The following is a 269,503-nucleotide window of genomic DNA, read 5'->3' on the forward strand; positions in this document are numbered from 1 at the left end:
TGCTGGAAACAAGTTGGGGATCCCTGAGGCCACTTACATGTCGGGGCTGAGTAGATTAAATAGCTCTTCAGTAAGTAGCTCCCAGGGAATCGCACTCGGCGGCGCAGCTTCCCCGCCCGCCCCGCTAGCCTCCGGGGATTGGTGGGAGGATCTGGATGAGGTGACACTGTAGGGACTTGCCGAGGCCTGAATGTGTGTGCTGAGTGTGGTTGCCTCGTGGTTGTGGGGACCCTGCTTGCACGGCCTGGTGTGGCTTAAAGTGGAAGACAGCCCCTCACCGCCTCCCTGAACGGCACGTCTCCTAATGTGGACAACCTGCTTCCCTCTCCAAGAACGGCAGCGCAGCAGGCCCCAGGGGGCACATGAGAGAGCACTGTGCGGGGAGTGTGTGTGGGGGGGTGCTCTGCTCGGCTCGGCCGCTAAGGTGCGTGAGATGGGGCTTGTGGTTCCTCACCTGCGACAAAAATGACTGGACAGGATGCAGACAAGGCCCTGGGCAGCTCCCTCAGCCTGTGACTGTAAAGCAAGGGCGGTCCTGCTCCCTCTGTGCTCAGCAGTGCCGCCCGCAGCTGGGGTGGGGGGGGTGGGGGGGACGGGACGCCACGGTGATGGCGATGAAAGCTCACACATTAGCATTTCCTCTGAGCCAAGCGCTGTTCTAAGCGCTTCACTCATATTAACTCATTAATCTTCAACCCCCCCCACCCCCCCCCCCCCGGCGCCCCCCGCCCAGGAGGCTAATACCATTAACATCACTCCTATTTTACAGGCACAGACAGGTCAAGCCAGTTGCCCAAAGTCGTATAGCTGGTCCGCGGTGGAGACGGCTGTGAGCCCGCCGCCAGGCTGGGGTCTGCGTGTGGTCGCTGGGCTGGGCTGTCCTGAGAGCCGAGTTAACCAAAAACGGCACAGGGATCAGGAAAGTGCAGTTTAACCCAGAGTTTCAACTTCTCCCCTCGCAGCAGACGGTACTCTTTCAGAGCACCTCTGGTGCTGGTGAGATGACTCCCTGGTCCCAGCCAGGCCCCGGCTGCTCTCCTCCTTTCTGGCTGCCCAGCTTGGGCTTCCTCCCCAAAGAGGGAGAACGAATGCAGGGGGAAAGGGCCCAGGGACCCCAAGCCGAAGTCGAAAAACCCCAAATAATGCAAATAGAAATAGAAACTCTGAGGCCGCGTGATTCACTTCACCATCGTGACTCATGTTCTAGCTGCTGAGGTTTCGGTGAACAGTCTGTTCACAGTCTCGTTTAATTATAGCCTCGATTCACTGCTGCCTCGTGAGCCTCGAGCGCCCACCCCTTACTACCCTTGTTGAAGACCCCCAATGGGAGAGGGGGGAGGGCACTGGACATGGTTGACCGCAGGTGCCCTTTGTCCCATCACGCGCGGCGACAGCTTTGAGGGGCCCTCAGCCAGGAGGCAGCCTCCTCAACCAGGCAGATGAAGCTTGTGGCTGCTCTCAAGCCCACGGGGGTGTCTGCCTCCCGGGCTTCCCCTCCGTGCACAGGCTGCAGCTGAGATTCCCGAGCGCCGGCGCGGGGGTGTCTGGAGCGACCGATGCAGGGTGAGAAACCGGCTGTCGTGAGGGCTGGCCCACGTGTGCGCGAGGGCGGAGGGAACCCCGGCGGCCTGCGGCCTGGGGCTGCGCACGGGCGCATGCGCACTTCGCCCACTCTGCCGCTTCTGCGAGAACGCTGGTCCGAAGGGGATGATTTCACAAATCTAAGAATACGCCCACAGTAATGTCCTGGGAATCGGACAGAACCCAGGAGCCACCCCTCCACAAAGCATGAAAGCATTAGTGCGCATTGCAATAGAAAAGGATGCCTTTGCCCCCAGTATCTGACATTAGGCACAATTCCCACCAACTGGCCTGTTTGTTCAGTAACGAATGGTGGCAGAGGCAGCCTGAGAGCGCAGGCTTCAGGGTCGTCAGAGAAAATACGGGGCGCCCAGTTAAATCTGAATTCTGGACAAGGAATAATTTTTTAGTATAAGCATGTCCCAAATATTAGCCAGGACACACTTGTATTAAAAATTTCTTCGTTGTTTACCTGAAATTCCAATTGAACTGGACATCCTGTATTTTTATTTGCTAACTCTGGCAACCCTGCATAGGCTTTGAAGCCACACAACCTGCCTTCAGATGTCCCCTCTGCTACCAAGGGGCTGTGAAACTCTGGACAAATGACTTGAGCACTTGGAGCCTCTGTTTCTAGTCCCGCAGAATGAGGGCAACTGCAGGGCATCCCGGGACTATGGCAGAGCTGAAAGAGCATGCGGGGGCGCCTGCGCAGGGGATGTAGCTAGCTGCAGGGACGCACTTGGTGGCTGCCCCCATCCCCTTCATCACTGTGCACCCATCCCCAGCTTCTGGGACTGCTGGGTACTAACCACTCACACCTGCACCCTTTTCCGGTGAATTGCCCTAGGCTGATGGGAGGCATCTGTCGAGAAGGTCGTAACCACCCCCCCCCCACCCCCACCCCCCCGCTTGCCCCGGGAGCCAGTGGCTGACTGACGGAGGAGGGGCACGCAGCTCCAGCCCCCTTCTCTCAAGGCAGGGCTGCTGTGTCTCAAAATTGACACTCCAGAGCTCCCAGAGGGGTTAGGCTAAAGCCAGTCCCCAGCCCCTCCCCTGCTCCATCACTCAGCTCCTCTCACTTCCTGACGGTCTCTCCCAAGAGCAAGCCCTCCATATATCACTTGAGCAAAAATCCTGGACTTAAGACCCTAGTAGTGCTGTTACGCACATTGAGTGTTCTTGTAAGCCTGCGAGCCTTCAGTGCCAAGCCCAGGGATGGCTGTCCCCTGAGAACGGGCGTGTCAGGGCCATGTGGTCCTTGGGGCTGGGGTACAGTGCTGGGCAGCAGGGAAGGGAAGTTGGGAAGTCGGGGGATGGGCCTCAGGCCTGAAGTCCGCTCAGCAGAGAGAGGGATGGGTGGCCGAGGCCCAGCTGCCTCCTCTCCCGGAGCCAGGCTGAGGCGGCACGATGCCGGGAGGCCGGCCTCAGCAGGGCGGTGGTTGGGGAAATTATCAGGGCCCAGTTAAATTCGGAAAACCGGCATCATAGTGGGGCTCAACTGCATGCCGTGTGGCCTCGTTCCCTGTTCCATCTTGCGCGCTCGCTGCACCACGTTCCTTTAAAAAGAAGCCGTGGGAAGGACGAATCCTTAGATTTCCAGCATTAAGGAACAAGACCCGGCCTTAAACCTCGGCTCTGCTACTTCTCTGCGGGCTCTGGAATCTGGACCCACTTCTGACCCTCTCCAAGCCTCAGTTTTCCTTCCCACAGAAGGGGGAAAATGCTTCCCTCAGAGGGGTGTGGTGAAGAATAAACGAGAGTTCAATAACAGCTCTTTGTTTGCCATAAAAGTCATTCTTTCCACGTGAATTTCAAAAGCTGAGAACATTGTCAGGCACCTAAAGAGAAAACCAGTTGAAAACGAAGTTTTAATTTTGATCTCTGAAATGTGACTCTACTGCTTGCAGAACAGTTGCTTAAATTTTAATAACGAAAGAGAAGAAGTTGTTCTCTGACTTCTGAAGCGTGAGTGAAAATCACAGAGCTTAAATGGCTGCTGAGAGATTTGTGGGAAGCCAGTTTTGGGGTTGGTGACCCTTGAACACAGATGCCACCACTTTCTGATAGAGGATCCTGTGAGTGGCACAAATGGTGGTGAGCACAGAGGCCAGCCCCCTCAGGAGGTGGGAGTGGAGGCTGGGGTCCTCATGACAAATGGCTCTGTGGCTGATCCTCTCTTGGTGCCTCCCAGGGAGTTGGCGCATGTGGTTCTTTGCTTTTCCAGGGTCCATGTGGGAGGAAACAGCCCATGGGTCATCAGTGAGACATCAGCTAGAGGGACAGTGCCTCTGGGCATGCTAAGGGGCACTCCTGTCCTGGAAGAGCGCCCTACCTTGGCAGGCCTCTGGACCTCGATGGCCTCTGGCCCTCTGACCCAGGGCCTGCCCTTTATCTACTGATCTGCGGGTCTCCTGGGGTTTGGAATTGTTGGCCTGGCCATCCCTGCAATTACATTTAGCTTTTTTCATTCCATTGGCTCGCACAGTACGGACTCACCAGCAACTTTGTGCTCCATTAACCCTGTGCTGTGGCTGCTTCACGAAAAAGCACCTTCCCCTTTCCATTCCAAAATGCAGGGCGGGTGCCCTCCATTGGCCAGCTGTCTGCAGACTGGATGAGTCCGGATGAGCAGACCCCTGGCTCCCGATTCCAAACTGTCAGTGACATCTCCAAATGTTGACTGTGGAAGGGTTTATCACTGAGTGACAGGGCAGTGACTTTGGTGGGAAATGCACCAGGATTTGCATTAGGCTTTGGGTGCACAGCTCATCTCCTCACTAGAGATGGGGCCACACAAAGTTGGGACACTGGTTGACCTTGGCACGGGTCCCAGTTCCAGTCAGCAGCTGGGGCCACATCCTCCTTTAGGGGTGGAGATGATGCTTAGTGCCAAGGGACCAGCACAAATCAAAATTACTTCCCCTGAGCCCTTGGACAATCCCATTCCCAGGATGCTGATGATGCAGATGACGACAAGGATGGTTGATGATGATGACATTGGACTTGCCACATATCCGGCATTGGGGCTAAGCTCCTTACACAGGTGGCCTCGTTTAATCTTCATAGTGTTCCCCTGAGCTAGGTACCGCTACGACCTGAATGTCTAAGAGTCATGTCAAATTTAACCTGCCCCAAATCAGACCCCTGCTCCCCTCCCTCAAACCTGCTCCATCTCAGTTGATGGCAACTCCACCCTTCCAGCTGCTTAAGCTAAAATCCTTGCGGCCATCCCCGCCTCTTCTCTCTGTCACTGCAAATCACTGTCCGATCTGTCAGCAAATTATGTCGGCTCTATCTTCGATATGTCTCCAGAATCTGACCCTTCTCACCACGTCCTCTGCCACCAGCCTGGGCCGAGGCACGCCATCTCTCCCCTGGATGAGTGCACTCACTCGCCTCCTACCAGGTCTTCCTGCTTCTATCGCCCACTCCCAGTCTGTCCTAAACCATAGGTTACATTAGGTCACAGCTCTGCTCAGAACTCTGCAGTGGTTTCTAGTTTCAGAGTTGAGTCCAAGTCTTTCCAGTGGCCTAGGAGGCCCTGTGTGATCTGCCCCTGTGGCCTCTCGGGCCTCATGGCCCCTTCCTCTCTCTCCCTCCCTCTGCTCTGTCACAACAGACCATCCATGGGTCAGTCAACTTGCCAGGCACGTGTTCTTGCCTTGCGATGCTCTCCCCCAGCGCCGCTCGGCTCTCTCCCGCAGCCGTTTGAGGTCTTGGCTCAAATCTTTTCTTCTTGATGACACCTAGCCTCAGCCCCCTGTTTAATACTGCAACCTGATTCCTATGCCTTGATCTTCCTTTTACCTCTGGTCCAGAGCAAGCCTGGCTGTCTAACGTACTTTATAACGCACTTATTTATTATGGGTATTGTTTGTGGTAAGTTTCTGCTGGAAGTGAGGCCCCCAGAGAGGAGGAACCGTTCTGTTCACTGATGCATCCCCTGTGTCTAGACTGGTGCTCACTATGTGTCAGATGCAGTGACTGAGGAACTTGGGGCCTGAGTGGTGAAGTAACCTGCCCATGGTCACCCAGCTCATCGCGGGAGGAGCAGGGAATCAAGCCCAGACTCTGGCCCCAGAATCCAAGCTCTGAACCGCTGAGGTCTACTGCCCGCCCAGTGACACCCTGCATCTTTCTGATGATCTCCGCCCCTCTTGTCCAGGCCTCACCAGGCTAGGCCTGTACCCTCTTCTGTTTCCACCCAGGCTGATGTCTGGATTCTCCCTGGGCTCCTGCTCCAGCCTCCACATCCCTTCAGGAAGTGGATTGGGCTGTGTGGTCCCCACCAACTGTCCCCTTGGTGCCTGTGCCTCCCTCAGAGGGGCGGGCGGTAGGCCTCCAAGCAAACTCCTCCTAACCTTTGCCTGGCCTCGCTGGTGGCAGACAGCTATTAGAGTGGCCCTTGACTTTGAGAGACACCTGAATGATATTTCAGCAGCTCTCTGTGGCCTGTTCCCTGGTCCTTTTACCTTCAGGCTAATCCTGCCATCTCAGAAGTCCTGCTCTCTGGCAGTTTTTGCATCAGGGAGGGTCAAGACACAATCCTGAGCTGCTGCTGGTTCCGGTGAGGACCAACAGCTGATCTCAGCAGCCTCTAGGTTCCACCGGACCAGGCCACAGCTCACCTTCCACCTCGCCTCCACACGGCAGAAGAGGTGTCAAGTGCCGGGGTTGAGGCGGGGGAAGCAAGGGGGCGGACCCAGAGCGTGGCTCAGCCAGAGACCCGTGCTCCACCGCGTCAGCTCCGTATGTCTCCTAGGTTGTGGGAAAAAGTGATAATGATGATTGCAAACTCCATACCTTTTCAGCCTCTTTCTTTTCTGCGGTCAACCGTCTGTCATCATTGGTCCGGCATGACCTACTTCTACTTATTTGATTAGCTTTTTTTTTTTTTTTTTAAAAGATTGTATTTTTTTCCTTTTTCTCCCCAAAGCCCCCCGGTACATAGTTGTATATTCTTCATCGTGGGTCCTTCTAGTTGTGGCATGTGGGACGCCGCCTCAGCGTGGTTTGAGGAGCTGTGCCATGTCCGCGCCCAGGATTCGAACCAACGAAACACTGGGCCACCTGCAGCGGAGCGCGCGAACTTAACCACTCAGCCACGGGGCCAGCCCCTGATTAGCTATTTTTAACAATAAGCACATGCAAACCCACTACCCCGAACAAAAGCTGGAACCCTGACAATAACTTATACCTGGTCACACGGTCCCCACTCCATCCCAGCTCGTCTCCACAGTGCACAGAGTGTCCGGTCTCCGTCCTGAAGCCTGCCTGCTTTGTTTTTGCCCTGGCTTTTCAATAGTTTTTTTGCATCCGTATGTGTTCCTAGAAAGTGTATCTCTATATTTTCATTTTATAAAGCGGGTGTCATGCTGTTTGTAATCTTCTCAGACATCCTGCTATACTGCTAAGATTCAGCCACGTGTGGCGTCTCAGTGGCTCATTCATTCTGAATCCCTCAGAAAATCCCACTGGGTGAGTGTGTTCCTGCCCACAGACAGGTGAAGGCCTTTCAGGTTTTGCCTTCGTGGCTAGTGTGCTCCGAGCACTGCCAACACTTCTTGTCCTAGTTTCAACATTGCTGCCATGTTGTTGAATTAGCTAGTCTTCTTTCATCATTTTTTAATGTCTAGTTAAACATGTGGTCATGTCCCCCTTTTCATCCATAAGATTTTTTTGTTTCTTTTTTCTTGAGCAACCTTGACAGAAACTGACCTATTTTGTTACTTTCCCTAAAAAGGTAACCTTTGGCTTTGTCAATCTCTCTTGTATCTTTGTTTCCTACTTTAATAATCTGCGCTTATTTTCATCATTTTGTTGTTCTTTCTCTAATTTCTTAAAATGGAACCCCAGCTTATTAATCTTGAGGCTCTCATCTTTTCTAATATAAGTATTTAAGGTTATAAATTTCCCTCAAACACTGTTTTTTCTGTATCTCACAAGCTTTGATATGTAAAACTTTCATTTTCATTCACTTCTGGATATTTTAAAGATTTCATATGGTTTCCTCTTGAAAAGTGAATGAGTTATTTCACAATTTTTAAAACATTTCCAAGTGTATTGGGATTATTTACCTTTTTAAAGGGCAGAGATTGTGGTTTGCATGATATTTATTTTTTTTAACTAGTTGTTTCTTTCTGGCTTATATAATCAAAATGTTAATGCTCCGTGTGCTTGGAAAACCCAAATGTGTGTGCTCAAATTGCTGCGTACACCTGTCTCTGTGTCCATTAGATCAAGGGTGTTAGCTGCATCATTCGGACTTTCTACATCCTCGTCGGGCCTTCTATGTCCTCCCCTTGTGGTCGGCTTGACTCATCGGTAGTCAAGACGTGTGTTGAAATCTCCACCATGAAGATGAATTCACTGATTTCTCCTTGTAGTTCTATCAATGGTTCTTCTATATATTTTGAAGTTATTTTATTGGGTACATACACGGAAATCTCTTCTTGGTGAATTTAATCTTTCATCATCATGTAGTCATCTTTGTCATCCTTAATAATGCTTTTTGTCCTGAAGTCTATCGTACCTGACATGAGCACAGCGACACCAGCTCTCTTTGGTCAGTATTTGCCTGACGTGTCCTTTTCCAGCCTTTTATTTTCAACCTTTCCTGTTCATGTGCGTATAGATAGCACACCTCTCTCTGTTAATCCAATCTGTCGACATTTGTCTTTTCACTGCCAAGTCTGGACCATTTAATCAGCGTTCTCCCTAGCATGTTTCTAACATCTTCTCCTCTATCATGGCTTGTCTCACTTCGTCTGTTCCTATGCTCTATCCCACCGGGCGGGGAGGTAGGAAGGTTGGGGGAGGTGGTTAGAGCTGATGGCAGCAAGTAGAAGAGTCCAAAGTATTCAGTGAGCAACACCTTTCTGAAAGCTACCAAGGGCCCTAGGCAAGGCACAGAAATGTCAGGAAGCATGAAAGGGGCCAAGACATGATCTACGGGTTAAGCGCTCAGGATAGGCTCTAGGTTGCCCATCCAGCAGCCATCCCCATTCTTCCTCATTAACAGGATCCCAACTTTGTGTCAGAATTTGATAGGTGATGTCTCAGAAGGTGGCTCCATCCCCCAGGCCCACACTAGTTCTAGGTCGAGAACTACAATAGTTCTAAAGCTATCTGGTTAATCCTTACTGTCTTTTCCAGGGATCAGTCTAAAACAGGCATTTGACTCAGTTCTGGCCAATTAGAATTAGGGAAAGTTTGCTAGGGGGCTTCTGGGAAAGACTTCCTTGCCTGGATTGGGTAGGGGGAGGGGGAGAGAGGGAGAGAGAAGCAAGAGAGAGAGAAGTGCAATAAGAAGGCCCTGCCTCCCCCTTCCTGGTCTGGATGTTGTCTTTTAAGCATGTGATGCTTGGAGGTGTGGCAGCCATCTTGCAACCACGCAGGAGAAAACACCATGCTCTGAAGATGATGGAGAAGGAAGATGGGAAGGGCATGGATCCTTCCTGACGTTGTCGAGCCGCTGAACCAACCCTGCAACCTCCCAGCTCCAGACTTGTTAAATGAGATGATAAATGTCTTTATTGTTTGAGCCACTGATAGCTGGGTAATCTATGAAGTACAGCTGAAAGTATCGTGAGAGATGACTGAAGATCTTGTGTACAATCCTGCCTCCCAGAGTTCCAGGAGCAGTGCCAGCCAGCACTAAGGCAGAAAACACAACGGGCGGGCTGAGGGCCTCGTGCTCTCCAGTCTCCTTTCACCTGTTCTCGCCGCATCACACTGTCGAGCTCAGAGGCTGAGAATTCCACAGGTTAGAGCTTTCGCTGAGACCGAAGTGTGACTAATGATATGGAAACACCTCTGAAAGGGCTGGGAATGACCCATGACCTTCAAGGCTTCTTCCCTCTAACGATTCAGTGACTTGCGTCGCAAAGGAAACAGGAGACGGGCTAGAATGAGGACAGAAGGGGAGAGAAAGCACTTGGGGGCTGTTTTTAAGCAGGAATTCATTGAAAGTTTGCTAGGTTCCAGGAGCTTTACCCTCACTATCAAATTTTTTTAATCAAACATTTATTTAGCACTTATTATGGTGCCAGGTGACATCCAAGCACTTGAAGAATATTAGTACGTTTAATCCTTGCAACAGCCACACGAGATGGAGTTGCTATCGTTAAGCCTAATTTATGAAGAGGTGGACCAGGCAGGTCACCAGCTCTGAACCATTCTGGACACGGGGCAGTTCTCGTGGTCTCAGGCAAAGCAACTCTGTGTCCTGCAGCTCTCCAGCCCCAAGCTCTGCGGGGTGGCCCCACCGGCAGGTTGGCCTGGATCCCCTATGCAGCCTGAGGATTTCAGGGGCCCTGGCTCTCAGCTGCTGCCCCGGCCTGCACCCATGCCAGGTGCTCCCTTCTCCAAGGGCAGCAAGACTTCTCCCAAGTAAGTGGGAGGCCCCAGACCTCCCTTGTCACACGAGGCCCTTGGCAACAAGTTCCAAGAGGAAGAAGGAATTCAGAAGTTGAAGATGAAGATGGGGCTTTGAAGCCCTTTGCTCTGCCTCCCAAAAGTGCCATCCCTGCCTCTGTCCGTCCTGCTTCCTCCTTGGTCCACAGCAGAGAGCCGTGCTCAGGGCGGAGCAGAGGGCAGTAACCTCAACCTCTCTAGTGTTGGGATCTAACGCCTGAAGTGGGCTAAGCCAAGCTTTGCTAGGGTGCAGTCCTGAGAGACTTCTCTTTAAAAATTAGATAATGGGAATTAAAAATGTTTTAATGGTCCTGTAAACCTTGCATTAAGATTATTGTCATCCTTATTTGATAAATGAGGAAACGCGGCTCAGAGTGACTGGCCATCCATGGCCACGCAGCTAACAAGTAGCCTGTCTGAATGCAAAACCCAGATTCATAAGTGCCTGGGCTGCCTCCCTTGCGGATGAGGGGTCTGCAGATCTAGATGGGGGCCACCAGGACGGGGGGGTGACTGTAGCCACTGTCTACTGAGCTGCTGTCATGTGCCAGTGGCTTATATACGTTATCATGATGTCATTATATATATAATGATTAATCTCTGGAACTGCCCAGTGAAAATGGTTTATATAATCGCCATCCCATTTCACAGAGGAGGAAACTGAGGCACCAAGAAATGATGTATAATCCAAGTGTGCCCATCTCTAAGCAGCAGCATGATCTGACTTCTTGCCCAGCTGACCCCAGAACACCTGGTGGGGAAAGGGCCAGGGGGCCCAGGAGGTGGTCGAAGAGAGGGGTGCCACTTTGGGGCCTGCGCAGGCTGAGGAGCACTGTCAGACTAGCCCTGAGGCCCAGCGACTGCCTCTGTCGGGTGTGTCTGGTCCTTAAGTTGGGTGAGCGCATGTGCTGCCCCGGCTGCCCATTTGCAAATGCTGGGCTTTTGAATCTCTGTAGCTCAACTGAGAATTCCCGTCCCCTGCATGATTTCTCTCTGTATCTACAGCCAAACCTGTACAAACTAGGAAAATGAGCCTCTCTTCTGAGGTAGATTTGTAAGGAAAATGCAGTGTTCTTTGCCCAGATCTAGATAAACGGAGGATCTCAAAACATTGGCTTTCGTCCTGATCTAACGCAGGAGAAGCTGTGAAATTCACAAGCCTCTTGAGCCTCGGTTTCTCCACCTGTAAGAGCCTGGTGCTAATACTGGGCATCTAACAAGCAAATGTAGGACGATAAAGGCGTGTCCTTTATGGCTCCCAGGGCTCTGTTACTTGACCGGAGGTACAGTTCAGACCTCTGTCGCCGCCCTTGACCTTTCCAACACACCTGAGGTTTGCCCAGATGTCAGTCTCACAGAAGACAAAGTCACTAATTCCAGGGACTCCGCACAGCCAATCCTGTTGGCCTCAACTCTCCACCCATATTTCACTCTCTCCACCCGCCTGCAACGTTCCCCTGACCACAGCTCCCGGCAGGCAGCGCCCCCCTCCTCCCGGGGTGACTCACTGCATTGCTTGCCTGCTTTCCATTGTGCCTTTTTTAAGTTCAAAAAAAAAGAAATGCGTCAAATTGAAAACCCAGCACAGCACATCTATTTAAAGTGCAGAGGAAGCAGCCTTTGAACGACTTGCAGAACATGACGCCTTGTGAACCTAGAAGGCCTCAGCCCCACAGTCTTTCTCGTGCTTTCTAAGGCCCTGACTTGAAAGGCAGGTGGGCGCTCATGGATGGCAGAGAAGAGGTCTGACGTCCACTGGGTTGGGGCGGGGGAGAAACTCCTGCAAGGGCAGGTGAGGACAGGCGAAGCCGAGCCTGAGGGTGAGCCCTGGGGATCGTTCCCAGCCACAGGCTCCTTTGAGGCGCCTCACGTGGCACAGGAATCGCAGCCCCATGGCTGGAAGTGTCTGCCTCTGCCTGTGTACACGCGTGTCCATGTCTGCAAGGAAGCAGTCTAAGAGGCATACGGGTTAGGCCTGAGATGGGGGAGGAGGGCTGAGGAAGGGAGCAAGACTAGTTTGCCTCTGTCATTCAGTCATTCGATAGCTTCCATTTTCCGGCTGCCCTAAACAGCAGCAAAGCAGGGGCTGCTCCGGAAGCTTGTGGGCTTCACAAAAGGGGTGGAGGAAGTTAAATTGCCTCAGCGCATGCTCCCTTCCCCTCTTGCCTTCGGACAGACGCAGTCCCTCCAAGCCCACTCTACAATGGAGCCCTCCTCCCCTCTGTCTTGGCTGCTGCCCCATGGCCCTGTTTCCCCTTCAAGCATCTCTCTCTGTAAGGGTTGGCAATAATGGTCATTCTTCTGTCCCAGACCCCCCAGTGACTGGGACAAAAGCCAAAGTCTACACTCCTCCCCTTGATGGTTACACTCCTGGCCCTCTGGCCTCCTTCCTGTTCTGCAAACACATTAGGTGCACTCCTGCCTTGGGGCCTTTGCACTGGCTGTTCCCTCTGCCTGGCATGCTTTTCCCTTGCATGGCTCAGGCCCTTACTTACTCCAGGTCTCTGATCAAATCCTGCCTTGTCAGAGGTCTTCTCCAATCATCCCATATGATAGTCCCCGCCACCCCCAGGCCTCCCTGCCCTCTTTGTCTGCTTTATTCTTGTCCATGGCCTTGACCTTGCCTAGCTGTCCGCCCCCACCCCAAGCACGGTGCTTTGACATCTATAGGATGTAGTCCGATACTGATGGATTATATTCTCGAGGAACTCTTGCCTTGTGGCCCAGAATGTTTTGCAGGTGAGTAGTTTGCTCATCCTTGACCTGCTTGGGGTGCAGGGCCCATCACACCCAGGGCAGGGTCTGGAGGAGTCAACGTGCTCCCGTGCAAATCCTTCCCGCGCGGCGCAGCCTGGCCCTCCTCTTTTGCCCTTGCATCACGAGGAAACAGGGCTGTCCTGATGGAGCAGTGGTACCTGAGATTGAGTGAGGAGAGGCTCTGCTAAGACCTCTCCACCCCCACCCGGTTCCAGCATCATTTCCTCAGTGAAGCCCCCACTGGCCCCATGCTCAGTGCACCCTCCTCTCCCAGGGCTCTGATCGGAGTCCTCTCTCCCTGTCAACTTGCTTATTGTCCCTTCCCCTACTAGGCACGGAGCCGTCTGCCCTCCAGCCTGCTAAGCACAGCGCCTGCCACAGGAATGTGTGCTGACAGCACAAAAGCTATCTCCAGTCTCCATCAGGAGTCTGGGGACAGAAACACACAGCTCTGTGTGTGTGCGCGTGTGTGTGTGCCATCACCCCAGCATAAGTTAGCTCACTGCTTTGGGGGATGAAAAGCCCAGAGATTTCTGGAGATTCAGGCAGCGAGGACAGCACAAGCTCCGATGCTTCTGCATCCAAGGCCCTGCTGAGCCCGCCTGCTCCATCTCCCATCACGAGATGCCGCCTCACCCGGCGGTGTGCGCAGTGCCCTGTTCCAGCCTCCTTGGAGCTGCCGGGCCGCTTTAGCTCTGGATCTCTTGTGCTTGATGAGGGAGAAAGAAGTGCAGCGGGGAGCTCTTGCCGGCTGCCACAGAGGGAGAGGGAGGGGAGGGGACAGGCAGGGAAAGGCCGACTCACCTCGATGGCTGTGCTCCCTTGAGCCCAGGAGAGTGACTCGGATGCTTGCAAGAACTCAGGGAGCGAGGCCCTGTGACAGCGGGGGAAATTACTCACACTGTCAGGAGAGGCTGACACTTCGGATCAGTTCCGTTCTTTATTTTTAAATCCCCCAGCTGGCTAAAGACTTAGAAGGAAAGATGTGACTATCACTTGCGTCTTGTCCCAGACGGGCTGTCACTCAGAGTCCAGAAAAAGGCTAATGGGGCTGGGCTGGGCTAGTGGTCACGAAAAGATGCGAGGCACGTTGGCAATTCGTGCAGGGCTCCGCTGCGAGGTTTCGTGACAGCTCCTTGGAAGCTGGGCGGCGGGATGCGGTCTGCTTGGCGGCCCGGGCAGCAGCAGCTGTCCAGCCACTATGACTTAGTAACATTTTGACCTGAAGAGAGAAGCTGTATTATCCCAGCTGGAGCCCAGAGGGGCAGGGAGATGACTCGCATGCTCCTCTTCACTCTGTTGTACAACCCTCCCCAGAGGGCGACCCCGCCTCTCAGGTCAGCTCTCAGCGCGGGGTGGGGGTGGGAGACAGGTCCTTCTTTTCCGGACAAAAGAATAAAAGCCGAGAGTCCTAGCTACAGTGGACACTTAGTTTTGGCTACTCAGCATCTGAACCCCCTCCCCAGGTCTGGGGATCGCCCACGTTAGGAAGCCAACGCCACCTCCACTTTAGAAGGAGGAACGCTCAGACAGCGGCTCTTCCAGCTGCTCTCACAACCAACAACCGCCCCAGCCCACGCAACGCACCTGCCCGAGACGGAATGCACAGCTAGTGGCCGCATGAGACCCGCTCTGTGACAGGTGGCAGCCTCTATATTTCGTTTCCAAAAGAGCAGAGGCGATGGTCTTAGTGGCTGGCGGTGGGGGCATCGGTGGTGCCAGCCCCAGGGTGTTGAGCCCATGAGAGTGACGTGGGGCCTTGTCCCTGGCGGGTGAGCTGCCAAGCCTGGTGATCATGTGACTTATCCGATATCCTCCCCAGTCAGAGGTGCTTTCTGTTATTTGAAAATAAGAACTCGGACAGTTGGCCAACAGTGATACTGAGACTACGAGAGATGAGAGCCATGACTTGGGATTTCTCCTTGGCAAGTCTATCCTGAGTTTGTATCTGGAAAGGTCTTTCAAAAAAGGGGACAAGGCAGGCACAACCACTGCCCAGTGCCCAATGCCAATGCAGCTTGGTCCCACATGGACAACGCAAAACCGTGCCCTTTGGAAAGCCTGGCACCTCAGCTGCATCAGCTGCCGGTGAAGGCATCTGGCAGCAACCCCACCGAGACAGCCGAAGCTGCTCAGATTTAGGTTTGAGGCATGGCTGTCCTGGAAGACCAGAGCTGGGAACACTTCACAGGGGGCTGGAGAATCTTCTTCCTTAGAGGTTTTCACAAACAGGAGACACATTTTTTCATCCCCACCAGACTAGTCCATATTTCTGTATGCCAAGCAATGCCTGGCCCAGAGTAGGCCCACGATAAATGCTTTCTGAGCAATTCATCTTTCAGAATAGGTGACATACTGCAATAAAGCAGAGGGATGAACACATGACTTCAGAGTTCATTGGTTTCGATGGTTCCAGTCCTCAGAAGGCATTTTTGCCAAAATTGCACATATGTTCCTTAAAAACACACACATGGTTGTTTGCTGATGGAATTTGTCCCTCTCCCAAACCATCAGGCAAACGCTCGGGACGCATCTGACTCGAAGAGTCCCGCCTGCAGTGTCAGGCCTTCTCACTCCTCAGAGAACTCTCTTGGTAACTCAAGGACATGACTTTTCCTAAATGGCTTTCTGAGGGGGACAAAGGGGTCTAAGATGGTGACAACGCAGCTTTACTTCCCCTCACAGGCAGAGCTATCAGTGGCCAAGTCTGAGAGAGCAGAAGGCATTCTGGGACCATGCAAAGTACAGAGACACACAGAACAGATGGCAGCAACTTCAAAAGCAGAAGAGTCGCCTTGAAAGATAAGGGCATCAAAGGAGGGGTGGGGAGCTTTTGTTCCCTCTGACAGCAAGGAAGCAGAGAAGACAAAAGCTGTTTGCCAGACTTGTGCCCCAGTCAATGGAACTGAACGATGGTTCTGCTGTAACTGACAGCCAGGGAGGCCAGGCCTCCTGTCGTCTTGTCCAGAAATAAATGGCATCAATCAACTGACGAACTGTTTCTCTTGCCTCCTGATCGTCCGGTCTCTTTTCTTTTGCTATTTTTACATGGGGAGCATTTACATCCTCCCTATCCAGGCAGCTAACGCCTGACAATCTCTCCTTCCAGTCCCTTGGCCTCAGCAGAGGTGCGGAAGCTCTAACTGGCCTCCTGACAGACGCCCACCCAGGAGACCCTGTGTGATAGGAAGAGCGTCCTCCTCCCCCCACCAGCCCGGGGTTGCCACTGGGCATACCTGGCTTCGGGGAACAGGAAGCCCCTGGCCCCCCGACTGCCAGAGGCGGGGGAGTTGGGAGGGTTCCTGACTCCCTGGTGCTCACTGCTGTGCCTGGGTGTGGGCCTCCTGCACACTTACAGATGGGCAAATTTACAGAGGCACAGAGAGGCTGAGTAACTCACCCCAGGTCACAGAGCTGCTGGTGTTGGTGAGTCTGTCTGACTCAGAGACAGAGCCTTCCTCCTTGCTGCTGGATTTACCCGGGTCAAAGCCAGGGCGAGCAGCAGGTAGGGTGGCTGGCTGCCTTTCAACTGAGGATGTTAAAAGAAATGTTTGTTTCTGGCTCTGAGACAGAACAGCTACCCCCCAGCCCTAGCAAAGGTCAAAAGTGGCCTCTCTGCTAGAGGAGGGAGTTAGGAAAGAGCAGTGGGGTGGAGAACCAGCCAGCCCAGACCTGAAGCTGTAGGGGCTGCCAGGCGGCGGTCTCCTGCCGTGGAAGCCCAGTCTGCTGAGGCCAGAACGGTGGCAGGACGGGACCTCTACCACCCGCCGAGACACCTGCTGCTCTTCCTGGCGTGGGCCTCAGCTGCTCGTCAAAGGGATTAAGCCTCAGAAGCCTGTTCTCCTTCTTCAAAGCTGACAGCTTGATGCCTGTGGAAATGCGGTACTATTTCAGGATTTCATTTGAAAGAGGCTTCAGGAGTGAATCGAAGGCTCATCTGAATTGCTTATTATGGCTCTTCTCCCAGCCTGCATCTTGGTCGGTGAGCCCAAACATGGCGTCTGTGGCTTTGCACGTCATCCACAGGCAGGTGATGTTCTAAATTAACTCCTGGCTCATTCTGGAGGACTGTAGCTCTTCCCGAGTCTTCTCCCAAGGAGCAGCTGGGACTTGCACAGCGTGTACCTTTCTTACATGAATTACATGAGCCTTGCTTATGTCAAGCGTGTCTTAAAGACACCAAAAATAAAGGCTATGAAAATGCTACTAGGAATCTGGGTGACTGTTGACCCTCCTGGACCCTCAGAGGCAAATGGGAGCAAACAGGCTTCCCAGGGAAGACGGGGCACCAACAGGAAGGCTCCAGGGCACTGCAGGATCCGGGGGGTGAGGCATGGTGCCGCATGGGCCAGAGCTGCAGGCCAGGCTGCCCACGCTGTCTCTGGGATCTGTCCCGCAAATGCCAGTGTTCTGGGCAGGCCCCACCTTGCCGGCCCTGCGCCACGTCCGTGTCTCAACACTGTCCCTGCCCCACTAAAGCACGGCCACCTTTCCACATTGGGCTTCCTCAGTAGTGCGAGGTCCTTGGGCACTGAGTCATGTCTCATTTATCTTTATGTTCCTCTAACTGCACACAGAAAGCATTCAACACGTGCTGACGAATGAAGGGAGGGAGGATCTAGAGATCCAAGGAGAAAGGTTTTACACGCTGACATGGATAGGAAGTGGGGGAAAGAGGAGCGAGGGACTGCGGAAGTCCACCGGAGCAGAAATCCAGTGATTCGGGCCTCTGCACTTATGTAACGACTACTTCAGCGAGGAAAGTTTTGTGGTTTCGAAGAGACAAAACAAAGGCACTGAAGTCCCAGGTGAGCGGTGCCTGTACGCCGCCGAGCCCGTGAGTGCACTGAGACCGTGTTCTAGACCGCCTCTCCCGGGGCGACTACAAAGTATTTGGCTTGGACTGAAGAGAGGCTCTTTAGCAGGCAGCGTCAGAACGTGAGGCCACCCTTCCTTCCGTCTGCTTCCAGAACAACTGTCAGTACTGCATCTTGACTCTGAGGGGTGGCAAGCACCGCAATGTCCCCTTAAAGCGGCTAGAGCATCAGCTTTCTTCACCTTCGCATAAACTTCCAAGCAAAGATCCAATGGCCACGTTCCTGTTTCAGAGGCAGAGTCATCGCCAATCTAACCCATCACTCAACCAGCTAGAGCTCACCATTTGGCCACCAGGTGACAGTCCTTCCAGGTCCACTATTCACAGAAACTGTTTCCCTGTTGTTCACCCTGCCCTGCCGCCCGCCCAAGGTAAGACATCTCCTAGAGGGAAATCCATCCACCAGGACATCGGCAAAAGATTGGCAAGGCCCTGCCCTGTCAGGATTTGTCCTTGCTCCTCGACATCCAAGGCTTCCAACCACACCTACCTACTCCACACACACCTTAGAGTGCTAAGTTCAGGTGCTTCCACGAGGAGGCTCGAGTCCTCAGCCTGGCTCCATCGTAAGAGGGAAGTGCTGTTTCTGCCAGAGCACACCACTAATTGCCATGGCATCTTGGGCTGCGTGGTCATCGTGCAGCTGCCCTGGAGCACAGGGGGAAAGTACCGTCACCTGCCAGGGTGATCAGCCCATGGGAGGTGGGGCACAGGCCTTCCAGAGGGACTTCCTGCCTGCTCTAGCCCCAAAACAACGGTTTGCCCAGCTGTAAGAGTTGGCTACGCCCTGCCTTTTTTTTTTTGGCTAGACTCTGGAAAATGGGATTTTTCATATAGTAGGAGAAACCCTTAATTCATTGGTGGCCAGGATAAAATCCTTGAAGACCATAAGCCAAAGTTAACTGGGAGCAATTTTCTTAATCTTGCTGAGAGAATTATGTCACGTGAAGATAGCCATGCCAATGAAACAAGAGGCCAAGAAAGAAAGCAAAGCACAAGAAAACCAGAATTCCATAGAAAGAGTATTGTTCTATTTGGTAAACAGTTTGGTCCACAGACTGAATCCTGTTAAGATGGTGCCCTTGTCAAGGTCCGCTCATCTAGCTACTGCTGCTGGAAGGATCTTTCCGTCTTTAAGATGTGTCACTAGCTCACCCAACTATTTCAGTAACTCTGCGAGAGCCAATTTAAGCTGGCTTCTCAGTTCGCTCTGCACTCGAGACCGATTTCCAATTCCTCCTCAGACTCTAGGAGCCCAGCTGCTGTGACAAATGTTCCAGCAAAATCGGCCTAGACAGTGATCCCACGGTGCTCCTTGGGGGAATACAGGAGTCATCGGCTCTTTCTGTGGCTTGGACATGCACTGGTCTCAGGTCAGTCACTGCCATCTCCTCCCTGCCAGTAATTCTGATGGGACATGCTTTTGCAACAGCACAGGGGATCTTGGGTAACAGACGGAAGTTCCCAGTGAGGCTAGGGGGCAAGTGACAGACTCAGAGTGCTGAGGCACTATTGCATCTGGCAGCCTGAATTGGGCAGCAGTTCCTGCAAATGAGAAGCCACTGCCTTTGTCAGGTAGGTCATTGTCCCATAAGCCCCACTCGGAGCACTGTCGTAAAAGAAGTGGCAAATGCCCGTGGCTTGGTCTTTCTCCAGGGTGTCCATGGCTCCAATTGACATCTGCAGCATGAAAAGGCAGAGACAAGGAATGAGCAGAGTTCACCCTTGTGGCCCTGGGGTGACTCTGTGTGCTGGAGGCTGGTCGCTAGAGGCCCACTCATGGCCTGGGGAGAAGAGCTCAGAGCCTGAGGGCAGGAGAGCCGACAGCACAGGGGAGGACATCCAGCCTCTGCTGCCAGCACTGCACTGTGTTCCCACATGCCCTAGTTCGCACAGCATTATGGACTCGATAGTGAGAGGACAGCTTCTCCCAGCTCAACTTTGGGTGCAGGGTAAGTGGTTTGTTTACCCAGGGCCGTATGCAGTCATGTGCCATGTAACAAGGTTTTGGTCAACGATGGACTGCATCTACGACGGTAGTCCCATAAGATTAGTACCATGTAGCTTAGGTGTATAGTAGGCAATACCATCTAGGTTTGTGTAAGTACACTCTATGATGTTCGCACAACAACGAGATCGCTGAGTGACGTATTTCTCAGAATGTGTCCCCACTGTTAAGTGACACATGACTGTTCATAGCAAGGGTGGTGTTTGCACTAAGACCTATGCTGAAATGGGTCTGCCCATCTCCAAAGGTCTGTGGATTCATTAAGTAGTCACTGTGCCATTTTCTAACCACATTTTTTTCACAATTTGTGATGACATTTTCTTTGTTTGAGAGTATTCTTTCCTATTGGACACAGAATCTCCAGCCTCAACAGAGACAAATGCCAGCCATCTTGGCTACCCTGCCTCTGTCCCCACCTTGGCTGTGGGGTGACTGGGCGGGCCTGGGCACACCCACCTGGTCCTGCAGGAACAGCTGGTTTGCCATCTGCACGATCTGGTCCACATGGATGATGCCCCCGATGTTGTTCATCTCCGTGTCTGAGAGCAGTGTGAGCACCATGATGGCCTCCACCAGCAGCTGCCGGTACTCGGGCTGGGGCACGCGGTTCAGCACCGACTCAACATGGACAGCGAACTTGATCTCCTCCTGGGTCATCTGCCAAAGGGACCAGCAGGGGGTCAGGAATGAGCCAGGACAGACACAGCCCCGTCACCAATGCTGAACACAGTACCCATCAAGGTTGGGGTCAGCTCAGACACTGCCTCTTTTCTGGCCAACTTCCAGATTCTGCCAGCAGGAATCCTCTGGAGCAGGAGGCCAGGAGCTCTGCTCTGGGAGCTGGCCTCGTCCTAGCCTTATTTACCCACTCCACTGGACTGTGACTTCCAAGGTGCAGGGACCGTTTCTTATTTGTCTTTCTTCTTCATCATTCTTTGCAGCATATGGCATCATGCCTTGGGTGGCATAAAAACTAAAACTCAATTTTTAAAAGAATGGGGAAAAGACACCAGGAACATGGCTGCTTTTGGCAGAGAGGGGGCCAGAGGAGGCTGCACGTGGATCCACGAGTGTGGCATGCGGCTTTGCTCTTCTCATAGGAGTTTAAAGGGCAAACCTAAAGATCTTGATAGTCAGAAATGCTGTTTCTGAGGGGAAGGAGAAAAGGTGATGCTAATGAATGTGGGAAAGAAACTGTAAAATTTGAGGGTTAAGCGGCAAAAAAGATCAGCCCTACAAATGGCCTGTTTCTACGTAAGAAGCTTGAAAGCAGCCCGAGTGGTTAGAGTCGCTGAAATGAAGCCCTCAGTGGAAACCCGCGCAGCCCGGCGTTCGGGCTTTTCCCATCGTACCTCTCGTGTCGTTGAGGATGGGAGCACATAACCATCGATGGACAGACCATGGCACTGGAAGCAGAATAATACACATATCACATTTTAGTCAGATTCCAGAACGTGACTAATAAGTGTGCATACATGCATGCACACACACTCAAGTTGCTCTGCCTTGGAAACCTGTGCGAGGGCTGGAACACGCCAGACTCTCAAGAGTTATTTTTAGAGAGCTTGTTCTCACTGCCCACAGGCTGTGTTTTCAATAGAACAATTCTAGGGAACCAGCAGGCATCTTTCAGATCTCGCAGGAATAATGCCCCAGGGTGCTGCCAGGTCCTCCTCTGTGGAAGCCCGCATTGCACTTGGCAGCCCAGCCCTGGCGGCTGAGGCCCCCTTTGGTGCCATATAAAGGGAGATTTTCATGGCTCCTGCTGGCAAAGCGATACTTCTGTGCCTTTGCAGGCATCTATTTTTGAGGTTTCTATAATAAGCACCAATCACAGAAGACTCAAGCACATGCACAGACACACACATGCACACCCATGTATATAAATACCAAGCGTCGGCTCGATACAAGATGCTGCTTTTTCATAATAAAAGTGTCCTGGTATAGAGCCAGTGGAAATCTGGAGGGGAAGCATGTGATGCCCCAGGAAGTGTGGGGAGATTTTCTAGGAACAGTTTGTTCTGGTCTAATTGGCTGCCTTCTAAATCCCAGTGCCCTGGCCAGCAGTGGCGGCCCCACCCCTGTCCCCGGTGGGCTGAGGACAGAGCGGCCAGAAATGCTCGTGCTCCTGACAAGAGGCGGAGAACGGAGAACCAGAGGCCACGTGGGCTCTGAGGGCTCTGCCCCCATGTGGGGACTCGGAGTCCAGCTGCACAAAGATGGGGGCTGCTCTGACCTCCCCATGCCCAGCTCTGCGAGGAAGACTCCGATCCCTACCCAGCAGAGAGGCTAAAGGCTCCCTAATGGGCCAGGGGCCACTGTCACAAACTGACCCAGCCGAAGGGTGCTGTGTCTTTCGGAAGGGGACTGTAGTATGCACTCATTTGGGATTACTTTTCTCTCCTCTCCTACTGTGAAATGAGCTAACAAAAATAGTTTTAGGAAAAAATCAGTCCTGCCCCTGGTTCTCGGCTTGCATAGAAGTTTGTAACTGAAGCAGACTGTCCCCCCATGCAAGAGGAAAGACAAACTCTGTGGGACCCAGGAAGCCACATGAATGCCCTGGGGCTGATGGAAGAGGGAGACAGAACGTGGGTGAGGGGCAGAGGGGCATGGCTGCCCCCGCTGACCCCTCCTTGGCAACAGGCGTTCGGCGTTCGGGCGGGCTCTCCCACACTCAGGTAAGGCAGTGGAGGCTGTGGCTGTCACCTTGCATCTGTTTTTGATGACCTCTGCTGATGTTTTAAGAACGCAGCCTGTCTAAGGGCCACAGGCGTGGCAGCCAGCTGGCTAAGGGGAGCGGGTCTGGAGGTCCCCCCCAACCCTGGTCTTCCAGGTGGGGAAGCAGAGGCTGCCAGGGTGTGTGGCGATAGTGCCTTCAGGGCGCCTGGGACTCAGGGTCAGACTGGCAGCCCTTAGTACCCCACTCGGTGCCCTGCAGAGAGGAGGTACTCTGTCACGTTGCTGAATGGCTCGGATACAGGCCTGGGGGGGCTGTTCCAGGTCACCTGTCACGGTGTTTTCTCTGGTTCTTGTTTATCTTGTGACTTTTCTATGTTCCTAAAATATGTCAAAGGTGGTCCCACACAGCTTGGGCTGCCACTTTATCTAACTTGCTGTGGTTACAGCCAGTGGTTCTCAACCAGGGGCAATTTGCTGCCCAGGGGACACTTGGCAATGTCTGGAGACATTTTTGGTTGTCACAACTCGCGGAGGGGGTGCTACTGGCATCTAGTGGGTGGAGGCCAGGGATGTTGCTTAACATCCCACAATGCACAGGGCAGCTCCAACAAAGCATTGCCCAGCCACAGACATCAGTGGTGCCCGGATGGAGAAACCCTGCTCTAGGCTGTGAGCTCCCAGAGGGCAGGGCTGTGTGTCTGCTTGTTCTGTAGTCGCAGGCTACCTAATACCTGTAGGTGCCACCACGCCCCCACCAAGGGAGTAAGAAGGGACGGTTCACTTCCCTGGGAGCACGTGTCCTCCAGTACCAAGGCCTGTGTGCTGCAGCACAGTGGCCAAGCTCACCTTCTGAAGGATCTTCCACACCTTCTGGTAGAATCCCACAGGGACCCTGTTGATGGCCCCGTCCAGCCTTCTCCTGCGCAGCCACTGGCCTTGCCGCTCCCCCCAGCCAATGTGATGCCCGCCTGAGTCTGACGATGACGTGCCAGTGGGCGAGGACGGGGTGCTGGACCTCTGTAAGACAGACAGCACACGGCCTTCAGAAGCCTCACGGCCTGTGCTGCAAGGGTGTGCTGGCCGTAGTGAAGGGCGGCTCAGTGAACTAGTCAAAGATACCAGATGACCTTTTGCCCAGAGAGGAATTTGGTTCCTTGATTTGACCTTGGCCGTTTCTTGAAGCTGGATTAACTCTTTAATGCACCGATTTGGTTACTGAACTCCTTCTTTGCACCCCTCCCAGCCCCCAAGAAGGATAGCAGCAAAGGACCCTGACCTGACAGCGGGAGGCCGAGCAGGTAAGGGTGCGGGCTCTGGGGTCGGGCTGCGAATCCCAGCTCAACACTAGCTGCATCAACCCCTAGCACTAGCTCCAGGCCTCAGGCTCATCTGCATCATGGGGACATAGTCGGACCCCCTTCAAGGAGCTGTCTGCCAGCACTCACTCAATGAGGACACACAACACCCTGAGAGTATACCTGGCTTGTGCGAAGTGCTCATGGTGGGCAGTGTCACTACCAAGGCCTCCTGGCATTGCTGCAGGAGGGCTTGGAGAGAGATCCCGGCCCTTGGAGCAGGGGAGCCCCTCGGAGCCGCCACAGCCCCGGGAGACAAATGCCAACGTGCCCCCCTTCCTTCTGCAGTGCCACAGAGAAGTGGCAGTCACCTCCCCATAGCGCAGGTGCCACGTGAATGCAATCCATCACGGAGCAGAGGAGGGTCTGGGGCCAAAGACAGAAAGTCAAGGCTGGGAATCTGCATTTTGTAGCGGGGACCTCCGAGATTATGGTATAGCCATGCGTCCTTTTCAATCTGCTTTCTGCGATGCCTGTTCTCAGCACGAGCCTTTAGCCTAATCTGGGGCAACGGCAGCTGGGAAGACGTGCTCTGCTGAAGCTGAGGGAAAGGGCGGCATCTCCTTCCCACCTTCTCGCCTGAGGCTGGACTTACTCTGGCCTCCGTGAGGGGAGCGCTGGGACAGGGCCAGTAGTTTTGCCTCTGGCCTCAGGGACTGGCGGGCCTGCCCACCGCTGCAGAGGCAGCTCTGCGAGGCTCCCAGTGGGGGCCTGGCGAGCACGCCTGCAAGTGGGGTGCGCTCAGTGTGGGGGCGAGCATCAGGCAGTTGAGGCCACGCCACCTACCCTCCCTACAGCAGAGCTCACGGCCTGCTTCTGTGGACGGAAGGGTCTGCAGGTTGGGAAAGGGAAAACCTTCATCCTTCACGTTATCTTTGTTCTAGACTATCTGGCACTTTCATTTCTCAATGCACAACATAAAAATTAAAGGTTTAAAAATGAAATCCAAATGTTAAGCATGCTAGAAGGGCAGGAGGCAGGAGTTTTCTCCATGCACTCATTTTGACTTCATCAGATCTTATTTTGAAAAGGCTGTTAAGCTGGGTTATTCCATTAGGCTCATTACTGCCATTTAAATACGGCAACAATTAGATACAAATAAAAGTAATTACAGCCGCACTCATCAATGACTCAGCTGGTTTTCTCCTAGTTTCGGGAGGAAGATGCGGGCTCGCCTCTGCAATTAGAAGTTTCCTAGTCGTCCACTCGATCTGGGGCCTCACACCAAGCAGGGGCATCATGAGTACAAAGTGCTAGTCAGCACGTGCAGGCAGTGGTTCACCACCATGGCTCAATAGAAAGGCACAGAACCAATGCCTCGAAGGTTCCAGAAGCTCCTGGACAAACAAAGCTCAGTTCAAGACCTTCTCGGCTTGCTTTCTAGACTCTCCTCATAATGACAGTCAAATGAAAACACTTAAACCTGTTCAAATCTTCGGGAGTTAAGGATGAGGTGGGAGCACGAGAAGGGCAACAAGAGGATTCAGACACCACAAACGAGGAGGTGGCGGTGAGGAGGACAACAGGTGAGACTCGTGGTTTACTGCAGACTTGGAGGAATGCGCACTGCTGGACACAGCCTGGCTCACAGAAAAGAGCTACAAGACAAAGAGAGTCCACTCAGTCATGTGCAGTGACACCAGAGGACGCAAGCAGAGAGGAGGACACAGAATGGCAGCAGAAAGAAGGCGCAGAGGTGGCGGCGTACGGAAGTTCTCACTTACCAACCAGGCAAACAGCCCCAGTGAGACGGGCATGGGCAGAGCTCTGCGGCTCCGGGCAATGGAGAACTGGGAAACGCGCTCTCTCTGAGTAAGACATGTTACCACATTCTAGTCCTATGTGGAGAGTGCCTCATCAAGTTAGGACACAATTTATTTCCCAGTTACAGCTGTGAAATGCTAATCTTTCACGTTAAGAGTTGTGAAAATCTACAAAATACCCATAACCAGCATTTAGCATCTGGTACCTTCTGGCGCTCAGCACCTATCTGTTAAATGAATGAAGAAGATCTGCTGATGACCTTTTGCCAAACAAATATTTCTTCATCTAAAAATCTAGAATGTACCCTTAACTTGCATGGAGATAGTGCCTGAGCGCACACACACGCACCCATGGTGTTCTCGCAAAAGTAAATAGAGGGGGCCAGCCCCATGGCCTAGGTGGGTTTGATGCGCTCCCCTTTGGCGGCCCGGGTTTGCAGGTTGGGATCCCGGGTGTGGACCTGTACCACTCGTCAGCCTTGCTGTGGCAGCATCCCACATATAAAATAGAGGAAGACTGGCACAGACGTTACCTCAAGGCTCATCTTCCCCAGAAAAAACAAAAGTGAATATAAATTTAAAATGCCACGGCATCTATTAAGTTTGGGATACAGAATAATATATGTCCTTGATGTAAGTGGCCAAATACAAAACTTGTACTGAGTCTAAACCCATCAAAGAAGAAAGGTGATCGTTTTGTCCCCATAACATGCAAGGATGGCATTAAATGGAGGCAGGAGGAAGCACCCACATTCACCCTCCGTCAGCCGCCATCAGCATGTGGGTAACCAGAGAGATGGTGCCACCGAGTGGCTGGCAAAGGAAGATGTTTGGAAAGTCTGTTCTTACTTGAAAAGGGCATAAATTAGAAGAAGCGAGCACGTATGTTTTTCCCTGGGATGAAGTATAGAATCTGCACGTCATTATGTGATTCCTGTACGCTCTCTCAGTCATGGAGCCATTAAATCATTAGGAATGTGACTCCAATTTTCTGGAAGGAGGAGGAGTGTCGCAAGGGTAATAAGAGAACGGTATTCTTACATTTCTTTCTTTTCCTTCTAGGGTGAAATTCCCCCAGGCAATCTGGGGACAAGAATAGCAGTTTTCTTTCTACTATTATAAACAATGACCACATTTTACTTTTCCCTATTTGTTTCCCTTTGTCTGAACAGAAACTCCTGCCAAGGCAGAGCCGGGACCATCTCTTTCAAAAAGTATCCTGCAAAACCCAAGAATTTGATAAATGGATTTTTCTTAAAGGCATGGGGCAAGGTCATTTCTCCTGCTTTCAAGTCCAGCACTCTGCCTGTCCCCAGGGCTGCCTGTCCCTGGGGCTGCCTGCCACCACCTGCGGAGTGCCCTCCATCCAAGCCTGTCTGATGGGCAGACCCATTCTCCACGCATTCAGATTCTCCATATTGACAGCCTCGCTTTCTACATTCAAGCGAGAAAGAACATGAAGCACACACAGTAAGGGATGGAACAAGACAGATGTTTCACCTGTTCGTCAGCACTAAATCGCCTAGTCATCTGAAAATAAAAATACAGCAGGCAGTAAACAAAAAGCACTTTCGAATCAAGGATGCCTCCTACTTCTACCACCCTCTAGACAGTCCAGGGAAGTGTTGGTCCAACTACAGAGTGAGGCCCACCAGTGCCTCACGGACTCAATCGAGTGAGCCATCATTTGAAATGGAGAAGAAAATCTGGGTGCGTTTCCCCCTGCAGGTCATGGCCAGAAGGAAACTATTTCCTACTGTAGCTTATGGTCAAGTTCTAGCACAGGACCCGGCACATTAGGACCAAAAAGCTGTTGACTTGCAGTCCTGTGGGGTCAGTTCAGAAGGAATTTATTGTGAATTAAATAAAGGTAAACAAAGAAAAGAGACACCTGTGGCTGGTGGGGACTACAGGTATCACAAGCATTCCATCCTATTTCTAGATTCCTCTTCTTATTTCATTTGAAGGCCACGTTTGATGGAGAGATGATTCAACGAGCTTTTGCATGACCCTACTTTTTAAACGGCTGTGGCCCACTTGAAAGAGTGGCTCTCGCCAACAGAGGCAAACATGGGGAAGGGTGTTTTCCAGAATGTTCACGTAATATGTTACCACGTGTGACCGCACGTGAGTGGCTCTGGGATATCTGGGTACAGAGGTGTGCTCAGATTCCAGGACAGGAGGGATCTCATGTCCTCTAAAAAGAGCAGGCTGCACCCTGCATGCCCCAATTTCTATCACTTTCTGAGCTGAGCCCAGGTAGGAAGCCACTTCTTTCCTGGCTGCCACCGCCAAGAGCTCTTCTTACCTGTTTCATCTCACTCCTCAGCCTGTTAATGCCACTCCTCTCGGTTTTGGTGACTCCAGTATGGCCCACCTCGTGGATTGAGATGGCGGGGCTGGATGCGGAGGAATGGATCGGTCGCACTGGAGAGGAAACACACGTGGGTCTTAGGAAGTACACAGCATCCACCCTGAGATGAATGCATGTGACGTGCTCATTTTCATCTGTGTCGATCTCCCCCCTTGATTAGAAACTCTGTTAGAGGAGGAAGGCCTCATCTGCCCTGGCCAGTGCTGTTTGCTTCCAGCACCTGGAACAGGACCTGCTACACAGCGCAAGCTCAATACTTGTTTGAGGAAATGGATGAAAGAACATCACTTAAGCAGCATGTAGAAAAAAGTGGCCATAAAACCCTTTCATGAATTGGGTATATTTTTTTAAAATAATTTTTTATTTCTCCAAAAGTTTCCTTGTAGAAAACTGAGACCACCCAATTAAGGGGCCTTGGGCTGGAGAGGGAAGTCCTAGGAGAACAAGCTGACCAAGGGCTGGAGGCGGAGAAGATGTGGCTGCCTGAGGGTCAGTGCGCTGCTGCCATCACAGGCAGGGAGGCCTCCATCACCTCACTTCCCACCTGCTGCAGCAGCCTTGGGACCACGCCTGTCTGCGGCCCTGCCCCCCACTAACCAGTTCTCCATGCTGTGGTCACAGTGATCACTCTAAAAGGCAAGTGTGATCATGTCACTGCCCACTTGGAATCACTCCAGGCCTAGCTCTGTCTTCAGGATAAAGCCCAAACAATCTTCCCAGCAGTACACAAAGCCCCACCGACTTGAGCCCCACCTGCCCCTCTTAGCTCTCCACTCTGGGCCAGCCATACACTGCTGGGCATTTGCACGTGCTGCTCCCTCCTGTCCTGTTTCCCTCTGTCAGGCACATCCTCCCTGTCTGCAGGCCCAGCTCAAAGATCACTTCCTCGGGTAGCACCCCTTGCATGCACCACCTTCCCACCCAACCCACCACTGAAGCCATGGGAGTGGAGGGCACTCCCCTGGACTTGAGACAAATAAGGAGTCGGGGACACCAATATTTAAAGGACAGCAGAAAAGGAAGAACCCACCAAGGAACCTCGATCATTACCAGAAAGGGAGGAGGGAGGGACACCAGGAAAGTGGAAAACAGAAGCCAAAGGGGTCTGGGAAGCTAGAGTGGGACTTGTATGGGGTGGGCATTAGCTGGAAATATTTCTTAGACATCTCAGGATTTAATCAAAATTCTAAGACTATTTCAGCTTAATTCATAAAAATTGAACAACTGCCAAGGACAATTAACAAAATGATGTTATGTAAAAAGATGGGACCTCTTCTGGCCTAACTTGCAGTTAGACATATTTTGTCACTCAAAAGTGACATTACTCTGGTCCTAGTTTTGTAAGCATCTATAGCTTTATATCTAATAACAAATTTTTAGTAATTATCTGTGTCAAATCATGTATATTATTTTGATGAACAGAACCCAGTAAATATTTATCTTGTATATTTACATGTCAAGGACTGTGCATTTGAAAGAACTGAAAATGACTTTTGGAAAAGGATCTCGAGCGCTCTTCCTTCAGGAAAGGAGAAAAGCCACCGAAACACATCTGATTGCATGAGGCTGTCTTTGTCTGCCGGTGGGCACACACTCTGGGGAAAAAATATGAAGTACTCGATGTCCTCCTTATTAAAGAAAAAGAATGACAGCCCACACTGCATTTCTTTGACTTGATGAAATAAATTCACAAATGTGTCTGCAAATCATTTCACTTTATTATGAAGAGGAGAAATGATAATTGCTTCAATTATAATTAAGGAGCATTTGAGAACAGAATTCCACCAGGACTCAGGCGATTGTATTTCCTAGCAGTGCAAACAGGGTTCCGGTGGAGATAAGACTGAGCCAACAAGATGGGGCCAAGGCGAACTCACTCAGCAAGCAGGTGCTGTGGGGTTGTAGAGGGTTCTTCTCCCGGCCCCGTGAAGTTAGCTAAGGAGGCACTGGTTGAGAATGGTTCTACCCAAACCAAAGGCGGGGTGCTCAGGTGATGTAAAAAGATAGCCCTTTCATCCTGACAGTCTGGTCACCTCACCACTTCCTAACACCTGTGCGCAAGTGATGGCACCCGGACCTATGGCAGCAGGAGGCGGGCAGCAGGCCAGGATGCAGCGGTGTGCACACCACGCCCATGAGCGACCACAGCTCTCTCAGCAAGCCTACGAGGGGTCACAAAGCCCTGCAAGGGCAACCTCCAACCTAGGACTGTGTTCCTCTCAGTAAATTAGGACCTTACCCTCATACCTTATGTCTCAAATCGCGATTACTGATGTTGACTGGTACACAAATGACGCAGTTCCAGGCGACGCTGGACATGTCAGGTCTCCTCCCCACAGAGATAAAACAAGCATTTACTTACCACTTCTTTCAACTCCAAACTCCTTTCCACTTAGAATATGGTGCAAGAGACTTTTCATATCGAATGGGCTGAGGTTCATCAAACTTTCAGAAGCTTCTTCTCCTAAAAACAAACATCTTGTTAAGTGTCCCAGACACTGGGCTGGCAGTAGGTGAAGGATGAGTTGGGAGGGAGTGACAAAGGATGCTGTGGCAGGCCTCTCTGCTCAGGATCACCTCACCACTTATTCAGGGCTGAAATGTACTGATCCTTGGTGATTCTAAATGCTGCTGTTTAAACTGTATAATTTTTCATGCTGTAATGATCCCAATGTTAGGCATCTGACAGTTGACTTACATATTTAAAGTCGGTAGGTTTTCTCCCAGCGTAGGTGTCATTAAATGGGGGATGACATCTCACCACAAGGAGACACAGTAACGGACTTAGATGTCAGGAGCAGAGTGGAAGATTCTAGTGCCTCATTCTCCCTGACATACGAAATTCCCCACCCTGTGCTGGACGGCTTGGTGGAAGGTACATCTAAATAAGAGAACCTGATAAAGCAGGAGCACACGCAAAGGCTCAGAAGCCTGGATTCCAGCATACTTGGGCAGGGCTCCCCAGAAGGCAGGGCGGGTGGGTGCGGGAGCTGTGGGAGCCGCTGGAGAGTCTGCCCCCGCATACCACACCTGAACAGTTCAGGCTCCGTGCCAGCTCGGTGGCCATCACTTGAATGATCAGTCCAATCCGGAGTCTGAGCATCTCCACGAAGAGGCTGGGCTGCGCCCTGACGTACATCGCCAGGTAAACCACAATCTCCTGACGCAGACACAAGTGGAGACAGCGTTTTAGAGCCCAGGCGGTGGCAGAGGGGCCCCTGCCACCCAGAGAAGGCCGCAGCCCTGTCCCTCCCTGGCCAGCTGACCTGTGTGAGGACGGCGATGCTGATGTCCTGCCCACTGGCTTCGTAGATAAGTTTTGTGAGCTCCTCGGGGGGAAGGGGCCTAGGAAGAAGCAGGACACAAACACCATGAAAGATGCCCAGGAGGGCTGCCTCCTCGCCCTCCGGGGAAGGTCCCCATTTTCCGTGCTGGAAGCTCCCAAGTGATAGTGTCTTTTAAAAGACCCTCTTCCTGACCAGTGGATGGCACTGATGTTTTCCCCACGATCCACCACAAACCTGAGGCCCCCAGGCTGATGACTTACGCAGAGATGATCTTCTCCCGGGGCTCTGGTGGCAGGCCCACTGTGAGCTGCTTCTGGTGTGACAGCAGGTCCGTGCAGGCCTATCCATTTAGGAAAAAGGGCGAGGCGGCAAGGGGGTGAGGGAAGAAACAGATATTAGCAAAGCCAACAGGGAAGCACCACCACCAATAAGATCATAAATTTTCCTTTACAAACTTTATGACCCATGTTGCCACTTACTTGAAAAATTCATACATAGACCCCCACACTGAGCAACCCAGGCAGGGCTGGGTCCCAGTGATCTTTGTGTCCCCAGGATGTGGCCCTAGGCCTGGCCCTTATATGCCACAAGCAGGATGGGCTGTTATGAGTCCTAAGATACTGATGTTAAGGGTTAATGACCACAGTAGAGTCCTAAATTGCCAGTTTCACCATAATCCATAGATAACAAATACTGTCACCTTACCACAACACTGAACTTTAAGAAAGCAGTTCCGGATTTTGCAGGGCCCGCCTAGGGGTTAAAATACTAATGCTGATTGTACTGCAGATGTGCAGACATAAGAGAGTTCTGTTTAAGAGGGGGCCAGGCCAGAGGGTTTCCATTTTATTTCTTGGTAAATCTTTTTCTGTAGCTAAGAAGGAACAAAACTAATCAACTTGAATTTCATTGCCTTCCAAGAGCAGTGGGAGGTCAGGAGAGGAGGGCCTGCTCCATCTATATATTAAATAACTGGTTTCCTTTACAAATAAGAGGTGCTTGCCTCCAGCTTTCGTAATAGGAAGATTGGAAGTGGAAGAGGGCATGGGGTTAAAAAGGACAAATGGACAGCCCGTGCGCAATGCCTCTGACCTCGGCCAGGACCTCCACTTTCTTCCTGAGCAGACCAGAGATATAGCGAATCAAACCCCACTCCTGGTTCAGGCCAGCTTTCCCATAGAGCTCACTAAGGAGGTTGTGAACGGTGACCCCGTGCTGTCCGGAGAGATTTGTGTCCCAGCTGGGGCCCCTGTCGAGAGAGAGAAAACCCGGAATGTTTAAAGGCCAGATTCTCTTGCAGTAGAGCTCACTCGGCAAGCAGGGGAATGAATCACTGTGCATTCTGCCAAGTGTTAGGGGCCCTCCCAGTGCCTCTGTGTCTCACCGAGAGGGTTGCATCTCACCAAAGCACTCCTCCTATCTGAAACAGAAGTCTAACATTGGAAAATGGTGAGATCCTGGCCTCACCCAGCGTTCTCGTCCTGGGAGGCCAGCAAGCGAGCAGGGAAGGGAATGGAAGGGCAGGCAGGGACGGGGACGGAAGACTGTTCATGGTGATCCTGGGTAATCTGGGTGAATAAAATCATGACCTCGCTTGCTGGAAGGCCAAGAAGAGTAGGAGAGAGAGTCAAGGAGAATGGAGAAAGTTCAACCTAGTGAAGATGGTAAACTTACTTTATTACATACAGAATGTATAGAATGTCTGCTTGGTCCTGTAGGTTCGAACAATCTTTTAGCTGCTTAACCAGCTTCTCACAGTCCACATCACCACGGTCATCTCTGGGCCACTGGGAGTCATCTTCGGGGGCCTGGCCACACGGCAGACAAAGAGCAGGGGAGATGGGTTGAGGGTGTGATCTTTTAGAAGATCAGGAAGTGACACACCAACCTGGTCTTGGAACTTTGTGGCTGCACCTATCTCGAAGCTTTCAGTGGATCTTTTGAAGCTTTTTATTTATATGCTTTACTATTTTGGACCAGTGAATCACTGTGTTAGTCAATGTTTGCAAGAGGCTGGACTGAACAGGTTAAAATATGTGTAAGTTTTATCTATGCAAAGCTCAAAAACAAGCAAAACTAACCCCTGGTGTGAGAACTCATGGCAGCAGTTACCTTTGGAGTGGATGGGAAGGGAGCGACTGCAGGGGCACAAAGGGTGGTTGGTCATTTACATGGGTCTATTGGCTCAGTGATAATTCATTGAGCTCTACACTTACACCTTATACACTTTTTCCTATATATGTTAGATTTCAAGAAAATAATTTTTAAAAAGCAAATCAAATACAAAAAGCATGTGAGTTTTAACCTAAAATTGAGGTTAAAATATTCTCCCACAGATGCTGAATCTTTCTATTCATGTGGGATAAAATCAAGAAAGACTTCTGGATAAAAGAACAAATTATGGGAACCAGTGGGGAACACCTTGAGATTTTATTCTCCTGAGGAATCTTTTTCCAGTTTTGTACCCTACTCTGCAAGTAGCCGGCCTTGGCTGGCTGGCACAGAAGGACAGGGCTAGATAGTGAGCTAGCTTCTTTCCTCTAGTGCGACACAGATTCTGACGAGCAGCCAGAAAGTCAGTATTTTCCTAGATGCAAAATATAAAGGTTCACATCAAATTCATTGTGCATACTGACACAAAGCAGATTCCAGACAACTAAGTGAGCAGGTTCACAAGGAAACCCAGAACGTCTAACCCTAAAAGTCCTGGATCTCAAGAAATATGCTTTCTTTTGAGTTCAACCATTCAAAAGAGTTCTTGGGACTACACAAGCATTGAAGAACATTACACTTTTTCAAAAAGCGATTCTAAACACTTTACCTTTTTTAGGAGTGGCTGAGGAGAATCAACAAGATTCAGTGATTTCCGGTGGGCACTTAGAACTTTAGTGGGCAAAGTCATAGGAACAACTGGAAAACAAAAGACTTATGAGACCTCTTCTAAGGAGGAAGAAAGATAAAATACTTATTTTGAGAGGTACTTCTTATTCAATACAAACCAAGTAAAGAAATGATTACTTAGTTCAATTAATTTCAACAAGAATTTATCGTGTAGCCACATCATGTGTTAAATCTGGGAGCAAGAAGTGAGCAGGACTTGGATCTTGCTTTCAGGAGTTGAATTTCTCTTTTCCTTCCTGGAATTCAGGGAAAATTATACAGTATCTTGGGACTGAAAGGAGCCTTAGGAATGACTGAGCCTGACCTCTTTTTCTTTCAGATGCGGAAACTGAGAACCAAAGAAGGTAGACCATTTGTCCAAGATCATTGGCTTTCTCATAATCAAGGTGTCCCAGCTTCCTGTCCAGTATGTGTTTCAATTTGCCACTACCTAGTGTTAGGGCTTCTGTTTTTTTAACCACCTTTGGATGTTATGATTATCAATATTTATTCGTTAAGCCATCAGTGTCTTCCAGGCTACATCATATCATCTTGGGAAAAGAGGAAGTTTTAAAGGTAAAGATGAGGCATATTTAAAAGTTATTTATAGACCTCCAGGTTACCCTAGTGAATCAAACATATATTTTAACTTTACTTCCTCTCAACCCCCCATTAACACTACAGAAAATAATATATATATTTTTTTAAAAAGACAAATCCTCAAAAATAGGGGAAAGCACGAGAGAAGACAATAGTTAACAACGTTTTGGAAGCAAGAAAGCTGATGGATGAAAGATAACTGATTTACCAGATACAAGGCAACCAAACCTCAAGTTTGCAGTGTGAAAAACCAAGAACCAGTCAGATTTACATCAGAGGATCCTCAGAAGTCTCAGGAGCTTGCTGCTCCGCATACCTCTGGAACTAGGGGGTCCAAAGAGGGTGTCCAAAATAAGGAAGACTGGGGAGAAGCTGTGTGAGAAGCTCCCAAGCTCCATCTTGAGCTCCCAAGATGCCTTCCTCAACTCGACACAGCCTGGCACTGCCCTGTTCACCCTGACAGAAGACTGGTGGGTCTTTTTGAAGAGGGAAAAAGGGGGGTATGCCTCTGGAGGGGGTGCTGACCAGCATGTCTGAAGGCCTGGGAACATTTCTTAGGGAGGATAAGTGACTGTATAGCTCCAGGCAACAAGATCCTTACCTGTCAAAAAAGAGATGGCAAAGGAGATTAGAGAGTATCTATGGGAAATCCGCTCAGACTATACCCACAAACCCAACAGGCCCCGCCAACATGCTTGGAGAGTCTCATGCATGAGCAGATAACCACGGAACACCCAGCATTGGAGGAAAGACTCTAAACCAAAAGAACAAGGAAAAATTGACTTGGGGGAAATGGAAGCCATTTAGGGAGAAGAACATGTGAAAACAAACAACCAAAAATAAAAAGCCCTGGTATTAATATTCTTAGAGTAATGAGAAATTATATTGCATGTAGGAAATAAGAACAGATGTAATTCAGAAGACAAGGATTTGAAACATGATAGCAAAAGTGAAAAAAACCTCAACTGAGGGGGCGGAACAAAAAGTTGAAGCAATTGTCCTCAGAACAGAGCCAAAGATAGACAAATGGAAGACAGAAGAGAAAGGATGAGGGCATCTCCAGGAGGTCAACAGTGAAATCACAGAATACCAGAAAGAGAGATCAGAGAAAATGTAGGGGAGGGAATGAGTCAAGAAATTTCTCAGGAAAACTTTACAGGACTGAAAAACATAAGTTTCCAGATTAAAAAGGCCCACTGAGTACCCAACACAGTGGATGAAAATACACCCAGATCAAGGCACATCACTGAAGTTTCAGAACCTGGGAGCAGAGAAGATCCTAAAAACTTTCAAAGGAAAAAACAGTTTATATTTGAAGGATTAGAAATCAGAGTGGGTTTAGGTTTCTCAATAGGAACACTCATAGCAAGAAGACAATGAAGTGATGCTTTCAAAATTCTGAAGAGAAATTTATTTTCAATCTAGAATTCTATACCCAGCCAAACTCTCAAATGGATATAGAATATCTGTAGATATTTTCAGACTTGCAAGATCTCAACAATGTTACTAACCATGCACTGTTTCTCAACTACCAAAATAACAGAGTAAGCTAAAAAAGAGGAAAAGTTGAGATACAGAAAAGAGGAGAGCCAACACAAGAGACAAGGACGTCTCAAAGAACTCTCCAGGATGACAGTGAAGGAAGAGCCAAGGATAAAATCTACATCCCGGATATGGAGGGCAACCAGGCCAAAAGGGGAAGTGAACTTCAGAAACAAGCAAGTCGAGGGCTGTCATCACCACACCCTCTTCCATTGTACCATGTTTTTAACCTATTGAAACTATTCTAGAATGTGCTCTGCCAAAGGAATAAATTGGGAAAGGGGAACACATCAGATTCAGGAAACAGGAAACCCAACTGAAGAGATAAGCAAAGGAGATTCCAAGGATTACAGTAAAGAGAAATCCCAGGATGCCAGGTATGCAACAGGCCTAGAGTGCTATCAGCCAGACAGAAGGAGACTTGTGGGCTCTAAGAAAAGTAGTGGAACGAAGAGATTCATGGATATGATTGACCTTGTGGGAATTTGTATTGCAAGCCCATTAGAAGGTATAGAAAGGAAGGCAAATTAAAAGATAGGGCAACTATTAACTTTAGAAAAAACAAAAAGTATAAACAATAATATAATAATAGTATACTATAATGCTCAGTTGGAAATAATATTTTCATACAAAAAATAATACAAAGAGTGAATACTGGTTTAATCAAACTTTAACACAACTACATTGGTAGTTTAGGGAAAGCAAAATAGAGGAGTGGTGATTTAAGATAGCTAAATCCTCACCCACATAAGGGAAAGGCAACAGATACTGAATCAAGTCAATGCATCAAAAGACAGTGGCATACACACATTATTTTAGAAATATGGAGAGACGTAAATACCAGAAGAAACAGCTAAGAGATGAAAGTGGTTGCTTCTAAGTAGAAACTGGGGGCAGAGGGGAGGGAAGGGGTGAGGCAGGAAACATCTGCATTTTGTTCTCTTTTAGAATTCTTTGACTTTTAAATTATGCTCATGCATTACTTTGATAAAAGATGTTATTTTAACAGGCAGAAAAGAGTTAATAACGTACATGGAATTTCCAAACCCTTTGCTTTTGCCATCACAGAAAGAATATCCCAAGTGGAGTGGATGGCACTGAAAACGTGGCTGTCTTCGGTTCTCTTACAAAGAGGAGGCAGATAGCACTTCAATGATGTGCTTTGCAGGAGGTGGGTGATATACTGGTCAAGTTCGTCCTGGCTTTCTGTGACTGGACAAGCAAGAAAAAGAGCCAATGAAAATAAGCTGCAGAAATATTCCAAATGCATAAGAGTGATTGTGCGTATCACACAGTGCTGAGTAGATGTGGTGGAAGTCAACATTTTGATATAGATATTTGCACCCCAACCCCACCCGCGAAGAATAAAGAGATTTACATAGATAATGTATATATTTATAAAGTTACTGTTTGGAAAACTTCATCCTAGGAAAAGAAAATACAGGTCAAGATAGTGTTTACAGCACATTATCCCAAGATGAACTGATAATGTAAGACAACCTGAGGGCCAGCAGCCAACACCCGATCTTTTTGTTTTAATTTGCCATGAGTGAGCTAAGCATTATGGAACCCCAGCCCCAATCTCAAGTACTATCTAAAAGTAAAAAACAGGTCACTTCAACCCAAAATCTTGTTCAGTTAGAGAAATTTTATATACATAGGATTTCATCACTCATATGCAACCAAACCTAGATCATTCTACCATTCCTTTGAAAATTCAGGCAGTATGTTTCTGTCTTCAGAATATATTTTGTGAAAAGTCCTCATTCCTGAAACTCTTTGTCCCTCTAGGTTTAAAAAAGCCCCACTTTTGCAGTTTAGGTTTTTAAACCTGCATTTTATTCATTTTAATATTCCAAAGCCTCTTTTTGTCATGTTAATTACCAATCATTTTCTGTGCTTCAGTCTTAGGGCAATATTATCACAATGCCAAGGTTTAAATAAATTCAATGAACCGTCTGCAAAGGCACTCCAAGCCATACCTTGATTATAGGCGTCTTCCAAATATCCCCCCAAATCGGAATCACTATCAGGACTGAAGTTCCCTTCACTGGTATCATCAAACAACTTCTCTTCACAGTCCGGATCCAGGAAGGTCAGATACGTGTAGAAAGATGTGGTGAGAAATTCTGAAAGGCTCCCCAATTTTACTCTGCCAAGAAGACACTATGTTAGAGATACAGGTGCATGTGGACAAACTTCCACTATGAGTTGAGAGACTTTTCAACACCCAGGTGGAGCTTCGGCCAGAGTCAATAACATCACTCTGCAGACTTCCCCATATAAGCACTCAGTCAAGAAATGACAATGAAAATTCAGTAGCAAGTAAGAAGTGTCAACACATGGCATATTAAAAGCCAAAATGAATCATGCTGATTTCTTACTCTCAAACCCAACGCAAATATAAATCTATTTTACTGAACCAACCAAAGTTTAACAGAACATATTGAGCAAACTACTTTTAACCAGAACCAACCCTTGGGGATTTTTTGCCCTAAAATGACTGGACCAGAACAAAACCATAAGCAACAATTCTCTGGGAGCACTCAAGCCATCATTTATGAGTGTCTGCCACGCAATATGGTCACACAGGCACAGGTATTATGATGCGAGAGGCAAGTCTCAGAGCCAAAGTTCTCTCTAGAAGGAATGTGATGGGCGGGCCATCCCCAGACTGCAGCAGCTGCCTAGAGTGGCCCTATCACATTGTCAGGCTGAGAAAGATCCACTGATAACTGGGAGCTGGGTTTGGCAGTGTGGGGTCCCGCTACAAAGGCAGCAGCCTCCAGTTCTGCAGGTCCACCCCCAGGTTAGGGGAGCACTAGGATGTCCACCCTACAGAAAGAAAGCCGGCACCTCATGCTTCTTAAAATGTCAGATCCAGAGGCAGAAAACAATAGGATGCCTCGGAGCTACCAGCATCAGATTATGACGTAGTTCAAACAGCTGAGAGAAACGTTTAGGGAGTAAATTGAAGGATGCAATGCAAATGAATTCATAGGTGCTTGAGCTTCAACGGGCAAATGAACTACATGAACAAAACATGGCCTGAGGGAAAGAAAAGTCTCCCTTTAATAAAGCAAAAACTTTTTCCCCCTGGAGCCCTGGGGCCAGTTCTAATGACTACTTTACCCTGAGGTTGGAGAACAGGAGGAGGTGAAGTGGAGCAGGGGAAAAAGACAACGGAAAGTTTCTCTCTGATGAGTTGAAAGGAGTAAGGTCAAAGGCGGAAAGGCAGTAATTAAAAAAGGCTTCTGATAGCAAGCTACCCAGTCAATTCAGTTTTTAAAGACCTTCAGACCAAAAGGAAAAGCCCAGATGAGTCCACTTTAATTATCAAGAACTTAGTAGGAAAGGGAGCTGATGGAGCGGCATTGTTCCTTTCTGTGGTTCTCTGACTCCTCTGCCATCCTCTAGAAGCAGGAGGCCCTCCCGATTCCTGTAAGCCCTCACCTAGCTCAGCAGGGTGGTCAGGGCTCTGTTTCTGGATTCACACAGAGCTTCTGCACCTGTTTGTCGTGTGCCCCCAGCCCTCTGAGCCTACAGCTCCTCGTCTGTAAAATGGGAATACAGCCCACATGACAAAGGGAAGACTAAATGAGACAATCCATACAAAGCAATAAAGAACACACTGCAAGCACTCAAATTAACTGCAGACGGTATCCTTACGACAATGATTAGATTTCAGTTAACGAGTTTATTTTGAAAAACAGTTAATTACGGGTGTATGGTATTTCCTCTCGGTTATGGTGCCATACACCAAGTGGTAACTTATCCAAACTAGAGGTGAAATGTGCAACTGCAGTTACCGCGCTAGCACTGGAAATGGAGATGGCAAAATGCTGGGGACAGTCTTGCTGACACTCCTGAGAGAGGTCAGGAGAAGCTTGGGGTGAGGGCCACTTCAAGTCTACAGCAAAACCCACAGCAAGCTCTGTGAGCAGAGGTGCCAACCCCAGCACTTAGAAATAGTGACTCAACCCTGAGGACATCAGGCTAAGAGAAATAAGCCAGTCACAAAGAGACAAATACTGCAAGAGTCCACTTAGATGAGATACCTAGAGACAGAAAGGAGAACGGTGGTTGCCAGGGGCCGGGGGCAGAGAAAATGGAGAGTTGTTTGATGGGTACAGAGTTTCAGATTTGCAAGATGAAAAGAGTTCTGGAGATAGGCTGCACAACAACGTGAACGTGCTTAGTATCACTGAACTGTACACTTTAAAACGGTTAAGATGGTAAATTTTATCTTTTGTGTATTTTACCACAATTAAAAAAAATGACTGTGGCAGCAGGGTCCCTGGTGGGGGAGGATGTGAGAAGAAGGGCTGACTTCAATGCCCAAACACTTTTAGCAACTGGCATTCCATCAGGGACCAAACGGAAGCCTCCCAGAGCCTGGGAAAGACCACATTTCACTTGGAGCCGGCTGCATGGTGAGGGTCTCCTGGGGCCCTTCTGGAATATTCCAGGGGATTCGGAGAGGTCAGGGCATAGATGCTACAGAGAAAACCTCTACCTTGTGACAGTTATAGGGTATAAAAACAAAAGGGGTTTTCCTGGGAGGTGAGCCCCCATCACTCAAGGTGCTTACTCATAATACCTGGGAGCATCTGCTGTCCGTGCGCCTGCAAACCAGCATGGGTATCATTCCACGGAGAATGAGGGGATAACGGTCAAGGCAGCCCCATTCAGGTGCTCTGCTCTGAGGGCCACCAGGGAATTTGTACAGTTCTGTGAATTATTCTTGAGGTGACAGCACACCCAAGCCAATTCAAGGAGTGTTTATTGAGGACCTGCTAGATCCTGGGCACTGGGGGTTTTCTTCCACGCCTTTTACTAGAAGCAGACACAGCATTCCACACGTGCATCCATGGATGCCACGTCAGAGAGACTTGATGTTTCTCTCCCTATGCCCCAGGCCTCCTGGCACCTGTAAAAGCTTCAGCAACATGCAAGAGAATGCTGCTGTAGAGCTGATTGCAGTTTCACACGGGGACTGGATTAGATAAACTTTAACTTCCTCTTTTACTCTAAAGTGCCATGCTTCTATGTTCAGCAGTTGATATGAAAAATGTGAGAAGGGCGGCAAAAGTAAGAAAGGTCAATGTTACTTTTATTTTTAAAAAATCACAAATTACCTAGCTCCTCCAAAATATCCATCCTCTAGTTTTCTAATTGTAGAAAGAACTGCAGGGTGAATATCTGACCCATCATTTGCTAAGGGAAAAAAAAGACAAATTAGTTTACTTAATCTGGTAATGCTTTTTTGGGGGGCATGCACTGCAATGTTTTCATCAAACAATCCAATTAAAATATGCAGAGCATAGAAGAGTCCCAAGCTAAGAAACCGAACTGCTAAGAACCGGCTCCAGTACTTAGCTCTGTCCACGGGACTCATTTTAAACACTTTGAAAAGGGCCCAAACCAACAGCGGGACATGAATCAGGCAGATCAAGTCCACGGAATTACTGAGCATGGTGTGGGTGATAGGGAAGGTGAGCGTGGGTCTGCCCGTCATCCGCCAGCAAGTGCACAGGTAGGCCAGCTCGATCCTCAGCATCTCCACGATCATCTCGTTGTCCAGGGCCAGGTAGAAGTGATGCTGGTCAGTGAACTGCAAGTCAGAACAGACCAGATAAAAGGCTGTCCCTTCATTTCCCTCAACACAACCCCAGCTGTCATTCACGGCAGCACCAATCCTTGTGTTCTGTTTCCAGAGAAGAGGCTCAATCCTGGCTGCAATCCACCCCATCCTGGGGCTTTCCTCATGATCAGACAAATTGATCTGTCGCCTGCCCAGGAGTCGTGGCTACATTAGTGGGGAAGAGAAAGGTGCACAGCTAGATCTATTTACAGTTCCTCAGATGGGGATTTAAGCACCTGGCCCAACAGCGCTGCCTCTGAAAGGAAATCAATAACTCCCTCATTCCCACTCCTTTCAGAGCTGCTGGCTCGGAGATGCTCTCCAAGTGAGGGCACTGAGAGCAGGTGAGAGGTGGAGACTGTGTTTACCTGATTGATGGCCTGGCCAACATGAACTAAAGGCACTGTTGCCTGACGTCAATGAAAATCAAATTGTTCTCCTGGCCTCTGGACTAGTCCATGCTCAGCTCTGGTCTGAAATTTGTTACGAAGGGAAATAACTCCCAAGATTTAAGCAAGCAGCATGGCTAGGCTGAAAAAGAGCAAGTTGGGGCTACTGACCCATGACCCCACAGCTGACTGTGTGCCCAGGCAGGTGGTGGGGGGGGGGGCCTGTGCCACACATTGACAAAGAGATCCCACAGTTGGTCTTCTGCTGCCCGAATGGGATGAAAAACTTTTGGTTTGGGTTTCACAGGACTAGTTTCCTTTGGAAACAAAAACTCTGAAGAAAAGTTTCATAATCAGTATATTCAGGATCCCACCAAGAGGGTTGGGGCCTGAAAATCAGACTTGCTGTGTGTTAGAGAGAGGGTCTGATGTCAACCTAAGCAAGAGTGAGAGACTACTGTGATTAGGTGCACAAGGGCTGTGAGTCAAGTGACATGTCACCAGCAAATTTGTAAAGCAGTGTGAATTTCACCATGACTAATGACTGGAAGTGACGGCACACTCAATTCGACTGAAGCCACATTTACTGAGCACCTACTATGAGTAAAGAATTGTACTAAGTACCAGGTGTCATATGTCTCTATTTGAACACATGCATGCACATTCTGCCACATTCAAAGTAGCTCACCAGACAGAAAAGAGAGCTTAATGAACGGATGCTTGTGGGTTTACTACTGGCCTGCTCTTCTCACCTGGGGTGTGAAAGTAAAGATTTGGTTCCTAATCACGTATAGTTTAGATGTTCCAAGGACGCCAATGTGCCGATATGGGCGCCCACTCAATTTCATATTCTTATTCCGTCCTATTTGAAAAATAAAGAGAAATTGGAGTTAGAACAAATATAGTAACATCTAATCCAAGTGACTTCAGCTAAGAGTGGGCTTATCTTTATGTTAAACAACCCACTTTGGGGTTTGGTTTTTCTAATACCATCATCCTTCTTTACAATAGGATAAGGATGAATGACAAACAATCCTACCCCCTTCTTTTCAGGCATGTATGTGAATAGCACCCGGTTCAACATCTATATGGACTAGAACTATTAAAAGGACTTTATTAATGTTTACTTTTAATTTATTTAGTATTGAACCATAATACTAAACAAAGTCAGATTTTAGAAAAAATAATGAGAACCCTCTCCCATTTTAATGGGTAAATGAGCATTTTCTGAAACTACACATAAAAGTTAGACACATTATCAACACACAAATGACTGTTCCAATTGTGAATTTTCAAAGGTGGCTCCTTATTTTATTTATTTATTTAACTGCTGAGGAAGATTTGCCCTGAGCTAACACCTGTTGCCAATCTGCCTCTTTTTGTGAGCTGCCACCACAGCATGGCCACTGATAGACAGTGCTGTACGTCCGCGCCTGGGAACTGAAACTGGGCCGCTAAAGTGGAGCATGGTGAACTTAACCACTAGGCCACCGAGGCTGGCCCAGGTGGCTCCTTATTTTACAACAGATCTGGCAAATCGCACAGCCAACCTGTGGCGACATCTACTGAACGTTCGGGCATGAGAAGAACGTGCTTGTTCACCCATCCCCCTTCATGTTGAAGCAGTCGAACCACCTGCTGTAGTGCTTTGCCCAATTCTGTAGAATTTACACATATTACAGTCTCCCCCAGACCCAAAATCTAGAACCAAGATGCCCCCGCACCAAAACACCCTGCTATTTCCCCAAACCCACCGAGCTTGGCGTATATGTGACTAAGAATCCGCCCTGGCTGGACTCGGATTGGACGAACGTCAGCAATAGTCTGGACGTTTACCCCATGATTCCTCAACAACTCCTTAATGTGGTTGTTCTCTGCCAGAACGGTAACTGGGAACGAGAAGAACGCAGAATCTGCATTAGATTGTGGCCTGTGTCTCCTAACATGGATGTGCATCATTATTGACTGATCTCTTCTTTGGCCTGTGATATACACATTAGCATGCTCTCCACACACTGGGTGGCTTTGAAAGCAACAGCACTCATCCTGCCGCTATTCCCGGGTCTCTCTGGCCTCCCCTCCCCTCAACACTACAATGCATATTTATCAAGTGTGCTCAAAGTGCAAGATAGTCCGATAAGGGACTTCTAGAAATGGTCTTCAATAGGTCCCAAGCCAAGTTACCCCATCTCAAATGATGTCTTGCTTCTCTCTGGGTCTGCATTTATTCTAAACCTGCTTTGTGTTCTTTCCACACGGAGTCAGGAGCGGATACAGCTCTGCATGGGGGATGCCAGGAGAAGCCTGTGCCCCTGCTCTCAAAGGACAGAAAAGAAGAGCAATATGCTGGCATGCGCTAGCAGGGATACTCTGACCGATGGGGAGGCGGGGGAGGTTCCCCCCTCCGGAGACAAGGGAAAGTGGGCCTGCTAGTAGGTTGTTGGTGGTAGTGGGGCAGCCTGGCCTACCCGGAAGCATAGCACAGGGCCCTGCTGGTAGGGAAGAGCCACCCCAGAGCTAAGCCCTGCACCCGCAATGGGCCAGCCTGGGCCCCGTCTCCGGTGGGTGAGGCTGAGCACCTGGCTCCGCAGCAGGCAGGGAGCTCAGAGTGCCCAGGGCGCGGGGACTCAAAGGGAGGCTCAGACCCCTGCACCTGCTGTACCTGCTGTACTGCTGGCTTCTAAGAGAGTGGACAGTGCTTTGGCAAAGGAAAGGAGCCCGGGGAGGGGACTGGAGAAGGGGAGTTCTGGCCAGAGAGTGACTGGTGCTGTGTCCAGCTGCAGCAGAGCCTGCTGGGAACTGGAGGGGCTCAGGGCGGTGCTCAAGCCAGAGAAAGAACTCAGTTACTGTTAAGGTAGCGCCCTGAACCCCACCATTGTACCCACAGGCCGGCAGCACCTGAACATACAACACATATAGATGCCATTGAGACCTGAATGTCACCTCTTTAAATTTACGTAGCATATGATGCTTTTTCAAAGTATTTTAAAATCCATGATCTCTTCCGAGCTTCACAACAAGGCCCTGAGGGGGAGCCTTACATGCTCACCTGGGCAGCTGTAGCTGAACTGGGGATGGAAGCTAATCCCAGGCCCTCAGCAAATGGGAGCATCAGCCATGCAGGCCTAGGGGGTGGCTTCCCTTCACATCTGTCTCTTCTGAAGCTTCCAATGCCGTGCAGGGAGCTGCACATATCAGAGTAACACAGCGGTCACTCTCTGGAGAAGCGACTCTTTTAGAGCAGTGGTGCAACCCAGACCTGTGAGCCCCGTGAGCCTCCTGATCTGACACAGCCGTACGTGAAGAAGTTTCCGAAACAGCACTGGCCCTTCCTCCAGGCCAGACCCTCGGATATTTTCTACTCTGTTCTAGTGTATTACATGAAAAAAAAAGTGCTGCTCAGGCCCACTCAATGTCCCAGGCTGCAGGTGGCAAAGCAGCCTTGTGGTTTTCTGGAACACCTGGCAGCACACGCTCTGGACAAGTGCGGAGGCTGTGGAGTCAGGCTGGATCAGCATGGCTGCACTCAGAACTGTTGGCTGTAGGTCCTTGAGTCCATTAACCTTTAAGCCTCGTGTAAGATGGGGATGATAATCATAACCGTCACAACTTCGACCTGACCAGAATGTTGTGATGGTCGGGTGTGTCCTGCGGAGGGCTTGGTGCACCGTACCAACTGGGCGATGACCTGCAGGGCCTCTTGCTGCATCACGGGCAGGCGCAGTGAAATGAGTCTGTGGCCACAAAGAGAACTGCCTTTCCTTTGTTCAATAACTGTTTCCAATGTACTGAGTGGGTGTGTGTCAATCAACATAGAAGCTGTAAGAATGACACGGGCCTTGTGCTTAAGAGACATACAGTGTTAATTTAGAGGAAAGAAGGTTTATACACAACGTGCTATGAGAGTAGCTGGTACAGGAGGTGTTCTGTGAGGCACAGGAGCTCCTTGGGAGTCTTCCCTAGGAGGGAAATTAGGGAGAGGGTGAGCTGGGTGCCTACCAGGCCGGGCCCTGCACTGAGGGCTTTCCCTGTGGCAACCTCAGTCCACCTCAAGACCACACTGTGAGGGGTGCTGGTCATGAGGACCCCAAGGCACAGAGGTGACGTCATGTAGGGAGGTAGAGACAGTGCCACCACCGCCACAGCCCAGGCTGGCCTTCCAGCTCTCTGGAAGAGCTGCTGGCCAGAGAAGAAGGGAGGCAGGCGGAGGCAGGGGAAAACAGGGGCCTGCAGCTCTGGAAAGAAGTCAGACCTCAAAGGGAGGAACGAGTGAACCTCACTTGGGTTCTGAGTTTTCCCCAGAGTCATGTTCTCCTTTCTAGAGACTGGCAGTTAGGAAAAATGAGGCTTAATGAATCACTTGTGCCCCAGTGGCAATCAAGGTTTAGATTTAAGAAAACAAATGCTTTGTAGAAAGTAACTTTGTGGTTGGGAAAGATATTGTTGCATTTGGGAGGTACTGAGTCATAGAAGGGATTTCACAGAACTGATATAGGCCAAAGCATACGTACATATACACTTTTAAACAAACTAAATAGGGAACAATTTGCATTAAAAATAACATTGGTTTTACAAAGTTAAATACGAATAGTAAACACGCTTGCAAACCTTGTACTACGACATCAGGTTTGACAGAAGTGGAAAATCTTCTATTTAAGGGATCAATTTCACCAGTGGCAAGGAATCCCTAGGAAAAGAGGAGCATCAACATTAGGAAATACTGATTAACTAAAATTTCACCTTAAACCTAAGTTTGAAAGTGAAATATTTGGGGGCTCAAAATTTTCAGTATTTTATTCCTTTATATTTTTCTTTTTTTTTCTTTTTTTAAAGATTTTATTTTTTCCTTTTTCTCCCCAAAGCCCCCCGGTGCATAGTTGTATATTCTTCACTGCGGGTCCTTCTAGTTGTGGCATGTGGGACGCTGCCTCAGCATGGTTTGATGAGCAGTGCCGTGTCCATGCCCAGAATTCGAACCAACGAAACACTGGGCTGCCTGCAGCGGAGTGCGCGAACTTAACCACTCGGCCACGGGGCCAGCCCCAATTCCTTTATATTTTTCAAGTCAATTGCTTATTTTCTCTGAAAGACAGTATACCATTTAGATAGCCACTGAAAAATGTATCATGTTTTCGGAACCTGGCTCTCCAGGGCTGGTCAAGTCCGCTACCATCTTGTATGAGTGAAAAGAACAATGGTAACTAACACTTCCTGAGCCCTTACTCTGCGCTGGGTACTGTGCTGAGCCCCTGTACGTGCACTGTCACATTCAGGCCTCCTAACAGGTAGGCACTACCATTATTACCATTTTACAGGCGGGGAAACCGAGGTAACATGCTTACGATAAGTGAAAGAGCAGGGACTTGGCCCAGGGCTGACTGTCTTGAGACACAAAGCTCCCTCCTACCTGCAGAGTGCTTTTTGAATGTGGAGCTCCGCACACTATCTATAAATGATCAGAGCCCTACGAGGGGATCAAGGCGTTCTGGGAGTTCTGAAGAGGAACTGGACCTAATGCTGGGCCAAGATGAAGGCCTTTACATTGAAGAGAAAGAAACATGGGCAGAGTTGTTTCCCATCCCACTGCTACAGAAATCAGAGCTGGAAGGTATCACAGAGATGATCAAGCCCAATCTCTTCACTTTAAGTGAGGCCCAGAGAAGTTAAGAGAGCTGCCTGAGGTCACAGAGTTAGTCAGAGGCAGGGCTGGCTTTCCAAAGGAGATAGACGCGTTTTCCCTACTACTAAAGGCAAAAGATTAAGACACAGTTCCTACCCCCGAGGACACGACCATGAAATTGGGGAGACGATCATGCCCATGGAACAACTGCTCCACCTCAGCACCCCTAGCTCCTAAGGGCCACTTCCACTGTGATAACTTTATTCTTGGTCTTCTTTTACATGCTAGGAACCCCAGTGGTATCTGACCCACTGCTCCCTCCCCCATTTCTAGAGTCTGGCAGAACACACTGGACTGGGCCAGCCCCACACCCCAACTCAGAGGTCCTGGGTTCTTTCCCCCACACCCCTCCGCAGGGGCCCGGGGGGCTCAGCTGGGCAGGAGCCTCTCAGGAAAGATGGACGCATCTGATAAAGTCACCCACACTTAGGACTGAGGAGCGGAATTCATTTTTAGTTGGCACAAAAGCATTTGCATTTTAAAAACTTAAGCTTGGGGTCAAGAAAATGCTTAACAAGAAGAAATGAGTCAGAGGCAGTAGATCTTCTGTGTGGGGGTGTCGTGGGCTGAGGGAATACCTGACACAAAATTCACAACAGAAAAACCAGCCTGCTGCCCCCTCATGAAGAGAGCACTGCAGAGTCCTTCTGCTTCCTGTGCCTAGGACTGCGCCAGGGCGACTGGAAGCAGACCTATGGTTTCCCAAACCCTGTATCTTTCACACACATGCTGATCCTGGCTGAGAAGCTTCTGGCCTCCTGCTGACCATCAGTTCAACCAGGTTCTAGCCACAGACCAGGAACGCTGGGGGGCGGAGGCAGAGGGGGAGGAGATAGACAGTCCTTGGCATGCAGTCGACCCCAAAGTGGTTTACTACAAATATGGACACGTAAGCCCAGCCATCAAGCCTCAGAGACAACCCAGTCCAGTGGACTTTAAAGCCATGAAGATGCCAAAGACATCACAGCCACAGAGAGCCCCTGTGCTCTTCCGGGGTCCCCTGCACCTTATATCAGATGGTTTCCAGTGTGTGTAGACCCCAAGTCCCCTACCTCTGCCAACAGTGAGCTAAGGATGTACAAGGACTGACCCCACAGATGGGGCAGCTTCCCCTGAGGAACTCTGTCCACCGTGTGAGGGTTCTTATACTCTTCATCTACCTGGCAAAGAGAGAAAAACCCAGTCAGAATGTCAGAGGATAAAAAGGCCAAGGTCACCGTACACTGGGGAGCACACTGAGGATGTATAAATTGCCATTCATTTGATCCTCCAGACCAACTGTATGTGAGAGCTGGGATGGGAGGCTGAGGAGGCTAAGAGCCTTGCACAGGGGGCCACCCAGCTACAAGCAGCCGAGGTGGAACTCCAATCTAGGCCTGGTTATAGGCCAGTGCTCTTCCTACAAGCACACTGGTGGTAAAAGACAGAGAGATAGGCATTGGAAGCCTGGCCTGCCTTCTTTGAGCACAGCTCCGGGCAATAAGAAGTTTCACAGCTCCTGCGTACATCTGGGTGTATTATGGGTGCAATGGTCTAAAACATCAGCCCACAGCCATGGCAGTGCATCGCTGGAGGCTAAGTCAGGCGTCCTCTATCATGCTATCCCCAGGGGTCCATAAACTCTGTGTGCCTATGCAAGAAAATCCCAGAAGGTGGCACTGTTTATTTATTGAGGAAAAACAATTGTACTAACAGATCACTAATTTCCCATCAGGGACTCAAAAAGTTGAATCCAGTGGGGGCTTCTGACTCATTAAAATAAGCTACAGTTCTCTTTCTGATGGACAGTGCTGGCTCCATGTTGTAAAAGTCACTCTGCAACTTTCTCTGTTGTCAACTCCATGCTGACCTTTGGGTATTTTCGTCATTGCAACATTGGCGGCAGGTAGTGTTAGTGACCACTTTTTTCCTCCAGAAAATGTAAGCCAATCGAAGGAAATATGACTTATCTTTCTGCAAAGGGGAAAATCACACCACGAGGGGAGTCATTCTCTGCTTGTGGATTAATCAGTGATGTTATTAATATATTTAGTAAAAATTTTTAAATTGGCTGTAGCAGTAAACATTAAGAAAGCCTTAAGCTCATAAACTGAACAGAATTGAGCATCATCAATAATCAAATAGGATAATAGTGTGGAAGGAGATGTTCCAAAATGTCCTAGTGGTTATCCTTGAGTAGGAAGATTAGAGATAAGTTATTTTCTTCTTTCTACAGAATCCTGGAGGTTTTGCAGTGTGCAAGATGACATTTACAATCAGATTGTATGTTAAAGCTATTTGAAAGGTAAGTAACGTGTTTAGAAAGACCACAAAGATCTGGAATGAGAGACAGTCAAGGCAGACAAGGTGTCTGGATCAAAAGACAGCCTGGCTCTGCCCTCCCCGACCCATGGGCTGGCTCCTGCCTCCCTGTGGAGGCATCCGTCTCTCCCTCTCCACGTCAGTCCTTCCGATCTGCTTGCAGTTCCTCTGATGCACCAGGCCTTTCCCGCTGCCACTCCTGTTTCTGCCCTCCATGCCACAGACTAGCTCCTCCAACTTCCACTAGGCCTGCAAACCCACAGAGGCAGAGCTGGTGAAACCATCTTTGGGCCCCAGTACCCAGCCTGGAGCCTGGCCCAGAGCAGCCGCTAGAGACACATTTACGGGGCACACTTGCATTAGTCTCAAGCTATCCAGTGGAGGGCCCCGTGGGTGGTGGTGCCTCGTACAACATGTCTAGCTGAGGAAGTGAGTGAGGCTGAAATCCAGGCTGGATGCCACCTAGGCCCGGGTCTGCAGCTACTCCAAGGATGAGGCCCTTTTTCTAATTTGTACAAAGGCGCCATTTGGGTCTGGGTGGCCGTCTGTAGCCGTCTCTACATCCCAGTGGTCTCTACATGTTACTGAGGTCATGGGTGAAACCTCCCAGCTGTTACCTGGAAGCAGCCAACACAAACTGTGGTCAACATAAAATAGTGCCTCAAATTGGTGCATAGCTGATGTGTAAACACGCTAGATAAAGGAGGATGTTGTAATGACCAGCAGAAACCCAAAGGTCAGTGTGGAGTTTAGAAGAAAGATACAGAGTAACTTCTCACGATGCTTGCCAGCACTATTCATCAGAAAGAAAAGTATAGCTTATAACACCTAGCATTTACTAGAGTCAGAAAAATGTGCCTTTTAGTAGAACACAGATGGATGGTTATTCTCTACTATAAAATTGGTAAAATACCCCTGAAATCACATATTTTCCCTTGCTCTGCTTCCACATTCCACGTTACCTCCCATTACTAATTTTGTTTTGCCAAATGCCTCAGTACCAGAAAAGGGGCAACTTGAACACGTAGTTGCTGGAAAGTAACTAGCCAACCCCCACCAACAACCCCTCCCCCAATAACATATGCATATCACGCATAGTCAAATGAATACATTTGCAGGAAATCTAGGTCTCTGCTACTTAGAGAGAAAACAGCCCTGTAGGCTCCATGGCCTGATCGTACAGTGAGGGACTTTCCATCACCTGGAAATGTATCACCCGTTAGGAGGAAGTGTGGGGTTGTGGGGAGGCCCTGAACCTGGGGCCTAGTCCCAGGCGAAGCCCAGTGCTGTCTGAGCTCTGACAGGTTCCACAGCCTCTCTGAGCTGAGGCAGATAATTTCAAAGGGCCCTGCCAGTCCCCTGACCATGTGCGTGTGGGCCTGATTCAACCACAGAACCCCTAAACCCAGGCTGCTGCATGACAGCTTCTGCTGGGTTACGATCTCCTGAAGCCCTGTCAACTGGGGCAAGATGCTGCTCTCTGAAGTCTGTTCCTCCAGCACATGCAATGATGAAGCTTTGAAGCAACAGGAACATCCAAAGGACAAACAGACTTGAATCGAGAATGTTTTTCTTCTAAACATGAGAAATGTACAGGGAAATCTTCCCACCACGATATATAGGTCCATCATGATCCAACTTAGGAAACTGGATAGAAGAAAACTCTCTTTGGGCATCCTCTCAGAACTGACCGGTTTCTCTCTCCCTGCTATAGAATGGCTTCTAACTGACTGCTCAGGCTCCAGCTCAGGAACTGCTTGACTCAAAGGAGGAGATTCTCAACTATCCCGATACAGCTCTTCCCCTTCCCCAGGGAGAGTGTGTCTGGTTTCTTCTTCCATGGAAATGTGTGAGAACTTGGTGCCCAACAGTGTTTTGTGCTTTTTAGGGCTTGTTCGGCCTTGGGCCCGGCAGGGGGAGAGGTATCCTCTGAAGGTCCTCAACCGATGCCTCTCTTGGGCAGCCCTGGTCAAGAATGGCTCTGAAGCCGTAACTCCTGTGATAGACAGGAACACTACTGAAGGCTTTAGAAACCACTTCTCCTGGAGAAAAAGTGTTAGGTCTGAAAGGGGGATGAAAAATACCAAAAGGCCAAGCGCCAACTCACTTCGCTCCAGCTAAGCAGCGCCTGGTTACCTTGTTAGGTGGGATGGCGTAGAGTTCTGGCACCAGGTGGATCCCGTTCTTGCCTCTGATTAATATTCCCTCCAGGGCCTCCCGGTATTCTTGGACCTGGAAAATAGCCCATCCCCCGTGGCACGAAAGAGGGATCATTAGTGCTGTAACGACAGTGCAGCATAGCAAAACAGCTCTCTTGGCAATAAACAGATTAGAAACAGGACACAGGGCCATGAAAAGCTCAAGGCGTGTAGGAGGAACTGGGAGTCCTGCTGACAGCAAATGTTAGGAGGAGCTAAATGCAATTGGTCTTTCCAGTTGTCTTTAACTCATGATTTAAATATTTCACTCTTAACTTCTCACATATTTAAATTTTGTCTTATTAGCTAGACTACAATCTTCTTGGAGCGGAGGCCAGATCTTAAGTAGTGCATCCCATTTCCATCTATGGGTAGTTTTTCACCTAAAAGGCCCTCATTCAAACATTTATTGCTGAAGAAATATTTGCTGAATGAATTTGACGTGAAGAAAAGGAAGTGTATGTACTATGATCCATGTACCCCGACTCTTAGGATGCACTACTCAATATAATAAAAGCTCTTGATGTAAACATTTCCATTAAATTAAAAAGGCAATGATAAAAACCTACATATCAAAAGGGAAAAGAAGAAAGGGGAAAAAACCCTTAACCAACCAGCCAGCTATTTAATACATTTTATCTTTGGAGAGCCCAGTCAAATGCCTTCCAGATCTCCGTTTCTTTTCTTTTAAAAGTTATGGACAGCAAAGCATGTGCATCATTTTTTAAATGTCATCAGACAGCAAGTGGAAAAGACAGTGTAGGCGTAAGAGTAGCAAATTCTGAGAGACCTAGAAAATACGGTACTAAGCAGAGTCCTTCTTGTCTTAGTTTTTTTTTTTTTTTTTCAACTCAATCCTTTTGAGATCTTTCAGTTCTGGGATATTAAGACAGGAAACATAAGACCCAAGATAATCACTAAAGCACAAGAGTAAGAAGCAACAATGGAGGAACACTAACATTTCAAGCTTACTGCCACTTCTGAAGCCCCTTGGCATTCCCGAGCAGAGGCAGCTTTCAAAAACCAAAATAAATCTTAGATTACTCATCCCACCCCAGAACACGTGATCCAAAAAGGTTAAAAGACCTGACAAAGCATTTGAGTTTGTCAATCATTCATATAAGCTTCATAAGGACAGTTCTGTTCTGCTTGCCCAAGAATGCACGGCAGCAAATGCTAAAGAAACCTGTCTTGAACAGATTTGTTGCATTAACAAATAGTTACTGAGCACTTACTAAGTACACTAGACATGGGGAATATATTGGCGAACTGGATAGAGACCCCCTCTACCAGGGTCCTTGGACAGGTAAGTGGAGATTAAATACAGTTATAGGTGCCACGCTGTTATAAGAGCCATGGGCATAGAAAATGGGTACCAGACCCAGCTTTCAGGGTTAGAGAAGGCTTTCTGAAAGAAGAGACACTTAGAAAGAATCAAGCGAAGGAGGGAGGGGCAGTGGGGGTTAAAAAGCATGTCTTGGCATTTGAGAAGAGGGGAAAGATAGCACGGCCAGTTCAAAAGACTGAAAGGACTTCAGTGTGCTTGGCTCAAAGAACTCAAAAAAGGAAGTAAGGAGTAAGAAATTGAGCTATAGTGGTGAAAACGAGGGCCCGATCTTACGGCCCTAAAAAACACATGAAGAGCTTGTATTTCACCCAAAAGCAATCAGGAAGCCATTCAATGCTTTTAAGCAAGGTAGTAGCATAATCTAATTTGCCTTTTAAGAAGATCACCCTGGCAACGGTGGTGCAGAGAATGGAAACAGCAGGGAGCAAGGCTGGAGGCTGGGAGACCAGCTAGGAGGCTGTTATATTAAATAGACTGTGGCTGTGAGTACCCTTACACTAGAGCTAAAGACAGCGAAACCACAGGCTGATCTGAAAAGAACTATGGCAACACTGCCACCTGTCTGTGGGAAACTGTTTGGTGGTCCCAGATGCTCCCCGCCTCCTAGTACTCATGCCCTAGTAGAGTCCCCTCCCCTTGAATATGGGACAGCTCTTTAAACAAAAGAATGCAACAGAAGTGGCACTCTGCTAATTCCAGGCCAAAGCTTCAAGAAAGCTTGGCAGCTTCTGCTTTTGCATTTGGGGCAAGAGGACCACCATGTAAAAAGCCTAACTGCCCAGAGACTACAATGCTGTGAGAAGCCCAAGCTAGCCATGTGGAGAACTACAGAGCAGGCCAACAGGCCAGCTGAGCTCCCGGCCAACGGCCAGCATCCAGCTGCCAGCCATGTGAGCGAGGCCTTCTCTGAAGTAGATCCTCCAGCCCCATTGAACCGCCTCAGCTGATACCAGGTGAAGCAGAGGCAACCTGCCCTTGCTGAGCCCTGCCCAAACTGCAGACTCACGGGCAGATAAACAAAATAGTTGTTCCTGCAATTTACTAAGTTTTGGGAAAGTTTGTCAAGTGGCAACAGATAAGTGAAACAGTGTCCTAAATTCTTGCATAACCCTATGTTCTAACAATAATCAGCATACCAGTGGGATGAAAATGCTGATGCTCAACACAACACCCAGCATTTTCTCACCTGAACAGCATCACCATTGAAGACCCCATCTATTATGAAATACGTCCAGAACACAGGCCATTCACATTCAATGTTTTCAAAGAGCTTGAGTTCAGCAGGGTCATAATGCAATCGGTTTGGGTCCTGGAATCAAACAGTAAACCTTCTGAAAGGTGATGTCAGATTACATACATAACGCTATTGTACCCCACTAGGTTTCCCTCACTTTTGATTCAATGCAGCTTTGAGGTTGGTACGATAAGGATTCTGCTATGAGGAGATGCTATTCTTGGCCGTTTTCCACAGTAAAATTTCAGAAAATTAAATCAGAAACGTACACAAGACTCCTTGGTAGTTTATTATATTAAGCTTCCTATATGTCTTACAAATAAATAGCAAATTGCCTCTCACAGTGCTCAGCGACTAGCTGTTTTATTGGTATCATTGTATCAGTCACTATGGCAAAGAAACCCAAGGAAGAGGCCAGGGTTGGTTTTTAAAACAACGTGTGAGCCACAGAACTGTTTGTCCCTGTCTACAAGCTGGTTTTAAACCACCAGATTGCTGTCCTCCTGATGATCTTACTAGCTATTGCTTAACTCCAGGCTTGCTGACTCTAAAATTAAGACTTCTCTTTTCAATATTCCAACACATCATTTATAATCAATAGAGGGAGACCACCACAGTGGCAACTTAGATATGAAGCAGTTGTGGAATCATAAGAAACAGTATTTAAATACAACCTCTCTTGGAGTTTTATAACCATCCCGGAGGAAGCGACAGCATCCATAACGCCCCTAAGAAGATAAAGAAAAAAATGCATTTGATGAAACAGAAGAATCTTTTTGCCTTTTTATTTTGACTCAGGTCAGCCTCTCACCCCCTTTCGCATGAATCTTTTAGTGATGAAATGTGGACCCAAGTGCTCTTTGGTATCAGTACAAAAAATTATTTTTAAGTAATAAGCAAAGTAAATTCAGGTTTGATCAGTGCTTGGAAGGGAATGCCAAAACTTTCCATGAGAGTATCAGGGCTGCCAGAGGAAGGACCGAGAGTTCAGTGAATGACCATCCTTTCATTCTGATTTGCTGTACGATGCAAAGATGCAAAGGGACCCTCACTGCTTGGAGAAGCCACTGAGACAGATACTTGGACTGGACTGCTTCTAGCTGAAAGCCTGGAAAGCCAATAGGACATTCCGGACTCCTCACAGTTAGGCTCTGGATGCAAAGGAGCCTGCATCCTGCAAGGAGCAGGGCAGGGAGGTAAAGGGCGCTTCCTGTGGCTTAGGGCCCCGGCTGCTGGTTTTCCTGCTGCCGGCTCCAGGGTTCCTCTCCAGCTTCCTGGGTGTCAAGAAAGAAGGGCCGTGGCAGTGCTCTCTTAATCTGCCTCCCTAATCCCTGGATAACAGTTTTGGGTGTCCCTTCCCCAGTTTCTTAAGGGCATGGGGGCTGCTCTAGCTTTGGCTGTGGAGGCAAGTGACTCCCAGCGGCCAGCCCCATAGCGTTCTGGGAGTCCTGGCCTAGAACCTGCTCCCTTTAAACACTCCATTGCCTGCATTAACTCCCTGCCTACTTGGACAAGCTAGAGGTTCCGTTTTCTCCATTGAACTCTGACTGAGACACTTTCTTTTGGAGATATGATAGAAGACCCTTCGACTCCTTTGTTTCCAAGGGCTAAAAGCATTTTTCACTGACTCTAAGTAGGATCATCAACATGCAGAATTCGGCTTAGGGAACTTACGTTCTTTGATCATTTGACCGATAACTTCAGTTGGCTGGCGTATTTAACATTCTCAGTCTGCTGTAACGTGTCACAGATCCTGCATTTCACCTCAGAGCAGGGATTTGTTTAACCTCAACTTAACTTTGGGATTGCCAAGTTCCCAGAAATTGCGTGTAAAGTTTGAGGATATTGGGACATGTGCATTTTTTTCTGGCAGAGAGTTTATAGCTTTCAAGAGATTCTCAAAGGAGTCTGTCTGTGATCTCTAACAGGTTAAGAAGCTCTGCCTTAGAAGTACAGGGGTGGTACGAACTGGGGTGCAGAGGTGCTCGCCTGAGGTCAAGCTCAGCCACTTAGGAAGAGAACCAAAGCACCTGAGCACACGACACTTCCTTTTCTCACCTGTAGACTCAGCTTTGGATGCCTCGCTCTCTGAGTCCACTTAGAGAAACCAAGCCATTGACCTCATGGAGAACTAAGGCCTGGGTGAGCCGCTCCACGTCATCGTGTAAAAGGGGCGCTTATCACACGGCAGGAGGGCGCCAGCGTGACCAATGCTTACCTGGAGCTTGGAAATAATTTCATTTTTGGTCACATTCACAAGGTTCACATCTTCCACTGCAAAGGCCGGGAAAGAAATAATGGAAAGAAGTCCAGCATCAATCTCTTTAGAAGTCGATGCTCTTGGCAGCATGGAGAACAGAATAGACTGAAAAACAAAGAGGTGGCTTTAACCTGGGAAGCACCAATAGGTACATACAGTATCTAGAGACCATGACCTTATCTTCACAAGGGAACATGTGAGTGAGTCTGCCAACTTTGAGCAGAGTTTTGTCCTACCAACATGGCCCCTGCTGGGCCATCTCACCTACCCAGCCAATGACTCCTGTTTCTTGCAGGAGAGAAGAGGATCGAGGAGAGCACGGTACTGCCTGGAGTCCTTGCTGAGAACTGCTTTTTTTTCTTTCCTTTCTCCCCAAAGTCCCCCAGTACCTAGTTGTATATTTTAGTTGTTGGTCCTTCTAGTTGTGGCACATGGGACGCTGCCTCAGAGTGGTTTGATGAGCGGTGCCATGTCCGCGCCCAGGATCCGAACCGGAGAAACCCTGGGCTGCCAAAGCGGAGCACACGAACTTAACCACTCGGCCACAGGGCCAGCTCCAAGAACTGCTTTTCTCCCTTCCTTCCATGCCTTCTGTTGACTTTGCTGGGCCTTTAGGACATGCAGGGGAGGAACTAAGGGCTACCTGTGTCAGCACGCTAGGGTGTCCTGGCTGTGAAGATAGAGACAGAGAAGGATACACATATGGGGCTAGCACAGAGAAATGTCTAGCTTGTGTGGAATGTGACAAGTTGGACTAGGTGACCCAGAAACCACTTAAAAGAAGCAGTCAAATCCAGAAAGACTGCGTGAACACTCAGGAAAAATGGTAAACAACAGAATTAGTTCAGTCCCAGAAAGAATGGGTTTCTTAGAGGCACTGTAATATGGACTAATTATAAGGTGGTTGGATTAGGCACCGTAAACTGAAGGAAGTTGAGATTATAAGGCAAAGTTTGGGAAGAGACAGGGGCTAACACTGGGATCTAACATGTACAGACAAGGGGCTAGACCCCTGCAAACATAAGCTTATTAAATCTTCCATATGAAGAAGGAATTCAGGCACCAAGTCCAATTCATATACGAGGACTGAGACACAGAGACTCGTGCCTAAGGGCATGTAGCTAGTAGGCAACAGAAGTGGGATTCTAACCCAGGCCCAGCTGGCTACAAAGCTCAGGCAATTTCCACTAGACTACACAACTATTAAGATGCACACTAGCTTGACTCTATTAAACCATACCCCAGAAATAGCAGATTCCCCAGTAAGGACTATTTAACGGGGGAAAATGGAGTGAGCTGGAAGGGGGGATAAAGTGGGGGGAACGCTTTAGCTTCAGAATAAAGCTTCATTTCCTATAGCCAACTAACCCCCCAAGCCCAGTTCTTTAACTAGTCCCTCTTCCCTAGGCTCTCTCTGCCTGGAAACATGCACTCCCACTGGAGGCTCTCTGCCTACAAGTTTTTATGTATCTCACTCCCACAGCCCAAGCATAGCACCTGGCTCACAGTGGGCCCTCACTAAATAAGTCTGCTGATTAACCAGCAATTGGTGACCTACTGTCTGCTTAATGGAGTCCCCTAACGCGCATCAAATCACTCCTTTCTCTGACTTGTATTCATGGAGGTTCTACCACTTTGCCATTTCTCCCATCTCATCTCTCCTCCACTATTCATTCTGCCCATCCCGCCCGCCCCCAAGCGAACTACTGCTTGCTAGTCATTTGATTTGGGGGCATTATGAAATAAACACGAGAGAAAACCACCTACATGCTCAAAAAACATAAAACAGATTCTGCCTCTAGCAATACAAGGTTGCCTTGACTGTCCACTCCATATATTCAACATTGTTGTTGTGTCTATGTTTGCATATACTTTCTGGCTGACAAAGTGCCCTGACAAATTAAGTTGACTTACTCTGATCCTTATGACCACCTTATGCAGCAGGAGGGGAAGGTCCCAGTATGCCCATTTTATGGATGAGGGAACTGAAGCGCAAAGAAGCCGAGACCCCCAAACTAGCAAGGTGAGGAATCTGAACTGCGCCATGAATCTCCTTCCTACTCTCTGCAGCGAGAGAGGCTTCAGCTGTTACCTGGCAGTGTTCGACGTCATCGGGCAAGACGTGGATCACTGACTTGCGTCCTCCATGAGCTCCAAAAAGGTCCAGTTCATCAATTGCCTCAAGAGCTGCCTACAAGCACAGGTATGAATTACTTTTTCTTTCTAGTAAACATACATTCCCATATCTAGTACTTCTTTTTCATTAAGCAGGTTACATGTTTGGGAAAGCATACATGTTTTCCCAAAGGTGATGAAACACATTTTTAAAATCCAGCTACAGTGTCCTACGGTCGTGTTCTATGCTTATTTTCAGTGGATCAGAGCTTTCCTGTATGTTGCTGCTCAATGCAGGAACAAGAAAAAGAAAATAGAAAAACATTTCCCAAAATGAAATTAGTATTCCACCAAAAAATGAAGTATTAATAAGTTCATGATGCTGTGGGTGTGTGTGTGAAGGGGCACTAAATTCATGGACAGCTTTTCTTTCACCTATTTTAGAGGTTAACTTCTAATATTAGTATATCTTGCACTTTAGATAGTTAATTCTTTTAGTATTAAGTATGTTTCTGTCAGTTGACCTTAACGTACTTATTGTTGCTTTAAAAATTCTAGCTCTGGAGTCTTTACTTTGTCCAAAAATACACTTCAGTCTTGAGAAAGAGGGAGGCCTGCGAAATGTCTAGGGGGAGAGATGTAAAGTAGTGGCTGGCAGGCTCCATCTGCCCCACAGGTGTGCTTTGTTTGGCCTGAAGAACTTTTTTTAAATGATTTTGAATTGTAATACCTTTAGAGAAAGTTCCCAGTGTCCCCAATATCTTTCTATCTGGTCAGCTTCACTTCCTTATGTTACTTGCCTGACCTGACCCTGTAGACTTTTGAACTCGTGAGCCCTGCCCTACAAAGTGGTCATCTTCCTCAGCCCTCTTTATGACCCAGATAAGAAGACTGGACATCATACATCCAGCAGCTTCTGAGACAACAGCCAGAGCTTAGACCTGTGGGTGATAACAATGGATGATAAGGAGGGAGTGCACTGATCTTCACGCATATGCAGACTTCAGTGTAGGAAACCTACATTCTTTACCTACAATTTCAGTTGGCCGGGGTACATGTGCCACCTGAATTTCATACTTGCTGTTGACTTTTGAAAAGTATGCTAATCAGATTAAATCCAAATTCCTAGAGAACGAAATTAAAGCAGTAAAAACGCACAGAAAGAAGAACAAACAGGATGAGACTGTCACCTTGGCCATTCCTACAGAGCTTGCATTCAATTCTGGAATGCCTTGATTAGTCTTATCTCCACGTTCCCACATTCCATAATCCTGCAGGATAAAAAGGTAGTAATCAAAGCAGGAGAAAGAGGTATATGAGAAGTGCTATGGAAAAATGATTTCTTTATGTTATCGTAGACATAATGAAACATGAATATCTCTTCTTGAAGGCTCCCAAATTCATTTACATACTCAGACTGTGTTCTTCCTCGATTTCAGTTCATTTGACCTCTGTGCAGAATTTTGGAAGCAAATACTCAAGTGAGACAAAAATGCTCTCAATTTTCATATTCCTAAAAGTTAATTTGTAAGAAACTCTTGATTTGTAGAGACCGAAATATTTTACTTATCTTAAAATCAAATAAAATGCTGCCCCTCCCTTTAGCTAATCTCTTTGAACTTATACTAAATTGTAAGATAAAATAAAGAACTTTAAGAAATGAGTTATAAATGGTTGAAGCCAACCAAACCATTTTAAATAATTTAATACCCATTTCTAGCATTACCTATTGAGGGGAAAAAATGCTCAGCAAGTAACAGGAGCCAAAGTCAAAATGGAGGCACAGAATATCTGAACCTCCCTGCTCTTTTAAAATTGACTTGTATGAACTAGCTGAGAACACTCGGTGCACAGAGAGATTTGATACACACATACCTAGCTTTTGTAATTCACACTCTCATTTAAGAAACCCAAGCACTGGATACTGTTTTGAAATCATGCTACGTGCACTATGGAAAGATAACAACCCAATAAGAACAGGACCCGTGCCAAACTGTCAGTATTTATTACTTGATCTCCAAAGATGAACATTTTCAAAATGTGAAAATTGAGACTTAGACACACCAGAGCGACTTTACACTCTCCCCTGCCGCGCACACCCTCGAGCTGGGTTCCAGGACTCCCTCCTTGAGTACCCCTCGCCTCTGGGCCTTTCTGTGCCAACCCAGCTTCACTCCAACCCCAGAGTCAAGTGACTCACCCTCAAAAACTGCTTTGGTCAGCTCACTCCCACGCGTAAGAGTCTAAAATGACGAAGTGTTTATTCCCTAGTGGATCCCATTCAAATCTCTCTGGATGGCCACACCTCCACTATCTGGCCTGTGCCCCCTGCACGCCCACAAGCTGACCTTATTTTCTACTATTCTCCAGTACTCACTTTTACCCTAAGTCCACTCCTTCACTCTGCACTCCCTTTCCTCAAGCACCCTTCGCACCCGCAGAGCCTCTGTGACTGCTATTCCCGCACCCAAAATGTCCTTTCCCTTCCCCTCTGCTTATTTAAACCCTGCTCATCCTCCGAGGTCCAACTAAAGTCCCACCTTTTCCACAAAGACTCCTCAAGTTTCTTTAGACCATGGTTGGTCAATCTCAGCACTACTGACATTTGGGGCTGGATCATTCTTTGTTGGGGGGCTGTCCTGTGCACTGTAGGATGTTCAGCAGCATCCCTGACCTCCACTCACTGGATGCCAGTAGCACCCTCTGCAGTGTGACAACCAAAAATGTCTCCAGACATTGCCAAATGTCCCTTGGGAGGGGAAGATTGCCCCTGGTTGAGAATTGCCGCTTTAGATCTGGGGTCAGCAAACTACAGCCCTTAGACCAAATCTAGTCTGCCACCTGTTTTTGTAAGTAAGGCCTACTTGGGACACAGCCATGCTCGCATGTTCACATGTCATCTGCAGCTGCTTTCCTGCTGCAGTGGCAGAGTTGAATAGTGGCAACAGAGATTGCAGGGACTGCAAAGCTGAAAATATTTACTCTCTGGCCCTTTACAGAAAAAGTTTGCTGACCCCTGCTTTGGAGTATAGTGGCCTTTTTGTGTTGAAACCAACTCCACCCTTTCCTCATTGCCCTCACAGTCAGCTTTGCAGTTTAGTTCTCTGGAAGTACGTCAGGCTCCACTTTCCATACCAGACAGAAGCCTGGAGGGACCGGGGTTTACGCACATTTGCACACGCACACACCTGGCCTGGGGCATACACCTGGCTCCACTCCTCTACCTGTGGGCCACCAAGGGAGATCCCCATGGCACTGCAGCTCCTACCGAGGTACTGACGCTGCTGCCTGTACGCCAATTCAGGGTGGCCCATGTACGTGCCATAGGACATTTGAGGGTCTTATTGAAAGTAAGCATAACGGAGTCAAGCACAGCATGTGGTATATTCCAAAAACATAAACTCCCGGACTGCGTCCCAGGACCCAAATGTGCACTTTGTATGCAGAGATGACATAATCTTGCAGCTCGAATCTTGCTAAGCTTCTGGTCAGCCCCAAACAGCCTGGCCCTCAAAGAACTATATGATTTTTATTCTTTTGACAACTGGGACATCTGAAAAAACTACCGGGGTTGATACTTACAGCAACTTTATATGCAGCTTCTATGTAAAAAACAAGATTCTGTACAAAGGCCACCTCATCGAGGGTGAAAATAATACGTAAACCTAGTAAAGAAAAACAAAGAAGTTATGGAGTTATGTTGTGAAGCGATAGCTAGCTGCCAATTACAAATTACAAATATCACACTGGGAAATAAATCCTTTTATACCCATTTTCATCTTCCTTACTAGGGCATCAAAAATTAAGTCTGAAGTAAATCATAACAGTGAATGTCTAATGGATGGAAGGGAGGGAGGGAGGAAGGAAGAAAGGAAGGGCTCCACTTTTGTGCCTGTGCCTATAAGCAGAAAGGACTGAAAGAGGTGTAGGGCCTTCTGGTAGGTGTTGGATTTGTACAGAGAAGGTTCTAAGAAAGCAAGGATTGTGGCCCACAGCAACCAGACACTGTCCTATCCTTGAGTGAGCCAAAGGGTGGGTCCTTTTCTCCAATGGCAGATAGGGAAAGTAGAGCCCCCACCTTCAGAAGATGCCCTTCACCCTGCGGAAAGGCCAGCTCCCAGGACCTGCCAGGGGGCTGCATCAATGCGCTGAAGCAGACAGTGACCAAGAGAGCTGGATTTTTGCTGGATCCTTGAATGTTTAGTTGGTTATGGCAAATACACATATTTTAAGTATGAATTCCTGAAGCTGGTATGGGTATGGTAAGATATGCACTCTTACATTGCTGGGGGGAGTTTAACTAGTAAACTGTTCTGGAAACAATTTGGCAATACGTAAGAATAGCCTTTGAAGGATATCTAACAGAAGGAAGCCAACAGAGATGGGGGTCAAAGTTGGTATTGCAACATTAGTAGTAATTGCAAAAAAAAAAAAAAGGAATAAAGGAAAAATTCAATTAACTATGATATATCCATTGATAAAGTTACCAAAATCATATTTGTGAAGAGCTTAAACATAAAAGTGCATGTTTATAAGATCATGGGGGAAATGCTTAAGTTATAATGCTATGTAATAAAAAGACTATATTTATGCATATGACCTTAAATATGTAAAAAAAGACAGAAAAAAAAAATACTTGGAGAAGGCACATCCAAATGAAAATTGGCAGTGGGATTTTTTTCTTTGTATTTTGTTAATATTTTCTAACATATCTACAGTGAGCTGATATTAACTTTCACAACCAGAAAGTATTTTTTATAAATTAGTTTATTCACAAAGCTCTTCTTACTTGCTGATTTCTGCTATTTTTAGAGTTTCACACTTACAGTCTGACATAAATAGGAAGCCTTGAACGCAGGAGCATCAGTTTACTGGACTGGTGATAAGAACTCTGGGAGACAGTAGCTAAGTGACCTAACCCCCAGGGGAGCATCGCAGCAGACTCCCTTGTGGGAGAGGCCATTTGGGTCACAGAGACGGACCAAGCCTGGACCTTTGGAGGCCTGGTGTCCAAGCCACCATGGAAGCCAACAGCTCGGGCTGCAAGAGGAACAACGCTCACCGTCTGGAAATTTTGGGCTCACTCACAGCATGAGTGCTATGGACTGACTGACCACTCTGGGCACACTGCCGAGTTCTAGAAATTATGTTATTTGAATATAATTTGGATAAAGGAGGGTGTGTCTAGAAGAGCATGACCAGGGTAGTGAGAAGAAGAGCTAAAGGGCCAGTCCTGTTAATCGTGGAGAAGAAAACTCTAAGAGAGGCATGACTGTCTGCAGATATTTGAACTGTTGAAGGCAGATTTGATCTAGGTTGCTCCAGTAACTAGGTGACAGTGACAGCAAGGAAGCGTTGGGATCAATCAGAGAGACGCTAATAGAGCTGGCTCAACAGCCTACATTCTACAAGTGCTTAGGATGCTGACTGCTGGCACATCACAGAGTCAATGCACATAATAGCATAAAGAAGCATGCTTTTTATTTACAGAAATAGCTTATTTTGAATACTGATCAATGCCTGCTCCTCCTCGCCCCTTCTGGATCGTCACTCCCTTTACAACGGGCTCAAATGGCCCTGGCTCACCAGAGGCAGTCATCTGGGCCAGGAACAGGAGGAAGAGGGAGGTGGCATCCACCTGGAGGTGGCCCCACTGGTCGTCGCCCACCACGGTGCTGCAGGTGGCGGTGTTGTACTTGGCGTGCAAGCTGTCCTTGGTACTCTGAGTGTGCTTGAACTTCTCCACTTTATCCACCTGAGGGAAAAAGCAAGCTGGCTCCACATAGCTAAGGGGTTCATGGCTGGCAGAGGCCACACCCAGGGTCACTCTCCTGGATCTAGGCCTCTCATCTGCTACCTCTGGGTGCCAGAGGGACAGAAGGCAGTGGGTGTTCACCAGTGAGCACCACACAGAGGTGCTGTGTGAGAGGATTCTTCCTGCCCATCTCGGGATATGTTCCAGCCCAGTGGGATTTTAACAAGTTCTGCAGGGGTGAGGAGTCAAGCCAAAGGGTTTCCTTGTCTGCGTATCCCCAGCACGAGCTGTGATACACAGCAGGCCCTCAATGAGAAAGAAAGGGAAAGAGAGAGAGAGAGAAGTAGGGGAGGAAGAGGACCTGTTTAAATTTCAACTTCTTGTTTCCTTACGTTGAAAGGAAAAGAGTAACTATGTCTGTGAAGACTAACAGGGCGTGTGCTGATTAAGGATGGGGATGGTATCATATTCATCTTTTTTGTGTGTGTGAGGAAGACTGGCCCTGAGCTAACGTCTGTTGCCAATCTTCTCTTTTTGCTTGAGGAAGACTGTCGCTGAGCTAACACTTGTGTCAATCTTCCTCTGTTTTATATGGGATGCCACCACAGCATGGCTTGACAAGCAGTGCTAGGTATCGCCTGGGATCCGAACCTGCCAACCCCAGGCTGCTGAAGTGGAGCGTGCAACCCTAACCACTACACCACTGGGCTGGCCCCATCATATTCATCTTCGAATCTGTGCAGATCCTAGTCCACTGTTCCGTATACAGTACATGCTCAATGCATTGTTTTATTTACCCCTCACTGAAAATACCAGTAAACAGTAATGTCAAGTTTTAAACACTCACACATGTCAACTCAAATGAAAAGAAACTCTTTAATAAACTCAACAGAATAAACAATAGTACATGGCTTTCTAGGAGTGGCTTTTAAAAACAATGTTTTCTTCCCCATTTTAAAAAAAGGGCATGTTCTCCTTTTACACAAGTAACTCTTCAAAACAGATTCTGAGAAACAGTATCCTTTGTATCTGTGATCCTATAGTATAATAAAATTATTGAAGATACTTTTAAAAGGAGAAAGTAAGCAAAACATTTTCAATTTGTCTTCATCTTGAGAAGAAAAGCTAAAAATGCTTTAAGAATGTTAGTTGTCACCATGAAAATGACAAAACGCCCACTCAGATGACCTGCAAACACATTTTTCGTTTTCCGCCTACCTGTCTCATCATGCACTGGAGAAGACCCCGCATCAGTTTCACCACGTTCTGCAGAAATAAAGTAGGATCAGTAACAAGGCTGGCTTCCCTGCTCCATGAAAACAACCTCCTCACCACGTGGCCGGTCAACCAGCACTGCCTGGAGACTTCCCTGAGAGGGCAGATCCCGAGGACACACAAGTATTCTGTTTAGATGATTTCCACCTCTCCGCTCCATCACAAAGAAAGAAAATCCTGATGAAGTGACTAATCCCAAATAAAGGCAGACGCCACCTCCCAGCTCTGAAATCCAGTGACTCCTCACTGATATTTTAGCAAAACAATTTTTATAAGCCTAGTACCCTAGAGCTTTATGTCATAATTCTTAGTAATGTATTTTTGTTATGCTAAGGATGAATTAAGTCCACTATGCCTGCCTCAAAGTATTGATGCTTTGCCAAAATAGCCATTTGTGACACCATTACTAGACTATTGAGTAAAGTTCTTACAAAATACGAGTAGCTGCCAAGGTTTCTTAATAATATGTATTGCAACCAATTATTATCATTATAAATAATAACAATAACACTATGATAATCAGACATTCTGTCTAGGCATTGTGCAAAACACTTTACCTGGATTCTCTCTAATTCTTGCAACAACCTAACGAGGTGGGCGTTATTACCCCACTTTAGAGATGAGGAACCTGATGCTGAGAGAGATGAAGCAACATTGCTCAAGTCTCCCAGCTGGCAGGGGGCAGAGCAGGGACAGAGCTCAGGCCGTCTGACTTCAGAGTCCGAGCTCTTAGTCAATACATTATGTTGCCTCCCACTTCCTTCACAATTCAGGCCCACTGAAAGACTGGTCTTAATAAGTCCTATTAAAACACTACAAAACTACGTCACAAGTGGCCGGAGAATGGGATATTCTGTAGGCCAAAGTAGCTTGGCTGAAAGAAGCTCGCACCTAGGGCCATGGGCATTTCCTCTCTTACAGAATGTACATGGTTTGCAGGGGAGGATGCAGTGAAGGGTCACAAAAGTTAACTGCCAGAGAAAAATCTGGAATGTATCACCCTTCATATCCTTCCGCCGCTAAAATCCTAAGATTCTGGAATATAATCTCACTTTACGTCATAAACTCTTTTGAGGTATAATTAACATTTCCTGGAGTGTATAGCAGGAACATTTGTCAATTGACTTTCCCTCAAATAAAGAAGTTATTTTTCATTATGAAGAAGCATGGTGGTGCCCAACTGGGGGTGACATTTCCATCCCTTGGAGGGGGCATCTGGAAATGTGGAGTTGGAGGTATTTTTATTGTCACCATGATGGGAGTGGGGGCAACTGGCATTTAGTGAGTAAGGACCAAGAACCCTAAGTGTCCTGCAATGCATGGGACAGTCTCACAATGAATAACTGTACCGCCCAAGCCCCAAATGCAATAGCATCCCTGTTGAAGATCACTGGAAGATACCGTGTTATTTTCCATAATCAAGGGAGATGTCTCCCTTAGTCATTAACCACACTCAACAAATAAAAGAAGATGGCCTGTTCATGCCTCGCTATTGTCCATCACAGAGCAGAAAATCTAATGAACTCTAACACGGATGAGAAATCACTTACAGAGGAGAGGTAGAGGGTGTGTGTGTGTGTGTGTGTGTGTGTGTGTGTGTGTGTGTGTGTACAAGCACGGCTTTACTTTGACTTTTGTCTCAAAGGAGGATGGAAGTTTGGAGGACATTGACATCAAATTATTATACTGTTAAATGATGATTCACTTACGTAATACCCATCCAAATTCTTGGAGGAGCAGTCAATGCTTGCTGTATGCCTTACCTCCAAGACTGGGTGATTTCATCACCTCACACTCAGCACGTCTAGGCAAACCCAAACTGCCCTTCTCTTGTTCCCACAGGCAGGCTTCCTCTCGTAGGCTCCCCACTGCTGTCAAGGCTGCCTGCCACTCACGCCCACTTGGGTTGCTATAAACAAGCACCGACTGGACTGTAAGAACTCTCCTTAGACCTGACGATCCACCAGCTGTGAGGGCCACGAGGACTGTGTGAGTCAAAGATAAATCCCAAAGGCTCTCATGCCAAGAGAACTACACTTTTATATATCAATGCTCCCTACCTCAATGCTATTGCTCAAAACACTCTGAAAATACCTCCTGTGCTCAGGGGCAGATGAGTTTCTTACATACTCAGTGATGGCAAATCTTTGGTTTGGTGTGTATGTTGATTTCTGATTTTGGAAAACAATAAAAGGACTTGATTGTGCTGTATGATAACATAGGCACAAAAATTGGACAACATCAATGTGGTTCAAAATTAAAAGGTGATTATAAATTAGTAAGACTGTTTTGGAATGGCTCAAACTAGAAAGGCATTTTTAAGGGACATTCCAAAAATGTTTTAAGCCACGGCAATACTGTTTGGATAAATACTCTTTCAACAGGACTACTTTGAAGAATATACACTTCGGAACGTGTAGTTCTGGTGTGCTGACTCTTTAAAAATAATCATGTTAGTTTATAATGACATCTCATATACATGTATGTATAAAATTGACAGAGCATGTGTGAGAGAAATGTTAGAAACTTGGATGCTTCATTTTCTTATTCAGTGGGATTTTGGGGTTCTTTTATGGAGGGAAAATTCTCAAAGAGAAAGACAAATGAGAGCTTGAGACCATTTAAGTGCCTCCCCAAAATATTCTATAGCAGAAATTGAGGGGACACCTGCACCAGACTGTTCTGCACACTTAGCTAATTCCCTGCAGGCTTTTTAGTTCAAGGAAAAGGTGCTGAGCAGCCAAGACATGGCTGCCAGCCAGCATTACCTGCTCCAACTCGTACGCCTTGGCCTTGTCCTCATCACGGTCGGCATTCTTGCGGTAGGCCATGCCCAGACCCCACACGGCCAGGATGCTGTAGATGTTATCCCGCACCCAGGCATCCTTCTGCTCATGACTGGCAGAGAGCAGCCCTGTGACGGGATTCTATTAGAGAAGAGACACAAAATGACTCAGCAACACCCTTCACCCAGCTCCTGAGCAATGAATGCTCACCCTAAGGAGGCACAATGATGGCCAGGACAAGGAGTAAAGAGATGGGAGTTCCAGTCCTTGCTCAGCCGCCAACAGCGTGATTTGGGGCGAGAAGTGACATCACTTCTCTGGGGTTTCCTCATCTGTATAATGAGGATACTAAACTAGAAAATCTCTAAGGAACGTTCTAACTTTGAAGTTCTTGTTCTTTTGCTTTCAGACCAGATCACACTATTGTTAAGTGACAAACAGAAGAAACAGTAAACAGAAAAAGCCTGCAAGCCTTTTACAAATCTGTGCACTGTGGGCTTTAGGTCTTCTTTGGCTTTCACGTTTCCACACCAATTGGTAAAGCACTGAACCTGGGAGCAAGAGACCTGGATGTGGGGCCCCACTCCATCATTCTAGCTGTGTGTGTCCAGAGAAGGCACCTACCCTGAAAAGGAGGCACTGAGCAAGATGACATCAGGGGTCCTATTTAGCTATGATGTCACTGGTATTTAAAAGGGCGGCTGAGTCTCTAAAAAGCCAGATCTTCACACACAAAAAAGTGTACACAATGTTCATAACAGCATTATTCATAATAGCCCCAAAGTGGAAAAAACACAAATGTCCATCAATCAATGAATGGATAATCAAAATGTGGTCTATACGAACAATGAAATATTATTCAGCGATAAAAAGGAATGAAGTGCTAATATATGCTACAACATGGATGATCCTTGAAAACATGCTAACTAGAAGAAGCCAGTCACAAACGACAATATATTGTATGATTCCATTTGTTTGAAATGTCCAGAATAGGCAAATCTATAGAGGTAGAAATTAGGTTAGTGGTTGTCTAGGGCTGGGGGTAGAAGGTGCGGTGAAAGGAAATGGGGGGTGAGTGACCGTTAACAGTTTTTTTCCTTTCTGGGGTGATAAAAGTGTTGTAAAATTGATTGTGGTGATGATACACAACTCTGTGAATATACTAAAAACCATTAATTATATACTTTAAATAGATGAATTGTATGGTAAGTAAATTATATCTCAATAAAGCTATTATTTTTTTTTAAGCCACTTCTAATAAACTCGGTGCCTAGAAATAAAATGTATAAGGTAGGAAAAGACTCACATAAAGATAAAGCCTATTAATTTTTCCTGAAAATATGCAAAGAAATATGTATGTAATAAACTATATAACAATTAGAGCCTTGACAGCTTAAAAAATATATTACTCAAAAGGGTACCAAATTATTTAGAAGAGGGCTCATGAAAAAACTCTGTTGGGGCCTTTCAAAGCGATACTGCCAAGGTCATTAAGTAAAAACACACTGGCATAGTTTCAAATGGTCCCACCTAAGGAATTAAATATTTGACTTTCTCCTTTAACTAATTTATGCCCTCTTCAAAAACATCTAAAATTCAACTGATACTGCCCTCAGGGGCAACAGCATTCAGTGTATTGACATAGTTTTTTAGCCAACAACTACACATCAATGATTTTAAAGTCGATTAGAACTGAAGTCTAGGAATGGCTAAGTAAAGGTCCAAGCCCTCGTCCACTAGTGGACTATTGGAGTTCTTTTTTAAAGAATCACTTTGCACCAACAATGTATAACACAAGCATCTTTATCTGTTCTGAGGTCAGCTGGCTAACCCCAGAATAGGAAAGCATCAGGAGATCCAGAGAAAGAACTCAGCTCCTTCCCGGTGTACTCATCAACCGTGAGTCCACCGAGACAAACAGCCTTCCGATGACACAGCAGTGACTGCTTACACACAGCACTAAATGTGGTTTGGATTATGAAATGTCACTGCCCTGTTAACTGAAAGTCACCTTTAGTGACTTTTTTTTTTGACTTTTTTTGATTCTTTAGTTTGGGCTTACTGTTGAAATGGATGAGTTTATCCCCACCCAGAGCTAGACTATCTGAACCCCTTGTTCCACTATAGAGAAGCAGTCTGGGTGTTTCGGAGATCCTCACACTCAAAACTGCACACGCAGCCCATGTTAAATTGGGGTGCTACTGCACTCAACAAAAGGAATATTTACTGTATGGACTGAATGTTTGTGTCTCCCCAAAATTCATATGTTGAAATCTAATTCCCAATGTGATGGTATTTGGAGGTGGGGGCCTTTAGGTCATGAGTGCAGAGCCCTAACGAAGGGGATTAGTACCCTTATTAGTGCCCAGGAGGGCTAGCTTGCTCTTTCTGCCATGCGAGGATACAAGTCAGCTGCCTGCAACCCGGAGGAGAACTCTCGCCAGAAACCGATCATGCTGGTGCCCTGATGTTGGACTTCTCAGCTCCCAGAACTTTGAGAAATACAGTTCTGTTTGTTTAAGCCACCCAGTTGATGACATTTTGTTACAGCAGCCCGAGCTAAGACTTGCTTCTCTTTTTAAGTCTATAAAAAAGAACGCATTGCGTTGGAAGAAGATGTGGGAGGTTCCATTTTGATGTGATTTATAGCAGCGGAAATGACCACAGACCGGGAGATATTCCGTGATCCCCGGTTGGCTGTCTCTTCTTAGAAGGACGTTCCTGGGGTTTTGTCTTCGAGTTACTCCCCTAGTTAGAGGTGGACTGTGCTGCATCGCCTGCATTCTCACTCACTGATTTTTTTAAACCACCCAACAGGTCCATCTCTTTAGAGCTCTGGGGTCTTTTGCCTACATTAGCTATCTAAAGGGAGAGGGAACAAAAGGCCTCCATATCTGATGCCATTTTACAAGCTAAACACAAACAGGCAAATTGCAGGCAACAGGAGGAAGGTGTAGATTTGTCCAGGCTAAGCCTTTGGCTACAGATATGAAGATTTTAACCATACGCTGCTTTCCAATCTTTTAAAAATATAATTTAATTGAAGCTATACCCACACATAACTTTCGTGTACTGTATTTAAGAGCACAGGCACTGAAAACAGACTGCTTGTGTTCAAAGCTCTACCACAATCTAGCTGTGACCCTGAGCAAATTACTTCAGTGTCTCCATCTATCAAATGGAGATCAGAACAGTACCTAGACCTCATAGCGTTGTTTGTGAGGATAAATGAGTTAATTCGTATCAAGCATCTTGGATTGTGTCTGGCACAAATCAGTGCTTAATAACTGCTAACTATATTAATATCATTCACATTATTTCTTTTTCATATAGTTATTTCAGGAAATCAGATGAAGATACGTGGTTAGGGGAAGAATTTATAAGTTAGTTCAATGTAACCATCATTATTTTTATTAGGAAAAAACAAAGCCTGGGTGCCCTCTTTTATTTTTATTGTAAATACTGCTAGTGGATGTATTTATCCCATTGGTATGTTTGAGATAAAAACCCTGGCAACTCTGCATGCTCTCACCCCTAGGTCTTTGTCCTTCCCCTTCGTTAGCCCTGAATTTTGCTCACTCATATAAATCTTCTCTTTGTTTTATTTTACTAAACTGTATGTACTTCACCTGAAAAAATAAATTAATATCAGTGATAAATTCTGTAATAAGAGCCACTCGACAACTATTTCCTGAGGTGACAGGTGTGGGGTCACGAAGGAAGAGGACGGGGGGATCCCAGTGGACAGCCACTACAAGCAGAGCTATGAAGAGTCAACAGTAATGTCAACGCAGGATTAGATAGCACAGGCCTGTGCCCCTGCTGCAGGGGAAGTGACAATGACATCCTGAAACTCTAGGAGAAGAGGCTCAAGACAGATGAGCCGAACATAAATTGTGTTTCATTAGGGCAAGGGGCCAACAGCTGGGCAGTTTGTCCTTTAACTTCAGTCATTTGCTGGCCCCTCTTAGCTTCTCCACCACTTCTTCGTTTCTAATTTAGGGAAAGTGCCCTTCTTGGCTTCTGTTTATGAGAAGAAAGAGTAGGGCCCTAAGGCCTAGAATGGATTGGGCCCAGGGCTTGGCCCCTGTGCTGTGGTAACACACTGCACAAAAATCTCAGTAGCTTATAATAACAATGTTTATTTCTGGTCCATACCTCATGTCCATCCCTGGCCAGCTGTGGTTCTGCTCTGCACTACCCTCCCTCTAGGAACCAGGCTACTGAAGCAGCCTGTACCCACAACACTGCCCATCTCCCAGCAGAGAAGAAGAAACACACAGAGAACCATGAGCTGCCTTTTAAGGTTGCTGGTTAAGAAGTGACACATATCACTTCCTCCCCCAACTTGTCAGAGAAAGCAAGACACATGGCCATTCCTGAGTTCAACAGGGTAGGGATGTGGAATCCTCTTCCAGTGATGGGAACAAATAATTGTTAACAACTATCACGTGAACAATTATTATGTGAATAATTGTGAACTGTGCTGTCATGGTGACCTCACCTGCCGGCTGTGGCGGGCTAGGACGCCCCCCGCCCCCCGGACAGCCCACCCATCACTGAATCTGAAGTGATCAGAGATAATGATGGTGATGAACCACTGGCATTTTGCTTTTTGGCTTATAAAAAAGTATTAAAATAAACTGAAATTCTTATTCTTTAGGGTAGGGGAAAGAGGGAAAAGGAATTGAGATATTAATATCAGACAAAGTAGACTTCACAGGAAAGAAAATCACCAGGGATACAGAAGGATGCTACATAATAATGAAAGGGTCAGTTCACCATGAAGACATAACAATCCTAAATGTGTATGTATCTAACCAGAGGTGAAGAGATAGACACATAGTAGCTAGAACAGAAAAGAGTCCAGAAATAGATCCACACAAATATGAGAAATTGATTTTTGACAAAGGTCTAAAGACAAGGGGAGAAACAATTGCCTTTTTAATACATGGTCCTGGAAAAATTGGACATCCACATGCAAGAAAAGGAATCTCAATCTAAATCCCATACCTTATATAGACATTAACTCAAAATGGGCCACAGATCTAAATGTAAAATGTAAACCTATAAAACTTTTATAAGAAAATATAGATGAACAATCTTCACGACCTAGAGTTAAGCACCATCCACAGAAGAAAAATCAATAAACTGGACTTTATCAAAATTAAAAATTTTTGCTCTTTAAAAAACACTGTTAAGAGATAGAAAGACAAGCTACAGACTGGGAGAAACTATTTGCAAGTCACATTTTCAACAAAGGAATTGTACCCAGAATACACAAAGCACTCTCAAAACTCAATGGTAAGAAAATAAACAACCTAATTTAACAATTGGTAAAAAACAAAACAAAACAAAAACACTTGAACGACACTTCACCAAAGAGGATATATGAATGACAAATAAGCACATAAGAAGGTCAATATCACTAGCTATTAAGGGAATACAAATTAAAACCACTATGAGATACCACTATATACCTATTAAAATGGCTAAAATAAAAAATACTGCCAATGCTAAGTGTTACCAGGGATGCGGAACCACCAGAATCCTCATATATTGCTGGTGGAAATACAAAACGGTGCTGCCACTCTAGAAAACAGTTTGGCAGTTTCTAATAAAGTTGAACATACACTTACCCTATGACCCAGCAATCCTGCTTCTGGGTATCTACCCTAGAGAAATGAAGACCTCTACAGGCACCTTTAAAGCAGCTCAATTCATAACTGCCAAAAACTGGAAACAACTCAAATGTCCTTCAACAGGGGAAGGATAAACACACTGTGATATGTCCATATAAAGACCACTACTCACAGCAATGAAAAAGAACAAACTGTTAATATGCACAACTTGAATGAATTTCACAGGCATTAGGCTAAGTGAAAGAAGCCACCCTCAAAGGTTACATACCATATGATTCCACCTACATGACATTCTTGAAAAGACAAAACTATAGTGATGGAGAAAAAAATGTATTCTGTGATTTCCGGCACATTCTTTTTTTTAAAAAACAGCTTTATTGAGATACAATTCACATACTATACATTTTACCCATTTAAAGGGTACAATTCAATGGTTTTTGCTACAGTCACAGACTTATGTAAACATCAGCACAATCATTTTAGAATAATTTCATCACTCCAAAAAGAAACTCCATACACACTAGCAGTCACTTCCCATCTGTCCCCACGCTGAATCCCCCAGCCCTAGGCAACCACTAATCTACTTTCTATCTCTATAGATTTGCCTGTTCTGGACATTTCATATAAATGGAATCAGACAATGAATGGTCTTTTGTGATTGGCTTCTTTCACTTCGCATAACGTTTTCAAGGTCCATCAATGTTATACGTGTATCACTACTTCATCCCTTTTTTATTGCAAATAATATTCCATTGTACGGACATACCACATTTTGTATTTCCACTCATCAGTTGATGGACATTTTGGTTGTTTCCGCTTTTTGGATATTATAAATAATGCTGCTATGAACGTTCACATACAAGTTTTTGTGTGGATGTGTGTTTCCAGTTCTCTTGGGTATATACCTAGGAGTGGAATTGCTGGGTTATATGGCAACTCTGTGTATAACATTTTGAGGAACTGAAAAACTGCTTTTCAAAGCAGCTATACCATTTTACATTTCTACCAGCAATGTGTAAGGGTTCCAATTTCTCCATACCCTTGCCAAAACTTATTATTGTCTTTTTGATTGCGGCTATGAGAATGGGTGTAAAATGGTGTCTTGCTGTGGTTTTGATTTACATTTCCTTGATAGCTTAATGATATTTGGCATCTTTACATCTGCTTATTGGTCATTTGTATATCTTCTTTGGAGAAATGTCTATTCAGATCCTTTTCCAATATTTAAATAGAGCTATTTATCTTTTTAATATTGAGTTGTAAGAATTCAAGTCTCTTAACATATATATGATTTGCAAGTATTTTCTCCCATTCTGTGGCTTGTCTTTTTACTATCTTGATGGTATCATTAGCAGCACAATAGTTTTTAATTTTAATGAGGTCCAATATATCTTTTTCTTTTGTCACTTATGCTTTTGATATTGTACTAAGGAGGTTTTGTTTACCCTAAAGCCAGGAAGATTTATTCCTATGTTTTCTTCTAAGAGTTCTATAATTTTAGCTCTTACATTTAGCTTTATGGTCTATTTGGAGTTAATTTTTATGTATGGTATAAAGAAGGGGTCCAACTTCATTCTTTTGCATGTAGATATCCAAGTATCTCAGCACCATTTGTTGAAAAGAGTATTCTTTCCCCAATTAATTGTCTTGGCACCCTTGTGGAAAATCAACTGACCAAAAATGTAATGGTTTATTTCTAAACTCTCAATTCTGTTCTGTTCTGTTCCATTGATCTGTATGTCTATCCTTATGCCAGTACCACACTGTCTTCATTACTGTTAGCTTTCTGGTGAGTTTTGAAATCAGGAAGTGTGAGTCCTCCAACTTTGTTCTTCTTTTTCAAGTTTGGGCCATTCTAGGTCCCTTGCATTTCCATATCAATTTTAGGATCAGCTTGTCAATTTCTGCAAAAAAGCAGCTGGGATCTTGACAGGATTGCACTGACTCTGTTGATCAGTTTAGGCAGCAAAGCTATCTCAACTGTATGAAGTCTTCTGATCCATGAATATGGGAGATCTTTCTGGAACAATCGTAAGCATTGTTTCCACACTTTAAGTTCCCTAAGGGCAAAGTCTGTCTTTTTTGTTTACCACTCTAACACAAGGTTCCTGCCTAGTTAAGTGCTAAATAAATAAATGAACAAATATTTAATAAAGGCTATATTTTTACTGATTTATAGTCTGAAGTATCTTTTCAAAGATACTAGAAGTGTAGATACTATCTATCTAGCTATATTTGTATTATGCATACCTAATACTAGTAATTTTCCCTTTAGGAATGCTTGTTTTATTATTATGCATGTTCTTCTGTTCAATCTTTCTTCAGGAAATCCTGAAGAAGCAAGTCAGGCATGCACAGCATGAACCTTGGTAATGTTTCAAACAGGAGGTAAAGCCTCATTTTTGCTTTAAAAGCAGAAAAGTGAATAAAACAAGGAGCTGCTTCAAACACAGGAAATGGCTTATTGCTGGACTCAGAGGTGAGATGGGTGAAATAGAGAATAGTAACCTCACAGGATGGAGGTGAAGTTTAAGGAGGCAGAAGGTAGAGCAGTGAATTTCAGTGGGGGGAGAGGTACAGTGGTAGAGGATGACCAGAGAAGTTAGGGTACATGACTCCCTAAGGTGGTATGTGTGTAGTTTAAAAACACATATTCAATATTCTAATTATCTACTTGAAAAATGAAAAAAATAAAAGAGTTTCCACTACACAAGCTCAAGAAACAACACTTACACAATATTCTTGGCTGGTGGCAATACAAAGATGATTCTCAAAGCAAGCAGGGAATGGGGCAGATTTTAACAACTGAAGAGAGCAGAGATGTTGAATGGTGACATCCACTGCTCCTTAGAGGATGTGTACATGGGAGGGGAGAGACAGGTAAGGGCTGCAAAGTGGACGCTGAGCCAATAGTGGAACAGCAGAATGCTTATGGACTTGGACAGTAAGTCAAAACAAACTAGACAGAATTCAGCAAGAATTTCTTTATTGGGCTCATGTGTTTAATAAATGTCCACTGAACTAGTTTTATTAGCCATCACTCCCACACATTTGAATTGACCCAACTCCCTTTACACATACACTCCCACCCCCAGGACCCCAACAAATCTTTCAACAGAACCTCTTCTCTCTTTTCCAAATCACCCTCCCTCCCCAACCCCAGCAGCTCCCCTGTGACCCAGGCACATCTTGCCCCAACACTTAGGTACGAGAAACTTCAACTGTACAACACTGATTGCAAGTTTTAATAGCAACCTACCAACTACATGTGAGAGGATACCAGAAAGCCAATGCTGTGTTAATGGAAGTAGGGTTTTCAGAACAAAGGAAATAAGTCTCAATGAACCTCAGCCTGGCAGAGCACATCTGGTATATTTTGTCACTAACAAGCACCATGTTTTAAAAGGGACATTCACTATCTGGGACATACCCAGAGGGTGATCAGGGCTATGAAGAGGCTAAAAGCCACATCTCATGGGAACAGGGGAGGAATATGGGTGTTTAGAGAAGGCTTAGGGGAAAGCAAGTTAGCACCTTCAAAGAGCTGAAAGACTATCCTCTGAAAGAGGGATTTGATGTTTTTGGCTACCAAACTCAAGTCAGATTTCAACTCAATAAAAGAACTTCCTAACATTTAGAATTTTACAAATACAATGTATAGGGCTATAAGTAATGTGGGCTCAGTCTCTGGCATTATTTGGGCAGAAGGACTCTGAGGGCCATCCCACAGGGAGGTGTAGTATATAATGTAGTGATTAAGGGCAATACTCTGTGTAAGACACACCTAGGTTCAAATCTCCACTCTGTCACTTATTAGCCGTTTGATCTTGGCAAATTATTTAACTTCTCTGGGCCTTGGTTTCCCTTTTTATAAAAAATAGGGTTCAGGGGCCAGCCCGGTGGCACAGTGGTTAAGTGTGCATGCTCCGCTTCGGCGGCCCAGGGTTCACTGGTTTGGATCCTGGGTGCAGACCTATGCACCGCTTGTCAAGCCATGCTGCGGCAGGCATCCCACATAAAATAGAGGAAGATGGGCACAGATGTTAGCTCACGACCATCTTCCTCAGCAAAAAGAAGAGGATTGGCGGCAGACGTTAGCTCAGGGCTAATCTTCCAAAAAAAAGAAAAAAAAAAGTACAGTCCAAAGCAGATTGGAGAGCATGGGTCTCCTTGGGTTCTTTACTTCATCCCCACCCTAATGGAAATGCTGTTGCCTCTGCCTGTCCAGCACCTGTTCCCCCTTTTTCTGGTAGTGGACTACAATTCCCCTGCTCTGACTCAGTGTGATTCTGGTGGGCCTGACCCATCAGTGCCTGCCTCCTGGCCCTGGCCCCAGCTGCAGGGAAGGACATGTGACCCAGGCCTGGCCAATCTGGGCACAGCTCAGGGATGAGCAGACAACCCAAGCTGGACCAACTGAGAGTCATTCTCAGTCAGGACTTTCGCTGGAGTCACTACAGGAAAAGGTTTCTTTCTGCAGAGGCCACCAGTCTAGCAGAATATAACCTGGAGCTGCCCAGGAGCCACCTCTGCCACCACATGGGATGAGCCTGCCAGAGAATAAAGCCCACTCTGAGTCAAACAGGGCCAAGAAATGAAAAGAGAAATACTTGATCATTTGAGCTCCTGAATTCAGCTATGCCTGAATCCAGAACAATCCCTTGGAATTTTCAGTTATCTGAGCAATAAATTCTGTTTTGTGCTTAAAGGCCATTTGAGGTGGATTTCTGTCACTTACAACTGAAAGAATCCTGACAAATACAATGGCAAATGCTTATATGGTCATGGGAACTAAATACTGTAAGAACATTTATCTGATGCTATTAAAGACATCCAAGATTGAGGCAATATTAGGGCAAAATACATACGCTTGACGGAAGCACCAAACCACTTAATTTAACATTTTGCAATTCAATTTCTAGCTGAAGGGCAAAGAGATGAATCCTGTCCTCTACGTACCAAAAATGGCACAGAGAGTATGAATCCCCTCTTCCCCTACCTCGGTCCCACAGGAAAACTGGAAGAGCTCCTCACTGATCTCCCTGCCTCTAGTACTGGTTCCTTCCAAACCATCCTCCACAAAGCGGGGCACAGGAAGACTTCGAATCTCAAGACTTCACTGCCCTGCTCAGAATTCTCCAATCCTACAAACTAGAATACAAGCCCCTTAGATTGCCATGTGAGGCTCATCATGTGCTGGCTCTTCCCCTCACATCCAGTCTAATCACCTGATACTCCCTCCTTAGCCCCCCAGAACACCCAAATTCATATTGCCTGCACATGCTCTGCTCTTGCACTTCTGAGCCTGTGCACATGCTCTTCCCTCCGCCTGTAATGGCCTCCTGGCAAACACCTCTCCTTCACAAGCTCCCTCCTCTGTGAAGCCTCTCCCAGAACTCCCTTTCCTAGGCTCTTAGGGACAGAGGTCAGAGGCCTCCAGCCAACCCCTACCCTGGGTCCTTTTTCCTTTAGATTCAGAATTGCTAAGTGCATGTCACTGCCTTGCTCAGTTTCAAGGGAGGAAAGTACTGTTCAATTATTCAAATCAAATACCCACAAGAGACTAGGATAAATGCTGAAAATACATGATTACTCACCATCACCTCCCACTGCCCCTGTGTTGGTAAAGCAAAAAATAGAAAGTGAAACATTCTCTTATAAAAACTCCCCAAACTGGTTAAATTCATTTGTTGTACTGGAATTTTGTTCTAGCAACTACTGCTCAAAATATTAAAGGTGATGGGAAAGGGCAATGCCTTGGACTTGTGTTTTTGTTTTTTTTTTTTTTGCTGGGGAAGATTAGCCCTGAGCTAACACCTACGCCAATCTCCCTCCACTTTATATGTAGGTCACAGCCACAGCATGGCTGACGAGTGGTGTAAGTCTGCACCGGGGATCTGAACCTACGAACCCAGACTGCCGAAGCAGAGCACACCAACCCTACCCACTGTGCCAGGGAGCCAGCCTGAGATGTTTTTCAAAGTGGGAATTACAATAGCATTTGTTTTAAAATGATTACATCTGTAATTGAGACTACTGATTGTGTGAGCAACAATTTCTTTTTCCATTAGTTTAAAAGATAGGTTTTGTATAATTTGATATGCAAAGATAAATTGTGTGTAATTTGATATGCAATCTTCAGGCATTCAGAGAATAATGTTGAAAACTTAAGCTCTAACATGAAGCAGCCTCATGCTTTACCTAAGAAGATCACAGGTGTGCAATTCTCACTTTCAAATGATGTCTTTTTCTAAACTGCAGCTTATTAGATTTTCCCCCTCTGAGTTTACAAAGACTGCACAAGCTACAAGCTGTCCCAGGCCTGGGCATGTGCACCACCTCTTACAACTGAATGACGGCTTCTAGGAAAATAAACTGGGAGGAGAGCCAAGCATTGCAGGCTCCACTTTATTCCAGCATTATTCCGTCTTTGTTCCAGATCCCACTGTTCCTCTTAAAACTTTCAAAACTCACAGAAACCATTCTGAGCCCTTTAGCTATAATCAAATGTGCAAATGACTTTACTACTCTCTTAGGAGATTTTAATTCTTTGCCTCTCTTGCCAATTCCTGTAGTAAGTGTGGGATTACTGAGATGTTAGTCCTTAGCCTGGTGTTGTGGAAACTTTCAGAACACATTCAAACTCAGTAGGGCCGTCAGTCTTTTTCTGGCTGACACCTGAAGTTTGAGGTATTGGATTCCCTGGGTGCCACTCTAGTAACCTTTCACCTGAGCAGAAGAATTGTGAGTGTCACTATTTGATATTTTCAATTATGAGACTGACTTTTATTCCATTAGGTTTGGGTTCACAGCACAGAAGCATCACACATGTCACTTGGAATCTGGGCTCTCTAGAGGATCTGCTCAGAGCCCACAGATGGGCCGTGGCGGGCAGGGAGACAGAGGTCCAAGAGACTCCTGGAATCTTTGTGTGAGCATTTTCCTCAGGAGAGGATAGGATACTCAGCCTTCATCTAGTTCTCAAACGGGCCTGTAACCCACTTGATTAAGAATTGCTCTCTAAATGTATTTTATGAACATTAATTATGTTCTACCTACCCATTGTGAGGCAAATGTGAGACTTATTTCACTCTGTTAGTAAAATTCACGAGATAAATCTCACATCTGCCTCACGATATTTAAAGAAATAGCCTTTTAAAGTTTCACTATTTTAACATGCAAAGTAAGGAGACTGCAACTTTATTTGGCATTCACAGCAGTCTGGTCTATCTAAAGTATTTACCTCCACTCTGGGCTGTTTCCAACAAAACAGAGTGCTTATCATGGGGCTGCGAGCTCACCAGCAGGATGATCTTGAAAAAGGTCTCCTCAACAATCTTGGCTGGGAGTCTTCACAAGTTATAGGAGACTAGGTGAACTGACCAGGTGATCTTTTGGAACCTGAAACTTGAGACAATTCTAAACCTCTCCCTTGTATGGATTACAGTCTTCTATTTGTAAATGGAGGATTCAAGGACTTTTTTCACTGAATTACTCAAATGTTTTTATCTGGCACTAAAATATTTAAAGGTTGTCCTAAAAAGGACACAGCAAAAACCCTCCTCCTGGCTGCACCTGAAAGGAGTTGAAGTAGGAGGTGGCAGAAGGCAGGGCACTGGATTACACCAGAAAGGGGAAAACGTTATCCATTGAGCACTTTCTTTCTCAAGTCGACACACGGACCAGACAACCATCCATCAGCCCTGAAAAGGGCTCAGGGATCCTAAGGAATCTGAGGACCACACTCTGAGAACTACTATACTACTCCAAAGTTGGAGTGTATTTTTCCTGTCCATGTTTTAAAAATTCCTACAATAAATATATGCATCCATAAGCAAGACAGAACATTATTCTGGGTGTTTTTAAAGTTCTACACACACAGTAGCATACCATACTTATTCTTCTATAACTTCTTCTTTCACTCAACTTTAAATTTCTGAAGGTTATCCAATTTGATACATGTAAGTCTAGGTCATTCCTTTTAACTGTTGTATAGTATTCCATTGTGTGGCTAGATCTCTATTTGTCCATTTCCAAACTGATGAACATTTAGATTGTCTCTCATTTTTCCCTTTTACAAACAATGCTTCAACAAAAGTCCTTGGGTAATGCACAAGAACACATCATTACCATATATATCTAGACCTGGACCTCTTGGGTCATAGGGTATGCATTAGCTTCAGTTTCATCAATATCTCCAAATTGTTTTCTAAGGTGATTATACCAATTAATAGTCTAACTTACATTCTATGGCATAGACTACTAGCTAATCACTAACTGAATTTCCTCTTCCTCCTAGGCATTCAGCTATATTACATTCTTCATCCTCCCTTGCAGTTAGATGTGACCATGTGTTTGAGTTCTAGCCAAAGGAATGTGAGTGGAAGTGAAGTACACAACTTCCATGCCTTGGCCGTAAAACTCTCTCATAAACAATCTTCCATACCCTTTCCTGACCCACCAGCTGGATGTCAACATCAAGGGTAACCTCAGGAGCTTCACATTGAAGATGCCAGAGCCAATGGTAGCCCAAGTCTCTGGATGACACCTCTACTGACCTGGACCCACACTAGGCTGTTTTATGAGTGAAAAATAAACTTCTGTGTTTAGTCAATGAAATTTCAGGCTTTGTTTGTTATAGCAGTTAGTCTGTCTTAATTAACACATTTTCCTATGAGTAGGGTATGAGAATTACCCCTTCTCTACAACCTTCCCAACACTTAGAATTATGCTTTATAATTGTCAATCTGTCAGTCTGAATTTACTGTTTTGATTTGCTTTACTTTCTCAGATTACTAGTGAGGTTGAGCCATCATTTCACATATTAATTAGTTTCCTCTTCTGTGAATTGCTTGTATTGTAGAATACAATCATAGAAATATAATACATAAAATTACTATAAATGATGAAGGGAATCAACTTAATTAAAGGGAAACCGTGAAAGAGGAGAGTTGGACTTAAAATATTTTTTGGTTATTCTGGAACTTCTCTTTGCTATTAAGAGAAGTAATGAAAAGAGAATATTCACAAACCCAGAAGCTAAGCAATGATGTCACCTGCTATCTAACCAAACTGAAACAAGCTCTCAAGTAAGATTGAAACTTGAATCCAATCAACTAAATAAGTGGCTGGTTCCCCAAAGATTCTCTCAGGACTAAGCTTCTGTATTAGTTATTTATTGCTGCATAAAAAATCACCCCAAAACTTACTCTAAAAATTGAGAACTCTAGTTCCAGTAGTTTGGGGTTTTCTATGGCACTTCTATCTGCAAATAATGATCATCTCTATACCTCTCATTTCTTTTTTTTTTTTTTGAGGAAGATTAGCCCTCAGCTAACTACTGCCAGTCCTCCTCTTTTTGCTGAGGAAGACTGGCCCTGAGCTAACATCCATGCACATCTTCCTCTACTTTATATGTGGGACGCCTACCACAGCATGGCTTTTGCCAAGCGGTACCATGTCCGCACCCGGGATCGGGACCGGCAAACTCCAGGCCGCCAAGAAGCGGAACGTGTGACCTTAACTGCTGCGCCACCGGGCCGGCCCCTACCTCTCATTTCTTTTTCATGTCTGTTACGTGGGTCACTATTACAATGCTGAATAGAAGGAGTGATAGTGAGGATCTCAGACGTTCCTGACTTTAAAGATATTTTTTCCAATCTTTCACCAATACTTTAGTTATGATGTTTGTAGGTTATTTTTTTAAGATTATCTTTTATCAGGATAATAAAATTCCCATGATAGCCTAGTTTGCGAAGAGGTGCTTTTAAAAAATTATTTATAGATGCTGAATTTTATCAAATGCTTTTCTACATCTATTGAGATGATCACATGATTTTTCTCCTTTAATTTCTTAATGTGGTAAGTTACATTAAGAGATTTTCTTACAGTAAATGTCCTTGTATTCCTGGGTAAACTCCACTTGATCATGATGTACCTTTTTATACATTGCTGGATTTTATTAGTATTCTACTTTGTATTTCTGCATCAATATTCATAGGTGAATTTCCTCCATAAATATTATTTTTCATGTGTCTTGTTCGACTGTGGTATCTTGGGATACTGGTCATATAAAAGGAGTTGGGAGTTAACCCTCTTTATCTTTTATCTGAAAGTTTATTTAAGATAGGGGTTATCTGTTGATCCCTTGCCCCTTCTCATTCCATTGTGGTCACGGGGCAAAACTCTAGCTCTGGTTAAATCTGACTCTTCGCCTACTCTAGGGGTGCACCTGTGCAGCTAAATGTGGCTGGAGAAAAACACACAGCCATACTGATTGAACTCACTCAAAATTAATGACCCCTAGCACTGTCCAACAATCATACTGGAAATCCCTGGTCCATCATTCCCTTCTTCTCCTAAAGGACTATTTCAAACCTTCTCCTCTTTCTTCAAACCTCCGGTAACTCCTCCCTATCTTCCCTCTCAGCTAATGACCATGCCTCGTGTTTCGATGAGAAAGTAGAAACAACTGAGAGAGACCATGGTGCCCATGTACCCTGCCTTCCCTCTTGTTTTAACACATGAACTCTCTGTGCTCCTCTCTAAGGTCACCCACCACATGTGTGCTACACTCCAGCCCTCTTACTCACTCGAGCACTTTGCTCCAGTAATTCTCACTCTGCTTCTCCTCAGTCTCCCTTGGTGGCTCCTCCTCAGCTTCTGGATCTCTCCATTTTTGGAAAGCTCCTCTTTGAACATCATCTCTTTTCTGTTTATACTTACTCCTGTGATTTCATAAAGCCTCATGGCCTTTTAAACACTACATATATACCAATAACTCCCGGATTTTTATCTCCAGCTCAGACCTCTTCCTTGACTTCTAGACTCATATATTCAACCGCCTACTTACCATTTCTACTTGGACGCCTAATGGGTACCTCAGACTTAAGAAACTCCTTATCTTCCTCCCCAAACTTGCTCCTCTACAATCTTCTCATCTCAGTAAATGGCAATTCCATCCTACCGGTTGTCAAGCCAAAAAGCTTGGCGTCATTCTTGACTTCTTTATTTCTACACATCTTAGAGCCAATCCACCAGTAAGTCCTATTATCTCTATCTTTAAAATTTCCCCCAAATTCCACTACTCCCAGCTGTCTCCACTGCCCCCACCCTTGTCTGAGCCATCATGCTCCAGCTGCAGAAGCTTCCTAACTGGTCACCTTGCTACCCTCCTTTGCTCCTTACAGTCAATATTCCATGCAGCTAGTGAAGTGAGATTTTTCAAACACTATTCAGATGTCATTCATCTGCTCAAAAGCCTCTCATGGCTTCCCTTCCCACTCAGAATAGAAGCCAAATTCCTTCACTTTCAAAGATGAATGAATACATAAACCTCTTTATGTTCCTTGGTCCTAGTCTATAAACCCATCTTGGACTAGGACTTTTTTCGACTCATTCAATTTCTTTAATGGTTATAGGTCTAACTAAGATTTAATTTTTTCTTGGGTTAACATTGGTAACGTTTATCAAGAAAACTGCCCATTTACATTTTCAAATTTAATGCCCAAAATTATTCACAGTATTTTTCCATCTTCCATTTTCTCCTAATATTCTTTATTTGTCCCTCCTCCCCTGTTCCCATCAACCCTGCCAGAAGTTTATCTATTTAATTAGTCTTTTCTAAAAAACAGCTTTCGGTTTTGTCAATCTTTATTATTTGTTTTATATTATATTAATTGTTGCTCCTATCTTATTATTTCTTTTCTTCTATTTTCTTGGGTGCATTCTGTTGACCTTTTCTCAATCTTGAGTTCACTATTTTTTAAATCTTTCCTCTTTTCTAATATATAGATTTCAGGATACAAATTTCTTTTCAAATCCCACTTTAGCTATATCCCATAAATTTGTATATTTGGAATGCTTTTGTTGTTATTCAGTGCTAGACATTTCATAATTTCTATTATAATTTATTTTTAGATCCATGACATATATATGTGTGTGTGTGTGTGTGTCGGTATATACATATAATATATATATATCCATGACCTATTTAGATATATTTAGAAGTGGGCTTAGTAAGATTCCAAACATATTTGGGGGGCTTTAGCAGTCATTTTGTATTGCTAATTTTCTTGCATTTTGGCCAAAAAATGTGGTGCGTATAAAGTTGATTCCTCAGTAATTTTTGAGACTTCCTTCATACCCTAATTTGTAATGAATTTTTGAAAAATATACTTTGCAAGGCTGAAACAAATAAGTATTCTCTATTGGCGGGGTGCAGAGTTCTACATATGTATGCTTGATCAAGTTTCTTTCTTATGGTGCTCAAATTTTCTATGTCCTAATTATTTCTCTGCTTGAACTATTAGTATCTGAGAGAGGGGAGTTGTAAAATTCCCACTATGATTATGGATATGTTAACTTCTCCTACAATTAGGTCAAGTTTTGCTGTATACATTTTGAAGCTATGTTGTTAGTATTCTGTGGATTTAAAACTGCTTTATTTTCTTGGTGAATTATCCTTTTATCATCTAGTAATAACATTCTTTATCCCTAATAACTTTTTAAATTTCAAAAATCTACTGTTTGATATTAGTACAAGTCCACCAGTTTCTTTTTGGTTAGCATTTGCTAGTATATCTTGTCCCACTAAATTACTTTCAACCTTTCAGTATCCTATTTTAGGTTTTATCTCTTATAAACCACATATATCTTTTTAAAAAATTTGTTAATCAAGAAGAAATAAAGAATCTGAATAGACGGATCACAAGTAAAGAGATTGAAACAGTAATCAAAAACATCCCAAAAAATAAAAGTTCAGGACCAGACAGCTTCTCTGGAGAATTCTACCAAACATCCAAAGAAGATTTATTACCTATCCTTCTCAAACTATCCCAAAAAATTGAGGAACACAGGAAAAAATTCCTAACATATTCTACGAGACCAACATCACCCTAATACCAAAGCCAGACAAGGACAACATAAAGAAGGGAAATTACAGGTCAATATCGCTAATGAACATAGATGCAAAAATCCTCAACAAAATATTGGCAAACTGAATACAGTAATACATTTAAAAGATCATACACCATGATCAAGTGGAATTCATACCAGGGACACAGGGATGGTTCAGTATCTGCAAATCAATCAATGTGATACACCACATTAACAAAATGAGGAACAAAAACCACATGACAATCTCAATAGACACAGAGAAAGCATTTGACAAGATCCAACATCCATTCATGACAAAAAACTCTCAATAAAATGGGTATAGAAGGAAAGTACTTCAACGTAATAAAGGCCATATATGACAAACCCACAGCAAACATCATACTCAATGGGAAAAAACTGAAAGCCATCCCTCTGAGAACAGGAACAAGACAAGAGTGCCCACTCTCATCACTCTTATTCAACATAGTACTGGAGGTTTTGGCCAGAGCAATTAGGCAAGAAAAAGAAATAAAAGGAATTCAAATAGGCAATGAAGAATTGAAACTCTCACTGTTTGCAGATGACATGATTTTATATATAGAAAACCCCAAAGAATACATTGGAAAACTATTAGAAATAATCAACAACTACAGCAAAGTTGCAGGGTACAAAGTCAACTGACAAAAATCAGTGGCATTTCTATACTCCAATAACAAACTAACACAATGAATAACTCAAGAATACAATCCCATTTACAATCGCAACAAAAAGAATAAAATATCTAGGAATAAATTTAACCAAGGAGGTGAAAGACTTATACAAGGAAAACTATAAGACATTACTAAAAGAAATTGATAATGAGATAAAGAAATGGAAAGATATCCATGCACATGGATTGCAAGAATAAACATAGTTAAAATGTCCACACTACCTAAAGCAATCTACAGATTCAAAGCAATCCCAATCAGAATCCCAATGACATTCTTTACAGAAGTAGAACAAAGAATCTTAAAATTCATATGGGGCAACAAAAACCCCCCAAATAACCAAAGCAATCCTGAGAAAGAAGAACAAAGGTGGTGGCATCGCAATCCCTGACTTCAAAACATATTACAAAACTATAGCAATCAAAACAGCATGGTACTGGTACAAAAATAGGCACACAGAGCAATGGGACAGAATTGAAAGCCCAGAAATAAAACCACACATCTATGGACAGCTAATCTTCGACAAGAACATACAATGGAGAAAGGAAAGCCTCTTCAATAAATGGTGATGGGAAAACTGGACAGCCACATGCAAAAGAATGAAAGTAGACCATTATCTTTCTTCATACACAACAATAGACTCAAAATGGACCAAAGACTTGAAGGTAAGACCTGAACCCATAAAACTTCTAGAAGAAAATATAGGCAGTACACTCTTTGACATCAGCCTTAAAAGGATCTTTTCGAATACCATGTCTTCTCAGACAAGGGAAACAAAAGAAAAAATAAACGAGTGGGACTTCATCGGACTAAAGAGCTTCTAGAAGGCAAAGGAAACCAGGATCAAAATGAGAAAACCCACCAAGTAGGAGAAAATATTTGCAAATCATATATCCAACAAGAGGTTACTCTTCATAATATATAAAGAACTCACACAATTGAACTACAAAAAGACAAACAACTCAATCAAAAAGTGGGCAGAGGATATGAACAGACATTTTTCCAAAGAAGATATACAGATGGCCAATAGGCAAATGAAAAGATGCTCAACATCACTAATCATCAGGGAAATGCAAATCAAAACTACACTTAGATATCACCTTATGCCCATTAGAATGGCTATTAATCACCAAGACAAAAAATAAAAAATGTTGGAGAGGATGTGGAGAAAAGGGGACCCTCATACGCTGCTGGTGGGAATGCAAACTAGTGCAGCCACTATGGAAAATAGTATGGAGATGTCCCAAAATATTAAAAATAGAAATACCATATGACCCAGCTATCCCACTTCTGGGTATTTATCCAAAGAACATGAAATCAACAATACAAAGAGACTTATGCACCCCAGTGTTCATTGCAGCATTATTCACAACAGCCGAGATGTGGAAGCAACCCAAGTGCCCGTCGACTGATGAATGGATAAAGAAGATGTGGTATATGTGTACAATGGAATACTACTCAGTCATAAAAAAGACAAAATCATCCCATTTGCAACCACATGGATGGACTTTGAGGGTATTACATTAAGCAAAATAAACCAGACAGAGAAAGACAAACACCATATGATTTTGCTCATTTGTGGAATATAAACAAACTTACAGACAAAGAGAACAGGTTAGTGGTTACCAGGGGAAAAGGGCTTGGGCCATAGGCACAAGGGGTGAAGAGGCACATTTATATGGTGTCTGACAAAGAATAATGTACAACTGAAATTTCACAATGTTATAAACTATTATGACCACAATAAAAATATGTTAATAATTTCTATTATCTGGCTAATTTAAGCATTTACATTTCTTGTGATTACTAATATAGTTGGACTTATTTCAGTCTTCTTGTTTTGTCCTTTACACTTACTATGCTTTGGTTTGTTTTGTTTTCCTTCCCTCTCTCCTCAAACACTCTTTTCCTTCCTTCTCTTGGAATGATCAAATTTTCTTTATTCCTTCATTAAGTTATATATTCCATTTATATCACTTAAGTGGTAATGCTTAAATATGAACTCTTGACTTAAAATATCTAATACCTCTATCCTTCCTTCTTAACATGATAAGGGCCTTAGAATGCTTTAACCCCAGTCTCCTCTCATTCTTCTGCCATGTTATTTTCTAGTATTTAATCATATCTTTTTAAAACTTTCCCCCAAATTAGTCTTTCTTATTGTCACTATTTGTTCCATACTCCATGTTTTAGTTACCCTATTCTTCTCATTTTAAACTCCATTGCCACTAAACAGCAATTTTTAGTTACTGTCCTGGTCTCTTAATTGTCTGCTTTTTATACGAAATATTCTTTAGTTACAGTGAACACTCCCTTGATCATTATTTTTCTTTCTGATCCATATGCTCTTATCACCACTTCGTACTTAACATTTTTATTAATGAGCCTTCCAACAGAGCTGATATTGAAGAAACATATGAAGTTAGTATTGGGGCCAAAATAAATTTAGGAGTTTCTTTTGTTTTTTAAGTTAATAAATATTTGAAGAAACTCCCTAGATTGTATATTTATACTCTCTCTATTTACAAAACCAAACCTGCAAAAAGACCCTTTTATAAACATATCTCTTTCCTTTAGTGTCTTAAAGATTCAAATAATATTTAGTAGCAAGTATATTTGGAAAATGACTAATGGAGAAAGTACTTCTCTTTCACAGATGCAGAAAAAAGAATTAGTTGACACGCTAGCTACAATGAACAAACTACTGGATCTAACAGAATGATTGAGTTTGACATATTAAACACTGAATGATTTCTAAGAAGTGAAATCAGTGTAAGTTGATCTTCATTTAAAAAGCAAATGAGAAACTGAGTTCAGAGCTTGTAACAGCTGACACCGAAAAATGCCTCATAAACATCTGCACATATCTACAGGAGATGGGGAGATACAGCACCAACTTTAGAAATCACTAGTCCAGCTCATTTTTTTATTGTGGTAAAATATGCATAACATAAAATTGCTCATTCATTTTTAAAGTGGGTAGGTGACCTGCCTAGGATCACTCAGAAAAGATGACGAGGCCCTAAATGGGTTAGGGCTCTACGACTGTGAAGACGAGCTGCTGGGGCGGGATGGGTGCGAGGCAGAAGGTAGGAAGGAGTGCAACTCTGCACGTGCAGGCTCATGGGAGTTCCCAGCAGAAGGCACTTGGAGGATTTCGGTTAGCCAAAAGAGTTTGATGATGCAGCCAGCACGAGAAAAGAGGGCAAACATAGGGACTTCTCACCAACTACCCCCAAATTAAATACAACTAAAGGCTCAGACAACTTTTCTTTAATCATTAAAATGTTGGAGAGGAAAGTCCAACGCTGCGGATTTGCTTTGATGAGAAAACAGTTCTTTTGCTCCTGAGGGAAGACAAGCCTGGATCAATAGCTGGGTCATTAGGATGGCTGAGAGCCTACAGGAAGTATTTTATCAACAAGGCCTTAAGGGGACCTCTCATGTGCCTGGAGCACTGCTTGATACAAAAGGAACAAACTGGTGAGGTCTCTGTGCTTAAGGATCGCACCGCATCAATGGGGAGACATAATTATGTTCAAAGATCAGAAAGCAATTAGTAGCTGTATCAGGGCATTCAGGAAAGGGAGCGTGATGGCCCAGGGTGGTGAGGCAAGGACGTGTGGCCTGGCAATGTGTGGCCTAAATCAGAGTCATAACACCACCTATAGCATTCACTATTTACTGATTGCCTACTGGGTCCCAGGCAACATACAGGGCAATAACTTTTTCTTCACAATATCTCAGTGGAGACAGGTGTTATTATCCCCATTTTACAGATGAGGGCTTGGACTCAGAGGTTGAGTAAAGATTACATATGTCATTCAAGGCAGAGCTAGGGGTTCAACCCCAGGTGTGACACAAGAAGCAAGCTCCATACAGCCCCTTCCACCACAGTAATGAAGAGAAAGGCCTCTCAACTCGGATTTTAAAACACTTTGTAGATGTAATTATAATATATTCCAAAGAGGAAGGCAAAAAATAACCTCCATTTGCCTGCCTACTCGTTCTTCAGTTCTCATTCTGGAACATCATCTCTTCCAGGGCTCCTCCTCTGCTCCCCAAACTGGGCTAAACTCCCCAAATAAGGACCATAATCCTTTGTGCCCATTTCAAAAGCCAATAAGCCAAAAAGCCAATAAGCTCTGAAAATTTAAAGTGTTTGCAGCAAGCTCGTTCAGTGGCAAAAGATAACGTGAACTGATGTGAAACTACTTGCTGTCCTTTACTTTTCCTACTCAGTGTGAACAGTCACATTCTGACGTGGGAATAATAATGTGTTTGATTAAGGGGTGCTGCCCACTGAAGTTATTATAGAATATATAATATATGTATATTACCTTTCTAAAATTTGGACATTTCTGACTTGCAAACCACATCTGGCCCCAAGGGTTTCAGACAAGGGACTCTGGACCTATACCTTACGCATAAATTTCTCTGCATTACAAGCACTTGTTCTTCTTTGTAAGCCCAGCATCTGACAGAGTGCCTTGCATATAATAGGTACACAATAAATATTTCCCGAACGAGGAAACTAAGCTGAGAAACTGGCTAAGTAGGGAAAATGCTCAGTGGCTTGGGAGTAACCATTGCTCCCAACTTGCATGCCGGGCCTCTAACCATGGAATGCTACTTCCTTCTCCGACACGGAGGTCCTATAAATAGTTGCTGTTGATTGAGGGCAAGCAACATAGATGCTGTCTTCAATAGGAATAAAAATAGTCCAGTGGTCTTACATGATGGGCCATTAGCCCAGTAATACAAAACAGCAGGCATATTCACACCACAGACCACATGGGCAGCCTCACAGGTGCCCTTGAACTTGGAAGTAGAAGACGTGCATTTGGGTCTCCCTACTACATGCAGTAACCCTTTTGGCCTGCAGTTTTCTCAAGTGTAAAATAGCAACTAGGGTAAGCCCTACGACCCTCGCAGGTGGGTCTCCTAACAAGGTAACTCATGGGATGGGCGGCAGCAGTCGCTTAACACTCCAGAGTGGGATGCAAACCTCAGGAGCTTCTTTGCGCTTGTCTACTGCCCTCGCAGTCCAGAGTTCACCATCATCATTCAGTGCGCTCTGTCCAACCTACACACACCTCCTCCCTCACCCGAAAGAAGCAGAGGCAATGCAAAAAGACGCATTTTGTACTAGGGCACCCAGGGAGCTCTTTCTGTCTTCGGTCCCAAACAGTGGTCAAAGAATTCGGCAAAGAGGAGCCGCACAGCCCTTCGGTCTCCTGACTCGTAAAGAGGACGGGGTGGGGGTAACTACCGGCCAGCAAGGACTGGATTTAAAGAGGAAACCCCTGAACTGCAGTCTCAGGACACGAAAGGGGACTGGGTAGAGAATGTGCCACGAGAGATTAGCGCGGGGTGGCCCCTCCTTACTTGATAGCACAGAATGGTCTGCTGCACCAGCCGCGCGTATCCGTCCAAGCGAACCCCGGAATTGCTTCTGCTCCTCATCTCCGCGAGGCTCCCGGGGCCGCGGCGCCCGACCTGCTGCGCGGAGGTGGGACACCAGGGCTGCAGCCGCCAAGACGGCCTGGTTCCCAAATAGTTAGAGCCTCAGTCGGTTTTCGGGATGGAACTCGACAGTAGGAGGTCGGAACTTTTTAAAATGATAGAACCAAAGTTCGATTGGAAAGCAAGCCAACCAGCGTTTTCGCACAGCTAGAAGGCGCGGGGGCGGCCACAGGGGCTAGCGCTACGGCGGCCCCGCCTGGACCAGGCCCGCAGCGCTCCCGACGTTCGCGGGTCCCACACGGCCCCGCGGGAGAAGAGGGGAACCGGGTTCTGGGAGTGGGGCGCCGATGCCCCAGCCGAGACTTTTTTGTCTTCAGGCGGTCCGGCGGAGGCCCCCGGGCGGGCTGCCAAGCCTATCCCACCCGCCGGCCCCGGCCCACGCAGCCCCGCCCCGCCCCCGGCGCGGAACGGAACACTCCGCGGCCCCGCCTGAGGGGGAAGAAAAAAGGGGTGGCCCGCGGAAGCAGCAGAGAGCTTGACTCCGGACGGGAACTAGTTTGCATCCCTGAGCCCTTTACCTCCCCGCCGGCCGTTCACCCCAAGTGGAAGCTGGAGAAACAGGCCCTTCCGCGGCGGCCACCTGGACTCCCTGGACCCGCCCTCGGCCCCGCCCCTGGGCCCGCCTCCGGCTCCGCCCCTGGCGCGGAGCGGAACCCGCGGAGCGGGCCTGAGGAGGAAGGTAAGGGGACCGCTCCTCTAGGGACCCGGAATGCTCCTGACACCGTGCGTCGCTTGCGGCCCCGCCCTGCGATGAGCTCACAGTCAGGTCCCTGGCCCCGCCCCCAGATACGCCCCCGCAGCGGATCCGAGCCCTCCGAGCAGGGGATGAGGCTGCCTCATCCAGCGGCCCGGAGAAGGCCCCGGGGCAGGGTAGCCAAGCTCACCAGAGGCGGGAGAAATAGGGCCTCCCACTGCAGCCGCTTGGGCGCCCCTCCGCGGGCCGCGTCTCCGCTGCCGAGCGGAAGCCGAGTAGCGGGGCACAGCCGGGAAGGGAAAGGGGGCGACCGGGGCAGGGTCCCCCAGCTGCCCCCGGCGCCTGCAGCCTCGCCCCTAATCACCTGGGCGCCGCTCACCAGGCCTGCAGTCCATCTCCTACAGGCCTACAACTTGCAAGTTGGCATTACAGTTGCTCATGGCCGCAAATTACCTACAGTTCACAATCTTCGGCCCAGTATTCATTTTCCACCAAAATCTGGCCCTATATGAATTCTCCTGGACACCTTGGCCAATGTAATCATTTGCACAAGCTTCTTTGCTAGTCTCCATGCGTTTACTGTACGCTTGACAACGTGAGCCCTTCTCCTCCTTGCCTTTCTCAAGCCTATCTTTTCTTTAAGGGCTAGCTCACCTCCTGCCTCCCCATTCTCTGAATTCCCATAACAATTTCTTTAGTAAGAACTTAGATCTTGGAGTCAGTTCAAAGTGAGTTCAAATTCCAGTTCTGCCATTTACACAGCAGTGTGGACTTCAGTATGCTGTTTTAGTTGTTTGAAATTCAATATTCTCATCTGTAAAATGGGGATAATAATAGCACCTACCTCCTAGGGTGACTCTGATCAAGAGGATGAATGTAAAGCCCTTAGCACCATGCCTGACTTATAGAAAAGTACTTCATAAATCATAGCTGTTTTCATCATCATTTGACACTAACATATTGCCTCATATTGTTATTTTTGTTTTCATGTGAAGTATGTTTTTCTAAGTGGATTGTAAGTATTCACTGAAACAGTCTTTGCTATCTCCTACCATGCCTGGTACAGTGTTGAGCACGTAGTTGTAGCTCAATTAGTGTTGAAAGAAAGAAAATTAGTCCTGCTCAGCTGGGTCCCCTATGTACAGTCCTTAATTAAGTTCATTTTAGAAATTTCATAACATAAATCTCTGTCGCTCAACTACAGCACCAAACCCCTCATTATCTCACATACTATTTGGCTCTTAAATTATGCAGCAATCCATGTGATGTGCTTCCATGCAGAATTTGCTATGGTCTGGAGGTAAATAAAACGAGACATTGTTATCACCATTAAAGCTCTTTTGGAATCTGACTGTGTACTCTTACGAGAACTCTCATGCATTCTTCTGCATCTAAAAGCTGGGATCATTGCTTCTTTTCATTACTGCTTTTGTTCACACTGAATGCTTCTTCAAGAGTCCATTTTGCAGCCATGGGGGAAATAACTGATGACCTTTGCTCATTACCTGGCATTTCCATCCAGTATAGAAACATTTTCAGTTTCTTATCTCATTCTTCGTAAATTCTGCTATACAAACATGCACCCCTTTCGGTGTGTAGCCAGCCTACATTCTTAGGCTTTGATCTATGCTTTAATACATATTATCGTATAAGCTACAGTTTTCAATAAGCTTGAAATTCAGATAAAACCAAGAAGGAAAGCTACTTTTTAGCTTTTAAATTTCCAAGTGAACTTTAGTGATTCATTTTGGACTAGAAGCTGTGCTATATAAAAACCAGACTCGTATCTTAGTATCCTATGTCCCTGAAATACAAAACCTCTATATCTTCGTTCCCAGATGCATGAAGCCTTTCTCTGGTTGTGACCCAATATAAACCTGTCTCCAAGTCATTTCTCAAACATTTGTGAGGAATCAGATATGGAATGTGATGGGGTATGTTGTTGTTTCTGAAGCTGATTCATGATCTTCATAAGGATGAAAACCCAAAACTGGACCCTAGAGTGATACCTTGTATGACCCTTCTGACCCCAGCCAGAGGGTCTGCTCATTGTTCTGCCACAGGGGCTTCTGCCAAGGAAGTTCCCAGAGAGCCACATGTCACTGTCCAAAGTGGAAACCAACAAATGTTTGTCCTGGAGGATTCAGGTCTTTGACTCTAAAGAAAAGCACTCCATCTTTGACATAGAGGAGAGGGTCCATTCTGAATCAATTAGCTGAAAATAGCCAATTTGCCAAATTTAGTTACTTCTATGGCAATTTAATTTTAGTTAACTGGAAATCATTTTGTTTTTCATCACAATATTTTAAAGAATGTTGAATTTGCCTCTGTTTCAGCTTCCTGTAGCTAGTTGGAAACTGAGCAGTAAAGAGAGGAAACACCAGGGAGCATAAGATTTCTTCATAGTGAAGAATATATTTATAAATATATTTAAAAGAATATATTCTGGAAGAGGGTATTCAATTTTTGTCTGCCTCAACTTTTTGATGTTGTACCTAGAGGCTGAGGTGAAAAGAAAAAAGAATATACTGATAAGAATTATTCCCATCCATGTTCTTAAGTCCACTCAGTCTTTCCTTTTCCTGTCCTCAGCCTCCAACCGCAGCAGCAAGCAGCTGAGGCAGAGACAAACTAAATAGTCCTTAAAATGCTGTTATGGAGACAAAATGACAACACACTAGTCCATTTGGTAAATTGCTCATTCACTAAGTTAGTTCTTCATCGAAATGGCCTTCAACAAACTCACCTGTTTCCTAAGTGACCTCGTCAGACACAACCCAGTATCCCAAATGAAGCCATTTCACCATTTTTGCTGAGAACAATCATGATGCTGCTCATTGAAGTTATGCAAACACTACTGATTGCAGTGTGTTTTGGGAAAAAACTTCTCGAATGTTCTGAGGAAATACTTCTTCAAATACTGGCCACTGCTGTGACACTCCTTGCCTCCTCATATTGGCACCACTTCTGTCTCCTTCAGTAGAATCTTAGATTGTGGGAACAATTTTAAACCCAAAGGAGGATGCTTCTCAGGAACATTCTCTCTGCCCTGCCCTTCGCTGTCTGAAGTAAAAAAGTAGACAAGAGAATTTGGCTTAAGGACTGCAGCCCAGACACACAAGACAATAAGAAAATAAGGGAGGGGGCGGGATCTAAAAGACATAGGACATTGTGCATCCTTTTGTGTGTACACTTTGGTTACATAATCTGCTTCAGGAGATTTGGTTTCTGAGATCTTGCCTCCCAAATCTAGACTATCTCACCACTTTCCTCATCAATTTAGTACTCAACATCTTTGAGGCAGCTGAGCATCGGGGAAGGAGAGATTGCTCAGAGAACTCTTGTGGAGTTGAGGCCAGCTTCCATGTTTGTGGCTTTCCTGTGCTCCCCAGAAACCCCAAATCCTGTCCTCACCTTCTTGAAATTCTGTTTGATGCTGAGGAAGCAGACACTTGGAGGGGATCCAAATCTGGGGCTTGTGTGGGCCAACGGCAACATGTGTTAAAGAGATAATCTTGAAAGAGTAAGGGAAAAATGAAAAAGAAACCTCAGCAACTGATCTCGTGAGGCAGAACAATCCTTGCTCTAACTTCACAGTCACAGTGTGCCTGCTGTTTGCCAAAAGATGTTACCGTGTGTTCGTCTTAATCAGACCCGTCCAACCGCTTCCATGCCATGCCGCCAGGGAAAGAGATCTCAAACGTTTTCTGTTTGTGAAAGTTCTCAAAGGACTTAATTGCAAATTTATTTTGGCGATTTTAATGTATAAATACAAGACAATTAAATAAATCGGAGAAGAAATATTGCAAAGGCAAATCAGCACTCATGGAAGTGTATTACATTATTACTACAGTTAGTCTGGGATACAACATTCACTTGAAATATATGCAAGGGAACCTTAGGGAAAGACTAAACTAAAGGGTTTTGAAATGTTCCTAATAAGGACATACTTGAGGCACTGCTCAGGCAGCTGTAGGTGGGAAGCCAGATGGACCCTCTATAGCTAGGAGCAATCAGGGTTTGATACATATGGAAACAATAGCATTGCAGGATAGTTCACCATTCCCAGTAGCTGCTCCCTCTTGTCACTATACACTCGTCAAAACTTGATACCTTTTAGAAAATAATTATAGCTCTGGCTGGGCCAGAGTGTACCAGTCATAACAATCAACAAAGTACCATGCAGTTGTCTTTTAAAGAACAGCAATATGATTATTTTCCTTATATACATCTCTTTTAAAAAGTAATCCTACTCTACTCCCCTTTTCTGAAAGGCTCTGGGGATTTGAGAAGTGGCAGTGTATGTATCTCCTCCACATTCACAATCTTCCTGACATATGGTCTAGATTACAGTTCCATCCCTCTCTGTGGCCAAAGTATTAAGCTAAACATCTTGGTGCAGATTCCATAATCTGATGACTAGGGATGAGGTCAGGAGATGGGTATCAGTATCGGATGCCGTGTATGGTTGTTCAGGTTGTACCCTGCACAAGGGTACATCCAAGAGGGTGAGTGAGTGGGGCTAAAATATGGCCCCCACTCTGTTTGTCAAACCATGAGCCCATGGGGCTGTGTCTGCCCAGTGGGGGCACCTTTTTATAGCTCACTCAAAGGCACTGTATGAGCTAATTGTGGCACTGTCTGCTTACATTTTTCCAGTCTGGCTGGCATCATTATTTCCTGATTTCAGTGACGTTTCTGTATTTCACATCCCATGTAATCTCCAAAAGGAGCTTTAGAATTCACTGAACCAGCAAGGATTTTCTGAATTATCACATTAGACATAACACAACCACAATTCTACAAAGAAATAAATTTACACAGTAGAAAATAAATACAAAAAATGTAGAAGTAAGATTTTTGACATGTGGGTCACTAGAATTTAGCTTATTTACAACAAAGGCATGCACAACTAAACTCACCGACAGGCTGAAGTCAACAGTTCCTTTATCTGATGTTATCAAAGATAACTTAGCCTCTTTAAAATGTGGCTGGAAGTGAACTACTTTTGATTGTTTTTTAAATGAGTCTTATTCTTAGTGTGTTGTTTAAAAGCAATCTTCTTTTAAAATGAAAGATGTGAAACCAAATTGCAAATGTCTAAAAACCATGGTATAATGTCTTGGTTTCCTCTTCTAATAGTAACCATTGCCCTCAATTAGTTTATGCTCCTCCAGAGGTTGCTGAGTATAAAATTAGTTGATTTTCATACATCTCACATTGTGTAAAAGGTAAAATTGGACATATTCACACTCTCAAGCATCATGCTTTGATTTTAGAAAAAGGAATCACATTTGCTCAATAAAGTGTAAACTTCCCCGCTTTGAAGTCCTTCTGAGAGCGATACGGCTTTTGCCATTGCAGGAATCTTCTCTCTCATTAAACATGTGCTGTTTTCCAGTGAAATCATGGAGGCACACGTCTCCATTCTGAACGCTGAAAGAAACACCATTCTTGTCTGTAGAAGCATTCCCTATGTAAGGAGCAACAAAACTGGCGTCATGAAGCATCCACAGAAAGCATTTAAAAAGTAAACTTAAACATCACTTTATTCTTCAGTATGAACACATAGAGTATGTCTTTTAAAAAAATATTTGTGCTATATTGTCATATTTTATTTACTTTTCATTTTTTCCCTAAGGCCACTGAAAGTAGGCAAAACAAACTGGAGAATGATTCAGAAACCAGTTCTCTATGGCAGTTTTTTAAAAAAAAGAAATGGTCAAAATATGAAGCAAAGCAATATATTTGATTTTAAAAGGCCCATTTCCTAACTCTGGGTGAACATATATTGATTTCAAGTAGTAGCATATGTGTAAGATAACCGAGTGTAATATTCTGGTCTCCCCCCAAAAGTTCAGGTTAACAGAGATCCCCATACGTCCCCTTACAAGGTTCTTGGTTCTCTAAGATTCCTATAAAATAAAACTCTGTACCAGAGAAACTCAGATCGACAACAGTCATGGCAAGAAAAAATCGTCTCTCACAGGCTAAACCAGCCCCTCTGACCAAATCAGAATAGGACTGATTCCCAAGAGCAAACCACCAATTCTGCCTCAGAGTCCAGGCCAGGGAGAAGCTAGGCATTCTAAAGAAATTGTGGTTTGGACCTGGGCCTCTGCTACCCTGAGCAAGCCCTGATTTGGCCGGGGGGGGGGGGGGGGGGCAGGGGGGGCGGTGGCGCAGCTACTGAGACCCTCTAGCTACTTGACACCATCCTTCTGACCATTATACCATTGGAATACAATGTGGAAAGCTGAATAATAAGCCCATTCGTTAGTTCATGCCATAATTATAATAGTAATAACGATTAACAGTGCTGAGAACTTCATCAGTTTCATCTCATTTATCACCCTACGGGATGGGTGCTATTATTAGCCCCATTTCACAGATGATAGAAAGGTTTCAGAAATTAAGCTTTGTTCAAAGTTACATGGCTCAGAAATAAAGGAGTCAACATGTGATGTTTCTTCCAAACTGTGACTTGGGGCCTCGTGTACCAAGTGAGATGGCTGCTGGTACCCAAGCCTCTAAGACATAACTGAAATATGTACTATTCACCCAAACTAGGTGGTTAACATAGCACCATTTCTGGGCACAGCTCAAATAGGGCATGTGACTGTCTGAGGCAGCTGCCCTGAGCTAGGCATTTTGGTGCAGGAACAATCTGACCTGGTATCATAAACAAACCATTAAACTTCCAGCTGCTTTTTTCAAATTGCCTATCCCATTCCTCATCCATCCCAGATCCTGGTGTGCAGACTGGGGAGTTAGGGATGTCTGTCTGACGCCTCTGGTACATGGCATTAAACACTTGGCCATTTTGGTGGCCTCAAATGCACCCCCACCCCCACTGCCAGCCATCAAAAATAGCTGTGTCAAATCAGCCATGTCAAACACCTGTGCAAAATGTGCTGCTTCCGTCAAATCTGACTGTCCAAAGGATGGCAGCATATTGATAGGCTAGGCAAGTGAGCCTTCATCTTTGAGTTCTTTCTAGAATATGGAAAAATCTGGCTGTAAGAGCCCCAAACACTTTTATCCAAGCCGGTAGGCTTTACTGATATGTTGTGATTCTGAGGCTTCTTGATGACTTACCTCACACCTCTGATTTCCCTACTTTGAACTTAACTTTCTCACACTAACTTATTAACTAGCCTTGATTGCCACTGCCTCTACTCTGTTTACCTACATTGAGTCATTCCTGATATAGCCATTTGGCACAGAACCCAGAGCTCTCCCTCTAGTATCTATAGTAAAGAGCTAAGGCCACATGGCAGCTGTTTCTCATACAGCAGTGGTTCTCAACAAAGGGGAAGGGGGCAATTTTACCCCCCAGGGGACATTTTGCAATGTCTGAAGACATTTTTGGTTGTCATAACTGAGGGTGAATGGGTGGGTGCTACTGGTATATGGTGGGTGGAGACCAAGGATATTGCTAAACATCCCCAAATGCACAGGACAGCCCCCACAACAAAGAGTTATCTAGCCCCAGATGTCAATTGTGCCGAGGTTGAGAAACCTTGATTTAGAGGCATCCTGTTGTATTTTAAAAGTCTATGCAAACCAACAGGACCTCCCATCTTTGGGCGGTTGGAAAACTATCTGGCAGGTGTATGAACCTTCTCACAAATTTATTTGAATTTGTCATGAAAATAACTAATATCCTCAAATAATGAATAAAGGCAAATTCTCCAGGGAAGGAGAAAGTATACTAGCAGAATTTAAGTTTTTATAAAAATGCAAAAGATATATTAAGAAGATAGAAATAGATAAGCTTTTATGAGGCATGAACAGCCCCAGTCTTATGAAAGAAAACATACTGGAAGTTTTAGCTAGAAATGTCAGAATTAGTGAGTAAAGGAGGTGTGGCAGCAATAATCTGTTCATATATTGGTGACATATATGGTCACCAATACTGGTCGCAATTCATCATTCAGTATTTTATATATCCATGGGGATTTGGGCACTGTCACAAGGCAGCCACAGTGTGGAAAAGAATGAACAAACGTGACAGGCAAAAAATAGGAAGGTTTAAAAGTGTTGAAGATGTGTATGAGTATAGATGTACTAAAAATCCATATAGTCTTATCAGCTATTTTAGGCACTGCTTGCACAGAAATAGCACAGCACTGAAGTCCTTGGGCAATACTTAAATCAGGATTTGCAGCGTTAAAACTTTTAGGTCATCATCCATTCCCATCATGAAAAACAAAATCTTAAAAAAAGAAAACAAAACAATTGTTCTGGTATTTGCTCTAAAATGAATCAATTTGGATTAATAAACTTTCTCTTTTATAAGGGAACCACATTTTGATCCACTAGTCATATATGTAATTATTCACTCTGCTTAGCAAAAATGCCATTAAAGGATAAAACTAGCTTGAGAAATCCTATATTGAGACATACCATTCCCGCTCGAGAGTCCTGAGCAGTCGTTATTCACTAGCAGCGTGGTGGAGTGGGTGGAGTTGCTGTTCGACTGTAAGGAATTTGAAGAGCTGGACACTCCTTGGTTTACAGTCTGCTTCTTTAAACCGTTAGTAGCAGTTTTACTCCAGTCTACAGCAGAATAAGCATTACAGGAAAACAAGGGGAATGTTGAAGCTCAAATACAAGAGACAGAGTGTGACCCCCTCTAGCAACTGATCTCTCACTTCCAGATCTTACAGAGAAATCACGCATCTCACAAGTGGGTGTGATAAAATGTATTTTCATTTATGACCATATACATTTTTCCTTTAAATGATTGCCTGCTTAAAAGTTACCTATATTCTCTTGGAACTAAAGGCCAAGCTAATTTGATTGTGTCTATAAATATCCACTGAATTAGGTAGTACTTCAGAGCCAAGGACTGTCTTCACAAGAAGACAAATCGACTGTGTTGTGATGACTAATGGTTCTTAAATCCAAGCAAATGATTGAACTATATATACTGCCATTTTCTGAGTACAGATCTTATGCAACCAGATCTTTGAAATACTGCAAAGGTTGTATTCATACAAAAAGAATTTAGGTTTTCAAACAGCACTTCATTTTTCTTATTTTCTTAAAAATGAGCTATTTGCTCTACAACTCAGTAGGACATACCTGGAAAAAAACTTCAAAACAACCAAATGTATGCTAAAGCTTATATACAAAGCCTGGCCCAGTAACAAATTAAGCAACTTACAACCAAGACCTGTGGAGAAAAGGTTGAGTCAAGACTTAAAAAGTTATGAAGGTAAATATTAAGAATTACTTTGGGTAAATGGAAAACGAGCTCAAAAGGAAATAAATTCTAAAAATTTCACTGTTGCCTCATTCAAGAAGCAGCCAGCCCATTAATTCTATTGCTCACTAAGTTCCCAGAGATGAGTAATTATTTTTTAATTCACTAGGTTTTCTCCCTAGTGTTCATAACCGAAATTTTCTGTTGGGCAGGTTCCGTTCATTGATTTCCAGATCTGATAGCTCTTTGGCACTGATTACTTTGGATCTTAACTTATGCAATGTTTTCCTCAAGATTTAAGAGAAGGAGAAAAAGTAAGGTAAATCTTTACCAGAATTTTCAGCCAGCCGTAACTTTCCACAACAAAGATACCGCCTCCATTGCTTTCTGACGTTCTCTTTTGCTACACAGTAAAAGATGAATATGAAAAATCCTATAGGGAAAAAAAACCCATAACACAATGAGTTCCAAACTGAGACTTGAATGTCTTGAGTTTGCTTTGCACAAAAGATAACATCTTTGGCAGCTATAGGCAAAGTGAAATTTTGCAAATTGAAAAAAAGTCCAAAGCCCTGGGAAAATTTGCTACTGAAAGGCACCCTAGAAGGACTCTTTTTGTAAGATAAAAAATACTTATGAAAGGAATGATTACTCCATATTTCCAAAATTAAACTCACTGTCTCTCCTCTCACATCTTGTCCTTAGCTTTCCCTATCTTTGGAAGTACAAGCCATCCACCCAGGATGCCAGCTGGTACCTAGGCTTCTACCTGTCCACCCATCTGTATTTATAATCAATTTCCAAGTTTTGTCAGTTGCCATCTCCTCTGTTAGTCTCACATCCCTCATCCCTCACTACTCCTCTCCAGCCCACAGCCTTGTCCCTTGCCTGAGCCTTCCCTTCTCCTTCCCTAGCCTGGGGCACTGCAGTCACTCCTTGTCTGCCTTCCACTTTCCCTCTAACCTGCTCAAGGAAATTCTCCACTGGCATCCAGGCCAAGAAGAGGGCAACACTACAGACTTGAAGCGGCCCCCAGGCTTCGCCTGCCACCTACCTCTGTCCAGGTCAGGCAGGCACAGGGCTCCCACACAGCCCCATTGCTAACACTCCTCAAGGTTTTTGCCAATAAATATTTGCTGAATGAATGGATGAATTCTGAGTTCTCCCTCTCCCCAACCCCCAACCTATCTACTTTAAAATCTTCATTTTAAAATATCAGGTTTGCTTCTAGTCGGGTACCCATTCCCATCCCAAGGACTGATGTCTTGACTACTGCACACCTTTGTTCATTTGCCACCCTGGGTGGCTACCCTCGGTTGCATTAGGGGAGAAACAACGTGTATGAGTGAGATGAAAATGGGGTTCCCAAGTCCCAAATCAGAACCTGCACACCTGTCTCCTTTAATCCCCCCCAAAGCCCTGTGAATTAGGCATTGTCTCCTTTTATAACTGAAGCAATACACTCCTTCTATCCATTCATATTCTAATGAGAAGACATTCTGGGGAAAGGAAGAGAAAGAGGCAGGTTCAGTTTCCACACGAAATATGTGAGAGTAGGTACCTTGCTTTCCTGTTTAGGATTAGTGTGATTTGGGCAGGTATTTTTTTCTCTTAAAGTGTCTCTTACTTTCACAGGACACTGTTGGCAAATAAAACTTTTCTCTTTAATAGTAGTATAACACCTGGATATACCAATTGTAGGTAAAAATGAACAACTGTATGTAACCAACAAGCATATTAACTGGCTTCCTCCAAATAAGAACCGATAGCCAAATTAGGCATTTCAATTCCATCTCAGGTTGGAGTTTCTTTGAAAACCAGCAACATGATCTATTCCTTGACCTACCTACAGGAGGATGCTATGGAAGCTAACAGCAAATGGAAAAAATGAAAACAAGCAGATGAGAATGCAATTAAAAGGCATCCCAATGAGGATTTGAAATAAAAGGAAACCAAGGGACATGAACTGTTATTGTAATGTAAACCTATTAGCCTGTTCAGCTTCTAATGTCAAAGTACTTCCATTAAAAATTAATCACTTGGGGGGGCCGGCCCGGTGGCGCAGTGGTTAAGTTCGCACGTTCCACTTCTCAGCGGCCCGGGGTTTGCCGGTTCCAATCCCAGGTGCGGACATGGCACCACTTGGCATGCCAGGCTGTGGTAGGGGTCCCACATATAAAAAAAGTAGAGGAAGATGGGCACGGATGTTAGCTCAGGGCCAGGTTTCCTCAGCAAAGAGGAGGACTGGCAGTGGTTAGCTCAGGGCTAATCTTCCTCAAAAAAAAAAAAAATCACTTGGGGCCAGCTCGGTGGTGGAGAGGTTAAGTTTGTGCACTCAGCTTCAGTGGCCCAGGGTTCACCAGTTGAGATCCCAGGCATGGACCTATGCACTGCTTATCAAGGCATGCTGTGGCAGGTGTCCAACATATAAAATAGAGGAGGGTGGGCACACATGTTAGCTCAGGGCCAATCTTCCTCAGCAAAAAGAGGAGGATTGGTGGCAGATGTTAACTCAGGGCTAATCTTTCTCAAAAACAAAAATTAATCACAGCTGGGTCAGCCTGGTGTCCTAGTGGTTAGGTTCACATGCTCTGCTTCGGCGGCCTGGGGTTCAAGGGTTCAGATCCTGGGTGTGGACCTACACACCGCTCATCAACCCATGCTGTGGTGGCGTCCCACATACAAAATAGAGGAAGATTGGCACAGATGTTAGCTCAGGGCCAATCTTCCTCACACACACAAAAATTAATCACAGCTGACAAGTTTTATAACACTGAGCTAAAAGAACTAGTAATTTGCTTTTCTAAAGAATACCAAGAGGATTCCTAAATGACTTGCAGCTGGACTTTATTAACAATGGGAAGTGCAGAAGCAGAGGGTGACACACAGAGCCTGCCCCTTTCCTGCTGCATGTCCCAGCAGACCAACTTCTCAGGATTAGCCACTGGGCCAGGCTGCTGCCACTTGGGTCTGTCTATTGACTTGACATTTATCATTGTCTTCAACTGAAACACAGAGCTACTAGGTCCGAGTGGTGAGACCTCACAGGGACATTTATGGTATGTACACTTTTCTGTATGCATGTTCTACTTCAGTAAAAAGTGAAAAAATACAGAAGGTGAGGAACCAAGTGAAGGAAGAGTAATTGACTGTCCCAGAAAGAGCTCCTGGCAGGTTCCCTTCAATATGTTCTCTCCAAGGAGATAATGATGGATAGGAAGAAAAAAGTACCACTTCTTGAATTTAGTGGATGCCTTTCTTCCAAGGATCTCAAAACACCCTTTCTCAAAGATAAATCTGTTTTTCAGTGCATATATCTTAAACTACTAAATAAGCCACTTTGCAGATAACTTTTAGTAGCGATATTTTTAAGTTCAACTGGCATCATTCAGTGTGCTGTACAGCTTACCTTGTAAGGTGTTAAAGATGGCAAAGAGATACATGAAGGTGACGTTAACTGGTCCCCAGGCAAAGAAGGCAAAACCCCAAGTAATTCCCAGTAAAAACGTAAGGCCAGCAACGCTTCTGAGGTCTTGAATACTGGTTTTTCGCTGAGCTCCCAATTGCTTCTTCTTTTTAATTCGACAGAGCTGAACCAGGACCACAATGAACATGCTGACGTTCAGCAAAAATATCACACAGAAATATCCTACAACCGTAATATAGAATACAGCATTGCTGTTGATCCAGCAACTGGAATTTGGGGGGCAGAAAACAGGGGAAAACATATTACAACGCTGAAATATGGTTCAAAACGATACAATGAAAATCTATATCACTTTACTGAAATATTTCCTACAAGTACAAAAGAGAAAAAAAGATAAAGCCACTGTTTTCCAGAACCATTTATAGCTCTAGGAAAAAAAATCGAAGAGAGTTAGTTTATTTTAGGACACTTGGTGATTGAAGGTATTTAAAAAATATTCTTTGAAAATATTCAGGATTTTACCCCCTTGAACTCCTAGTTACTCTATTCCATGAATCTTTACTAATATAATGTAGCTGGTATTTCATTTTTATTAGAGACTTATGAAAGTATTTTCGAAATACTTCTTTCTAACTTGTTTCTTGAATACTTAAGTAGTAGCACAACATTTCCAACTAGCTTATCTCATTACATATATAACTGTGAAGCCAGCTGTAAATGTTCCTGGATTTTATTAGGATGAGAGCTGGAGTTGATATGCTGATTAGATCCTCCACTTTCTTGGAGAATTTTGTTTTCCAGTTCACTTAACATTCCCTTGGGGGCTTTGTACTCACAAGTCATCGGGTGAGCCATTGGGGAATTTCCCATAGGATCCAAGCCCATAGTTATCTGGGGATATAATCAGGACAATGGTCACAACCACAGCTGGTACCCCTGGAAGATGGGAAACACTGGTCACACACAGTTCTAATAACCAAAGGTGGTGAGAAGAAAGAATAAAGATCACGTTCTATTTCATTCTAGTAGCAGAGACTGGTGAGCTGTTCAGCAAACCCAATTTCTTTTCCTTCTTGGCACATGGCTAGACATCTCCCAGCCTCCCTTGCAGCTAGGTATGTGTGGCTACATGACTTCTTGGCCAATGAGATATGGTGGAGCCAGAAGTGATTGGCTCCACCTCTAGGCCTGTCCCATAAAAACCTCCTGTGAGATCCTCTACTCTCTTTTCTCCCAAATTCAGGGCAACCTTGGAAGCCCTGTCTTGAGGCAGAGTCTCTAGCAGCTTGGATCCTGAATAACTGCAAGACCAAAGACCCCTCTGTTTCTGCTAACTGGATTGTGCATGAGTGAGGAATTATCTTCTCCTGAGATTTCAGGGTTTGTCTGCTACAGCAGCTAGTGTTACCCTTAACTTATACACATCTGGAATGTAATTTTAAGAGTCAAGTGGCAGGCAAAGTGAAGGACTCCAAACTGTAAACCAAATAGTCAACATACTAGGGTTATCAATCTTTCATTATGAACCAAAAGTCCTCAATTGACTATCTGGAACCCATTGATGGACTGAGGAGCCTGACCTGGTTGATTTGAGGGTGGTGACTGCCACTATGCTAGCTCTTTCAAGGGCCCGTGGGCACTTCTGCTAAGAGGAAACACAATGGGAAGGCTCCTCCCAGCTTAAAATGGCTGGGAAGGCATCCTTCTCATCCCTCCACCCCATCACCTCCCCCCCACCCCACGCTGACACCACACACTGTACACAGAGACCACCCTGACATCCAGTCCCAAGGCTGTGGTAAATAAAAAACAATTCCTTCTCACAGAGAGGTTGAGGTGCCTGGTATGATCTAACATAATATTTCATTTAATTCTTTTATATTTGTACCTTTTGGAGACACTGGCATATGACTTCCTAAGTGAGACACTTTCCAAAAACTAAAATATTGGAAGTGTGGATTTTGTCCTTGACATGGGAGTCCAACCTTTCAGGCATCTATAAAAAAGATAGAATCTGTACCCAGTGTCAGAAGCAGTGACTTATTTTTCTGGGAAGAAGTGACTTATCTTTCTGGAAAGGTGGTATTCCGTTATTCTTCACAAAAATATAATGACAGGAGGGTAACAAGGGTAACAAAGGGTCTGCAATCCTGTTGTGTAGGGAATATGTGAAAGAAATATTTAGCCTGAAGAAGAGGAGGGAGCCTGGGAGGAATGGTGGCTGTCATATAGTGGAAGGGATATGCATAAGAAATCAGACAGCCAGGCTCGGCTGTTCTTGAAGCTGTGTAAATTGGGATAAATCACGTCATCACTTTGAGCTGGTTTCTTTACCTGATGTTAGCAATAACTGCCTTGCTAACCTTACTGGCTTGTCATTCACGGAGTTACTTGTGTGAAAATGCATTGAAAAATAGGGCATCATACATAATGTTAAATATTACTTGTGGAAAATCTAAAGGACTCTGGCAGAAGAGGTTATCAGCTTATTATTTTTTTGCTTGAGAGAGCAAAACCAAGACCCTGATTAAGTGCCACCAGGGAGCCAAATGAACTTATTGGAAAAACAGAACTGTAGAGCTTTAGAAAGTGGTTATTGGCTGCTTTGTAAGGTATCAAACACAAGACAACTGGCCCCAAATGGAGTTGCTTACCAAGCTCCACATCACCAAACCAAGACTTAGTTACATTTTCATCTCTTTCAGAAATGGAATCTTAAACCAGCCAATCAGGAATCGTCTGATCGTCACTATGAGGTAATCCACCTGATAGATCCCTGCTGTCCCCTAAAGGAAGGTGACCTTGCAATAACCGGCCCAGTTTTTTGCTAGTATAACTTCCTTGTTCCTGCTCCCTTTTGCCTATAAAAGTCTTTCACTTTGTACAGCTCCTCAGAGCTCCTTTCTGTCTGCTAGATTGGATGCTGCCCAATTCATGAATTGCTGAATAAAGTCAATAAGATCTTTAAAATTTACTCAGTTGAATTTTGTTTTTCAACAAAGGTAATGAGCTCCTCAATAAAAGAAGTGTTCAAGCAGAGGTTAGATTATCTTTAGTCAAGGATAAATCAAGTCGAGGAGGCTCCTACAATTGGGGAGTTGAATGAAGAAACCTTCAAGATCTTTGGAGAGTCTAAAACTTTGTGACCCACCGCCCACAGGTGGCATGCTCTGAAATATTGTGCCAGTGTGATGATGAAGTTAATTAGGTTTTATCTGTACATTCTCTCACTTTGCCTTTCTGAGCATTCTGTCATATGTGTGTGATATCTGGGAGGTACAGAACAGAGGGAGGCTAGCTGGGAGCTCGGGGACTGAGAGTTTGGCCTCATTATCACCAAGCTAAATTTTTCAATTCATTTAGCACCTTTCTGTGTACCGGCCCCAATTCTAATTGCTGGAGATACAAAGAAGATTCATAGCCCCAACCTCAAAGGGTTTTATGTTCATAACCAATCCAGGGGAAATATACAGGTGTTCTAGAAAGAGACTTGACAAGGTTGCTCTTTGGGAAGTGCAACACGTAAGAAGAATAGAGCTGTTTTAGAAACCCACCAAGTGTGACCTGCTTCATCGTTGTCTCTACCTGATTAAAAACCAAAACACTGGAGAAAAAGCAGAGAAAGCCCAGGCAATGTGCAAGCAAAATTATACATACCCCAACCGACAATGCAGAATTTAAGGATGTATTTTCGGATGTAAGTATTAAACACTTTGACAAGGGCCAGGTACATATGGAATGCTTCCAGTCCCATCCATGTGAATGAAACCAAGAGAAAATAATGCAGAAATACAGCCACTGAGATGCAGAGGCCTCGCATGTCATACAGAGCAATCCACGAGTCCAAGAGGAACACCAGGTTCAGCAGGAGCAGAGCTGCACACAGCTGAATGAGGATTTTGGAAGGGTAATCCCTCCGGATCTTTCTAAAAGGAAAGGACAAAAGAAGAATTAGCATCACATTCTGCCAACCCTTCTGTGAGCATATCTGAGTTCTAAGCAATTTAGTGTTATTCTTTGTTAAACATCTACATGCATAAACTTCCTTTCTTTGAGTGCATGTGTGTATTGTGTGGGAGGACATCAAAACCAACAATTAACAACAACAAAGGAAAAATCTAAACAGAATCATCTATGATAATCATATGGGACATTCGTTTATGTTTCTGTGGAACTTTTTACATGCTGACTGTTGACCCATCCTTTTAAATAGTTTGTCGTGGAATCTACTGAGCACCCACCCCTATTTCTCCCAAGCTACTTTGAGAAGCATTGCTGCTGCTTCTCATATAATAGGCTCCTATATTCAGATCTTTAAAACACAGCCAGACTTCCCTATTATCTTATGTTTTTAGTTAAAATGAGATCATGGAAAGAAGAGTTTAAACTATAGCTAAATGAAACAGCCATAGGAAAATACAGCTAATTGATGACATGTACATGTTTATGTGTGTGTGAAATTAGATCTGGTGAAATCATTCTGAGTAATGGCTGGCCTTAGGTAATTTAGTCTCATTATTAAAATTTCCAAAGGCCCACTAGAAGATCTGTAGTCACAGCTGGACCCTAAGTTTGGCACTGAAAGTAAATTTGTGCATTTTCTGATCAGTGTCCAAAATCTAAATCCCAGAACTTACATATACATATTGTTTCATTTAGTTAATGTAGTAAAAGTGCCTATTTCCTCCTTTTCCAATGGAATTTGTTGGAATTCTCCCCTAAAAGTGACCAAAGGGACCCTTCTGGTAGGCCAAGAAGGAGATGCTATTATTTGGAATGTCATTCTTGCTTTGACCAACAAGGTCAACTAGGTACCAGGCATCATTCTGGAGCACAGAGATGAGTAAGACACAACCCTTGCCTTCAGTGAGTGCACAGACTAGTGGAAGGAAGCAAGTACATAAATCAAAAAGTCCCATGACGTTTTAAGGTGGCCCCACTAGATGGGTGGACAGGATAAGGTAGGCTGAGGAGTGTGCTTAATCAATACACTTTAGCAATGGAGGTGAGCACTGCGTCCCATAATCCAAGTTTCCAGTTGTGGATACTCACTCAAAGGCTATGTAGGTTACAAGAGTAACTGACAGAAAAATTGATGAAAGCCCACAACCAATATATGTGATAAACGTCAAAGCCATCATCTGAGCAGGTGGCAAGGATGTTCGAGATAGGTCCTGAAAAATAAAATATTGCTTTCAAGACCTTTTTTTTTTTTTTTGGTGAGGAGATCATCACTGAGCTAACATCTATTGCCAATCTTCCTCTTTTTGCTTGAGAAAGATTGTCACTGAACTAACATCTGTGCTAATCTTCCTATATTTTGTATATGGGACACAACCACAGCATGGCTTGATGAGCAGTATGTAGGTCCACACCCAGGATCCAAACCAACAAACCCCAGGCTGCTGAAGTGGAGCGCCCGAACTTAACCACCACACCACCAGGCCAGCCCCATCAAGACCAAATATTTTTAAATAAATAAAAGGGTCATGATTTATATTTATTGACTGTTCTAAGTGCCCATTCATAGTTTGTTCAGCAAATCTACAAGGTATGCACAATTATTACCATCATGTAAAGATAATGAAACTGAGGCCCACAGAGGTTAAGTAATTTGCCCAAGGTTACACAGCGAGGAAGTGGAGAAGCCAGGATCCAAATTCAGGTCTGGCTGATTCCAAAGCCCATGTTCTTGATCATTGCATTATGGTGCACTAGAAAAGCACTGAGCTACGAGCCTAAAGACTTGAATTTGGCTCCTGGCTCTTACATTTCTTAGTTCTATGACTGTGGACAATAACCTAACAAATGAGTCTTAATTCTGACTTCATTAAAGTAACAATAACAACACCCCATTCTGCCTATCTTGTAGGACTGTCATGAATATTAAATAAGATCATTTATGCAGTGTTTTACAAAATTTTAAAGTGCATTGCAAACTAAACAGTTTTTATTACCCATTTTAATCTGAATTCCCTAGCCCACCTAGCTACTTAAAAAAGAAAACAGTAAGTGTAAAAATAGAATGTGTAAAAATACTTCCATGTTGAAATATTTTCCTTTAAGTACATTTGCTTATTAGAAGAGTAAGTTCATTGGTTTATAACTTTGCCACAATATCATGATATCTGTGGGTCTATCAAAGTCATCCATCAGATTAGATATCATGGTATGATGCCCAGCTACCCCTCAGACCCAGAATCCAAGGCCAAGTAGTGCGGGAATATTACCAATAGGACGCCGAAGCTTGTGAGGTGGCTACAGGTACAGATGGTTTCATTCAGCCTCCTGTCTTTGACAGAGCAGCCATCAGATGACCAGCCTCCTCTACCACCTGTTGGCATTGGGAAGAATATCTGTACCATTAGCAAGGCCACAGCACCAATGACCCTCCCCCATCCACTCAAGACTTTGAAAAAGTTATAACTGGAACATACCATTTCTGCCCAAATCCCAAAATACACATCTTACTGTTAAGTCATCCTGCAGTAGAAAGATAAATTACAAATGATTAATTTGCTGAACTGAAAAAACTGAAAAGCAATTTGGAAAAAATACTATGATATTTTTCATTTCAGAATCTCATTCTTGATTTTTTGGAGAGTTATTTTATACTGGTCCCTAGAAGCAAGTGAGTCTCCTATCTGTTAGCACTTCTTAAACTCAGCAATCGTGCATAGTAATCATCCCGAGACCTTGTTAAAATGCATATTCTGATTCAGTGGATCCGGGGTGGGGCCTGAGAGTCTGCATTTCTAGCAAGCTCCCAGGTGATGCTGATGCTGTGGGTCTGCAGACCACACTTTGAGTAGTGAGGTCATAGATGCCGCTCAATATGAACTGAACTGAGAGAGATTTTCTCTTTGGAGGTGAGAATCAGAGCAGCAGCCACAGATCTAAATGCATGGAAATTCAGCAATTGACAAGAGCTTGCTTTTGCACTGCTCCTTCTTAGAAATTAGGTGGTCAATTATTAGGCAGGCTAAAACCCAATGGAGTGACTACATGATTCTAGTCTTACATACTGCCCTAACTGAATTTAAGGTTCTGCTAGATCTGCCTTTTTCAGGCCAAGTCTTACAGGCATACTTTGCACAAGGTGTTTCTGGTCAATGTCCAGACCAGACTGGCCTCTCCCACCTGGCTCGGGTCGATGTGCTTTAATGTAACCGTTACATTTCTTGTCAAGTTCTTGACAGTCAGGTTCGCAACACTGGAGGATATGACGTAGCTGATCAGAGAGAGGTTCTCCAGGGCAGGGTCCTAGCACACCCAAGAATCAACAAGAAGGCAGGGGAAAAAGAAACGTTATCAAAGAGTTTGAGAGCTAGAAGGGACCCTAAAGACTGTTTATACAACCTAGTCAGAAACTGAGGGTCAGGGAGTAAAGTGACTTTCCCAAGGAGCAGAGCTTGTTCCACTACACGATGCTCTAAATACTGAGTTAAATTTCACAGATTGACACAACAGGACCCTCATGAATCTCAAAAGGAACATAGCATTAAGCCATTTAAGCTGTCTGTCCTTGAGCAAGTTACTTAACCTCTCTGTGTCTCCATGTCCTCGTCTGTAAATGAAGATAACAGTTTAATAGTTCCTCCCTCACAGGGTTGTTAAGAGGATTAGAGTTAACATTTGTAAGTGCTTAGAATAGTGCTCAACAATTGGTAAATGCTATGCAAGTGTCAGTAATTGTTATCATAACCAGCATCATTAGGTTCTGTTTAAAAATAAACTGCAGTTTTTCAGCAATTCATTTGACTTATTGCACACTTAAGAATATGTGAGACCTAAAAGAAACAAAATGCCCCCACCCACAAATAAAACCCGAACCAAAAGCAGTTCGTGGCAACTTTACCTGAAACAGGGCAGGTGTTTCAAAAAAGTTGAACTGAACCCTGGAAGCCAGCTCCACATCATTAGCTGGTAAATTACTCATCAGGGATGAAGGCAGAGTAATAACGCCAATACTATTCTCAGGAGCCTGAGTTTCCAGAGAAACCTGAAAATCAAGTAAAAGATAATAAAATTGTCTGGGGTCAGTGCAATGAAGAGATGGAAAACACTACAACTAATTAAGCTGGAGGATCCTTTGTAAGGGCATTTATCTGTGGTGTCTCTGTGTAAAATCAGTTCTTCTTCCATTTCTCTGATTGCTGTGAAACTAGAGAGGACGTGGAATAGGGAGATGAGGCCTGAGAGCAGGAAGGGAAACATATTAAGGATACACAGAAACAGTCAGAAAGTGCAGGATATTACATGTCAATTGTATCTCAATAAAGCTGGGGAAAAAAAGAAAAAGTGCAGGATAACTGCAGAGCCCAGAGACCACAGCAGCAGACACATCAATTTGGTGACCTGTTAGGGCAAAGTCTTCATAGAACCACATGCACTAGACTTGTAAAGGGAAGACTATAAAAATTAAATTAAAAGGCAAGACTTGGTTTTACTTGGGCATTTCCAGCCCCCAATTCCTCTAAGAGTTGGATAGAAAACACTAGAAGTGGGATTGATATTCAGTCCCACTAGTCACACCAGGGTAGTCATAACGCTTGTTAAAATACTGAAGTGGGTTGATGAGTAGCTGATGTTCCCGCTCTCTCCCAACTGCCTAGACCCCTCCGCTGGACACCTCCCCCATTTCACCCCCACCCGAAACTTCCACAATCCAGCTGCTAAAGGGTTAACACTGGGAGCAACAAGGACCTCTGAGATCCTGCTCCAGCCAAGACCAATGTCCTCTTTTTGATTCTGTGCTGCCTCATTGTTCTAGATGTTAAATATTTTGAACATCACCCCTGACTATAAGCAGTAATCGCCTCAATCATGAAGTGCACAGGGACTACAGTCATATACAAGAAAAGGCTTTTTCCACAATAAATTAGGAGGTACCTGAAGATTTTCAGGGTCTTGGGCAGCAAAGGTAGTAGTGTCGAAATTACTGGCATTCACTCTTATCACGGCCAGAGCCAAAGAAGGGGAGGTTAAACTTATGGTCTTGGTTGAAAAATTCAGCTGTAAGCCAATGTCATCCACTACTTTCAGCAATCTGTAAAGATAAGTGGCAGTTCACATTCAGCACTCCCACTTTGTTCTCCCCATTCTAAGAGGAATATAGAGTAGCAACTTAGCAAATCATTATGAACCTCATACATGGGAGAAAAATACTTGGCTATAATTAATCATGTAAGAAGCATCGTTATCATTAGAGGGTCCCCTCTCATGACCATGTGTGTTTGCTAAGTCATACCTTTGGGCCAGAGGGGCCAGCAAGGCGGGCGGGGAACGAAGGAGTTTGCTGACTTGGTTTATCATTTCTTCTGCAAGGTTAGGCTCCAAGCTGCCTAAGGACAGAGCCTTCTCCATCTGGGACACTTGGTTCTCAAGATCAGAAACACTGATACTGCTGTTGTGAACAATTTCTATAACAGAGAGCCAAATCACTTTATGAACACATAATGGAAAAATCACTAACAAAGAAACATACATAGACTCTGTGACCTGGCAAACCCACCCCTAGATGTTTGCTCCAGGGAAATGAAAACATGTCTTAAGATTTTTTATAGAGGCCTTTTTCATAATAGTCCCAAACTGGAAACAACCTAAATGACCATCAGCTGGAGAAATGATAAACTCTGGTCCATCCACACAATGGACATTTTTCAGTAATAAAAGGGAATGAGCTACTGATACATGCAACAGCATGGATGGATCTCCAATTCTCCAATGTGTTATGTTAAGTACAGACTAGAAAGGCCACATGTTGTATGATTCTCTTCATGTGACATTCTAGAAAAATTGAAACTATAGGGAAACAAAACAGATCAGTGGTGGCCAGGGGCTGGGGGTAGTGGGTAGGAGGTGACAACAAAGAGACACAAGGCAACTTTGGGGATAGTGGAAATGTTATATATCATGATAGTGGTTATGTGATTGTGGGTGTTTATCCAACCTCACAGAACTGTAAAAATTTCATTCTGAATTTTACTGTATGTAAATTATACTTCAAGAAACCTAACTAAAAAAAATGTAAAAGCACATCAGTGTATTTAGGGTATATTTGTATAAGCACAAATATACTTGTACAGTCACGTACTGCATAACAACATTTCGGTCAACAATGGACCGCATATGTGACGGTGGTCCCATAAGAAGAGTACCATATATCCTAGGTGTGTAGTAAGCGATACCATCTAGATTTCTGTAAGTACACTCTATGATGTTTGCACAATGACAAAATCGCCTAATATTTCTCAGAACTTGTCCCTGTTAAGTGACACGTGACTATTTAATTTCTATCATATGTATAGGATTTTGTGTGGGTCACTAGAAGCTCTTTTGTGGAAAAGAGAATATTATGAAATTAATAGCTGGACTACCAGCTGTAAGCCTGATTTTTAATAGTGTTTTTAATTGGTAAACAATGATATAAACCTGTCCAACAACAAAATGTTCTCTTAATTCCACCTCCTAACATCCTATTTATTTTGCATATTCCCTTTTAATCTTTATCCACGTATTATAAAATACTGTTATAAAAATGGTGTGCAAACTATTTATTATTTTGCTATCTTCACTTCACTCAAGACTTAAAAAATGCCCCCAAGTTTCTGTTTAGCTTTTCTTAGGCAGGGCTGTGTAATAGTCATTGTGTTGAGGTGACATTCATATTTCATCATTCCTCTCTTGTGGAGTCGTTGTTATATCTACTTTTTAGCTACCAGGTAATACCCCAACACATCTTTTATGCCTATGTCACTTTGCTTCTGTTGTCTCATTGGCTGAAACCCAAGTCCTGGGAGTAGAAGCACTGACATAGGAGGCCACTTTGCTGGCCTTTCTGTGTAGTCTGTTAGGTTGATTCTGAGGGTCAGTGGGAATAGCTTTGGAAAGGTGGGCATTTTAGGCGCAGGCCAACGACTTAAATTTTACTTTATACTTCATCAGCCTTTGAACCTCCTCTTGACTACAGCCTCAATGATTTTTTCATTTGGTCTAAAATGTCCATATTTATTTTGAAAATTATTTAAGAGAGAGAAGTGCAAATTCGAAGAACTATCAAGTCATTTGACAGATGCTCCAAATCCACTGTGGTGGAGGAGGCAGGGATCATAGACTAAGCTTCAATCTCCCGTCACCAAGAATTTGGTTTTGCCTCCTACCCTCCAAATCCTAGAGGAAGACCTGCTTCTTATTTACCGAGTTGAAATTGAGAGTATCCAGAATTCTCTCTGCTTCTTTCCCTCTTCTATCTCTTTACCCTAAGCCTACTCTGGGTCCGGGGAGCCCTTTGCAGTTTCCATGGCATTCTCACGTACACTGTCGTTCTCAACCAAGTGCAGTAGCGTGATTATTTCCATCTTTAAGCAGAGCAGGCTGAGTCAGGAGGAGCTAAATGGCTTATCCCAGATCAAGCTGGCTGTGAGGGCCTGTGCAGACCCATGCCTAGGCCTTCTGAATCTTTCTCCCCTCCTCGCGGCTACCTTGGCTCAGTCCCAACTCTCCCACTCTGTGACTGACTGATTTTCAAGAACAATTTTTTCTTTTGTCTTCTGTCTAAATGGAGCTACTGTGTTTAATAGTTCAAAAGTTTTCTCTTCAGAATGTTGAAAACAGTGACCCAAAAACCTTTTGTAGGCGAAAGAAACCTATAAAATAACTCATCTTGATAAAATGAGATCTCTGCTTGCCTCAGAGCTATTTCTCCACTCTCTTGGTCAAAACAATCAAACTCAGCCATATCTATGTTCTCTGAAAGCCTGAAGGAAAGCTCTCGAAATTAGCCAGACATCATAAAGGCTCAACATGGTCTTATTACAGATATCTTGATTTGGCAGGTTGGCAGCTGCATTTCAGGTAGCCAGAATTACCACAGACGTTGGAGCAGCTTGGCTCCTCATATTTACCTGTCTTGTCAGGAGGTGTGCTGGTCGTGATGACATTCACAGGGGCAGATGTGGTGGGAGACGGAAGTGAGGATTTCACAGGTGGCAGGGTGTGGGAAAGATCAGTTTGGGGGATAGGGGAAGAGAGAGTTCCAGATTGGAGGGGCATATCAGTGGCAGCGCTGGAAGCTATGGGAGTTGAAGGCTGGGGAGAAGGAAGGTGAATCACTCCTGTTGGAGAGGGAGGGCTCTGGGTAACAGGTGGTTGATCTAGAGGTTCGGCAAAAGAGAAGGTACTGGAGACCTGGGAAAGAATGGTGGCCTGAGGAGCGACTGGGATGGAATTGCTGGAAGAATAAAATGGTGGGCCGTGTGGATGACTAGCAAGACACACAATGGGATCCTGCAGGTCACTAAAGGAAAGAATCAGAGAGATGCACGTGAGACACAAATGAGCTACAGAGAGGCGAATGTCCTCCTCTGACAACCATCTGATACCACCAAGTGACATGGCTCCATCAAGGACCTGCCAGTCCCAGCCTCTGCCACTGCACACCCTCTGTGCACCTGCCCCTGGCCCCCTGCCCCTTCCCACTTCCACCACCTCGTCCTTGGGAGAGGAATTAGCCAGGAGGGATGCTCTTTTATGAATGCCCACTTCTGGTTCACTGCTGTTCTGGGTCTCTATCATTTATCACTTATCACTCAATTCAGGGGATTTTGTGACACTTCTATGTGCTTCGGGGGGAGAGGAGCTGTTAAATGCCCTGTGCCCCAACTAGTGGTTTCCATATTTTAGATTTTACAAAACTTATTCTCCAAAAAGTAGAATCACATGCCCAAACTGTTCCAAACATACTTAAAGTTTTCTAAAAACTGAATTAAATACCAAAATATTATTTTCCTTTAATATTCAAATCCACATTGACAAAACTGGCTCATCATTTTTAAAACTGATTTGAGTCTGAAGCTAAAACATATCCATTTCAAAATTATGTCTGTCCATAACAGATTCACTGAGGGTATGGCATAAATTGTTCTAAATTTACCGGTAACAATAAAACGTTCTTCAAATTTTTCTTATAGTTTTTGCAACCAAAGTACATAATTCTGTCAATTACAATTACAATCTTCTGCATATTGACTCACATTAGAAAAATGTGTAAAAATCATTACTATTGATTTGTATAATGGAATCTTTTTTTTTTTTTTTTTTGAGGACGATTAGCCCTGAGCTAACTACTGCCAATCCTCCTCTTTTTGCTGAGGAAGACTGGCTCTGAGCTAACATCCATGCCCATCTTCCTCTACTTTATTCATGGGATGCCTACCACAGCATGGCTTCTGCCAAGTGGTGCCATGTCCACACCTGGGATCCGAACCAGTGAACCCTGGGCCGCCAAGAAGTGGAACGTGCGCACTTAACCACTGCGCCACCGGGCCGGCCCCTGGAATGTTTAATCTCAGCAAATTCTCATGCTAGTCTTGGTGGGTCACAAGTAAACTTTTCCTTTCCATGAAACTTCAAATTTAGCTCATTCACATGCAGTGTGATATTGGCTGGGAAAGGTAAATCACACTACCAATTTTTTGTCTTTAATTTTGCTTCAAGAAGAACTTGAACTTAACAGTACAGTAAAATTGTGTGAAACAACTCAATGATGAGCGTAAGAATCTGTTGGAATCAACTTTATATTGCTGTAGCCTGTCACTGTAGTAACTGGCACATAGTAAGTGACCAAGAAGTGTTGAATGAAAAAATGAATCAAGCTGGGGCCAAAGGGCTGGTACCCAACTTGTAAATCAGCTATGCCCTCAATGTTGCTTTAGCCCAGTGGTTCTCAACCTTGGCTGTGCATGAGAATTACCCAGAGGACTTTACAAAATATAGAGAGATTTCTGTGGCCTACTCTTCTGTGTCTGATTCAGTTGGTCTTAGGGTGGGGTTCCCAGGCTCATGTATTTTCATGGCACGGAAGGTTGAGAAGAACTCATCTACTATCTGGCACAAGATCCACCAGTCTTGGGGTGGGGGGAGGAGCAACTAGAGGGAGCAACAAATTATCACCCAGGGAACCCTCTGATGGATCCATTTTTAGATGGCGACTTAGAACACCAACGAGAATGTGTTTTTGGAGCTTCTCTTGGGTGAGAGGAGGGAAGAATAGTAGGTTGAGGGACCTGAGGCAAGTCACACCCATAAAAAGAAATGCCAGCAGTCCCATCTGGCTGGAGGCCTCTCTGCACAGCCCAAGCTTCAGAGCAGCAGTGTGGACAAAACGGTGCCAGACAGTGAGAAAGATGATGAGTCAAGAAGCCTTGGCTGGCACTCCAACTCTCACTACTCCTCTGGGCAATCCACCCAACTTCTCGGAGACTCCGTTCCCTAACCTGTATACTGTGGCAACCCATCTGTGGCAAAGGTGCTTTGCAAGGTGTAAATTAAATTTCCTTCCACTTATCTGGGGGCCTGCAGCAGCCAGACCCCCTAGCATGGAGCTCCCATTCACTGGGCTCAACCATAAAGAGGTTGCCCTGTATTGCTCTTGTCACTTCTGCTAGTCGGAGCGCTCCGTCCACTGGGTGAGGACACAGGAAGCGGAAGAAAAGTGGTGGGCAATGCCAGCAGTAATTAGAAACAGGGAGCACTTTAGCATGAGTGCTGGGGCTCCCACCCCAAGCCAACTGAACCGGAATCTCTGGAGTGTGTGCAGGCATCAATATTCATTTTACTGTGCTTCTTTACTGAGGTATGTAGCCTATATTCTGTAAAGTGTATTAATCTTATATTTAAAGCTCAAAGAATTTTTATGTATACACCTATATCATCACTACCAAGATCAAAATATAGAGTGTTTCCAACACTCCAGAAGGCCACTTTGGCACATCAGTATGTTTTAAAAGCGCCCCAGGTGTTTCTAATGTATAGCCAATCTTAAGAACCAATGTATCAGAAAGACCCTGAGCCATCATCTAATTCTAGCCTAATGGTTTTCAAATTTGGCTGTACATTAGAATCACCCCACCCAGGAGTTTGTAAAAATCTGGAAGCCTGGGCTGCACCCCAGACCAATGACATCACCATCTCTGAGGGTGGGAGGTAGGCATCGATGTTTTTAAAACTCCTCAGATGATTCCAACGTACAGCCTGGACTGAGAACCACTGCTCTATGGTTTAGACCCCTGCTACTCAAAGTGGAGTCCATGAACCAGCAGCACTAGCTTCACTTGGGAGCCTGTTAGAAATGCACACTCTCGGGGCCAGCCTGTGTGCTCCACTTCAGCAGCCCAGGGTTCGCTGGCCCAGTCCCAGGCATGGACCTAGCACCGTTTATCAAGCCATGCTGTAGCAGGCATCCTACATATAAAGTAGAGGAAGATGGGTACAGATGTTATCTCAGGGTCAGTCCTCCTCAGCAAAAAGAGGAGGGTTGGTGGCGGATGTTAGCTCAAGGCTAATCTTCCTCAAAACAATAAAAAGATAAAAAATAATTTTAAAAACTTAAAAAAAAGAAATGCAGACTCTCAGGCCCTGCCCCAGACCTACCAGATCAGAATCTGCATTTTTTTTTTCTTTTTGGTGAGGAAGATGCACCCTGAGCTAACACCTGTTACCAATCTTCCTCTTTTCTTTCTCCCCGAAGCCCCAGTACATAGTTGTTTATCCTAGCTGTAAGTCCTTCTAGTTCTTCTATGTGATGCTGCCACAGCATGGCTTGATGAGCAGTGTGCAGGTCCCCACCCAGGATCTGAACCAGCAAACCCTGGGCTGCCAAAGCAGAGCGTGAGAACCCAACCACTACCCCACTGGGCGGCCCCCATAATCTGCATTTTAACAAGATCCTCAGTGATTGATATTTGCAGTGACTGTTGAGAAGTGCTGATTTAGTCCACTTCCTCATTTTACAGAGGAAGAACTTAGACTTCAAAAGGTAAAGAAGCACCTGCTCTCACACCTGGATATACAGCTAGTTAATAATTGAGCCCTACAGACATCAAGTTCACATTTTGCTGTCTTTTTATGTCCTTCTTCCTAACAGCTTTCTGAATGGGCAGCCATCAGAGGTCAGTGGGGCTCCCTCAAAAGAGCCATAGTCTCCTCATCCAATCCTGGTACTTCCAGAAATTCCACCTCCCAAATCGGGCTCAACCCTCCAGCTTAAGGGGGCATGTTAACCTTAAAACTCAAACACTCTTTACTTTTTATTACAGAAAATGATACACATCCTTAACTAAAGACCTTTAGCTATTCCTCGAGGCCCAATGTTTTAATATATCCCAGAAATGTAGTCCACACAGGGCAGACAGCATACACTTAGCCTTCTGTTCCCATATGAGAAGCTTCACATTGAAAAAATGTATGTCCTTTTTTTAAATACATTTTTTCTGACTGTAGAAAAGTATAGAAAATGCTGCAAAGAAAAAGTAAACAAGAAAATATCACCCATAATGCCAGCAGGCAGGCCAATCCCTGGGAACCCTCATGAGCATTTTCGTTCATTCACTTCCTGGTTTTTTCCACGTATATTTTTGTATACATGTGATCACATTATCCGTGACTTTTGGAGTCATCTGCTATTTTGAAGCATCCATCTCCTAGCTTCCCTCCAGTGAGGTGGTGAGTTCAAGGCAGTGATTCTCAACTTGGATTGCACATTAGAATCACCAAGAGGGCTTTTAAAGCCCTGAATGCCTAGGCTGTGCCTGGACCAATTAAATCAGAATTGCTGAGGGTGGAGACTGGAAATCAAGACTTGCAAAAAATTTTTAATTTGAACTAATTTTAGGCTTACAGAAACATTGCAAAAATAATACAGAGAGTTCCGTATACCCCTCACCCAGCTTCCCCCAATGTTAACATCTAATGTATGGAATTAGACCCAAATAGCTATCAAAATTTAGCATATGACAAAAGTGGCACCTCAAATCACTGGGGAAAAGATGGGCTTTTTAATAAATGGTGCCAGGACCATTGGGTAGACATCTGGGAAAAGATTAAATTAGATCCATACCTCATACGACACACAAAAATAAACTTCAATTGGATCTAATGTAAAAAAAAAAAAAAAAAAAGAAGAAGAAACAATACAAGTACTAGAAAGACCAGGGTGAATTCCTTTTAACCTGGGTGTGGGGAAGAGCTTTCTAACTGTGACTCCAAATCTACAAGTAGTTTAAAACAAAAGACTGGTAAATTTAACTACATAAAATTTTTAATTTGCATGACAAAAACATCATAAACAAAGTCAAAAGAGAGCGGACAAGCTGGGAGAAAATATTTGCAACATATACCACAGACAAAGGGCTAATATCCACAATATATAAAGGATTCTTAAAAATTGATCAAATATCCAGTAAAAAAAAAATGGGAAAAAGACATGAACGCACAATTCACAAAACAGATACAAAAATGGCCCCCAAACATATGGGGAAAAAACCACTTAAACAGTCTTAATAAGAGAAGTGCAAATTAAAATAATACTGAGATACCATTTCTCATCTACCACACTGGAAAAATTTAAAAGTATGATGCCACATTCAGTTGGTGAGGCTGTGGGGAATCAGAATATTTTCAATGCTCCCCAGGTGATTCTAACGTCCAACCAAGACTGCAAACCATTGGTTTAAGGCAATGGTGTAAATAAAAACTTCATACAACAGAAAAGTGTGCATTTTCCCTAAAATTACAAGCCCCTTCTTCATGGTCAAAATCCCAAGATTCCTTAGCCAGCGTGGCAATTAAGTGTTATCATTGTTATTCTTTTTTAGGAAAAGGGTCAGCATCTTTGCTACATACCACTGCAGTTTTTCTAACTCTTCCGGGGAGGAAGGGCAGGGTGTCCTGACGGAACAGCAGCACTGTTCTGGAGGAAACAAAAAGTAAAGAAAGAAGAAAACGCATGGTCAGGAAGAAGGCAAGGCAGAAGCTCAGATCCATCAAGTATCACAGATCGTACACTGACTGCATTTTAAAGAGCATTTGTCTAACACAGATGATAAAATAAATTGGATGCCATTATATTGACAATTACATATACATAGTTGGTGCTCAAAAATATTGAGTGAATAATTTTGGGGGGGTTATATGCACGCAATATCACTTGCTCTCCAGCAACTCCTAAGAGGAATTCAGAAGTAAAAATATTCCAGCAGCAATCGATCAAACACTCCAAATAGAATTCTCCCTCTCAACAGGGTTTATTTTATCATGTTATACTGAAAGTTTGTTAAGAAAGCAGGAAAAATCAGCTTTTAGAGCTCCCTAAAAACTGCCCAAGGACAAGAGTCAAAACAGAAAGCTGTAACACACATAAATTTATTAATTATACTTTCAATTTTAAAAAGAACACATCGAAGTCATGTGAAAATGAACATAGCAATAAAGATAGAGACAACTTACCCATTGGCCGAATGTTTACTTTTTTCAAAGCAACCACTGCAGCACATATGTTCACTGTCTTATTCAGTTTTACTGTGAATGTACAATTTAATGTGCTGTAAAAAGAAATATAAAACCAGAATGTTACTTAATTGGAAAGCTACTTACATATTTCTAATTGTTTTTTCAAACTTAGAGTGAGGAAAGGGGACATTGACACTGCTAATTTGCAAAGTCACCCAGATAAGCTTGTAAACACCCACCTACCAGGGTCTGAACTTTACCCAAAAGACTTTCTACGATGAGACATTCATAGAGGTTTACATTCACAGAGGTTGCAAACCAGAGACCCTCTGATCACACAGAGCTGCTGATTCGTTTTGCCTGCCCACACAATGAACAGGCAGGGATGAAACTTGGTCGCAAAGACAAGCATCTTGACATCTAGAGTCCTACCCCCAGCTGGCTACTTGCCTGATGTCTGTAGGCATTTGAGTTTCCATCATGAGAGCCCTTTCACATACCAGCCTAGATCAACATCAAGGTCTTTGAAATCCAAAATCTCTCTGGAAATTCTATCTAAATTATCATATAACTAGGAATTTAAGACATTCTGTTTCTTTTTTACTTTAGTCTTGGTTTAGGTGAAAAAATGTTAATGTTGCAAATAATGAAAAGTGGAAGAGAAATGAACTAAATATATATGGTGGATAGGGATTTGATCTACAATTTCATGGAAGACTTGCCATTATTTGTACCAACAAATAGTTTGATGAGTAGAAAGCATCATTTTCTAGAATTTTTTCTCTCATGGAATGCTCAGAATTCAGATAGTGAGATTATTGACCTATAGTCCTTGGCTTATGCAGCCAGGACAGCCAATGGACACAATTTAAAATGATAATCTGTACAAACTCAAATAACTGGAGGGTAATCTCTGATTTACCCCTGCATGCACTTTTTAGTTTCTTCTTTTCTCTTTTTTTCCAGTCTCTTCCTTTCCTCTCTCGCCTTCTTCTCCCAAGCTCCATATTATGTTCTTTCTTCTCTGTCTGGCCTTCACCCTGACTGGATCGCTGCAAGCCATTTCTTGGTCATGTTGGTGGTCACTGGGGCTAAGGACACTGATGATCCTTAGCCTCATAGAACTAGAGGCAAATGGACTTGACACCACCCACTGCTCTGCTTCATAGAGAAATGAGAAGATGGATGTGACAAGAGTGATCAGTGTTTGGAAGAATAAAAACATATATATACAAAATGTCATTAATATGTATTTATTTTGGAGGAATGCCTTTGAATTTGCAACCTAAGACTCTTCAATACTTTATTTCTCATGAGTAGGGAAAAATGATATTTATAAAAGTATTAAAAATGACTGACCTTTGAGCCTCTGCTGTAGCACACACTATAAAATAAGTCTGAAACAAAAAACATATATGTATGTTACTTTGACAGTTGAAAACGTCAGACAAGATGACCCAAGACCAATCACAGCATCAGAGAATCTTAGAACCATAAGAACCCCTAGGGACCATTCAATTCACATTCGTACCCGATTCCCTATGTATAATCAAAGCTATTCAGGCCATACGAGCTCTGTTTGGATACCTCCAGTGTCAGGGAACTCATCCACCACACAAGGGCTCATTCTCTTGGAGCCCTTGTTTTAAGAAACTTTTGGTTTTATATAAAGAAAAATCTATCCCCTTGTAACATCCATCCATTGCGCCTAGTTCTGATTTTTGGCATAACGAGCTAGTCCATTCACTCTTCTACACTACAGATTTAAGGGAATTTGAATACATATCTCCTCAGGAATGCAGAACTCCATGCTTTCTCCCAAACAATAACAATAATTATAAACAAGGTACAGGATGTACTATGATTACCTCACTTAGGGCTTGCAGGGTTTTGTTGAGTTCTGATCGTCTGTTAACAAAAAGAGAGAAATTGACATGAAGGAGATCATTAGTGATGTTAAATTTAAAACAAGTTAGATTTTTAGCAATTAAATTAAGCATATAATATTTATTGCTTGCAGTACTCACTTTGAAGAAACACGGCTTATAATAAGAGATTCTTATGTGGGAAAAATAAATTATTTATATGACAAGAGAAACTAACCAGACAGAAGCTATATTGTTCTGGCTAAGAGCAAAATATAAATTATGGTTGAACAATTTTGTTATTCATTAGGCTGCTGCAACCCCCAGGCAGCTTCTTCTGGCAGAAGGCCAGAGGAAGAAGAGCCGGCCCCAGGCAAAATTTCTGAGAGGGACCAGCTACTCACCCTGGGGGCCCTGTGCCTCTGATTTCTTCCTCATTCCCTCTCCAACTGATGCCACCTGCCCTCCTCACTCTCCAGCCCTGCCTTCCCCTCCTCAAGACTCCTCTTTAGGAATTTCCCTTATTCCTCTCCTCCAATGCCACTCCAACAACACTTTGATTTCTTCAATATGGCAGAGCTTCACATGGAGTTAGGATGAAAGAAATCTAGTTAAAGAATTAAATCTAAGGGGTTCTTAACTGGGGGTGATTGCCTCCAAGGGGACATCTGGAAATATCTGGAGACATTTTCGATTGTCACAATTGGGGGCAGGGTGCTACTGGCATCTCGTGGGTACGGGCCAGGGATCTGTTACAAATCCTACAATGCACAGCACAGCCCCACATAACAAAGAACTATTAGGCCCAAGATGTCAATAGTACTGAGGCTGAGAAACCCTGCTCCAAGGAATGGGCACTAGTTCTAGGTGGCTTCACGGAAGGTCTGGAGGGAAGAAGAGAAGGACTGTGGCAATAGTAGTCAGCTAGTTTTCTGAGCTGGCAGGAGCCACTCCTCTATAACTGTGCTCAGAGGTCACCTTCTTTCTGGGGATTTCCCTGGCCCCTCAAGTCAGGTCCATCCACTCCGCCTGCTCTATATGCAGATGCTTAGAACACCTTTTGGTACCCTGTACATGTCATCTTCATTGTAGGGATCATGCTGTATTGTTATCATTTGTTTGCATCCTGCATTTTTCCTACCGGAATCTAGACTCCTGATCCTCAAAATTGGCCTCATGCTAGAACCACCCAGGAAGCATTCAAAAATACCAATGTCTGTGTCTCAGCCCCCAAATACTGATTTAATTGTTATAGAATGTGCCTGGGCATCAGGATTTTTAAAAGCTTCCCAGGTGATTTTAATATGCAGTCAGGGTTGATAAGCACTGCTCTAGACCCAGTTTTCCATCTCAGAGAGTTCATCCTCATTTGTATCCCCAAGGCCCAGCACATAGTAGGTGCTCAACAAATGCTTGGTGGTTTTAAAAGACCTCATCTATATTTCAAATCTCGTAATTAAGATGAATTACTTACAAGCACTCTAAGTTATGTTCTATTCATACAGTTGTGAGCTTAAAAAATGTTTCTTATCACTATTATTTGTCCATCTAAAGTTTAAAATCCTTCTAGGACATTGATATCTTCTGCCTTTTATTTCACATATATACTTTGAATAGTTAGAAAAGTTAGATTTTCATCAAGAGGTCAAAGAAAGACATAAAAGACATGAACAATACCCCTGCCCATACCAGTTCTCACTAAACTTTTTGCCACTGTAAACTCAGAAGAGCCCTAGAGATGTCCGATATCCACCAGGTGGAATCATGGTGTTCCTCTCCACTTAGGCATTGCTGAATCATCAGGAGCAGGCAGGTCAAAATGCTAACTGAGAGGATGACCCTTAAGAAGAGTTTTGTTTTTACCTGGGAAAGGTTTTTCTCTTCAGTGTCATCAGGGATACTCCCCAGGGCTTTTGGATTTGGTTCAAAAGTTTGCAAAAATCTCATTTGAGAGGTAGAGGCAAGGTTGAGAGTAGATGAATTTATCTCTGAGGCTGCTTCCCTGCATGAGGGCAAAGACATGAAGTTTCCCCTCCCAGTGACAGTGAGGGTAAGACTGTCTCCTAGCCTAGATCAACAAGCTGGCCAATATTTTGACCTATTGGCTAACTGGGAGCATTTATTCATAAGGCATTTCTCGTTGTCTGTGCTTGTACTTGTAAGCCGAGGTCTACTTAACAAAGACCTCTCTCTGACTTTTGAATCACTGATGCTTCATGAAAACATGAACAAATGGTATAAATGGAGTCCTACCTTGAACTTTTCTTTCAACCTTGCTGGCTACCAAAAATCATTAAAACTCAAATACCAATTCAAATGGAGCTCTTACATAATTTCATAGCATCAAAGAGAACAGCTCCATGGGGCTATTATATTAGTTGATGACAGGTGACTATGGCTAGTTTGCAAAGAACTCAAGAACCAATTCCTTATAACCTTTCGGTCTGTTTCTTTCCTAGTTTCAGTTTCCAAAAGTAAAGACAGCTCAACAAGTATCTTTCCACAGCTAATGTCTTAAGTTTTCAATCAAACAGCAGATTACTCACTTCAATTCACTTAGAGACAGGACTCCAGTTAAGGTGCCATTAGCCATATTTTGATTCTGTTAAAAGCAATAAAATCATTAAGAATACAACAAATATTGTTTTGTTTTATTACATTCTCTAATGAGAAGTTGTTCTTCAGTTTTATTGGCCACCCAAAGAACTACAACCCAAAGACTGTGAATCCTAACTGCACAGAATATTGTCTAGCAAATGGTCAAATCCATATTGACTGAGCCAGTTTTTGTTTTTATGTTTTCTTTAAAAAATATTCTGAATCAGCAAATCTGATGTGCTAATGTCTCTCTTTCATTATTCCAAGGGTTCCCCCAAAAGAACACCATTAAAGCTCTCTACATGAAAGGTCCCCAACTTAAGTAAAGGATCCCAATGCAAAAATGTAAACTTGATAGCAGCCATCACTGCATTTCTAGCACCTAGCTCACTGCTTGGCACATAGTAGGTGCTCAGGAAATATTCACAGAATGAACCAACCATGGTTAGCTGGGATCCTCTGAACCCATCTAGGTTATGGGAAGGCTGATGCTACTGTATCTGAATCCCCCATGGGGTGAACACGATCAGATTCAGAAGATTACTTTTAGATTAAATGTATTGCTTGAAGTTTCTTATTGCCAGAGGTTTCTAATATAATTTTAAGTTTTGACAGGTAATAGAATGGTATCATATAAACATTCTTATTCAACAGCAAACCTAGTGAAAACTAAAATATAATTAACAAAATACCATGATGATTACGAAGTCTAGCCCTCTTGACAAAGCTGATTTAACAGCACATATTTTATTTAAATTTGGTCATAAAAATAAATATGCCAAATATCATGAATAATCTGAACCTTAAACAAATCTTTAAATACATGAGAATTCACTTTTTAAGATTGCAATTTAAAAAATCTTTAAAACCTACCTCAGTAACATTGCTTTCTTCATCATATTGAAACATTATCTCACCTCTAAAAAATGCTAAAAATAAATTTTCAAAAAGACATTTGAGACTTGCATCCTTAGAGCTTGAGGATTAACACAACACAGAAAAAGATTATTAAATTACTTTATAAAGAGTTTTATCAAATTCTTTATTATTCATATTTACTCTCTTTTCTATCAGAAAGTTACTCAATGCTTACCAATATAATTTTCAGAAAATATGAACTATAAATTTTATGTGGGGATGTGGAAAGAAAGAAAACTTGTCCCCTTGTCAAGAAATTTTATCCCTACATGCTTCTCATCAGAACTTTGTTTCCCTTAAAGATGCTAACTGGGGGAACTGTGGCTCTAATGTTAACGTCTAAAAAAAAAAATCTCTTCTAGTTGTTACAGTTGCAGTTACGTAGATAGGGAGAGAGGGAAAACGTGTTTCTCAGCAGTTTAGCAGCCTTATGAAAGTCCGTTTATTCCTTGCTGGTATTTTTGTTTGTTTCTTTTTAAACAATGCAGTATCTTCCCTAGGAACAAATGAGATGTTGCTTTGAAACCCGAATAGTGCGCAGGGCAAATCTGTTCTTCAGTTGAACAACTCATTGTGACTTTCATCCCAGAAATGCCAGAAAACCCTATTCTTAAAATGCTCACTTTGGGAAATATTGAACTCAGTTTCTGTCAACCTATTTCCTGCAGGGCGCCCTCGGAGGGGCTTTGACTACCTGAAAACAAATAAAATAGAGACTCCTTAACAGAAATATATTGTGTGCACTTCTTAATCTACAGAGACAAAAAACTGGCCTCTTGAGCAGAAGGCAAAGATGTCATATAAACTAGAGCAGAGGTCAGCCAACTTTTTTTGTAAAAGATCAGATAGTAAATATTTGAGGTTTTGTGGGCCATGTGGTCTCTGTTGAAACTACTCAACTTTGCAGTTGTAGCACGAAAGCAGCCAATACGTAAATGAATTGGCATGGCTGTGTTCCAATAAAACTTTATTTACAAAAACAGGTGGCAGGCTATATTTGACTATGGGCAGTAGTTTGCCAACTCCTGAGCTGGAGAGTTGAAGGCCTCCTCATCTCATCTTCTTTAATTGCACCCCAAAGTACAACTGATTCCCATAGCCAAATACCCAATGGTCCACTTCTACTTAAAATGGCCAAACAAAGCCACCAGACCAGTGACTAACATGATTTACCTATTTCAGCAACTTTTTACTGGAAACCTCAACTTCTGCATATTGATACTGAAATTTCAATTAATGCAGTACATAATTATTAAAAGTAAACATACTTGATATATGCATAGAATTACTTATCCATTTTTGAAAAAAATCTTAGCTTTTAAAAACTTAGTGCATGTGTGTGTGTGCACTGACACCCACAATTTCTCTCCCTCACTCCTCCATTCTCCAAGTTCATCCTTCAGTCTTGTTGAGCACATGCTGGGCTTTATAAATATGCTGGGGGCACAGTGGTAGCAGAGAAACCAGGAAGCTACCAGCTTTTGACCCTCGGCCTAACTCTGCCATGTCAGCTCCCAGTTTCTTCACTAGCCTCCATTTCCCTTAATGAACCCAGATTGGAACCTGCAAGAAGTGAAGGTTTCTAGTTGCTGGCAGGATATTGTGGAATTTCTGCTGCCAAAAGAGTTGGTCCCCTGATGAGGTTGTTTTCACCAGACACTAAAACAAATGGTCAATTCAGTCACTTAATTGGGGAAAACATTACTCCAACCAGCTTCCTGGCATCTGTTATTCAAGATGACCAGTTTCTTTTGAGTAAGTGTTCAATTTTCAAACAGTTATCAAACATCATGTAGACACAACACTCAACTAGACATTAGTCACCAGTCCAAAACATAGATGAAGCATAAAAATAATGAAATTATGGAGAATTCAGTAAAGAGAAGGGTAAGAGAGGAAGGAGGAGGAAATAAGAGAGTTCCACAATATATGAAAGTAAAATGTATCCAACAAGTTTTTTTCTTTAATCAACACTAGCTAATATTTTCCTGCTATATTCTACCTGGAGCATACTATCAGCAGAAAGCTCATATAAGTAAATTTCACATGCACAGAAATAGAAAATATTTGTGGAACATTCTTTCAATAGAAAGTCTTCTTGTTTTCTAAACTATCCAACCTTAACTTATTTTACCTATAATTGTTTCCTATGTTTTTCAAATTATTAAACTGCTAAAAGTAACAGAATAAAAGGAAAACATTCCTATAATGATTGGGTTTTTTTTTTAATATGAATGGAGTCCTACTAAGACTTTAACGTTATAAAATACTTCGTTACCTTCCTCTTCTCTCTTCCCATGATCCAGTTCTGACCTGCCACACCATGTTTTTCTGTTTTTCATGTCTGCTTTCATTGGTTTTAACAAGGAAGGGAGCCCAGAGAGCCAAACCAACGTGAGAAGAGTGGTGTTCCATTCCTTCTGGCCCATGGCAGAAGGGAAAATATTCCCATTTCAAAAATAGCATGTTCTCAAGAGATTTCCATCTCAATTTTAAAAAATAGTGGACAGTCTTAGTTAGAGATGGCAAAATACACTATGGGCACTCCTGGAATTCGCATCCAATTAAACTAGGTGTACACGAGATTTTCAACACTCTAGTAGAGTGGTTTGTTTTATTTTTAGCAAAAGACAACATCCTGTTTCTAAGCTATACTACTTAAGGTCCTATGGAAAAGCCTGAGGGATTTATATACAAGAAGTAGCTTTCAATAATTAAGTTCATTATTAATTATGTTTGTGAATCGACTCTGAGTATTAGATGTACATTTACAGCCATGGTGAAAAATATTTGGTGTAAAACTTCGTGTTTTCATATTAAGGAAGCTAATCCATCATCTGACTAGGCAATGGGAAGCCAGATCTAAAATTTGCTTTTGTTTTCATTCGAGATTCTTAGTAGCCAGGTGGTATGAAAAGAGGCAGATCAGAGAGGCACATATCATATACTCAACAGGAGAAAAAGAAACCATTTTTCTCTATGGAGCTAATTTATCTGACAATGTGTAATGTACACAAGAACTAACCTGAGTCATTGCAAATAGATGACAAATTGCAGATATTTCTCTGAGGTTTGACTCCTGCAAAGAAAATACAACCCAGCCAGTTAAGCATATCAACACCTACACTTATATACTACATTGTCAAGAGAATTCATAAATTTAGGCATCAAACGTGGACCAAAAATATTATAAGTTGGATATAATTGGCTGGATGAATTCCACAAAGACTAAAGGAATGAGAGAGTTTTCATTTCTCAGTTGGTTAGCTACGGAACTTGATTTCTTACTATTCTTTAGTATGTCAGTGTCTGATCCCCTACTCCTCCCTAAAATTCCTATGTCCCATTTCTAATTAAACCCTCTCCTGTCCAATATAAACAGAACAGTATGAATACATATCAAGACTTTAAATGGAATAGCCCTTACTCATAGCTCCTCCTTCCTTTCCTGGGTAGAGGAATCCATGAACACTCTAATGCTGATCTTAACTCCTTATGCAAATGTATGTATGAAATATCAATGTCATGATATCATTTCACATGGGCAAAGACTACAAAATTCAAAAAATATTTGCTAAGAACCTACCATATGCTGCAAGCTTTGGGAGTTTCCAGATACAGACCCTGCCCTCAACGAGCTTACAATCTAGTGAGTGATACTAGCCAGTAAATAAAAAGTTATAAGGAGGGCAAAATGGAGTGATAGCCAGGACCACAGACCTCACAGGTGTACACAAAGGAGGCAGTGATGAATGGGAGGTGAAATAAGCCATGTCAGAACAGAAAACTTTATACATATTAACCTGAGAAGCACTTTCTCTTTTGGTGAAAGGAGAAGTACATCTCTTCTTTGATTTGAAAAGAGTTCAAGGTTTACTCCTCTAAGAATCTGTCCTTCATTAATTTCATCCTTTTGATGAAGTATAAGAAATCTATAGAAAATGTGAGGGGCAAATGCTGATAATGTATTAAGAAAACTGCCAAGGGGAAAAGCCTGTTATATTAAGGAATATTTGGCTGTCCTTGGTAGGTCTGGTTTGGTGAGAATTACGTATGCAATGCCTGATTACTATTTTATTTCCATTGCGCTTTATAAGTGCTTAATTCTTTCCAAAGAGACCTAGTTTGGACACAAGCTAAAATTATAATTTGAGTTAGTGCATGTGATGTGGTTTCTGCCAGAATGATTTAGTTGACGTTTGGTGTATCATGCTTCAGCTGAAAGTTTTGATTCTGTGAGCAAACTGAACTTAGGTGCCAAAAGTTACCTGACATGTAGATTTCTAGATCGTTTCCAGCAACGTTACCCACACCAAAAGAGAAAGGTTTCATTTTAAATATACTTGCTTATGGACATAACTCACTAGAAATATACACTATGCAAATATTACAGACTATATAGATGGTGGGTAGTAATCCTTTAAATGTTCTTTACAACCATTGGTCTATTGCTCACTAAGCTTTTCATTCTGTCATCTCTCATCTTTCTCTGAATTTAAGCAGCACCTTTATTTCCAATGGTGTGTGTCTTTTGCTGCTCATTCATGCTGAGAATTTTTTTTCCTATTGCTAAGGTTGTTATCTGTAATTTCCCCCAAGTACATGACCACAGGTCATCCTTTAAATTGTCAATGAGAAAACTTTGTAAAGGGTCAAACAGTAAATATTTTAGGCTTTGTGGTCCATATAGTCTCTGTTGCAACTACTCAATTCTACTGTTCATTGTAGAAGAAAAGTAGCCACAGACAATATGGAAACGAATGAGCATGGCAGCGTTCCAATAAAATTTTATTTACAAAAACAGGTAGTAAGCCATATTTGGCCTGCAGGCCATAGTTTGCCAACCCTTGCTTTAAATCAGCCAGAAGCCTTTGTTAAGCATATCATGTATCCTAGCCTTGTACTAGGGATACATCCCTGTTTTGATTTAAAAAGAGCTTGAGGTTCACTCCACTAAGAATCTTTCCTTCATAAATTGCATCCTGTTGATAATCATTAGCACCAGCCCTTCTATCTCCCATGCCTCTTAACCATGTCAGAAACACTTGTGTAATCAGTGGCTTGATCTGCATACATGTTCATGTTAGTTATCTGTTTGTTTGCCTTGACTCTCTCATAGACTAGAAGGTTCTTGAGTGTGGGCATTGTGTCTGATCATTATTATATAGCTCCAAACACTTAGTACAACTTCAGGTACCCAGTGCATAAACATCTATTCATTAAGAACAGATTTCATTTTTAAAAAGTAGGAAAAAAGAGAAAGAAAACATAAACACCAGCCATTTGTTTAATTTTACTTTAGTTATAAAAAAGAAAGTCTTGATATTAATAATAAGTCATACCTGATGCATTGAAGGTTTTTACTATAGTGATTTTAGTTTTTTCTGCAAAGAAGCAATTTAAATATTAGAGCAGAATTGTTGCTTGTTTTTAAAAAACAATTTGCCATGAGTATCATTTTAGTGAAATGCTAAGAAAATCATACTGTTGACATCTTTAAAACACTATTGGTTATCTCAGTTGCAGAATGAATGGGAATCGCATACATGGACCATATAGCAGTGGCATAGGGTGGGTCTGGAATTTGTACCCAGTTAGATCACATCCATTACACACCCCACTGCTTGTGTAATTCTACTGCAATTTCCATGCACTGCTGCTAGACAAATCAACGTGGATGTAAACTTCAGATATGTAGAATTAAGTCACTGTCAGGACCTTCACATGATAGGTTGTAAAAAACAGGTAATTCGGAATAAAGATTCATGGAAACAGTAAACACAGGATCTAAAATATTGCTACTATACTCTACAATCAAGAAAGTGTCCTGCTATTTTCTTTAGGAGCTAATACAATATTATCCCCATTGTATTGATTGATAAAATTACTCTCAGAGAGGTTGAGACTGTCCAACTACAGTCATACAACAGGCCCACAGCAGAACCAAGACAGACCTGTTCAAAGTCAATGACTCACAGGCAAATATTAACACACTCAGAAGAAGCAAACCTTAGGAATATCTTCCGAACACACTTTGGAGACAGAGCTCATGGTTCATTTCCCAGATAATGGAAAATCAGGTTCAGAAATCCTTGCTATAAGGATGGCCAATTAGAAGAGGTTGTGTTCAGGGCACATATTTGCAAAGAAGGTCTGTCTTTTAGGATGAGTAGCAATTTCTGAAGAAAACACAAAGCTCAGATCTTGGGGAAGCCCTTAAGAATGATGACGTTATAGTGACAGTTACAGAAACCTCATTTGTGTATATATTATTGATGAGTTTCTATTTCAATGTGTGACTGACCTATGGGCAATGATTCGTGGAAATTATAGAGGCTGATAGCATTTTGCATGATCATTAAGCATCCTTTAAATATATTATTTTGTTTCCCCTGATACTTTACTTTCCAGAGCAAACAAAACACAATCGTGAAATGAACTTCTGGTTCTAGTAACAAAAGTGCTTTTGGGGAAAAATGTTCAACCTCACCAATAATCAAGAATGTAAAATAGAACCTAAGGAATTGAGAGAAAGATCTAATAATATATGATACAATCTCAGCTCTCAACAAAGGTACAGTGATACAGACATTTTCATCCACTGCTGGCAGGAATGTTGCTGGGTACGACCTTTCTAGAAGGTAATTGGGCAGTAGATATCAAGGGCCATAAGATATTCATAATGCTGACCCATTAAGTCCAATCCTTGGAGTGCATCCTACAGAAATCAGGGATGAATGTAAAGATGTTGGCACAAGGACGTTCATTGCAACAATTTCTATTAAAAAAGTAGAAACAACTTTAATGTTCAACATATGGTACACAATGGAATATTATCAAGTCATTGATAGTAAGGGACATTGGAAAATACTTATAATTTAATATGAAGTCAAAAGGGCAAGACATAAAAATCTATGTAAACTATGACTAATGTGTAAAGGATATATATGTGTGCGTATATATATAGTGTATATGTATATATGATACTGAATGGAAATATACCAAATTATTAACAGTAATAGTCTTAGGAAAGTAACATTAAAGATGATTTCTCTTCTCTTCTTTGTATTTTTCTATATTCTCCATCTTTTATGAGCTAGGATGTATTACTATTATAATCAAAAAAATAACAAATGTTATTTTAAATGGACTGCTATGGCTATAACAGTTTGGAAGTTTAGGAGTATTGTGACACCAGAATTATAGTTCAATGTCAAGGTGAAATGAGTAATAAATCACCAGTTGAGTGCACAGGAAATGGGCAAGGAGATAACCTTTAGTAACCCAGAAGACCACACAAATGAGAAACCCAAGAAGCCACAGAAGACAAGCTATTATATTTAGAAATAACTTGATTTTACCTGTTTTGTTTAAAGTAGATAATACGCTTGAAGTAGCATCTGAAATATAATAATAAAAATTAGCCTAACAATTGGCATGATTAATGAAAACATGCATCTTCCTAGGTTCCTTAAACATTTCGCTTTTCCCAAAATCCTGGAGAAGTTAGAGAGTTTTGCAAAAGCCAACTGACGCTACCAAATGTATTGGCTGCCCACCCCCCTCACCACACTATCCATTCTCCAACCCCCAGAGACAATTCCTGAGCAAGTGTTCATTCATTCAAAATGTGTTTCCTGAACACGTTATGTGTCTAAAACATAGCAACACTCCTATAATTATTAGATTTAAATAAACCCACTTATGTTGTTTAATATTTTGTCCCTTTCTTTCTCCATTTTAACGAAAGTCCCTAAGGGATATATTTCCACAGTTAACACTAACTTTAATATAGAGCCCTGTGGATGCATAATACATTTTTACCTGATGGTACACTCTTATAAAGCAATCTTTAAGTAATTCTAGTTTAAATTGGAGTTCTTGAACATTATCTTCAACTAAATTTTAGGAAAACCACATTTTGATCTTGTTTCACTTAAAAATCCAGTTAAAACCCTACTCTATTAGTATTTCTTTAAACAAAAATCATTCTATAATTTATTATTCTGGATGAAACTTTAGGGAAAAAAGGGCATGTTTTACATTATCACACTTAAAAAAACTCACATAAAATGGGATCCAAAAACTACTGCCAAAGCTATTTTGAAGACGTTCTTTCACTGTAAAAAAGTCAGTGGCACATAAAAACGATAAGGTCTGGTCCTTCCCATTGGACCAAAGATGAATTTAAACCAGTTTCCATCAGTGTGTACTGCATGTGTGATTGTTCAGCTCCTTAACCACCAACCACATGGTGAGATTTTATTTTTACTAAGGGATTGTGCAAAGTGTTGGGTTTTGACTGCAGTAAGATGGAAGGCTGTCTCCCCACAGAGGGGAGGGAACAGAATGCGCTGCCCTGCCCACCTCCCTCCAACACAGCCCAGTTCTTTGCCCTTTTCTCTAGCATGATGAAGAAGCCAGGTTTTTTTTTTTTCATTTCCTACTATTTAAAAATTGATACAATCATCTGTAAAAAGACTGTCTTTGAACACTCTGTGCCTCCAAATCCACGCTGAATCACATTGAAGTCCCTGGATGTGCTTTTCACATTTAAACAATCTGTCATATAAAATGTGGTGGCACTGTGTTGGAGAGCAAGTGAAACAGGGTGCTCAAAATGTGCCCAATAGAGTGGGGGAGGTCTGTCCTCCCTCCACAATAAGAAGGATTTTATCATTTAACCAGAAAGTTTAGGTCGCTCTCCCGGGACAGTTTTTGGTTTTTCTGTATTTCTTTGTTTGGTTATTTGAATATGGAAACCTTCAACGCCCTTCATTATCCTCATATTCATATTAAGGGTTATCAATTTTCACTTGCTTCAGAAAAATTCTTACCATTTAGGCTCGTAGTTTCAACCTCTTTCGTCCCGAGGAAAAAGAAATAACACAAAGGTATAATTAAATGAAAAACTTAACAAATTGGGCTTAAATTTTTTCAAAATCTTGCCTGGAGTACCATTGGAGTAGCGAACAAAACCAATAAGAGATGATTCAGCTGCAGGAGAGAAAAAAAACATTTTCAAATGAATATTTTGAAGTAGTTATTTATTGAATTTTAAAGAGTTAGAACTTTTGAGATATAATTATGAAAAGAAGCAGAAAACATGCTATCAGACCACTACGTAGTTGAATCTGCAAGTCCCATAATCACTCAGTGAGTCTACATTTAATCAGAGAATTGTAGAGAAAGAACCCAAGAGATGAAGTGAGCGCAACTCTCTCGTTTTACAAAGGCAGAACCTGACATGCGTGATCACAGAGCCTGCTGCTACCTATGGAATATTGTGGAAATAAGTTTAGAAACCACGACAAAATATGAGACATACTACTTTCAAAATTTTTCATCCAGAGAGTTCTAGGAAACATTTTATACTTTAAATAATTTGTCGAACTATGAAACTTATTGGCACATTGGTGTCATTCTGTTATAATGACGCCTGGCAACTGTTCCCATAGCGAATTTAGGATTTAAAAAAAAACCCAACATTGCCAGCACTCAATGCTGTACTACCCAACACAATTTCCTGGTAGGTTATTTTAAAATATGGCTGCTATTAAGACAATCAATCAAGTTATAAATTTCCTGTGGAATAACTCCACTTATGCTAAGAGGTCAGTCTACTACACACATTTTGCCTGTTTAAATATTTAAAAGATCCAATGGCTTGACCTCTAGCACACACAGGAAAAGTAAACACAAACATTTTACAAACAAAACAAGCTTTGCAGTAGGGAGCCTGATATTCAGCAGGCAAGGACAACATTTGGGTGTGTCAAGGCGCTTGGCTGGCCCGTCTGTTTTAGAGCGCTCATGCGTTGGCTGAAACACACACACCCTGTCTGTCCTACATTATTGCTTCCATATTTCATCATTTACTACATTTTTTTTGTAATTACCAAAGATATTTCTGGAGAAGTAAGACAGTTCCAGAGCAATAAGATTCAAAGTGTGGATATGGGATCCTTTGCTCTTGGAGAACAAAATAATTGGCCAAGGCTGGTTTTTAATTAATGACTATTAATTCTTCGGAATGTTGATGAATGGTGATGCCACCCAAAGAAGAGGCCTGTGGGCACAGCCACCCATCCATCCCTGGCGCACTGGCTCTTCCCCTCCAGTTGGTGCAGCTCTCCCCAGGGCACCCAGAACCCAGGCTGCGACTGGAACCAGCGTGTGCTTCCAAAGCCCCATACCCCATCCCATGCAAACAGGATTTTGCAAAGATATCACCATGATTAATTCTGATGAAGGCTATTGTACCTGAAGAAAAATACAGTGGCTCATTTTACCCTAGAAACTTAACAACGAGGGGGCAAATTTGGCCTGGGTTTTGGAGACTTGCAGTCCTGGGTTTGAATCTTTGCCCCGTTACTTAATAACTCCTAATAATGATAGTTATTACTTATTGAGGGTTTACTCTGTGCCAGGCACATACATTATCTCATTTCATCTTCACAACTACCCAATGAAGCAGGCACTGCTATTCTCCCCAATTTACAGATAAAGAAACTGAGGCACAGAAAGGTGAAGGAACTTGCCCAAAGTCACATTGCTAGCAATGGGGGTGGGAGGATGGTGGCCAAATTCAAACCCAAGTAGTCTGGCTCCAGAGAATGTGTGAACATGAGCATATCCTCTCTGACCCTCAGTTTCCTCATCTATAACGTGAACATAATGATTCCTATGCTGCAAGGTTGGAAGCGGAATGAAACATCTGAAGACTCCCAGGGGTATAGTATATGCACAAGAAATAATAGCTATTATTAATTTTATTTAAATGAATAACTTAATAACAGTAGAAGCAGGAGTCAGTGAAGCCATGTGCTGCCCCTGTGTGATGTGGGGCAAGAAGCTGTGTGACCTTAGACAAGTTACTCAGCAGCTCCAGGCTTCACTATCTTATCAACTAATGGATGGGGCTGCACCACTTTATCCCTGAGGTCCCATTCTGGCTAGCAGTCTCGAATGCAGGTTCTGTTTCTGGTTCCTGCCAAGATGGGCCCTAGTTATGAACTTCTCTTTATTTGCCTTCCCATTCTCATGAGTGCTAAGCCCTTAGAAGCTTTTTGAAAAATACTTGTTCAGTGCGGTACTAAGGAAGTATATTTAAGAGAACATCTCACTCATCAAAAATAAGCACAGTTGGCATGTTTATGTTCTCGATACTCTTCGGGAGACTTGTGAACTAGAATACTAAAAATAACGTTGAGGAACTTAAGCAATTACCGTAACGAAAACCCACAATTTATTGTCCAGCAATGTAGAGGGATCAATGTGCCTGTCCTCTTGTCTGTGTTTGCTATTGATTTTTCAGATGTAGGTTTAATGACAGAATTTAATTAAGTTTCATGGAAGAAAACAATTTTGCAGTATCTGACTACAGACTATATCGCACGGAGAACTTTTAGAATGTTTTCTTTGGGAGGTGGACACGATGTAATCTACAAAGAAATCAAAATATAATAATGTACGCCTGAAATTTATGTAACATTATAAACCAGTGTTACCTCAATAAAAACAAAACCAAAAATATTTTCCTGAAATTCCCCAAAGTCATGAAATAACAGTCTTACCAGATGGTGATAACAAACTGGAATTATCAGCATTCTCTGTTGAGGAAAAAGGTAATTTAAAATTAGTTTAGTTTGTGCCTGCATTTGAAAAATGAGGTGCAAATAGCTACCAAAAGAGGGCAGTATGTTAATTTACTATTATTTTCAACAGCCTAATCAGTACTTCTTTTCAATTCTCTACAAAGACGTGTCTTTGGTGAAGCAATTCTTCCAATTTAACCATTGACAGCACTCTATGTATTTTGTTATATAATGGTTTAGTACATTTTAAATTAAAAGTGATGACTAAGAACTTTAGTTGTTGACTAATATTCATCAGAATTTGTGAAAGTAAATGTATAATCTGCATAAATTAAACTTTCATTAACTGTGCTTCTTTCTATACCTATTAGCACAGACTTTATACCTATTAAGTCGCTTCTTCTTTCTTCTTAAACTGGATTAGATGCCTCTGGGTGTATAAACTACAAGAACTGCTGTGTTATTTATTTTGGGAGGATGCTCAGAGTCCTTAAAAGAAAAGTAATTTTTTTCTCTATGAAAAATAATATACACATTGTAGAAACTTCAGAAATTACAGATAAACAAAAAGAAGAAAATTAAAACCACCTATAATTTCACCACCCAAAGATAAACAACATTAGCATTTTGGCATACATTCTTTTCTCTTTCTATGTGTATATGTATATCTACATATGTATATAGATATATGAAGACATGTGTATATATGTATTTATATGTATGATAAGAAAGGTCATATCACATAAACTATTTATAACCTGATTTTTCTCATGACAGTATATCCTGAACATTGTTCTATGTCATTAAACACTTTTCCACAATACTATTTGTGATCACTGCATAGCATTCATTGATTGGATGTACCATTAATTTATATAACAAATTTCCTTTTGACGGGCATTTTGGTGTGTAGAATTTTTCATGATTACAAACAATGCTGCAATAAATCCTTTTGGCTAAACTTTTGCATGCATACTTGGCTACTTCCTTCAGAAATTCCATGAATTTTGATTGCCAAAATGCCCTATAGAAAACGAAGCAATTTATACTGCCCTTTGCAGTACATGAGAGTGTTACTCCCCCAAACTTTCACCCACACTGGGTGTTATCTTATAAATTTAAAAATTTTTCTTTTAATTACAGAGGAAGAGTTATTTCCATAGTGCTATCTTGAGATACAATGAAAAGGAAAGAATAATTATGTTTGGAAAGTAAAATTGCACCGTGAAAAATATCTGGTAGCCTCCAGGAGCCTATTTTCCTTAAATGGTGGTTCTGATTATTTTCTGGGATAATTAAAACACAGTTCTGCTTGAAAGCAAGACTAAATGAATGCTCAAGTTCCCAATTACCTTGCAACCAACAAGGCAAATGTACACAGAGTGGTTCATGCCTTGATAACCTCATTTAATTGGAATTGTCTCTTCTTAGTCTCTGTCCTTCAATATATACCTCATGCTACTTTAATATTCCACTAATCAAAGAGTCCGTTGAGTTAACAGAAGTTCAATTTTTAAAATACTCTTAGGAGCACTAAGGGAAATCAGTCATTCACACCTTAGTATGAATTAATTCCAATCGGCTGAATTCTTCTGATCATGTAGCAAAATGATACCAAACTAGGCCATGTTGAAAAGTACTGGGATGAACCAACATTCAATCTGGGCTATTCTGATAATGACACTTATCAGTGTAAGCAGGTGAGGTGGAATGGGGCAGAAATGTGGCACAGGCAGGGAACAGCATGAAGGCACCAAGGAAGACTTGAGTACCAGAGTAGAGGGATAGAGAGCGATGTTGAAGAGCAACAGAGGCTAATACTGCTTCCTTTACGATTTTTCCCAGTGGCTGACCATAGCCACCAATGATTCCAACCTTCTCCACTGCTAAATCCTTTGACCAGAGCTGTGTACTCACAAGGAAGGGGGCTGATTTGATTTTCACCTCTTTCTTAGATGTTAGAGGAAATGGACAACTCAAGGGTAATAGGAAAGCCAGAGCAGAGAAGGAAGTTTCCTGGTCAGCCATCTCCGAGTAGACAGGTTTGATAGGCACGGACTCACAATCAAGATGTAAAACCTGATCAAAATGTAGATCAAGGGCTTGACCAGCCCAGCCCACAGGCAGAGCTGGCCTCTTCCATCATGGAACATACAGGGCTCCCAGCAGGGGTCTACACTGATGAAAGGAAGGAATCTGGTAAATAAAAGCTAGAGATTTTTAAATTGTTATTGTCTGTTTTTTTCTTCTTTGGGCATTTTGTTTTTTAAATTCTAGGGGCCCAATTGCTCAGTGACTAACATTTTATTCACTTTTTCTGTCTCTCATTAAGATGCTTCATATCACTCCTTTTGGTCCAACACAGAGACGTCCCCATAGGCCTTACATTTTCCTGAGTATCAGCCTCTGTTTCTCTTGGGCTCTCTCCTAACTCACTTCCCATTTGTTACAACCAAAGAGGTGGTCGTCATTTCCAATGAGTCATATATTTGAGCTCCATGCCGCTCTTAGAAGACAAAACATTTCCATTGTTAAAAAGATTCATAAACAAAGAAAGAAAGACCATTCAAGTTTTTCAGATTTTCCTTTGGAAACCTACAAAGAGCCAATTTTAAGGCATTATTCATTCATTGAAGTCTCAATTTAAGTCAATAAATAAAATTGTTGTGATCTGTCTATATAATTTACTCAGCACGACTCCCTAGTGATTTTTCCAAACAAAGTCCATATATTCCACTTATAACAAACAGGAGCTTGGCGTGCATAAGCTTGGAATAGAAGCCAAACACAGGAACCAGAAACTCAAGAAACTGGCCCCCTTGATGGAGTCTCTTTCCCTACCTTGCCTCCCTGGCACTTTCTTTCAAAGTTATTGCCACCACCTCCCAAACTCCAATCCCACATGGCCAAGTGGGGTCTGAGCACTGTGAATGCCTTACTGTCATTGCCTCCCCAACTCCACATAGCCAAGAACTCACCCCTAATCACCCCACATCACTTCCATAACCTGATCAGTTCTTGAATTTGATAGCATTGCTGGTAACACCAGCCAAACAATTTAAGTTGGAAACTTTAGTGTATCAGTTTCCTGTTGCTGCTGTAACAAATTACCATGAACTTAGTGGTTTAAGACAATGCACATTGGTTACGTTAGAGTTCTGCGGGTCAGAAGTCCAGTGCGGGTCTCACCAGACTAAAACCAAGGTGTCTACAGGCTGTATTCCTTTCTGGAGGCTCTAGTGGAGAATCTGTGTCCTGCTTATTTGGGTTATTGGCAGGATTCAATTCCTTGCAGTTGAGGACCAAGCTCCTCATTTTCTTGCTGGCTGTAAATTGAGGGCCGTTCCCAGATTCTAGAAGCCACCCACAGTTCTTGGCTCATGCCCCATTCCTCCATCTTCAAAGCTAGCAACAGTGAGATGGGGTGGGGGAGTCCTTCTCATGCAGTATCTCTGCCTTCCTCTTCCACGTTTAAGAATTTAGCGATTAGATTGAACCCACCCAGGTAATCCACGATAATCTCCCCATCTCAGGTTCTTAACTTTAATCACATTTGCAAAATCCCTTTTGCTATGTTATTGTCACACACCGTCAAGTTGGCTCTGATTCCTGGTGACTCTATGAATGAGTGATGTCCACAACGTCCTGCCCTCAACAACCCTACTCAGCTTTTGTAGACTCATGCCTGTGGCTTCCTTTATGGAGTCAATCCATCTCATATTTGTTCTTCCTCTTGTCCCGCCCCCTTGTACTTTTCCCAGCATTATTGTCTTTTCCAAAGAATCCTGCCTTCTCATGATGTGCCCAAAGTAAGACAGCCTCAGTTTTATCATTTTTTGCCTCCAGCAATAATTCAGGCTTAATTTGCTCTAGGACCCAGTTGTTCATCTTTCTGGCAGTCCAGGTTATCCATAGAGCTCTCCTCCAACACCATATTTCAAATGAATCAATTTTTTTCCTGTCAGCCTTCTTCACTGCCCAGCTTTCGAACCATACATAATAACTGAGAATACAAAGGTGTGGATAATCTTGGCCTTAGTCTCTGATGACACTTCCTTACACTTGATGGTCTTTCCTAATTCTTTCATTGCTGCCCTTCCAAGTCTCAGTCTTCTCTTGATTTCTTGGCTGCAGTCTCCATTTAAAGTGATGACCGAACCAAGGTAAACAAAATCTTTAACAATTTCAGTATCTTCACTGTCATGTAAGGTAACGTGCCATGTAAGGGAACATATTTGCAGGTTCCACACACTGGGGCATAAATGTCTTTGGGGAGCCATTATTCTTCCTACCAGACTCAGAAATCCAGTTTTCTAAAATTATGAAGACTATGAGTTGCAGCTGCCTTTATGAAGAGAAATCCCACAGGGGTTAAATAAAGGGCCCAGAAACTCCGAGCTAGTTCCAGCAATAGAGCTCAGTCTACAAACCAGATGCTCACCCTCTGGCCTTGCTCCTGACTCCTCCCATCCCCACCTCCCACCTCCATATCCAGTCATCCACCCTGGGCATTCTTCTCACTGCAACATGAAGCTGTTGCAAGGATTAAAGAGAGATGATGTATGTGTGATAATAGCCATAGCAAATAATGAGCCAGGCCTAATGCACTAAGGGCTTCATATACATTTTAATATTTAATCAACCAACAACTCTATGAGATATGTGAATTCATTAGCATCAGTCCTTCTTAGTGCTTGAGAAACTGAGGCTGGGCAAGGTTTACTGACTTATTCAAGGCCTCATTGGTTTCATTGTAGAGGTGGGATTTGAACCCAGGAAGTCTGACTTCAGAGCCTACCCTCTGGGCCTCTATTCTATCCTGCTTCCAATGACAAACTCTGTAGACCATAAACTATTATATAAATGTAGGGCGTTATTATTAGTATTCCCTAATCTCTCTCTCATCTGTCCCTTCTTCCCATGCACACTGCCCCCTTCTAAGCTCAGGCTTTGATCACCTCATACATGAGTGAAATATTAGAACCCTGGAATCTTCTAACAGGAAGGGGTTTTAACATTGTTTGCATCCGACTTCTCCTCCAATGCAATAAGCCATCCACCAAATGCACACCATTGGCTCACAAACCCCATTCAGCTCCCAGACAAGTTCTACCTTGCCCACATAGTGGGAATCACACTGAAGTTTTTTGAAAGTTTGAATTACTTACCAACATTTAAAAGTCAGATTTCAAATAAAATTCCAAAGTTTCACCCTTCCAAAATTGAGAGTTTTAGAACATGACCCCTTTATGTCAGCTCTCTGGTCTTCTAAATCATGCCTTGCCTGAAGAAGCTGTTGGAGGGGGCACTCTCTTCTTTATATCTTAAAGTTTATTCATTAACTACACCATTCACTGGGCATTTAGACATACACCATTGAGCATTGTTACTTAACTTTTCCACTGTATGTCTCGTTTTCCCAATTAGATGCTAAGCTGCTTGATGCTTTATTTGTTATCATCCAGGAATCCAGTTCAGTGCCTTGAATCTGGTAGATATTCAGAATATTTTTGGATTGACTGATGACATCATTAAGGAGCCTCTGTCAGTCAGGGATCAGTCAGGAACCCATGACAGGTAGTTCAAGAGCAGGAATTTAATGCAAATATTGCAAAGGGTCAGGTCTTTGTGATACAGAGCATAGTAGGGGAAAGATGGGGAATGGATCTGAAAGCAAGGAGGCAGAGTCCATGAAGGAAAGACTTGAGAATACTTTGATGGCCATTATTCAGAATCTGAAGTTTGGAGAAGTAGCTATAACCACCAGTCACAGCACTTAGATGGCATAACAGATCTCATAGATGTATACTAAAATGGCCAAATACATATCACAAACAACATAAAAAGTTCAGCAATTGTGAGCCCCCATTGCCTACAACAGTGACCTCAATAATGTACCCTTTATTGACTTTTCCTCTTTTCCTAATGCCCTCTTCCTGCTCCCTTACTCCTGATTCCTTGGATTACCTCTCAGACAAACTACCTGCATCCAAGTCATGCAAGCTCATGTCTGAGTGTTTCTGAAGTTTTCATTTTTCTCCCCACTATTTGATACTGTAGGAGTTGTAAGACAAAACGTGAGATGATTGGTTGTCTTAAACCTGTGACTGTGGTAATACTAATGAGTATTTACTTCTAACACATTCGCCGTCAGGTTGGATGGGAAAGATAAAGGTTTAATTTTCTAAGAGTGGATCTAAAAAGGATACAACTTAGCCCCCCTTGCATGAATATTTTAGGTCCAACTGAAACTTCTGGCAGTCCTTCTCTGGATTGAATTACTGTTCCATAGAGAGATGATTCAAAACAAGGCACCATGCCTAGGCACTCATATGGGAGCCCCAAACAAAATAATATTGTTTTGTTATTATATTGGCTCTTTCAGGGCTTGGGACAACAGACACTCTTCCAAGAACTGTATTTTCAGATTTTACTACATAACTGGCAAAATGAATGAAAACATTTCTACTTTGGCACAGCCAAAACGTGTTTACTTGAGCTATGACCATCTCACGTAACACTGCTCAATAAATACTCTGACATAACGTTTTTATTAAATGATTAATAATGACATCATTAAAGAAAACTTCAGCTCCTAGCTGATGGAACTTCCCAAAGTGCAAACAATCAGCAATTCTAGGTGAGCCTTAGCCAAAATGGGAAGAGGGTGAAATGTGTTCTTGAGCTCCCCCAGCCCCTGGTTCTTGCTCTTCTCCCACCCTCACATAGTACCACCCACCTGTCTCCTTGCCCCTTTACCCCTCCAGAAATGATCTTGGCTCTCTCAGGGCTTTACGGCCCATCCCTCCCCCAAGGGTCTAAGCAATGCATTTTGGCATGTCCATAAATTCCCTGAAACTGAATGCAAATTTGTGTGTGTATTCATATGCATTTTTCTCTTGGAAAAGTAGAGTCCCAAAAGGGAGTCTATTTTAAATTAACAAGCATTTATACAGCATTACTATCACTGGGCGCTTCATAAATATTAATTCGTTTAGTCCTCATAACAACCGTATGAGGCAAGTTATCCTCATTTTATAGATGGGGAAACTGAGGCACAGGGAGGCCAAGTAACATGCCCAAGATTACTAGCAAAAGGGCAGAACTAGGATCTGAGCCTAGGCTCTCCAGGCCCACTATACTGGGCTGCTTCTCATCTTGGGCTGTGGTCTAAAAAATCAAAGAGCCACTGACCTACTGGCTGTCCACCCTGCTCCACCGGGAGGGATGTGCACTTTAGGAAGGATGAGAGCCCGGAAATAAGCTATTTCTGACAGATAGGGGATATTAGGGCATCATCCCCTCTTCCCAGTGCTCCTGAAGTTAGACACATAGATAGTAACCTAGGCTGCTGGTAAAGGCCGGTGTAGATATGGAGTATCTTGGTTGTGCTTTGCATTTTAAAAATGCTAGCCATGATTTGTGTGACTGTGGTACACAGTCTAGAGCTATTTCGGTCTGATAGGTATATGTTGCTTAGTGCTTCAGGCCCCGGGGAGGGAGGGAGGCAGACTGGCTTTTATTGAACACTTACTACCCTGGCATTATACCCGTGCTTCTTCGTGTAATCTCCCCACATTGTCATGAAACAGATGACCCTTTAGCCAGACCTCATCTTCTCCTACCCTGCCCTCACTCAGCCACATTGGCCTCCCTGCTGTTCCTCCAACACACCGGGCATATTCCCACTTCAGGGCCTTTGCACTTGCTGCTCCCTTTGCCTGGAACACTTTTCCTCCAGAGAGCCCCTTGGTTTGCCCTGGCACCTCCTTCAAATTTTGCTCAAATGTCCCCTTCTCTGAGAGGCTGACCCAGACCACTCTATTTAAAATCCCAACACTTTCCCCCTTTGCCTGGCCCTTCCCATCCCCTTATCCACAGCAGTCCTTGCCATCTAACAAGTACATATATATGTATGTATGTGTATATTTATGGGTGTGTACACATACACACAGCCATAAGAGTGGATGTCTCCTAACATTTTATGCCCTAGACCCCTCACTTGCCTCACCCTAGTCCCAGCCCTGTGTAATATATATATAAGATTTTTTTTTGCCTCCAAGAACCAATTTTCACTCCCATGGGGGCGATATTGCCTCCATAGAGAATGCGTGCTCCAGGGCTATCTCCATTTCCTCCTGAAGAGATACAGCCTAAGGAAAGCAACATTTGCTTGGGTGCCCCCCTCCTCCCTGATTCCCACTAGGGTCTAGGTGATTCTGCTGTTAGTCAGTTGACGTGTTCTTTCATGCCAAAGCACCTGAAATTTATGGGTTAGCAAGAGTTGCTTGTGGAAGAGTCAAGTGCAGAAGCACCTGGAATGGTGGGGATGGGGGCACCAGTGGTTAGGGTATGGAGAGTTCTCAAGTCTCCCTTGGATTATGCCACTCTTTGCCAGCTCATAGTCAAGCAATGACCACTTGGCATCTTAGTTTAGGTTCTTTGGGAGCACAGAGCCTAAGATAAGGACTCGGGTGCAAAATAGATTCCCCATTCTCCCCTCCCCGTAGGCCCTGGCACAAAACAATATATTTTTTATATTGCTATGAAATAAATGAAGAGCGTGATCTGAAGTGGGAAGGCCAGAGAGCAGGCTACTGTGGTAGATTGAGCAAGAGACGACGAGGACTTGAACTTGTGCTTGGGAAGCTGGCATGAAAAGAGAGGTTCAACAGACACTTCTAGGATAAGATGAGAGAATTGTGGGGGGGGGGGCGTCACTGGGATGTGGAGGTGAGGGAGAAGCAGGAGTCAGCCTGCCAACAGTTAACCTATCAAATCCCAGTAGTCCTTGCGACATTGTGCTGAATCCTGCAAGTGTGGTAGGTAGGTTAAGAACCTAGACCCCGAAACCCACACACCCTAGGTCCAAATCCACCACTTGTTAACTATGTAACTTTGGACAACTTACTTAATTCACCTGCAATTCAGTTTCCCATCTGGAAAGCAGGGATGGAGATAATCATAATGGGACATACTTCACAGATAACTACTATTACAGTATCGGCAAGAACAGTAAATACTGCTCATGTCAGTAATTAATATGATGCTGCCTCTATTCCTCATTTTCCTAGTGACCTTTCTAAAAATGATTTCTCCCTTCTATTGAGCAAGCCTTCCACTCCAGTTTCTTTTCTCTTTATATTATTTGCTTCCAAATTTCAAAACATCCTTCGGATCACTTTGGAAACATGTGAAGAAAGAGGCAGAAGTCAAAGCGTTTTAGAAGATCTGGTGACCATAACTTACATTTCATAAGTTCTTGTACAAAGTCAAGACCCGGCAAAGTTTCAGAGAAAAAATGGAAGGCACAGCTAATCATGATGTTATTAGGTTGTCCTCTAGTAGGATGTGTAGTCTCCTTAAGGGTCATAGGCTGGCTTCGAAAAATTAACAATAATTTCTTTTCTGGTAATAATAATAATGTGGGTTTATGTGGAGAAAATTCTAAGCCACAGAAAGGTGTAAGGAAAAACTTTAAAAAGATACTCATAATCTTACCACTTAGAGATAATGTTGCCTGGCTGTAAGGATCTTCAGAATATCTTTGGGCTAGTTGCAGAACAGAAGCAACTAGATAGAGCCCTGGGAGATGTTAGAATCATGTTTTATTTAGAAGTATTAACAGATATAAAATTGAGCTCATTACTTTCTAGTATTTGTGGTGGCTTTGAAATGTAGCATCATGGCTAGGCTGAGCTATATTTGCCCGAATTCCCCTTCCTGAATGTTTTTGGTTAGTGAAGCACACAAGAGGGCTTCCTGTGGGAAATTTGGGCAGAAGTGGAGCAGCAGCCATTTTGTAGCTCCCACAGGTTGGTAATTATCAGCTGCCTCACTTCATTAGTATGAGGGAGCTGCCAGCCTGCAACTGCTCCACCTTCCCCTGGATCCTCCTTCGGCTCCTCTCCTCCTTCGGCTCCTCTGACTTCTGGGCCAGATGTGTATTCAATTTTGTGCTGAAGGGCCTGACTTCTGCAGGACATCTATACCACCAAGGTCACAGGCAACAAGAACTGACACAGGTTTCAGTCTGTTTTGTGGCTACAGTTCATGCTTGTGAGTTCCAGCTTGTTCTTGCTCTCCCCCATCTTACATCGATCCTCCCTTCCCTACTGCCTGCCAATCATAGATGTCAAGTCCTAGCATCAGATGTGAAGAGAACAGCTTTACAGAGACTGCTTACCCAGCTCCCCCAGTTGTATAAGGTCAAATCCTTGTGACAAATTCCTTAGTGTGTGTGTGCATGGACCCATGTGTATGTGTCCATAGTGATTCTCTTTCTGTGATTGAACCCTGGTTTATACAGATGAAACAGAAAAATTCTGAAGCAGTTAGAACAAATGGTCTAGAGCTGCACTGTTCAATATAGCAGCCACTAGCCACATATAGCTATTTAAATTTAAATTTATTAAAGTTAAATAAAATTCAAAATTCACTTCCTCAGTCATGTTTTAGGTGCTCAGTAGCCACATGTGGTTGGTGGCTACTGTATTAGGAAGCACAGATATAGAATACTTCCATTATGGTGAAATTTTCTACTAGACTGTGCTGGTCTCTAGTGATAACAACTAGTATTTACTGAGTTCTTACAATGTGTCAGATGCATTACAAGCATCTGTTTTACAGGCACTAACTCATTTAATCTGCATATAACTCTATGAGGGAGGTACTGCTACTCTACAGTTAAGGAAATTGAAGCACAATGATTAAATACCTTGTTATGGTCAGAGTTAACAAATGGCAGAGGTAAGATTTGACCCCAGAAAGTCCAGAGCCTGTAGTCTTAACCTTATGCCACACTGTGAAGGTCCCACTGGCCTGGCTTGGCACAAAGGGAGTGAGTGGCTCTGGTGGAGCCTCCTGCCCTCAAATGACTCTCTCTTGATTGGACAACGAACATCTCAGTAGTGACCATAATGGACTCCCCCAGTTTTCTTAGATTGTATGAACCTGGGTTCTTATATGATCTCAAGAAAGAAAAGATGCCTACTCTGCCCCACCCCACCCTCCAATGGCAGAAGAAGAGGTACCAACAACCCTGGTGAGAAGGGTCATAGTCAGATGTATTAGCTAAGGTAAGGCAAGTTGCTGCAATAAATAAACCCTGAAATCTCAGGGACTTAAAAAAAATACAAGTTCGTTTTCCATGTGTAAAGTCCAATCAGCAGCCTAGAGTAGAGGGCAGGGTGGGGCACAGAGAGGGACATCTGCTCCATGCAGTCATTCAGGGACCCAGGTTGACAGAGGCACTGCCATCTTCAACATGAAGATTTTAAGTCTGCTCTGGAGAGCAACATCCAGCAGGCAAGTGGAGAAAGAGAGAGACTGAGGGGAATCAGGTGGGAGATTTTTAATGGCTAGACTTCTGCACACATCCATTGGCCAGAACTCAGTCACATGGCCATTTCCACTTGCAAGGGAGGCTGAGAAATGAAGTCTAGCTGTGTGCTGAGGAAGAAAAAAAAAGTTTGGTGAGCTGCCAGCCATTCTCTGCCACATTAGACTTAATTTGAGTGCTGTGGAGTAATTAATATCCCTTAAACTAATGACAGGACAAAACTAATGTTAAAATGACGTTCCCCAGCCACCATTTTCTCTCTTGTTCTTTGTCATGATATTGACACGGTCAAAATTCAGGGAATCCATATGAATCAGAGGAGGAGGAGTCCTTGCTATTTTGAGTCTGAATGAATTTCCCTCCTTCTTCATGACTCACCTCCCCAGCTTTGCTCCCAGCAAATATCCATATCATGGTTTTTCCATGACCCTCAAGTGGGACTCCCATGTAATGAACCAGTTCTGTAAACAGCTACATACTAGTAAAAGCCACTGAGAAAGGCTGGAATTATGGATATTCATGCTGCATTCTACTTAGTTGGAAAAGTTGTACTTTTGAGTTTCCTCTGTTTGAAGCCATGTAACCTTTGCTGTAGCACTTCCAAGTAGAAGATCCTTAGCAGGCCCTTAGGTCTTTGTATGTCAGTGGCTCCTATGCTAATGTCTTCTCCTAATATTGTCTTTGGCTTCTTATGAGCTTTGAAAGTCTGATCTTGGATTCCTCACTTTTAATAACGTGTGACTCTTGACTTGGTAATCTTCTCCATATGGATAAAATGCCCATGTCCATTTACTTCCAGTGTATGAAGGAGCATGCCTCCTCAACCAAGCTTTAAATGTGATTAAGAGACTGGGCTCTTGAGGGAGAGTAACTTGGGTTCAAATCCTGGCTCTGCCTTGAATAAGTTTCCAACATTTCTCTGCTTGTATTTCTTCATCTGTAAAATAGGGATGATTACTTTGAAGGAAATTATATTATTCATAAAGTATTTTATCACAGTTCCAACAATAAGTTATAATTATTATTAATTCAGACAACAGGATTCTGTGTCCTTGTATAAAGTTTACCGTTATGTAATAAACTGTTTGTTTTTCTTAATGCAAACAATGTGATATCAGTAATTTGCAGAGGGGCATTTAAAAAATCATGAAAATGGTTTCTTTCCAAGATTTGCATGTATGTGATTTCCATTCTTACTGTAAAACATTTTTATTTATTCACTAATGCTTGATTAGTGAGAATATCTGTTACAACACTGTGTTTGTCTAATTCAAGTTTCCATAGCTTAGGATCATCAGAAAGCATCTCCCGGAAAGACCATGGGGTTCCATCTCTTCACATTACACATCAGGAAAGTGAAGTTCACAGAAATCCATTTCAGAGGTGAACGGGACTTGAAGATGACCTAGTACAATACTGTAAATCTAGAAAAATGTCCAAGGTATTCAGACTATATTTCATTATTTTAAAAGTTGTTTATTTACCCACAATAAGCTGCATGAGGAAATTAGAGTGTGATGTTTGTTTTGTTTGAAATTATATGCACACTGGTTTTCTACTGCCTTTCACAAACACTGCATACAGTTATAAACGTCTTTGCTCAACACAAAAATGGGGAAAAATGTTACTTAAATAAGCCATTTGACAGTATCTTTTAGGAGTTGAAGTTCGCTGGAAGAAAAGAATTACAAAATAGGTCATAGATAAGGAAAAGACTAGATACCCAACTAGTCCAACCCCTTCAGTCTACAAGTGAGGAAACAAGCTCAAAAACATGATGGGATTTACCCAAAGTTTATCCACTTATTCTAATTGTTGAAGGCCCACTGTATACCAGGCACTGGGCTTATGACAGGGAATAAAACAAAGCCCCTGGCCTCAAATAAAGGTTACATTCCAGTGACATTATGCAACTCACTTGAAAGTTTTAAAATTAAACTTTGAAAATACCCTATAACTGAAAATTCTTTACTAATTCAAACTTATCTCCTCTGGCCTGTCCACCCAAACTCAGAATTTGTTAGACTTTACCGTGAATCCAAATCAGTGTAATAATAAATCATGATTTATATTAGGAGCAAAGCAAAAAAGGCTATATAGTTGAAACACGACACAGCTATGGATTCAGTTAATCAGATAATTATAAGTAATTTTAATTTATTCACTAAAGCAAGACTATTGCCCATTTTATATTTTTCATTTCTCTCTTCTTTAACAAAATTCTATACTAAACTAAATACTATAGCAACGAGAGATAACTTTTACTTTATGCTGTGTGCATTCCTAAAAGGAAAGAAGTGGAAAGGATATAGGTCAAATAGGACACTGATGTTAAAAACTAATACACTAGCCACAGACATCATTGCAAAAGCAGCCTCCATTTATCTTGATGGCTTTTTTTTACAGCACTGTGATCTTATGAACGTGAGACCTCTTGCCAAGATCAATCCGTTTTTTGTTATTTCCTTGAAGTAAAGATGCATCCACATCAAGGAAGATTTCAACAACATATTCTCTTGGAACATTAACTTACTCCCTAACAGATTAAATCAGTGGAGCTATTGCTTTTATTCCTCAGATCTCTCTTAATTTTTACCCAGTCCTTTGGGGCTATGAATCCATCCCAGGATGAATGAATGTGGCAAAGTTTTGTTCAAAGTCATGTAAAAACCATTTTCAACTGCTTCAGGGACTAAACACTGAGGGAGTGGTTAAGGACACAAGTTCTAGAATCCCACCACCTCCACTTTCCAGCTGTTTGAACTTGGGAGTGACTCAAACTGTCCAAACCTCAGTTCTCTCATCTAGAAAATGAGAGATTAATACCTGGTTGTAGCTATTGTCAGGATTCACTAAGGTGACACATGAAGCATTTATAATGATGTGACATATAGTAAACCTTTATCAAGTTAATTCATATGTGTTAGAATGCTTTCAGGGGCAAGTCACAGAATACCTAATTAAAAGAACCATAAACATTAAGGACATTCATGTAGCCCACTTAACAAGAATTCAACAGCAGACAGTTCTAAGGTTGGTCCTGCAGCTCGGGGACAGCAATGAAGACCCAGGTCCTTTCCATCCTTCTGTCCTCAGGATACTGTTAATTCAGGGACTCAAATCATCATAAACTCAGGTTATCTCCATTTTCCACTTGCACTCACTAGCTCCTTTCAATGTTTTTAAGATAGCTACCACTGTTTTAGGCATCAAATCCAAACACAAAAATGTCCAGATACAGCACTATCCAATGGAACTTTTTGCAATGATGGAAATATACTACATCTGCATTGTCCAGTATGGCAACCAGTAGCCCTATGTGACTTGAAATGTGACTAGTATGACTGAGAAACTGAATTTTTAATTTCACTTAATTTTAATTAATTTACATTTAAATAGCCACCTGTGCCTAGTGGCTATTGAATTGGACAGTGCAGGTCCAAAGGAAGAAGAATTGGTTTTCCTTGAATCTCATCTTAAGAGCAGGGAAACTTTTCCTAGAAGTCCCCCAGAAGATTTTCCCATGTATCTTATTGCTCAAAAGCAGGTCACATGCCCACTCCTAAATCAAATATTGGCAAGGTTTTGAATCAGGCAGTTCCACGATTGGCTTAGAATAATCAGGATTTACTCCTGAGTCATGTGGAAAGGGGTGAGCACTCTATGAAGCCAGGGCTTATAGCCAGCAAGAAAGAAGCAAGGAATGGTTGTCATATAAATGATCAGTAGTATGTGCTGCCCCACTTCCACTCCATCTAGATCAGGGGTCCATAAACTATAGTCCACGGGCCAAATCTGGCCTACCAACTGGGCTTGTAAATAAAGTTTCATTGGACCAAAGTCAGGCCTATTCACTTACGTATTGCAGTAGTAGTTGCCACAGAGACCCCATGGTCCACAAAGCCAAAGTATTTATTATCTGGCTCTTTATAGAAAAAGTTTGCCAAACCCTGGTCTACAAGGACATTCCTTAGGGTTAAAGTCACCATTGTTAAAGATCTTGGCTAAAATGTACTTGTATGGCCAAAACAAGCACTTTGTACAGGCTGGTATAGAGGAGAGAGATCTGGAGAGCTGCTTTCAGGTCTTTGATACTGTTTCTTGCTAGGTAACCTAGAGAAAAGTTACTCCATTGCTTTGAGCTTCAGTCTTCTCATCAGCAAAGTGGGGATAACACAGATTTCTCTGCCTACCTCAGGGGCCTATGGTGAGATGAAATATGCCAAGGTGCTTCGTAAACCACAAAGACCTACATAAATGTCCAGTTGGTTTGCTGCTGCTGCTGTTTTTTTTTTTAACTACTTTTTCTCCCCAAATCCCCCCAGTACATAGTTGTATCTTTTAGTTGTGGGTCCTTCTAGTTGTGGCATGTGGGACGCTGCCTCAACATGGCCTGATGAGTGGCGCCATGTCCGCACGCAGGATCCGAACTGGCGAAACCCTGGGCCACCAAAGTGGAGCGTGCGAACTTAACCCCTCGACCATGGGGCCAGCCCCTGCTGCTGCTGTTTCAATGTTCAGTACCATGAGCTGTTGCTACTGAATCCTACCAAGAGACACTGGGATTTTTCCATGAAGAACAAGGCAAGGATAGCACTGGCCACTGGGGGATTGACCAATCAGCAAAAGCTACTTCTAGAGCTTTTATCAATTCACTGACTTGGTTGTAACTTTAAGAGCCTTTGAAATTGCCTCATGTAAAAAAACGTAGTTTGAAAAAATATAACTTTAAAATTGTTTCCAATTTCACGTTAGGAACTTTGACTAGGAGAGCAGCCTTAAAATGGGATTGCAGAGATGAGTGGTTCTCAGTTCAAGGCAGAACCCAAGGATCCCCGATATCCCAGGACAGTGAATGAGGAATCTGAAGACTATCTTCCACTGGGTAACTGAACTCACAGAATGTCAGAGTGTGAAGGAATCTTAACAGGCAATCAGTTGAGCCCCTTCATCATATGCAGGAAAGGAAGTACACTCTTCAAGGGTAATTCTAGCCAAAGTACAGCCATCTCACTGAAGTCTACGTAAAAGTTTAGAGGTGTAATATATGTTGTATCAGAATTCACTGGGTTCAGATGAGGATAATGCTGGTGATGTAAGCTGATAGGAGAGGCCCGTGATTTAGAGTATCTCTAGGCTTTAGACTAGAGTCACAAATCAAAACCAATCAAACAACCAGAGTTTATTGAGCACTTACTATGTGCTAGGCACTATGCAGGATACAGAGAGGAAAAAAGATGTCACCCTTACCCTCAAGGACCTGACTAGATATTTCTTCATACCATGAGGAGGAGCAGAATTCAGGATATGATGATGGCCTTCAACAATTCCTGGTAGAGCGTCCTGACACATTGTAAGTGTTCAATATGTATTTGTTTTAGAGTTAGTTTAAAATTTATAGACATAATTTAGATGTACAAACAATAGCAACAATAAACAAACAAACAAACTCCCTGAACTTCTTTTGATGTCTAGGATGGCTCCATCTCATTTTGGAGCCTTCGTTCCAGGGTTGTAGGAAAGGAATCCCTAAACCTAATGATGTGAGGTAGCTCTTTTTTGCTCTAAAATAGCCTCTAGCTAACTCAATGTCTTTTGGGTAAATGCTCAATCTTTGTTTTCCCCCCTTTTCCTTCTGGCAGTCAAGATGGCTTCTGGTCAGGAACAGGGTGCTAGTATCCTTCTGGCAGCAGGGAGAAGGGGCCTGGATCTGTGAGCTCACTCTGTGCTGAGCCCTAGGTTCTTGATGGCCTCTCCAGAGATCTCCCTCACCCTGAGGGGTTCCTACCCAGGAACCAGCTGGCATCCACTGCTGAAGGCTGTGTCCAGTGGTCCCCATGGTCTATTCTCTCAGAATCCCATCCCAGCCTGAGAGTCCCTCTCTTGCTGACCTAGGTCCCCTCAGCTCACACCACTGAGTGTCTGTCACATCCTCCATCTGGCCCCTGGTCTAAGCTGTCCACACCATGGTCTTTGCAGCCCTGGCCCTGCCCCTGTCTCTCAACACAGTTACTCACTAAGAACATGGAGGCAATTTGGAATCCTTAGCCTGCCACACAAGAGACAAGAAAGACCTGGAGAGGACCATCTCCAGCCTTCTCTCTGCCTACAGCATTTCTCATCTCTATCATTGTCTCCTCTCAATGTACAGGCCCCTGTGAGGAGTTCTCACCAGGAGTTCTAAGTGGAAAGTGGGACACAGTGTCCTCTGCTTTCAGTTTCCCCCTCAACCTATCTAGAGTCTCTATCACTCCTTGTCAGTACTTCTACTTGCCAGGGAAAGAGTCAGGGCTCAACAGAAATGACCTCATGCCTGTGTGTGGGGATTGGGATTTTAGAAAGTTGTGAGATTGGCTGAGCATCAGATCAATGCCATGGTATTTATAATCTCATTTTTACAGATAGAGAATTGAGAGAGGAGACCAGCACTGGGTTTGGTAGTGGAGGACAAAGTCAAACAAGACAGGTTCCCTGGCATTCAGGAGCATATAGTCTACCTCCCACAGCTCTAACATGTGCTGCACAAGGAAAAACAAAGACTTGGGTGGAGGAAGCATGAGAGGATAAGAGGAAACAAGACAGTGAGGCCTTGGAGAAGGGGAATTATAGAGGAATCCAGCACTGGAAATGCCTGCAGCACAGAAAGATCTAGGCCCAGCCCAGAGAGAGAGTAAGTTGGGGATTATAGCTCATGAGATCACCAAACTGGCTCAAATGTGTAATTGTTTCCAAATGGGGAAGACAACTCTGCAAGAATGAAATTATAACCATCTTCCACTATTATGTCATCTCATCCTCTGGAAAATAGTTGTACCTAAAAGAAGACCTCCTTCGAAGACCAAAAGAAAGAAAGAAAGAAAGAAAAATGGCATTGGCACGGCCCAGGAGAGCTAGAAGCCAGAGGTAAGTATAGTTAGCTGCCAAAGCTCATTTGGGCTTCTGGTAGACCAAGAATGACTCCCTCAAACATCACCAAATTACACAACTGAAAGTGTTAAGGTCTAAGGATTCTCTCTGCTGGCCAGTGGCCTAAGAAGAGAGTGTCAGACCTACCTCTCCTTGCTGTCAAGAGCTACTGAGTCATCTTCCAGGCTTCCAGGGTGAAGCTATTGTGTTTTCCGTCCAGATTCCCCAGAGCCAGGGGGAATGGCTGCTCTCTGGCGGCTTAGCCCAGGCTTCCTCTCTATGTTCTCCCCATGCCTCAGTGACATGTTCATTCAGTCTTCACTTACCGGGCAGCCTGGAATAGTATGAACAGTACAGGCTACAGATTCCAATGGGGAATTCTCTTAGCTGTGTGACTCTGGGCAAAGGACTTAAGCTCTTTGACACTCAGTTTATTCATCTGCAAACTGAGACTAAAATCATCTACCATGAAGAGTTTTTGTGAGGATTAAATGAGATGATGTACATAAAGCACGTAGAAGGAGCTGGCCCAGAGCAGGCTCTTAGTACTCATTAGTTTTCCTCCCATTAGTTTCTGACCACCTTGCCAAACCTTCACTCTCCCTTCTCACCCGGCACTCACAATGCACTGAAAGGACTCATGACACAAAGGAAAAACATGACGACACGAGACAAAGTGACAAGTATAAAAAGATATGGATCAAGAGAAGGAGGATCACTGGGGAGAGAGATTTAATTCTTCTGAAGCGGTCAGAGCAAGTTTTATAGAGGTAGTAACATTTGGCTGGACCTTGGAAGATGAGTGTGTTTCCAATGGGGATGACCCCAGGAAGCAGAGGGAGGGAGTAGGGAAGTAAGAGAGGGAAGGGAGTAAAGCCAATAATGGGTGCATTAATGAGCAAGTTACTACTGTGGGCAACCGAGGCACAACCTGCCAATCTACTAGGCGTGTAGAACACACCTCAGCATTGTCCCACCAAGGGATGAGGAAGCTGGCTGGCATAGGTAAATGCCAACTCCCATCCCCCACTTCTTTGGGGGTAACTCCCTGGCACTTCTGGCTTATTCCATACACAGGCCAAGCATGGTCCCATGGGCACAGATCCTTCTCAGTCAGAGAGACATGGAAACCATCAGCATGCACAGGATCTATGTGCAGGTGACTTCTAGGGTGGGTCAAGGGGGTATGGACAGCACCAATAGCATCTGCTACAGGTGGCTTAACATTTAACCAGCCTATTCCACAGATTTGGCCAAAGGCCATATGTTAGAACCCTATAGCACTGACTCACACTTTAGGACTCAGTTATAGTTTGTATTGTTCTCATGTGTCATAGTCACATCCCTCCAACTGGAGTGCAAATTCCCTGGAGTCAGAGATGATGTTCTCCCAGCAGCCAGTAACGTTAGGCACACAGCAGGCACTCATTACCGTACAACTGATTATCCAGTGTAGAAGCAGCAGGTCAGTCCCCTTGGCCTTCATCAAAGACCAGACCTAAGATATCCTGAACTGAAGAGAACCTGCCTCAGTCCAAAGCTGTTCAGGCAGATGGTGCTTATGAGCCATCTGGATGATCCAGTCCAACATTCTGTGATTCTCACGATTATGGATTCCACCTTTATTTTTAATCTAGAGATACACAACCACCAAGCAACTGAGCCTAGCATAACAGAGAGGCTAAGAATGCTGAAAGACAGGATGGTGTAGTGGTTAAACACACAAACTTTGGGTGAGATGCTCCGAGTTTGAATTGCAGCTCTGCAGCTGAAATGTTTAACCTAGGGCAAGTTGCTTACCTTCTCTGTGCCTCAGTTTTCTCAGCTTTAAAAATGGAGCTAATAATAGCCATTATTATTAGCTAATAATAGCTTAATAGCTAATAATACCTATTTCAAAGGGTTATTGGGTGAGCTTTAAATGAGTTAGCCTTTTATATGGGCTCAGAACAGTGGCTGGCACATGGTAAGTGCAATCAAAGTGATTATTAAGTAAAAGAAATATCTTAGTGGGAGTTCTGAAAGACAATAAAAAGAACTCCTATTTAGTCCTTTCCAGATCCCAAAACACTTCATTCAGGAAAACCTTTGCATACATAATGTCATATGTCAATTATATGTCAATAAAGATGGAGGGAAAAAATCTTTGCCTTCACAGTTTATTTTTTTTTAAATATATTGAGCCTTACAAGAGCCCGTCAGGGGAGCTCACAATTATACCCATTTTGAAGATGAGAAAATAGAGGCTCATATTGGTCTAGTGGCAAATCAAGATCACACAAACAGCAAGTGGCAGGCATGGGGAGGGCTCTGGCCCTAGATCTCACCACCTTTCTACTTTATCATGCCGTCAGGAGCAATGTTTTAGCCAATTCTTTAAGACTGGATCCACGCTTGGGCATGCATCAGCATCCCCTGGAAGGCTGATTAAAACACAGACCCCACCCTCAGAGTTTCTGATTCAGCGGGTCTAGGGTAGGCCTGAGAATCTGCACTTCCAAAAAGCTCCCAGGTGATGCTGATGCTACTAGTCTGGGGGCCACACTTTGAGAACCACTATGTTAGGAAATTAATTCATGAGAGAGGCAAAGCAAGAAATATATTCAGTGGGCTTAAGCATCCACTCAGGTTTTCCCTGCTCAGGTTTGTTTCAGAGCCATGCACTTTCCTGCTTACCTGCCCTGTTTTCATCATTTTTAATTATACTTTTTCAAAATGACTTATTTCTACCAAGCAGCTTTCATTTTGATGATTTTTTCCCTTGTGTTCCACTTTCCTTCCTCACTCACCCTTGCGGTGGGAAAAGCACCGAAACGTGAGACCGAGGATCTAGTATCTAGTCTGGCTTTGCCGCTTCCTAACCAATAATGTCCCTGGGGACATTTACTCATCAGTAAAGTGGGGACATTTGATTTTTGCCCTGCCAATCCCACAGTGATGTTTCAATGCCCCAAGGAGATGATGTGTGTGAGCACAGTTTACATGAACGCCACATGGCCACGAGAGCATTTGTAGCCCATGACATATATCTGGAGGAGTTTTCTCTCCCTCCTTATGTCTTGCGCTGGTTGTGTAGGAAGTGGTTCTCAAAATCTCTGAAGCAGTCGCATCAACATCACCTGGGAGCTTGTTAGTAATGTCAATTTTCAGGTCCCACCCCAGGCCTACTAAATCAAAAACTCTGGGGGAAGGACCCAGAAATCTGTGTTCTAACAAGCCCTCCAGGTGATTCTGATGCACACTCAAGTTTAAAAATTCTGGATTCACGGTTATGAGCACAAAGTTCAGAGCGGGGTACAAATCCCAGCTCAGCCACTTCCTTGAGCAAGTTACATATCTCTCTGAATCTCAGTTTCTTGATCTGGGAAATGAGGCTAGGACTAAGATCTCCTCTTCATAGATTTAGTTGAGAAGCTTAAGAGAGTAGATGTGTGTAAAGCACGTAGAGGCACACTGTAAGCAGTCAGTTCACATTTGCTCTTATCATTTCTTTTTGTAAGGTATCATGGCTTCTTGACAATATGCTCCAGTGCCTACTTTTTGAAGGATTGTCAATTTTGTGTTAGCCTGCTGGGAAGTTTTCCATTTAGTTTCTATGCATGTATGTACGTGTGTGTGAGTGTGAGTGTGTGTTGTGTGCATGTGTTTTATGTTCTTGTTTGCTGCTGGTAGATATTTGCTTTATCCAATGAAGATTTCTTGGTCCTGCCACTCTCTTCTGAATAAGAAAGGTATTTCTGTGTGTGTCTTTAATAATGTCCTCTTAAATAACATTCCTAATGACGATTCTTTACATTTGCATAGCACTGTATTCTTTCGGCAGTTGTACCCACAGATATTGCAGCCTCAGGATTTCAGGCCTTTTTACCGCCTTCTTCAGGTATCTTTCCTCCTTGTTTCATAAGCTTCTAAAGATCCTCTTCTAAAAACCATGCTGCTTCATTTGGCTGATGCAGAAATGCCTTCAAGTAGATACTTTTAAAAACAAATAAACACCAGAAATAGACCCTCACATATATAGCTCATTGATTTTTGACAAAGGTGCCAAGACCATTCAATGGGGGAAGAACAGTCTTTCCAACAAATGGTGCTGGGAAAACTGGATATCCACATGCAAAGAATGAATTTGGACCCTAACCTAACACCATATACAAAAATGAACTCAGAATGGATCAAAGAACCTAAACATAAGAGCTAAACCTATAAAATTCTTAGAAGAAAACATAGGGGAAAATCTTCATGACACTGGATTTGGCAATGATTTCTTGGATATGACAGTAAAAGCACAGGCAACAAAGTAAAAATAAATTGGACTTCATCAAAATTAAAAATTCTTGTGCATCAAAGGACACTATTAAGAGAGTGAAAAGACAACCCACAGAATGGGAGAAAATATTTGCAAATCATATATCTGATAAAGGATTAATATCCAGAATGTATAAAGAACTCCTAAAACTCAACAACAAAAAATTCCCAAACAACCCAATGCAAAAATGGGCGAAAGATTTGAATAAATATTTTTCCAAAGAAGATATACAAATGGCTAGTAAGCACATGAACAGCTTCTCAACGTTACTAATCATTAAGGAAATGCAAATCAAAACCACAATGATACCGTTTCACACCCATTATCAAAACAACAGAAAATAACAAGTGTTAGTGAGGATATAGAGAAACTGGAATCCTTGTGCCTTGCTGGTAGGAATGTACAATGGTGCAGACACTGTGGGAAACAGTTTGGCAGCTCCTCAAAAAGTTAAACATAGAGTTACCATATGACCCAGCAATTCCACTCCTGGTTACATATACCTAAAAGAATTGAAAGCAAGGACTCAAACAGGTACTTGTACACCAATGTTCATAGTAGCATTATTTATAATAGCTAAAAGGTGGAAATAACCCAAATGTCCATCAACGATGAATGGATAAACAAAATGTGGTATGTACATGCAATGGAATCTTATTCAGCCTTAAAAAGGAATGAAATTCTGATACATGCTACAACATGGATGAACTTCGGAAACATTCTGCTAAGTGAAATAAGCCAGACACAAAAGGACAAATACTGTGTGATTCCACTCATATGAGGTACCTAGAAAGGCAAATTCACAGAGACAGAAAGAATAGAGGTTACCAGGGACTGGGGGAGGGAGGAATAGGAGTTATTGTTTAATGGGTACAGAGTTTCTATTTGAGATGATAAAAATGTTCTAGAATTGGATAGCGGTCATGGTTGCACAAAATATAGTTTAATGCCAGTGAATTGTACACTTAAAAATGGTTAAAATGGTAAGTTTTACGTTATGTTTATTTTACCACAGTAAAAAAAAATCCTAAATAAACACACACACAGATAAAACAGAAAAAAAAATGAAGGAAACAGGCACCTTACCTTCCAGGGATGTAACCAGAACAAAATGGAGACAAATGATGACAAGGAATATCTTGAATGTCAGTAAAAGTTCTTCAGGTCTGCCAACATGGCTACAGTGCCCGCCAAAGAAAAACATCCTTGAATAAAATAAGGAGAAATCATATCATCATAGCTTGCCTTAGTCACAACAGAGCAATACCCGAAAGGTCAGTTCCTCAAAGCAACCTGCAATCCCGCTTCCTTTAAATTTCTCTGGCTCCAGAGAATGACAGGGCCAGGTGGGCACTGGTTACAAAAACAATGTTTATTATAAGAAGACCACCCAGTGGGATAGTATATTAAAAGTGATAGCAAGGTAGTCCGTGTGAATTTATGGAAAACATCAACACATACAAAATATCAAGAGAAGAAATTAAAAACACAAAACACTGCAAATGTAATTATGACCACCATATACAGGCTGGTTAAAAACTATGCTGGGGCCGGCCCCGTGGCTGAGTGGTTGGGTTTGCGCGCCCCGCTGCAGGCGGCCCAGTGTTTCGTCAGTTTGAATCCTGGGCGCGGACATGGCACTGCTCATCAAACCACGCTGAGGCAGCGTCCCACATGCCACAAGTAGAAGGACCCACAACGAAGAATATACAACTATGTACCGGGGCGCTTTGGGGAGAAAAAGGAAAAAAATAAAATAAAATAAAAAAACTATGCTAAGAATCAGAAGGGGTTACAGAATCTTAAAAATAATCTACTCCTATTTATGTCTTATGCTGTAATAGGATGGGTACATTGCATTTCCTATTTATTACATATCAGTGCATTATCACTGCTTGCATTTTTAGTAGTCAGGAGGTCAGAGTCAACATTTTTAAAAAGCAAAGTTTATATCAGAACTGAATTTAAAAGCCTCATTTACCACTCATTTATTCATTCAACAAATATCTATTGAGGACCAATACATACCTGATGAGATGTGAGGGCTGAATGGGAGTTAAGTGGATGAAATACATGTGGTGGAGGTGGGGCAGGGGCTGGGGGGAGCTTGACACACAGAGATAACTGCAAATGGTAAGACTGTGTCCCTTCCTCTTATGGTAGAGGAGTTGGCCAATAGAGCCCTCTGACGAGCAGTCAGCACCAGCAGCAGAGGCTAGTGTGGGGTGCTGAGGGAGGAAGAAGGCAGCCAGGAAACCACAACCCACCCACGGGCTCAGGCACAAGCGGAGGGGCAGTGAGAGCCCACTGAGCAGGCACCCTCTACATGGCCACAGGAAAAGTGGCCAGGACAGACCAGGCTGTGTGTTCTCAACTGGCAGAGCTCCTGGCCACAGGGCATCCCTGAACCCAGACACCACTGCAGCTTCTGCCAGCCTGAGATAGAGTGTGCATGAACAGTGGTGAAGATTAAAGAGCATGAGTTCAAAGGTCCTGGCTCTGCCACGCATAATCAGATGACTTCGGACAAGTTATTTCCAACAGCCAAGATCTCCCATCTAGCAAATTGTGATAACACCAACCTGATAGTGTTGCTGTGGTGAGTGAACAAGAGACCTTCACACAGTGGCTGGCACTGTGAAGGCACCATAAATGCTAGCTGTACTTTTCACTCATTCAGTCAACAAATACCAATTTTGCACCTAATATGTGCAGGTAAGATAGAGCAGGGATTACAGGGAGGAGGGCATGGAAAGATGGGGATAAATCATGATTTCTCAGTCTCAAGGAAAAGCTGGCAGTCTTTAAGAATCCTGTAATTTAATAGCCATCGCCAGTACCAGGGGGGTGACTCTTTCCTTGGACATGGCATGATAATGTCTCAGACCAGGAGATAAATCCTCCTCCTTCCAAAGAGGACTCACATTTTTTAAATCAATAAATTGTATTATATATTAATAAGACATTATGTTAATATGGTAAAATGCTCTGGTTTGTCCATCCTCTTCAGCAATTTTATCCTCTCTCTGTTCATAATGGCATATTATTGATCCTCCCAAATGAGTCACTCCAACGAGAATGTTCATATAGTTGTGCAAAGATGTAGCAGTCTCTCTGGAGGAAAATTTAAGTGTCTGTTACAGCTACACACAACAATATTGATGAATCTCAGAAATATATCTTAGATAAAGGAGCCAGACATAAATGAATGCATACTGTACATGATTCCATTCACATGAGGAACAAAAGCAGGCAAAAGTAATCGATGGAGTAAGAGAGTGGTTATCCTTGGAAGTGGGGAGAAGGTGTAATAATTAGAAGTGGGCACAAGGGGTCTTCTGAGGTACAGGTAATATTCTGTGTGCTGGTTACATGAGTGTGTTCACTTCCTGAAATTCATTGAATTGTAACTTGCATGTATGTCATAAAAAGTTTCATTTAAAAGTTTAACAATTAATCCACTTTTTGTTGCTGAACTCAGTTCCCCCTCCAAAAGCATTGCTCTTTTTTTCTTTTAAAAACAACTATATTTATTTAGTGAACTACACCTCTACAAAAAAAACTCTCCCTGGGATTCACAGAGCTGACTTATAAGGTTTATTGCACAAGTCTCTAATTTTAGTTCTGGAAAGAGTATCGGAGCAGTTTATTTCTGGAAAGGAACTCAGGATTCACCTAGTCTCAAACTCTCATTCTACAGAAGAAGAAAGAGGCCCAACGTGCTCTAGGGGATGGGTCAAGGTCATTTGGCTGTTTGGTGCTACTCCTACTCTTTCCACCAGGCCACAGTGCTGGCCTCCTGAGAATTTGTCTCCTTGGAAGTAAACTCTTTTGAGTCCATCAGGTGAAATGAGTCAACAAATTCAAAATGCTATTATACAATTTCAAAATTTCTGCAAACTCATTCTTGAGCTTTGCCAGCTCCTAGAGCAGGACCTAAGTGGTGTATAATACATGGTCAAAGTTAAATTAGTCATAGTACATAGTGACTGGTTACTATGTGCTGTGACTTGGTCCACTGATCAAAAGAAGCCATGCCTTTTCACTGAAGAGAGCTTGTACTCAACTCCCAAATGATGGCAGGAAAGGCCAGAATGAAGGGAGATTCCAGCAATCATCCTGAAAAGAGAATATGGATCAAGAAGAACTTACTACAGACCGGATGCCACTGAAAAGACTGCTTTCAGTTGTCAAGTCTGGAATATATCTCCTCAACTGAATAAATATTTCCCAATAGGGGGAAAAGTTTTATGGTATTTGAAATAATGCAGCTCCTATTGCCTTCTGCATAAACTAGAGAACATCCTAAGTCATAAGGTCTCCAAGATCATTGGTCAAAGAGGGAAATCTGTGGATTTGGTAACTCTTACTTATTATACATAAAAGTCATTTTTATCTTTTTCAGCTGGAACTTTTCTTCATCTTCTGGTTGGGTTAGCAACGCTATCTAGGTCATCAACAAACATGATTTGAACAGTTACTGGTTCTTGGCAAATTTTCAAAATGCCAAGGATGGCTGATGAGATAGCACCAATTACAAAGAAAACTCCTTGCCAGCATTTAAACAGTAAAATCTAGACCTTGACACTAGACAACCATTCATTAAAGATTATCCCAGGTTCATCTCGATCCAGGGTCCCCTTTTAGGGTTGTGAACTCTGATGTAAATGGCAACCCCTAGGGTTGTACAGAGCACAAGCTACATGACTGTATGCCATGGTCCTGCTTGTACCTCTCCAGGAAATTGTTCTAGATCTCTTTAATTTCATTAAATAGTATCACGATCATATTTTAAAAAGTTTATATCATCAGTGCAACCCTGAATGGCAATAAACGACAAATCTATATTTATGTAGATATAGAATAATTAAAGTGTAAGATTTAACAGGAGGGGGACTAGCTTGATACCACTGTAGGGAAGGTCTGGGCACCTCTGGGAACTGGCATAATTTGATTACAGCATGGCTGCTATGGTGTATGCAATGATTGATATTTTTGACCTGAGTAACAAGAGCTCTGATAATTGTTCCTCAAGTGTTCTAGAAAACTTTGTGCCTTTGAGATATTTACACTGAGTCATGATAAGTGTTGGGTAACAAGACTGGCACAAGGGGAAATCTAAAAGGGAAGTACTGAAGAGGTTTTCAGTGCAGATAAAGCAAGAACTAAAAGGGGAAAAAGCAAGTGACTTGGATCATTCAACTGTCAAAGAAGTCAGAGAATCCCAGGGCTGGTTTTTTTAGAGTCTCAGTTATATGTTTAACTACTTAAAAAAAAGAATCAGGAAACTGTTAGTAAAAGCATAATTAAATTTTGATTTGAACTCTACTGAAAGACCCTAATACAGCAAATATCTCAGAAAAAAAAATTTCTTCAGTGTTCCAAGAATGTGTTGGGTTAGGTTTTTAGGCCAAACCTTCCGCGGAAAGCAATTAAAAATCATGATTAAAATATTGAAAGCATTTTCTTAAATATATCAAAGAGCTGACAAGATAGAAAAGAATGTCAGGCCAAAGGTGAAGCCAAAGCACAAACTCAGGGAGGTAACGTAAGCAAAAGAGCCAATGATGCCAGAGGGTACAGGCCTAATCAGGCAAACTTGAGCTCCAGATACAAAGCACAAAAGAAAAATCAGAGACGCGGAGAAAAGAAATACAAGGTCTAACATACACTTAAACAAAATTCAGAGAGGATGGGGCAGAGTCAATGTTTGAAATGATAATGACTGAACGACCCCAAACTGGTGCAAAACACCTATCCACAGATTCAAGAAGCCCAAGGAATCTCTATAATAAATGAAAAGAGATCTACACCTAGATAGATCATAGTGAAGCTGAAGAAAATCAAAGACAGAGCAAATCTTGAAAGTGGCTGGAGAAAACAAGACAGTTAACCTTCAAAGGAACAGCTGTTAGACTGACAGCTGTCTTCTCAGAAGCAACAATGGAAGTCAGAAAACAGTGAAATATTATGCAAAGTGCTAAGAGAAAACAACTGCTGACCTAGAATTCTACTCCTAATGAAAATACTTTTCAAGAATGAGGGCAAAATAAACACATTTTCAGACAAACAAAAACTATGATATTGTTCACTACTGCAAATCCTCACTGAAATAAATCCTAAAAGATGTATTCTGGCGAAAGATATAAGATCTGAAATGCAACAAGGGTGAAGAACAAAGAAAGTGGTTAGTATGTGGCCAGGCCCATTCCTACCATTTGTAATATACAGGACAAGAGTTTAAAAGGAGGCCCAGTTTGTCCTTATTACTCCATCTCAGACTACAAGAGGCTTTGTGCACATGTATGTGGACACTCCAGCCCACATATCCAAACTCCCCTCTCTCTTGCAAGCAGCTATCTCTTGGCCATCCCTTAGGTCTAAAAGTAGGTACACCTGCAGCATGGCTTGCCCTAGGGAAGAGGCTTCCTCAGGTCCTGGAAAAAGGCATAGAATGTTTGGACAGGGAATTCCAGGGTCCTGGGTTTGCAGAACATCTCGAAGCAAGGGTTGGGGGAGGAAGAAGGCAGGTTCCAGGCAGGCATGTCTTCTTGGTGTCACAAACTTCTTGCCCTTTAGAGAGGGGTACAACTAGGGAAGGGCCAGAGAGGGGACCTCTAAAGCATGAGACACAGGCCAGAGGCCCCAGCTGCCCAGAGCTAAGGTTGGCACTATATATTGGCAAATCTAAGTGAACTTTGGCTATACAAAACATTAATAATAATAATATCCTACAGGGATAAGTGAAATATGATAGAATAAAAGTATGGAAGCTATATTATATATACATTTATATACATTATATTATAGTATATTATATAGGAAGTATATATAACATATCAATTAGGAGATGAAAAATTGAAATTAAAAAATTAAAAGTCTTTCAAGGTTCTTGTATTATCCTAGAGGAGGCTAAAGGCATTGATTATCTTTAGACATTGAAAAGTTGAGTAGATATTGTAATTTCTATAGCAACTACTAAAAATAGAAGTGGGGCATATATCTTCCTAACTAGTGGAGGGGAAGAGTGGTATTTAGAATATTCAGTCAATCTGAAAGGAGACAAGAAAGGGGAGGAAAAGAAACAAAGAATGGTTAGGGAAATAGAAGATGGTAAACGCGCATACAAATCAACGATTCTTTAAATATAAACAGACTAAATGATTCAATTAAAAGGCATTATCAGACTGAAAAAAATACAAAATCTAACTATATGCTATTTACAAGGACACAACTAGAACATAATGATACAGAAAGTTTGAAAATAAAAGGATGGAAAAGATATGCAATGCCAATACTAATTAAAAGAAAATTAGAGTTTATACTAATATCGGACAAATTATACTTTAAAGCAAAAAACATTACCTATGAATAAAATGGTTCATTCATAAAAGGTTCAATTCAATAGGAAGACTGAACAAATTTACAAATGAATGCAATTAATAATGTAGCCTCAAAATACACAAAGCAGTATTTTTGACAGAATACAAGGAGAAATAGAACAAATTCACAATCATATTGACAGATATTCACACACCTCTATGAGCAATTGATAAAATTCAAATAAGAAAGTCACTAAGGATATAGAATATTTGAATGACACATTCAACCAACTGGACTTAAAGACCATATATGAACCCCCCCCCCCACTCAACAACTACAGAGTATATAACCTTTTCAAGTGCACACGGAATATTTATGAAAACCAACCAGGCTATAAAAGAAGGCTCAAAACATTTTACAGAATTGAAAAAGGGACAGGAGCATGTTCTCTGACTACCACACAATTAAGCTGTAATAACAAAAAGTTAAATTTGTTATTTAACAAATAACATGGGTCAAAGAAGTTGTTATAACGTATATTAGAAAATATTTGACTTGATCAATAATAAAAACATTATATATCAAATGTGGGATAGAGCTAAAGACCTTTAAAGTGAAATTTATATTTTAAATTTACATATTAGAAAAAGAGAAGGGCTCAAAATTGAGTTAAGCTCCTTCTCAAGAAGTTTGAAAAAGAACAGCAAAATAAACCCAAAGAAGGAAAAGAAAGGAAATAATAAAAATAAAAGCATAAAATAATGATACAGAAAAAAAGACATAAAAGAAAGGTTATTAACAAAGCCAAGATTGTTCTTTGGAAAGACAATTCTGGCAAAATCAAGAGGGAAGGAGGGAGGGGAAGGGAAAGAGAGGCAGTGAGTGTAAGCAAATAACCAATAGAAAGAATTTTTAAAAAGCAACATAATTGAAGATGCTATAAACATAAAAAAGATAAAAAGATCTTAGGGACAACTTTATTCAATAATTTTGAAAATCTAGATAGTAAGGGGCAAATCCCTAGAAAAAATATAACTTACCAAGAAGGAATCAAGAAGAAATAACAAACCTGAATAAATGTAGAACCATTAAAAGTCTCAAAAATTTTCCCACAAAGAAAACTCCAGGCCCAGATGTTTTCACTGGAGTTTTAAAGAACAAGAATTCCAATCTCACAAGAACTCAAAGAATAGAGAAAGAGACCACAGACTAACTCATTTTTACCAGGCTAGCATAACACTGGTGCCAAAACCTGACAATTCCTCACATTTTTTTTTCCATTTTATAAATCAAATGATACTATTTACAGAATTCTCTGGAATGCTCACAAAAATGTCTAGCAGCAATTTCAAATCTTGTTTATTGGGGTAATTTGAATAAATATATAGGACAAAAGGAACCATTCTGAACTTCAGCAATAAAATTTTTTGAAGATAAAGTCACCCAGAACTAAAGCCAACAACGCGGTCGTAAGAGAAACAGCATCCCATATGCCAAAGAAAACTATGTTTTAAAGACGACAGAAACTGGGTTAACTGGTGAGTGCTGACTATGAACTCCAAGACGGCAGCTCTGTGTATCATTTGTCATAGCACAAAGCAAAGTCAATAGTGAACTGCATGGCATGATTGTAATATGAAGCTTTCAGGTCTCTAGGAACAAGCGGAAGGAAAATGATTTGTTTCGTCTTTATAGTGGAAAATGATTTTCTTAATAAGCATTAAGTGCTTTCTAATGCAGAAGAAAAGAAGCTTTATTCAATAAAACAAGTGAATATCAGATGTGCAAGATTAGAAATAAACTATGCACTTAAAGTAAACACTCACAAAACCTTGTGAAAGGTGTTATATTTTTTGGTTCCCTCACTCATCTCCAAATTTCTCCACTGTCCTACCTGCAATCTCCCATTACCCATGTGAGAATTACCCAGGGCAAAGTAACAGCCTACTTTCTCTCTCTCCCCTCCCTCTTCAGGCTCCTCCCTCAATGCTCATAGTAAATATATGTTCAACACACACAAATAAGCCGAATAGCATAGGGTGCAAGGGCATGCATGGTAGAGCCAGCTGCCTGCCTTCAAATCCAAGCTCCACCACTTACAGCGTAACCTTGGCCTGTTCCTTAACCTCTCTGGACCTAAATACTTCATCTGAAAAATCGGAGGTACTGATAGGATCGACATCATAGGGTTCCTGTAGGGATGAAATGAGGTAATATAATGAAGGTCTTAGTATAGTCAAGAAGTGTTAGCTATTATCACAAGCATAATTAGAAGACAAGTTTATAGTACACTCCAGTACTAAATGTAAATAGACTTCAGAATTATTTCCTACATTCATTCATCTAGTTTACAAATATTTATTGAGGTTCTTTTACATGCAAGGTGCTATGCTAGGGAATCAAGATACCACAAGCAACAAGACAGATATCCTTCCTGCCCTCAAGAGCTTACAGCCTGCACAATGGAATACTACTCAGCCATGAGAAATGATGAAATCTGGCCACTTGTGACAACATGGATGGTCCTTGAGGATATTATGCTGAGTGAAATTAGTCAGAGGGAGAGAGTCAAATACCATATGATCTCACTCATAGTAGAAGATTAAAAACAACGGCAAACAAACACATAGCAATGGAGATTGGATTGGTGGTTACCATAGGGGAAGTGGGGAGGGGGGAGGGAAAAGGGGCGATTAGGCTCACATGTGAGGGGATGCACTATAATTAGTTTTTGGGTAGTGAACATGATATAATCTACAAGGAATTTGAAATATATTACAATGTACATCCAAAAGCTATATAATGTTATAATCCAATGTTACTGCAATTAAATAAATAAATAGCCTACAGCCACTACTTAGATTCATTGGTCATTTGTGTGGCCAAATAAATAGTGACCATCTTTTAACTTAAAAGATGCTTTCTCTTCATAGTTCATGAGACTCAACTTGGCCTAAAAAAAGACAAAAACAACAAACAACGACAAAAAAAACACAGGGCACCAGAACACAATATCCTCTCTTACACAGACTTGGTCTCCACCTCACACCAAATCCCACAACTTCACCCACAGCAGGCACTCAGAAAAGATTTTTTAATTAACTTGGTCCAGAATCTCTTGCTGCACAATAATTCTATCAATATGTAGAGGAGAGAAATAGGAGACTCTCCTTAAAAGTATCTTCAAGGTGTTGGCCTGCACAGGGTGGGTGGAGGCAGAGATGGGGCAGAAGCACATGGTTTGTATCATCAGGAGATCATATTTGAGAGGAAGTGAGGTACTAAGGAAAGTGAACCACCAACTGATATTCTCTGCCCTTCCTTGCTTTTGTCATCACCATGCCAACTCCTGTTTCAAGTCCCAGCTTGGCCATTTACTAGCTGTATGACCCTGCTCAGGCATTTTAACCTTGTTTATAACAATAACTTATTAGCTCTTATTATAATAACTATGTGTGTTATTTATCACCTAAATTATAATAGGATAATTATAATTTATATTAATTATAATGAATATTTGCATTGGTTAGAAGATTTCTTTCATACCAGTAAAATCCCAGAAATAGCCACTATTTATGAGTCTCAAAGGAAACAGGAAATGCAGGTCAGGAGTGGCTTCAGAATTTTTATGTACAAGGGAGTTGGGAGGAGAAATCTAATAGGAAGGAGGCTTTGGAAGCTGCATGTGCACAGCACTTTAGGTAAGAGAGAGAATATTTCAATAGTTCATTTCAAAACACAAGAAGAGGGGCTGGCCCGGTGGCCAAGTGGTTAAGTTCGCGCACTCCGCTGCAGGCGGCCCAGTGTTTTGTTGGTTCGAATCCTGGGCGCGGACATGGCGCTGCTCATCAAACTACGCTGAGGCAGCGTCCCACATGCCACAACCAGAAGGACCCACAATGAAGAATATACAGCTATGTACTGGGGGGCTTTGGGGAGAAAAAGGAAAAAAATAAAATCTTTAAAAAAAAAAAACAAAAACATGAGAAGAGCTGTTGGAGGTAGGCAAGCCAGTCCAGGGAGAAGGAAAGGGGAAAACAGTGAAACAAAATCCCAAAGAGTTCCATGTCAACAATCGTCTCCTTCCCAGGATTTTACTGCACCATGTAATTTCAAAATCTGTACCCATTACTGAAACCTATTTAAAAACAATTGGATTACCAAGAAGAAATGAGTCAACAATAGAATCCCCAAGGAAAAGAAAATGTCTGAAGAAAAAGAAGGCTCCAAGTGGGAATGAGGAGTTAAAAACAAAACAAACAAAACAAAAAAGAATAAAGTAGTTACGGGGATGGGGATATGGAATGAAGGGGGGTAATTTGAAAGGAAAACAAAAACCCAAGCAAACACATTCATCATTTCTACAACATTATCACATACAAATAGCCTCACTCACCTGACAGGAAGTTCAGAAGAGAAGATGGAGAGACTCTGCACAAACCTGAAAGTGAAGAAGAGAAAAGAAAATTAGATCAATGAAAAGTGAGTCTTCTTGGTGCCATAATGCTTCAATACTGCAGTCAGCCCTTCTGGCAGAGGCCCTACAGACCCCCTGCTGTGTACCAAGACTTGAATTTGGCAGTAGAGTTACAAAAGAAATGGAGGATGCAAATGCTGCTCTTAAGGAACTTATTATAAACTGGAAAACAAGCCCAAAGCTAGTTTTGGGACTGACCTTGTTAATGTTTTACTAGCATTGTATTACTGCTCCATCTCAGGCTTCATTAATAGTATCATAGGGGCACTAGACAATGAAGTGGTTAGATCTGGGGCATGGTGGTCCCTTTTAGAGACCATGCTTTGTTAGATATTTCTTCATGCTTTTGTGACTTAACTTCCCTAGAACCTAAACTCCTTGATACCAAGGACTGGGTCATTTACGTCTCTTGTGCCCCCAAAGCCAGAGGCAGAATTCTTTCTCCACAGAGGGGCTAAATAAATAACTCTCTATTGATTATTAAGTTTGGCTCAGAGTTGAAAGGGGAAGGTGGGGGCATTGGCAATGACATGAGTGAAGGACAAGGCAGATGCAGTGGGGAAAGGAAATAGTGTGCCCACCCAAGGCAGAGAGTGTTGACAATCCAACTTGTATTTTTCAGAATATTCCATCGTGCTTTGCTTCAAAACCAAAACACTGGTACGGCTATCAGCTAGAAGATGACAGTCACTTCACACAATGGTATCTCCTCATGTTAAATACGGACGTAATGATTTTCAAATCAAGATTTGCAAGAGGAAACAATCTATAGAGTAATCTTGGAAGCAGCTGATCTGCTTCTGGCTTCAGTCAACAGATTAAGACACAAGTTCAGTGCTCAAGGAGGGATCCAGAATATGAAATGAAAGATGGAATAAATGCTCAACGTGGAATGAATGTAGGATTAATAACCAAAAAACATCATTCAAAGAAACAAATTGATTATGACTTGAATATAGAAATAATTCCATTTAACATTTGTGCAAATGAGGATTTTCTACATAGGGATTTTTGATGAAATTTCACAACTCAACCACATTTCCTCTTCCAAAAGCTTATTGATAACCACAATAAAACACACTTAACGGTTCCTGGTAATCCAGTTTATTAATAAACAACATGAGGCTCTCTTTGCTCCTTTGGAACACTTTCAAGTAGAAAAACAGGGCAAGAAACAATGCAATTTTTATTTTGTTTTGCCCACTTGATGAAAAATATAAAAATCCTAATAACATCCAAAGCTGGAGAGGATGTGGGAAAATGAACACTTGCATACACCATTGGTGGAAATGTAAACTTTGAGAGAATAGTTTAGCTATGCTTTGAAATTTTAAATATGCATACACTTTGATCCAAAAATTCTATTCCAGAGATTGTCTCTACAGAAATATTGACACATATACACAAAAATATATAAACACTGAGATTGCAACTTTGTGTGAGGGGAAAGAAAGCCTAAGTATTCATCAGTAGATGAATAGGTAAATAAATGATGATCCATCTATATTATGGAAAATTATGCAATGCTTAAAAAAATGAAATTGATCTATATGTATTGACATATAGAGATTGTCAGTACATGTAATTCAAGTGAAAAAAATCAAGTTTCTTAATAATATATATACTAGGATATGTTAAGAAACAAGGAAAGCCATATATATATGTGTGTGCTTATTTATACAGTGATAAATGTGAATGCATACAGAAAAGCCTAGAAGGAAACCCACCAAGTCTCCACAGATAGGAGTGTGATACGGGAAAGAACGAAGCCCAATTTTTACTCCATAGAACACAGACACATATTCATGTATTACTTATACAATTAAATATATTTCTTCTAGCGAAGAAAAGCAGAACAGAGGGAGGGCCAAGTCATCCAGGTTCTCCAAAGAGAGCTCTGAAATCAAGCTCAGAGGGGCTAAATGGGAGGTAATGCCATCACTTGCTCAGCAGGATGCCATCTCCCCTGGCCCTGCTCTAACACAATTAGAAAGGCCCAACTGAGAACACAAAGGCTTCTGGTCTCAGAGCCAAGAAACCAGCTTCCCAGCAGGGGAGCAGGAACTCACTTGAGCAAGTTGTGGAAAAGAATGTCAAAAGCAATGATGTGAAAATAGCTGATGGACACAGAGGCCTAAACTTAATTAAAGAACTGCACATCCTTCAGCCTCTGGATCCCTCCTTGCTGCTGTCACCACCATCCTTTATCTCCTAGAGAAAGTAAACAGGAATCAGGATCCCATTGGCACCAGCACTCCAGTAACAAAACATAGTGACTGCCAATGTTTGGGCTTCTTACATCATTGAAAAGAAAGGGCAAGTCACAAAAGGAACCATATCGATTTATGTAAGACATAGCATGGAACAGAGAAGCTTCTCAGAGAACAGCAAACTCACCAATTGCTAGGATTAACTGAAACCTCCCACAGTTGCAGACTGCCCCAAACCATGACATCAGGGAGGCTGGAAATGCATCCAACTTCCTCTATTTATCAAGCTGGCTAAAACCCAGGGTAATACCAGCGTGACCAGAAAAAACAGGGCAAGCAGACTGTACTAGTGGTTTGAGTGGGAAGGAAATTATCTCTGTATGTACTTAAAGCCCTGCTCCAGTGCCGAGGAAGCTCTTAGAGAGGCTGCATCCAAGAATCAGAACTCCTGTGCTCATAAGCTGCTCAGAGGCCCTGGGTGCTGGCCACAGGGCCCATGCCTCCTGGGGATAATAAGCAAAGCAAGGGGCAAAGTGCATAGGTAACAGCAGCCCTGGGCAGCTGCCCCACTGCCCTCTGGGGTAATGTGATGCCAGTCCAAGGACCAAGAAAAAAAAAACCCTGGTGATATGCAGCATCCTGAAGGGCTCAGTGCTTCATTCAGAACCTAATGATTATTTAGTGGCCCAGAATGAGGGGCAGAGAATGGCTCACGGTTCCTTGTGATGACACCAACACCATGGGAGAAAGGACCAGAGGACAAAGAGGCCTTGATAAATTGGAAATGGGGACAGAAATAAGCAAAGAGAAGCTTCTCCACACTAGTAGGAAAAGCAAATGGCACAGATGGAAACAATGGGGAAGGTTAGGTTTGTGGGCATATACATCAGAAGGTCTAGGATATGCAGGCTGTGGAGTGGTAGGTATTGCCATGGAGGAACAAACAAGAGTGGTTCTAGAACCTTGTGGTGGCCCCATTACTGATCAGACCCTGCCTAATAGGACCTTTACCTACACAGACTGGTTTGTTCAGTTCTGGATACCACCATTCAAGAGGAGTTAAATTCTGAGATGGCTCTGGAAAACTCGAAAAAGAATTCATTCAACAAACATTTACTGAATGCCTACTACATGCTAAAAAACAGGGCCACTCTGTACGGTTGTGCAGGTTGCACCCCGCACAAAGGTGCCCAGCCATGAGGACCGTTAGAGCCTAAATCCAGAATGCCAGGTTTTCCGGAAGTGCCATATGAACCAGTTGCGGGCTCTGTCACAGGCATATTGGGAGCTCCGAGGAAGGGCACCTAAGCCAGTGCCCTGGGAAATGGATCCAGGAAAGTTTCCTCAAGGACGTAACAGTCCTAAAAGATGTGCAACTCCCTTTACATGAAGAAATGGGAAAGAACATTCCAAAGAGGAGGAAATAGCCTAAACCAAGACACAGAGCCAAAGACTGGCATGGAGTGGGCAGGACTTGGAATCAGTTTGATGTTGCTAAAGCATAAAGAGCAAAGCAGAGAATAACCAGAAGGGACCCTAGAGAGATGGAGCAGAAAACTGATGGAACATATTTAAAATATCATCTGCAAACAGGCTGGGAAAAATCCGCGTTGCATGTCCAAATGGAGGCTGTGATGGATTATGAATAATATCCACTATGTATACAAGGCACTCACAGAAAGAAAATGGCATTCTCCATCTCTACCATGGGCAGAGATGATGTATAAAAGGTGGTTTAAACCACAATCCAAGGGAGGAGGAAGAAAGTCCTGCTATCGATTATTGTTATATCATAGAAGTGACTAAGGGAGCTTTTGGTCTTGCTTTCTGAAACATCTGAAAAGATGACCTCTTAGTCACTCTGATGAGGTGCATGTCAAGGTGGAAGGAACCAGGCCAGAAAAAGGAGCTGATGGACCTCCTGCAACTGTTGGGACCATGCTACTTTTCTGCAGCAGTGAAAGCTTTTTTTCTCTCCTCCCCTCTCTCCAGTCTTCTCTTCCCCTCTTCCTTTCTTCTACTTTCCTTCATCCTAGTCTCCCTCTTTTCCTTCCCTCCCCTTACCTAGCTTGAGGCTTGCCAAACAGATGCCAGGGGCTAGAATGCTGCAGGTTACCTCTGCCCAGAACTGGAGAAGAGGGTGTTAAAGACCACATGGTGAGAGACCACCTTCAAATGATTCCCTGATCACTAGACCCAACCATCTGGGTGAGGCAACCACAGCCCTCCACCCAACATGGTGACGTGGCAGAACTAAAGGTGTTTCAAAACAAGGCATGAGGGGCTGGCCCTGTGGCCAAGTGCTTAAGTTCATGCACTCTGCTTCAGTGGCCTGGGGTTTGCCAGCTCAGATTCTGGGGGCAGACCTACACACTGCTCATCAAGCCATGCTGTGGCGGCATCTCACATAGGAGAAATGGAAGGATGTACAACTAGGATATACAACTATGTACTGGGGCTTTGGGCAGAAAAAAAAAAGCAAGGCATGACTTTCTTTAGGGTATAAACACTTACCACCTTAAAAGTAAATGCATATGCAAGGATATACCAATTAATTCTTTCTCAGAGCATTAATTTACTATTTCACAAAAAGGATACTTATATACTTGCTTTTTTAATGCAAGTCTTACATTAAGCTGTATTCATACAAAGTTAACTGGAGGTGAACTTTCTTCCATTTGTATGAAAACATCTCACTAGGAAAATTGAATTTAGATAACTACCACAACCTCAGATCAATCCTGGCTGCCATGCCTGATATTTTCTAATTAACTCTTACCTTCTCTTTCCACTGGGTAGCAAGAAATGCTGGGCATTTCCCTCTCTTTAAACTATGTTTTGATATTGTACTTTCAATAATGAAATAAAATATGACTAAAAGATAAATGGATGAGGGAAAAACAAACAATTGTACATGGAGGATGGGTCCCACCAAGTAACTAAGAAAACCACCATATTAATTTTTCCTTTGTTAAGTTTTTGTTGTATATTTGACACTTTGGCTAGAATTTAAGGCTTGTACATTAAAATTTTTCTATTTCCAAATATACTTGCCACTTGAGACGTACTAAACACTCTACTACTCCTCAGTCCAATTCCAGGGAGTAAAAGACGAGGAAACCGTAAAGTTTCTATTGTTCCCACTGGAAATGAGTAGGCAGCTACATTATTATCTAGCCATATTTGACAGATAAACTGTGAAAGATAGGAACTTGGTGATTTATTAATATCATTTTTTAATTCACTGTGAGAGCCTCAAACTCAACCTCTACACTGCTGTGTCTCTGCCGACTTTACCAGCAAAAAAAATTTCTAGCCCTTCCCTCCTTTGGTAGAAAGCAAAACTGGCCATAAATTCCCCCATCCCAGTGTGCCTGTCCATTTGCAATGTGACTTTACAGCTCCTCCTATCAAAAGGTGGAGTCTAGTTCTCCACCTCTTGAATGTGGGCCGGCCTTGCCACTTGCTTTGCCCAACGGGATATGAGCAAATGTGAAGCAAGCAGAAGCTTGAAAAGGCCTTGAGCACGGAAGTTTCCTCTCTCTTGTTGCTCTTGGGACCTCAGGCCACCAGGTCAGCATGCAAACAAGCCTGAGCTAGCCTGCGAGATGGTGAAAGACACATGCCCAGTTACCGCCACTGCACCAACCGCCAGGCACAGAGTCAGCTAGCTGGCTGGCAGCTGACTACAGGTGTGTGAGTGAGCCCAACTGAGACCAGCAGGACCATCCAGCCCAGATTGCAGACTCTAGAACTGGGAACTACTGAAATGACTGTGGCTTAGAACCAATAAAAACTTGGGTGTGTTTTGTTATACGGAATAAATTAACTTATATACCTTCTTTCTTCCTTTCCCCCCTCTTCATTCTTTCTCTTCCTCTCTATCTACTCTTCCTTCATTTCATTATTTCCCCTCACACTTTGTGCTTTTTCTCTTCCTTCTACAAGTACTGCAAGTCCCCATTTAAGGGCCCACTGGGTACAAGACATTGGCCTGGGCTAGTTCTCTTTGAAGCCTGCCTCATTTTCTTCTAATCCACTCCCTCTGAAGCCTGCATAAGCAGACTCTGCAGACTTTGCATGGTCCACGGGCCCCACTCATAAAGTGATTCAGCAAGATGTTCGCAGGGACCAGCAGGCCACAGGGTAGACTCTTGGCAGAGTTTGCAGCCCATCTCTGGGCATTTGCTGGTGATAACCCCCGAGAGAGTCATTTGACACTGTGACCTGTTGAGTGGATTACTGAGATGTATTCTAGCCCTCCCCTCCATCCATCGCTCCTTGCTACCAGAGGAGAGGTCTAACAAGAAAAACAAGCCTTTCATGCCAGGCACCCAAGGGTTAAGGGGCATAGCCCAAGACCACTTCCCTCATGTGGCTGCCCAGGATAAGTGAGTACAAGATATATTTATAACTACAGGAAACAACGCACTGTGAGTGGTAAAATGCTTAGATTTCCATTTGTTTACTACATGAATAAAAGAAAATCAATAGGATCATCTTGCTAATGACATCAAACCGCTCAGTGCAACTCAGAAGCCAGAAGAAGGTCATTTCTTAAAATGCTTTTCTTTCCTCTTCTTCACTTACAGTCTGTACTTTATTCCCACTCTAACTTAGTTTTTCCCCTGAATGATGTTTTTTCAGACTTTTTAAAAGCTTACTTTTCCCTAGTGTCCTGGAACCTGCCATTTGTTTGTGGTTACAACATTAATGTTTACAAAGGTCAAATTAGACGCCAGGGTTGGATAAATACTCATTTTTTAAAATTATATTTTAAATGGAACTCTTTTCTCCCTTAGGATTCCCTGGAGAAGTTCTCTTCTTCTCTAGGTGCATGTGTGAATGTATTTTGAAACTGACCACCAAAATGTCAGGTAGATAGAGATTTTAATGGCTTCCATCAACAAGAATAAATCAGAAGTATATCCTCTGGAACACATTTCTAAGATTTTTCTAGATTTCTCCGTGCTGTCTTCCAGACAAGCAGAGGAAGACTCTATCCCAATATCTCCCTTCTTATGTTCCCAAACTGTCTATAGAACCTCCTCATCTAAAGAGAATTACTTTTCCTCCTCCTCATCTGTTCTTGATAGCAATAATCCCTTCTATTTGTACCGTGATTTATGGTAGTCAACATGCCTTTGCATACATTATCCCAGTTGACCCACAAATGTTTACAGAGAAGCTGCCAGGCAAATTCTTAACCCCATGCTAGGTACTAGGGATACACTGGAAAGCAAAATAAGTCCAGCCTTCAGGGAGCTTATTGTCTAGTGGGGAAACAAAGATGTGATACAAAAATTAACATCAAGAAATGCAAAACTAGAGGGCCAGCCAGGTGGTGGAGCAGTTAAGTTCACGCGCTCTGCTTTGGCAGCCCAGGGTTCGCCGGTTCGGATCAGGGGCATGGACCTACACGCTGCTTATCAGGGCCAATCTTCCTCAGCAAAAAGAGGAGGATTGGTGGCGAATGTTAGCTCAAAGCTAATCTTCCTAAAAACAAAAAGAAATAGAAAACTGCAACTGTGACAAGTGCCACCAAGAAAAGCATACGGACCTCTGGGTGAAGACAGTGGGATTTGACCTAGGGGGTCAGGGAAGGTTTCTCTGTGGAAGTAATGCTAAAACCTGAAGGATAAGTGGGAGGAGTTAATCTAGCAAAGAGGCAGGGAAAGACCATACCAAGTAGAGGCAGCAATATGTGCAAAGGTACTGTGGCAGGAGGAAGTAGGGCCCACGCAAGAAACTGAAAAAAGGCTAGAGTGGGCAGGACACAGGGTGGCAGGGGGAGCACTCTGAGGGATGAGGCTGGAGGAAGAAGCAAGACTCAGTTCACATTGGGGCTTGGTGGCCAAGGTCAGGATTTCTGTGTGTCTTGTTCTGAGAGCAATGGAAAGTCACTGAAGGATTTTAAACAGAGGGTGACGTGTTCACATTTTAACAAGACTGTTCTGGCTGTTGAGTGGAAAATGGATTGTAGGGGAACAGAGTGGAAGTGGGGGTCTAGTCTGGGACTTCTGATCTCCATTCTCAGACATTGTTCTAAAGGTCTAAGCAATTCAATAAAACAAAAATCCAAACGAAGAGGTATAATCAAGGAAGGGAGACTACGGATTTATTTATGTCATACATGCATACACACATGAAAATCTAATGAAATATATCGGGAATTAGAGTTCAGAAAAGGAGGAAGATTCAAAATAATTATATAAATCAGCTTTCCCTTTACACTAGGGTTCAGCAAACCTTTTCTGTAAAAGGTCAGATAGTCAGTTTTCCAGCTTTGAAGGCTGTAAGATCTCTGCTGCAACTATTGAACTCTGCCATTGCAGCAAGAAAATAGCCCTAGACAAAACGTAAATGAATGGGCGTGCCTGTGTGCCAATGCGACTTCATTTACAAAAACAAGAGGCTGGTGGGATTTGGCCCATGGGCAGTAGTTTGCACTGCTCTCTACGAATGAGGAAGTGATTATGCTATTTGAGGTGAGAGGACACCTCTCCCACCCTAAAAGTTCTTAATTTTTCACTGATATCTAAAAGACCACCTCTTAAGGCTTATTTTTTGTAAGGCATTGCAACCCATTAAAGAATGTAAATTTCAATTACTGTGGTCATTAACAGATGAGTGTGACTTAATTGATCAGGTCAGCTTTGATGGTGAGTAGGGATACTGCAGTCATGGATGCTGGAGACGGCCCAATGGGGTCTGGCATGGACAAAACAGGAGCACTGAGACAGGACCCGCTGTTAGCTCAGAGAGGGCAAAGTGAGGAGGAATAGGGAAGAGACTCCCAAGGAGGGCTTTGCCTACATTATAGGTTTAGGTTTCCTCAGCTGGTCTTCAGAAACTGGAAGTCAAGCAGCTCTCCTACATCCAGGAAAATCTCCCTGCTGCTGGATGGCCTTCTCCTCATTCTATTTTTTTCCCCTCCCTCATCAGGACGTTCTCTTCAAGCATCAACACTACCTGCTCCTTTCGCTTACATTGCCTTCAAATGACTGTACTTGGCTCCACCGGAAGTGGAGTTATTTTTGCAGACTGGATGGTGTAAGGTAGGGTGGGGAAAGCCTCCGATGGTGGAAACTCCTCTCTCACCAGGGAACTTGGCCATGGCACCAAGCCCTGGCCTCACACCAGAGCAGGGCCATCCATTTTCTTCTTTTTTTAGTATGATCCTCTTTGACCAGCCCAGTGCTGTGATTTGTCAGTGTGTTTTTCCAGGAGACCTGGCAAACAACAACTTGACAGGTTCAATGGTTTTCATTGACAGCCCCAAAGGAGTCCTCTGAAGACTGCGAAACTGGACACACAAACAGCCCATAAAAATCCTACCTCCCACAAGCGTCTGGACGCTGCCTTTTCCCAAATGACCCTTCAGCACTGATGCAGCATGGGTGGCTTCACAGTATTTTTTTAAGTGATTTTTCCAAAACTGAGGTATTGCAAGTGGTGTGGGAGGATTATTTTTTTTCCTTGCAGTAAGAGACTAACTCCCAGGAGATTTGGGGAAAACAGGAGCAGGCCACATGAGTGAAGTGACTCCAAAGCTAATCGCTTGCCACCAAACCCCAAAGTCTCCATGAACTGTGAGGAGCATTGGGCCTGCCTGTTACGAGGTCTGTAACTCAGTTTAATACACTGCAGGGAAAGCAGTGTGATACTGTGTGTGCACCAATAGTGTGACCTTGAACTCTCTGAGGAGTCAGCAAACCTGAAGCAGAAAGGCCACTCTCCAGAAGCAGTTCCTACAAGTCCCTCTGCCACCCAGACCTTGACCAACAATCCACACTTTGCTAGTCAGCGTATGGAATGCCAAAAGGATTCCACTGGTGAAACTAGTGACTTGATGACTAGAATGCTGAGGGAGAAGTAAACCTGATTTCTCTCATCTGAAGTATAACGGTCACATAGGTTAGTGTAGGGGTGGATGAAGAATTTTACAGCAAAAAAAAAAAAAAGTGCAGGGTGAATATGAAACAGGATATTTCAATCAGTCTCCCAGGTTCTCATTAGAAAGGGTCGGACTAAAAGGAAATGGGCCAAAATGGGAAAGTCAGGTTACAGCTAGTGGCATTTCTCAGGAAGGAATATTCAGTAACTTCCTAACTCTCTCTGAATTGTCAATAAATATTAACCACAGGAAAGAAAGGTCACCATGCCCACTCACGAAGCAAATGGCAGACCATTTCAGGGGTGCAAGTCCCTGCCTTTGAATTCTGGCTCTGCCATTTGCTGCCCCTAAAACCTCAGGCATGTAACTCAGTCCCTCTGTGTGCCTCAGTTTCTTCACCTGTAAAATGGGGATAATATCAATAGCATCCATCTTACAGTTATTGGGACACATAAATGTATCAATACGTGTAAAACAACCCCTGGTACATAGCAAATGCTCAGTAAATAGTAATTATCACATCATTGATAGTAACTATCAATAGTATTATATTTAGAAATATAGATCGAAAATAGCATTTGATATGAAAATGATCCTGCCTGAATAAAGAAGACGTAGTGTGTTCATGCGAGTAAAAACAAGTGTACAATATCTCGAAATATCTGCATTTAAAACTCACGTTCCCAAAAGTATTACAAGGTGCCTTTAATTATTCTACAGTAATAGTGGCAAATCATTGATAAACTTATCAAAGCATTTTTACATACAATACTGCAGAAAAAAGGGAGGCGTGGGGAGGCAGCAAAATATTTTGACTCAGTCATAAGAAGGACCAGTATTTAATTTTAGCCTACCACAAGGTGCAGGATGAAATAGTTGTGGATATTGAAAGCTTCTCTACCTCAGATTCCTTACCCGTAAAATGAGGATAATCATCATATTTGTGTCCAGGAGTTCTTGTGAAGGAGTACTGAGTAAGTACAGGAAGAGTGCTCAGCATAGCGTGGGGCTCATAGCACATGCTCAGAAAAAATATTAGCTACTAGTGGGATCACCGTCATCAACTGCTTAGGTGCATCAGGCACTCTGCTAATTGCTTCACGTGCCCGGACAGTGGGTGAAAACGAATATGCTTCTCTAGAAGAGACTGTGTCGGCGGTGGGCCCACCGCTCTTTCTGCACTCTTTCCTCCCTGGCCATCCCACCTTGCCCAGCCCCTCCTCTGCCTCCCTTTCCTGTGCTCTTCTCTTCATTCCCACCCTATCACATCCGCCTCCAGGATCATAGCGAATGTCTGTTCTTGATCCCTGAGTGAAGGTCCTAATGAACCTCCTGTCTCAAAAAGCACTGGCACTTCAAACTAACTCGGATGGTTGAATTGATGACTTTGTTATTTGTTAAAGGAATTTGGGGTCGGGGGGAGAAAGTGAGGATATTTGAGGGGCCAGGGCCACCTGGGTCATCCTCACCCTAGCCCAGGTGGAGGACAGCCCCACTGTATGGAGGGTGAGTGTGCTGCCCTGCTCGGGCACCTTCTCATTCAACAAATATTTAGTGAGTAAATACCATGTGCCAGGCACTACATGCGGTGCTAGGAACACACTGGTGAGCAAGACAGATCCAACCGTGCCCTTCTGGAACTTACAGGCCAGTGGGGCACTCAAACAAAAATGTAAACGGACAAATACATGAAACAATCGCAAGTTTTAAAGAGGGCTGTGAAGAAAACATATAAGGAGCTGAATTATATCCTTAGAGGAGCCAATGTCACAGAAAGAATGTGCAACTTACTCCCTATTATAAAGAAAGTCAGCAAATAGAAAGTATGTCACTACATGATCATTTCTATTAGGACGTGCATGTTGGCAGGAGGCAGGCTAACACTTTGCCAACATGCCGAGAACCCTTAACTCTAAGTGGGGGACATTCCTTTTTACTCAGCTGCTCTCCCTTGTTTTTTTCTTTACTTTTAGAGATGAGACTAGGCTGGACCAGTCTTTTGATATTTTCTCTCAGACCAGTTTCAGATGAAAATATGGAGTAGAAACGTTCATCTTAAAGGAATCAAAATTATAATACTTAGAGAATATAGTGTATCTTCATTTGCTTGTAAGCTGTTTAGCTAAAGTTGTATGATTAGACTAGAAAATGCATTCCCTCAAGAGCTGGTGTAAACTTTCTTTCTTCTTAATACACCTCAAAATGCCAACTCTAGGGGGAGAGGTAGGACTATGGGTGGATATATTTGTTTCATCATAGTTTTCCGTAATTCCTAAAACTTTAACAATAAAGATACAGTATTTTTAAAAACAGAAAAATAAATCTCCTTACAGGCATAATGTATTTTTTTCTATCCAAGTAGCAGCAAAACTACACTAAAAACATCATTCGCTGCTCAATAAAATCTGTGTGTTGGTAATAAGTATTAAGTAGAAACTAAAGGAGGGAAGTGGATACGAAGTGTGTGTGGGAGGGGGTGGCAATTTTTGAGAGGTGGCCGGCGAAAGCATCATGAAGATGACACCTGAGCAAAGTCCCTGCCGCAGAGGTCAGGGAGTGAGCCTGGCAGGCTCGCTGGGGATGAGCACTCCAGGCAGAAGGCACGGAGCCCTGCAAGGAGGATCCTCGCTTGCCTGTTTCCCCAGACACACAAAATCGCTTCAGACAGGAATCAGTCTGGACTTAATGGAACCAAGGAACGACGCAGAAGGAAATTAAGTGATGGGTTGGATGGCAGTGAGAGAAGAAATGATACCCAAGGTCTAGCATATACAGGCTCTGGTTGGGCAGGATTCTAAGCATTTTATTTATACTAACTGGATCCCTGCAATGCCCCTAGCTAGGGTACCTAAATAATTTAACGTCCAAACTGCAGCACCTGTGAGTAAAATGAGGCGCTATTAATTAATACAGAGAAAACAGTCATAAATCAGGGCTACAAACCGGGGTATGTCACCACTCTACCCAGAAGGCATACTATTATAACTGCTTTATAGAACAGGAAACTGAGGCATGGCACAGAGAGGTTAAATAACTTGCCTGAGGTCACAGAGATAAATAGCAGAGTGAGGATTTGAACTTGGACAGCCATTCTTCAGAACCCACACTCTTGATGCCTACACAGTATTTATTGCCTCTCTGTGTTTTGTATGCTAGGAAGCCCCTGATGCTAAAAACCTGGGTTGTAGTTATCATCAGGAGTAGGCGATGAGGCTGGAAAAAGCACTAGCTTTTAGAGTTCAACACCACCACTTTACATGGTCAGCAGCCCTGGACGACAGTAACCTGTCCAAGCCTTGGTTCAGTCACCTGTAAAATAAAGCTACCGAGACCTACCTCACAATACCGCTGCAACACTCAGATGAGGTGGTGTTTGTGACAATGCTTTGGAAGCTGAAAAGCATAACATGGATATTAATTCTAAAAAGTTATCATACATAAAAATCTGCATTTTCTCTCAAAGGACCAAATAATAAATATTTTCTATAAAAGGCCAAATGATAAATATTTTAGGCTTTGCAACCCATATGGTCTCTGTTGCAACTCTACTGTTGTAGTATGAAATTGGTCACAATCTATAAATGAACGAGTGTGGCTGTATGCCAATAAAACTTTATTTACAGAAAGATGTGGAGGGCCACAGGCCATAGTTAGCCAACCCTGACCTAGAGAATGCCATTTAAAATTGCAACCACTCAATGCTCCCTGTGCCTCTTTTCTGATTCATTTTTCTCCACAGATAGCACTAATCACCATCTAACATAACGCATATTTTACTTATTTACTATCTGCTTCCACCACTGGAAAAGAAGTTTTGTTGAAGGCAGAGTTTTTGTCTGTTTGGTTCACTGTTGAGTCCCCAGTGCCAAGAAGAGGGCCTGGCACATAGTAGGAACGTTATAAATATTTGTTGAAAGAATGCATGGATGAATGAATGGAGAGATTTTGAAGGAGCTGGACATACCACTGGGAAAGAAGGGCAAATACACAGCAAGTAAAAAAAGGAAAGAGAGAAAGAGAACGCTATCTGAAATGCTAGGGGAAGAAAAACTGCATGAACTCAAACTCAACTGCAATTCCTTGTAGGCAAAGGGAAAAAGGATCATTTCCAAAACCAATTTTGTGGGTTGTGAACATTTGGAAGAACTAAAGCCTTAGAAAACAATTTCCAAAATAGCTGGTTAAAATCTAAATGAATTATCGGCTTGATTTAGGTTTAGTTAAGAGAATAGCTTGAGGTTTGTTTCAGATCAACTAATTATGAGTATGTGTGTGTGTTTAATCCCTTCTCTCCCCTCCCCCTCCCCTGGCAAATGTGGGTTCAGTTGTTCACTGGGAATGGTCTGGGGAGTGGTAAGGAATAGATTCAGGAGGCTTTGCAGGGAAATATATATATTTGTGCCTAGTTTAGTTCAGGGCTTGGCAAATTGTAGTGTCATTCATTCTCATTTTTCTTCATAGTTCAATTCAAGCTCATGGTTAAAATTAACAGCAAAATATTGCTTAACTGAATAGGTACATCTCTAAAGAGAGAAGGGTTCTTTACATAAGGTGATTTATGTAATTCTTTCAAAGCAAGATCTATATAATACGTTCAACTGAACCACCTGATGTTCACCGGAAGAAAATCGTACTTCACTTCTACAAAAGCAAGTGTGCATATCCAATGCACAGCTCACAACCTAAACAATATTCAGCTTTCCAGACACAGTGCTTAGCAAAATTTTGGCTTAGTATAGAGTAAGCAACATTGGCAAGATTCTTCTAAAGAACTCCAACACTGATCCTATATTCTGGTGCACTCGCCTCTAGGTTTGAGTGCCTACTGCATGCCAAAAGGGAGTGAGGCTGAAGGACTTCATTGTTAGGCTCACGAATAATAATTTCATTGTGTCCTTAACTTCTTGAAGAAATAAATTTCCACTTACTGATTGATTTAATACAATAACTATGAAAAGAACATCAGACTTGGAGTCAGAAGACTTGGCTAAAGGAATGAAGGAAGAGGAATGGAATGAAAAAGAAAAGAAGATGAAAATGAAGAAGGAAAAGAAAAAGGAATGAAGTTGTGATTCATGACATGGAGGACCCTTGAAAGCATGATGCTAAGTGAGAGTGGTCAGACACAGAAGGCCATATACTGAACGATTATATTTATATGAAATGTCCAGAATGGGAAAATCCATAGAGATAGAAAGTAGATTAGTGGTTGCTAGGGGCTGGGCGGAGGAGGGGGACATGGGCAGTGACTCCGAATGGGTGCAGGGCTTCTCTCTGGGGTGATGAAAATGTTCTGAAATTAGATAGAGGTGATGGTTATACAACCTTGTGAATATACTAAAAAACATTAAATTTTACACTTTTAAAAGAGTGAATTTTATGGTATGTGAACTATTTCCCAACAAAAAATGGGGGGAAAAGAAAAAGTTTAAAAAAAAGTACAAGACCTGGCTCTTCCATTGACTAGCTTTGTGCTGTGAGCAAGACATTTAATTCCTCTAATTATGTTTCCCCATCTGAGAAATGGGAGTAATATTAACCTACGTCCCAAGTTGTTGTGTGATGCAAATGAGATAATCCATGTGAAAGTCGTTTTGGAAAAAATGTATAATGCTACAAATTCAAGGCGATCTCAGTCAAAATCTTTTCGAGGTTCTTTATGGAACTTGATAGGGTACTTATAAGGTCTATTTGTAAAAGCAAGTGCCTAAGACAATTTGACAAAGAAGAACAAGAAAGGAGGGCTTGACCTACCGGACACCAAGACTCATTGGGAAGCTACAGCAATCAAGGCAGTGTGGTATTCACTCAGGGTTAGACAAATATATCAGGAAGCCAAATCTGAGCGAGCCTGGAAGCAGACGCACGCGTATATGGTCATTTGATATAGCAAAGGAGGCACATCCGCAAAGGAGGTGCCAGGGTAGATGCAGTGCAGGAGGGCAAAGATAAATTCTTCAATAAGTGATCCCGGGACAATAGATTTTCCACATGGAAAAACAATTCACACGCAGATTCCTCCCTCAATTCCAATGAGACTAAAATTATTTCAACAGCCAACATTTAAAACTTTTAGGAGACAATATAGAAGAATATCTTTATGTCTTTGGGATAGGGACACAAAAAGTGCTTCTCTTATGTTTATAAAAGAAGAAATTTGACTATATTAAATGTAAGAACTTTGTTTATCAGAAAATACTATAAAAAGTAAAAAATAAGCCGCAGACTGGGAGATGTTATCTACAACATACATCACTAAAAATTAGTAACCAGAATATATAAACATCTACAAATCAATTTTAAAAAATACAGACCACCTGATAGAAAAAATAGGCAAAAAACCTGAACTAGAATTTCACAAAGATGAAATTTGAAGTCAGTGAAAATAGTGCCTAGGGAAATGCAAACCAAAACCAAAAGAGATACAATATCATCCTAGCAATATTCCAAAGTCTGACTATGCTGTGTTGGCAAGGATGCTGAGCAACAGGAAGTCTCTTACAATGTTGCTTAGGAAAGTAATCTGGTAACATCTAGTACAGCTGAAGAGGCATAAAACCTACCACCCAGTACTTCCATTCCTGGATACAATCCGTAAAGAAACAGTCATATATTAGCACAAGGAAACATGTTCAAGGCTGCTCAGAGCAACTTTATTTTTAATAACAAAAACGGAAACAACTAAATGACCATTAATAGAAGAATGCATAAATAAATGATGTATTTACATAGTGGAATACCAGACAGCAAAGAAAAAAAAAGAGCCAGAGCTACATGTAGCAACGAGGACAAATCTCACAAAAATAACATTGATTGAAAATGAAGTTGCAGAAGAATATGACAATAAGAAAGATATCAATCATATTAAGTTTAAAAGCATGCAAGTAGCATTCTCTCTTGCTTAGGGATATATTCATATGTGACATAAATATAAAGGAATGTAAGAGAAGATAAACACCAAATTCAGGATAGTGCTTGCTTCTGTGCACTTTTTTAAAGCTAATGTATGGCCAGGGTTGAGGACCTCCATACGACACCATTGATGGCGCAGGTCCTAAGGGGATGGAATTCCATGCACCTTCCCCAGCAGATACTGAACTAGTACTGTCTCACCCTCAGTGGGTCCCCCTAGAAGCAAAGGCCACACAGAGGTCAAAGCTATGTGCCTAACTGATACACAGTGTTCTGATTACCTGAGCTAATTATTCACAAGCAGCTGATCCCAGTAATAACAAGCTACAAGAAGAGCTCACTTTGCCTCAGGCACCATTTTGATGCTTGCAGAAGAGTAAGATAAAGTATTGAAGAGGAAATATCCCGGTTGGTGAAGGATTACCATTTTGGTAACAAACAGTAACCAAGACGTTATCAAAATCACAATATGAAAATTATCCCACACATAATTTAATCTTTGATGATTCAAAAAGTACTTTAGGCTCCAACAACACGTAAGAATCATTACTACAAACATCCATTGTCATTCTACATAATTTGCTGGCTGATAAAAAGTTTTTGATAGAAGGCTAGATAAACCAATGAGAAGTTGTACTCCTACTTCTCCCTTTGCCTAGAGTCAGTAAGACTCCCTCTAAAAAGCAGCGTCTTCCAAATCGCTCATGGATCCAAGAAAGCAAGGCTAAGTACCAATTCTTTGATTTTAAGGGTTATTTTACAGGAACTGATAAGAAAATAATTCTGAGAAGTTGAACAGGCCTTGGCAAAGTTAACAGACATTACTTGGAGAAAATCAACTTCCTTTTTAGTGCCCTTTCTCTCCTCTAGGTGGGGCCCATTCCCAACTTGTTGGTACCTAATGACCTCATACTTTTTGAATTCTTATGGATTCTCAGAAGACCTCACATGGAGGCACATCCACAAATTCTGTGCCCATTTATATTTTAACAACTTTTAACCAAAGAAATGAATCTCTAATTGTGGGATTTCAGGATTCAGCCAGATGAATAGGTGAGATACTGGGGGGCGGGGAGTGTGAGGGGAGATGTGGGCACAGTTACTGCTATGGACTGGATTGCGTCCACCCAAAATTCATATGTTGAAGCCCTAACCCCCAGAGTGACCCTATCTGGAGATAGTCTTTAGGAGGTGATTATGGTTAAATGAGGTCATAAGGGTGGGGCCCTAATCCAATACGACTGTGGCCTTCTAAGAAGAGAAAGCTTGCTGATCTCAGGCTCTCTCTCTAGCTCTCTCTCTTTCTCTCCCCACCACTTGAAGACACAGGAAAAAAGTCTGCAAGCCTGGAAGAGAGCCCAAAGTCACAGGGAAGCAATCACCTAACCATCCATCCTTGATGCTTTCATGGATGTTTACATTAAAACTAGCCCTGTTGATGTAGCATGTACCCTTGAAATACCAAATCCAAAGGACCAAGGGTCTCTAGTTAGGAACACCAAGGGGCCTAAACAAAGAAATGGGTGTTCAGCCTGGTGGGCAGCACACCCTGGCAGAGGCAGAGCAAGACTGTGAGAAATCCAGTCCAGAGTGCCAGGTCAGGCCACCCTCACAAACATCCCTGCTTGGAGTGGGCTCCACACATGCAAGGAACCACACACAGGAGGGGGCTTTCTACATACAAGATCTGGAGGGGAGAAGGCTGGGTCGTAGCACACTTCTGAACATATAGAAGGACTAAGAACCCCAATTTGGGTTCAGGCAGCCCTAAAATGTACCGAGAAGCTTAAATTATGCCAAGGTTCAGATCTACTTCCAGTTTGGGGAAGAAGGTAGGGGGAGGGGCACAAGTTGAAGACAGCTAGGAGGAGCAATGACCACAGACGCAAAGCTTGGAAGACAGGTGTGGGAACATCCTTGAAACTTAACATTAAGGGCCTCCACACAGTAAAGTGAAGGTCCAAAAGAGGACTCGTTGTCCCAAGGGGCTGGGCAGAGCCCACAACAGAGCACCTCAGGGAGGAGGCCTAGAGAAAGGAAGATGCAACTAGGACGCAGCAAGAATGAAGTTTGCAGGGGCCACAAGATGTGGTCAAGGGCTCTGGGACAGAACTCAGAGATACAAGACAGACCAGAATCAGCTCTGCTGGGGAGCCAAGAATATCAATTCTGTTGACATGATCCCCCAAGTTGCCCAGGATCACAGAAGCATTCTCTCCATTATTGGGCTTATTTCCAGCCATCTGAATGGTTGGTGTCATGCCAACAAGATAACCAGATACTGGTGAAACCTGCCCCCCCCAAACAAACTCCACTGGGCTCCTGTGTCATCTTGTAATGAGGTTTTATGAAAATGAACAAAAGTACTTCCTGACTGTTGGCCTCAAAGAGCCCTGCCCTAGTTTGAGTTCCTCCAGAAGGTAACTCTGAGGGAAGGACTAGAGAACAAGCAGTTTATTTAGGATGTGATCCCAGGAAACAGGAGAATGAGGAAGTGAGACAAGGGCAAGAAGGCAGCTAATACAGGTGCGTTATCAAGCCAGTTATCACTGGGGGCAACTGAAGCTCAGTCCTGGGGAACTCTGGGAGCCAGTGAAGAAGATCCGTCTGTCTCAGAGTTATCCTACTCACGGGCCAAGGGGCTGTGCTATTTACCTACCACCTTTCATCAGGCATTGGTTGAGGGCGGGTGGGGTGGGCAGTGTTAATTCCCTGGCACTCCCACCTGCCACATGGGCAGGCAGAGCGGGCTCTCAGGCAGAGAAATGTGCAGCTAGTGGGTCGAAAGCGGCTGGTGTGTACTGAAATGGTCAGGGCCAGGATGTTGAAATGGACACCCAGTTTCCCTGGAATGAATGAGGAAGTACGAAACACTAAATCCAGGAGAGAAAAGGGTGGTTTCACGCCTGCCCTGCCCCACTCCTTTCTTCAGGTCAGTACCTGGGGGGTGGGGCAGGTGTGTGTGTTGGTTTGGCGTGCGTTTGAGTAGTTCAGTGGTTTCTCTTCAGGTGTTTGGAATGTTTGAGGAGAGACTAGGTAAGGAGGCGTTGAAAGGAGTCGCTACTTGAAGTTAAAAGAGCACTGGGCTTTGTCTCTGCTCTGAGGAAGACTGCACACACCTGGTTCTTCAGTGCTGGGAGGACGAGCGCAGAGAGGCACTTAGGCAGGGATGTTTAGCATTGGTAAATAGGCAATAGACAAAGGTTTCAGGTGACCCCCAGCTGTGCTCTAAAATCTCACTATTCAAAGTGCGGTCCTTGAACAGCAGAAATCTCCGGCCCCACCCCAGAGCTACAGAATCCACATCTGTATTTTAACAAGAGTCCCAGGTGACCAATTTGTACATTGGAAAAGCACTGCTGTAGATAATACTATTCGCTAATTATTCTCTGCATAGAGTACATTCAGCGACTGTGTCTCCTACCAAAAGCAAGTAGAAGGTATTTTCTCGATTTCAGGCTATATTTGCTCTATCCAGTTTGTTGAATTAACTTCAGATTTGCTGGATGGAGTAAGTTATTGCAACTTGGGACAAAGGGAGACACTAGTGTCAACTTGCCGACCTGTAGTAATCATAACAAAATAAACCACACTTTAGTTTTTCAAAAACTCCTCATTTACTTCTTTCTTCCTTTATTTCCGGTTGGTAAAATTAAGAATCAGTGCTTATGAATGCATAAAGATCCATGCATCTCTATGTTCATCGCAGCATTATTCACAATAGCCAAGACTTGGAAGCAACCCAGGTGCCCATCAAGGGATGAATGGATTAAAGAAGATGTGGTATATAGACACAATGAAATATTACTCAGCCATAAGAAATGATGAAATCCGGCCATTTGTGACAACATGGATGGATCTTGAGGGTATTATGCTGAGTGAAATTAGTCAGAGGGAGAAAGGCAAATACCATGTGATCTCACTCATAAGCAGAAGATAAAAACAACGACAAACAATCGCACAGAGACAGAAATTGGATTGGTGGTTACCAGAGGGGAAGGGGGGAGGGAGGAGGGTGAAAGGGGTGATTAGGCACATGTGTGTGGTGATGGATTGTAATTAGTCTTTGGGTGGTGAACATGTGTAATCTACACAGAAATCAAAATATATAACGATGTACACCTGAAATTTATAAAATGTTATAAACCAATAAAAAAAGAAATTAAATTCACCATATCCCATATCATAATAAACATAATTTGTTGTCTGCCTTTCTAAACATATTTTAAGTGTATATCAACATATGTGTCCATATTTACATGTGTGTATATTAAAATAAAATCAATTATAATAAATAAATAAAAGAATCAGTGCTTAATAAATCTGTACCATTCCAAGACTATTCAGGTGGGTAAACCTTTGCCTCAATATCTGCACAATACATTCAACAGTTCCATGAGTGTTTTTCGTTTCAAAATAAATACCAATGTGTGTGGGGGGGGCGGCAAGAAAAAGCAAGCCAAAATTCTTATTTAGAAATGACATTTTAATATAGGTAGTTGGTAGGGGAATAAATGAGCATAGAAACAGGCTCTTAGAAAAAAATTAAAGTAGAAAAACAATTGATGCTAAAGCTTAATTCAAGTTGTGAATTAAAAGCCCCAACATTGTATATGGATACAGATGTATGAATATGTCCAAAGGTGGCTACTAATCTGAGAAAATAACTGACAACTGTGAAAGCGATTAGATATATATTTAAAGCGTCCTTTTAGGTATTAAAGGAGAGCAGAATATGCCACCGCAAAATATGCTTATTTGGCATAAGGATTACCTTGAGGCTGATTATTTTTAAGAAACAGTAGACACGAGAGAAGCTCTAAAAACTGAGTAGAAGTTACTCTTTTATAATAGATATTTACATTTATAAGGGGAATCTCCGTTTGTAAGGGTGTCTCCCTCTCTGTACCAGGAAGAGGAGGATGACTTTAAATCTCCCAAAACTCTTATCAATGGAGAAAGCAGGACTTAAGTCTGCACAACGACCTTACTCTTGTTTACTGTGCTTTTCCTAGTTACCATCCATAACTGCCCACCCATCTTCTTTTGTCTTTAGCTGGAGATGGTATTTAAGGTGGTGGCTTGGGCCATTTTGGGGAGTTACTCAGTTTTCCTGGGTCTCTCCCATGTTTACAGGAGGTATACATGTTATTAAACTTCTGTTTGTTTTTCTCCTGTTAATCTGTCTTTTATTAGGGGAGTCTCAGGCAAGAACCCAGAAGGGTGGAGGGGAAATGACTTTTCCTCCCCTACAGTATTTGCCAAGTAGTAATACACGTGTTCATCAAAAGATATGTACAAGAGTGTTCCTCACAGCAGTGTCCATAAAAGCCAAAAACTGGAAACAAACCAAAGACCCATCAATAGTAGGAAGGACACATTGTGGTACAGTCATATAACGGAATACTATACAGCAACTGCAACTCTACACACAACGATGTGGATGAATCTCACAAACAAGACTGAGTGCAAAAAGTCAGATATCCTGGGTGGTACCATATATATAAAATTCAAGAATAGGCAAAATGAATCTATGACATTAGAATCAGAATAGTAGTTACTTTTGGAGGGTGGTAGTGACTGGAAGGAGACATGAAGGGGCCTTTGGGAGCTGCTCATGTTCTGATTCTTGATCTGGGGGCTGGTGACAGGGGTATGCGCAGTTTGTGAAAATTCATTGAGCTGTACGTTTATAATGTGCATAACGTGTACATCAATATGTACTTCAATAAAAAGCTTAATTTAAAAAATTATGTATACACACTTAATCCACTTTCACAGATGAGTCAAAAAAGAATAAGACTCACTCAAAATATCGCCATGAAATGCTACTTGACATACTTGCCTACCTTCACTAAAGATGGTTGCTAGAAAGAAAATGACTAATAATGATGCAGAGGTGATAAATATCACAAAAGTAAATAATGGTACATGCTCTTGATTCATGTTGATTCATGAACTGCAAATACAATGAGCATTTGATCCAATTAAAAAAAGTAAATCCTACTGGGTCGAAGGTAATGGTTTCTCCAAATACCCCAAAACATTTTGCTAATCACCTACATAAGAAAATCACTAGTTGAGCTCATTTGTACTGATTTTTCCTGGAAGCTTTAGTACCATACAGAATCCACTACAAAAGTTTGCAAAAAAGCCCAAAGCTAATCTTTAAATAATGCCTAAAAGGGAAACCACTTTAGCACACATCCTCCCAATCTTTCTCCCCCTCCCCCCATATATTCATGAATATCCATAAGGTTTAGAAAATTTATGTGTCTAAAACTCAAGGTAAATATGCCAATTTTTAAAAAATATCTGAGAACCAGTCTTATAGTTAGGAGGGCCAAGAAAGTCCTCCACTGAAAAATGTGACACTGGTGATTCCTGTAATTCTATCACTTTGTTTTCTCAGTAAAATCTAATTCCCCTTTGTCTGGAGACTCTAATAATTAGGATCCTAACACATAAATATAAATGTGTTTATCAGATCACTCTTCTCACCAAAAGCTTCTAGACTTAGCCCCAGAAACATGAGTGTACTCACAGGAGAAAGAATATTAATCGAGTGTCTTCCATTTGCTGGGCATCATGTTAGCCAGTTTAAATGTATCATTCATTCATTTATCAAATATTTATTGAATACCTACTACATACCAAATACTACTGTAGGCATTAGGGACAAAGTGTGGACCCTGCTCACATTCTAGCATGGGGAGAGGAGGCAGGGGAGAGAAGAACAATAAATATACAAATAAGAAAACTAATATAAGTGCAGTGTTGAGAATTAAAGTAAGGTACGAACGATATAGAGGGAGACCTGGTGGCTATTTTAGATCAAGTGATCCAAGATTTGATATTTAAACTGACATATGAATGATGAAAAACCAGTCATAGAAAGATGAGGGAGGGAGTAGAGACAACATTCCAGGGACAACAAACATTTAATACAGAAGACCAAAAGGAGCTTGATGTGCTAGAAGAGTCAAAAGGAGGAGCTGGGTCCACAACAGAGAAAGGTGAACAGCAGGGGCCAGAACACGGCACAACATAATCCAGCAGGGGAGTGACATGATCCAATTAATGTTTCTAAAAAGATGCTCTAGCTGCCTATTGGAATTGGATTATAGCAGGCCACTACAATTATCCAAGAAAGAGACGGTGGTGGACTGAAGTATGGTGGAGGAGTCGGGGTAGAGAGAAGTGGGAACACTTGTGATATACTTTGGAAGCCAAGCGGACAAGATTTGTTGATGGGTTGGGTGTGGAGCACGAAACTTACAGGCTTGAACAATTGGGTGGATGGTGGTGCCATATACTGGGAGGGCCTCACTGGGAGAGAATCAGGTTTGGCATAGGAATGGCAGGGAATCAAGATTTTGCTTTGGAAATACTGAGTTTGAGATGCCTATTGATATCCACGTGGATTAGTAAGTCTTTGTTAGTTCCAAGATTTTTTTATTTTAATATTTAAAAAGCACAAAAATGTTTAAAAGCATGATTTTTCCTGTGCTTTCTTCCATTTTTCATTTCTATAGTTCTCATTTCTGAGCCTTTTAATGTTTCAAGTTTCCCCCAAAACTTTCAACATTCTTAGAATTAGTCAATTTATCAACCTTTTTCTCTAGTATTTCCCAATGGTATTTTTGAGCCAGTATAAAGATCTCCAAGATATTTTTGAGACGATTCCCCTTACACAATAAGATCAATTCTACATTTTAATCTAATAGTGGTAATGCAGTTTGAATGCCATGCTAAGGAGGCTGAAGTTTACTTTTTCTTAAAATCAGCATAAATGAATGAGTTCTGGAGATCTAATGTATAGCAGGGTGACTACAATTAACAATAGTGTATTGTATACTTGAAGTTTGCTAGAAGGGTAGATCCTAACTGTTCTTACCATACACACATACACACACACACACACACACAAAAGGCAACTGTGAGGTGATGGGTGTGTTAGAGTGTGGTGATCATTTCACAATGTATACATATATCAAAATATCACATTGTACACCTTAAATATATACAATTCCTATTTGTCAGTTATACCTCAACAAAGCTGATGGTGGGGGGGACAGTACATACAAAGCTTTTAAAAGAATGGATTAGTAAATCTTGAGTGGTGGGAATGGTCATGGCTGCAGGTACTGGCATCTAGATGGAATATAAAGTCATAGACTGGATGGGGACATCTCAGGAGCCTGTACAAAGAGAAGAGAAGGGAGTCCCAGGGCCCTGGAGGGACACCAACCTTTGTAGGTTGAGCCAATGAGGAGGAGCCAGAAAGGAAGACCTAGAATGAGTTACCAGCAAGAGTAGGAAAACCAAGAGAGCGTAGGATAATGGAAGCCACAAGAAGAAAGTGTTCAAAGAAGGAAGGAATGACTATGTCAAATGCTGCTGCAAAGTCAAGTATGATAAGTCAGAGAAGTGACAGCTGCTGTATTTGGCAACAAGGAGTTCATTGAGGACTGACAAGAAGAGCCTCAGGACAAGACCCTCATTAGATTGGACAAGGGAAGAATGTGGGGCAATAAAGTAAGTGCAGCCTTTTAAGAGGTTCCCCTGAGGAGGGGTGACTAGAAATGTGGGGGCGACTGGCAGGGGATGCAGAACCAATGGAGATATTACATATTAGAACATGATTATAACTTGATGGGAATGATCCAGAAAAGAAGAGAGGGAAGTTCACTAAAGCAGGAAAGAAAGAAGCAAATAGAATTAAGAATTAAGTCCTTCACACCTTGAGCACCAAAATAATTAAGTACAGTAATGAATTGAAAACCACTGAAAAAAATAGGAATTCTTGAGTCCATACCGATAATAAACACATGAATAAATAAATAAATAGGGGAGAAGGAAGGGCTCTTGCTGAGGGCCAACTGGTAAATGTGGAGAGAATACCAGAGTTGGAAATCATTATTTTCAACCATCATATTAAAGATTGGATCAGGCAAAAATCATCACTGGATGCTAAATCTAGTGGGAAATACTGATAAGGAGTAGGCTATTTGTGTCTTCCCACAGACTGATGATTAGGAAGGAAAAAGCCAGTCACTACACAGTGGAGAAATTAGACAGCACCTTGACCAGGTGATCAAAATTAACATCACCAACAAGGAAGAGAAGAACATCCAGACATCATGGACCTCCAGATGTGGTACCCTGAGGACACAACATCGTCTATGCAGTATTCTGGCCCCAAATGCCTAACTTGTATCTAGTCACAAGAATCATCAGACAAACCCCAAACAATGAATGTTCTATTAAAAAAGGAGAGGGGGGTGGTGTGTATTCATCCTAAATGCTGAATGGGAGCAGAATATGCCACCCCAAAATATGCCTCTTTGGCATAAGGATTATTTCAAGCTGATTATTTTTAAGAAATAGCAGACATCAGAGAAGCTCTGAAAACCATGACATTTATGAGAGAAATCTCCATTTGTAAGGGTGTCTCCCTCTCTGTACTAGGAAGAGAAGGATAACTTTAAATGTCTAGAAACTCTTTATCAATGGAGAAGGCAGGACTTAAATCTGCATCACAACCTTACCCTTATTTACTGTGCTTTGCCTGGTCACCTCCCATAACTGCCCCCCCACACACACACACACTTCTTTTGTCTTTAGCTGGAGATGGTATTTAAGGTGGTGGCTTGGGCCATTTCAGGGAGTTTCTCACTTTTCCTGGGTCTCTCGCATGTATACAGGAGGTATGCATGTTGTTAAACTTCTGTTTGTTTTTCTCCTGTTAATCTTTTATTACACGGGGGTCTCAGCCAAGAACCTAGAAGGGTAGAGGGAAAATTATTTTTCCTTCCCCACAATGCCAATGTCATAAAAGACAAAGAAAGGCTGTGGAAATGTTCCAGACTAAAAGAGGCTAAGAGATATGACAACTAACTGCCATAACAACCCTAGACGAGATCTGTACTAGAAGGAAAAATGCTATAACGGATGTTATCAGGTCTGTTGTCAAAATTGGAATACAAATGGCAGATTAAATAACAGTATTGTATCAATGTTAAATTTACTGAAGTTGATAACAGTACCACGGTTATGTAAGAGAATATTCTTATTCTTAGGAAACCCATACTGAAGTGCTTAGGAGTAAAGTCCGTGATGCATGTAACTTATCCTCACATGGTTCAGAAAAACATTATGTGCTTGAGCAAGAGTGCATATGATAAAGCAAATGTAAAATGTTAACAATAGATGCATCTGGACAAAGGGTATATGAGTATTCTCTGTACTATTTTTACTTTTGCAACTTACTTGGAAAGTTTGAAATTTCCAAACAAAAAGTTTTAAAAAATGAAAAAAAGAACATGTCCTTGAGAAGGCAAAGAGGATGAGGGGTCCAAAGCCCAGAAAAGAAGCCAGTCTTTGACACATTGGGGACGTTTCATTCCCAGATCCACAGTAACAGTGGGGAGCACCATGACTATTTGTTCAAACACACACATGTTGGGAGTTCGGGTGGTGAGAATATGAGGAGGTTCCTGTCCAATGAGCCAGAGTCAGCAGCTACTGTAGGCGGGACAGAGGAAAGAAAAGGTGTCAAACAGCTGTTTTGGGGACTAGAAAAGCAAATCCACTCTGCCAGCATGGGAGGCTTGCCGGGCACTGCTGAGGGCCCATGTAAGGTTTATTAAGGTCACGAACTGGACCTAGACATCAGTATTTATTCTGAAAACTCCCCAGGTGATTCCAATGGGCAGCCAGCTTTCAGAACTACTGTGCTAATGCAGGGTTTCTCAACCTCAGCACTATGGACGTTTGGGCCAGATAATTGTCTGTTGGGGAGTAAGAGGGACCGGCGGGGGGTGGGTGGTTCCTGTGCATTGTAGGATGTCTAGCAACATCCCTGGCCCCTACCCACTAGATGCCAGTAGCACTTCCCCCCACCCTGCCAGTCATGACAACCAGAAATGTCTCCAGACATTGGCAAATGTCCCCAGGGGGGCAAAATCAGCCCTGGTTGAGAACCACTATGGTAAGAGAACAAAGGCCACAAACATTACATGTTCATAAAGTTCAGGAATTGTGTATACTCCTTGTTGCTATGAGCATTGTGGTTAAGAACACAGGCTCTGAAATCAGATGGTCTGTGTTCAAACCCTGGATCCACTACTTAACACTTTGTATGACCTTCGGCAAAGTACCTAACCTCTCTGTGCCTCAGTTTCCTCATCTATAAAATGGTAATAATAGTACCTACCTCGAGAAATTGGGAGGAATAAATGAGTTAACATATCTAAAGCAGTAAGAGCAGTGCCTGCCCAATAAATATTAGCTACCGTTATTATTATCACAGAGTCAGAAACGTAGTGGATGCCAGATGTCTGCTGATTAACGAACTGCTTACATTAAAATATACCCCATGCGCAACCAAAAGAAATTTCCACACTAAAATTAAACAGAAAGGCAGAGTGTGTTGAATTTCTCTTAGGATTAGTGCCTGATTTGTTCTAGATTCTAGGCACACTCATTCATCCAGTCAACAAATATTTATTGAGCATCTACTATGCCCCACTCTTCTAGGTTCTGAGAATACAACAGTGAGCAGGATACACAAAGCCCTTGCCTTCTTGGAACTTATAATCTAGCAGGGAAAAAAAGACATGGAATCAGTCAACAAATAATTAAATAATATAATTGCAGATAATAGTGTTGCCAACAAAACAAAAGTGGGATGAGGGGGTGGATATTTCTGGTGGTAGGTGGGCAATGCTATTTTAGAATGAGGGTTAGAAAAGACCCTGATGAAACAAGAGAACAAGGTATGTGAATATCTAGTGAAACGGTGCTCCAGGCGGGTGGCAGAGCAAATGCAGAGGCTGGGAGGCAGGCCAAAGCTTGGCTTGGGTGAGGAACAGCAAGGAGGCTGGAGTGCTTGGAGAAGTGTATGAGGAATTGGGGTCAAGACCCAGAGGGCCTCAGAGGCTACAGTGAGGATCTGGGGATTTATTCCAACTGTGGTAGAGGTGATTAGAGGGTTTCGAGCAGTGGGTTTGCAAGACTGCATTTACTGGCTATTCTGTGAGGTCAAGGGTGGATGCTGGGAGACTCATTTAGAGGTTATAGAGTAATTCAAGAGAGAAATGTGGGTAGCTCTGATTATCTCAGGGTATTATAAATGAACTCACTTTGCCTCACAGCAGGATCTGATATAAAATGAATCTGTCCTGGACAGTTCAGCAGTTTAGGGGCTAAGAAACTAAATGTACAGTTTTATAAACCAGTGTTTTATGAAAGTGGTCAAATTAGTTTAGAGGGTCATGATCATCCTTTTAAAATGAAATAGAACAGATGGAAGAGAATTGAAAATATCAGAATATATGGCACAAAGGAAAAGTGCATAATACTTTGTGAGATTCTGTTTGAATTATACGTAGGTATGTACATACTGAGTTGAATTACAAAATGTATTTCTCACTATGAATGGTGGGTAGGAAAGTTTGAAAACCACCACAAAAAGCTACCTTATTTATGCATAACTAGGTTATAAACTGTCCCTTTATTCTCTCCCTTCAGCACTGTACCTGGCAGCCCCCCAAATGAGAACATTATAAAAAGCTCCAATGGTAGTTTCTTTGCAGTCTAAATAAAACGAATTGACTTATGCCATGCTATCTTCTCCTCCAGGGAGATCAAAATATGACCCTCCAAAGCCAGCGAGACTGACGCACCTCAAAACTGTTAGGCTTTCAATGAAAAAAATTCCAAGAAGAACAAGAAATTTTTAAATTAAACTTTAGACGTTTAAAAGCTAAAAATGGAAAGAAACCTGCTGAAGATAATAATGGTAATGACCAGAACTCTATAGTAAGCATAATACCTAGTGGTAAACTATTAGAAGGATTCCCACCCAAATGAGAAACCCCTCCTCAACATTGTCCTAGAAGGAAACCTACCCAAAGGCAAGCAAATAAAATTGAGGAAAAAATATTGGGGGGAGGGGATCCCTATACTATTGCCATTTGCAGAGAGTTTGGTTGTCTATCTTAAAAACCCAAGAAAACCAAATGAAAAACTATGAGAACTAATAAAAATTCAGTAAGATGGCTTGGATATGATAGACTTACCAAAAAATTAAATAGCCTTTCTATATAATAGTATAGTAATTATAAAATGAAATGGGAAAAAAAGGACATAATGTCCAAAAGCAATAAAAAGTACACAAAACAATCTAGAAATTCACCTAACAAGAATGTGTAAGACCTACAGTGTGGTATTCGCATAAGGACAGACATACACATCAATGGAACAGAATAGAATTCAAAAATAAACCCATACATATACAGACAATTAATTTTTGACAAAGAGGCCAAGGGGATACAATGGGGGAAAAGCACAGTCTTTTCAACCAATAGTGTTGAACAATTGGCTATCTATATGGAAAAAAGTGAACCTTGACCCATAAAAACTTAACTTGAAGTCAGAAACCTACATGTAAATGATAAAACTGTAACATGTCTAGAAGAAAACACAAGAGAAAATCTTGGTAAACTTGAGGTAGACAAAGATTTATTAGACAGGCTACTAAAAGTGCTATCCATAGGGGAAAAAACCTGACAAAGTAGACTTTATCAAAATTTGAAACTTCTGCTCTTCAAAAAAAAGTCATTAATTTCAATTATAAGAGGTAGAAGTCAAATAAAATAGTCAAACTGATTGAAGCAGAGAGTAGAATGGTGGTTGCCAGGGGCTGGGGGAGGAGGGATGGGGAGTTCCTGCTCAATGAGTATAAAGTTTCAATTATGCAAGATGAGTAAGTTCTGGAGATCTACTGTATAACATTGTGCCTGTAGTTAACAATACTGTATTGTGCACTTCAAAATTCGTTAAGAGGGTAGATCTCATGCTAAGTGTTCTTACCACAATAAAAAAAAAAAAGAAAGAAAATGAAAAGGCAAGCAGCAGACTAAAAGAAAATATTTGCAATGCATATATCTGACAGAGAACTTGTATCCAGATATACAATATATGAAGAACTCTTATGATTCAGTAATAAGACAAACAATAAAAAACCCCCAGACATTTCATAAAAGAAGATACACTAATGACCAAAAAGCACATGAAAAGATGCTTAACATCATTAGTCATCAGGGAAGCACAAACTAAAACCACAAAGAGATGACACCACAAACCCACTGGAATGGCTGAAATAAAATAAACTGACAATACCAAGTGCTGACAAGGAAGCCAAGCAACTGGACCTCTCATACATTGCTGGTGGGAATGCACTGTGGTGCAGCCACTTGGGAAAAGCTCAGCAGTTTCTTACAAAGTTAAATTCACCATACAATACAGCAACAATCTTACTTCTAGGTATTTACCTGAGTAAAATGAAAATTTATGTCCACACAGAAAGCTGTATGCTAATGTTTATATTAGCCCTAGTCATAATCACTGAAAGTTGGTGAATGGATAAACAAACTGTGGAACATTACTCAGCAATAAAAATGAACAAATTAGGGGCCGTCCCGGTGGCACAGCATTTAAGTGCACATGTTCCGCTCTCGCGGCCCCGGGGTTCACCAGTTCAGATCCCGGGTGCGGACATGGCACCACTTGGCACACCATGCTGTGGTAGGCGTCCCACATATAAAAAAAAGGTAGAGGAAGATGAGCACGAATGTTAGCTCAGGGCCAGTCTTCCTCAGCAAAAAGAGGAGGATTGGCAGCAGTTAGCTCAGGGCTAATCTTCCTCAAAAGAAAAAAAAACAAATTACTGAGTCGCACAACAACATGGATGAATCTCAAATGCTTTATGCTACAGGAAAGAAGCCAGACTCAGAAGGCTACATGGCATATGAATCCATCCACAGGACATTCTGGAAAAGACAAATTTATAGCAACAGAAAACAAATCGGTGGTTGCCAGGGGCTAAGAGTGGTGGGAGGGAGTGACCACAAAGGGTCAATAAAGAATTTTTTAGAGTGATGAAATTCTTCTGTATCTTGATATGGTGGTCATTACATGACTATATGTACTTGTAAAAACTTATAGAACTTTACATTAAAGGAGTGACTGTCATAAATAAATTTTACCTCAATTTTAAAAACACGGAATCAACTCAAGAATTAAGTAGATTTATAAAATGGAACAGTGTTCACAGAATCTTATTTTAGGGAATTTATTTTATTATAATTTTCCCCAAATGTTTAGCCCATTTCTTAAGTTCCAATACCCCCCCACCTCATACCATGCCCCTAAAATAAGTTCAACGTGGATTAAAGACCCACATATTTTAAAAACCATGAAGATTTTAAAAGAAAATTTTTTTTCTCTGAGGTAGGGAAAGTCTTCCTCAGAGAGGCATAGAAACCAGCTCCCAGGATTTTTTTTAAAGACAAACTCTCTCTTTTCTATCTCGAGAATTACTGACATCACAGAAACACATTCTCTTCCTTCCTTCTTTTTTTTTAAACATAATGGTGCTCTTCCCAGTTTGTAGCGTGTATTTGAAAGTGACTTGGCACTCTCAGGGAGCAAAATGCAAAAATGTGTTTGTCAGTTTCATGTGAGCAGTGAAAGAACCAGGAACCTAGTAGTGATGTCCCCCTGAGTCCTAAACCAGACTCAGCCACACTGCAACCACACCAGAGCCCCAGTTGGCCATAGAAAAGCAGCTTCTTTACTGGCTCTCCCTAACACCTGAGCAAACTCGCTCTGCCATTTCTGGAAAGCTTGTTCATGGTACCAAAAACACAGCAGCTCTCCCTACCCTGCCAAACCCGCCAATGAAATTCCACTTCTCAGACTTTTTCTCCCTCTGCTGAACAAAATCATATCCACAATTAAAGTTCAAGTTTTTTTTTTCTTCTCTGTGTTTCCATTTTTTTTTTTTTTTTTTTTAGAAAAGCACACACACCTGGAATCTGTGGGGGTTTGGCAAGAATTATTCACAGAGAAAACACTAAGCTGGCCTTGCATTTCTTCAGCGTTTTTCAATAGCGAAATCTGCTCTATCCCCCTTCTAATGAAAGTCACCTTGCAGGGATGTGGGAATGATAAAAGCAGAGAGAATCCGATCCAGGCTGGCATGGCACTGAGGCCCTGTAAAACAATACTCCTGAACAGCTACAAAATTTGGCAACATTTTGTTTTCCAGCTTTGCATTTGAGCTGTTCAAAGTAGCCAAACCAAGCAATGTCCAGGTCATTTTAGATCTTAACTAAGCAAAACTTTGAGACACTAAAAACGATTCCTCAAATCCTTTGGAAATAACACACACTTTGTCACTTAATTTATGATTTATTATAACATCAAACTTAATTGTATTGTACATATTAATAATTAAGCTCTTAATAAACAGTTAATTATTGATAAAGCAGTAAATATTGGCATACCATGTGTAACTGAGGTTATACTCATAGGCTTACTTCTTAAAATAGCCAAGAAAGGTTAAGGAACTGCTAGAGGGACATCTAGCTAGTCTTTCCTTAATAAACCACTTTCCATCACCCACCAGCTCTGAACCCTGATCAAAGAAACAGGCTCTTTCTGCCTGTGGTAACTGCTAGACAGAATCAGCTACATGATTTGTGCGGCCCAGTACAAAATGAAAATGCGAGGCCCCTTGTTCAAAAATTATTAAGAATTTTGACAACGACAACAGAGCATGAAACCAAATACAGGTTGCACGCCCACGAAACCAGCTCTTCCACCAGATAATGTACTTGGCTAGTAACCTGGTAAGGAAAGTAAAGCATTTTGCTATTAAATGAGTAGCAATCGTTTTAATGTGTGTGTTGCGCGTGGAGGTGGGATTGTAAAGTCTTAGGACCTCCTCTCCCAATCTCCCACTTTTCCTAAGGTTTTCAGCCTGTTGGACAAAAAGTACTTCCGCAGGGCCTGCCATATAAAGTGCAGTCAATGGAGCAGCACCATCAGCATCATCTGGGGGCTTGTTAGAAATGCAGACTGTCGGGCCCCACCTCATATCTACAAAATCAGAATCTGCATTTTAACCAGATCCCCAGGGGATTCGTGTGAACAGTACATACTAAAAAGTGCCGCCTGCCTTATCTGGTTCTGGGGAAGCCCGTGACCTCTCTTTCTCCTTCTCCCCTTAGAGATAGTTCCGGAGCCTCGAAATGGCAAGTCCCAGTCGAAATGCGCTCGCCCGAGACTGCAGCCTCCTCCTTCCCCCACGCTCATTCCCAGGATTCGGGCTGCCTTTCCATCCCGCCGCGCCCGGGGCCACCTGTTCTGGGTCCCGCCAGGCAGCGCTGCGCCAAGCCGGCTCGGGCCCGGGGAGCGTTCGCACTCCGCAGGCTCCCACGCACCCACTGCCTGGCGCGGTAAACTGAGTCCTCGCAAGTCGCGTCTCGAAGACCGCCCGCGTGAACAAGACTCGCGGTTCCTTTTCCCAGAGGTGGGGAGAGTTTGAGTCCGTTTGAAGCTTTCGAATACACACGTCCCCCCCTCGGAGAACGCGTCGCCGGAGCCCCCTTTCCCACGGCGCGCACTCTCCCACTGTCGGGGTGCCAGCCCCCGGGGCTCGGCCCTCTGGCTCTGCCTTTCAGGGTGGCCCTGGCCCCGGCTCAGAGCCGCAACCGGGCGGAGGGAGCGTTCGCCCCGCTGTCCCGTCGCCCTCCAGGTCCAGGCGCTACACCCGAGCCTCCCGCGCCCGTCGCCAGCTCCCCGGACTGGGGCTCGGGAACCTGAGGGAACAGACCCATCCCGGCGCCGCGCGCTTACCTGCCGGTCCCTGCCGACGGGCTGGCTGCTGGCGCCCTCCGGCCCTCCTTTTCCCCTTTCCCTCCCGCCGCGTCCCTCCTCCTCCCTCCCGCGGGCTGGGCGCCGCCCCCGGCGCTCGCGGACCGCTCGCCCGCCCGCTCTCTAGCTGCCCGCGCGGCGTGGCGCGTCCGGCGCGCGGCGGCGGCGAGGCTGGACGCGGAGGTGGGGAGCGGGCGGGGCGCGGAGGGAGGAGGGTGCGAGCGAGCGGCTCTGCTGGACGAAGCCCTGCGGGGATCTCCTGGCGGGAGGGCAGGGCGAGAAGTGGGTCCGCGGACCCGGCGGCCCGTCCCACCCCAGTAGAAGCCCCCCGCGGCGCTTCTGGACTCCCTGGACCGCCAGACCCTCGGATGCCCGGCGTCCGGTCCGCCGCGCTCTTTGGTGACCCCAACCTTCAGACCCAGCCGCTCACCTTTAGGGGTCGCCCTGGTACCCAAATGCCTGTCCCACCATTTTCAGCACGGTGCGCTGTGATGGGTGGGAACCCTGACGTCGCCCCTCTGCCACAATGTTCCTGATGCAGAGATCAGATGTCAGACCACTTGGAGGGGCATTTGGAGAGATCCCTAAAAGAAAAACGTCCTTGGAAAGGATTCAGCACCATAGTTATCTAGTGAAGGACATGTTACATCGGATACCTAGAAACTGGGATCCCCAGCGCTCTGCCTGCTGGGTGTGTGTGTGGGGGGGGGGGGGGCTGATAATATGAAATGAGTTGTCCCTGGTCCCCTCTACTCTTTCTGTGTGACAGCATCTCCTCCCTCTGCATTGTCACAGAATAAAAACTAGAGCGGATAGGATTTACAGATCACCTAACCAGCTTATCAGAGTACCTCATGTTGTAGATGGATAACGGAGGCCTGCGGGGGGGGGGGGGCGGGGGGGGCTTGGCTCTGTTCTCCAATAAGAATTGGAGACCAGGAAAAAAGTAAGCACTCTGAATTCCTTCTCTGGCTCTTTTTACTGCCCCCCACTACCCTCTCCAGCCCTCCTCTTTAGAGTCAAATAACTCCTATATTTGCAAAATACTTTATCACTTTAAAAGCACCATTCTCTTTTGTTAAAACCTACAGGAGAATATTCCATTTTTCTTTACCACCCAAACAAAATTCTAGATTCTGAATTGCATTCACGGCTCTGGAGAGGATTTTTATAAAGTGCGGATCTGCTGAGCACCTCCTGGCTGACTCTGCCATGTTAGACACGACACAGGCGAGATATATACTCCGCTTTGCAGGAGGGGTTGAATTTGTTTTGCAAACACCAACTTACTCACACTCACAACATTCTAACTGGATAAATGAATGGAAAGTGTTTTCAGAGAGACTTTTGACTGGTTGGATTAAGGGGGAGTGGAGGTCAGGAAGCTCATCCAGGTTACATAACAAGTTCGAGGCAGAATTATGATGAGAGGAAAAACAGTATATTTTAATAAACAGATTCAATGTTACTCCAAAGGGTTAAATTGTTTCCATTTGCATTAGCTGAACACTGCATATGTTTGACTTATTAGAAAACAGGGCTCACATTGTGTAGAGGCACCAGAAATCTCATCCACTATTTGCCAGAATCTGTTAAAATTGAGCGTACAACTACCCTATGTCTAGCAATTCCCCTTCTAGGCGTGTACTCAGCAGAAATGAGCGCATGTGTTTACCAAAGAACATGAACGAGAACCTTCATGGCAGTGTATTTGTAATAGCCCCAGCCTGGAAGCTACCCAAATGTCCATCAATATTGTGGTGGTATAGTGACAAAATGGAATGCCAGACGGCAATGAGGATGCATAAACCACTGCTGTGCTGAGTATAGACAGACTTCATCAACAATATTGAGCGAAGGAAGTCAGACACGAATGCATACACACTACATGATTCCATTTGTACGAAGTAGGAAACATACGAAACCAAGCTATGAAGTTAGAAGTCAGGATGGTGGTCACTGAGGGGTTGGTGACTGGAGGGAGCTACAAGGGGGATAAGAAGCATTTATAGGGTACTACTTACATGGATCTATTAAGTTAGTGAAAATTCACTGAGCTGCTCACCTATGATACATGCACTTTTCTTTATTTATGTTTTACTTCAATAAAAAGCTAAAATATGTATGGCTCACATTGAGTTGCCTGAATTTCTAAAGAGTGATATTCTAAAGTGAATAAGTATACTTTTCCTTTAAACAATCTTGCTGTTAAAAAAGTCACTTTAAGGAAATATGTTTAAAAAACAAAAATGAGACACTCTTTAGCCTAAAATTAGAAATTCATATTCTGATGCACTTCCAGTGAAACTGTCGTTCTCCTTGACACACACTCTCAAATCAAAGATCAACATAACTCTGCCATCAGGACCAACAGAAGAGGAAAGAGCCTGTGACTGAGGAGCACCCCGCTCCCCCCCCCCGCCCCCCCTCCCCCCACCTCCAGCCATGGGGCTCTCTGCCTTTTCCATGAGAGGGAGTCCTGGTCACACGCCTCCTACACAAGCCCTGTCTGGTGACATGAAGGAAGACTGTGGGTGCCCAGGATTTGCGGTTGAAACTTATCCACAACCGGTGGGCTGATGTCCCAGCAACTGGAGAGTGGGTGATTTTGGCTCCTGCCCCCCAGGGTCTTTTAGCCAGTGATAGAGTTGATCCCCAGGCATTGGTCGATCAGGAAACATGACAGACTGAGTAGGGAGGTCAGAAGTCTTTGTCTCCTTGCCCCCTCCCACTGGTGGACCCCTTAGTGTGGGCTCTCTTGGCAAAGGGAGATGGCAGAGGAGGATAGCTCACCAGTGCTCAGGGCCCAGCTCACTCCTTAGAACTTCAAATGCAACTTTACCTGTGGCCAAACAGTCTAAAAATGTGAGATCACACAGAGGTCTCAAACAGATTCATTGTTTTCCAAGGGAAATGGGCACCAAGAGAACATGAGACTGGGGTGCAAGTTGAGATAGTGGGATGAGGAGATAGTAGCATGATGACGATGATGATGATAATTAACTTTATACTTGCTACATGCCAGGCATGTTAGGTTTTAACATACTTTATACTTTGTTACTAAAGCTTCATGGCAACCCACTGAGGATTGTCCAGCTGAGGAAACTGAGGCGCAGAGATGTTAGGTAGCTTTTCCTAAGATCCACAACTAGTAAGTGGTAGAGTCAGGACCGCAATCAGTCACAGTGTGACTCACAAGCTCCTGCTGTCTTAATGCCTAGATATGAAAGATGGAATGTTGGGGTGGCGAAAGCACCAAATAAAGAATCAGGAAGTGAGGGGGTTGGTGTCTACCAGCTTTGCCACTAACTAATCGGTGTAGTCTTAGACTACACTGAGTCTGCGTCTCAGTTTTCCCGTTTGTAAAATATGTAGGGGGCAACGAGGCCAATCTAAACTCCAGTGGTAGTGCCAAGGCTTGGTTTGGGATGTTTTAGGCCTCCCATAATCTCCATCAACACTCCAACACCACAAATAAAAGGCATCTAACAGTGTACTATACAAACAAAACAAGAAAAGTCCCCCAGCCCACATGGCCTCCACTTCCCACAAAATTGTAATCAGATTACCACACTTGACTTTCTCCTTACAGAAATTCTAGAGCTACCACTGCTCAGAAGTCTCTTCTGGCTTAAGTCATTCATTCATTCAACAAACATTTATTTTACACCTATAGTATCAGTGAGGATAGCCTGGGTTGTGCTGCAGTAACAATCAACTCTCAAAATTTCTGTGGTTATCACGACAAAGGTTTATGTCTGACTCACACTATGTGATCATCATAGGTTAGCAGTGGGGCTCTACTTACTACAGTCACTCAGGGATCCAGGCTGACTGAGGAGCCACCTTCTCAAACACTGCTGTTGCTGAGCTAGAAGGAAAAGAGCCCTGGACCACAAGCATTTAAATGCTCCAGCCCAGATGTGCAACACTTCTGCTCCCAACTCATCAGCTGGAACTGTCACATAGTTGCACCCAGGCATAGAGGGTCAGGAAATGCAGCCTTACAAGGATCCAGGAAGTGGAGAGGTAGAAGGTATTTGGCGAACAGCACTGATGACTACCACACTTACTATGTGCCAGACCCTGGGCAGATGAAGATGGGCAAGAGGTGGTCCCAGCCCTCCAGGCACTCTCAATCAAACCAGAGAAGTCTCTGGAACTGCGATTCCATCCCCTGTGCTATTTGGAGGATTTAGGTGAGAAACCAGTCATCGCCAATGTGAGTGAAGTCACCGTGTGATACAGCAAAATTTTTCTCCAGAACATTGCGCTAGTTCTAATGGTAGTGAACCTATTGCACAATGACAGAGATAAATAAATCACACTCTCGTGGGAGGCAAAAAGGCTCTCTCTTGTGAAAATACTGAATAAAGACAGTTGGACATGTTGTCATTCTGTTCGATGAAAATTACAAATGGCAGTTTAATGAAAAATGAAACCAGACTTTGGCCTCAACCAAGATGAGGGTGGTGGGACCAGCCCTTTCTGAGAATGTGTTCCAACTTGGGAAGAGCTGAGCGTGGCCCTGTGCCAACACAAATAACCCCAGAATCCAGAGGAAACTAAGTGCATCCCAGTTGATCTGCACGCTGGCATTAGCTTGTGCAACTCCCCACCACCCTGCCTGCAGTGAGCAATCCAAGGCCTTGGGGGTTGGAGTGGAGATTGAGGGGAGGAAGATGAGCCCATTGCGTTCTTCAGAAGTGAGACAGGAATCAGCTTTCTGGGACAGGCCACATTCAGCTCAGTCCTAACTGAAGATCTCTGAACAGCGATGGCTCTTTTTGTTTCTTGAAGGAACTCATGCAATTTTAAACCTAATCTTTTGTTTTACCTGTCTCTGAAACCGCAGGGCATATTTTAGGGGGAAATTCTGGACAGACACACCCTTCTAACCCCCTAGTTTGTCTTATATGTCCATTTCCCTCCCTGAAGAAGATACTTTGAGACTATGCAAATATCCTATTTCTCATCAAACCTTCTCCCATTAATTTTGGCAACCATCGGTGGATCATGCCGGCAATGATGATTACTGTGGTGTTCTACTGGTTGTCTATTTCTCTCATTCCTTCTACATTAATTCATTGGAATTCTTCTATAGGAAGAGCTGTACTTTCCCTCCCATTTCTTTACTTAATCAATTATTTTTATTTATATCAGAATGGGCTCGTGTGTAATTATTTTAGTCTGTGGGTTAAAATCCAATGCTACCATTATTTATTTTGTTGTCTCAGCTTCAGTCCTTGGGAGCTCTTTCAGGTTGGTTTCTGTGTCCTTATCCTTTCATGAGCACTTCCTTACTTTCTGGAACCCCAGTGTACTCCAGGCTCATCTTATATATTACTCCATTTTTCTCATTGCACCTAAGAAGGTGCCCTAAGTCCTTCTCCCTTTAAAAAAAATTATTTGATTATTTGTGTATTTTTTAGCTAAGTCACCAATTGGGAACCCACCGCATGAAGTAATGCTCCATTTTATTTGTCCTAAGTTGCTTTTTTGAAGTTGTAACAGTTATTCCCCCCGGGTCTAGTATTTGGAAACGTTGGGAAAAAAATGCCTCTTAACTAAATAAATCCTTCATCATCCTAGAATATTTTTGGTATGCCCATTGGCTCCATACTTCCTTGGTCTCACCTGTAGTTATGAAATTTTTGGCTATAAGTACAAGAAACCACAAATTCAACTGGCTTAAATCATAAGGAAATTTGTTATCTCAGGGAATGGGAAGACCAGAGGCACAGTGCAAGGATTCCGGCTCCTTTTCACTGTGATTCTTCCAACTCTGCCCTCAGCCTGGTTTCCCTCATGGTCACATGTTGGCAGTCAGCAGCAAAGAAGGCAACCGGCAAAATCACTTGTGTTCATCAAGAGGGGTAAGGGAAGGAGCAGAGTCCTAGAAGGGGAAGGAGAGGGAAAAACTCTCCTCCAACTGTGGAGTAAATAGCCTTCTCTTCAGTCTGATTGGACCAACGTAGGTCACATGACTACCTCTGAACCAATTCAGCTGCCCGGGGAATGCCAGACACTGATTGGCTTAAGCCTAGATTCAATAACCAATCACTATCAAGGAGAATGTGATTAACGTGATTGCTGAGGACAAGTGCTTCTCAAATAGAAGCCTCCATCAGAATCGCCGAGAGGGCTTATTAGAATAAAAATTGCAAGACCCCAGCCCTAGAGTTTCTGATTCAGGAGTCTCAAGTGGGGCCTGAGAATTGACATTTCGTTGTACGTTTCTAACAAGTTCCCAAATGATGCTGAAGTTATTAGCATGGGAACCACACTTAGAGAACCACTGGGGTAGACCCATCGGACTAACTCTGCAGCTGGGGATGGGGATCAGTGTACCCTGAGTCACATGGGCTGTGTGGAAGAGAGGGGAATGCCTGAGAAAAACTAGGGGAAAAAAGGAATGGGTTGAGGGTAGATCATCAGCTGGTGTCCACCGAACCAGTGCTCCTCAAACTTTAATGTGCGTGAATCACTTGGGGATTTTGTTAAAATGCACATTCTGTTTCAGTAGATCTGGAGTGGGGCCTGAGATTCTATATTTCTACCAAGTGATGCTTTTGCTGCTGGTCCGTGGACCTCACTCTGAAGGGAGAGGCACTACATCCCCCTTTCCCTGGTTCAAGTCTTCAGTCCCCCACAGCTACGTGGTGCGGGAACTTCCTGACAGATTCCCCTGCATCTCAATTGTGAACGGTCCGATTGGCCTCCTAGACCAGTCCACAGTGCTCCCTATCAATGATAGAATCCAGCCTAGACTTCTTGCCTTGGCATTCATAGCCCTTGGGATCTGTCCTCAACCTAGTCCCCTGTGTGAATCCTCAACTCCAGTCAGGATCCCCACACACTCTGCCCATTCCCGTAGCTTTATCTTTGTGTTTGTTCTACTCCTCACCCACATTGTCCTTCCCCATCCTCTGCCTCTTTGAATCCTACACTTCTCTCAAGGGCAAGTTCAAAATCTATTTCTTCAAAGCCTCCTCTGCCCTCTCCTCGATGGATTCTACAATTATTTGCCAGTCCCAGGGTGCCAGGCAACTTCAGATGGCCTTCCCTCCCCTTAATTTCCAAAGCCCTCATTGTCTGCACCATTCGTTAAGCTCTGATGATTCCTGGCCTTGAATGTTGAGTTTAAGTCACAGTTGTAGTCTTCGACTAGAGTATAATAGTACTTTGAGAGAAAGCCCTGCTGTTTCCTTTTTCCCCTACAGTCTTCACCCCTGTGTCTGGATATAGTCAACATATTTGTCAAATAAAGTTAGGCTTGGCTGCAGTGGCAACCCTAAAATTCAATGGCTTAACTTCACAAAGGTGTATTTCTCCCTCACATGAAGTCTGAGGCGGGACCCTCCTCCATCTTAAAGGGAATCTATCAGGAACGTGTGCCTCCAAGATGGCCAAGGCAGAGAAGAGAAGGCTGAAGAAGGCACCTGGGCCTCATACATATCACTTCTGCTCACAATTGATTGGCCGGTACTAGTCCTACGGCTCCAACTTAACTGCAGGGAAGGCTGGGAAATGTAGGGAGCACATGGAATATTTGATGAGTACTTATCTATACCATAGTAGGTATCAGTAGTTATTTCTTGAGCAATAGTTTGAATCTATTTCTCTTTCCAGCTTCAAGAGATCTTTCATGAGGGATGATGACCAAGAACACACTGGATTCCAGTGAGGACTTCCCTGACCATCCTCTTTATTTATACTTTCAAACTCCCTCCTTCACCACTGCTGGCTCTCTCTCTACTCTTTCTCTGCTTTATTTTTTCTCCATAGCACTAATTGCCAACTAACTTATGTTACTTACTTGTTTTTTTTTATTGCTTCCCTCCCCTAAAAGACAGAAAGTAAGTTCCATACATTCCGTAAGGAAAAAGTTTTTTGATTTGGGTTTTTTCCCCCAACTATTTTTGTTGCTGCTGTGTCCCAGTTCCTAGACCTGTGCCTGGCACATAGTTGGTATTCAATAAATAATTGATGAATGAATGAATGTGTGAATCATGAATTTATATGAGAGGAGGTGACGCTTTTGTTTTTTTTTTACCAGGTGCCTTCCTGGATGGCATTGGCCTTGGCTGAATAAATGTATCAAAGGAAAAGTGTATATTGACTATTAAAAGCTTATCATCTCTAAAGTTGGTAGTGCCAACAACTTCCCTTGACCCTTTGCTCTGCTCCCGACTATGCCAATCTGTAGACTCAAGAGTAGGAGAAGGAGAGACAAAGAAGCTTCAGAAACATTCGTGCCAGAGCTTTTCTTCTCTTAGATTTGCCTCTGGATGGGCCACATCCCCAGGGCAGGCTGGGGAAATCATCAGAAAGCAGGCTACTAAATAGAGTTTCCAGGGACACTCTGGAACACTGCTGCTCTCTCCCTCCACCTGAAAAAAAAGTTCAAAAAACGCAAGTTATTCTCCAAGTCACCAGGTTAGGTGCCCAGTTTCCCTCCCGGGAATGTCTGCCCTGACAAGAACAATAAAATCCCTTTCTCCCAACTGGAGAGGTGGGACTCTTAGGAATAACTGCAATCCCTTGCTTTTTGTTTCGCCTTCTTTATTCCTTCACTTCAGAGAGCGAAATGTGATAGTAGCATAATTTCTGTAGCTTTTCTAAGAAATTCCTCTTTGCTGGCACACAAAAAGGACTCTCCTGGATTCCTGCCATTGGCCATGGAGCTTTAGCACATTGTTGTTGGCTCAGCTGGGGAGCCAAGATGAGTAAAATATTCTCCAAACTCCTGTGGAAACACACAGCAAGTGTTTCCAACCATACTGTATTATTTGACCCAAAATATTTTCCCCCTCTTATTTGCCAATCCATGTGTTACTTCCCTCAAAACTCAAGTGGCCCGCTTTTCCCAAACCCCACAGTACTTGGATTACTAAGAGGGTCTGGGGCCACCACTAGCCAGTTTTGCGATCTTTAGCAAGTTATCTCCTTTTTCTGGGCTTCTAGTTTCACATCTCATGGAAGGGGATGTATTACAACAGAGTTCCTCAAACTTTAGTGTGGATAGAAAGCATCTGGAGGGTTTGTTAAAACTGATGGCTGGGCCCTCTCTGCAGACTTACTGATTCAATAAGATTGGGGTAAGATTCCAGGATTTGCATCTCTATCAAGTTCCCAAGTGAGGCCGAGGCTGCTGGTTCAGGGACCACACTTTGAGAGCCACTGAATTAGGTGAACTCATAGGTTCACATCGCTTGTTCATTCAATGAGTCTATAAGTCTGAGTCAGGGCTCTTTTGGTTGCAAGTGACAGAAACTTGACTCAAACTAACTTAAGTCAGAAAGGGAATTTATGAGCTCACATATCTGGGAAGGACAGAGGTGGAATGGATTCTGGATACAGTAATTTAGATTATGTCTTCAAATTTCTCTCTCTCTCTTTTTCTCACTTAGCACTTGGTCCCAATCTCTACCTTCTATACAGGGCTTCTTCCATGCTAAACAGCATGAGGCATGGCTGTAGACACCTCCAGTTTATATTAGCCCAGATAGCAACCCCAGAAAAGAAATAGAACTCCTGCTCCCTGGTTTGCTGTATAATAATCCCAAGGACGACTCTCATTGGCCTAGCTTGGACCATCAAGTGGTGAGGAGGACAGAGTGTTATGATTGGCTAAGCCCATGTCACATGCCTCCCCTTGAAGTCAGGGGCTGGAGCATTAGGAGGGGAAGCACTCTTCTCAGACAATAACTTCTATATCTGTCTTGTTCGTTGCCATATTTGTAGGATCTTGTGCCTAGCACATAACAGGTGTTTAACAAATACTTGTTGAATGAATGGATGAATCATTTCATGAATAGTATAAACTTTTCTTAGCGAATCCAGAAATCTTCAAAATTGGTGCTCCTGTGCACTCTAGGGGTAAATGTGAAATTTCTTGAGATTTTCACAATTTTACTGTACCCAACTAAAGTACAGTTTGTTGTTCTTTTCTTTTCTTTTTTTCTCCCAGGAGAGACTAAAGATGCTAAGATCCAGCACATCCACCACCCCTTACATTCTTTTGGGTTTCTGAGGCTCATTCTGATCCTGCTTTGTTTTTGGAAACACAGTCATGTACCTTTTTTCCTCAAAATAACATAAATTAGTTTTAACTTAGATCCTCTTTAGTCTCTTTTAGTGAATGCCCTGTAGGTTTTTGTTAGTTGATAATTTATTAAGATTTAAATTATAGGGGCCGGCCTGGTGGTGCAGCGGTTAAGTGCGCACGTTCTGCTTCAGCGGCCTGGGGTTCGCTGGTTCGGATCCCAGATGTGGACATGGCACTGCTTGGCAAGCCATGTTGTGGTAGGCGTCCCACATATAAAGTAGAGGAAGATGGGCACGGATGTTAGCTCAGGGCCAGTCTTCCTCAGCAAAAAGAGGAGGATTGGCAGCAGATGTTAGCTCAGGGCTAGTCTTCCTCAAAAAATAAATAAATAAATTATAGTTTTCCTCAACAGAGTTAAACATCTCCCCCTCACCAACCCCAGTCCGTATTACAATGGCTTTTTTTAAAGGATATTTACTGAATCAAGAGACCTAGCTTCTTTGTCACAAACATTGACTCTTGGGGGGCAGGGCCTCAATTTCCTTATTTGTCAAAGAGTGGGATTGACCCAGATTAGTGGTACTCAGACTTGACTGCCCTATAGAACCACCTAGAGAGCTCGAAATAAATACCGATGCTTAGGCCCCATCCTCAGAGAATCTGATTTAAATGGTGGGGCCGTCAGTATTTTTAAAAGTTCTCTAGGTGGGTCTAATGTGCAGCCAGAGTTGAGAACCACTGGCTAGATCATTCCAATTTAAAAATGTAGACTTAGAGTCAGAATGCCAGCCCCACTACTTGGGCAAATCACTTAATCTCCCCAGGACTCAGTTTCTCTATCTGTAAAATGGAGACGTTAATAGTACATAGGGTTATTGTGAGAATTCAATGAGATGATCCAACTAGAACCTTGCTATTCAAAGTGTGGTACACAACCCAGCTGTTAGCTGCCTCACTTGGGTGCTTCCTAGAAATGCAAAGTCTCAGGTCCCTCCCCAGACCTACTAAAACAGAATCTGCATTTTAATAAGATCTCCAGATGCTTCTTATGCACATTACAATTTGAGAAGCATTGGTGTTGAAGATTTAATAGACTACCTAGCACATAGTAAATGTTCAATCTATGTTAGCCATTACTAATATTTGTACTAATAACTCTCAAATCATTCTATTTCCATCCCTGCCTTTCAAATTTTTTCTAAACCTAGCATTAATATTTTAGTCTTTGGGCTGTTCTTTAACTAAAATAAATATTTATTCCCAAAGTTACTCATTATTAAAGATGTAATTACAAATATGTTTTAATTACAAGGGGAAATACTCCATAACCAAGTTTTGGGTTTTTTTTTTTTTTTTGGTAAATTAAATAGAATCTATCTCTGTGTTGCTTATCTCCAGTGCCCTTGACAATTGTACAGTTCTTTTTCAGTATAGAAAAATAAAAATGTATTTCACATAACTAGGATTGTTCTTTAAAACTACCATGTTTGGTATATTTTAAAAGCGGAGTTTATTCAGACAGCAAGAACACCATTATTAGTTTAAATGTTTTTCATTTTTGTTTCAAATGCTGTACCTACCCTTTGAGGATAACTATATGCAAGTGAAATTTGACAACCAAAGAACTCATTGACATTGTAATTTAAAAAAAGACTAGATTTCGTGTTTTCTGGACTTAGGGTCCCCATATTATCAAATAGATTCAGAAATCAATATAACCCTAAACTCCACGCTCACTGAATATAGCATTTGCCACCTGACACTTCACCAAATGAGTCTCATTTTATGGTAAGGTTATTTTCTCATTCTTCTAACACTTCATTTTTACTTTTTGTTTTTCACCTAGAAGATTGTTAAATATTTTTATTGATCATGAATTTTCAGACACAGCCCCATTTATTTCACATTCTCAAGGCTCAACCAGCAAGAGAAGTCAGACACTGAGATGCAAAGACCTTGATGTTTTGTGGGAAGAAGAGAAACTCTATACTTTCTTTGCTGGCCTAACCCCTCTGTTCTAGAATATTGAGTATTCTGGAATACTCAAAGTCCTTGGCCCCAATATGAGGATCTAAGAGTGTTGACATTTAGCAATCTTGGTCCAACATAAGAGAGTTGATATTGGCTGCTAGCATCCATGCCTCTGAGGATGGGAGCCTCCATCAGCACCTGTGTGAATGAGGAAGGTCACCAGCTAAGAACCTCCTCACTCCTTTCCTCTCCCTTATGAGGGCAGAAGTTCTTTTGGTATTTGCTTATGAAGGTTAAGGGTACCTTGTCTTTAATGAACAGAATTGTAATGCCTGATCCTCTGACTTCTTGCTATTTCAAGTGTGGTCTGGGGACTAGTGTTGACACCATCATCTGGGGGCTTGTTAGAAATGCAGAATCTCAGGCCCACGCCAGACCTACTGCATCAGAATTTTTTTTCTTTACAGTACAACATATATACATCATATATATATATAAGCAATTCTAATTATAAACACAGAGCTCTCTTGAAAATTGTGTTGCTTTTAGCTCTAAAAAAACTTTAAAAATTTTTTCCAGCCTTATTGAGATACAATTGACACATATCATTGTGTAAGTTTAAGGTGTACAACATGTTGATTTGATACATTTATATATTCCAAAATGATTACCACCATAGCGTTAGCTACCACCTCCCTCCCGTCACATTGCAGTATTGGTATTTTCACAAGATCCCTGAGTGATTTGTATGCACATTAAAAGTTAAGAAAGACTATTCTAGATACTTTTACACAATATCTTCCTATTTCCTATTTTAAAAAATTGATTTAGGAGAATATTGACAACTTATCCTCAATATTTTTTTCTCTCAAATTTTAAAAAGCCCAAAATGTTAATGCTTTCTGTTTTCCCTCATTTTGAAAGAATACTTTTCCCCACAATATCCTCCTCAGTTTTCTCATTTTTAGTCATACGTTTTATTCATCATTCCAGAAAGTGATTCTGTGAGATAAGGGGACGTAAGACTGTTCCTCAGAGTCCCCAGGGACTGTAAAACCATCGGTCACACCCCTTATGAGGCAACTCACTTCTCATTATCAATGTGAAGTTCTTTTGTGTTCTCGAGGATGGCTTTTGCACACAGAAAATATTATTCAGAGGCTAATTTGGTTCTTGGAAATAATATTCAATTCAAATTAAATTAACAAATTTAAAAACTTAAAAACCAAGATCTTTCTTAAGCTTTTAAGTTCAACTTACAAATCTTGGTGTTTTCTTCATACATATAACTGCATTTTACCAATGATTTTACAGGGACTCTTACAATTAATTAATTAAATTCCTTTAAATAATTTTAAACCAAATGTATACACTTATCATATTTTATTTTTTTAAGTACATCAAATGTTTCCTAACAAACAAATTCCTCAAGAATGTCACTGATTCTAATAAATCTAATAAATTAAACTTCTAGATAAGTCCCTTCAAATGTTCCAATACTATTTGCAAACTTGGTAAACTGGTTGTCACAAGCCTAAATCAATTACTCATGTACACGTTTTAAATTAGAAACATACGGCTAATCTGTTAGATAAACAAATACTCAAAATTCTCTTAAATATTCCAAGTAGATATACACAGAGAATTCCCGCACATAAGACAAAAATAACACTATGGGTTTGATTTGTTTCTCTCTATATATACTTAACTGTAAATCTTCTTAGGGTTAAAGCAGTGGTTCTCCACAGAAGGTGATTTTGCCTCCCAGGGCATATATGCCAATGTCCAGAGATATTTTTGATTGTCGCAACTGGGGTAGAGAAAGGTACTGCTGGCATCTAGAGGGTAGAGACCAAGGATGCTGCTAAACATCCTGCAATACACAGGACAGCCCCGCAGCAGTTATCCAGCTCAAAATACCAATACTGCCGAGGTGGAGATGCCCTGAGTGGAAGGTACTATTGAAGGAGACAATAATGTCATCACAAGCAATTTGGGGTTACTCCCCTAGCGAATCTTAGGGTTACCTTCTCGGTTGACTGAGATGTGGTCAGAATATGAGATCTGGAGCTACAGACATTCAGAGTGATCTTTCCTACAACCTAAACTGCCTTATGGCACCACATACACATGCATTTTTTCATAGTGGCTATCCCAATGGGCAACTCCAAGTTCAGATCCCATAAATAAGGTTAGTTTGGCTCTCAGAATCCCCTGAGTAAGTTCAAGTCAAGGCTTATCTACTTCTGTGACTGCTTTTGCCTTTTTCATCTAAGGGTCAATGAAAATTTTCAATCCAGATTGCTCTACCATGTGATTGGATTTACCTATTCTATCTACAGCTTCACTCTATTATGAAATCTTGTATTATCTCAGAGGGCTGAAACACTTAAATGCCTCCTATTGGATTCTGCATATTTGTCCGGTTTACTCTAGCTAGAAGGTTGAGTTCTAAAGTTACTCTAATGCCAATTATGATGAGGAACATATACATTTATATAAATAAATTAGTAAAATTATGCTAAAGTATGTAATAATATTATTATATATACTATATAATACATGATGTATATAGTACATATATATAATATATATTATTGCATACCTACTATGTGCCAAGCACTGATATTTTACACTCAGTATTGCTCTAGACATAAAAACTGTGGTTTAAACTGCCAATAGGTTCTTGTAAATCCTTCTCTCCATGCCCTCAAATGAATCAAGGTTGCCTATCCTTTCATTCAGCAAGTATTTATTGAGTAACTATTATGTGCCAGATACTATGGGAGGCACCAGGGATGAGGAGATGACCGAGATATACATATTGTCCATTCTCATTGACATTACAGTCTAAGGCTGTTTTTAGGATTAAATGAGATAATATATGGCAGCCCTTTATACCTCTTAAGTTGCCATGCAAATTCTAAAGATCCAGGCACACAGAGGCTACAGCAGATGCAAGTGGGAAGACTTTGCACCTACAGGGTTTAGAGTCATCTCAGGGTTGACTTCTGGAAAGTTTCAATTCTTTCTTCTTTCTAACAAAAATCACAAAGGAACTTGGTTACGCTACTCTTGAGTGTGGATGAATAGGATAAACACAGCCAGTAAGAAAGACTCTGCCATCTTCAACTTGTGATTTTCAAGATTGCCCTGGGGGCTAACATACAGCCAGCAGATGGGGGAAAGGGAGAGAAGACTGTGAATGGGTAGTTTTTATGGGCCAGGTCTGGATGGTGCACTTCACTTTTGCTTGCATTTCATTGGCTGGGCTAGAGCTCAGTTATATGGACATACCTAACTCAAGGGAGGCTGTGAAATGTAGTCTACCAAGGTTCCCAGGAGGAAGAAGATCTAGTTTTAGTGACTAGCTAGCCACTCTCTAACACACCCATTTACACAAGATTAATTAATTATGGTGGGCAGGGTCATATGAAAACCCTGGACTGTGCATCTTCAGTCTTGATACTTAATTCATTTCATACTTCCAAAGCTTAAGACTTACGTTTAAAGGGAAGGATAAAATGTATGTGAGTTAATTTCTTAGGGTAACTCTCTTTGCCTCTTAGAGTTACGGTTTTTTCACCTATAAAAGAAAATATTGAAATAATAAAGATCAGAGTGCAAATTAATAAAATAGAAAATTGAAAAACAATAGAGAGAATCAAGGAAACAATAGTTGGTTCTTTGACAAGATCAACAAAATTGACAAATCTTTAGGTATACTGACCAAGAAGAAAAGAGAAAAGACTCAAGTTACTAAAATCAGAAATGAAAGAGGAGATGTTACTACCAACTTTGAAGAAATAAAGAGATTTATAAAGGAATACTATTAACAATTGTATGCCAACAAATTAGATAACTTAGATGAAATAGACAAATTTCTAGAAAGACACAAACTGCTTAAATTGACTCTAGAATAGAAAATATGAGTAGACCTCTAACAGGTAAAGAGATTGAATAAATAATTTTGAAAACTACCCACAAAGAAAAGCTCAGGCCCAGATGGCTTCACTGGTGAATTCTACCAAATATTTAAAGAACTAATACCAATTCTTCACAAACTCTTGCAAAAAATAAAAGAGGAAGATATGTTTTCTAACTCATTCTGAGGCCAGTATTACCCTAAAATCAAAACCAGACTAAGGAGCCGGCCTGGTGGTGTGGTGGTTAAGTTCACACACTCCACTTCAGCGGCCCAGGATTCATGGGTTTGGATACTGAGTGCGGACCTACACACCACTCATCAAGTCATGCTGTGGTGGTGTCCCACATATAAAATAGAGAAAGATTGGCACAGATGTCAGCTCAGCAACAATCTTCCTGAAGCACAAAGAGAAGATTGGTAACAGATGTTAGCTCAGAACCAATCTTCCTCACTAAAAAAAACAAAAAAACAAAAACAAAAAAACCAGACTAAGACATCATAAAGAAAAGCTACAGACCAATGTCTATCATAAATACAGATGCAAAAATCCACAACAAAATACAAATCCAGCAACATATAAAAAGGATTATATACTGTGACCAAGTGCAGTTTATCCCAGGAGTGCAGGTTGGTTTAACATACAAAAATTAATTACTGTAATATATTATATTAATAAAATAAAGGTCAAAAACTATATGATCATCTCAATAGATGCAGAAAAAGCATTTGAAAAAGTTCAACACCTCTTTATGATAAAAACACTAACAAACTAGGAATATAAGAGAATTTTCTCAACCTGGTAAAGAGCATCTACAAAAAACCACAGCTAGCGTCATACTTAATGACTTCTCCTAAAATCAGGAATAAGACAAGGATATCTGCTCTCAATACTTCAATTCAACATTGTACTGGAAGTTCTAGGCAAGAAAAAGAAATAAAGGCAGCCAGATCAGGAAGGAAGAAGTAAAACTATATTTACAGAAAACATGACCTTACACATAGAAAATCTCAAAAAATCCTCTAAAATCCAAGCTAATAAACAAGATTAGAAAGGTTGCAGGATACAAAATTAATATACAAAAATCAATTGTATTTCTATATACTTACAGTGAACAATCAGAAAAAGAAATTAAAACAATTCCATTTACAATAGCATCGAACAGAATAAAACACTCGGGAATAAAATTAAAGATAGAAATTCAAAATATATTCTGAAAACTACAAAAAACATTGTTGAAAGAAATTGAAGACCTAAATAAATGGGCAGGGTCTAGCCCAGTGGTGCAGTGGTTAAGTTCACACATTCTGCTCTGGTGGCCCAGAGTTCACCGCTTTGGATCCTGGGTGCGGACCTACATATGATTTGTCAAGCCATGCTGTGGCAGGCGTCCCACATAAAAAGTAGAGGAAGATGGGCAAAGATGTTAGCTCAGGGCCAGCCTTCCTCAGCAAAAAGAGGAGGATTGGTGGCAGACGTTAGCTCAGGGCTAATCTTCCTTAAAAAACATAAATATAGGGGCCGGCCTGGTGGTGCAGCAGTTAAGTTCGCACGTTCTGCTTCTTGGTGGCCCAGGGTTCGCTGGTTCAGATCCCGAGTGTGGACATGGCACCGCTTGGCAAAAGCCAGGCTGTGGTAGGCATCCCACATATAAAGTAGAGGAAGATGGGCATGGATGTTAGCTCAGGGCCAGTCTTCCTCAGCAAAAAAGAAGAGGATTGGCAGTAGTTAGCTCAGGGCTAATCTTCCTCAAAAAAAAAAAATAAATATAAATAAATATATGGACAGACATCCATGTACATGGATCAGAAGAATTAACATTGTTAAAATGGCAATAGTCCCCAAGTTGATCTATAGATTCAATACAATCCTTACTAAAATCTAGGCTGTCTTTTTTACAGAAATTGATAAGCTGTTCCTAAAATTCATATGGACATGTAAGTGACCCAGAATAGCCAAAACAATCTTTAAAAAGAATAACAAATTTGTACTCAAACTGACCAATTTCAAAACTTACTACAAAACTACATTAATCAAGACAGTGTGGCATTGGCATAAGTACAGACACATAGATCAATGAAATAGAATTGAGTCCAGAAATAAACTCTCATATTTACGGTCAGTTGATTTTTAACAAGGGTGCCAAAACAATTCAATAGGGAAAGAACAGTCTTTTCAACAAATGGTGCTGGGACAACTGGATACCCACAATACAAAAGAATCAAGTTAGATCTCTACGTTACACTGTATACCAAAACTAACTCAAAAAGGATCAAAGACTTAAATACAAGAGCCAAAAGTGTAAAACTCTTTGAAGAAAACATAGGCCTAAATCTTCTTGGCCTTAGATTAGGCAATAGTTTCTTAGACATGATACCAAAAGCACAAGCAACAGAAGAAAAAATAGATAAATTGTACTTTATCAAAATTAAAAATTGTTACGCTTGTCAAGAGATTTTCACATATTGAGGTGTATGGGGTAACTATTCGGCTTCAAACTGATTCACCTTGAACTGAAGAAGCCTGAAGAGGCCTATCAAACATACATTGCACATCTACTTTAACCACTAAAGAATGCACTTGTTAGCGCTGCTGAGTTAACTGATATGGGCATAGTTGAAAGTTAGCATAAGGGAAGCCATCTTATAGAAGAACGCCATGTTGGAACTATTAATAACTCTGATTCACCAGCCCCTTTGAATCTTTGCTTTAGTTTGCCTAGATAAATAAGGGTCTGTCTCCCGGGCATTTGCAGGCTCTGTAGATTTTATGGCCCCTCCCAGCTGCGGTAAGATGATAACTTTGTTCTTTTGAGTGCTCTAGGAATGTGATGGCCTCTGGACAGAGATTCTATGCTGATATCCATGACAACTGAAAGATCTGATGAGGCAACTCCCAGTCTGCAACACCAGGGGGTTCAAGATTTTTTAACCCCCTTCCCTATAACTCACTGGCCTATCTAACTGCTTCAAGGTTCTGTGTCCCCCTTAAGATGGTTCTTTTGGACATTAGTTGGCCATCTTCCCCCTTGCTAGCAAGCTGTAATAAAAAAACGCTTTCTCTCCTACCTCCTTGCCTCTTGACTATTGGCTTGTCTTGCGGCAGGTAGTCAACCTCCTTTGTTGGGTAACACACTCTCTTAAGATAAGAAGGCATATTTCCTTGAAGCATGGTAACGCCTATATGAGTCTCTTTCCTGATATTGGGGTCATGTTGACCTGCTAATTTGCAACGAAATACCTCTTTGAAACTTTGAAAATGTATCCTGGATGTGTTTAATGTATATTCTTTGTTCTAAAAAGATATAAAGCTGTACTGAAAACCATGCTTCTCTGGAATGCTCTCTTCCTTTCTGGAAAAGGCCTTCCCAGGTTATAATCTTCACTCTGGCTCAAGTAAAACTCACCTTATTTCTCTCTCTCTTTTTTTTAAAGATTGGCACCTGAGCTAACATCTGTTACCAATCTGTTTTTTTTTCCGTCTTCTCCCAAAAGCCCCCAAGTGCAGAGTTGTAGATTCTAGTTGTAGGTCCTTCTGGCTCTGCTATGTGGGATGCCACCTCGGCATGGCTTGATGAGTGGTGCTTGGTCGTGCTTAGGATCCAAACCGGCAAAACCCTGGGCCACTGAAGCGGAGTGCATGAACTTAACCACTTAGCCATGGGGCTGGCCTCTATTTCTCTTATCTATAGAATGGCTATTGGTTATTTCGCATCGACATGCTTCAAAGGAAGCATGAAGAAAATAAAAAGACAACTCGTAGAATGGGAGAAAATGTTTGTGTAGGGGAAGAAAAATAATTTTACCTCTACCCTTCTAGGTTCTTAGCTGAGATCCCTTGTAATAAAAGACGGATTAACAGGAGAAAAACAAACAGAAGTTTAATAACATGTATACCTCCAGTATACATGGGAGAGGCCCAGGAAAAATGAATAACACCCAGAAATGGCCCAAGACACCACCTTAAATACCATCTCCAGCTAAAGGTTTCACAGGAGCCAGCCCGGTGGCACAGCAGTTAAGTTCGCATGTTCTGCTTCAGCGGTCCAAGGTTCACAGGTTTGGATCCCAGGTGCAGACCTATGCACTGCTTGGCAAGCCATGCTGTGGCAGGTGCCCCACATATAAAGTAGAGGAAGAGGGGCACGGATGTTATCTCAGGGCCAATCTTCCTCCAAAAGAAGAAAGAAGGTTTCACATAGAGTTACCATATATCCAGCAAGTCTACTCTTTGGTATACACCCACGAGAAATAAAAACATATGCCAGCACAAAAACTTGCACATGAATGTTCATAGTAGCATTATTTATAATAGCCAAAAAGTGGAAACAGCTCAAATGTCCATCAACTGATGAATGGTTAAACAAAATACAGCATATCCATACAATAAAATATTATTTGGCCACGAAAAGGAATGAGGTACTGATACATGTTATCACATGGATGGCCCTTGAAAACATGATGCTAAGTGAAAGAGGTCAGTCATAAAAGGCCACATATTGTATATTGCACGATTCCGTTTATATGAAATGTCCAGAATAAGCAAATTTATAGAGACAGAAAGTAGATTAGTTATTGCCTAGGGCTGGAACAGGGGCAAGAGGGGGAGGGTTGAGGGAAAATGGGAAGTGATTGCTGGTGGGTATAGGATTTCTTTTCAGAGTAATGAAATGTTCTTAAATTTATTGTGGTAATGGCTGCACAACCCTGTGAATATACCAAAACCACTGAATTTTACACTTCAAATGAGTGAATTGTATGTTATGTGAATTATATCTTAATAAAGCTGTTATTGAAAAAATTTTGTAAGAAGGTGTTGGTTAAGTCCCTATCAGCTGGAATGATCTAGAACTGATTTACCAAAATGAATACATCAGGGATCCCCAGAGAGATCAAAATTGTAAAGCCCCACAGAAAGTGTTTCCTTTTGGGTTATTTCTATAGGATAACAAAACATTTGTTGTGTGTGTGTGTGTGTGCACACTCACACATGTATTTATATACAACCAGCATTTAGTCGATATGTTCAAACAACCACACATCAAAACTCCAAAAAGCTTGGGAGCCCCTGCTTCAAATAAAATTGTGTCCATTGTGAGAAGTACCTTTCAGATTTCCCCTAGTGTTCCAAAAGACAAATTACTTTTGAAGTTTCAGTGTCTTCCTGGGGATTGCTCAGAACTAAGAACTTTTATAAGAGGAGAAAATATTAAAACAGAAGAGAGAGATGGAAACTAAAGAGATACATGGGGACAGAGAATTGTTGACATTTCCCATTTTGGCCTTCTCTTTTCTATTCTTCTGTTACTTTTAGAAATAATACTTCTTTTTACTCCTTTTCTCCTGCTTAAATTCTGCCTTCATCTTTGTTCTCTCTTTCAGCAGCTATCTTTGCATCGACCTTTGTATCAAGATGCCTACATTCTGGGGTGGGCAGATGGAGTTCATTTGCTGTCTGGCATAATTGGTGAGGGCAGAGGTTAGATCCAGTTCCAAACTGATATTAATAAAACATTTCTTTGTATCTTTGGACTTCTCTCTCAAGCTGTCCCCCTGGACATTTATTTATTGATTCAACAAACATTCATTTACCTTCTGGGTACCAGGTACCATGCTAGGGAACATATTCTGGCAACACATAACAAATGAAATTTCTTTCCAGACTTCAACCTTTTTTTCATTATTTTCCCCTTAAGGAGCTTTTGTAGACCTTTTTTCCCCCAATAGACCCTCCGCTATGAAATTTCAAATCCACAGTGTATCTGTTTACGTATTTGTGGCCCTTTGGAGGGCCATAAATCATTGTCATATCTAAGATTTTTGGTCCCTTGAGAGCCATATTGCTCCCATTGAGAATGCATGATTTAGTGGGAGAGAGTGATATAAACAAGGAGATGACAAAATGATGTGACATCATCAAGATAGAACAAAATATGTCAGATCTCAAAGAAAGGAGAAACTTTACTCCAAAACTACTTAAATGGCAAGAATATGGACTGGGAGCTTTTAGGAATAGAAAAATCATAAAACAGGTCTCTATTTCCAAAGCATTTACAAAAGAGCTATTCCTTCCTTCCATCCCTCCTTCCGTCCTTCCTTCCTTACCTCCTCCTGTCCTTCCTTCCTTCCATACATCCTTCCTTCCTTTATTTCTCTATCCCTTCCTCCTTCTTTGCACAAATTCTTCTTGCTTAACTAGGAAGTGCCCAGCACTGAATCTTCTCTTTAGCTTTCCTTCCCTAATCCAGTTTTGCTTTCTTCCTTCTACCCTTCTCAGACCCCAGGGCTTTTCTATTCTTTCCTATTATAATTTATTCAGGTCCTTTATCCCCACTAATGTTTAAATGACTGACAAAAGATTGAAAATATTATCCTTCTGTGGTCAAGAACACTTGTTACCTTCCTTCCTTAGGATCAGAATCTTAGTGCTATTCTAGATCTCAGTGAGACCAGTGAGAAGACTACATTACCCAACCTACCTTTCAGCTAGGGTTGACCAATGTGATATAAAGAGAAGTTGTTGGATGGTATGTTCAGGAAACCTCTTTAGAAGAGAATTGAGGCTGGCATGGGCCTTTTGCCTTTCTTTCTTTCTTCTCTCCTGCTGGCTGGGATACATATATGATGGCTTGAGCTTCAGGAGCCATCTTGGGCTCTGACTATAACTTGGAGATGGAATGCACGTGCCTTGGATGATACAGCAAACAGACTAAAGGGGAATGGATTCTTGATGATGATGGGCCTTCCTTCCCAGCGTTGGACTGCCTACTTCAGGATTCATTATACATGAGAGAAAAATAAGCTCCTATGTGTTTAACTACTGTTATTTTGGGTTTTCAGTTACATGCAGCCAAATCTAATACAAACTACTACTTTCCAGGGGCGGTATTTGCATTTAACAGGCATTAAGAGTTTAACCTAAAAGAATGAAACTCTATCCCAAAGTTTCAGGCAGAAATCAGCAGATAGGATTTTGAGGTCTCAGATCTTTTTGGAGATTTTTATATTCCTTTTGCAATGCAGTCCTAACATCTATAAAATTAGGAGCTGTGTTTTGTAACTATTTTCTACCTTAGCTACTCTGCAATGTTATTTGATCTATAAAATAACATTTAAAGTGTTTCTTTCTTATGCAATCATTCATTTAAATGGTTAAGTTAAAAAAAAACACTTTAAAATAAGTATATAAATGCTTAATTACCAAGTTGATTGGTTTTGATAAAAACCCTGTACCTTTCTAAAAGTGCAATTCAGACTTGTGTGTTGTTATAACCAGTGTTTTCTGTTTGTTTGTTTCCTGGGCTTGTGCTGAGGAAATTGAAAATCTAAAATTGGACTTTGATAAGCCACAATTATCTTAACATATGCATGCCCATGGCAGGACATATCCAGGTGGTGCACTGGTGCCTGGAGCAACGTAGCTCCAGCAAGAAGCTATCTCTGCTTAGTCACACCACCATTAAAAAAGTCAATCCTATCAACTTGGAAACTATATGTAAGAATTCCAGTGGCTAAGAAAATAGGAATCATGAGGGTTGGGAATAGGGAAATTGGATTACATTTATGTGGTATTTAAAATCTATTATGTGTGTGATTGTTTTACACATCATTTGATAACGAGTTATGTATGTCTAGGGATAGAGAACCCAGGACAAGTTTTAAAATATATTTTCTTACTTAATCTTTCAGAAACTGGGAGCCAGTATGAAGCTGCAACTCGAGCCTCTATTTCCAACCTCTGCTCTGATTTTAAAAGCATATTAATTTGCCCAAACACAAGAACATTTATCCATCTATAAAATTATATTGTAAATATTCAAGTTTTCCAAAGATGCAATTGAGCCGCTGAACTCCTTAAACTACCAATAAATAAAGTCCTTCTCCACACAGACCTCGCTAAAGCCATGAACAGCATCTTGCAGAAATTTGCCTAATCGCATTTTCCAGAAATGCCCCCAAATGTTTATTTTGGTTTAAAGGGATAATATTGCTTGCCAGTTACTATAATGTGTGCTTGTGTCAAACTGAACAGCAGCCCTAGAGACTTCCTAATTACACATTCATGAATAAGGAGTAGTAACCCCATGGAGAAGATGGATATCCATGAAGATACATGTATACATAGCTGCAGAAGATGGTTCTTACAGTCAAGAGTCAAAATAATCAGTGCCCACCTGAAAAATAGGTAGCTTTATGTGTAAGATCAGCTCCCTTCAAATAAAGCCAAACAGACATTCCAAAACAAACAAACACAAATATAGCATTTAGAAGAAGGCAGTAAGTAAAAAGTTAAGTAGACAGGATCTTTGGCAGATAGTTCTGAGATCAAATATTAACTTATTAGTCAGAGTTCCAGCAGGAAACAGAAGGCACACTCAGCTGGGATCTCTGAAGACAATTTAATGAAGAGACTATTTATGGAGGTGTGGGCAGAGTTAAGGGAACCAACAAGAGACGTCAGGGCGCTCAGAGACTGGCAACAGTAGGAAGCTCTTATTACCCCTGAGCTGGAATGGAAAGGGAAAGAAATAAGGTTTCCAGTTCCCAATGACAGCTGGATCTATGGAGAGGGGGTGACTGACAGAAGCTGTAGGTGCGAAGGAAGGCAGCTGCTGCCATAATCATACGGATGGAGAAATGCAGAGCTGGGAAGAAATACTCCACCCCCTCTCTCTCTTCTCCCACCCTCCAGTCTCCTGTGGTAACACCTATTTACCAACTTCAAACAGAATCCAGAGGATAAAGGAGTGTGGGGCACAGAGCAGGGCCTGGATGGGCCAAGAGTAGATTAGGAAGGGGGATTCAAGGAAAGACTATCCCGCATTCTGTAAAATGTGTAAATGAGGATAAAAACAGTACCTACATCCTAAATTTGTTTTGAGGATTATTGAGACAGTGTGTGTATAATTTGTAACACAATACCTGGCGTAGAAGAGGCGTCCAATTAATGCTAGCTATTATTTTTACTGTATGGGCTATTGAAGACAAAGATATACTTATTTGTTCCAAGTTATGGCCAGTTTCTCAGTCAATGTTAAGATTTCTGACCTCTTGAACATAATTCTGAAAGCTGGCTTACACGGATGCCTTTTCAAGTTTTCTCTTTCCACTAAACTGCATGATTTTGTATTCCATAACATAACAAGTGATGTATTAGACAGCAACTTCATCTCATTTAAGCCTGTACGCTCACATGATCCACTCAAATAATAAAGCAGAAACCAAAAAATATAGAGGAACTTCTTCCCTCTCTGGAAAAATAATATGTTAGAAGTCCAAGTTTTTTCTGTTTTGATTTGCAGGTGGACTCATAAAACATTAGTATTCTAGATTCTTCAGCTCCCAAAATTCTTCCCCACCTGCCTTTGATGCCTGAAATTCTTCTATAAAGAAATAAAGCTTTTCCTTCTGCAACTGAAGTCAAGACATGAAACGAAAATGGCTCTTGGGTAAAGAGCATATTGGCCAAGAGTTCAGACGTTTCCTGCGCAGCAAGTTTGATACAGGCAGGAAGAGAGTGAACAGGCTTCCTTTAACTACCCAGGCCCTGCTGAGACTGACAGAGGCAAGATAAGTGGGAGTGCTCCCAACTGGCTGTGCCAGGGAAGGAAGGTTCCTGAGGCCTGGGCTGAAATAAAAGGGGTGTGACTCAAAGCAGTGTGAGGTGGTGCAGCCAGCTGCAGGGGAGAACTGGAATTGTTCTCGACCAGAGCCAAAGTCAGAGCTGGGAAGTCAATTTCATGTGTGCCATCTAAAAGGTGAGGCCAGGACAGACAGCTAGTATGGCATGTGAACTGTGCCTAGCGGTGATGGTCAAAATATTTAACAACAAGTGTAATAATATAGAGATGCAGATATAGAAATATAATATACTGAGATGGACATGGAGACATATTTGGAAATACTGATATGTATTAGGTAATATATTAATCAAAAATTAAATGTATATAAATCGTTTTCTGCCGTAACTAAATTCTATATGTTTGTATATATTATAAAACTGCTTATTAAATCATTCCACAAATAGTTCTAATAATTTCTAAATTATTTGTTCACTTTTAGAAAATCTCGGTGTGATTTTTTGTTTGAGATGGGCTGTTATTGCCAGATAATGCCCCAGAGTGAGCAGTGATTTGACATGGAGCAACATCAAATTCTTCTAACAACTATACCGTTAAATTGATAGTCATGAGGTAACTTGTAGTCTCGATTCATAGAGAATTCATCTTAATATCATATTGTTCATGGTGCTAATGCCTCTTTCAGCTTCTGCTGAACTTATAGCATGGACATTTGGAGATTTTCTGGCTCTTATAATTCTGTTTGAGAATTTTGTAGATTCAACATCTCTTTTATGTTCATGACATTTTATGACTAAGCCCTGAAAATCACTTATTGGAATTTTATATAAAATTAATTGTGTTAATTTAAAAAATTTTTGTTCCCTTCAATCCAAAGAGATGCAAAACATCATTTGGTCAAACTTCAGGTCTCAGTAATATTTTTTTCCCTATATTTGTCAGTAAACAATAAATCCATTTTTAAGGCAAATGAATAGTGTTTCTTCTTGGAATTGATATTTGCTTCCTTTCAAACAGTATGTCCTAAATCTTGATCTCTAATAATATCATCTACCTCTCTTTCATACTTTGATTTATTTTATTTTGTGTACTCAATAGCTTTTCCCTTTCATCTAATTAATCTGCCAGCTTTAATATAGAAATATTTCTTTCTTAGAGAGCTCAAGAAAGTTATTGACACCTCAGTCAGACTATCATTGACTTAAGCTGGATCTCTTTAAAATATTACATTTTCCAAATATTTAATTAATTCCATTTAACAATTTCCATTAAAGTGACTATACAAGGCTAGATATCATCTCCAAACTGCTTTTGCAGCTTCTAGCTCTACAGACTGCCCCAGGAGATCCAAATATTCTCATTTTCATTACTTCAATTTCCAGATTTTCAGATGTTTATTTAATTCTTTCCGATGATTATTTTTGTATGGTAGCTTATTATAAAATTTATGGAAAAAGGATTTTAAGTGTTTTACTTCAGAAGTTGTTAAACTTCTGTAATGGGCCAGATGGTAAATATTTTAGGCTTTGCAAAACACACGGGGTCTGTAGTAACTATTCAACTCAGACTCAACTATACAATTCAAACAGTCATAGACAATATGTAAATGAATGGATGTGGCCAAGTTCCAATAAAACTTTATTTCAGACATGCTTAGAATGGGCACATCCAAGTGGAACTTTCCAGATGGGTTGACTCCATAGGTCTGGAGTTCAGGAGAGTGTTCTGGCAGGTGAATATCGATTTCAGAGGGGAGGTTCATCTAAATATGGGTGGTAGTTGAAATCTTGGGAATGAATGATCTATGGAGAAAGAACTGGGTAGGGAGAGGAAGAAAAAGAGAAAAGTGGACATGATGAGCGAGGAAGTAAAAGAAGAGGTGTGGAGAAGGGGGGAGAAGTGAGAGGAGGAGAGGTGAGGGAAAGACTGAAGATAGGACCTTGGAAAACAGTAAGGAGAGAGGAGGCAACCATGAGGAGCCCATGAAGAAGACTGAGAGTAACCAAAGACTAGGAGGGACATGCGGAGAAGGTGGCATCACATAAGTCAAGGGAGGAGAGTTTGGAAAAGGAGGCAGTGGCCAGCACTATGATGTGAACTGGATGTTCACTGCCTTAGTGTGAGTGCTTGCGGGGACTTGGTGGGGGCTAAAGAAAAATGGCAGTGGTTTGAATGATGAAAGAGAGGTGAGAAGTGAGGATCATAATAAAGAAGCTGGACTGAAAGAGAAGGAAAAAAATTGGTCGTGACAAGATGAGAGAGAGAGTGAAAAGGAGGGATTGATTTGAAAGTGTTATATCCTAGATGAATAAAAGGCAGAGGAGATATGAGGGTTGCAAATGCAGGAGAATCGGGTAGCTGGAGTACTGGGAAGGGGGGGGGGCGCCCCTGCCCAGGTAGATGCAAGGTGAACACCTCACAGAAATGGAGGGAAAACTATAAGGGTGGGAGCAGGGAGAGAATCTTTCTGACTTGTGAGGGTAGCATGAAAGAGAGGGCCTTCTATTTGGCTTCCGTATTCTCTGTGTTGTGTGAGGATGCCACACGCTGAAAGGAAAGAACATAAAGTGTGTTGTGAAAGTTTGAAAGAGTTGCTGTGGACAGTGGGAGAGGGAGGATGTGATCAGAGATTGGGACTGTGGAGTTGAAGATTTTAAGATTCTGGATAAGTGCCTCTAGTTCTCTCCAACTACCCTGCCCTGGCTTTACCAATATTGCCAAGCTGTGATGTCATCAAACAGAAAATTAAAACTATGTAGCCTATGTTTTGTGACTGAGATTTTTCCAGTTCCATTCCCTGCTGCTTCCTACACATGGCCGGCCATTTAGCATTGAGAGGCACCTCTCCCCAGTAATTCACACAATCCTAATTGGGGATAGGAAGAGTAAACAACCAAGCGGAGCCCCAGGATTCCCCTCATCAACCTTCCAGCATCATGAGTCCCTAAACGATTCTGCTTGGGTTCTTTGTTAATAGAGTTCACACAATCCAGTTATCAGCCCTCGGAGTCCTTTCAGACTAGTCTCGGACTGTGACAGGATTCTCCACAGGCTCCCTGTGAGTGGTTCCCTTCATTGCAAAGATATTAAGCGGCTTTGAGGTCTGATTTCCAAAGTTACCAATCCATATAAGGCCCCTCAAGTGCTCACCCAGTCCCAACAAGCGTGAGCTCTCTCAGAGCTGTGTGATTCTTCCTCTTCCTCCTGGATGCTGCCTGGGCTTTTCTCCATCTACCAATACCTCTCTTTGCTGCTAAATGCACCCTCAGCACTACCACGAGGTGAGCTCCACTGGACATGGTGCCCTCTGGCCAGTTCCACCGATGACATTCACTTTAACAAGAGCTTCTCAACAGCAGCAGTCCCTCAAAGCTGGCAGTGCTGCACTGCCCCTGTGCACGCATTCCATGGACTAGCATGCCTCCGCCCAGAGTCCTGGGGTTCTGGGGTGGGACCTAGCCCAGCAAAGCCAAGTGCAGCCTCACAGTCCGTGGCCTCCCAAATGCTCAGTCCTCTATTTGTGGGGTGTCTGTCCCCTCAATCTGTCTCCAGCAGTCTCCTAGCCTCTGGAAGCAGATGGAGCCATGGCTCTAGGCCCTTGGCAATGGAGTATCCATTCCTTCTGGTGAGCAGGCCTGCTATGTCACAGGCTATAGGCCCTCCAACCAGCCAGTTCCCTGGTTGCATTTTGCAGCATAGAATTGAAAAATGTCCCTCTGCGGGTTGTATGTACCAGTCAAGGCAGAGACCGAATGTCACTTCCTCCATGCTCGTGAGTAAATGGCATTTTTTCCTTTTCTAAACAGCCACAGAGTCTCATCTGTGCTTTAAGTTCATTCATTCATTTGTTCAATAAGTATTTATTGAGAATCTTTGGAGATCATGCTCTGTGCCAGTACCAGAACACAAGAATGAAACCACAAGTCTCCCACCTCATAGAACTTTGCAGAGTAACTGGGAAATATCTGTGTACATGAACAATTTCTTGATAAAAAATTATTGTGTGGTAGGTAGTATAGTTGTCAAGAGTGTGAGCTCTGAAGTCAGACTTCTTGGATTTGAATCTCAGCTCTACCATGAACTGGCTGTGTGAACTTGAGCAGGTGCCTAAGTTTCCACATCTGTGAAATAAGATAGCAAAACTACTTACCTCACAGAGTCTAGGCTACTGAAAGTGTTTTGTAAATGGGTTCCTATTATTATTGTTGTTATGATTGTTTGAACGGTTACAAGTACAAAGGGAAGTTAGAGCACAGGAGGAGCGTTTAATCCTGTTGACTTTATGTTAGAGTTCTTTATGTGTGTGTCTTATCTCCCCTACCAGATTCTCAGGTCCTCCAGGGCAGACGTATTTACACACTGCATTACGTTTGACTCAGTTCCCGGCACTTCGTAAGTGCTCAATAAATATCTACTGGTTTCATGAAAATGGATTCACCCAGATCTGGGTCAGCCCCCAGGCCACTCCAATTTGGTGTAAAAGTAACTGAGCTGCCCTCTGCCTTCCAGACAAAATCCTGGGGGGCTACATGGGTCTGTGGTCAAAGGAAAGAGGCAAATGAAAATGAGGAAAACCTGCCTCACCCAGAGATGGCCGTTTTTATCCTGCACTTTACATTTATTTCCTCTCATGAAGACCATCTGGGGTTTGGCGTTTCTACTTCCATGATGTAAATGTATTTTCAAGGGTTGGTTACTTGGCTCTGGAGTTCACTGGGTGGACCTCAGCACTCAAAAATCTATCCTGGGAGCTGTTAGCACTTTCCCACTCCCTACCCCCTTCATAAACTAACTGAAAGAGAACAAAAAGATCAGTTTTAAGGTCCACAAATGCAAGCAACTTATTGTTCCCCTAAGAAAGCCACTTCTCTCTTCTTGAAGTAAATCATCATTGACCTATTATGGAATTTTCCAGAAATTCCTCAAATTTCTTAAATTGTGAGTCGTGTGTTCTGAAAAGAAAATATGTCATGCGGGTTTTAGTGTCAAATGATTTCCAATTTGAAGTCCTGGCAAGTTTCTATTCTGGATTGAACCCTAGCTGGACTTTGAATTAATTCTAGTAAATGATGAAGAAGGGTAGCTCTCCTATTGCCAAATTCACTACAGTAAGTTAAGGCAAGCTGAGTTAATATGTTTTTCTTTCCCACCTTGGGGATCACATGCCTGACTAATACCTTCATTACTATAATTTCTAGTCTTCTGTAATCTCATTAGAGAAACGTTTTAAAAATACAGTTCCATAAAAGATAAGCAGAACACTGATCACAGATTCCTCAGATAAATTTGTATTATGGAGTAGAATTTTAAAAGGGGCATAGATTAAAAATGGGAATTAAATACAGGCAAGAATGCAATGTGTGCTCATAGGTAGAGTGGCCTATTTTTGAAGGTGAAGGAATCACGGAATTTAGAGAAGAAAGTCAAATCAGAGATCTTCCCACGGAACTACTTACAGAGTGCCAAGTCTCATCAACAAATCCAGGACTGCTCGAGTATCTCCAGGGAGGAACAGGTGTCTGTACCTCAGACTGTTGATGCTCTACCTGTATTCCACTCCTGGATTCCTGTGATGCTCTTCCTGAGGGCATTTTTTGTTGGAGCACATTCGGCCTGCATGCAGGGCAAGCCCGGAGTGCTGGAGAGTTGGTGTTTCTGGAAGCAGTTCTAAACCAATGGCGGATGGGGAATTGGTGAATAATTGGTCCCTTGCAGGGACAGCTCTGAGGCGTGCTCTCCTCTGTCTCCCAGATCTCCCCAGTGGGATTGACCTCCAGTTGCCCACACCAGTAACTGGCTTGCTAACACACCTATTACTGTCTTCCTTTCTTTCCCTTTCTCACTTTCTCTCTCCCCAACCAGTGTTTCCCTGGATCACCTCTCAAAGAAACTATTTGCACTTGAATCCTTCTCTCAGGATCTCCTTCTGAAAGGATCTCAAACTAAGATAACACCTGGTTCTGCAGCTCTAGTTATGTCTTCCCCACTTCTTGATGATTTTGTACATCCACCAACTGGCCTCTGTCCTGCAATCTCTTTTCCTTCCTTTCTTACTACCCATTGCTTCCAGATCATTCTTCTTTCTAAAGCATTGCTTGGATGTGTCATTCTCCCTGCTCTGAATCCTTTACTAATACCCCACTTCCTAAGTGGGAACAAAAGTCCAAATGCATATCTCATAATCTGGCCCATACCCCTCCCCAGCCTTTGACCCACAATGCCCTTGAATGTGTAGGGTGCTCCTGCTGACCTACCCTGCTCACACTTACTAAATATTTGTAGAATCAAAAAGCTTAAAGGAAGGTGAGAAAAGTCAGCTGGGCATTGTACTTCTACCTTTATCCTACTTAAGAGAAGTTCAAAGTACTCTTTTGCACTTATGAATGTTCTGTAAACAGATTGGACAACAGTTTTTCCTTCCCTAGTTCTTTCATTCCAGGGATAGGGCTCTTATCAGTCCAATTAGAACAAAATTCCCTATGTGAATGTCCTCGTGTAGTTTCCTATACTGGAATTTAACTTTAATTCCAGGGGAGAATTAAGCCACTGATCTTCCAATTGTTTTTCTATTTTGTTTAAGCCACAGTAGGTACTGTAATGATAAACGTTTCACAAATGCAGACAGAGGGAGGGAGACAGTGTGCTATGGTGGACTGAGCAACATAAGAGGCCTCAACTATAGCCTGGCTTTGCCCATAATTGGGCAGATATTGAACAAGTCATGTAACTTCTCTGAACCTCAGTTTCCTCATCTGTAAAGGAATGGGAATGTGTGTCTCTAAGATCCATTGTAGAGCTAACATGCTACTAACAAGCTACTATGATTTGAAGCTGTGGTTGCTGGGAATGAACAGGTGGGTAGATTTATAGGCTCAGAGACTAATCTAAATTTGTTCACGCATCCTATAATTTTAGTCAGTCCAAAAATCTGTTAATTGTTGAAGTCCATAAAAATGATCGATGAATGCTACTCATCAGGACATGAACTAAAGTTAGCCACAGTCTTTGCTTCCCCCAGAAACCCCTGCCTCTCCCCCTCCACCAGTACCTTCCCGACCTTCAGCCCGGATGACTATAACATGCCTAACTTGGTCCTGGCTTCCTCTTGAGAAAAATAAATATTAAATGTGAAATGAAAACCACACATGTAATAATGTTGGGATTAATGAGATGCTGAATTGTATTCTTACTTTGCTATTGTTGGCAAGTGTGGCATTCAGCTGAATTCAAAACTATGGAACTGTTTGTAAAACAGAAATTTTAGGCCTTTCACATCTGGGAGGCAGGCAGGCAGTACTGGCGTGCTGTGGTCTGGGGGTTCTGAGGAAGCCCTCACCTCCAGCCTCCATGCTCAACCAGTCACAAAGAAAAGAAGGGAGAGGAGAGGAGGGGAGAGGAGAGGAGGGGAAAGAATTATTCCCACTTACCTCGCTCTGGTGAAGGCTGCTGGGAAGGATTGTCCAGTAGACCATTATTGGTCATTAAAATGTAAACTCTCATTTAGTTCCAAGATTAACTAGTCCCCAAGCAGAGCTGAAAGATGATGCAAATTAAGCCTCACATGTGCAATTTCTCACGTATTCATTCTAATATCTTTTTGGGAAGGTATCATTACTCCCATTAGATATATGAAGAAACTAAGTCTTAGAATAAGTGACCCACCAAGGTCACAGCGTTGGCAAGCCAGGGTTTAAACCGAGGCTTTCTGGCTAAAACTCCAGCAATCGATGCAGCCACCACTCATCCCACCCTTAGAAACACAGGAATGTATTCCAAAATGTGCCTTTTCTGCTGTCCTATGTGGCAAGTGGGAGTGAAAGTTGGTGAAAAGCAATTTGTATTATGTATCCAGGCCCTTTAAAATGTTTATACCTTTGACTGTGTAATTCCACTTTTAGGAATCTTCCTGAAGAAATTCAGGTAGATCCACATCTACCCGAGATGTGGGTGATTACCAGAGATTAATGCAAAAAGATGCTTCATACAGTAGAATTTATAATAATGAAATGCTCTAAAATCTCCTTACTAGGAGAATGGCTAAATCACTACAGGAGAGGCCCCAGTTAGGCAGAACAGAGACTGAAATATGCTGTTTGTCCCTACCGTTTGAGTATAGGTTTGAATTAACTGATACATATGGGCGCTGAAGCAGAAAAAGCGTTAACTCAAGCCCACAGTCGGAGATTAGATATATAGAGACATATCAGGTAAACTCAGTAGGGAGGGAGAGGATGCCAAGAGAAGCCAGCTTGTAGGGAGGGACTATAGGCCCCTGAAAAATAATCTTAGAAAAGAAAGGATTTGTTGTTATAAAGTGGATTCAGCAACACAGCTTGAGATTCCAAGAGAAGCGACTACAGCAGGCTGCAATGCTGTAAGGGGGTTAATCTCCTGGAACAAATTCTACCCGCCCCAACATTCTACCCTATGGCTTATCAACCACCAGCTTTGGACCTTTTCTTGGTCTGCTGTCCTGATGACCACCTTGGCCTTTTGACTTATCACTCATCTGCCCTTGGCTTGTTTTTGGACTACCCTCTTGACTTGGACCTCACCCTGCACTGCTGTCTCCCTATTTCCATTGGATACACACAAAGAAATATCTAGCAGCCGTGAAAAATAATGCTTAGGAAGAGTTTTAAGTGGAATGGGAATTGTGTTGGACATAATCTTCAGTAAGTAATGGATTAAAAAACCCCTTTGTATATATGGGATTATTTTCATTATAAAAATGCATTAAAAATATTGGAAAGAAATATGTTAAAGCCTTAAAGTGGGTAGTGGGGTTATGGGTGCTATATCTCATTTGTGTTTAACTTTTCATTTTCCATGAACAGGAAGGTATTATTTTATACTTACAAAAGGGAGGTATTAAAAATGTTCTCTTTTTCTCCCTCCAAAAAGGCAGGCAATGTACAAATCTATTAAATTTTGGTTGAAGAATAGATGGAATTGGCCGGAAAGTGGCTGAAGCAGCCCATCTGGTTTAACTGTATTGGATGAGAACCAGTTGATTGCTTAATTTGGCATGAGCCTGGGCCACTGGTGCTTTAATGCAACCTCAGGGAAAGAAACGAGCTGTTCCATATCTGGAAAACTGAGATGGTACCATCCTGATATAGGTGGCCCAAAGGGAATAATTTTATATGATGTGGCAAGTTAATGTTTGCAAAGAAAATGTTCTTTTGTTCAAGTGTTCCCAAAAATAGCTTACTGAGGCTAGACAGCCTCCCTATCTAATTGCAAAAGAACTTTCAGTTCTCATTTATAATAAGTGAACCTTGAATCAAACATTGATCAACAAGCCAAATGCAATAATGAGGATATTTATTAGATATTAATATAAGTGAGCACATATATTTGTATTTCGAATTCAGAATTTACTACTTGAACCTTACCAACTTCTCTTTTCACTAAAGCAACCGTAATTTATTTGTAACATGCTTTATGCTCTCGTTTTTTTCTTTACTGTAAGAATCATTAGAACTAATATATTAAGTTTTGCACTGTTGCTTTGCACAAAGTTAAAATGACGCATATTTTTTCCTTCAGCTATTATTGTGATTATGGTTTAATTTTATACGCTTCCTCTTCTCTGACTAAATATAAGATTCACTGTACACCGTAGGTACCTACAGAATCCATAAGAACTAAAGAATTTGAGACTCTCTAAACAGCATCTGCCGTTTTACGGCACCGCTTCCTGTCCCTGAATTTTTGCTTCCCTTCATTTCCCCATTCTTAATCTGTTTCATCTGCTATAGTTTGATTAACTGATTAAGAAAAACAAATTTTGTTTTTTTGAAATTTTTAAAAATTTTATTGAGGTCAAATTGGTTTATGATATCGTGTAATTTCAGGTGTATGTTATTATATATCAGTTTCTGTACAGACTGCATCGTGCTCACCACCAATAGTCTAGTTTTTATCCGTCACCATTCACATGTGCCCCTTCACCCTTTTCACCCAACCTGCCACCCCCTTCCCCTCTGGTAACCACTAATCTGTTCTCCTTATCTATGTGTTTGTTTATCTTCCACATATGAGTGAAATCATACGGTGTTTGTCTTTCTCTGTCTGGCTTAGTTCACTTTACATAATACCCTCAAGCTCCATCCATGTTGTTGCAAATGGGATGATTTTGTATTTTTTATGGCTGAGTAGTATTCCATTGTGTATATACACATACATGTATACATATACATATATATGTGAATATACATATATATATCTCTCTCATATCTTCTTTATCCATTGATCAGTCAATGGGCACTTGGGTTCCTTCCACGTCTTGGCTGTTGTGAATAATGCTGCAATGAACATAGAGGTGCATAAATCTCTTTGTATTGTTGATTTCATGTTTGGATAAATACCCAGTAGTGAGATAGCCAGATTGTATGGTATTTCTATTTTGAATTTTTTGAGAAATCTCCATACTGTTTTCCATAGTGGCTGCAACAGTTTGCGTTGCCACCAGCAGTGCATGAGGGTTCCCTTTTCTCCATATCCTCTCCAACATTTGTTATTTTTTGTCTTGTTAATTATAGCCATTCTGACAGGAGTCAGGTGATATCTCATTGTAGTTTTGATTTGCATTTCCCTAATGATTAGTAATGTTGAACATTTTTTCATGTGCCTGTTGGCCATCTGTATATCTTCTTTGGAAAAATGTCTGTTCATATCCTCTGCCCATTTTTTGATCAGGCTGTTTGGGTTTTTTTGTTGAGTTGTAAGAGCTCTTTATATATTTTGGAAAATAACCCCTTGTCAGATACATGATTTGCAAATATTTTCTCCCAGTTGGTGAGTTGTCTTTTCATTTTGTTCATGGTTTCCTTTGCCTTGCAGAAGCTTTTTAGTCTGATGTAATCCCACTTGTTTATTTTTTCTTTTGTTTCCCTTGCCTGAGTAGACATGGTATTCGAAAAGATGCTGCTAAGACCGATGTCAAACAATGCACTGCCTATATTTTCTTCTAAGAGTTTTATGGTTTCAGGTCTTACATTCAAGTCTTTAATCCATTTTGAGCTAATTTTTGTGTATGGTGTAAGATAATGGTCTACTTTCATTCTTTTGCATGTGGCTGTCCAGTTTTCCCAACACCATTTATTGAACAGACTTTCCTTTCTCCATTGTATGTTCTTGACTCCTTCATTGAAGATTAGCTGTCCGTAGATGTGTGGTTTCATTTCTGGGCTCTGATTCTGTTCTATTGATCTGTGGGTCTGTTTTTGTGCCAGTACCATGCTGTTTTGATTACTATAGCTTTGTCATATATTTTGAAGTCAGGGATTGTGATGCCTCCAGCTTTGTTCTTTTTTCTCAGGACTGCTTTGGCTATTTGGGGCCTTTTTTTGATCCATATATATTTTAGAATTCTTTGTTGTATATCTGTGAAGATTGTCATTGGGATTCTGATTGGGATTGCGTTGAATCTGTAGATTGCTTTCGGTAGTATGGATATTTTAACTATATTTATTCTTCCAATCCATGAGCATTGAATATCTTTCCATTTCTTTATGTCTTCTTTGATTTCTTTCAATAATGTCTTCTAGTTTTCAGTGTATAGGTCTTTCACTTCCCTGGTTAAGTTTATTCCTAGATGTTTTATTCTTTTTGTTGCGATTGTAAATGGGATTGTATTCTTGACTTCTCTTTCTGCTAGTTCATTATGACTATATAGAAATGCAACTGATTTTTGCAAGTTGATTTTATATCCTGCAGCTTTGCTATAGTTGTTGATTATTTCTAATAGTTTTTCTAGTGGATTCTTTAGGAAGAAAAGCAATTTTTAAAAACTCTCATAGGCTCCTTACTTCAGCATTTAAACAGATTCTTGTCTCTACCATCATAAGACAACACTACAACAAAACAGTTCCAAGGTTAAATGGAGACCAGATATTCAGAAGCTAAGGACGAGTACTTTGCTCCCTGGACCTCCAAACCTCCAAGGGTGGGAGGGAAGAGAGGCCCCAAAGCTCTCAGTGCCCCTGGCCAGAGCCACCCTTCCCCTCCAACACTCGCAGCCTCACCATCACCCTCTGCCTTAAAGACCATTGGGGCTCACGCCCTCATGCCTTCTCTCTGTTATGGGCTGAATTGCATCCCCCTGAAATTCATATGTTGGAGTCCTAACCCCAGTACCTCAGAATGTGACCATATTTGGAGATAAGGTCTTTAAGGAGGTGATTAAGTTAAAATGATGCCATTAGGATGGGGGCTTATTTCAATATGACTGGTGTCCTCATAAGAAGAGGAAGAAACACCAGAGGGGCAACTGTGAAGAAGCAGTGAGAAGGCAGCCATCCACAAGCCAAGGAGAGAGGCCTCAGGAGAAACCAACTCTGCCAGCACCTTGATCTTGGACTTCCAGACCCCAGAACTGCGAAAGAGTTCATTCTTGTTGTTTAAGCCACCGAGTCTGTGGTACTTTGTTATGGCAGCCCGAGCAGACTGATACAGCCTCCATCTCTGTGTCTGAAGCCCAGCACTCCATGTCATCCCTCTTCACTCCAACTCTCAAACCCACATGACGCCATACAGCTCCTAACCTAGTGTTTTCAAACTGCACATTGGAACCTAGAAGTGGGTTTTGAAGTCAGATTAGTGAATCTTCACCAACATATTAAAAATTAAATTTAATAAAATAGCAGAGAATAAAGTACAACAGAATGGCACAGAAGAGGATGGAATGAAATAGGAAATATCAGAATGCACTGCATGTAGTGAAGGTAGGTAGTGTTCTTGTGGAATCTTTATTTCCATTATATTTGTATGTATGTGTATACTGGGTCATGCTATAAATTGTATTTCATACTGTGGGTGATGGTAAAACTAAACATGGAAGCCGCTGACTAATTTCACCCCATATTCTGTCTCTCTAACTCCTGAAGCACTTTCATTCTGGTCCATCATAAGCAAAATCTTCCATGCACTTAATTTCCTCCAAGTGTTCTGTTTATCGTGCTCAAAACAAAAGTAAAAAACATAAGTCTCATAACATAATATCACTGTGGCAAGGATAGATGTTATTAGGTATGCTCGAAGCAGGCAAACTTCTACTTCATCTTGACCTTCATTGGATTTATGTGGAATAACTATCTTTTCATTTTTAAAGGAGAGAACAAAATGTAAAACTATGTATAAAAGGCTGGAAATATATCTTAGAAAATTATGTCTAAAATTTAAGTGCAAATTTCATAATTATAATTTTTCACTGAATTTCTTCTTTTCTAAGATGCCATTAATTTTAAGATGGACCATTAATGTAATAGCGGCTTCTCAGACCTATAGAGTTGTGCTGTCCAATATGGTAGCCACTAGTCACATGTGGCTACTTAATTTAAATTAATTAAAATTAGAAATCCAGTTCCTAAGTCTCACTAGCTACATGTCAAGTGCTTGTCGCTACATATTCCATATTATAAAACATTTCCATCATCACACAAAGTTCTGCTGGACAGTTCTGCTACATTATTTTAGTAAATGAGAGATGATAAAGAAGGTTTGAGGGCAGCTGTGGCTTATGAAAGCATGGGAGAGCAAGTTGCTTTGGAGGAAATAGATTTTAACAAGTGGTGTTTGTGGGTTATAGTTGTATCTTTACTTACTTCAAATGAAGGAAGTAAAAACTGGAATTGTATAAAAATGAATCCCCACAACAATAGACATATCAATAGCATAAAAATGGAATAATCTGATTGAAAAATGGGCAGAGGACCTGAATAGACATTTTTCTAAAGAAGGCATACAAATGGCCCTCAGGTACACAAAAAGGTGCTCAACATCCCTAATCATCAAGGAAATGCAAATCAAGACCACAGTGAGTTATCGCCTTACACCTGTTAGAATGACTGTTATCAAAAAGCCAAGAGATAAGAAGTTGGTGAGGGTGTGGAAAAAAGGGAACCCTTGTGCACTTGTGCAGGAATGTACATTGGTGCCACCACTATGGAAAACAGTGGAGGTTCCACAAAAATTAAAATAGAACTACTCTATGATCCAGCAATTTCACTTCTGAATATATATCCAGAGGAAATTAAATCAGTAGCTTGAAGAGATATATGCACTCCCATGTTCATTGCAGCATTATTCACAATAGCGAAGATACGGAAACAACCTAACCGTCCACCAATGGACGAATAAATAAAGAACATATATGTGTATATACAATGGAATATTATTTATCCCTAAAAAAGAAGGAAGCCCTGCCACTTGTGACAACATGGATGGATCTTGAAGGCATTATGCTAAATGAAATAACTCAGACAGAAAAAGACAAATACTGTATCTTACTGATTTTACTTACTGTGGAATCTAAAAAAGCTGAACTCACAGAAACAGAGTAGCATGGTGGTTGCCAGGGGCTAGGGAGTGGGAGAAATGGGGAAATGTTTGTCAAAGGGTACAGACTTCCAATTATAAGATGAATAAGTCCTGGGGATCTAATGTACAGCATGGTGGCTACAGTTGACAATACTATATTATATACCAGAGAGTTGCTAAGAAAGTTAATCTTAAATATTCTCACCACATGCACACGCACACACACACGCACAAAAGGTAATTACGTGAGGTGATGAATGTGTTAACTAACCTTATTGTAGTAACCATTTCACAATATATACATGTATCAAATCATCACTTTGTATGCCTTAAACTTACATAATGTTATATGTCAATTATATCTCAATAAAGCTGGGGGAAAAAAAGAAAAACACAAAAAGTGCAATAAAACTAGCTTTAGATTATAAAATACCTTTTTAAAAAAGAAAAAAATCTGAGTAGAAACAAATCACTCTCACTCTGTGAAATCTTCAGTTATAGCCCTCTTTTATTAATCAGGATTCTTGGCTGCAGAAACTGCCTCTGGCAATCTTGAGCAAAAATTGATTTGTTTCAGGGATTTGGGAGACAAAAAGAAAGCTTGGAAAAGCCTGGTTAGCATTGAGGAGCTGCAATAAATGACACCTAACCACTCTTCATATTCTTATATCACTCAGGCTTCAAAGACGTGGGAGAGGGTGTCTCATGTTCTAGCCTAGGTCACCTGCCTGCATCAGGATGAGGGAGCTGGCCCATTAACTTCTGCCGAGGGAGGCAGATACCACCTCTCTCCAAGACAAGACAGAATGGGAGAAAGGTGAGCCCCCAAAACTGTTAGGGTACTGTTAGGAAGGGGGATTAAATTCTATTGAACTGAAATGCGATGTCGCCACTGTAAGTCTCTTCTGTTGGTAATTTTGCTTCTGAAGTGTCTTCTCCATCATTCCTTTCTTATTCATTTCTTATCTTCCTGAAATGCAGCATCTCTCCCCTCTATTCCATTTCAACTTTCTCATTCAAGTCACCATTTGAACTGACTGTCAGATCCAGTGGATGTTTCTCAAGCCTTATCTTTCTAGATATCTTAGTTTGGGTTCCCCTAAAAGCAGAGCCTGGGATAAGAATTCGAGTGTAGGTAGTTTGTTTGGGAGATGATCCCAGGAAATACAGGTAAAAGAGTGAATAAGTGAGAAGGAAAGGGAAAGGAGTCAACACAGTACCAGCTATCAAACAAGTGGGCAACCTGAGCTTAATCCTGTTCCAGGGAACTCTGGGAAATGGCACTGAACATGCATCTCAGAGTTACGTTACCCAAGGGGCAAGGGAGCTGGAGTAGTTATACACCAACTTCCGTCAATCATTAGTTAAAGGCTGCTTGAAGGGGAGTGGTGTGCCTTAATTCCCTGACACTTCTGGCCTGCCGTGTCCATGGGCAGAGCAGGCTCTGGAAACCAGAGAAAGTCCAGAATCAACGAGATGCAGGTTCTGGCAGTTGAAAGTCTGGCCACATACACTGGTAAGGGCTGGGGGAATATGATCTTGACACTAACAGGATTTGCTTTATTAGACATTTCTGTGTGTCGTTTCACATTGCTCATGACTTTCCTTGAAATTCTTCCTTCCCTTGGATACTGGAACATACCACCTCATTTGCTTTCTGCCCTCTTCTCTTGCCATTTCTTCTCATTCTTCTTCATAGGCTCCTTGTCTTTTTTTCTGTACTTAGATATTGGTAATCAGCCAACTGTTGTCTTCTCATCCCACACAATCTCTTCATCAACCTCAACATATCCTTGCCACCAAAGCCAATCTATAGGCTGACCAATCCAGATTGCTATTTCTAGCCCTGCTCTCTTTTGTGGAGTCTAGATCCAACAGCTTAACGAATATCTCCACCTGGGTTTCTCATGAGCACCTTAACCCCAACGGGTCCAAAACTTCTCTGTCCACTCTAAATCTATTTCTCCCTTGAGTGTCCTCTCTCAAAATGGCAGCACTATCCTTCCAGCTTCCCAAGCCAGGGACCTGGGATCATCCTTCATTTGCTCTTCCCTCTCCTCACCTCTGATGTCTAATTGGTCACAAAGTCTTTGCAATCTTCTCTTTTCTGCCCTTTCTGCCTTTAAGGCAGACTATCTTTATGCACCACAGTCAATAAAGCAAGGTATAGAAGGGACTCCTAGCTTTCTCCCCAACCTTCTGTTTGCTCTTTTTGGGCTCACTCCAGTTCCTGAGCCTTTGTTGACTTCATTCCTGCCTCTTTGGCTTGGAAAAATCTCAGCTTCCCTGGCTCACCTCAAAGTGTTTGCTGCAGTCTTAGAGTTGGATTTATCCCCAGGATCTTTCCACTCTTGGTAGGATTCTGAATCAGTGAGGATTCAGTTCGGTTGCTAATTACTGAAATCTAAAATACCTGGGGCTTAAGTAGGTTATAAGTGTATTCATTTCTTTTTTTTCCCCCATTTATTTGTTTATTTTCGGATGTACATCATAATATATTTCGAATTCTGTGTAGATTACATCATGTTCACCACCCGAAAACTAATTATAGTCCATCCCTCACATGTGAGCTTAATCACCCCTTTTGCCCTCCCTCATTTCTTATGTTAAAAAAAAATCTCCAGGGGCCGGCCCAGTGGCACAGCAGTTAAGTGTGCACATTCCGCTTTGGCGGCCTGGGGTTCGCCAGTTCGGATCTTGGGTGCGGACATGGCACCACTCAGCACGCCATGCTGTGGTAGGCGTCCCACATATAAAGTAGAGGAAGATGGGCATGGATGTTAGCTCAGGGCCAGTCTTCCTCAGCAAAAAGAGGAGGATTGGCAGCAGTTAGCTCAAGGCTAATCTTCCTAAAAAGAAAACAATCTCAAAAAGAAGTCAGGTCAGGGCTGGTGTGGTCCCCCCACGGTGTCTCAGTTTCTGCTTCTGAAGGAACCCAAATTAAGACAAAGTGGTGAAAATTCACTTGGGACATTTGATTCAAAATAAGAATTCCCCTGAGCACAGTTCTTTAACACCTTGGTTAAATTTCAGTTGTACATAAATCTGTGGAGAGCAGAAGCCCTAGGAAGGTTTTCAACGAGTTACTTCTCCTTCATGTGGAACTATCACATGACACTGCTGTGCAGCAGCCTCGAGAAAGCTCGGTTTTGAGAGGAATCAGAGAATGTGACTTTTTCCTTCTCGGGTTCCCTGGGACACTCCTGCCCGCAATTCCTCCCACTTCTCAGCATCTCAGCTCTAACTTCCCCTCAGCATCTTCCTTGCCCATTTCCCGTCAGGGCTACTCATTCTGGAGCCCAGCAATGAGTTCACCGGCTTCCCTAGGGTCTTATCCCACCCAGTCTTGCCAAGATCCAAAACTCATTTGTTATCTGAGGGAGGTGTCACTGAGCTGTCAAGGTCATAAGAGCTGATTGCTGAAACACCTGAGGTGTTAAGAGTTGATAATACCTTGCTGAGTTTACCCCTCCCAGGGGATATTTAAATCTTAATGGGAACAATCTTGAACCAGTGTTTGTTCACTACTTGGCTCTCAAAGACAGTGGTGATTATCTGAACAGCACCCTAAGGTAGATACATGAGGCTACTCACGGCTGTAGGCTACCAGGGCAGGAATTCTGGCTACTCCAAGAGCCCCACCCTCTGCCTTATGCCCTGCTGTTGGCTCCAAGGACTGGAGGGGTCTTTAACTCAGCCACATCTGTAACCTATATGGGCACACGGGTAGAGAAAGCACCTTACACCCTTGAGGATGGGTTGGTGCCAGCCTGTTGCCCGGGGGGCCAAGGCAAGATTGAAAATCAGTGCCCGAAACAGAAAACTGTGCTTTTTATTGGGAAAATTTCCAAAACTACAGTAAAAGTAGAGACTGTAAGTAACTGCTTTGGACTCATCACCCAGATTCAACAACCAATACTTTGCCATTCTTGTTATATCAAATACCACTCTTTTTTTTTGCCAAGTCTTCTCTAAAGCAAATCTCAGTTGCCGTGTCCTTTCACTTCAATATGCATCTCAAAAGAAAGGAAGGAAAAGATTTTTCTTATATAACCACAATGCTATTATCACAGTTAACAAAATTAACAGCAATTCATAAATATCATCTATTGCTCAGTCCATATTTAGATTTCAAGACAATTAGGAAAACAGATGAGTACTTTTTAAATGGTGGGACGTTTTTACAACAATTGAACAGACAGATTTGTAGGAATAAATTAGGGGAGTAGGGGCTGTCCCCTCTTAGACCCTCTCAGAACATGCAGTTGACCCCAACTAAGGTGGGGGAGTCTTGTTAAGCTGAAAAAGCAAATTGTCTCCTTATACTTCTTCAGCTTAATAAAAAGCAAAAATGTTCTTCCCAGTTTCACCCTGTGCTTCTAGTCACAGGATCGTGCAAGGTACTGGAAGGTCACCTCTACGCCCCTCAAAGGGCTCATGCCAGTCTCTCTCTGAAACAGTATGAATAAAAGACTCCTTGTACATTCTAAGGGGGAACATTACAGTGTTCACTCGGTGTTCTTTATATCAAAGGATCAGGGAAAAAAAGATGAGAATTCGTACATGAGCCAGGAATTGTCTATTAACTTTCTAAATGACCCAGTCACAGTCTACTGAATTTGCAAGAACTGCCAAGGATGAAACTGCTTTTCCTGCTCAACTGGAACTAAGGGAAAGTGGTTTGGGACAGAGTGACAAGTCGGAGAAAGACAAAAATTACCGCAACTCCTACCAGCTTGCCTAAAAGAGAGTTTGCTTTGATTTTACCTCTTGGAGCTTCTCCTGGCTTGAAAATGAGTGTTTTCTAGTTATAGCTAACATTTTTGAGGTTTCATTATGTCCCAGGCTCTATTCTCAGGACTCAATATGTGTTAGCTCATTCATCCTCACAACCTTATCGGTATAATTATTCTCACTTTTACAAATGAGGAAACAGAAGTGTGGAGAAGTTAAAGGATGACTTGCTCAAGATTACACAGCCAGCTATAACTGGAAGAGTCAGAGCTTGAACCCAGGGCATCCTGCTCTGGCCTGTACTCATAACCACTATGTTATACCACCTTGGGATGAAATGCTGTGATTTTTATCCACATGGTCTCATCTGATATCATTTGCTTTTATTGCTTAGCTCTGTCCCAGCACTTTTCACACTGTCCTAATTAATCTCTGCTTACTTTCTTGTTTTTCAAAGTGAAGCTGTGAGCTCCTTGAAAGCAAGGGCTGTCCCAACGGTGTTTGGTAAATGGCAGATACTCATTACATGTATGTAATAGGAACAGAACCAGGATGAGGAGAGCGAGGCACTCACCCTCAGTGTGAAATTTAAGAGGGCTCAAAAAAAAAACTCAACAATCTAGCTGAATAATATTTTAATGCAATGTTTTTTGAAAAACAAAAGTCGGGATCAGGAATAGTGCCATGCTGAGCCATATTGGAGCCTGAGACAAAAGGAAAAATCAGTAATTGTGATTCTATCTTTAAAATATTGATATTTTGGTCATCATGGATTTTTTTGCATTAATTTTGATTTCTTAACAATATTGCATTAAAATACTGTTTTTCTTGATTATTGAGTTTGCTCTGGGAATAATTGAGTAAATGGTAGAGTTCACGTGTCAATATCCACATTTTACAGGTAAGAAAACTGAACCCAAGGTGGAGAGGAGTGGAAAGCTTTATTCAAGGCCACGCAACTAACTGGTGTCAATTCCTTTGGAATTGTGTCATAGACTTTGTAGCTTCTGGTATCCCAAACTTAATATCTTAAAAACGGAATTTATGCTTTAGCTGAGAACAATGAATGGCACAAATAAATGAAATTCACAGGTAGGACAAAAATGTGTGTCAATGGTTTTAGAGGTTGCTCTAAACAATGCATTATCAGCTACTTACATATGACAGTATTGAAAAAAAGTGAATTTACTGCTATCATTTTAAAAGAATTTTCCTTTTTTAGGAGTTCTACTTTTTTTTTTAAAGACTGGCACCTGAGCTAACATCTGTTGCCAATCTTTTTTTTTTCTTCTTCTTCTCCCCATAGCCCCCCAGTACATAGTTGCACATTCTAGTTGTGAGTGTCTCTGGTTGTGCTATGTGGGATGCCACCTCAACATGGCCTGATGAGTGGTGCCATGTCCGCACCCAGGATCCACACTGGTGAAACCCTGGGCCTCCAAAGTGGAGCTCACGATCTTAACCACTCAGCCACAGGCCCGACCCCCAAAAGAATTTTTAATCATTAATTTATTCAACAAGGATTTATTCATTGCCTACCATAGAGTTTTTTCCTTTTTTATTTTTTAATAGAACTCCTACTGGGCCATAAGATGACTCCAAAACACAGGTAATCAACTAATTTGTTAGATTAGCCTCTGGATAAACCAGCCTTAAATGAAATGACCATGTGTTTTATATATACTTATATATAAAAAGAGTATAGTTGCTACTGTCAATGAATAATGCAAATGACAGCTATAACATGTGTTAAATCAACAAAGCTTAAAGTTGTAAGAGACATTGTTTCTAGGTAATTTTTTGTGTTTGCCTGAGTCATCTGAGGTTGGTTATCTCAGTTATTTCAAGCAGGTTATTAATGAAGTTACAGCCATTGACCAACACTGTTGGAAAGCCCCTCAACGAGCATGTCCTGCTAACAGTTACTCATTCATTCGACAAGCATTCACTGAGCACCTACCATGTACCATGTTGTACGTTAGATGCTGGGAATATAGAGATGTGGAGTCAGGGTCTGCTTTCAAGTGGAGTGGAGGTGGGAGAAAGTCCACAGGCAAGAGTTCAGAGGTCTATCAGGAGAGTTCGTGGAAGGCTCCTTAGAGGGACCAGGACATTCCAGTTTGGAGCTGGGGTGTTTGAAATGGCCCAATAGATAACTCTCTCCCACATGAGATCTGACTAACTTACAAAATAGGACAAAGAAGTTGGCAGTTAGAGACCAAAATATTAACTTTATCTCTGATACAGATGATATTGGAGAATGTGGGTTATACCTGCCAACAAAGAGACTTCCCAGTGCTGAACCCCAGAATTAGACTGACGCACCCAGCATCCCTGGGCCAGGGCAGCCCTTGCCCACTGCAGGAACAGAGCCTGCCTCTGGAGCATTGGAAGAGAATGGTGGCTCCCTAGAGGCAGCCTGCACCTAAAAAGGAGGGATTGGGGGCCAGCCCCGTGGCATAGTGGTTAAGTTTGGCATGCTTTCCTTCAGCAGCCCGGGTTTGCGGGTCCAGATCCTGGGTGCAGACCTATGCCATTTGTCAGCCATGTTGTGGCAGTGACCTGCACATAAAGTAGTGGAAGATTGGCACAGATGTTAGCTCAGGGCTAATCTTCCTCAAGCAAAAAAAGAGGAAGACTGGCAACAGATGTTAGCTCAGGGTTAATCTTCTTCAGCAAAAACAAAAGGAACGTGTGAACTTAACCACTGTGCTGCCAGGCTGGCCTCAGAAATTCTAAGTAGGATGAAAACAAGACGGGGGCCAGCACGGGGTTGACAGTTCCGATCCCGGGTGTGGACCTACGTGCCACTTGTCAAGCCATGCTGTGGCAGGCGTCCCACATACAAAGTAGAGGAAGATGGGCACAGATGTTAGCTCAGCACCAATCTTCCTCAGCAAAAAGAGGAGGATTGGCGGCAGATGTTAACTCAGGGTTAATCTTCTTCTTCTTCAAAAAAAAAACAGGGTGGAGTTTGCATGTTAGAAAAATCACTTTTTTGGCAGTATGGAGCATAGAGTGTGAGGAGGAAGGCAGTGAGACTAGGGGTGGGGATACTAAGAAAGTAAGGAAATACCAAAAAGAGTGATGAAATGGTCTGAACTAAAAGAGTGGGAGGGAGATGGCAAAGGAGGGAGGAACAAGAATGATATTTAGAAAGGAGAATTTGAAAGGATCTAATGCTGAGTAGACATACGGAGTAAGGGAGTATCTTAGTCCATTCAAGCAGCTATAAAAGAATATCATAGACTAGGTGGCTTGTGAACAACAGAAATTTACTTCTCCTAGTTCTGGAGGCTGAGAAGTCTGAGATCAAGTCGCCAGCAGATTCAGTGTCTGGTGAGAGCCCACTTTCTGGTTCATATATAGTTGTCTTCTCACTGTCTCTTCACATGACAGAAGGGCAAGGGTGCTCTCTTGTGTCTTTTTTACAGAGGCACTAATCCTATTCATGAGGGCTCCACCCTCATGACCTAATCATTCAAGGTCCCACCTCTTAATATCACCACCTTGAGAGTTAGGTTTCAACATGTGAATTTTGGTGGAGACACAACGTTCAGTCCATAGCAGGGATAGAGGAATAAATAAATATTCCTACTTTATTTATTTATCTACTTCTTATTTTGAGTAGGTGGTTAACTTCTTCTTAGGCAGTGCCTGGGATGTGGTAGTTTCTCAATAAATATCTGCTAAATAAATGGAAGGATAAATCTAGAAGAAGCATAATACCTCTGTGTGTTAGTTATCTACTATTGTGTGGCAAATTACCCCAAAAGTTAGCATCTTAAAACAATGAATATTTATTATCTCACAGTTTCTGTGAATGAAGAATCAGGAAATAGCTTGGCTGGGTGGTTCTGGCTCAAAGTCTCTCAGAAGGCTGCAATCTAGATGTCAGCTGGGACTACAGCCATCTGAGACTTGATGAGGTTAGAAGACCCCCTTCCAAGAATAGTCACAAGGAGGTTGCCCAGAGGCCTCAGTTCCTTGTTATGTGGGCCACTCCATAGGGCTGCTCACATGTGACAGTTGGCCTGCCCCAGAGCAGATAATGATGACACTGATGATGATGATAATGATGATGATGCTGATGATGATTTGTGTGTGAGAGAGAGAGAGAGAAAGAGAGGCCACACTGCCTTTTATGACCAAGTCTCAAGTCACCAGCACTTATGCCTTTTTCTATTCATTAGAAGCAAGTCACTACTAAGTCCAGCCACCTCTCTAGGGAAAACGATTGCACAATATCAGGGGATCGTTGGGGACCCTCCTGGAGGCTGCCTACAACACCTTGTGAACTGTTAACTGACTGCACAAAGGGTGGCCACCAAATGCTGTGAAAGGGGTTATAAATTATTTGTCGACCTTTCCTCATAGTTTTGCAAACATGGTAACACTATCGCCTCTTTGCTCTTCAGATGCAAAGGGCACTCCAGCAGGTAAATGGACAGTAGTAACAACAACCGTGCACTGCAAAGATCCCAGGGAGGTTCGGATGAAATGCTTTGAGGCAGGTTTTGTTTCTGTCTTTGAAGCACGAGATTATTCCTTGACTAGAATGAAAGTTAGGTTTCTATTTCTCAAGCCCATCTCCACCAACCCAGCAAAACCAGCTACCAGTTTGAACATAAAAAAAGAACTGTTGACTCTGATAGTCCATTTTATTTAAACCCTTGTTCTAAGATGCCCTGTGGTAAGACAAGCAAAGTGTCTTTATAATCAGGAACTTTCAAGTGAAAGTGGTCAGTGTTTTCCAAAGAACAAAATGTGGATTTGCTTCAGGGAAGGAAAGAAAACAAAACATCTGCTTGGTTTGAAAACACACACACTTTCTCTCTCATGAAAAAGTTAAAGTAAGAAAAACTACAGCCATGCATCGGTTAACGACAGGGATGGGTTCTGAGAAATGCGTTGTTAGGCAATTCCATCATTGTGCGAACATCACAGAGTGTACACAAACATAGATGCTATAGCCTACTACACACCTAGGCTGTATGGTAGTAATCTTATGGGACCATGTCATAGATGTGGCGCATATGCAATCTGTCGTTGACGAAAACGTCATCATGTGGTGCATGACCATAAATGCCTTGCTTCTTAGTGAATTTACTAAACAGAGATTTTGGCTGAGTTTGCCAGAGGCAAAAACGGTCTCATGTGAATATTTTCTCGTTGGTAAACCTATATAGTCGTCTGATGGATTAGAGTTATGGGCCCTTTGACTATTTTTAGCCCATTATTTCTGCAGCCTCAGCCAAGGCCTGCATGACTTCATCCCGTGGGATGAGTCTCTTCATGCCAATTCCAGATAAAGCCTCAAAATAAGCAATTAAATGTTCATGGGGAACACACATGGTAAAGTGGGAAAAACAATTCTCCTCTTACAGGACATTTGAATAAAACTATCCCAATAGAGAAGTGAAATGTGTCCATTTGGTATCAAACAAAGACGACTCAAAGGAAATTTTCCCAATTATGCTGTGGGTGTGAGCATTTTCACACAGCCTTTCCCCCAAACACTTTTGCACGGTGGCTGCCAAACCTGTCCCAGATGTTTCACATCAGTCTTCCAAGATCACATCTTCTACCAGGCCAGCAGAAGCTCAGTGTTCGCTCCAGCCGAAGTTTCCTAAACTCTGTACCTCCCAGACCGAATCCATCTTAGTTCTTAGAGTTTTGTACCACCCTGGCAAGCTCTGTGTGGCTGGTAACCTTAGTCATAAAAAAAAGGCTTTTAAATCATTTCTGTGTAATAATTAGATTGAGGTTTGTCCTTTGAAATTGGCCTCTAGTTGACGTTTTGGATATCACTCAACAAACTCACACTCAGCTTTTGTGCTCATATGTTGGGCCATGTGGCCATAGGGGCTGTTAAGTTCTTACTTTAAGGCTGGAATAGTGAATAGGAGCAAGTTTATCAACACCAATACATCTTTGGAGAAAGGTGCTTTTATCACATAGCATTTTCTTCTTTTCTTACCCAGCTCTCTTTTCTATCAAATGTTTAAATGACAATTCATGTTGGCCTAGACTAGAGCTTCTCAAACACTAACATGCATATGAATCACAGAACATCTTGTTAAAATGCAGATTCTGATTCAGCTAAATCTGGGGTGGGGCCTGAGAGTCTGCATTTCTAATGTGTGTCCAGATTATGCTGATGTTGCTAATTCCAGACCTACTTTGAGCCTCAAGGGCCTAAAACTAAACCTATAGTGATCAAAGGAAAAATGGCTTTGCTTTATAGAAACCCAGTTATTCCTCTTAAGTGAGCTGTCCCAGAGTTGAGAAACAACAGCTTCTCACCTCATGAGTCTCTCTCTCTCTCTTTCTTTCTCTCTCTCTCTGCCACAAGGCAAATTCTTGAATTTCCATCTGGCTAAATCGGTTTGAATAAAGAAAATACTGTTTGAGCCACTTTAGATCGATAAACACATTCCTTGTTTCTAATGACTGTAGTAAGTAATGGAAATTGGCTGGACATTTTTAGCAATTGTCTTTTCTCTTTAAAACGTCAGCACATTAGCTCTGGTTTATTTACTTTGTTTGAAGTGACCTCCAATACTGCTCAGGAAACACTCTACAAGCTACTTAAAGATAATTAATCATATCGAATTAGTGATTGGTTTTTAAAAGCCTTTAAAATGCCAGTACATTCTCAAGGACATTCAGTGTCATTTCCTCTCTCTCTCTCTCTCTCTCTCTCTCTCTCTCTCTCTCTCTCTCTCGCAGTTGGCCCGTGTCCTACAGACTCCAGAAAGCTTCCCAAACTAATACTAATAATTAGAAGTAAGGAGATAGAGGAGCCCCATTTCTTTAAGGATGCTCCAGCTAGCTCCAAGAAGCAACTGGCTAAGAGAGACTGGGCATGAGCTGTCAGATGACCAGCAGGCTAGAGAAAAATTCCCTTTACTATTCACTGGAGGGTGGCAGGCAATTCCAGAGAACTGGCCACACTCGGTTTGACACACACTATTTAATTTCACAGAATACATTCCCTTTTAGGTCTTTCTTGACACTTAAAGACTGTGGGATCTGCAGAGACGGAAAAGCAAATGATTCCCACTGAATCGCTCTCTTGGATTAGATTTATTGCTTGTAGAGCAAATACTCAGGACAGAAATAATGCAATTTCACAATTTCTATCTAAGTTACTCCAATGTCTTGGCAGGTCTAGAACATTAGGTTTTTCATTGCTCTTATAAAGGAGATCTGTAGGTGATTTTCTTTGAGTTGTAATTTCACGGGTGATCATTTCCCTTGCTTTTATGGAAAAAAAAACTAGTAGCTACCTTTCTGCTACATTACCCTGGAGAAAGGAGCCTCAAGAACCACACTATCTGGGTTCAAACACTAGCACTGTTTCATCACTAACTATCTGACCTTAACTTAAGATAACTTAAGTCTCTTCACCTCGGTTTTCTCATCTGAAAAAGGGGGATAATAAAAATACCTTTTCTATAGGGAGTTTGAAGAAATATGACCTGGCACGATAAAAGTGCTCAATAAAAGTTACCTATTATCATTTTACAGAAACTGATAAATAATCATGTACACCTGAAATTACACCATGTTATAAACCATTATGACCTCAGTAGAATAATTGAAAAAAAAAAACGGTTACCTATTATTTAATGCAATTCAACACAATTAACTGCAAAACGTCCAACATGGATCATTGCAACATAACCTACTACCAGGTTCTATCCATGTAATTCTAAAAACAACTGGTCAATTGTTGGCATTAAGTCAATCCAATGGTTTGGTGCTGTGACAAGGCGGTCATGTGTGCCCATAACATCAAAAGATAGCAAATGTAATTGTTTCTACCCACCCTCCCAACCCATGAGGGCTTGAGTAAGAACGTAAGCGACGAAAACGCTTTGGAAAGCCGAATGCCCCATACCGAAAAAACACATGCATAATAATAATTGCTGTAAACTACACTAATATACTACACTAATACACTATATAATATATGCACTAATTCGTTTTTAGTTTCTGGTTTTCTAAAACCCTATGTGGTACAGGTCAACCAACATTCAAGTGTGTATTAGGTCCACTGCCCTGAATTAGGTGCTGTGAGAACTTCAAAGACGATGTGAGACAAGGTTTCTGCCCTCAAAGGCTTGGCATTCTATGCTTGAGAGCTCAAGTGTCTGCAATTCCCTACAAGGATGGGGAGAGGTGCTCCAGTACAGATTCAGAGAGCCACAGGGCTTTTCTAAATGCTATCATAATAATCAAATGGCAACTGAGGCGTCCCCATTTAGAACTCAGCTTTACACCTTAAAAAATTCTGGCTCATTCCCACAATGGCCAGAAAAGTGTGTGTGCGTGTGTGTGCAAATTTACTGTCCTAGTCCAGTCTAAAGCCACTCTTTTTCTTTCTTTTTTTTCATTCATTCAACAAATATTGACTGAGAGCATGTTATTTGTGCTAGGAATTGGGCCCCATTTATTCTAGTCACGATTGTACACACAAGTCCGCTGACATTCAGGCAGTAGCCTTTGTTAAAATGAATAAATTAGGCTAAAAATCTTTCACTCTTCAAGTAAGGGAAATATGCATGCAGGCCAGGCAGGAGTAGTTTTAGAAACAGGCATCAACACACTGGTGGAGAAATTCAAAGTTTAGTTATGCATAGATATATACCCAAACCAGAAATGATTCTCAGTACCTTTGACAGTGAGAGAAGAGTTTGTTGTCTGTTTGAATCTTCCAATGTCTTTCCATTGATACTCATTTTATTTTTAGAGTATTAATAATTACCAGAAGAAAATAGAGTCAAGATACAATCAGCCCCTTACTTCAGGAACACTGTAATACTATCCCAATTTGCTGGACACTGTGGGTAAAATCCCCGGGCAGCTGAACAGAAGGGGCTGTTTTATGTTGAGCTATAGCACACCCAACCTTTAACATGAGATCTGTTTGTGAACCAAGAAATGTTAGCTTAAACCCCAGGGCCTCTTAAACCCTTGACCTCTCTGGGAAATGCCCAAGGATATGTGGAGGAAAACAGTTTAGGAAAGTTCAAAATAGAAATAAATGCTTGATGAACATATCCGAATCCTTGACATTTCAGCTCCGCTGGTCAGGGAAGATCTTGCTATTTTCACAAGGAAATCTTTTTTCCCTTGAAGTCATTTCAGAGGTAACATTAGTTTTTCCTTGCCACTCAAAAAATATCTTTACTTGTCACAAAGTGAAAAAACTCCTATCCCAAGTACATAAAAGCCTTATATGCATAAGCCTTGTCACTATCTCTCCCATTATGGTTCTGCTAGACCTTGAATTTCATGATGCTGAAAATGTCCTTTTTGCATTTCATTTCTAGGTTGTTCCCTCTCTGGGCAATGGTTACCACAGTCTGTTAGAATGAGTTGTATTTGCTAATTGGATTAAAGGTGAGATAATGGAAGAGATTTTTTTTTCAATATCCCAGTAGCATTCTTAATCTGGGAAACAGATGTTCCCACACCTTTTTGCATCTTTGTGTTCAGTGATTATAGTAAGAGGGTTTCAGAATCTTCTAAATGGTTCAGATTCATTTCCCACACAGTTGGAAGTGGGAAGCCATTAAGATGAAGGCCTTGAACCTTAAATGTAATAAACAGGAGGTGAAAGAAGATGGAAAAGTGAGGGAGAAGTCCATCAACTTATTCTTAGCTGTTGTTTTCTTTATTTCTCTCAGCTCTGAAAATGATCCTTCCTTTTAATTCATTTATTGAAGCAGTTAATGTTTTTTATTATCCCATGCATACAGATAAAATTATTAATGAGACTGGCCCAGTGGTGTAGTGGTTGCATTCATGTACTCCACTTCGGTGGCCCTGAGTTCACAGGTTCAGATCCCAGGTGCGGACCTAGCACTGCTTGAGCCACGCTGTGGCAGTGTCCCACATACAAAATAGAGGAAGACTGGCACAGATGTTAGCTCAGTGACAATCTTCCTCAAACAAAAAGAGCAAGATTTGCAACAGATGTTAACTCAGGGCCAATCTCCCTCACACACAAACACTATATATATATATATATATATATATATATATATATATATATATATATATATATAAATGCACTTACTAAGACAAAAATGAAAGATAATTCTGACTTAGGTGGTTACACTACCTTCATTGTAGATAGTACTTGTACCTAAAACACCATAAAAATGCAGTTTATCATCTACCCATTAGGAAAAAAATATGCTAAATTTAACACACAAATAAAACCTTCTCCTCTCTTTCACAGTAATTGTGTCTCTTAACTTGCTTTTCTTTCACCCAACAATGTTTGAGTTTTGTAGGCCATTGGTATTTGAGAAAATGGGAGGAAAATGGTTATTTTATTATCAAAACAGAGGTCTTAATGAAAAATATGTTTTCTAATGTTCAAGTTGTGTTTTAAAAAAGGGCATAAAAATCCTATTACAGTAGCACCCTGGTTGAAAGTTTTAACAACTTTAGTTTTTTTTAAAAATAATAATAATAGTGGGAAAAATTTTTTGGCTGTGTTTATCAGTGAGAGTGATTAATCTGGCATTATAAAAACCTCACATTTCCCATAACCAATACTTGGAATCAAAGATGTGCAGGACCTCTGTCTGCATTTGATGTAGACAGACCCCAAAAGCCTGAGAGTGCATGAAAATGGAGGTTCTTGAGTCCTGAACCTAGAGATTCTGACTCATTAAGTCTGGGGGTTTGCCTGAGAATCTGCTTTTTTTTTTCTTGAGGAAGATTAGCCCTGAGCTAACATCTGCCAATCCTCCTCTTTTTGCTGAGGAAGACTAGCTCTGATCTAACATCCATGCCCATCCTCCTCTACTTTATACGTGGGACGCCTACCACAGCATGGCTTGCCAAGCGGTGCCATGTCTGCACCTGGGATCCAAGCAGGGGAACCCTGGGCCACCAAAGCGGAACGTGTGCACTTAACTGCTGCGCCACCAGGCCGGCCCCGAGAATCTGCATTTCTAACAAACAGCCCTAGGTGATTCTGATGTCGGTGGTCCAGGGACCATTCCTGGAGAAGGGTGGTTCTGTAGCTCATCTGAGATCCGTAACAATGAAACCCAGCCCTGCCTGCCACTCTGCTCACACAGCTGTTACTAAATACCCTTCACCAAAGACCTTCAGGGGGATGACTTTCACACAATTTTATATCTTGAAATACATTCTGAATTGTCCTCAATTACGACAGTTATTTTTGGTTAAATACCTTTGATTTATTCACTAAAATCCTCCTGCAATTAGTGAATATACAAGGACATATCTGATAACTCTCTATAACCGGACTGCTTGTTTGGCCAGAACACTCTGGTTGGATAATAGAGGTGGGACTGCCCATTCACCCAGTTTTGAAATCCAGATGAAATGTTAGAATTCAAAAAAAGGGCTCCTGGCCTACCACCATTATATATCAAGGAAGTGATTATATTATTCAGAGAAAATACTCATAGATGGTGCCTATACACTAAAAAGATGTTGAAAGGGGAAAGAGAAGAGGTTGCATTTAGATAAAGACCTAGTTATTTTGACAATTGGTATATAGAGAAGTCTATTTTGCTGAATTTCACCAGCTATTCCTTCTGTTTATCTTTCTAAATCAATTTAGATGCATTGATACAAGCGAGATTTGAGAAGACTCCTGGTGAATTCTAGACTGTCTTTAAGTAGTTTATCCCTCATCACAAACAACTGGAGGCCGGGAAGAGCCAGGAAGCTGCTGCACCAGAGAATGGCTTATCTCCCTCTGCATGATCGCTGGACCATCTTTACCAAGGTGACCAGACAAGTTCTCACAAATGAGGTACAAGGCAGAGTTCCTATGGGAGCCAAATATTTACTTCCTCCTTCCTTACCCCTCTTTTCTCCTCAGTTGACATCCTGCAGAAGGGAAGGGAAGTGTGGTAGAATATATTATTTGTTCACAATTCTTCCTTGTATTCTCTTCACTATGTCATGGCTTTACTAGGTAGATTATGCTTCTCTGTCCCATTGACTTTGAGCTTGACCATATGACTTGCTCTGGCCAAGGGAAAGTGGGCAGAAGTGATCATGAATGAGTTCTGAGCCCAGATGTTACAAAGCATTGCAAATTTCTGCCAGGCTCTTCTTGTACTTTTGTCATCTACCACGAGAAGAGCTTGCACCTGGAAACTGCTGATTCTAGAATGAGACACATGTGGAACAGGCCTCAATCTGATTCACAGCCTTAAGCAGAACTGCCATAACTGATCCATAGACACAAGAGCGAGAATAATAAATATTGCTTTAGTAAGCCACTAAGACTGGGGGGGCGGGAGGGTTGTTTGATATGCAGCAGCATCAGAGCATTGGCTGACTAATACGGGAGGGTAATTGCCATTTACTCAGGACTCACTGCTTGCCAATCATCATTTATATTAACTCCTTTAATCTACAAATTTCCTTCTGAGGTCTACTAAGCTCCTATCTTTCATGAAACATCTGCCCAGAGAGGGCAAAGACCCATAGCTAATAAGTGGCTGAGCCAGAAATTCAAATTCACACACACCCATGTCCAAATACAGTGATTATTCCATGGCTTTTTCCTACCTTCCTGCAGTTTACACCATAGGTCATAGCAACAACAACAGCATAAAAAACAATCTCACTCTTTTATGAAGGGCTTTCCAGTTCAATGCACTTTCATGTGTCTTTTTTCATCAATAAGAAAATGTCCGATTACTAATTGGAGTAGTTAGTTCTGTTTAGTTCTGCTTGGACTGAATCATAGCCCATGAGATTTGAAATGGTAAGTCTTCAGTTCGGAAAGTATTGTACTTTAGAAACCACAGGAAGGCTTAAAATAGACTGGAATATTCTGAGGTTATAGGTAGGAGAGAAAATGTACCAGATAAAAACCCGTTGAGCCAGTGTTTGGAGTTTTTCTTGACCAAAGCAGACAGACTCCATAGAAACTGCTTAGGATCCTCCCTCTGACCCCACTGGAGGAGATAGTCACTTAGAAGGCACCACCAGTATTGTCACTATGGACACTCAGAAGGAACAATATTTTCCAGCCCTGGCTGCACATTAGAATCACTTGAGGAGCTTAAGGAAAAGAAACATCTGGGCCCTGCTGCCAAACAAAGTCAATCAGAATTTCTGGGCGAGAGGCTGGGCATCTGCAGTTGTCAAATTTCCCCAGGTGATTCTAATGTGCAGCCAGAGTTGCACTAAACTAGATGATGAGACACAGAAAATGTATTTGCTGACATTTAACATTAAAAACCAATTCTAGTGGCCCACACCTGGAGATTGGAGTGAGGTTCAACCATGTGTGACTTTGAACTTCCTACCTACCCAGTGACTCTCTTATTATCATTCTTTA

At 42.6% G+C, this 269,503-nt stretch overlaps 2 protein-coding genes and 1 long non-coding RNA gene across 13 annotated transcripts; all 3 read right to left on the reverse strand.

Annotated features, from left to right (window-relative positions):
* Positions 1-7,258: 7,258 nt before the first annotated feature.
* LOC139081092 (uncharacterized) lies at positions 7,259-17,857 on the reverse strand. The gene is made up of 3 exons (XR_011536068.1): positions 14,344-17,857; positions 13,561-13,978; positions 7,259-9,488 (listed from the first exon to the last, which is right to left on the reverse strand). It is a non-coding gene; the product is annotated as an uncharacterized lncRNA (long non-coding RNA).
* Positions 17,858-18,641: 784 nt separating this feature from the next.
* Positions 18,642-94,528, reverse strand: PHKA2 (phosphorylase kinase regulatory subunit alpha 2). 10 transcript variants are annotated; one of them, XR_011536067.1, is made up of 33 exons: positions 93,722-94,275; positions 69,091-69,249; positions 66,266-66,313; positions 64,879-65,047; positions 62,875-62,957; positions 60,483-60,563; positions 59,270-59,368; positions 57,136-57,282; positions 55,592-55,645; positions 54,870-54,992; positions 52,274-52,369; positions 48,889-48,996; positions 46,765-46,843; positions 43,911-44,045; positions 42,909-43,018; positions 41,593-41,737; positions 41,262-41,340; positions 38,106-38,275; positions 37,156-37,335; positions 33,923-34,011; positions 32,776-32,909; positions 32,194-32,350; positions 31,362-31,441; positions 31,081-31,159; positions 30,845-30,974; positions 30,177-30,278; positions 27,749-27,867; positions 26,941-26,970; positions 25,101-25,275; positions 23,169-23,339; positions 20,993-21,046; positions 20,097-20,297; positions 18,642-19,312 (listed from the first exon to the last, which is right to left on the reverse strand). XR_011536067.1 is itself a non-coding variant. In XM_070605279.1 (33 exons), the coding sequence occupies exons 2-33, from the start codon at positions 93,797-93,799 to the stop codon at positions 19,142-19,144; spliced, it is 3,660 nt and encodes a 1,219-aa protein (XP_070461380.1). In that variant the 5' UTR covers positions 93,800-93,944; positions 94,378-94,517; the 3' UTR covers positions 18,642-19,141. The 10 variants fall into 10 exon arrangements, 9 of the variants coding, with proteins under 9 accessions (XP_070461380.1, XP_070461389.1, XP_070461386.1 ...); XM_070605279.1 differs by lacking the exon at positions 25,101-25,275 and adding an exon at positions 94,378-94,517 and having other exon boundaries at positions 93,722-93,944; XM_070605288.1 differs by having other exon boundaries at positions 25,222-25,275; positions 93,722-93,901.
* Positions 94,529-98,256: 3,728 nt separating this feature from the next.
* ADGRG2 (adhesion G protein-coupled receptor G2) lies at positions 98,257-211,650 on the reverse strand. 2 transcript variants are annotated; one of them, XM_070605289.1, is made up of 29 exons: positions 211,539-211,650; positions 176,730-176,774; positions 166,097-166,215; positions 142,437-142,472; positions 139,819-139,857; positions 139,698-139,721; positions 138,222-138,260; positions 136,203-136,244; positions 133,886-133,939; positions 130,816-130,871; positions 129,891-129,946; positions 127,348-127,387; positions 126,839-126,876; positions 125,477-125,571; positions 124,874-124,940; positions 119,098-119,489; positions 116,442-116,613; positions 116,084-116,240; positions 115,050-115,193; positions 114,332-114,454; positions 113,629-113,674; positions 113,422-113,525; positions 112,244-112,365; positions 110,849-111,117; positions 108,028-108,127; positions 107,174-107,457; positions 104,096-104,197; positions 102,963-103,115; positions 98,257-100,026 (listed from the first exon to the last, which is right to left on the reverse strand). In XM_070605289.1, exons 3-29 carry the CDS (start codon positions 166,212-166,214, stop codon positions 99,842-99,844), a joined length of 3,057 nt encoding a protein of 1,018 aa, XP_070461390.1. In that variant the 5' UTR covers position 166,215; positions 176,730-176,774; positions 211,539-211,650; the 3' UTR covers positions 98,257-99,841. The 2 variants fall into 2 exon arrangements, with proteins under 2 accessions (XP_070461390.1, XP_070461391.1); XM_070605290.1 differs by lacking the exon at positions 211,539-211,650 and adding an exon at positions 190,254-190,310.
* Positions 211,651-269,503: the final 57,853 nt, after the last annotated feature.

Source organism: Equus przewalskii, chromosome X (assembly GCF_037783145.1).
Source record: "Equus przewalskii isolate Varuska chromosome X, EquPr2, whole genome shotgun sequence".
Lineage (NCBI taxonomy): Eukaryota > Metazoa > Chordata > Mammalia > Perissodactyla > Equidae > Equus > Equus przewalskii.

What these genes read in the sequence shown, in the direction of transcription:
- PHKA2 (XM_070605288.1), bottom strand. Translation starts at nt 93,799, where the DNA reads ATGAGGAGCAGAAGCAATTCCGGGGTTCGCTTGGACGGATACGCGCGG. An exon ending in TCCAGTGCATGATGAGACAG is followed by an intron (nt 65,048 to 66,265) that starts GTAGGCGGAAAA and finishes TTTTTCCCTCAG; the next exon opens with GTGGATAAAGTGGAGAAGTT. An exon ending in GCTCTGTAGGAATGGCCAAG is followed by an intron (nt 59,369 to 60,482) that starts GTGACAGTCTCA and finishes CTGTGCTTGTAG; the next exon opens with GCAGCTCTTGAGGCAATTGA.
- ADGRG2 (XM_070605289.1), bottom strand. Translation starts at nt 166,214, where the DNA reads ATGTTTTTCTTTGGCGGGCACTGTAGCCATGTTGGCAGACCTGAAGAA. An exon ending in CCCTGCAAGCCCTAAGTGAG is followed by an intron (nt 126,877 to 127,347) that starts GTAATCATAGTA and finishes TTTTTGTTTCAG; the next exon opens with ACTTATTTTATAGTGTGTGC. An exon ending in AGCACATCGACCCGAGCCAG is followed by an intron (nt 113,675 to 114,331) that starts GTGGGAGAGGCC and finishes TTTCTACTGCAG; the next exon opens with GATGACTTAACAGTAAGATG.